This window comes from Rhinolophus sinicus, linkage group LG09 (genome assembly GCF_036562045.2).
Source record: "Rhinolophus sinicus isolate RSC01 linkage group LG09, ASM3656204v1, whole genome shotgun sequence".
NCBI classification, from domain to species: domain Eukaryota; kingdom Metazoa; phylum Chordata; class Mammalia; order Chiroptera; family Rhinolophidae; genus Rhinolophus; species Rhinolophus sinicus.
Window position 1 is genome coordinate 56,266,021 of NC_133758.1, and position 288,358 is coordinate 56,554,378.

Here is a 288,358-nt window from a genome sequence, read left to right on the forward strand (position 1 = left end):
AGGCCTTCTTTTATCTCATTAGGTAATGAAATCACCCATTTTCAGATATTTACTTCTGTTTCAAGTAGCATATATATTCTGAGGGGAGAATTTATTTTCCTTGCTGCCACTGAATCATTTATTCAGCAAACATTTGTGTTCTGGCACTATGTTATGTCCGGGGACAGGCCTTTTCCAAGTGACTTCATCACTGTTTGTGGCTTTTATTTCATTGTTTTGCCACTGACTTCCAAATTTCTATCTCCTACTGGGACCTGGCCCTGAATCTCAATCTTTTGCATTCAGCCACCTGTCTGCTGTCTCCACATGAGTGCCTCTCAGTCCTCAATTATTGGTCCCCCCCACCCCAGCAGGCTCACCCCTAATACTGTGGAAGCCAGGGTATGTCCTCTCTTCCCACCCTGGCTCCATCTGGAGCTTCAGGACATAGTTCACGAGTGCATGACACCCAGGGCTGGACTGAAACCCAGCTCTGTCCACACCCACACCTGCCCCTGCAAACAGCACTCTTCTTCTCCATGCCTAAGAGGATGTATACCACTGGCACAGGCCCCCTGGACGTGTCAGGCCTGTGGGCAGGCTCCAAGTTGTCTGGGCAGGGAACTCTGAGGTCCAGAAACTTGAGAAGTCACCCCTAATACTCGTTCTTCTTGGCTCTGATGGTGGCATAGCAGCTTGTCACCTAGTCCTGCATACTCTGCCTCTGCCCTTCCCAGTCTCTGGGGCTTGGTCCAAGTCACTGCCCTCTTACCCTAGGACAGAGCAGCAGCTACTCCTACACCAACTACTGTCCGCTGTAGTCAATCCCGGTTTTTGGAAGTTTTTAATTAGATTATATCTTTCCAACTAAGCACTCTTTCCATTGCGCTTGGAACCACATGAAGAGTCCAACCCCTGCGGCCACACCACACCCCTCCTAGCTCTCAGCTCCAGCCCACTGGCCACAGTGGGTGCAGCACATCCATCATCCTCGCAGCTCTTTCTTTCCAGATCTGGAAGTTGGTCCTTCCTCTCTTGAGTCTGGGTCGACCCGTGACTCAACTCGGTCCACAGAAAGTGACAGCAGTGACATTGTGCTGCTGTGAGCTTGGGCTTCACCAGGCCTTGCAGCTTCCTCTCACACCCCTGCTCAGCTACCATGGGACAGGCCTAGGCTAGTCCTGAGGTAGCAGAGACAAGTCCTCTCACCCAAGGCCCCTGGGACCCCCTGGCTCCAGCCCACCTGTCAGTTGACTTCAGACACATGAGTGCACCTGAGACAGCATAGGGACTTGGGCCTCTAGCTGAAGGAATGCCGGATGGCCAGGAGGAACACTGGATAAGCTGACCACAAGAATGCCACCACCCCATCACTCCCTACACAAAAATGCAAAAGCAGCTGATTATTATCTCCCTCCTAATCACTTCCGTACAGATGTGGAAACCACTGTTCTGCATGCGCAAGTGATCAAGGTTTGATGGCTATACAACCTTTCTGGGATGGCGATGAGCAGTCCGCCATCTTGCCCCACACTGCAGGTGGGAACATGGTTACCAGGTGACGTAGCCAGTAAAGGAAGCGCATCTTTTTCAAAAAGCCTGCCTTTTCACACAAGTCTGTTTTGTTCCCAACTTATAAATGCATCCAGACAGAGCCATCCCCCAAGCCAGTTCAGAGGACCTTCCTTTCCTCTGTCCTGTCTCCTTTGTGCTTGAGCATAAGCTTAATAAAATTTGTCTGGAAACTTTTCTGGGATTTCCTCTGAACTTCTATCTTAGGGAACCCAAGAACCCTAACACCAATAACACACCCAGCCAGGCCCAGCCAGAGAACTACTTGGCAGAGCAAAGCCCAAATTGCTGATCCAAAGAATTGGAGCAAAACCAGTGGTCATTGTCTTAAGCATTCTATTTTGGGGTGGTCTACTACAGAGCAAAAGCTGGCTGATACCTTGGTGTAGTTCCTCAAACTAGCTAAGACCTTCCCAATTTCTGAGCTTTCATACAGGCTCTGTTTCACCCTGGTCATGCCAGCCCAGCTCTGTCTGAGCATTTACACTTCCCTTTAAACAACTGTGTAAAAATGCCTCTCTGATCACCCTCTGTGTAAGCTCTCTGTTGTCCCTCTCCTTACCCCTTCAGTTTCTTTGTAGCCCCATCTTCCCTGCCACTGCACACACCTCTACCTTCCTCTTCTCATCCTTGCCCATTTCAGGCCCATACTAGACTTCAGGTAGAGGGACTTCCCACTGGTGTCTTCCATTTCCTCCACAGTCAGGGCAAGGGCAACAGCCCAGGAAGGGCCTCCTGTCCTGTCCTTTTTCACTCACTGTGTCGGATTAACCTCTCTTACCCGTCAGGCTGTAGCTCCATGGGGACAGAGACAATCTCACCCCCAGATTCTACCACATGCTTGGCACATAGTAGGAGCTGAAAAAAACACTTGCTGAGTGAATAAATGACTGAACAAATGATCTAAATCTGAGTCCTCAGTGTAGGAATGCATGGACGAGCTGGAGTGCTGCTGAATGGCAAGCAGGACCTGGTGGCCTGGAAATGAGAGTTCTCTCACCATGTGATCTGGTCCATTCTAGGTGCACAGGCCAAAATCATCTCCAAGGCCCTCATTGGCTCCTCTGCCTCATGATCTGCACCAAGCCAAGTCACTCACAATATACGAATATATAAGCCTCGACCACTTTTCACCGTGTAGACTGCTATCTCCCTGCTTCACCATCAGAGTCCTCTTTCTCTTGAACCATTGCTATAGCATCCCGACTGGGTTCCCTCTTCTGTCTTGCCCCTCTGACTCTTCCCAATAGGGCAGCCAACTTTTCATCACCTCAACATCACTGGCCAAACACTCCAAGAGAAGCAAACCTATCACTGTGTTCTCCACCCTTTGGGAGGGCAGTGCACTGCCAAGTCCAAGTGTACTGGTATAACAAGAACAAACGTCAGCGTACTGGAGAACAAATGCACTCTCTTTCTTGTTATTTTTAAATTTATTTAAATTGGATTGAATAGATTATGAACTCCTTAAGTATAGGAAATGGCCTGCTCACTATCATATCCTCAGGGTTCTACTGAGTCAGTAGCTGGCATGAAGAGTGATTCCATGTGCACTGGCTACATATGCCTCCACAACTTAGTGGCTTAAAACAATGATAACCTTTATTTTGCTCATAGATCTTTAATCTGAGTGGAGCTCAAGGATAGTACACTTCTGCTCCACTTGGCATTAGCTGGAGTGATTCTAAGTCTGGGACTTGAAATGACCTGAAAAATTGCTCACATGTCTGGGAATTGATGCTAATTCTCAGCTGCAGCCTTAGCTGATGTTGCCAGCCAGGATACCCCCACATGGCCTCTCCATGTGGCTAAGGCTTCCATGCATTTATGGAGATTGGTTACTAAGACTGAGAGTTCCAACAGTCAGGAAGAAGCCCTGTCATCCTTTATGACCTAGCTTAGAAAATCATGCAACCGCCTTGCTGCCACATTCTGTTCATCAAAACAGTCACAAAGAGCCGCTGAGGTTCAAGAGGATGAGAAATAGTCTGTGTCCAGATAGAGAAGTTCTGGTAGAGCATGTGGGACTGGACGTATTGCTCTGGTTAGTTTTGGAAAATATTATCTGTCACAAGAGGCTAAAAAGTGCCCTCAACATCCCAGGAAAAAAATCATTCCTACCTAGAATTCTGTATCCAGCCAAACTATCAGCAGTTAGTTGACCATCTTGAAATACAAGTTCTCAAAAGTTTACATCCTGTGACTCTATCTCAGAAAGTCAGTAGAAGAATACTCCACCAAAAGAAGAAAGTGGATCCAGGAAGCAGAAGACAGTTTCTTAGGTGGAAGAAGGAAGGGCAGGGAAGTCCTAACATGACACCAGTACAGGAGCCCAAGAAATCAGTCTCTCAAGATAAGAGCAAAAGAGTGGGCAGTTCTAGGAAGGACAACTGGAAGAACAAATACATTTCCATGGCACTCATGGACTATCCTGTGCCTTTGTCCATTAGGAAATGATATTGAGTGTTTGTAAGAACTAGTGATCATGACATGTGGAATGAAACAGATAAGAGATCAATTGAATAAAATAGGGCCTGGACACAGGCTTATGTAAAGATAGATACTTAATATATGGCTGCAATAGCAGTGTAGATCAGAGGGGCAAGCATAGACTTTTTAATACCATATATGGTACTGTGGCAACTGGTTAGCCAAATGAGGAAAAAGTGAAATTGAACCTCTACCTCACATACTCATATATACCTGACAAAGGATGATTGTTCACAGTACATAACGAACTCCTGCAAATTAATAGGCAAAAGACTCACAACTCCATAGGGAAATGAGCAAAACACTTCAAGATATGCTTCACTCATCCTACAAGGACACGTAAACTAAAACCACAATGAGCTAGGACTCTCCCATCAAACTATCAAAAATTAAAAAGCTTCACAGACATTACCTGGAGTAAGATTTTTACTGATATATCCCCTCGCGCAAGGGAAGTAAGAGAAAAAATAAATATGTGGGATTACATCAAACTAAGAATTTTTTTCACAGCAAAGGAAACCATCAATAAAACAAAAAGGGATCCTACTGAATGGGAAAAGATATTTGCCAATGATATATCGGATAAGGGGTTAATATCACAAAATTATAAAAAACTCACTCAACTCAACTCCAAAAAAAAAAAAAACAACAACAACCCAATTAAAAAATGGGCAGAGGACATGAAGAGACATTTTTCTAAAAAGGACATACAGATGGCAAACAGACATATGAAGAAATGCTCAACCTCACTAACCATCAGAGAAATGCAAATAAAAACCACAATGAGATACCACCTCACCCCAGTCAAAATGGCTATCATCAATAAATCAACAAACAACAAGTGCTGGCGCGGATGTAGAGAAAAGGGAACCCTTGGGCACTGTTGGTAGGAATGCAGATTGGTGCAGCCACTATGGAAAACAGTATGGAGGTATCTCAAAAATCTGAAATTGGAACTACCTTATAATCCAGCAATTCCACTCCTAGGTATCTATCCGGAGAAATCCAAAACTCCAATTCAAAAAACTTTATGCACTCCTATGTTTATTGCAGCACTATACACAATAGCCAAGACATGGAAACAACCAAAATGCCCATCGGTAGATGACTGGATTAAGAAACTGTGGTACATTTATACAATGGAGTATTATGCAGCCATAAAGAAGAAAGAAATCTTACCATTTGCAACAACATGGATGGACCTAGAGAACATTATGTTAAGTGAAATAAGTCAGACAGAGAAAGACAAATACCATATGATCTCACTTATATGCGGAATCTAAAGAAAAGAGTAAGTGAATGAAACTAATCAGAAACAGTTTTGGAGATATAGAGGAAAAACGGAGGGTTGTTAGATGGGAAGGGGGGTGGGGATAAGGGGGAAGGTGAGGGGTTTAGAAAATAGTCGTAACCACAAGATGGCCACAGCGTTTTGAAAATTAATTCAGGGAACGTAATCAATAACGTAAAGATTTTGTAGGGTATCCGCTGGACACGTGTCCCATTTGGGAGACCACCTCAGGGGTGATGTAGATGCCTGATCTCTGCACTGTACACCTGAAGCTGAACAATAATGAATGCCAACTATAATTTTATATATATATGTATGTATATATATATGTATGTATATGGTTACAGGAAGCGGAGTACAGCATTAGGAATAGAGACAGTGGAAATGTAATGGCCCTGTGCGATGTCAGAGGGATAGTGGATGGGGGGAGGGGGGATCACACAGTGTGCGGAATATAAATGATAAACGTCTAAGTATTGCTTTGTCTTGTGCACCTGAAACTAATAAAATAAAATAAAATAATTAAAAAGCCTGATATACAGAGTGTTGACAAGGCAACTTAGAATCCCTGCTAGGGGAGTGGAAATTTGTACAACCACTTTGAAAAATGGTTTGGTATTACCCAGTAAAACAGCAAATGCATGTCTTCTGACTGAGCAATTCCACTTGCCAATGTGCACCCAAGATAAACTCTCGTGCCTGTGCATCAAGAAACACATACAAAATTGGTTTTAGAAGGATTGTTTGTAAAAGAGGAAAACTGGACACAACCCAAATGTCATCAGCAGTGAAACTGATTAATCAATTTCATGGTATTCATACGATGAAATGGAGCGATGAAAATGTCACAAGCACTTGCACTGATGGGGATGAATCTTCCCAATGCTGAGCAAAATAGCAAGTCCCCAAAGAACGAAAGCAAATGCTTCCATTTGCTTGAAGGTCACCCACTATGTACCAAGCAAGATTATACAAGTTGCTGTCTAAAAATGCATATGTGGTGACAAAACTAAAAAAGCTAATGTGGGTGTGGACAGAGCTTGGACACAGTCCAGCCCTGGGTGTCATTCATGTATGAACGACATCCTGAAGCTCTAGATAGAGCCAGGGTGGGGAGAGAGGAGGTACCCTGGCTTCCACAGCATTAGGGGTGAGCCTGCTTGGGGGGGGGGGGGGGCAATAATTGAGGTCTGAGAGGCACTCACAGGCTGGGGTGGTGTTGGGGTTTGAGACAGGATGTATGTATATTCCCCAATTAAGTTTGAAATCAGTCACGTTAGAATGTGACGGTGTTCGCCTTTGGGCAAAGGGACTGCATAGGCTTTGAGACAGCACCATGACCCTCCCCTGCCCCCACCATCTCCCTGCGGCTTTCTGCTGCAATCCAAGGCAGGGGCCTTTGGAGTCGTCCCCAAGGAAGGCGCCTTCGGAGTCCTCAGCCAGGACGCTGTAGACGGGGAAGGGTGGCTGCGTTCCTATCTGTAGCCCTACAAGAGCAGTGAGTCGGACTCCTGACCCCGCGCTCAGCGCGTCCAACCCCGGACCGGTGAGCTGGGAACAGCTGGACACCCGCTCCAGGTGAATAGGAGCCAAGGTCGTGGCGACGCCTTTTGTGTGGTCTCACTTTGACGTGGGCTCGCTGCGCAGCGTCTTTTCAGCTTGTTTACAAGCCTTCGTCACCGGGGAACCTTTCACCTCTGCCTGGGACAAAAGGTTCCTCTTTTGTAAGTCCCCTTTGGGCAAAAAGGGCATTCAGTGAGGACCAGTACTCAAACTGGTACAGGGCGACATCCTGTGGTGGATTCAGACAGCGCTCACCCACCCATTCATCCATCTATACTCTACCCACACCTACAATCTACCCACCACACATTCATCATCTTTTCATAACATCTGTCCACCCACCATTACACGCCCGCACATCCATCCACCACATATAATTCAGCCATACATACAGGCTGTGATAAAAAAATACGGTGAATGTTTAAATTTTTAAAAATTATTACAATAAAAGACACATTGCCATTAATCCCCCTCAAAATACTCCCCTTGGCTTCAAACACACTTATCATATCATTCTTGCCACTTTCTGAAGCAGTCCTGGAAATCCTCTTTCCTGAGTGTCTTTAGTTGCGCTGTCGTGGCTGCTTTGATTCAAAAACGTTTATCTTTCATGGTCATTTTGACTTTGGGAAAAAGCCAGAAGTCCCATGGTGCCAGATGCAGTGAATAAGGAGGACACACCATAATGTTTTTATTTGACAGAAATTGCCATACCAGAAGTGATGTGTGACATGGAGCGTTGTCACCATGGAGGATGAAACCGTTTGCCCATTTCATGTTAATGTGCTGTTCATGATCCATGATTTACAGCACACTTTAAAACACACCTTCTCTCAGCTGTAGCTCACATCTGACTGCACCAAACAAGTTGAAACTTGTCACTCACTGTTACTAAGTTTCGATGTGCTGCTTCCTGTATTGAAGATCCCTGACTTTCCAGTTGCATGGCACTTGGCAGCAATATTTGCTGTATTTTTTTATCACACCCCGTACACTTTCTCTCCACCCACCCACTCATCCCTTCACCGGGATTTTCATCCTTTCATGTGAATATTTATCTTTCCATTCAGTATCCATTCACCATCCACTATCCATTTACCCATTTGACAAAATATCTATGGAACACCTTCTACCGTATTTCCCTAAAAAATAAGACCTAACTGGAAAATAATCCCTAGCATGATTTTTCAGGATGCTCGTAATATAAGCCCTACCCCAAAAATAAGCCCCAGTTAAGATCATCAGCCAGATGGACGCATTTAGTACATCCGTTGTAACACACGACGGATGTATTGAATTATAAAATAATAATATTAATATATAATTAAAATAAGTAAATAATATTATTGACATTAATACTTTAAATGATATTATAAATTATAATTAAGTATTTGTAAATACTCACGCGGGCACCTTCGGACAAGAGATAAACGCCTATGTAAACAGATAAACTCAAGACTTATTGCCAAATGACCAATCAGAGTACAGACACAAGGCACAAATAACGTGAGCACCTGATAACAAACGGACGGGGTTGTGTCTAATATGAATCTTCAAAATTCAATACATCGTGTGTTGTAACGGACGTACTTAATGCATTCGTGTGAAATAAAGAAACGTTTTCTGAATTGTGGTGCCTGCAATTTTTCGTCACTTTTGTGTGGACCATCATTCTTAACTGTCATCATTTTGTTGCCACTCCTGTCTCATAAGTCTTCAATTAACACTTGATTTAATGGTAGACTTAAAGGGAATAATATTTTGACCCCCAGACAAGATGAGTGCAAAAAGGAAGAGCTGTTCCATCGAGCACAAGAAAGGAATTGTGGAGGACTCCCGGGGCAAGAATCTTACGATTTTCTGCAAAGAGAAGAAGCTGGATCTCCAAATGGTCTGAAAATAGCAAGCAGAGTATGATAACCTCAGTCAACAGGTGGACGAGGGAAATGCCCAGAAGCACAAGTGTGGATCAGGTCGGCAACCCTTATTTCCTGAGCTGGAAGAAATCATGGTGAATGGATTGCTGACAGGAGAGCAAAGACTTTGGCTGTGCACAGGGCTGATATCCAAGCATTTGCCCTCGCAATGGCACCACCATTAGAAATATCCCCAGAAAAATTCAAAGCATCACAACACGGGCTGGATGGCTTCCTTCAGCGATATGAACCGTCTCTAAGATCAACAACACTGTTCAAGCTGGAAGATACTGAAGTTATTAAACGTGCACTTGCATTCAAGTCCTTTGTTTATGGCATTGACTTTTCTAAACACCAACTCTCCAACATGATTGCTGTGGCTGAAACTGCAGTGTTTATGGGCCAAGGATCTCAAACAACAGTTGATCAGAGGGGTGCCTTGTCAATCTACATTCCCTCCACTGGTTGCAAAAGTGCACGTGTTACCTGTATTTTGGCAATTCGTCTGGGTGGAAAGAACGCCCCATCTCTAATCATCACTAAGGGCAAGAAAGATAAGGTTGAATGTGTTTCAGGCATTTATGTTCTTGAAACCGAAAAAGCCTGGTGCACATAAGCAGTTATAAGGAAGTGGATCGATTTAATGCTGCCACTTGTTCTGCAAGGTGGCCAAAGAGGTCTGCTAGTCTGAGATTCAGACAGCACTCACCACGCTAAAGACATGAAGAACTTCCTTTCACAGAGAAGAATAGATCAAATAATGATTCCCGCAGGAATGACTGCCTATCTCCAGACTTTTGATATTGCAATAAACAAGCCATTCAAGGACGATTTGCACATGGAAATCAATGACTACATTGAAAATAGAATAGAGAGAAATAAGCGTGGAAATTTTGTGAAGCCCAGCCTGCAAGAGGTTGTGACTTGGGTGAAGAATTCATGGGATAAAATCACTGACATCTGTGTTGCAAATGCACTAGAGCAATTGAGGAACCTCCACACTGCCTTCCATAATGCCTGCACCAGTCTGCATTCCCACCAACAGTGTATGAGGGTTCCTTTTTCTCCACAGCCTCTCCAACACTTGTTACTATTTGTCTTGTTGATGATAGCCATTCTGACTGGGGTGAGGTGACATCTCATTGTGGTTTTTATTTGCATTTCTCTGATGATTAGTGATGTTGAGCATTTTTTCATATGTCCATTGGTCATTTGTATGTCTTCTTTGGAGAAATGTCTCTTCAGGTCCTCTGCCCATTTTTTAATTGGACTGATTTTTTTTGTTGTTGTTGAGTTATATGAGTTCCTTATATATTTTGGACATTAGCCGTTGTTTTCAAAAATCTTCTCCCATTCGGTTAATTGCCTCCTTATTTTGTTCAATGGTTTCTTTTGCTGGGCAGAAGCTTTTTAATTTGATATAGTCCCATTCCTTTATTTTACCTTTTCCTTCCCTTGCCTTTGGGGTCAAATTCATAAAATCCTCTTGAACCCAAGGTCCATAAGTTTAGTACCTATCTTTTCATCTATGCAGTTTATTGTTTCAGGTCTTATGTTTAGGTCTTTGATCCATTCTGAGTTAATTTTGGGACATGGTGACAGATAGCAGTCCAGTTTCATTCTTTTGCACGTGGCTTAGCAATTCTCCCAGCACCATTTATTGAAGAGTCTGTCTTTTCTCCATTGTATGTTTTTTGCTTCTTTGTCAAATATTATCTGTCAATATTTATGTGGGTTTATTTCTGGGTTCTCAATTCTATTCCATTGGTCTGTGTGTCTGTTTTTCTGCCAATACCACGCTGTTTTGATTATTGTAGCCCTGTAGTACAAGCTAAAGTCAGGGAGTGTGATACTTCCAACATTGTTCCTTTTTCTTAGGATTACTTTGGCTATTCGGGGTCTTTTTTGGTTCCAAACAAATCTGATGATTTTTTGTTCTAGTTCTTTAAAAAATGCCATTGGGATTTTGGTGGACACTGCATTAAATCTATATATTGCTTTGGGTAATACAGCCATTTTAATTATGTTGATTCCTTCAATCCATGAGCACGGAATGTCTTTCCATTTCTTTGTGTCTTCTTCAATTTCTTTCAAAAATGTCTTATAGTTTTCAGCATGTAGGTCTTTCACATCCTTGGTTAAGTTTATTCCTAGGTATTTTATTCTTTTGCTGCAATATCAAAAGGAATTATTGGGGGTTTTTAAATTTCTTTTTCTGAGATTTCATTGTTAGTATATAGGAATGCAATGGACTTTTGTACGTTGATTTTGTAGCCGGCAACTTTACTGTATTCGTTGATTGTTTCTAATAGCTTTTAGGTGGAGTCTTTAGTGTTTTTTATGTATAGCATCATGTCATCTGCAAAAAGTGACAATTTAACTTCTTCATTCCCAATTTGGAAGGCTTTTATTTCTTTCTCTTGCCTGATTGCTCTGGCAAGGTCTTCCAATACTATGTTGAAAAGCAGAAGTGACAGGGGACAACCCTGTCGTGTTCCTGAACATAGAGCAAAGGGCTCCAGTTTTTCATCATTAATTATGATATTAGCTGAGGGTTTGTCATATATCACCTTTATTATGTCAAGGTACTTTCCTTTTATACCTATTTTATTAAGTGTTTTCATCATAAATGGATGCTGTATCTTGTCAAATGCTTTTTCTGTGTCTATTGATATAATCATAAAATTTTTGTCCTTTATTTTGTTTATGTGCTGTATCACAATGATCGAATTACATATGTTGAACCATCCTTGTGCCCCTGGGATAAACCCCACTAGGTCATGATTAATAATCTTTTCAATGCATTGTTGCATTTGATTTGCTAGAATTTTGTTTAGGATTTTTGCATCTGTATTCATCAGAGATATAGGTCTGTAGTTTTCTTTTTTTCTGTGTTATCCTTACCAGGTTTTGGTATCAGTGTAATGTTAGCCTCATAAAATGAGTTAGTGACTATTGTCTCTTTTTCAATTTTTTGAAAGAGTTTGAGTAGGACAGGTATTAGATCCTCTTTGAATGTTTGGTAGAATTCACAGGTGAAGCCATCTGGTCCTGGACTTTTGCTTTGGGGAAGTTTTCAGATGGCTGATTCAATTTCTTACTGGTGATCAGTCTACTAAATTTCCAATTCTTCGTGATTCAGTCTAGGAAGTCCATTTGTTTCTAAGAACTTGTCCATTTCTTCTAGGTTATTGAATTTGGTGACATATAGTCCTTCATAGTATTCTTGGATGATCCTTTGTATTTCTGTGGCTTCCGTGATAACTTGCCCTCTTTCATTTCTGATATTGTTTGCTTGTATCTTCTCTCTTTTTATCTTAGTGAGTCTAGCCAAGGGTTTGCCAATTTTATTAATCTTTTCAAAGAACCAGCTCTTTGTTGCATTACTTTTTTCTAATGTCTTTTTGTTCTCTGTTTCATTTAGTTCTGCTTTGATTTTTATTATTTCCTTCCTTCTGCTGACTTTGGGTTTCATTTTTTCTTCTTTTTCTCGTTCTTTAAGGTGTAATGTGATGTTGTTTATCTGGTAACTTTCTTCTTTCTTGAGATAGGCATGTAAAGATACACATTTCCCAATTAAAACTGATTTTGCTGCCTCCCAAAAATTTTGGTAGGATGTATTTTCATTCTCATGTGTTTCTATGTATCTTTTGATCTCTCCTCTTATTTATTCTTTGATCCAGTCATTCTTTAAAAGTATATTGTTTAATCTCCACATATTTATGGTTTTCCTGATTTCTTTTTGCAGTTGATATCCAATTTCAAAGCCTTGTGAATAGATAATATGCTTGGTATGATTTCAATCTTCTTAAATTTGCTAAGGGTAGTTTTATGTCCCAATACATGGTCTATACTTGAGAATGTTCCATGTTCACTAGAAAAAAATGTATAGTCTGATGTTCTAGTATGAAGTGCTCTATAAATGTCAATTATGTCCATTTCAGCCCTAACGTGTCATTTAGGGCTGCTATTTCTTTCTTTATTTTCTGTTTGGATGATCTGTCCATAGCTGTCAATGATGTATTTAGGTCCCCTACTGTAATTGTTTTTTGGTCAATTTCTCACTTTCGTTCTGTAGTAGTTACATGGTATATTTTGGTGCTCCCTGATTGCGGGCATAAATATTCATGACTTCTGTGTCTTCTTGTTGTATTGTCCCCTTTATCATTACAAAATGTCCATCTTTGTCTCTTGTTACCTTTTTTTATCCTGAAATCTGTTTCATCTGATATCAGTATGGCTACACCTGATTTTCTCTGGATACCATTTGCTTGGAGCATCAATTTCCACCCTTTCACTTTGAGTCTATATTTGTCCTTATAGCTGAGAAGAGTCTCTTGGAGGCAGCCATGGTTGGGTTTCGTTTTTTGATCCAATCTTCTACTCTGTGCTTTTTTATTGGTGAGTTCAGTCCATCTATATTTAGGGTGACTATTGATATATGAGGATGTCTTATTCTATCTTTGGTTTTCTGGTAGGGTTGTGTCTCCATTGTTTCTTTGCCTTTTTGTTGTTATCTATTATTTCAGTGTGGTGGTATTCTATGAATTTTTCCTCTGTTTCGTCGTTTATTATGTTATATATTTCAGTTCTGGGTGTTGTTTTTTTTTGAGTGATTACCATTAAGTTTATTTAAAGAAAGTTTCATATTTAGAGTACTCCATTTTCTTCAGCATGTTTACTTTCTCCATTCCCATATGCCAGATCAGACTTTACTCTCCCCCCTTTTATGTTTTTGTTGTCACAAACTGTCCCTATTTATGCCAGTTGAATAGCCTCCTTCACTGTTTCTTGTAGTGCAGGTCATGTGTTAGAAAATTCCCTCAGCTTCTGTATGTCTGAAAAGGTCTTTATTCCTCCTTCATATCTGAAGGATATCTTTACTGGATATATTATTCTTGGCTCATAATTTCTCTCTTTCAATAGTTTGAATATGGCTTATAGAGTTTCTGCTGAAAAATTTGATGATAACTTAATGAGCTTTCCTTTGTAGGTTACCATCTTCTTTTCCCTGGCTGCCTTGAGGATTCTATCTTTATCGTTAATTTTTGACAGCTTCAATACAATGTGCCTTGGAGAAGGCCCGTTGGGGTTGAGGTAATTAGGTGTTCTATTTGCTTCTTGGATTCGAGGATCCAGTTCTTTCCACAAGTTTGGGAAGTTTTCATCGACTACTAATAAGAATATACTCTCTGCTCTCTTCTCCCTTTCTTCTCCTTCTGGTATGCCCATTATTCCTATATTGCTCTTTCTGATGGAGTCAGAAAGTTCTTGTAGAGTTCTTTCATTTCTTTTAAGTCTCAAGTCTCTTTCTTCTTCCATCTGTGTCATTTCCAGTTTTCTATCTTTGATGTCACTGATATTTTCCTCCATCTGGTCAACTCTACTACCTAGCTGGCTATTTCATTCTTCATTTCTTTTATTGAGTTCTTAATCTCCAGACATTCTATTTGGTTCTTTTTCAAAATTTCAGTCTCTTTGGTAAAACATTCATTTTGTTCTTTGACTGTGTTTCTGAGTTCATTAAACTGCCTTTCTGTGTTTTCTTGCATCTCATAGAGTTTTTTTCAGAACTGCAATCTTGAATTCTCTGTCATTTAAGTCACATATTTCCGGGTCTTTAAGTGCATTTTTGGAGACTTTTCATTTTCTCTCTGAGCTGCCTTGTTACCTTGGTTTTGCATGGCAAATAGTGAATTATTATTTCTCTTCCTAGGCATCCACAGGAGTGGGTTCTGCAACAGGTTGGTAGGAAAATATCTTTCTTTTGCTTTCCAGTAGGTGTTGGTATTATTTTCTCTCCAACTGCAGCCTTTAATTCTCTCGCATGCTGTAGTGTTATAGTTTCTCTGCACTGTTCCAGCATCTCACACAATAGGGGGGATTCCCTGGAAGGTGGGCTTCTCTTCTGTTAGCAGGTTACCTGAGTCTCAGGGCACTGCCTCCGAAGTTCTTCCCACACCAGACTCAGTGCCTGTGTGTTTCAGCAGCTCTGTTTACCCCTGCAGGGATCCACCCCCTGGGGGGGTGGGGGTGGGAGGGGCTGTGAGAGGTAACTGTGAGCAATGGTGGTGACCGCCAGCACAGCCCATCGTGAACCCAGGGCTCCCTGCCCTTGGACAGAACTAGTTGGGCTGTGAGTCGTGGCTGCTGCAGCAGTCCTCAGAACTGCAAATATTCTGTTCTTTTGATTTGACACTGCTACTGTTCTGCTTCTAGCTCTAGGAGGGTCAGGGTGGGGCAAGCTCCGGCAGGGTGAGGAGGGGGAAGGGTAGGCTCAGTGCCTAAGCCTTACATTCTCTGCTTGGTAGTGAGGCTTAAACTGTCCTTTTCACCGTTCTTCTCTCAGTCTTTGACTGAGATCTCTGCCTTGAGCGTTGGGTTTAGCTGTATTATATACTGATCCCTCAGGCGGAACTGTGGGCCATAAGGGGAGCACTAGCAGTCTGAGTTCTTCCCTTTCCCGCGGCTGTGATAGCTCTGGAATGCAGGGAGCTCGAAACTCTGAGCTCCGGTCTGCATCCTGTGCTGGCAGTGCCCACGTCCCTGCACTTCCCTCTTCCCTCCTCTTCCGCTCGCCCTATTTGCCCACCTTTAGATGATTTCAGTTGCATGTCTCTTAGTCTTGCCTGCCTGCTGCTCAGGGAGTCCTTTGTGGAATTATAGTTGTTCAATCTGTTGCAAATTCCAGGGGAGATTTTAAGAGACTCACCTCACGTGGCCATTTCTATGACATCATCTCCCACCACTGCTTTTGTCACTACACACCCTATGCCCCAACCTCGAGGGTTACTCTCACTTCCTGGACTCAGGTTCACAGTCTTCTGTGCTCCTCCAATTCCCTTACCCATGGTCCTATCTGCCTATTTAAATCCTATGTAGCCATTAACCCAGACAATGCCTCCCCAGCATATCTTCCCTGATGATTCAAGCCAACTGAATCTTACTCTGGGCTCCAAGATCACAACTGGGAGAGAGCTTCTAAAGTAAGCTTGAGTTATGTGGGTCCAGATGTCAGACCACCCAAGACCAAAAGGCACAGATGAGTTTGGGAGGGACACTACCTGCCTGAACAATCGACAGAGTCCATCTCCAGTCCCAGACTTCACAGACCAATAGAGCACTGTCTTTTCCCAGGCTAGTGGGATGGGCAGAGAGTACGTGGGGGAGCAGGAGGGGGTATGGGGTGGTTAACAGTCTGGGCTGGTTAACAGTCTGGGCTGTTGAGTCAGACTGTGTGGATTTGAATCCCAGTTCTGCAGTTTATGGGCTAAGTGGCCTTGGGCAAACGGCTTAAGGTGTCTGACCATCAGCTTCCTCACAGAGATCACTGCAGCTAGTCCAGATGCCCTGTGGGTAGGTCTGCACGACACCAGTCCTGCAGATGGACCTCCTCAGTCAGACACACTCCTCAGACCATAATACAATATTAGCAGACAAGCATTGAAGCCTAACTAGGTGCCAGGCTCTGTGTTAAACACACAACATTCCTCCCAGGTCATTATTAGTATTCCCACTTTATAAATGAGGAAACTGAGACCCAGAGCACTTAAGTAACTTACTCAGAGTCACATAGCCAGTGAGGGACAGAGCCAGGATTTGGACCCAGCCTGGACTAATACCACCACTCGTCCTCTTGGCCACCATCTCTCCTGCTTTTCATATGGGTATCAGTCAGTCTTCAGTTTGAAAAACAGAAGCCCTGGAGGATTTTCAAAGAGACGGAATTTAATACAGAGAATTGGTTACACACTTGATAAAAGTAACTAAATGCTGAAATGAGAATGGTGAGGCCATCAGAAATTAGCATGAGGGCTGCAGGCTGAGGGAGGAGGTGGTGTTTCGGAGCCCAGAAGCCAGGGCTTCTGACTGGGGCTAGAACCACGACAGGCCTACCCATTGCAGCCACAGCTGGAGGAGCCATAGCCAGGGAAGCAGAGGGAGGGCACAGATGCCCTGGCTTGCAGATCTCTCCCACCCTCTAATCTTCCACCCTCTGCACCTGCCCAGGCACCAGAGATAGGGGGCCTGGGAGATTTGGGTGACAGACCTGGAGGAGGTAGGCTGTGACTGCATGGGTGTGTTCCAGGATGCTTCCCAGGGAGGTGACCTTGAACTGAATTTTGAGAAAAAAATTGCTTCAGAATAAAGGACATTTCAAAAATAGATGGGGAGTAAAAACAAAGGCATAGAGTCAGTGCTGCAGGAGCGACCTGACACCTGGTGCCAGTGTCTTGGAGGACAGACACAAGCTGCTTGTCCTGCTGGGTGACCACCTATACCTCTGAACACCCTTCTTGGGTTTAGAGGACTCCTCACCGCCACAGCAGTAGCTCTGTTTCCCACCTCCCTTGCAGCCAGGGTGGAGGCAGGGACTGGTAGACTCCTACCCAAGACATAAGGTGCAGGGAGGTGACCCAGGTTCTACCAATCAGAATCACACAGCCAGACCTGGAATCACAGCCTCAGTGTCACCACCAGGACCCACGTGCAGCTGACTTTGGGCTCCACTCCTGGCCACACCATCCCCCAGCCTGGCTTCTCATCCCCCTGCAGATTCCAGAAGCCCCCATATCCATTTCTCCTTTACCTGGCTGTAGCTGGTTTTTGTTATCTGTTCCCAGGAACCCTGACTGATGCACTTTCTTCAAAGAGGAAAATACGAAATCATAAATATAAATTTCCTCTTTAAGAAGATCCTAAGCTTTTCCCCAAAACATTTTATTATGAAAATCTTCAAACTTTAAACATACAGAAAGAATTTTTGTACTGAAATATTGAAAGAATTTTGTACTCGTACATCCTCACCACCTGGATTCCACAATTAGCACATCACAAAGCTACTCATCTATCCATGCCTCCATCAAGCCATCTTGTGTTTAAAAGTGAGCTTTTTAATGTGGAAATTGTATTGCTAGTTAGCGTTGTTAGGCTAAGAGATTAAAAGTTCCAAAGCAGGCCACATTTTCTAGATGGTTTTCTTGGTAACTTTCTAAATAACTGAGAGCCAAAACAAAGACATACAATGACCAGAGAACTTGTCTTATTATGAAGTATGCCTTTGGACTTCTTGGGCTTTTTTCAAAGTATATGCATAATTATTCTGGATAATTGCATAAAACTATAGAACAATTCCTATAGTTGTGTCTGGTTAAGAGCAAAGACAAATTCCCTTGCCTGTGAATCCTGTCTCTGGCACCACTGGCTCTGCTGTGCATATTTCTTAACCTCACGGAGACTCCCTCATGCGGTATCTGGCATGTAGAAACACTCTGTATAGGTTCATGGAAAATTCACAATGGTCCATAAACTTCCTGTTGATAACAATGAATTGGAAATACGCTCACGAGTTTTTCTCTCTTTGGGTCACCTCTTTTCTAGATTCCTAAAAGTCTCATTAGAACTCCTGGTGCTTGAGATGAGCCATTTAAAAATTGTTTGTTTTCCTATCTCAGTCACTAGTTAACAGTGTTTGCTGAAACATAACTCCAGTGCACAGCTTTCTGTTTTTCTAGTCTGTGACAGTTAGTAGGGAAGCAAGGCTGAGACAGGCAGGGGCTAAATCACTTAAGACTTTGAATGACAATATAAGGAGCCTCTACCCTGGGGGGTTAGAGGAGCCACTTGTCTGTTCAGGGCATTTAATGCTGGATGACTCCCACACACACGTGCTCACACGCATACAAATCATATATATGGCTTAATACAATAAAACTTCCTTCCTCCCTGTACAAAGCCTTCTGTGCATATTGCTGGTGGGACTCTGGCCTCCAGTGGTGACTCAGGCTTCCCTGCTCCTTCCACCTTCAGGAGCCTCTCCACACTCCCAACCCTGGCTCTACCAGAGTTCCTGCCTTGGGACTGGTTACCCCACTCATTATACCTGCCTTGGGCATGTCAACGAAAAAACATCCAGCCTAAGAGAAAGCTTATAAGAGTTTATTTGAGCCAAACTAACGACAATTGCCAGGAAGCAAAGTCTCAACGGATTGAGAAAATGGTCCTTTTGCAACTTATTTTATACATTAGAATCAAAGGAGGAAGGTTACATGAAATCCATTGGTTGTAGATTAAGGGGGTGGGAGAAAGCAAAGCAGGGAAATCTCCGGGATTGGATAAAAACCAAACTGGAGAGACACACACTTCTTTTACGTTGGTGGGTACAGGACAGTTCATAGCATTTTACAGCATGTAGTGATGGTATTTGGGGAACAAGATAACAATGAGGGATTTTGTGGTTTCCTGTTCTGGTATAGTAGGTTGTGCCCCCTAGCAGGGGTCCGGAAAAAGGGATTACTCTGACATTCCAAGGGTATGTTATCTTAGATGCAAAGAGACAACAGAGAGGCTCACTTAAGGTAAAGATTGACCTTGATCAAGGGAGCTACAGGCCAAAGATGTGACTTCCCGCCATGGCTCACCTTAGTTAGGAATTTTTATGTATGTGGTTATTTTCAGTCTCCTGAGCTTGTCAGGTTTAACATGTGGCCCCTTTTCTGTCCACAGGCAGAGCTAGGAGTTGCTGGCATTCTCACTGGCACATTATTGGACCGCAGACTGCTCCAGAGACTCCTAAATGTCCTTGAAAAGACAGAGCCCTGACTGTGTCCCCAGCTCCAAACAGCCTTTGTCAGTCTATAGATCTTCTAGATGCATGGGTGTCATGCAGGATCTCTGATCCTGCTCCCACTCTCGGTGGGTGGACACAGAGTATGGTGAGGCCAAAAAGGAACACCAACGGAGCCATGGATAGGGGATTCATACCACTATATTCTCACCTGGAGGTTGGGTTGGAGACACAGGAAGCAGGATTCACATGATCTGCAACCCACCGTCCGCTTCTCTGCCAACCAACCAACTTGCCAATGTAGCCATGGCAATTATATTAGTGGCTAATGGCTAACCGGTTACAGCTGATGGCCATCTAATAACTGAGCTGGCACCTTTCCACCTGAGGCCGAGAGCCTGGAAACTGCTCTCTGGACTCCGCAATGGGAAAATCTGGTGACTATGGTCCCAACTCTGGTGACTATGGTCCCAACTCAGAGAGGTCTCCTGCAGCTTTGTGGGAACATGGACCCTGAGTTTTGAGGAAGAGGGCAGACCGTCGTCCTGTAGCCACAACATCTGGGGAATCCAGGCAATCTAAACTGGAGCCCAACTCTTCAGCCCCCTACCCTCTGTTTATTGATAGAACTTGTCACTGTGTCTTGATTCTTTGTCTCTTGCACACTCTGGAGCAGTGGTTGTCCAAACTTAGCCACCTTGGGAATCACGAAGAGGGCTTGCTTCAAGGCGGATTGCATGTTGGCACCCCCCAGAACTCAGCGGCAGCTCAGCTAAAGGTGCTGTGTTCAATCTTAGTTGCAGGGGGTGATGCCCACCATCCCTTGCGGGAGTCGAGGAGGAGTTGAACCAGCAACCTTGTGGTTGAGAGCCCACTGCCCCATGTGGGAATCGAACCTTCAGCCTTCAGAGTTAGGAGCACGGAGCTCCAACCACCTGAGCCACCGGGCCGACCGAACACTGGTTTTTCTAACAAGTTCCCAGCATTTCTGAAGCTGCAGGTCCTGGGAGTGCACTTTAAGAACCTCCCCTAGAAAAAGTGAAGTCCACTCCTTAGAAAAAAATCACATGCATCTGGAGGAGCACGTTAAATCAGTGAATCAGGGAATGAAAGAAAAAGAGCAGGAGAGCGGAATAATGAAATACTGAGGAAACTCCTGCTCACCAGAGCCCATCCTGGGGCAGGCGCTGTCCTGGCGGCGCCCAGGGAGCTGAAGCAGCTGGAATCTGGGGCTCCCCTCTATCCACCCTGCCGTCTACAGGCCCCACCCCCACGCGGCCCGGCCTCCGCGGCCTTTGTGACGTCAGGGCCCCAGCCTTCAGGAGAATAGTTGCCATGGTGACATAAACGAAGGCCCTAGAGCGTTGAGCCGGGAACCGCCGCCCCGAAGCTTCCGAGCGAGCCCGGGAATGCCCGGCAGGTGGGTGCGCGCGGTGCCCTGGTCTGGGGTACGCGGGGTCGGAATGAGCGCAGGACCAGAAGTAGGCCCCTTGCAAAGCTCCCCGCCCTTCCTTCCTGTCCCTATACTTGCTTTATCACCCACCTAGCCATCCCTCTGTCCCTCCATGCCTTGTGCACCCTTGCTTTATGGCCCGACCATGCATCCCCGCTGGGCTGGGGGTGAGGAGGCCGGTACCTGCTAACCCGTGCCTCCGTGATACTCAGATTCCTGTCCATGCAGAGTGCAGCAAGAATGTGGCTGGAAGAGCTCAAGCTTTGGAGTCAAGGAATCTTAGGCTGAAATCCCAGTTACGGCCCTTCCTGGCTATCTGACTTTGGACACCTCGCTGAATCTACTTTGCTTCCTCTTCTGCAAAATTAAAAATCATTCAATGTTAAGGACTTCTAGGCGCTTTGATGAGTGCATGTTCTGCATATTAGATAAGACCCCTCTCTGTAAGCTCTTAAGGAGCTTACATTCTAAGGGGAAATAGGCCATAAATTCGGTTTTTAAAGCGATAAATCAGATAGTGGGTAATTGCAGAGAAGAAAACAAAGTGAGGTCCTATGGGGTAGGAGGAAAGAACCCCTTGAAATGGGGTGGTGAGGGAAGGCGTCTCTGAAGGGATGTCCTTTGAACTCAGATCTGAAGGGAGAGAACCCTCCCACCCACAGCTGGGTATGGGAGAACTGGTTTTGGCCCAGGAGGCAGCAAATGCAAAGGCCCTGAGGCAGAACATGGCCCTGAGGCCAGTTCTCTCTGTTCAGAACATGGTTGGTGTGTTCTAGCAACTGAAAGATTAGGCAGGGCAGCTAGTACTGTGTCAGGGGGCATGAGAGGATGGGAGGAGGGTGGAGGTGTTACAAGTGTTGGCCACTTGGTGAGCCCTCAGTAAATGCCAGCTATTCTCAGTCACCCAGGTACCTGGGGGCTGTGGGTCTGGAGACCATCTGGCTCAAACACTGTGTCACTCCCCAGGTTGGAACCTCCTTTAGCCGAGGTCAAGTTTTGCAACAAGCCCTTCCTTGTTCTTTGTTCCTCTGCTGGGATGCCTACTGTCTCCAAGGACATGACTTACAACAGTAAGTACCAGGTTGGTGTGGGCTCTCTCAGAGGTTAAAGACAGCCTTGGACGCCTGGGACAGAGATCTAGACTTACTCGAAGGTTCAGGTGATTCTAAATCAGGCAGTGAGGCAGAAATCACAGTTTGCCGTGTTCCCCAGAAACCCAATGTATTTGTGTCCTAGGGCTGCTAGAACAAAGTGCCACCACAGACTGGAGGCTTAAACAATAAAGATTTATTGTCTCACAGTTTGGGGGCTGGAAGTCCAAGGTCAAGGTATTGGGTTCAAGATCAAGGGTTGGTTCCTTCTGAGGGCCGGAAAACAGAATCTGTTCCATGCTTCTCTCCTAGCTTCTGGTGGTTTGTTGGCAATCTTTGGTGTTCCTTGGCTTATAGACTTACCACCTCAGTCTCTGCCTTCATCTTCATATGGTGTTCTGCCTGCATGTGTGTGTGTTCCAAATTTCCCCTTTTTATTACAGACAGGAGTCATGTTGAATTAGGCACCCACACTACTCCAGCATCACTTTATCTTAGTTACAGCTACAATTACCCTATTTCCAAAAAAGGTCACATTCTGAGGTGCTAGGGGTTAAGATTTCAAATATTCAAAAACGTTGATTTTCAGGGACACTATTCACCCTATAACAGGCCTTGAAAAAGGTGCCATAGTGGAGGTGGGCTTCTCTCAGCTTTCCTATAGCCATGGCTACCTGACTGAGACCAGAGGAGGTGCCAGCTGGCCCCAGGCTCTTTTGTGGAACATCCACGTCCCTGCCTCCCCAGAGTCACACACAGACTTCCAGGTACAGACAGGGCAAACAGACCCCAGCCCCAGCCAGAGAGCTGAGGACAGAGGGGTGGATCTGGGCAAAGATTTAGCTGAAATTTGACTCAGAGAAGTAAGCTCTGGGTTTATTCTTTATTCACAAACACTTATTAAGTACCAGGCATATGCGAGCATGCATTCTAGGCACTGGGGATTCAGAGGTGAGTAAAACTGATGGAGTCCCCCCTCATGTGACTTGGATTGCAGTGAGGGAGGCAGGCATTGGAAAACAACCAGTTTATATTTACAACAGCCAAGAAGTGGTAGAAAGTAAAACAACTGGAAGGTTTGAGCAAGTAGCAGAGGAGTAATTTAAATGGGAGAGGTAGTCAGGGAAGGCCTCTTGACGGAAATGACATTTGATATCTGTCACTAATAATCCTAAAGGATGAAAGAGGGAGAAAAGCATCTCTGTTGAGATGATTGGAAGGGTTTGAGCAGGGAGAATGTGCAATTTCTGGTTTTTATGACTTTTATGACTAGGGGTGCTGTTCCCTATGACATGGGCAGAGGGGCTGGTTTGTCTACAGCCCTCAAGGCACCTGGGTAAATCTTGCTACTGATACAGAGGACAGAGGACACTTGATAGAGACCTTGGCCGGGCAGAAGAGCCAGAGAAAGCCCAGAGTACACCCCAGGCTTCCCAGTCAGGATTGGTGGGGGTGGGGGCTGCAGGACCTCCCCAACTCTGGTGCCCATACTCTCTGCACCCCACACCAATTCAGAGCCAGTTCAGGGATACCTGGCCTAAAGCTGGTCCCTCCATCTCTGGGGCTCCTAACGTCCAGGCCTGAACCCAGCCTGAGCCTCATGGGGGTGGGGTATGTTCAATGAGTGGCTGAATATATTTCCCACAAGGCCAGACTATGGGTACAGGGCTGGGGTTGGGAGGAGTCTGTTCTGTGCTGAAAAACTTCACTCACCAGGTGCAAATAAATGCCGAGCAAGCATGTGTGCTTAAAAAAAGGGTACGGGATCCTGAGAGACTTCTTAGCCATACAGATGGCCAGACCTTTACTCTGTGTGACTCTGGGGATGAAGGAGGGCTGGATGAAGTTGAATTTGGTGACTTTAAGAATTATGGTTTTAGGTGACCCAAACTTCATCTGGGGAGCTGCAAAATTGGGCCATCCAAAGCCCACCCTGCTGACCACATGGACTACGTGTCAGGCACTGTGCTGTCATTGTTACTCAGTCATTTGATTGATGTTTATTGAGTGCCTACTATGTGTCAGGCACTCTTACACTGGGCATGCAGAGGTCAATCAGACAGAGGCAGTGCCTGCTCTCACAGAGTCTGCAGAGATGAGGAATAAACAGCTCTCCCATCTGTGCTTGCTCCGCCTCTGCCAGTCTGGCTACTTGTGTTCCTTGGACAGGCCAAGCACATTCCCCTTGGCATCTTGGCACTGCTGTCCCCTCTGCCAGGAATGCTCTCCCCTTAGATTTCCCTGTGGTTGCCTCCCTCCTTCACTTCCTTCAGTTTATTCAAACGTCACCTTCTCAGCGAGGTCTCCCCTGAACATCCAATTTAAAATCTGGAGTACCCCCCACCCTTTCTGTACTTCCCTCATTGCTCTCCCTGCTTTATTTTTCTGGTTAGCACTTTCCACTGTCCACCTACCTCACCTTTCCTTACTTATCTTGTTTCTCTCTCAACCTGGTAGAATGTAAGCTCCCTGTGGCAGGGGTATTTGTCTGTCTTATGTGCAGCTGTCTCCCCAGAGTTTGGCACATAATGAGCCTTAATAGAATTCTGTTTGCCTGAAAGCCTTCCTCCAAGATCAGGAATAAGAGACAGATGTCTGCTTTTGCCATTGCTATTCAACACTGTGTTAGGAGTTGTAGCCAGAGAATTTAGATGAGGAAAAGAAATAAAAGGTATCCAAATTGAAACTGAAGAAGTGAAACTATCTCTATTCACAGATGACATGATCCTATATATAGATAATCCCAAAGAATCCACAAGAAAGCTACTAGTGCTAATAAATGAATTCAGCAAAATTGCAAAGTACAAGATCAACACACAAAGATTAGTTGTCTTTGTGTACGCCAGCAATGAACAGTCCAAAATGGAAATTAACAAAGCAATTCCATTTACAATGGCATCTAAAAGAATACAATATGGAGGACTGGGGTGACATCATGGGAGATGGCGAAGTAGGAAGATTCAGGACTCAGTCTTTCTACCAAAACAACTATTGAGCTGACAGGAACTGTCAGAATCCAAAATAGGAACTCTGGAGTCTAATTGAACATGCAGTTTTCAGAGAAGAACTGATGGAGAGACTGGGAAATTTTGATATTTTGTGAGAGGCTACCAGCCTCCATCCAGTCTGGCCAGTAGGGAGAGCAGCCATGTTCCTGGCATGGCTTACTGGTGCCAGGATGGACAATAAGGACCGTGTTCTCCCCAAATTGGGTCTGTGTGTTTTGATTGCTGAGGGACTGCACCAAGGCTCGTCATTATTTCAACTCCCACAAGCTGGAGTGACTTCCAGCCTGTCTGTCAACGGGGATTTAAAGAGATAGGACCTTCCCTTCCTGCCCTTTTGGGAGCCAGACATTTAAGGACATCTTTGACAAGACACTAATATCCAGAATATATAGAGAACTCCTAAAACTCAACAACAACAACCAAAATCAAACAACTCAATTCAAAAATGACCAAAGGATTTAAATAGACATTTTTTCCAAAAACAAGATATACAAACAGCCAATAAGAACAAATCATTACAGATATGTAAATCAAAACCATAATGAAATATCACTTCATACCTACTAGAGTGGCTATAATAAAAAAGAAAAAAGAGAGAAACAAGTATTAGTGAGGATGTAGAGAAATTGGAACTCTGCTGTTTTGCTGGTGAGATTTAAATCGGTACAGCTGCTATGGAAAACCAGTATGGCAGTTTTTCAAAAATTATACATAGACTTACCATCTGATCCAGCAATTCCACCTCTGTACTAAAAGCAGAAACTCAAACAGATATTTGCACATCCATGCTTACAATAGCATTATATCACAATGGACGAAAGGTGGAAACAACTTAGATGTCCATTGACAGATGAACAGATAGACAAATGTGGCATATACATACAATGGAATATTATTCAGCCTTTAAAATAGAAGGAAATTCTGACACATGCTACAACATGGATGGACCTTAAGGACATGAAGAGTGAAATGAGCTAGTCACAAAAGGACAAATACTATATGGTTCCACTTCTATGAGATACCTAAGGTAGTCAGATTCATAGACAGAAAGTAGAGACCTAGGGCTAGGATGAGGGGAATGGGAGTTAGTGTTTAATGGGCACAGAGTTCAGTTAGGGAAGATGTAAAATTTTAGAAATAGATATTGATGTTGGTTACACAGCATTGTGAATGTAATTAATGCCACTGAGTTATACATGTAAAAAATGGTTAAAGCAGCAAATTTTATGCTATATACATATATATTACCACAATATGTATATTTTACCACAATAAAAAATTTTAAGTTAAAATGGCCAATTTCATGTTACACATGTTACCACAATCAAAAAATGTTTTAACAATGTATTGAATAGTGAAGTAAACACCTAAATAGACAGGATGGTGTTCAGTAATGCTGAGGACACATAGAAAATGAAGTAGAAAGCCGACGCAAATTTTGGGGGATTGGAGCACATTTAAAAAGGGGCATAGCCAGGAAGCTTTCCTGGAGGAGGGGAAATTTGAGCCGAGATGAGGGAATGATGGGGATGAGGCTATCTGAAGACAGCATATCCCAGGGAGAGAGAGTAACAAGGAGCTGCTTGGCAAGATTGAAGAGTGGAAAGGGGGTAGTGAGGGGAGAAGAAGGGAGGTATAGGTAGAGCAAATCTGCAGTGAAGGCCATTGGCATGTGAGTGGGGACATACTGTGTTTCCCCGAAAATAAAACATAGCCAGACCATCAGCTCTAATGCGTCTTTTGGAGCAAAAATTAGTATAAGACCCGGTCTTATTTTACTATAAGACCGGGTCTTGGATGAGATGAGATGAGATGAGATGAGATGAGATGAGATATATAATAATACCAGGTCTTATATTAATTTTTGCCCCAAACGATGCATTAGAATTGATGGTCCGGCTAGGTCTTATTTTTGGGGAAACACGGTAACATAACAGATTTCATTCAGAATGTTCTAGATGATGGGAGGAGAGTAGCCTGCAGTGACAGGACAGCCTATATGTATCCAGAGGAGCAAATGGAATGGGGGAGGTGGGCCCTGATTTCAGTCTGCAGCTCTCAGTAGGACTGTCCAGGAGAGGGCCAGGTGAGTCTTGCATATAGATGAGACAGAGCTGTCCATGGGGCAGTGGGCCACCAAAAAAGCTGAAGGGAGTGGGCAGCAGGGGCCACCAAGGACATATAGATGCTGGTACAAGGTAGGGATAGGCACCCGCTGAGCTCCAGGTCCTGCTGCTTTACAAAGCAGTTTGTTGATTTTATCCACATATATATAAGATGTGCCCTTAGTTTTATTTTTTTATTTAGAAGAGTTAAAAACTGAAAAATGCAAGGACTTCCCCATTTCCTTCAGGCCCCACTCCCACCTCTAGCCCTATTAGGACGCCCCTCCTCAGTTCGCACCCATGTTTATGCAGGGTCGGTACAAACATCGCTGCACAGACCTGGATTGGAAGCCAGGCTCTGTGGGCCGTCCCCCTGCACAGGGCTCTGAGAGGTGTGGGGTGGGTGCCCTCGTCCATCACAAGCTACAGAGTATCTGGCAGGCAGGTAAGCTTATGTAACCAGTGGTGTTTAGCTGAGGTGACACAAACACAAGAAGGTGTGGGTGGGGTGGGTGGGGGAACCCATGTGTTTATACAAAGGTCTGACAATTAAGTTTGTGAACTTGTTGCAACAATGTTGCTAACCTTCTTTTTTTATATCAGAGGGATTATTCATTATGAATTTGTACCAACTGGACAAACAGTTAACCAAGTTTACTACTTGGAAGTGCTGAAAATGGCTGCGTGAAAAAGTTAGATGACCTGAACTTTTCGCTAACGATTCATGGCTCTTGCATCACGACAATGCACCAGCTCACACAGCACTGTCTGTGAGGGAGTTTTTAGCCAGTAAACAAATAACTGTATTGGAACACCCTCTCTACTCACTTGATTTGGCCCCCAATGACTTCTTTATTTACTGAAGATAAAGGAAATATTGAAAGAAAGACATTTGGATGACATTCAGGACATCAAGGTAATACGACGACAGTTCTGATGGCCATTCCAGAAAAAGAGTTCCAAAATTGCTTTGAAGGGTGGACTAGGCTCTGACGTTGGTGCATAGCTTCCCAAGGGGAGTACTTCAAGATGTCAAGATGACCGTAGTGATATTCAGCAATGAGGTATGTAGCACTTTTTCTAGGATAAGTTCGCGAACTTAATTGCCTTACCTTCATATGTATGTATACAGATGTCTGTGTGATGTGTACAAGGTAAGAGAGGGTGTTCCAATGCGGTTATTAGTTTACTGGCTAAAAACTCCCTCACAGACAGTGCTGTGTGAGCTGGTGCATTGTTGTGATGCAAGAGCCATGAATTGTTGGTGAAAAGTTCAGGTCATCTAACTTTTTCACGCAGCCTTTTCAGCACTTCCAAGTAGTAAATTTGGTTAATTGTTTGTCCGGTTGGTACAAATTCATAATGGATAATCCCTCTGATAGCAAAAAAGGGTTAGCCACATTGTTGCAACAAGTTCACGAACTTAATTGTCAGACCTTAGTATGTTATGGTGTGGCTTATGGTATGTGTGGGGTAGTATCTCCTCTCCCCATACTTATTCAAGAAAGAAGATAGCATTGTGCTTCTGAAGGTCTGAGGGGGATTCACAGAGGGGCTCAGAATAGGGGGAGAGAGGTCAGTGCTTGGCATTGAGGAGACCAGGTTCCCTGAGCAGGAGGGGGAGACAGCAGGGGATATCCAGCCCTGCTTCCTTCCACTTGTGCAAGTTAGCATTGCCGTAAATCCGGGGACAAACAGCATGATTCAGAGCCCACTCTTGCCCTCCTGCTACACTCCAGGATGGTGGGGGATGAGAGGGCTAAGTGACTGGGGTTGAGTTGCCTGCACGTATAAGATAGGCATCCAAGCAAAGAAGTAAAGGCTTGTGACCTTTCCTGCACCCGAGGGCTGTGAAGGAACGTTCATACCCCTCTATGTACATTTTTGTTTACACCAATTAATCAAGTATTTCGACTGTGTACCAGTCACAGAAAATGAGCAATGCTCAAATGAAACATGTCTTTAGATAGGGAGATGTGAGCTGAGAAAGAAGTAAATTCAAGTGGTGTTGCACTGATGGAGAGGTGTCTTTGATTGGGGAGTCAGGGAAGACCCTTCTGTGTGGACAGCAGTATAGAGAGACAGAGCTCTCTGTGCAAAGGGCCAAAGAAGGCACATTCCAGGCAAAGGAGCAGGCAGTGCAAAGGTCCTATGGCAGGAACTGTAGGGCCTGTTTGAGGAACCCAAGGAGGATGAGTGGCTGGAGCAGAGGGAGGGATAGGGAGAGGGTAGGGGAGGAGAGCAGAGAGGCCTCAGCGAGCACATCTTGCTGGGCCCCAGGCCCCAGTGAGAAGTGGGGCTTAATCTGTAAGATCGCCCTCACGTGCTGCAGTGCCAAGTTTCTTCATTTAACGCTAGGTGTTGGAGATCTTTCACTGTCTGTACACATCAATGCTCTGTACTTTCTAATGATTGCAGAGATGTCCATTGTGTGACATACCGGCTTTCACTGTATCTCTCTCTACTACGTGCTAATTCTGGTTCCAGTGTTTGTTTTCCCGACAGCGCTGCAGCAGACACCCTCTACAAGTATACCCACACACTCCACATCTTTGGGATAAAATACAAGAGGGATCGCTGGATCAAAAAACCTAGAACTCTTTTCTTTGTACAGCTACCATCTAGTGAGACTGTGCATGATGACCAAGGCCGGCTGCTTGGAACAGCGCCCAGAGCTTTGCACAGAGCTGGCCTCTCTCATCTTGCTGCGCTGCTGACCTCATGGTGCTCTCCTTAACAGCCTCTGCCTAGGTCCCCAGACTTAGTCACATGGCCAACCTGAGTGGGAGGACACCAGGAATGCAGTCTTTATGCTCTTGATATGAGAGTGGAGAGAATGGAGATGGCTCTCGGGAACCACACTCTGGTGTCTGCTCCCTGTAGAGCCCCATCCTGAGGACAGGGAGGGCTAAACCCAAACCTTTCTCTTCTGAGACCTGGACCACCTGGTTTCCAGAAGGTAGCACTGCGCAGCGATTAGGGCCAGGCAGGGTGCTGGATCCCAACTCCACTTACGTGAAGCTGAACCCCTCATTTTTCTCTGTTCCTGAGAAAGAAAGGTGAGGCACCATGTACAGAGCTCAGCCCAGGGCCAGGCACATGCTGTCCTGAGCTCCTGTGGTCCTGCAGGAGGGTCACCTTGGGGAGCTGGCGTATGTGCAGAGCCAGGCAGGCCATTGGACTTGGGCAGGTAGAGAGGGAAACGGACACTTTGAGAAGAAATACAGGCAATGAATGGGACAAAGTGGGAATGGATAGGCATGTGGGGGAGAGTCACACTGTAAACTAGGAAGGTAAGTTGAGGGCAATCACTGAGGCCCCATATAGCTGGGCCTTGGTGGACGGTGGGCAGTCACTGAATGCTTGTGAGCGAGGAATTGCCCTGATCAGTGAGAGGAGGGCAAGCAGATGAGGACCTGAGCCAGGCAGCAGCTGCAAGGGAGGGTGGGTGAGGGACTGAAAGTGGGGGACAGGAGGGAGTTCCCCAGGGGATAGTGGAGCAAGACTGGGGGGAGCTTGCAGCACCATTATGCAAAGCTTCAGGTGCCTGCGGGACCTCTAGGGAAATACCTGGTTGGACTGTTGGAGCTTCAGGGGAATTCTGCAATACCAATTTGGGAGTCATCTAAATATAGACCAAAAGGACAAGCCAGTGACGCTATGCCTCCTCCACCTATTCAAGGTGCTGCTTCCCCTTGGCTTGCAAGTTGTTGAACTTCCTGCCTGCCTCTGCTCTCTGCCCCTTCTCAGCCTCCCCTGGAGGTTCCTGCTCAGCTAAATGACCCTAACCCACAAATTCCCTGGTGCTGGGTCTTCAGACTCTAAGTGACCTCATGCAGTCCCACAGCTTCAACACTGCACTTCATTGAATGTAAGACCAGCATTATTTTATACATCACTAGGAAAGAAAAATATAGCCAAACAATGACTCAGTACTGCCTTAGAATTTTAGACTTATTTAGACATGGGTCTTTAGCATGTATCACATGTATGCATATGTTTTTTAAAATTTGAAATCAATTGGTTAAAATATTCTTGAAGCCTCTTTGCCTGCTTAATTCAAACCCTCGGGAGTTACCTGTGACCCCAGGTGTGAGGTTTCACGTCTACGTGCCCTCTGGGCCATGGAGTATTGTCAAGGGTCATTGGGTGGAGGGGTTTAAGCGCTGACACCTGCTGTGCACATTTGATGCACGTGCACAGCGGAGCCGAGCACATACCAGCTTCACCTGACCCACTGTGAGTTTAGGACACTTTCCAATCTCAGTGATGTGAAAAATGTCCACATCCCAGTTCCGATCTCCAGCCTGAACCCTCCCTTGAACGCCACACTTGCACTTGGCTGCCTGCTGTGCAACCCTTTCAGTGTCCAGTGGCAGTGCAAATTTAACACGGACTTCAACCCCTCCCTGCCCCTTACCAGACATCCCATCACAAGTTTTCATCCAGGTGCCCAAGCCAATCACCTAGAAGTCACCCTACCTCCTCTCTGTCGCCACTGACATCCAACGCCCAGCACATTCACCACCCCACCAGCTTCCACCAGCCTAATCCAGTTATGACAGACTCCCCTGAAATCACACTTGAATCATGTCATTCCCCTGCTTAAACCTTTTATGTGGCTTCCCATTGCTGTTTCGATGAAATCCAAGGTCCTTCCATGCCTCACGGGGCCCCAGCCACCTCTCCAGCCTCATCCCCCCACACACCACTCCCATGCTCTTTCTTGCCTCAGTGACCCCCATGCCAACTTCCCCCAGGTCTCTGCTCAAATGCCCACCTCACTGAGGTGCCCCAGACTGCCTATTTACTGGAACATCTCTCACTTGCCTTTCACTCTGCTTTATTTTTCTGTTTCACACAAATCGCTACCCAACACTATCTTATCCTTGTTCGTTATCTGTCTAGAATGTCGACTCTCAGAAGGCATCCCAGCACCTGCAGCAGCATGGACACTGAGAAAGTAACAATAAACGTTGACCAGGTGGAGCTGAGCAGTCTATCATCACACCTGTCCCCTCGATCAGAGACAGCCAGGGTCCTCGATACTACCACCCCCACACCCCGGGCAGGTACACAGGGGCCTGGCTGCCCTCTTGGTGTCATCACCGGTCAGGTGCTGGGAGATGGTAATAGACAAGATGGATGTGCTTTCTGTTGTTTTAACATGTAGATTTCATTATTATTTTGGTGTGGGGAGGCCAACTGATCAGGAGATGACTGCTGTTGTTTTACCCACAGACCACTAGAAACAGTGTGGGGCACACCGCACTGGGCCACGCCAGGAAGCACCAGCACACTCAGGTGGCAGAGGGAACAGGGGACCTCATGACAGGAGGCTTAATTGTGTTTCTCTTGGCAAGGAGTGAATGAAGCAGGGTGAGTAGGCTTAAGGTTGGCTGGTTTTAATTTCGGGGTTCTGGGGCATAGGACTGCTTAGTAGGGGGCCATTTTAGCTGTTGGCTACCACAACAAATGTAAACACATGATCAGTTTTGTGAATTGTATTTTAAAATGATCTGCCAAGCCTCCTGGGGTTGTGGAATGGTCAAGATGTGATGTGGGATTGGCCTATGGAAAGGAAATAACAGAAGGCAGACAGTGGCTTAGATGAGGGAGGGATAGGTGAGATAGGAGGGAGGTGGATGGATTGCGTGCTTTTCAGGAAAGAGTCCTGGAACTCTGTGCCTGATTGGACATGGGCATGAGAGAGAAGGGAGTATCAAGGTGATTCTGTTTCTTAGGTAATAACACCTGTGCATCATGTGCTGTATGCTCAGGTGGCAGACAGCGGTGGAGGAGTGGGTCTGTGGATAGCTCAAGTAGATATGCTCAATTCAGGTGCCTGTGGGAACCACCAAGAGAAGACTCGGGAGAGGCCAGTGTTGATGGAGGTTAGGAGACTAGATGGGAGTGTCAGTGTTGTTCAGAAAATAGATGGAAACTGAAGCTGTGGGAGAGAGAGAGAGAATGCCGGGCATGTGGAGGCGCTTGGAAAGGAGATGGAGGGAGCAGCTGGACAGGCCAGAGGGAAGCCAGAGCCCAGGGGAGGAGAAGAAACATGTCTGAGGGACAAGTGCCCTTTGGCAACTCCTCAGTAACCTCCACCAAAGTGAGTGCGAGCAGCTGAATGGAGTGACAGACTGGGCAGAAGCCAGAATGGGGTCTGTCATAACTGGATTAGGGAGGAAGGGAGGCAAGTGGAGATGGTGTTCAACCCATTCTCAGGAGGTGGCTGTGAATAAGAGGGAAGGACACAGTGGTCAGAAAGGGCCCTTGTAGCTGGGGAAGGTTCATCACCAGAATCCCAGTAGGACACAGGAGGTCCACAAAAGTGGAGTAATTTGAGGAAGTGTTGTGTGTGGGACTTGTCTATTGAAAATGTTAACCTGATAGTAAAAGAGCCTTTCAAAGCACTTATTGAGATCAGTAGGAATAGCTATTCCGGTGGCACTGATTCAGGCAGATGCCAGGGTTCTGATTAGGAGACAAAGGCAATGGGTATTTATGAGAAAGGGAAGGGGAACAATTACCGTGTTTCCCCGAAAATAAGACCGGGTCTTCTATTAAATTTTGCTCCAAAAGACGCATTAGGGCTTATGTTCAGGGGACGTCATCCTGAAAAATCATGCTAGGGCTTATTTTCCGGTTAGGTCTTATTTTCAGGGAAACACAGTACACCAATAGAAGGAAGACATTTCTATTGGCACAGATAATATAACATAGTAATGTGAATTCTAAATAATGTTTTTAATTTTCAGTAGTCATCAGTCTGATAGTCATAATATCTGCTTTCTTGTTATCTTTGCAAACAGTTTTTAGGGCACAGTGTTGCTCAGGCCCAGTCCAAATGTTATTTTGCCCGTTTTTAACATTCCAAAGATCTGAGGTATGAGAGACCTGCAAGGCAGTTCGTCTGGCCTGGCAGCTCCAACTCCATTTTAAAGTGGCTCGGTTTATTTGTTTGTTTGTTTATTTTGACACTAACCAATGTCGTGACTGGATCAGCCCTTGGATTCTTCTGATTGCAAGACGCCCTTCAACAATAACCATTAGGAAACTTTGGGGGGAAAAAAGGTTTATTATAGGACCTGGAAATTACGCAGTACACCTGGGGCCACACAGTGAGGTCACAGAGAAAGAAAGCACATGCATAGTAGGGCCTGGGGTTCTACTTTTATTGGGGTCAAGGGTGGGGGCCTAGGGTTTGAGGGCTTACTCTTAAGAGGGAATTTAAAGCAAAGAAAGAGAAAACAAGTAGCCCAAGTGGTCAGTTATTAAATCAACCAAGACCTCTAAAACAGAGCTTCAGTGGGGGAAGTGGCCTGGCTCTTTATCTAGTAATGTGGCTGGCAATGTGTTTATTCAAGATATAGTCATCTTTGAAGGGGACACCTCTTTGAAATGGATGCCTCTGCAATCAAATCTTAAGTCAGTCACTTGCATTACAAGAAAGAAAAAAACTGTCAGGGTAAGAAAGGGGCTATTTAGGGCTTCCGAAGCACTGAGGAGCCAATCGATGCTGGTCACTGATGCTGGTAACTGCAGGAGCCTTGCCCACCCCTGCTCTGAACAGGCAAAAGCAAGACCTTTTCCTGAACCCAAAAGGCAAGGCTGAATGAAGATGACTCTGCAGGGGAGGGACGCAGCCACCACAGCACCTGACAGAAGGGAACTGGGCTCAAATACCCTGACCCATTTCTCCTTTGCACTCATCTCCCTCCCGCTGCTGCCTGGCAGAGAGAGAGGAAGGGCCCCAGCAGCCCACTGCCCACAATGAGCCCAGGGCAGGGCAGGGCAGGGGGGCTGGGTTACATGATAATTACAATGAGCAAACATCTATGGAAAGAGATCGCAGAATTTCATGTTAGGGATGAGAGTCAGTAACCAACATTAGGACTTGGACTCAAATGCAAATTTAAATGAAAGTCTCCAAAAAACATTAGATTCTCGTTCTCGTTCTCTCTCTCTCTCTCTCTCTCTCTCTCTCTCTCTCTCTCTCTCTCTCTCCAGTTACAACTACTTAGAGTCCGCTGAACAAAGTTAAATCCCAGTAAATTAATATTGTTTCTGTGTACTCTAGCACCAGGCTTAGGATGGGGCACATAACTAGTTCTCAAACTTCACTGTGCATTCAAATTGCCTGAGAAGCTGGTGGGAATGCAGACTTGACTCAGTAGGTCTGGAGTGGCCTGGATCTCTGCATTTCTAACCAATTCTTGGAGATGCTGCTGCTGCATGAAGAGCCTTTTTGGATCTGGAGGCCTTACCTGGGCACATTTCTAGCTTGGAGAGAAAGAGAGAGCAGCTCTGAAGAGCTTGAGGGCCCAGAGGAGAAAGATTATGAAGTACTCTGGTGCAAAGGTTGAAACCCACATTCTCTGCTGAGATAGTGACAGGGAGTCAAGGAGACCAGATGGAGGATAATGCCCAGAGCTGAGGAGAGGACAGGTGGGCTGGAGAAGTGGGAGACAGGAGGGCACTGGCAATGGGGAGGCATTAAATCCCAGAATGAAAGAGAAGGATAGCTGAGAATGGGGTCCCACTGCAGTGGCCTGCCCCTCTTGCAGCGGGATGCTGCAGCCCCAGGAGGGCAGAGAAGGTGCCTCTGGGGAGTAGAGAGGGGAGAGATGGCTTGATGGAGGGAGGAGCAGGTCAGCAGGAGGCCTGAAGGCTGCTTGCTCAGAGAGCTAGCAGCTCTTCTCCAAGCAGCAGAACCCATGCTGTGCTGTACTGTTGATTCCAGAGTTGCGAGGACATTCTAATGCCTGGAACTCACACCAGATGTCCCATTGCCTAGGGTTTGTGTGTATTTTATCACTTTTTATGAGAATGTTTTGCACCCAGCTCACTTTTCCCTGTTTCTCCTGGAGAATTATTCCAAAAGTAGGCTTACGTTTTTAAAACATTTTAATTACAAGCATTTAACTTGGTTAAGGTACTAGAAGAAAACACAGGAATTTTAAAAATTTATTTAACCTTCAGATTTGGAATTCCTTTCTAAACAAGACACAAAACCCCAAAGCATTTCACTAAGCAAACATTAAAATGTCCTGTAACAAAAGATACAATAAACTCTCTGAAGGTAATTGACTAATCATCTGAAGGAAGAACATTTTCAGCCACTCTGATAATGAGCCAGTGTCCTTTAATAGATAAAGGTTCTCAAGAATCACTTAAAAACTACAACATCCCAACAGAAAAAAGGGCAAAGGATACTAATAGAGAGAAGCAAATGGATAATTAACATCTGAAAAAATAACACAATCTCATTCATAATTGAGAAATGCAAATTAAAACGGAGATGCCATTTATCAGATTGACAAAGTTCTAGGTGTGTGGGAAACAGTCCAGATCAGTTTGGTGGTGGACAAAAAGCATTGCAGGAGTTTGGAAGTACCCTCAGGGTCCACCAGGAGTCCTGGCAAAGTAACGATGAGACTTGTGCGTGAGCAGATGTATTTTTTTAAACTTTTTAAAAATTGTGGTAAAATATACATAATAAAATTTTTGCATTTTTATCTTTAAGCATTTTTTTTGTTTTTGTTTTTTACTCTTTAGTGGATTTAGTTATAAATAGGTTTGATGGTTTTTTTAAAAATAAAGTTTATTGGGGTGACAATTGTTAGTAAAGTTACATAGATTTCAGGTGTACAATTCTGTATTATATCGTCTATAAATCCCACTGTATGTTCACCACCCAGAGTTAGTTCTTCTTCCATCACCATATATTTGATCCCCTTTACCCTCATCTACCACCCCCTCCCCCTTACCCTCTGGTAACCACTAAACTATTGTCTGTGTCTATGATTTTTTGTTTCTCATTTATTTGTCTTGTTCTTTTGTTGTTTTTGGCTTATATACCACATGTCAGTGAAATCATATGGTTCTCTGCTTTTTCTGTCTGACTTATTTCGCTTAGCATTATAATCTCAAGATCAATCCATGTTGTCACAACTGGTCCTATATCATCTTTTCTTACCGCCGAATACTATTCCATTGTGCATATATACCACAACTTCTTTATCCATCCATCAATCGAAGGGTATTTTGGTCATTTCCATGTTTTGGCCACCGTAAATAAAGCTGCAATGAACATTGGAGCACACGTGTCTTTCTGTATAACTGTTTTCAGATTTTTTGGGTAGATACCCAAGAGTGGGATTGCTGGGTCATATAGTAATTCTATTCATAATTTTTTGAGGAACCTCCACACTGCCTTCCATAGCAGCTGCACCAGTCTGCATTCCCACCAACAGTGTATGAGGGTTCCTTTTTCTCCACAGCCTCTCCAACATTTGTTACTATTTGTCTTGTTGATGATAGCCATTCTAACTGGGGTGAGGTGATACCTCATTGTGGGTTTTATTTGCGTTTTTCTGGTGATTAGTGATGTTGAGCATTTTTTCATATGTCTATTTGCCATTTGTATGTCCTCTTTGGAGGAATATCTCTTTAGGTCCTCTGTCCATTTTTCAATTGGGTTGTTTGTTTTTTGTTGTTGAGTTTCATGAGTTCCTTGTATATTTTGGATATTAGCCCCTTATCGGAGGCACTGTTTGCAAAACTCTTCTCCCATTCAGTTAGTTGCCTCTTTATTTTGTCAATGGTTTCTTTTGCTGTGCAGAAGCTTTTAAGTTTCATATAGTCCCATTCATTTATTTTAGCTTTTACTTCCATTGCCTTTGGAGTCAAATTCATAAAATGCTCTTTGAACCCAAGGTCCATAAGTTTAGTACCTATGTTTTCTTCTATGCAGTTTATTGTTTCAGGTCTTATGCTTAAGTCTTTGATCCATTTTGAATTAATTTTGGTACATGGTGACAGATAGCAGTCCAGTTTCATTCTTTTGCACGTGGCTTTCCAATTCTCTCAGCACCATTTATTGAAGAGGCTGTCTTTTCTCCCTTGTATGTTTTTTGCTTCTTTGTCAAAAATTATCTGTCAATATTTATGTGGTTTTATTTCTGGGTTCTCAATTCTATTCCACTGGTCTGTGTGTCTGTTTTTCTGCCAATACTATGCTGTTTTGATTATTGTTGCCCTGTAGTACAAGCTAAAGTCAGGGAGTGTGATACCTCCATTATTGTTCTTTTTTCTTAAGATTGCTTTGGCTATTTGGGGTCTTTTGTGGTTCCAAACAAATCTGATGATTTTGTTCTATTTCTTTAAAAAATGCCATTGGGATTTTGATGGGGATTGCATTAAATCTGTATATTGCTTTGGGTAATATGGCCATTTTAACTATGTTGATTCTTCCAATCCATGAGCATGGAATGTCTTTCCATTTCTTTGTGTCTTCTTCAATTTCTTTCAAAAATGTCTTATAGTTTTCAGCATATAGGTCTTTCACATCCTTGGTTAAGTTTATTCCTAGGTATTTTATTCTTCTTGCTGCAATTGCAAAAGGAATTGTTTTTGTATTTCTTTTTCTGAGATTTCATTGTTAGTATATAGGAATGCAATAGACTTTTGTACATTGATTTTGTAGCCGGCAACTTTACTGTATTCGTTGATTGTTTCTAATAGCTTTTTAGTAGAATCTTTAGGGTTTTCTCTATATAGCATCATGTCATCTGCAAAGAGTGACAATTTAACTTCTTCATTCCCAATTTGGATGCCTTTTATTTCTTTCTCTTGCCTGATTGCTCTGGCGAGGACTTCCAACACTATGTTGAAAAGCAGAGGTGATAGGGGACATCCCTGTCGTGTTCCTGAACATAAAACAAAGGGCTTCAGTTTTTCTCCATTAATTATGAGATTAGCAGAGGGTTTGTCATATATGGCCTTTATTATGTTAAGGTATTTTCCTTCTATACCTATTTTATTAAGTGTTTTAATCATAAATGGATGTTGTATCTTGTCAAATGCTTTTTCTGTATCAATTGATATAATCATATGATTTTTGTCCTTTATTTTGTTTATGTGATGTATCACATTGATGGATTTATGTATGTTGAACCATCCTTGTGCCCCGGGGATGAACCCCACTTGGTCGTGATGAATAATCTTTTTAATGCATTGTTGCATTCGATTTGCTAGAATTTTGTTTAGGATTTTTGCATCTGTATTCATCAGACATGTTGGTCTGTAGTTTTCTTTTTTTGTGTTGTCTTTACCAGGTTTTGGTATCAGGGTAATGTTGGCCTAATAAAATGAGTTAGGGAGTACTGTCTCTTCTTCAATTTTTTGGAAGAGTTTGAGCAGGATTAGTATTAGATCCTCCTGTAAGGCTTGGTAGAATTCACTAGTGAAGCCATCTGGTCCCGGACTTCTGCTTTAGGGAAGGTTTTGAATGACTGATTCAATTTCGTTACTGGTGATCAGAGTGTTTAGATTTTTCAATTCTTCATGGTTCAGAATAGCGAGGCTCTATGTTTCTACGACCTTTTCTATTTCTTCTAGGTTATTGAATTTGGTGGCATATAGTCCTTCATAGTATTCTTGGATGATTGTTTGTATTTCTGTGGTATCCTTTATAAGTTCGCCTTTTTCATTTCTGATTTTATTAGTGTCTTCTCTCTTTATTTTAGTGAGTGTAGCCAAGGGTTTGTCAATTTTGTTAATCTTTTCAAAGAACCACCTCTTTGTCACATTAATTTTTTCTATTGTCGTTTTGTTCTGTATTTCATTTAGTTCTGCTCTGATTTTTATTATTTCCTTTCTTTGGCTGACCTTGGGTTTCATTTGTTCTTCTTTGTCTAGTTCTTTAAGGAGTAACATGAGGTTATTTATGCGGGATTTTCTTGTTTCTTGAGATAGGCCTGTAATGATATAAATTTCCCTCTTAAAACTGCTTTCACTGCATCCCCAAAATTTTGGTAGGATGTATTTTCATTCTCATTTGTTTCTATGTATCTTTTGGTCTCTCCTGTAATTTCTTCTTTGACCCGGTCGTTGTTTAAAAGTATGTTGTTTAATCTCCATGTATTTGTGGTTTTTCCTGCTTTCTTTTTGCAGTTAATATCCAATTTCAAAGCCTTGTGATCAGAGAATATGCTTGGTATGATTTCAATCTTCTTAAATTTGCTGAGGCTAGTTGTATGTACCAATATATGGTTTATCTTTGAGAATGTTCTTTGTACACTAGAAAAAAATGTATAGTCTGATGTTTTAGGATGAAGTGCTCTATAAATGTTAATTATGTCCATTTGGATGATCTATCCATAGTTGTCAATGATGTGTTTAAGTCCCCTAGCATAATTGTGTGTGGGTCAATTTCGCCCTTTAGTTCTGTTAGTAGTTGCTTAGTATATTTTGGTGGTCATTGATGGGGTCATAAATATTCATGACCGTTATGGTTTCTTGTTGTGTAGTCCCCTTTACCATTATGAAATGTCCGTCTTTGTCTCTTGTTACATTTTTTATCCTGAAATCTGTTTCATCTGATATCAGTATGCTACACCTGATTTTCTCTGGATACCACTTGCTTGGAGTGTCAATTTCCACCCTTTCACTTTGAGTCTATGCTTGTCCTTGTAGCTGAGATGTGTTTCTTGGAGGCAGCATATGGTTGGGTTTAGTTTTTGATCCAATCTGCTACTCTGTGCCTTTTTATTGGTAAGTTCAGTCCATTAACATTTAGGGTGATTGTTGATACATGAGGATTTCCTATCATTCTGTCTTTAGTTTTCTGGTAAGACTGTGTCTCCATGGTTTCTTTGCCTTTTCGTTGTTGTCTATTATTTCTGTGTAGTAGTATTCTATGATTTTTCCCTCTGTTTCTTCTTTTATTACAGTATATATTTCAGTTCTGGGGGTTTTTTTGTTTTGTTTTGTTTTTTTGAGTGGTTACCATCAAGTTTATGTAAAAGAAAGTTTGATATTTAGAATATTCCATTTTCTTCAGCACGCGTCCTTTCTCTATTCCCATAGTCCAGTTCAGGCCTTTACTCTCCCGCCTTTTATGTTTTGGTTGCCACAAATTGTCCCTGTTGATGGTGGTTGAATAGCCTCCTTTAGTATTTCTTGTAGTGCAGGTAGTGTATTAGAAAATTCCCTCAGCTTCTGTATGTCTGGAAAGGTCTTTATTCTTCCTTCATATCTAAAGAATATCTTTGCTGGGTATATTATTCTTGGCTCATAATTTCTCTCTTTCAATGGTTTAAATGTTTGGTTCCACTCCCTCCTGGCTTGTAGAGTTTCTGCTGAAAAATCTGATGATAATCGAATGGGCTTTCCTTTATAGATTACCGTCTTCTTTTCCCTGGCTGCCTTGAGGATTCTTTCTCTATCCTTGATTTTTGACAGCTTCAATACAATTATCTTGGAAAAGGCCTGTTGGGGTTGAAGTAATTAGGTGTTCTATTTGTTTCTTGGATTTGAGGATCCAGTTCTTTCCACAAGTTTTGGAAGTTCTCATTGACTATTTGTTTGAATGTACTCTCTGTTCCCTTTAGTCTTTGTTCTCCTTCTGGTATGCCCATTATTATTGTATTGCGCTTTGTGATGGAGTCTGAAAGTTCTTGTAGAGTTCTTTCATTTCTTTTAAGTTTCAAGTCTCTTTCTTCTTCCATCTGTGTAATTTCCACGTTTCTATCTTCGATGTCACTGATTCTTTCCTCCATCTGGTCAACTCTACTACTTAAGCTGGTTATTTCATTCTTAATTTCTTCTATTGAGTTCTTAATCTCCAGAAATTCTGTTTGGTTCTTTTTTTAAAATTTCAATCTCTTTCGTAAAATGCTCATGTTGTTCTTTGATTGTGTTTCTGAGTTCATTAAACTGCCCTTCTGTGTTTTCTTGCATCTCGTTGAGTTTTTTCAGAACTACAATCTTGAATTCTCTGTCATTTTAGCCATATATTTCCATATCTTTAAGTTCCTTTTCTGGAGACTTTTCACTTTCTTTCTGAGCTGTCTTGTTTCCTTGGTTATTCATGACAATTAATGATTTATATTTCTCTTTCTTGACATCTACAGGAGTGGGTTCTGCAATTGGTTGATAGGAAGAGGTCTTTCTTTTGTTTTCCAGTATGTGTTGGTAGAATGTTTTATTTTATCTCCAGCTGCAGCCTTTTTTTCTGTCTCACACTGTAGTGTTATGTTTTCTCTGCACTATTCCTGCTTCTCATACAATGGGGCGATTCCCTGGAAGGCTGGCTTCTCCTCTGTTAACATTTCGACTGTGTCATAGGATGCTGCATCCGTGTGGGGATGCGGAGAGCTTTTGAAGTTCCAAAGCTCTTCCTGCACCAGATTCAGTGCCCTGTGTTTCAGCAGTTCTGTTTACTCCTGTAGGGAATCTGCCTAGATAGGTGGGGAAAGGGACGGGTGGGTTGTGAGAGGTGGCCCAGAGCAATGCCAGCGACCACCACCACAGCCCGTCCTGCTTCCCTAGATCCCTCTTTTTTGCCAGAACTAGTTGTGCTGTTAATCTGTGTCTGCGGTCCACAGTTCTCAGAATTGCAAATATTATTTTGATCTGACAGTGCTACTCTTCTGCTTCTAGCACTGGGCAGGTGGGGGCGGGGTGAGCTCTAGGAGGGTAGGGAGGGGGCGTTTTCTGCGACAGTGAGGGCTTAAACCACCATTTTCAGCCTCTTCCCTCAGTCTTTGCTCCAAGGTCTCTGCTGTGAGCGTTGGGTTCAGCCGTGTTATATGCTGTCCCCTCAGCCCTGTGGGCCATAAACAAAGCCCTAGCAGTCCGAGTTCTTCCCTCTCCTGCAGCTGCGGTAGTTCCAAGATGCAGCAAGGTTGAAGCACTGAGCTAGGTCTGTGTCCTGCGCCCACAGGACCCCATCTCCTCATTTCTCCCTTCCCTCCTCCCCTGCTCACAAAATTTGCCCACCTTTAGGTGAATTCAATAGTGAGCCTCTTCGTCTTGCCTGTCTGCTGTGCAGGGAGTCATTTGTGGCGTTATAGTTGTTCAGTTTGTTCTAAAGTCCAGGGGAGCTTTCCAGAGGTTCACCTCACGCCACTATTTTGATGTCGTCTTTATCTTTAAGCATATAAAGCATTTTCATGTGTCCAGTTCAATGTCTTTAAGTACACTCACATTGTTGTGTAACCATCACCACCATCCATCTCCAGAACTATCTTCACCTTGCAAAACTCAAACCCTGTACTCATTAAACACTAACTCCTCATTCTTCCCTACCAGTACCCGACAACCACCATCCTGCTTTCTGTCTGTATGAATTTGATTACTTCATATAAGTGAATTAGGGACCTCATATAAGTGGAATAATACAGTATTTGCCTTTTGTGGCTGACTTTTTTCACTTAGTATGATGCCCTCAAGGTTTATTTATGTTTTAGCATGTAAGCAGATGCATTTTTAGTGAAAAAGAAAGGGGCATCTAAATGTGTGTATGCATAAAGTACCTCTGAGTAGATACACAAAATTCTGTCTGGTAATGACGGCTTTGGGTAAGGATTTATCACTCCTAGCTCCAGAGACCTCTATCCTGTCCCAGTCTCACAGAGACACCCGTCTACCCTACTCAAACCTTTCGCTGCCCTGACAGCAGCAGTACTAGTTAGGAGCTGTATCCATGTCAATATTCAACATATCAACACATCAAACCTGCATTGTTAGAAAAATTTGCTATGTATGTGCATTGCTTTTTCAATTAAGAAAAAATTTAAATTTCATTAGGTTTTTATTCATTTGTTTTTCGTTTTGGTCTGTTTAAATCACAGTGGTATCTTCTCATTTTTGTGATATGGTTAATTAAAATTTACTACCTGGAAATTTAACTATATAGTCACTAAGGAAGATAGTGAGAAAATAATAAAGATTCAGCAACCTGCGTCCAGGCCTCACCACCCCCTACTTCCTTTCCCTTTACCATTGTATATGCTGCTTGGTCCTGAAGGCATTTGAGTTTTCAGCCCCAAGCCCTGACCTTCCTGCCAGTCCCACAGGACTCCTGTTTTCTTCAGTCTTCTCACACCCCATCACCCATCTACTCAGGGCCTGGCCCTTGGTATACCCCCGACCTCCCAGACCCTCCTTTGTCCTTCATCACCCCAGGTCACTCTCCCTCATGGACCAGCTCTCTGAGCTGCCCACCAAAACATCCCTCCATACTCTACTGCAACCCCCACCCCATCTGCCCTCTGGGCTGGCTGCTCTCCCAGGCTGGCATAGACTGAAATCTCCAAGCTACAAAAGATTCCTGAGTTGGGATGGAAGGAAGTATGGGGTCAAATGCTTACTTCCTTGAGGGTATCAGTTGAAGAGAGAACAACAAGGAAATGTGAGTCTCTGTGTCTTCCGGTCTAACCCTGAGGGAGGCCCTGGGCAGCTCAAGCCAAACGGCTGGCAGGGCAGGAGGCAGAGGCCCATGACCTCCCTGTATAATGGTGCTACACTACTCTTCAGGAACAAATTGAAGAGTGTGAAAGGGGAGACATAAACCTTATGTGTGCCAGGCACATGTGCTAGGAGCTCTTGTGACCATTTTCTTGAACAGTTCACACAATTTCCCGGTAACGTCAGCATGATCATCTCAGATGTGGAATCTGAGGCTCAGAGAAGCTGAGCAACTTTCCAAGCTGGCTCACCAAGCCTGCTCAGCAGGCAGGTGAGGGTGTGGGAGCCCTAGTGTGTCTGAGTCTCTCTCCAACCTCACACTGTATTCACAGTTATCACAAAATAAGTTATTTGCTGTGGCCCTCACTTTTATGTCTTCCCAGAGAACAGCCAGGAATCCACATACAACATTTCTTCTATCACTGAAGAAAAAAAGAAACATGGAAAAAAAGTCAAAGGTACCTCTGGAGCCGGAAGCTGAAATCCTAGATGGTGGGAGGCTCACTCTCTCCTTTAGGCCCAGATGCCTTCACCAGTGTGAAGGGAAGAAAGAAATGCTTCTGTTTCCATTAGGAAATAGGTTACTGAGACCTGAAATAACAGGAACATAAACAAAGTGTGATTTTTTTTTCTTATAGTAATGGTAAATGTGGGAGGCAGTCCAGGGTTCCATGAGGCTCCACCAATAGCAGTTCTACAAACAAAATCATCCAGGTGACTAGATCCCAAGTCTTTCTCCTCCACCATCTTTATCCGTAGGTCTTTCAACTGCAAAGTTGTCACATGGTCACAAAATGGCCGCTGCAGCTCCAGCCATCATATCTCATTCCAGACAGGGAGAAGGACCAAAGAAAATAAGGGCAAAACTGCCCACCTGCCAACTCAGCCCTCCCTGGGGAAAGATTCTTCCCAGAAGCCCCACCCAACAATATCTGACTGCATTCTATTTGTCATGGAGCCATCAGCATCTGCAAGGGAGTCTGAGAAAGGTAGCTTTTCAGCTAGACACATGGCTGCCACCTGTCAGGAGGAGGAAGAGTAGGCAACTAGCTGTGTGTGCCTCAACTTCCGAGTCCCCACTCTATGGCTCCCAGACTCCCTCCTAGTTCCTGCACTGCCCCACCCCCACCCCTGGGATTCCTGTGCTTACAGGCAAGTCTGACCCTTCTGCACAGGAGTGCAGATGTGAGCGTGTTCCCTGAGCCTGTCCTTCACAGTTTAAGCTCCCACCCCTCAGCCCACCCCACCTTGTTTCCTCTTTCTTTTAATTATAAAAATCCAAACCTGCCCAGAAGAAGAGACTAAAGTCCAGTGAACTCGCATGAACTCACATGCCTATCACCATATTGGACAGTGAACAAGATTTTGCCACATTTGTTTCATCTATTCTTTTCTCTTTTTCTTTTTGGTCTTTGCCAAAATACTTTAAAGTAAAATCCAAACATGTCATTTCATCTTGATATTCTTCAATGTGTGTTTTTTTCAAAAAATAGGACATTTTTCTTACAAGCCCACAATGAAGTTAAGCAGACCATCATTTACCCAATTATCTCAGAAATGTCTTCCTATAGAAGATTCGTTCTCACTGAAATTCAGACGAGATCTGAACATTTTCAGTCTCTTTTAATCAAGCACAACCACTCCCCCATGTCCTTTCATTTTCTGTGCCTTGAGTTGAGAAATGGTGTTAATTATCCTATTCAATATCCTCTGTGATGTATCTGCTTCCTGATGCTGTCATGGAAACTGTTTCTCTCTCCCCCATATTTCCTTTAATTGGACACTAGATGCTTGATAGGATCTGTGTTCCACTTTGTCCACAGACTCCTTCCTAGGTGGGCTGTGTGCTTTCTACCATCTTTCCTAAGAAGCCTGCACATCTAGCTGCCTCGCTGTTGGCCATGCTACGATCCATAGGTTCAGATGGTGGCCACCTGACCCCCAGTCACAGATCCCCATCAGCCATTCACCTAATAATTTCTTCTACAGGTGGGGGCTTGTGCTGAACTTATTCTTACACTAAGGGTGAGGGTTCTGGGCTTTGGATTTGTTTTGTTTCTTCACTGAGACATAATTCATACACAGCATAATGCAGAAATCTCAAGTATACAGTTTGATAAATTTTGACAAATGTATACAACTTCATATCTTCCACCGATTCACCATCTAGAACATTTTCATCTGCCCAGAAATTCTCTTTCTTTCAAAGATAGCCGGTGTTCTGCTATCACAGAATCATTTTATCTGTTCTCAAACCTCACTTAAATGGAATCACTCTGTGCTCTTTTGGTTCTTTCTGGCTTCCTTCATTCAGCATCACCTCTGTGAGATGCAAGTAGCAGGAGTTCCTTCGTTACTATTGCTCTGTGCGTTCCACTGTGCACATATGCCAGCAATGTATTATTCTTTCTAGAGTTGATGAACATTTGGGTTGTTACTGGTTTTTAGTCATTACAAATAATACTGCTATGAATATTCTTACATATGCTATTTTGGGAACATAAGCAACCATTTCTCCTGTGTGTCTACAAGGAGTGGAATTGTTGGCCTTATGTTTAATTTTAGTAGATACAACAGGACAGTTTTCCAGGGCAATTGTTCCAATTCACAGTCCCACAAGCAGATGTGAGTTTCAGTTGCTCCACATCCTCTCCAACACATGGCACATTGTCGATCTTTTTAATATTACCTGGAAATGTGGATATGTATCTCATGTTCACTGGTGACTAACTAGGGTGACTACCTGTTTATGGGCCATTGATGATTCTGTGTTATGAAGTGCCTGTTCCTGTCTATTGCCCACTTTTCTTAGGGCGGTGTCTGTCTTCTTATTTTAATGATTTCTAGGAGCTCATTACATATTTTGGATATAAGTCATTCACTAGTTCTAAGTATTGCAAACAGCTTCCCCTACTCTGGACTGCCTTCTCACTGTCTTGGTGGCCTTTTAATAAACAAGAGTTCCTAATTTTAATGTAGTTCAATTTAACAGTCATTTCCTTCTGGTTAGTACTTTTCATGTCCTGTTTTAAAATTCTTTACTGGTCCCCAAGGTCATAAAGATCTCTGTTTAGTGTATGTTCTATAAGTTTTATTTTAATTTCACAGTAAGATCTATAAACCATTCTAATTGATCTAATTGTAACCATTTTGTTTGTAGATTATTTGGATTTTCTGCTGTACAATCATGTCACCTTGACTGCCATTATTTGCCCTTCCTTTCCAATCCTATACCTTCTGTTTATTTTACTAACCTTGCTACAACATTGAATTGAAGTGCAAAGATAGACATCCATGTCTTATTCCTTATCTTGGTGGGGGGGACATTGAATATTTCACCTAAAGCTTTCTTGTACATATCTGTATTCATTTCCTATTGCTGCTGTAACAAATTACCACAAACTCTGTGGCTTAAAACAATACAATGTATTATCTTACAGCTTTGGAAGTCAGAAGTCTGAAATGAATTTTACAGGACAAGCGTCAAGGTGTCCCAGGGCTGAGTTCCTTCTGGAGGCTCTGAGGGAGAATCCTTTTCTTGCCTTTTCCAACTTCTAGAGGCCACCTACATTCCTTGGCTTGTAGCCCCTTCCATCTCCAAACCTAGCAGCATAAGTAGCATCTTCCAATCTCCATGACATCACTCCAACCTCTGTTTCTGCTGTCACACCTCCTCTCCTTGCTTCTGAACCTCCTACCTCCCTCTTATAAGCACGCTTGTGATTATATGGAGCACCCCATCTGGATAACCCTGGATCATCTCCCCATCTCCAGGTCCTTACCTTAGTAACATCTGCAAAGTCCCTTTACCATATAAAGGAACATAGTCACAGTTTTGGAGATTATGGCACAGCCATCTCTGCAGGCCATTCCTCAGCCCACCCCACTTCCCTTTATCAGACTGGGGAAGTCCCCTCTATTCCCAGGTTGCTAAAACTTTTGTTCAAAATAAGTTTTGAGTTTTATCAAATACTTTTGCTGCATCTATTGAAATGATCATATAATTTTTTTCTCTCTCATTCTGTTATGGGTATATTACATTAATTGGTTTATAAATGTTAAACTAACTGCATTTCTGGGATGTTTGCTTCAAATGATTGCCATTCTTGGTTGTGGGCTCATCTTCACATTAACACACTGGTTATCTTCACATTAACACCAAATATCCCCTAGTCATTTGACTGCAAATGCAAATTGTGTTCAGAGTCAGTCTCCACACAGCCACATATAGCTACATAGCCTTGGGTGAGTTTCTTACCTCTCTGTGCCTCAGTTTCCTCATACGAATAACAATAATTCCCACCTCATAGGTTTTAATGAAAGTTAAGTAATGTAAGTTCCTCATTCTGGTCCAGGGTAATGCTCAGTGCTTGCTAACTATCATAATTAATCTCTCTGATGGAGACTAGGACATGAGGCCCATGTGTGCTACCAAGCAGTTTGGGGACATAAAGGTTCCTACTTGCCCTCCATTCTGACTCAAGCTCAGTCTTCACTATTCTGAATTTAGGGCAAATTTCTCTGCCTGGGTTACTGGCTAGGAACAGGCAGCAAGAGAGTGTGGCAAGGACTGAGGAGGGGACTGGCTGTGGCAACTCTGTCCAGGGCACCCCTGCCCCTTCCTGCCACCCAGAGCTGTCCCCACTCCCAGGCCCTCCTTCTGGAGCTGTGTCAGACTATACTTCCCCACTTAACCCCACCTTGTCTGCCTTCCCACCCCATGAGCTCCCTATCAGCTTCTGTTCCCCGCTTATTATTGTCCAGAGCTGTCCACCATTTCTAAATTTGTTATGTCATTTCTGGGAATTGAGGGGGCCCTTGATGGGGTGCAAAAGCCATGTGCCTAGTTCACCATCTCCATCTACCTCTCTGGCCTCCTAAGGCTCACAGGCCCTTTGGCAGTCTCTCCTGGAGTCTGTCAGAATTAGTCAGTGTATAAAAAAAGAACACAAACAAACAAACAAAAAACAAACGTGATTAGGCATGGGACAAGAGCCCACTCTCAAATCCAAACCTGCACAAGCCCCAGTAACCGTCTTCTGTCCCTCATAGTGCAGGAGCCTCTGTCCCATCTCTGTCCCTCCTGTCCAGACGTCCCTGATGGACCTGGGGCCAGTACCACCCATGGGTCGTCTCCTCTCTCAGCACAGGCTCTGTGCCCTCAAAAGCCAGGCTGAGAATTGACTGGAGGCCCCTCTGACTTCCTCCTGTCAGCTGGGCCAAGGAACAGATAACCTTTATTCTTCTCATTCTGAACATAACTCAAGTTTTTAAGCTCTCTATTTTGACAAGATTTAATTCTTACAGAAAAGTTAAAAGAATAGTACAAAGATGTTATAGAATGCCCATGACTTTGGGCTTTTCCGACCCCTCCTCAGGACAGAATACAGATGAAGTGTCCTAGGCAGGAATGTCTGAGTGATATGCTGGGGTCCCATTGGAGAGAGTGCAAACTCCTCTCTCTCTCTTGCCAGTGTTTACTTTGATCTCTTGAGTGAGGTGGAGTCTGCCAGGCTTGTCCACAGTAAAGCTCCTTTTCTCTTGGTAATTAATAACTGTCTTGTTCAGAAGTATTTTGAGACTCTCACAACTTTGAATTCCTTTAACAGCCCTCTTTCTTTTAATGAGGGTGTAAAATGAGACAGAGCTCCAGGAAGGCAGGTGAGCATAAGTCTCTGAAGCCGGGAAACTGCTCACAGCCCCTGGTCTGTAGTCTCCCTTCGGAAAATCAGTTCCTAAGAACCAGTCAGTGGTGGTCGATGATATCCTCAGCATGTCCAGGGCAGCACTTATGGTTGCTACGCACATCATGGCAATTGCACCCTGATGACACGGTGTGTCACTGCAGCCCTTAATGTTTGCTTACAAGGTCCACAAAGAATTGGTAATTTCACAGGGAGCTGTTAATGGTAAAGTAGTTTTAATTTTTTTTTTAAAGAAAATGGAAGATACGAAATTATTAAAAATGTGTATTGAAAAGTGCTAGAAGAAAATACCCCCCAAAATGTTATCAGCAGCTCATTCAAAGTAGAGGAGTTGTTTATTTATTTGTTTTTACCATATTCTCTTTCAAGAATTTTTTGTTTTGTTTTGTTTTCCAATGAGCCCTGTTTCTTTTCAATCAAAGGTAGTAGAAGAAAGCAACCATATTTTTAAGTCCTTAGTTTGGTCCCCTCTGGCTTCTGTCCTCCCTGACAGCCTCTGAATTGAGCTGTGGGAACCTCTCCCTAATCTCTGGGGGAGGGGGCATCAGAATTGGGGTCCTTGGTGGCAACCACTTTTCAAACTCTTGCTCTGCTTCCCCAGGCCTCAGGTGCATTGCCCTCACCCACCCCCAAGCCCAGCCTTGCCCTGGGAAGATCGTGGAGATTCCTGCAGAGACAAAGCATGTTCACCCTGAGTGCCTTCTCCCCAGTGCACACTGCAGGCAGCGGCCTCAGCTCTGGAGTCAACAGACCCCAGTAGTTGGCACCATCACTTACAAGTGCAGGCTCTCGCTTCCCTCCTCTATGGAGTGGGGGTTCCTGAGACTTCAAATGAGAGAGGACCTAGGGCCAGGGACACAACAGATGACTCAGACACTGGAAGAGCTATTCACGAGGTCTCTTTCAGATGCCAGGGACAGAAGCCCAACTACAACTAGGTTAAACCAGACAGGTGAGTATGGAGCTGGAAGATCCAGAGGTGAATTTCAGGCACAGCTGGATATAAGAGAACATTTGCCACTCACCCATGCTTTCACAGAAGCTCCCTGCGCTGGCCTGGGAGGGCTTTGGGACCCCAGAGGCACAGGCCACAGCTTGGAAGAGCTGGCTCATCTCTCCAATGAGATATCTCCTTCCCCAGTGTCTCTGATTGTTCCTGACCGTTCAGCTAATCCTTTCCACATGTCTGGGGATATGGATTTCTTCTTGCTCAGAGATCAGGAACGGAATAAGTCTCGCTCAGTAAGTATCAGGACCAAGGCCTGCCCCCAGCTCTTTCCTCCCTCACACAAGCAGCAGCCAGATTTCTGAAGAGCACTTTCCTCAGGTCGCTCTCTCATTCTAGAATAATAAATGGCTCACCATTTCCTATGAAACCAACCTGAAGCTCTGCCTGGCTCTCAGGTCCCTGACCTGTCCCCTGTCTTACCCAGTTTTATTGCCACTGTGCCTCGGCCTTTGTCAGGGTAGGCTCCTTGGAGCTGTGTGGCCACAGCCTCAGCCACCACACCTTCATTTTTGCTGTCCCTTGCATGAGATGCCATCCCCTCCTGGGGGTCTCACTGTCCCTCAAGGCAGACCTCAGGGACCCTCACTTCCCCCAGGAACCCCCCTTCCCATGACTGCTCCAGCCTTGCACTGTCCTCTCATTGGAATTCTTAGAGGTCAGATACAAACACAGACATGCTCACATGTGCGCATATGCATATACATGCCCGTCAGCAGTGCCTGGGAGTCTCGGGGCCATCCCTGACCTCCAGCCTGTCCTTCGTGTGCACCCCAGCATAGTCTCTCTTGCTTCCCCATCCCAAGAGCCCATGTGCCCAGACAGCGTACTCCCCCACACCACAGCACAGCTGGAGCAAGCAAGTCTCACTGCAGCCAGGCTTGGGGAGGGCTCACCGGCTGAGCATCTTTCCTGGGAAATGGCCAGCACCATGTTTCTGGTCATACTCTCATGGCCAGTGTCCCAGACTCCCTGCTAGGCTGACTGTCCACCCCAACTCAGGGCTCAGCATCTAAGATTCCTTAGGCAGCAACTCCCACTGCAACCCCAACCAGTGACCAGTGACACTTATGGAAATGCACATGCTCCAGCCCTACCCTGGACCTCCCACCTAGTAACTCTGGGCCACCATCCAACAGTATTTCCTCCAATCCTGCCATGCTGTACACCCACTTCTGCCCTGGAAGGAGGCACTCAAAAAAGCCACACTAAACAGCTGACACTTTCCTGTGGTCTCCAGAGTGGGAAGACACTGCAAACACACAGACTTTCTCTGACCTTGACTTAGAGACCTTTCTCTTACTTCACCAGTGCAGGATTGGATTTTCTTCTCCAACCCTGTCCCTGCTTCAGGGCTATCTCTGCCTTCCTGAAAAAGCCCCTACAACCTCACACTCCTCCCCCCACCCCAGCAGAGACCCCAACCTCACACTGACCCCAAGTACCTGCCCAATGTCTTTTAAATGCAAACCTTCTGCCACTGGGATTCTACAGGGTGACATTTTCTGGACTGTTTTATACAGGAATCTGCAAACTAGTAGCCTCACGCTGAATCCTGCCACAGCTAGGTTTTTCCTAAGCAGCACTCTTTAGAGATTGAATTGGTTGTTGTATCTGACAGGCCCAGCAGGAAATAGAACTAACGCAGGAAATGCCAAATGAAGAGCCCACCTGATGGCCTGTCTGATCAGGTGGGCTGAGCTGCCCTGCTGGTGAAGGATGTGGAGACTCCCAGGGCCTGAACAGCAGGAGGGGCTGGGCATCCCCACAGCCAGAGCCTGCACTAGGCCTCTGGGAAGAAGAGGCCCCAACCTTCACTCATCCTGGGATCTTCTCAAGTGAAGGGCTGGGGCCAGCTGCCAGGGCAGAGCAGAAAATAGGTGGGGAGGTACAGACTCTAAATGACAGCACAGCCCCCAACACTAAGGAGGTTGCAGATCAAATTCGGGTTTTCAAGATTCTTTAGGAAACTCAGAAGGTCTAGTTTCCCTGAACCTTGAGGTGTCAGATTTAGCAAATCACAATACAGGACACTCAGTGGATTTAAGTGTGGATTTCAAATAAACAAGGAATCATCTTTTAATATGTCCCTGCACCACTGATCTGGAATGCATATCTGACAGGGGGTAGGCAGCCTGTACTTAATCTGGCGACCCGCCTGCATCCCCACTGTCCAGAGGCCTGTCCTGCCCACTTCCTCTCAACCCATGGCAGTCGTGTGCAGGAACCCAGGAGGCCCCCAAACGCACACCGCTTCACAGCCTTCCCCGCGCGCAGCTCCACAGCCTTCCCCGCGCGCAGCTCCACAGCCTTCCCCGCGCGCAGCTCCACAGCCTTCCCCGCGCGCAGCTCCACAGCCTTCCCCGCGCGCAGCTCCACAGCCTTCCCCGCGCGCAGCATGTGCGCACCCCCCATCCTGCCCCGTTCGCATCCCGCATCCTGACCAAGCCAAGTACTCACCACCTTAAGCCCACGTAAACCTGAAGTGGGAAAACGTAGAGGGGAGGAGACCCGGCCCAGAGGGGTGGAAGAGGGGTGCTGGGTGGGTGATGGGGGTAGGGTGAAGGCTGGTGCCGCCAAATCCCCCCTGCCCCACCCCCCAGGAGCGGGAGCAGAAGAAGACACTGCGGGTGCACGAGAAGATGACCTACTCGTCCAAAGTGTCCGCCAAGCACACCAGCCTGCGGCGAGAGCTGCAGCTGGAGGACGAGATGGAGGACCAGGAGGCACGCGCAGAGGCTGAGCAGCTTCAGGCCTTCCAGGACAACACTGCCTGGAAGCTCTCCATGACCAAAGGTGCATTCCTCCCTCCCCCACATTGGGTCTGCGCAGCCAAAGAGCAGTACTTTAAAAGTACTTGGAGAGGAAGGGATATGGCGCAGTGGGGAAAGGGGGGGGGGGGTCTTCTCTGCCTAACTCCTGCCTCCACCATCACAATGATCAATTCCAGATGGAGAGCAAGTCTAAAAGTCTCTGAATCCCAGTATTGCAAGCATTCTGAATGTTGACCAGTGAATGCAGGCTGTATAAAATAGGCATTTAACTTGGAAGTGAAAAGCATCAACGTAGAACTAGATTTCCTGGGTTCAGATCTCAGCTTCAGGATTTAATGGCTGCACCACCCTGGGCAAGTTAGCTAACTCCTTTGCACCATAGTTCCCTCTCCTCACGGATGACAGTACCAACCTCATGGTTGTGAGATTCAACATCTTTTAGACACTGCACGTAGTGAGAAAGAACTATGTGTGTGAGAGCTGTTATTTTCTGACCCAGTAGGAAATCTTAAATATTGAGAACACACTAATAATCTATCAACACAGATGATAAAGTATAACATCACTAAGCTAGAAAGAAACAGTTGAGATCAGAGAGTCCTGGAACCCAGTGCAACTACAAGTGTACTGGATGTGACTATAGCCCTGACACACATGGCTTGTTTTGGGGGATAGAAAGCCCTGAGCTTGCTGTGACGATTGTTTGCAAACTCTGCATGGAGGTGCACAGAGCACGTGTTTCCTTTCTGCCTCCACGTTCCATTCCTAAGACCTAGCAGAGGCAGGTGGCACCTGAATAGGGAAGCCTGGACCGGGCAGGTTTAAGCACAAGACTCGTCACTTTCCCAGCTTTGGCTTCCAGTGAGGAGATGGGCCTTCCCCAAGGTAGAGCAGAGAGGCAAGGGTCTAGTGGGCTCGTTGCCAGGCATCTAGACTTAAAACAGGACTCCTGCACCATAGCATGTGCATCTGGAAAGAAGAGGATATGAGAGACAAGAGACTCTAGCCACATGGTTCTACAGTCCTTTCCACAGTCCCTGGGCTCTCCAAAATTGAGACATGTCTAGAGTTTCCTCTCCAGAAAGACCAAGGAAAGAGGCCCCCACGGCCCTTGGCCCCACTGCGCTGCCTCTCTGCTTGCACTCTGAGAGGTTGTCCAGATGTCCACCATAATTTCTTCCTGCGGTGTAGACTTACCTGCTGCTCAAATTGAGCCCTGGGGACTTAGGGTACCCCAAGTAGAGATCATGCTGCCCCACTTTTCTCTCACCACCCTCATTCAGGTCCTGGCCAATAGGCCTTTTGTTATTAAGTTCAGCTTGGTGAAATTTTCAGGGCAAGGGTGTCCAGAGTCTCATTCCAGGTGAGAAGAGTGCTACAGCAAGAGAGAGTCTTCCCACCGGGACCAGTCTCCAGGCATGGAGATGTAATATATCAGCAAAGCCTTCTCTCCTTTTGCTGTAGACAGGGCCCACTCTCCCATGGTCTCTGTAATAACCTGGGCCTTGCAGCAGAGCACTGCATGGGGAGCAATTGACTGGCTCCCCACTAACTGGCTGTGTCCCCATCCTCTGCCATGGGCCTGGGTCTCTCTCCCACTGCCCGCCCCATGCCCTGGATGCCTCCTTCCTCTCATTGCAGAAAAGAAAGGGGAATCTGATAACATAAACAAGTACATCAACCAGAAGCGGCAAATGTTCCTCATCCAGGTAGGCCTTGCTGCTCCCATGTCGGGGACCTGGGTGGGCTGTCCCAGTGAGGAGTGTGACTCTTGCTCTGGTGGCCCCAGTATGCCCTGGGTATGAAGCGAAGCGAGATCCAGCGGCTGGAGATGCTGGTGACTAAGGAGGAGGCGGAGCTGGAGCGAGCTGAGAGGTCCCTGGAAAAGGACTCGGCCCTGTTCGATAAGTTCCTCAGGGAGAATGACCGCAGCTCTGTGCAGGCCCTGAGAGCGTAAGCCTGTGGCACCAGGGACTGGCTGGCCATGTGCCACTCCCATTGTCCACTGGGCCAGTGCACACCCACCCAACCCAGCCTGGACCTGGTCCTTGACCCTAACCTCTGACCCCACCTTTACCTTGACCCCAACCCAGGTCCCTGGCCTGAGGGCAGTGTGGACACTTTTCTTTAACAATCTGAATTTGGCTCTCTGCCCCCACCTACTCACCAGGGCGGAGAAGGAGACCAAAGCAAAGGTGGCAAAGATCACTGAGATTCGTGATCTGACCATCCAGATCAGGAACATAAAAAGGTGAGGTCAGAGGCAAGCTGGGCCTGGGCTGGCCTGACCACATTTTCCTCTTCCACTCTCCCCTAGCCAAAGGGAGCCCCACACAATGCAAACCTTATCACTTTACCACTGAACCCTAAGTATCTCAGGGCTTCGAAGCACTGTAGTCTGCTGCCCATCTTACAGATGAAGTGACTGAGGCCAGAAGGCCAGAGATTCAGTGACTTTTCCAAGGCCACATCACCAGGAGACAGGGCTCACATGGCTCTGGGGCCCCTGGGCTCCACCCTGGGAGAGGGCAGACAGAGTCCCTGAGAGCTGTAACTCTGGGAGGTCTAACCCACATTGGTCCCTGCAGGGTGGGCATTCTTTCCTTGACATGGCAGTGTTCCTGTGTCTGTCCTGTTTGGCCAGGGTGTAAAAGGGGTCCCTCTGGAGGGGCCTCTCAGTGGGCAGAGCCTGACTTCACCTGTCCCCTCCCCGGTTCTAGTGAAATCTCCAAATTTGAAGACATACTGCAGCATTATAAAGTCTACAAGAATTTCCTGTATAAGTTGTCACCCAAGGAGTGGTTGGAAGAACAAGAGAAGAAACACTTGGCTCTCAAAAAGGCCAAGGAAGTCACCGAAGCCCCCAAAGAGAATACTTTGTTCTCCACAAAAGGGGACAAAGGTAGCAGAAAAGAGAAGACAGGTCCCCAGGCCCCCCCAGTCCCTGTGCCCAGTTTGCAGGGTCCTTGGAGGCGTCCAGGCCGTGGGCTTGGTCCCTGTCAAACCCTGCAGAGCCCCAGACAGGCAGCAGCCACCGCTTAGCTAATCGTGGCTCAGCCCAAGCACCCACTTAAGAAAGAGGGGCTGGTTCTCAACTGAAACCCAAGGGGCTTTCCACCTATGCATGTCCCTCCTGCCACTGAGGGGTCCTGGGAAGCCCTGTGCCCCTAAGCAGTGTCGCTGCAGGCCTGGTTCTAGCTGAGACCATCTGGGACCCCTCCCTTGCTTCTTGTAGGGCCAGGGATCAAAGGCAAGAAAGTCTCCAGAGGTACGTGGCTGCCCCGGGCTGGAGGGGCACTGCTCCAGGCTGGGCCACATGGAAACCACTCCTCTGCTTTCCCCAGAGGGTCAGAGCCCAAGGAAGTCCTGGAAAGCCCCGCTAAAGGTGATACAGGCGGGGCAGATCCTATCTAGCGCCATCAGCCTCCAGCAGGGCAGCCAGCCCAGAGTGAGTGGTGGGCTGGACCCCAAAGGGTGAGTCGGCTTGAGGGGAGCTGTGGAAGTGGGTGGGGCCTGGTGGGGAGTGCTTCTCAGTGGCTCCAGTCCAGGGGTTCCAGGATGGGTCCAGACTCCCCGAGGGGGAGAGTGTGCAGAGGGCTGTTCCCAACCAGGAGGGTGTATAGTCTGAATTAAGCTGGAAAATCAAAAGGCTTCCACAACAAAGGTTTATTTCTTCCTGATTCAGTAAACTTAAGCCTAGGGTGGTCCATTTGGGTGCTAATGGACTAGTCAAATGTGCAGAGATGAGGGCAGCCAGGTGGGCACACGGACAGGATGGCACATACCCTCTACTAGCCTTCTGTGGCCAGAGAACCCCGGCCCAGGGGCCAGAGCTCCAGAACCATTCAAGGGAAGCCAGAAGTATAGACTTCTTCAGGAAATTACCCAGATTTAAGTGTGATGCTTACTTTCAAACCTAAAAAACACGAGGAGAGACAGAAACCCCAAACAGATCCAGGGGCCAGTGCAAACCTGTCCTTCCATGGAGGGCTGCAAGGCCAGAACTGTTCCCATCCCACCCACCCCACCCACCCTACCTGGTTCATAGGGTATGTTTAGCTGCAGTTACTTTTCCTCCTTCACTGAAGCAGTCACAAAAATCACAACTATGTAGAAGGTGTAAACTGAGAAATCTTAAGCCCTAGTCCTCACGCACCTCCTTCCAGGCTGTGGGCCCAGGAAGCCTTGGGCAGCGCTGCAATGAGTTTTATTACTTCCTGCGTGTCCTTCCAGCAATTTTTATGCAAATAGGATGTTGAACCCTATTAAATTGTTGCGTTTCTCTGTCAAAAAAGTACTGGCATGTGCTTATGATTCGACCTGAATACAAGCAAAGGTGGTTTTCTTATGCTGATCCTTCCTTTCATGGGGGAACTGACACCGCGCATCTCACTGTTTTGCCATTATATTTATAATGTTCCACATTATAGTGGGTCATCTGCATTACTCAGGCTACTGAGTAATTATTAATCTCATCTAAAAAACACTTTTATAGGAACATCTAGAATAATGTTTGACCTAGCCAAGTTGACACATTAAAATCACTGTCACAGAGGGGCTCAGAGATGGGTCTGCCAGCTGTGCAGAATTGTTCCAGTGTCTGACAGCTCCATCAATTATCCAGGAGGCTCCAGCTGAAGGGCAGGCCTCCTTCTGGGGGCAAGTTCCAGCTCCAGTGACTCTTGCCTCATAGCTCCTCCAGTTCCTACCTCTGGGACCACCGAGCACTTCTTGGACACCTCCTGGATTTCTTCCTGCAATTCCCCTGACACTCCACACACAGCCCCTGTGTTCTGCAGCAGTGACCAGTGACCACAGGACAGCTCCTCCCGCCCCAACTCCACTGCCTCCCTCCCCAGCCAGCCCCAATCCATCCTCAGTCTGCCCCATCCTCTCACTGCCTCACCCCAGATGATCCTGTTCCCTTAGTCCTACAGCTCAGCCATCCCAAACCTTAGCACCTCATGGAGGGACAGGTGAAGAAACTAAGGCACAGAGCAGCCAGGTAGAGTTGGAACCCTGGCCTCTGGCTCCATAATCCACCCTCAGATCCAGGGCCTGCAGAGGCCAGGAAGTTCCTGCAAAGCAGTGACATGATCAGATGTAGGTCTTTTCCTTTTTTCCCTCTTATGTTGAGGTGTTATTGATATGTCACAAACCAAATCTTTTTTTTTATTTTATTAAATTTATTGGGGTGACAATTGTTAGTAAAATTACATAGATTTCAGGTGTACAATTCTGTAATACATCATCTATAAATCCCATTGTGTGTTCACCACCCAGAGTCAGTTCTCCTTCCATCACCATATATTTGATCCCCCTTACCTTCATCTCCCACCCCCCACCCCCCATCCCCCTTACCCTCTGGTAACCACTAAACTATTAGTGAACACTTGACTTTTTACACACATGTATACCAATGAGCTCACACCCAGATCCAGATAGAAAACATTCCCAGTGCCCAGAACTCCCTTGTGCCCTCTCCCAGTCAGACCTCACACCAGAAAGTGACTGCTGTTTTGATCTTGATCACCCTGGAACACTTTTCCTGTTCTTGAATTTGATGCACTTAGAACAACACTGCTGCTCTATGGGTGTAGATCTTTTCATTCCGCACCCAGCTGGCTTTGTGCAGCCACAGGCTGTTCTTTGCTTCTGTTTTGTGTCTCACTGTGGGAATAAGCCCCATTGTCTTGGTCCACTCTCCTACTGGTGATCATTTGGGTTATTTCCAATTCTTGTCTATTTCGATTAAAGCTGCTGCATACATTCTTGTACTTTTCTATCTGAGCACTATTTCATGCATGAGCATTATTTCTGTTAAAAATAGGAGTGGAAGTATTCGTTCATAGGGTGGGCATATGTTTAGCTTTAGTAGCTTCTACCACACAGCCCTCCACAGCGGCTGCCCTGTTATACTCCCGCTAGCACGCGTGACAGTTCCAGCTGCCCTACTACTACCTCACCAAATCATGGTATTGTCAGTACCTTCCAGTCTAGCTATTGTGGTAGGGTTGTTTTAAAATAGAATGTATTGATAGGAAATTTGAGGTTCAGTAAAGTCAGTAGATCAGGAGATGACTGCCATTGAAAAGATGGTTAGCTACTCAAAGTTCCCAGAGGAGGAGGCATGCCACACCCTGGGGGGCCACCTGGGGAAGCAGCAGGGTAGTCAGGAAGCAGAGGGAATAGGGGAACTTTGGACAGGAGACTATATTGTGATTTCTGCAAAAAAGAACAGATGAGGCAAGGTAAACAGGCTTAGGATTAGCTTGTTTTAATAATTTCAGGGATCTGTGGCTGCCCCAAGACGTCTGGGACCTGACCCTGGGAGATTAAGCAGAGAGACAGTGCCTCCAGTGTGAGAGCTTGTGATGTGGGTTCTGGATTAGTTGTTCTGCATTTGAAAAGCACATTCAAGTGTGTTGGTCCATCTAGGGTCAGCAGAGCCCCAGATGTCAAAGCATCAGAATACAGAAAATCAAAGGTAGGATTAATACAGGGATGGAGTGGTGTTTCATTATGATTTTAATGACATTTTCATGATGAAAAATGTGACCATTCAGCTATCTTCCTTTGTGAAAAGTGTCTCTTCAATTTTTGTACATTTTTATTGGATTGTTGGCCTTTTTCTTCTTGTTTTCTATTAGTACTGCCCAGTCTCTCTTGCCTTATTACTCTCTCTCTTTTTTTTTTTTTATGAATATCGATAACAGGAATTTTTTTCTAACTTTTTATTTATTTTAAGTGTGTTTTTCCAGGACCCATCAGCTCCAAGTCAAGTAGTTGTTTCAATCTCGTTGTGGAGGGCACAGCTCACAGTGGCCCATGTGGGGATCGAACCGGCAACATTGTTGTTAAGAGCACCGCGCTCTAACCAACTGAGCTAACTGGTGCTCCCAGGAATTTCTTTTCTTTTGTTAAAGTTTATTGGGGAGACAATTGTTAGCAAAGTTGCATAGATTTCAGGTGTACAATTCTGTAATATATCATCTATATATCACATTGTATGTTCACCACCCAGAGTCAGTTCTCTTTCCATCACCATATATTTGATCCCTTTTGTCCTCATCTACCACCCCCTGCCCCAGTACCCTCTGCTTATTACTCTCTTAATGTTATTTTTTGAGTCCAATTTACCAATCTTTGCTTTTATGGTTGATGCCTTTTGTGTCCTACTTAAGAAATTTTTGCCAACCCCAAAGGCACTAAAATAGTCTCTTATGCTTCCTTCTGGAACCTTCATGGTTTATCAGCTTGGATGAGGGTGGTGGTAGTGGGGATAGGGACAATGGGTGGCCTGGGAGCTCAGAAGCCTCCTTCTCACTGTCCTTCATGGGGTCTGTATCTTCTGCTCATCCCCTTACATGCTCTGTCCTGTCCTTCCTTCTCTACAACAGGCTGGTCACTTCTCCCATGGTTCTGTCTCCCATTGTTTCCTGAGCTCTAGGCTCATATGGACATCCTCTCCCTCCTTAGATGTTCTCCACACTCAACCTCCCATGTCCCAAACTGATGCTTCTTAGGCTGGAAGAACAGCCTAAAGACTGAGGACTATCAGTTTGCAAGGTCACATTCATCTTTATGAATTATGGTCATGCCTTGTGGAGAGCAGCCACCATTGGTGGGCCAGGCACATGCCATGGGTTAACTCTGATCTCTGCAATGCCCAGCCGATAGGGGATATTTCCAGTTCAGTGTTGAATGGAGGCTCCAAGAGGTTAGATACTCATGCTTCCTCTGCCTAGGACGCCCATCAGCCCTGGAGCTCCCACTATAAGGCCCCATGTTGGGACAGTCCCTGAGAATAGAGGTCTGGGAGCACACTGGTCTGGATTTGCATCTGGACCCCTCCACCTATTAGCCAGGTGACCAGAGCCTCTGAGTACAGTTGTGGCTTCTCCCATAGGGCCCTGCACTTATCACCTTTCCACTGTAGATAGATAAGGACCTGGAGTCTCTCCGACCTCAACCCAGTTTCCTCTGCTTGTGAGCCTGCCCTGACTGCTTTTTGGCAAGCAGAACCTGCACATTCAGGATGGGGGCCCAGGCTGAGGCAGGCGAGAAGGGTGATGAGAACAGGTCTGGATGTCAGGCAGAATTGGTTCCGCATCTGTGGGGCCTTCCAGAGCCCTGTGCTGAGTGCTCCAAGCCCACACCACCTTTCCCACACCCCGGGGACTGGCTCAGAATGGTCCCTGCCCCTGTGGGGTGCTCAGGGTCAGTCAAAAGTGGCTGTTAGTGTCACAGGATAGCAATGCAGGCCATCAATGACAAGAGCCCAGGCAAAATCTAGATAGGGGAGATGGGCATAAAAGGCCCTGAAAGTGGCTTTTAGAAAAAGGATGGTAAATGGAGAGGGTCAACCCTAGCAGTGGGAGCCAAGGCCCTGAGGAGGGTCAGCATATAGAGAGACAGGAAGGGAGCTTGCAGGGCAGGAGCAGAGTAACCTTGGGTGGTGGGGAGCCGAGGGCTGGGAAGGTGGCAGGGCCCCCACAGCTCCTGGGAGGAGGCCAAGTTTTATTATAGCTAGAGTGAGATGAGTTAATTGAATTTTGAAACTATCCCCCTGGCTGTGTAACAGCTGGGGGTCCAAGAGGAAGCTGGTGCCACCACCAAAGCAACTTGTGTGATGGATGAGGAGGACGAGGGGTGTAAGGGTGGAGAGATGCTGTGGAGACACCAGGCATCTACACCACTGGGATGGGGCACAACAGCCATCGGACTTCCGTGCACAGGTTAGGCCCTGGTGCTTTGACCCCACATCTCTCCACAGGTCGAGTTCTGCCCTCCCTGTGCAGGAGGACTCAGACAGTGATGGGGAGGTCAGTGGCCCTACTCTGGGCGGGCTTGTGGGAACCAGAATCCCCCCTACCCCCCTCTACACACACATATATACACACACACACACACACACACACACACACACACCCATGCACTGCTGGTGCCTCGCACACATGGCTCTTTTTGCAGGAGCTGGAGCTATATTTCACGGAGCCCCAGCAGCTCCTGGACGTCTTCACAGAGCTGGAGGAGCAGAACCTCTCACTGATCCAGAACACGCAGGAGATCGAGGAGACTTTGGAGGAGCTGAGCTTCACCCTGAAAAACACCCAGCTCATCATGTAGGTCTCACGTGGGGCTGCCCAGGCCAGTGGGGGTGGGCTTTGTCACTGGCTGTCATCCTAGGACCCACACAGCCACTGGGACCTGGGCTGTGTGGCCTCCCACCCTCCCTGTCCATGGCCCTAGCCCTTACCTGGCTTCAGTTTTCTGGAAAGCTCCATTTGAAGTCTTATAGGTCTGGCTCAGATGAGAGGGTGTGTCCTATTGGACTGAGGAGCTGAGAGTCATGGGAACCCAGGAGCAGCCTGGGAGTAGGTCATGTGGGTGGAGGCACACCAGACAGGTCCATCCCCACCCTGAAGCATTCTGTAGCCAGAAAGGACATCTCCAAGGACCACCTGGGTGTGTTCTTCTGCTGATATCAGGCCCAGGAGAGCTGGGCTAGGTAGGGTCAGGCTGGAGCACTACATGAGGCCTGTTGGGAACAAGGAATTTACTCCCAAACACAGATTGAGCACCTATTCTGGGTCAGGCCTAGGTCTAGGCCCTCCAAGGATAAAGCAAGGCCCTGTCTCATGGAGCTAACATTCCGTATGGGCAGACAGACAGGTAGGCTCTCAGATCTGACTTGTAGATATTGACACATTCTAGGAGGAAAATAAAGAGAATGCTATGAGAAGGAAACTGAAGTGGAGAGTGGTAGCATATGGGTGGGGCAGAGGAGGCTTCCAGGAGAAGATGTCCTTTGAGCCAGGCACTTCCTGAGTGATGGGAAGCCACAGGGTGATATGGGAAAAAAAGGTGACAGGCAGAGGAAAAGCAAGTGCAAAGGCCCTGAGGTGGAAGCCAGCCCAGTGATTTAATAAACTATGGGAAAACTATGTTCCTGAGTACCCGTGTCTTGCTGGTCCATGTCTTGCCATGGAGAGTCTCCTGCTGGGAGTCTCCAGAGTGATGTGAAATCACCAGCTCTCAGGCAAGATTGTATTTCCTAGAAAGCTGAAAGGTAGCAGAGACACACAGAGAGATGAGCTGGGGAGAGGCAGGCAGCTTCCCAGATTCCTGGCACCTGTTGAGAGGACACATGCATGTACATGTAAACCTCACAGAATCCTGGAGGAGCTGTCCAATAGCTGGTCTTCAGGCCACTGAGTCACTTCATCAGCTGAGCCAACCTGAGAGCACTAACACTTTATTTCCAGGGGATTCATATCCCATATGCATTTAACTTCCATGAACTGAACCACCCTTTCTCAGGGAAAAAAAAAAAAAAAAAAAAAACTGTAAAAAACAACAAATAAACAATCTGAATAGGCCTATATATTTAGGAAATTGAATCAATAATTAATAACCTTCCAAAAGTGCTTCAGACCCAGATGGGTTCACAGGTGAATTCTACCAAATATTTAAGGAAGAAATTATACCAGTTCTGTGTAACCTCTTCTAGATAATAGATACTTCCTAACTCAGTTTATGTGACCATTATTACCCTAACACCAAAACCAGACAAAAGCATCACAAGGAAACTATAGACCAGTATCGCTCATGACCATAGATGTAAAAATCCTCAACAAAATATTAGCAAATTGTATTCAACAATATATAAAAAGAATTATGTATTATGACCAAGTGAGATTTTTCCCCAGGTATGCAAGGCTGGTTCCATTTGAAAATCAATCAACAAGCTAAAGAAGAAAAAGCACATGAGCATGTCAATAGATGCAGAAAAAGCATTCGATAAAATCAAACAACGATTCATAATAAAAACTCTCAATAAATTAGGAATAGAGGGGAACTTCCTGAACTTGATAAAGCATATCTATAAAAACCCTACAGTTAACATCATACTTAAAGCTTTCCTGCTAAGATCAGGAACGAGGCAAACCTGTCCTCTCTCTCTATTCCTTATCAACATCATAACTGAAGCCCTACCTAATGCAGTAAAACAAGAAAATGAAATAAAAGTTATATAGATTAGGAAGGAAGAAATAAAGCTGTCATTGTTTGTAGATGACATGATTGTCTATGTAGAAAATCTGAAAAAATCAACCAAAAAACCTCCTGTAACGAATAAGCCACTGTAGCAAGTTCATAGGATATGAAGTTAATATACAAAAGTCAATCACTTTCCTATATACCAGCAATGAACAAGTGGAAATTGAAAACAAAATACCATTTACATTAGCACCCCAGAAAATGAAATGCTTAGGTATAAATCTAACAAAACATGTACAAGATCCCCTGTTTCTCCAAAAATAAGACCTAGCTGGACAATCAGCTTTAATGCATCTTTTGGAGCAAAAATTAATATAAGACCTGGCATTATTACATTATATTATATTATATTATATTATATTATATTATATTATATTATATTATATTTATTATATTTATTATATTATATTATATTATATTATATTATATTATATTATATTATATTATATTACCTGGTCTTATATTATAATAAAATAAGACTGGGTCTTATATTAATTTTTGCTCAAAAACGCATTAGAGCTGATTGTCCAGCTAGGTCTTATTTGTGGGGAAACACGGTCTCTATGAGGAAAATTACCAGATTCTAATGAATGAAATCAAAGAACTAAATAAAGAGATATTTCATGTTCATGGATAGGAAGACTCAATATTGTCAAGATATCAGTTCTTCCTAAATTGATCTATAGATTCAATGTAATCCCAATCAAAATCCCAGCAAGTTATTTTGTACATATCAACGAACTGATTTTAAAGTTTATATGAAGAGATAAGAGACCCAGAATAGCCAACACAATATTGAAGGAGAACAGAGTTGGAAGACTTCCACTACCTGACTTTTATTATTAATCTACAGTAATGAAGACATGTGGTATTAGTCAAAGAATACACAAATAGATCAATGGAACAGAACAGAGAGCCCAGAAATAGACCCACACAAATATAGTCAACTGATCTTTGACAAAGGAGCAAAAACAATACAGGTATCCCCGACTCTCCAAAAGTTCTCGTTACACCACTTTGCTTTTATGAAAGACCTACATTATTACCGGTTTTCTCTAACTGAGAGAAATCCAAAGAGGATTTTCTCTTTTACAAAAAGAGCTGTTACAATACTAATGTAGGTCTTTTGTAAAAGTGAAGTAGCATAATGCGAACTTTCAGAAAGCAGGGGATACTTTTTGCTGCATACTATTTCAACTTATGGAAGGCTTCAGAGGAACGCTCCACTTTCAGATAGCGAGGGAAAACCTATATAATGGAAACCTTTTCAACAAATGGTACTGGAACAACTAGACATACACATGCAAAAAAAAGAAATCTAGACACAGACCATAAATCCTTCACAAAAACTAACTTAAAATGGATCATAGACCTAAATGTAAAATGCAAAACTGTAAAACTCCTAAAAGGTAACATAGGAGAAAATCTGGATGGTCATGGGTATGCTGATGACTTTTTAGATACAACACCAAAGCAATAATTTTCATTAAAAAAAGAATTGATAAGCAGACTTCACTAAAATTAAAACTTCGGCTCTATGTAAAGCAATGTGAAGAGACTGAGAAGACAAGCCACTAGCTGGGAAAAAATATTTGCAAAATACATATCTGATAAAGGACTGTTATCCAAAATATACAAAGAATGCTTAAAATTCAACAACAAGAAAAGGAACATCACAATTTTAAAATGGGCCACAGACCTGAACAGACACCTCATCAAAGAAGATATACAGATGGCAAATAAGCATGTTCAACATCAGGTGTCATCAGGGAATTGCATCTTAAAACAAAAATGAGGCAGATACTACTACACACCTATTACAATGGCCAACGTCCAAAACTGACATGAGCAAATGCTGGCAAGTATGTGGAGCAACAGAGATTCTCATTCATTGCTGGTGGGAATGCAAACTAGTACAGCCACTTTGGAAGACAGTTTGGTGGTTTCTTACAAAATTAAACATACTTTTACCATATGATCCAGCAATCATGTTCCTTAGTATTTACCCAAAGGAATAGAAAACTTATGTCCACTCAAAAACCTGTACATGGATGTTTATGGCAGCTTTATTTGTACTTGCCAAAATTTGGAGGAAACCAAGATGTCCTTCTACTTATAGATGACTGGATAGACTGTGGTACATCCAGACGATGGAATATTATTCAGCACTGAAAAGAAATGAGCTATCAAGCCATGAAAAGACATAGAGGGGGCAGGGGGACAGGGGGCACCTTAAATGCACGTTACTAAGTTACAATCTGAAAAGTTACATACTGTGTGATTCCAACTATTGGACATCCTGGAAAAGGCAAAACTATGGAGACAGTAAAAAGATCAGTGGTTGCCAAGGGTTAGGGGGAAGGAAGGGTGAATAGGTGGAAGATAGGATTTTTAGGGCAGTGAAACTATTTTGTATGATACTGTAATTGTGGGTACGTGTTACACATTTTTCAAAAGCCACAGAATGTACAACATGAAGAGTGAACCTCATGTAAATTATGGACTTTGGGGGATAACGATGTCAGTGTAGGTTCATCGATTGTAAAAAAAACACCACTCTAGTGCAGGATGTTGATAGTGGGAGACATGGTGGGGTGCAGAGGATATTTGGGAAATCTCTGTACTTTCTGCTCAATTTTGCTCTGAACTAAAAACTGCTTTAAAACGTAAAGTCTCTATTTAAATAATATATACAGCAGTAAATGATCAGCCTGTTCCAACAATGGAAGAAAGAGTGTCTGTGTCAGAGACAGTGTACCCAAAAAATCCCAGGAATGTTCACAACAAAATTGTTCATACTAATAGCCAAGACCTGGAAACAACCCACATGTCCATCAGTAGGTGAGTGGATAAACAAAATGTGGTATATCCATACTATGTGCATTAGATTTCTATTGCTGCTGTAACAAATTATCACAAACCAAGTGGCTCAAAAGAACACACATTTATTCTTCTATAGTTCTGGAGGCCATAACTCTGAAATGGGTCTCAATAAACTAAAATCAAGGTGTTGGCAGGGCTGCATTCCTTTCTAGAGGTTGTAAAAGAGAAGTTTTTTCTTGTCTGTCCCAGCTTCTAGATGCCACCCACATTCCTTTGCTCCCTTCCGTTTTCAAACCAGTAATGCCAGTTGGGTCTTTCTCACATAGCATCACTTGACTCTCTTTCCTGCTTCCCTCTTCCATTTATAAGGACCCTTGTGATTACATTGGGCACAACTGGATAATCCAGGATAATCTCCCCATCTCAAAGTCAGCTGGCTAGCAACCTTAATTCCACCTTTAACCTCGGTTCCCCCTTGCCAAATAACATAATATATTCATAGGTTCTGGGATTAGGACATGGACATGAGGGGGCAATTACACACCATGGAAATCTACTTATCAATAAAAAGGAACAAATTGTTAACACAGGCAACAACATGGATGGACCTAACAAGCATTATGCTGAGGGTAACAAGCCAGACACCCAAAGAATACTGACTACATTAATTCAAGTGCTAGAACCAGCTGTATTAGTTATCTATTGCTGTGTAACAAATTACCCAAAAACTTGGTGACTTAATATAACACACATGTATTATCTCCTGCTTTCTGTGGATCAGGAATCTGGGTACAGCTAGGCTATGTCTTCTATTGTGGGCATCTCATAAATTGCCATCCAGGTGGTGGCTAGCCTCCAGTTATCCCAAGACTGCACATGGGAAAGGAGCCACTTCCCAGCTCATTCATGTGGCTGTTGGTAGGATTTTAATCCTTATTGCCCATTGGCTAGAGGCCACCCTTGCCATGTGGGCTCTCTGATATGGCAGCTTGCTTCTTCAAAGTGTGCAAGACAAAAAGGTAGCAGAGAGAGTCTGCTAGCAAGATGGAAGTTGATCTTTAGTAACCTAATCACTTAAATGACATCCCATCCCATATTCCATTGGTTAGAAGCAAGTTGTGGGGTTCAGCACACGTTCAAGGGTATGCATACCTTTGAGGAGGCCAGTGTCACTGGGGGGCCTTCTGAAAGGTCCATGCACCACATGGGCAAAAGGAATCTAGAGTGAGAGATATTGGCCCATAGTGCCTGCAGCTGGGGAAGGGAGAGGATCAATATGAAGGGGCATGAAGAATCTTGAAGGGTGATGAAAAGGTTCTGCATCTTGATATGTGTATCCTGACACAGGTGTATAAATTTGTCAAACTTCATTAAACAGTACACATAAAATGTGTACATTTTATGATATGTAAATTAAACCTTGATAAAACATTATTTGGTGAATTTAGGACTTTTCAGGTTTGACTTTGTCACTAGCCTCTGTATATTGACTGGGCACATAAGGGTTATAAGGCAAGCCATCTCCTGCCAAAACAAGGCCAACTACAACTGAGGTGCCACATTCTATGGCAAGTACTTTCCAGGGCCAACCTGTGGCTGAGGCAAGAACTTGTGTAGGCAGTCTTAGCAGCCACACTAGGCACCTGCAAACCATGGCTGCCACTCAGACATGGAAATTAGACCCCATCCCTCAGGGGAAAACCAGTCTGCACATCTGCCAGCAGCCCAAGCTCCATCTTGACACTCAATTAAAATGACACAACTCATCTTAAGTCTGCAGTGCTGGACTCGCACTGACTTCCAGCTTTAAGGAAAATCAAACAGAAAAATGTCACCAGAAACATGAGAAAGTACATTCATTAAGGGGATAAGTTTGAGCAATCCAAGTAAATGTAGATACTGCAAGAATTAGAAGAAACATCTTAATTTCTGTCTCAAGAGGCTGCTCCCCTGCCACCAGAGACCCATCCGTGCACAGGAAAGCCCACGTGGGTTAAGATTACAATGGGGACTGGACACAACCAGCAATCAGGTCAGCAAAGGTGAAAACGATAACTGGGACAGCTCCCAGAACTCTGAGAAGAACAAGATGAAACAACAGGAGAAAAGTCAGGACTCCAGAGAGAATATATGTAGGTGACATGTGCAAGGAATTCCAGGAGATGAGGACAGACAAAAGGAAGAAGAGAAAGCTAATACAATGGCAAATGAAAACTAGCCTGGACTGAAACAAAGGCCAGGCAAAAGTACAGGGAGAGGGGCTCACACTTAACTCCTCCTATGGGGTTAGAGAGCAAGAAGAAAATACTACGATGCCAAAGCAGACAAGGGAAACCAACAAAAGACAGGTACTTATAAAGGAACCAGAACTAAGTGTGCATCACTCGTTTTCTCTAGAATCTTAAATGCCAGGATTTAGTGGAGTATCACTGTCAAGTTTGTCGGGGTGAGAAGGGTCTCTATTTCATTTTTTCTTTTTCTTTTATTGTGATAAAATCCACATTACATGAAATTTACCATCTTAAGCATTTCTAAGTGAGCAATTCAGTGGTATTCAGTAATTCACATTGTTATGCAGCCATTACCACCATCCGTAATGCAAAACTGAAGCTCTATACCAGCTGTATTAGTATTAAACAATAATCCATTCTCCCACCCCTCAGCCCCTGATAACCACCATTCTACTTTGTTTTTATGCTTCTGACTATTACAATTACCTTATATAAGTGGAATAATACAGTATTTGTCTTATTGTGACTGACTTATTTCACTTAGCATTATGTCCTCAAGGTTCATCCATGCTGTAGCATATTGCAGAATTGCCTTACTTTTTAAGGCTTAATCATATTCCATTGTAAGTATAGACCACATTTTGGTTACCCAATCATCCTACAATGGACATCTGGGTTGCTTCCACATTTTAGCTATTGTAAATAATGCTGCTATGAACATGTATACAAATACTTCTTCAAGACCTACTTTCAATTATTTTGGGTATATATACCCAGAAGTGGAATTGCTGAATCATATGATAATTTTATTTTTAACTTTTAAAGGGACTGCCATACTGTTTTTCCACAACAGCTGTACCACCTCCAGGGCACAAGGGTTCCAATTTCTCCACATCCTTGCCAACATTTACTGCTTTCTGTTGTTTTTTATAGTAGCCATCCTAATGGGTATGAGGTGGTATCTCATTATAGTTTTGATTTGCATTTGATTTACATTTCCTTCATTTTCAAGTGCTTATTGGTCATTCACATACAAGGTGTGATTAAACAATATGGTGAATGTTTAAATTTAAACAATTTATTACAGTGAAAGACCATTAATACCCCTCAAAATATTACCCCTTGTTTTGCACACTTATCCCATTGTTCTTGCCACTTTCTGAAGCAGTCCTGGAAGTCCTCTTTCGTGAGTGTCTTTAGTTGCGCTCTCATGGCTGCCTTGATTCAAAAACGTTTACCTTTCATGGTCATTGTGACTTTGGGGAAGAGCCAGAAGTCCCATGGTGCCAGATCCAGTGAATAAGGAGGACACACCGTAATGTTTTTATTTGACAGAAATTGCCATATACCAGAAGTGATGTGTGGCACAGAGTGTTGTCATGATGGAGGATGATTTACGGCACACTTTAAAACACACCTTCTCTCAAATGAGTGCACTGAACAAGTTGAGACTAAGGTTTGACATGCCACTTCCTGTATTGAAGATCCCCGCCTTTCCGTTGGATGGCACTCGACAGCATTCACCATATTTTGTGACCACACGTGTGTCACAGATCGCTTCTGGAATTTCTGTCAAATAAAAACATTACAGTGTATCCTCATCCACCTTATTCACTGGATGTGGCATCATGTGACTTCTGGCTCTTCCCCAAAGTCAAAATGACCATGAAATGTAAACATTTTTAATCGTTTCAGGACATCGAGGCAGCCATGACAGTGCAACTGGAGATACTCATGAAAGAGGACTTCCAGAAAAGCTTCAGAAAGTGGCAAGAATGATGGGATAAATGTGTTTGAAGTGAGGGGGAGTGTTTTGGGGGGATTAATGGCAATGTGTCTTTTACTGTAGTAATTTTTTTTTAATTTAAACATTTGCCATATTGTTTGATCACACCTTGTATCTTCTCTTCAGAAATGTCTATTCAAGTTCTTTTCCTATTTTGAATCAGGGTTTTGTGTGGTTTTTTTTTTTTTTTTTTGGTAGTTATTGAGTTTTAATAGTTCTCTATATATTCTGGATTATAATACCTTAACAAATACATTATTTACAAATATTTGCTCCTATTCTGTGGGCTTTTACACCTGTGAATAGTGTCTTTTTATGCAAATTTTAAAATTTTTTCATGAAGTCAAATTTGTCTATTTTTGTTGTTGTTGCTGCCTATGCCTTTGGTGTCATAGCCAAGAAATCATTGCCCAAATCAATGCCATGAGGGTTTTGCACTATGTTGTCTTCTAATAGTTTTATTGTTTCAGATCTTAAATTTAGGTCCTTGATCCATTTTTAGTCAATTTTTGTATACAAGTTTCGGTAAGGGTCTAACTTTATTCTTTTGCATGTGAATATCCAGTTTCCCCAGCACCATTTATTGAAAAGACTATCTTTCCCCCACTGAATGGTTTTGGCACCCTTGACAAAATTATTTGACCATATATGTGAGGGCTTATTTCTGGATTCTCTATTCCATTGGTCTACTTGTTTATGCTAATACCACACTTCTTTGATTAGTGTAGCTTTGTGTTAAGCTTTGAAATCATCAGGAAGTGTGAGTCCTTCAGTTTTGTTCTTTTTCAGGATTGTTTTTGGCTGCTTGGGGTCACTTGAGTTTGAATTTTAGGATGGGTTTTTCTTTTTCTGGCAAAAAAAAAAAAGGAATTGATAGGGGTTGCATTGAATCTGTAGGTCACTTTGGGTAGTATTCGCAGTTTAAGAATATTGTCTTCTAATCCATAAACATGGGCTGTATTTCCATTTATTTATGTCTTTCTTTCAACAGTGTTTTGTAGTTTTCATTGTATAAGTCACCTTCTTGACTAAGTTTATTCCTAAGTATTTTCTTCTTTTTAATGTTATTGTAAAGGAATGTTTTTTGTTTTCCTTTTCAGATTGTTTATGATTTTTTTCAATACAACTGATTTTGTTGACCCTGTTGAGTTCATTTATTAATTCTAACAGCTTTGTTGTGGAATCTTTGGGGGTTTCTACATATAAGATCATATCATCTGCAAACAGATAATTTTACTTCTTCCTTTCCAATTTCAATGCCTTTTATTTATTTTTCTTACCTAATTGCTCTGGTTAGAACTTCCAGTACTATGTTGAATAGCAGTGGTGAAAGTGGGCATCTTTACTATGTTCCTGATCTTATAGGAAAGACTTTCAGTCTTTCACCATTGAGTATGATGTTTGCTATGGGTTTCTTATATATGGCTTACATTTTGTGAAGGTAGTTTCCTTTTATTCCTATTTTGTTGAGTGTTTTATCATGAAAGGCTGTTGGATTTCGTTAGTTCCTATTTCTGCATCAATTGAGATGTTTTTGTGATGTTTTTCCTTCATCTGTTCATGTCGTATATTACCTTGATTGTTGTACTTTAGAACCATCCTTGCATTCCAGGAATAAGTCCCACTTGGTCATGTTGTATAACCCTCTTAATATGCTGCTAAATTCTGTTTGCTAATATTTTGCTGAAGTTTTTGCATGAGTGTTCATAAGGGATATTAGTCTGTACTTTCTTTTCTCGTGGTGTCTTTGACCGGCTTTGGCATCATGGTTATTCTGGTCTCATAGAATGAGTTAGGAAGTATAGTTCCCTTCTCTTCAACTTTTGAAAATCTTTAAGGATTGGTATTAGATTTTTTCGTTACTGATTCAATCTCCTTAGTGGTTGTAGGTCTATTCATATTTTCTACATGATTTAGTCTTGGTAAATTTTGGGTTTTCAGGAATTTTTAATTTCATCTAAGTTGTCCAATTTGGGTGGGGTACAATTGTTCATAGTACCTTTATAATCCTTTTTATTTCTGTAGAATCAGTAGTAATGCCCCCAATTTCATTTATGATTTTAGTATTTTGGTGTTTTCCTCAGTCCATCTAAGCTAAAGATTTGTCAATTTTGTGGATCTTTTCAAAGAACCAACTGTTTTTCTATTCTCTATTTTGTTTTTCTCTTCTAATATTTATTATTTCATTTCTTCTTTTAGCTTTAGGTTTAATTTGTTCTTTTTCTAGAAGTTGTTTATGTTGTCAAGTTAGGTTGTTGATTTTTCAGAACTTTCCTTCTTTTTTAAAGGTAAGTGTTTATAGCGATAAATTTCTCTCTAAGCACCACTTCTGCATTGTCCCAGAAACTTTGGTATGTTGCACTTTAGGTTTCTTTCATCTCTGATTTTCATCAGCTTTTGTTTATCTGGGAATGTCTTAACTTCTTCCTCATTTTTAAAGCACAGTTTTACCAGACATAGGATTCTTGGTTGACAGTGGTTTTTTTGTTTTTGTTTTTGTTTTTTTGGTTTGAGGTGTTGATTTTTGTTTGTTTGTTTTTTGTTTTTGTACTTTGAACATTATCAACCTGCTGTCTTCTGGCCACCAAAGTTTCTAATGAGAGATCTGTTGATAACCTATTTAAGATCATTTGTATGTAATGATCTTCTCTCTTGCTGCTTTCAAGATTCTTTGGCTTTGGCTTTTGATTTTTCTGTGATAGTTGATTATAATGCATTTCAGTGTGCGTGTCTGATATCCTCTTGAGTTCCTTGTGTGTTTTGTGTGTGTGTGTGTTTGTTTTTGGTGTTTTTTTTTGTTTGTTTTTTTTTTTTTTGGATGTTTACAATCATGTCTTTCATCCTACTTGGGAAGTTTTCAGCCATTATTTCTTCAAATATTTTCTCTGCACCTTTCTTTCTCTTCTTCTTCTGGAACACCCAAGATGCATATATTGGTCCTCTTGATGATGTTCCATAGATTCTTTAGGCTCTATCTGCTTTTCTTAAGTCTTTTTCCTTTCTGTTCCTCAGCCTTGATAGTTTCCATTGTCATGTTTTCAATATCACTTATTCTTTCTTCTCCCTGCTCAAATCTGCCTTTGAATCCCTCCAGTGAATTTTTCATTTCAGTTATTGTACTTTCAGCTCCAGAATTTAGTGTATCTCACACCAGGTTTTCTTAGGGACAGTTTCTGTTGATTTCTTTCCCTCTGAGCAGGCCATACGTTCTTGTGTTTGTGTGTGCCTTGTGATTTTGTTGTTGTTATTGTTGTTAAACATCGAACACTCAAATCTAATAATGTGATAACTCTAGAAATCAGATTCTCTCCCTACGCCAGGGTTTTTTTTAATTGTTTTTATTTGAAAGTTCTCTGTGCTAAGCCTGAGGTATAAACTTAAGGTCCTTTTAGTTTTTTTCTGAAACTTTCCCTGGGCATGCACAGTCATTTTCTATTTTCCCCCATATATACTGTTGTTTTTTAATGTCCTTGGTCTTTAGTACCTGGTTCTCAAAAGGGGAAAAAGAAAAAAAACAAATGAAGGGGATGGGAAGAACACCAGCCCTTAAGTTCCTTGGAAGTCACTGCAGCCAAGGAGGAGGAGGTTGCAACAGTGGGGCACGGGTGCAACAATGGCTACCTGTTTTTCTGCACCTCTGTAATCAGAAGCACCAAACAGTTATCAGAGCACAGATTCCCAGTATTTGAAATACAGGGTCCTTTTTGCCCACCCTAACTCCCACAGGCTGTGCAAGCAGCTCCAGGAAGTTTGCACAGGGGCCTGTTACATGGCTGCCAGTGTTAGCTGGGTAGCTGCTACTATGCTCAGAGCTGAAATTGACTGAAATTAACTGCAATTACTGTCCAAGGCTTCCCCTGGAAGTTGCAAGTGTTCAATAGACTCCAGCATTCCAAAATGGTTTTATCAGATTCTGCCAGTGTGATTGCTGTCTAGATTGGGGAGACAGATTCCTGCTGCTTCCTACTCTGCTATCTTCCTGTATTAAAAATATTTTGTTTTTGTTCTTTTTGCTGCTATTCCTGTAAGAAACTCTATTTTGTTTGGTCTTCTGAATGACTGTTACTCACATTTCATGTTGGTTGTTTTCTTTAATACCACTCCAGTAAACTTTCTGGTTATATGTTTCTAGCTATTTATGAAGGAATCTTCTTTCTTGTTACTTTTTCAAAAACTTCTTATAACTTCTCCAATTCATCCCAATAGCTTTAAGAAAATTTCAAACATATAAACATACAAAAATAGAGAGAATAGTATAATGAGTCCTCAGTCCCATCACCAGCTTCAGCAGTGTTCAACTCATAGCCAATCTCCTTTCACCTGGACCCTACTCACTTCCCCATCTCCCTTTATTATTTTGAAGCAAATTCCAGGCACTGTATCATTTCATCTGTAAATATTTCAGTAGATATCTCTAAAGATAGGGCTCTTTAACATAATCTCAATACTATCATCATATCTAAAAAAAAACCACAGTAATCTTTAATATTTAATATCCATAATCCATAAGTGATGGTGTTTTTAAGAAGTTTGAATTAGAATCCAAACAAGATAACACTCTGCATTTGGTTGTGTCTTTAAATCTCTTTTGATCTATAGGGTCCCTCTCCATTTTGTTGTCCCCCTGCAGTCCACTTGGAAAAACCCTGTCATTTTTCTGGCAGGAAAGTGCTCCTCAGACTCTGTGTGCTGGACTTCCCCAGGGATCTTGTAAAATAAAGTCTCTGATGGGGCAGGTCCCGGGCAAGGCCTGGACTCTGCATTTCTGACAAACATGCCAGTGATATGCACGCCAGTCTGGGGATCAATACTGAGCAGCTTGTTCCAAGTGCCTCGCCTCTGCACTTCCTGTAAATTGCAGGTGGGATCTAGTTGAGGAGAAAAGATTGTGACCCAATAATTTTACACTTAAAGAGAACTAGTAGGGGGAAATTATCCCAATCACCTGGAAAAGAAATAGAAAAACAAAAAAACACCACACCATGTCCATATAACAAAGAAGGGTAGAAGTGAAGCAGCACAGTGCCAGCTGTAGCATAGCACACTGACCAGTTAAGCCATTGAAAGCTAAGGATTAAAAATTTGGTTAAAGCCAAATGCAAGCATGTATCCTTTATGAAATGTACCACTGACTCCGGATGCATGTCCCTGCAGTGGGCACTCAGCGTTGGAGGGAAGTTGGGCCTGACACCAGGTGGTGCTCTCTGTGGTCACCCTAGGAGACCTGCTTGTGCCCTACCAGTGCCCAGGCAGGTGGGGTGTGTGTGTGAGTTGCATGTGGCTCTCTGGCTACCCCCTCTGAGCCTCGGCCTAGAAGAACTAGCCAGACCAGCTCAGTACCCCTCACACTCACAGGCTTCTGGTTTGTCCTTGGCCCCATAGCAGGAGTGCAGCCTAAGGGGTTGCTGTGTGGCTGTGGCCTGCATGTCTGTGGCAGTGCATGTGACAGACCATGGGACCCCCAGTGGGCAAAACACCAGCAGCCCATGACACTTTGCTTAAGGTTGAGAAAATGTCAGTAGGTTCTATCAACAAAAGGATAGCCACAAAATCATTGTGAGGGTAGGGGGACACCTATGGGCCTACCAGGCACGGCTGGCGAAGTGGCCAGAAGTCCATGTGGTCACTATGACGAGGACTTGCGTGCAGCTGCCTGCACTGGATGAACCCATGCTTGAGCCAGGACTGCAGCTTGGGGAACTCCAATATAAAATTTATTATACCATTTAAAAATTGATTGTTGCAATTCGATTCCTAAATATAAAGGGTGCCAGAAAAAGTACACACATTTTAAGAAAAGAAAAAACTGTATTACAATTGCAATACTCAATATATACCAATAACAAAAGAAAACAGTCGGTAACCACAAGATGGCCACAGGGTTTTGAAAATTAATTTGGGGAACGTAATCAATAATGTTGTAAAGATTTTGTAGGGTATCCGATGGACACGTGTCACATTTGGGAGACCACCTCAGGGATGATGTAGATGCCTGATCAGTGCACTGTACACCTGAAGCTGAACAATAATGAATGCCAACTATAATTTTATACATACATATATATGTATATGTATGTATGTATGTATATACTTACAAGAAGTGGAGTACAGCATTAGGAATAGAGACAGTGGAAATGTAATGGCTCTGTGCGATGTCAGAGGGATAGTGGATGGGGGAGGGAGGTTCACACAGTGTGAGGGATGTAAATGATAAACGTCTAAGTATTACTTTGTCTTGTGCACCTGAAACTAATAAAATAAAAAAAAGTGGGGAAAAAAAGATGAATACAAGTCACATTTGACTTCTGCAATTACAAGAGGTGCTCAAAATGGTTACCATCAGTGTCCACACACTTCTGATTACGGCGAACTACTGCTTGAGCAACGTTGACCCAAGTGTCCACTTGTATGCTGCGCATACCATTTCAATTTCTTCCCAAAGAACTGCCAGTGTAGCCAGTTTTCTACAGTACACCACATCCTTTAGGTCCCTCATAGATAGAAGTCAAGGAGTGTTAAGTCAGGAGAACGTTTTAAAATTTCAAATACTTCAAAATGGTCTTGCGCTTCTCAAACAACCGTGCTTCCACCATTTTCTTTGACGGTCCTGTCTGTTGCATGGTGACGCTAGCATTCATTTGATTTAATGCCATCTTTTGAGCAAATGTCATACTATCTATTGCTACTGTAATTCAACTTCGAAAAGTAATACATAGATAACATTGCTTAAAATGTGTATACATTGTTTTGGCACCCCCAGTATATACCCAAGAGAACTGAAAACATGTCTTCACAAAAACCTGTCTGTGAACGTTCATAGCAATATTATTCCCAAGAGCCAAAATGCAGAAACCACCATGTCCTTTTATGGATGAGTGGGTCAGCAGTGTGGTCTGTCCACACAATGGACTACTATGTGGTCATAAGGAATTAAGTTCTGATATGTGACTTAGATGTACCTTAAAAAATTGCGTTGAATCATAGTCAGACACAAAAGGCATGTGTATAGCTCCATGTTTATAAAATGCCCAGGAAAGAGACAAAGTAAGAGGAGAGGCAAAAATGGGGAATGACTGCTAATGGATACTGTGTTTCTCTCTGGGTGATAAAAATGTTCTAAAATTAAGTTATGGTGATGATGTACAACTTTGTGCATATACTAAAAACTTTTTTTTTTTTTTTAGTGTCAATTGTTAAAGATCATAAATTTAACCGCTGCATCTCACAGCACCTTTGACCCCTGGACATGCACTTTGCAGTCATGGTCCTTTAGCCCTCAGGACAGCGGCCGCAGGGGTGTGTGTGTGGGGGGCCGGGTGTCAGGTTCAGAGTGGTGAAGTGCCCAGGGCCGTGCTGAGTGAGCAGGGCCCTACTGGTCCCCCATCCAGGGACAGGGAGGTCAACCAGCTGAAGCAGTGGATCACCACACTGATGATGTCCATCACCAAGGAGGAGGAGACTGCCGCTGAGCTGGAGCTCAAAGCCCGAGTCTTCCATTTCGGCAAGTACAAGGGTGCTCAGGAGGTAAGCCCCCCAGATCGCAGCTAGCGGGCCGTGGGAGTGGAAAGAGTGCAGGTGCCACATACTGGTGGCAGGCGGAGGGGTGGGGAAGTGCTATCCATTCCAGGCACCTTCTGGGATGTGACCCAGTGCATGGAGCTCTGATAGCAGGGAAGCAAAACCCCAGGCTTGGCTGTGCTCTGGGGCTGCTGTGGCCCCTTGCCACCTTCCAGGCTCTGTGGACCTGACCTAAGGGCACTGGCTGGAGAAGGCGTTTGGTCCCCAAACCCAAGCCACTTTGTATTTCTGCCCCATGGCTGTTCACCTGCCCAACGCCCCTCCTCCATTCCTTCAACAAATATGTCTGCTTCTTAAACATATACAATGTACCCAGAAGGTGACCTTGCTGGGAGGAAGACAGGCACATCCTCAGGTCAGGCTGGGTGGGTGAGAGAATTCTGAGGACACAGAAGGCCGGGGATGTTCCAGGCAGTGGGACCAGGATTTGGCACACACCCTTCCTAACAGCATGCAAAGGGCCATGTGGATCCAGCTTCCTTATTCATTCAAATTCCTGTTGAGTGTGCCAGGTACTAGGTCAGGTACAAGGGATGCCACTATGAGCAGGCCAGTGCATCCAGCCTGCTGCCAGACAACACAGGGCACGCCTCGCCTAAGTCTTTTTGCCTGCTGTCCCTCATTTAAGCCTCAGGCCTACTCTGTGCGGCAGGGGTCATTAACTGCTTTCTCAGTGTCAGAACAGGCTGAGAGGGGAGTTCATCTGCCCAGGGCCACACAGAAAGTTGGTCACACGATATGGTCCTGTGGGGAAATGAGGTCAGTGCAGGGGCAGAACAGGAGGGCTCCCTGGAGGAGGGAACTGGGAGTCAGTGGGCACACTGAGGTAGCTGGGGAAGGGGCCGAGGCACAGGCCTGAGCCTGTAGGGCTGGAACCCAGGACTTGGCTGACCACAGGAGGGCGAGGGGGTCACACCTCTCGCCAAGGAGAGTCCAGGTGTCCAGGTTCTGTTTTCCCCATGCTTCCTGAGTGCCCACCTGTGCCGGGCTGGGCCCCAGCGAGGTCCACCATACCTCACCTAGGGCAAGAGGCCTGGTAGACCATGGAGTGTGAGCGGGCACAGGCCCGCAAAATCCCGATGGAGGCCTGCCATCTCGCAGGACAAGGTGCTGGAGAGTCTGAACCACAAGGTGCTGGATGTATACCGGAACTGTGTCGGCACCCAGCAGGAGTCCAACCTGGGCACTGTGCAGATGCTGACCATCATTGAGCAACAGCTGGATGAGCTGCTTGAGAACCTGGAGCGTGTGCCCCAGGTCAAAATTGAGCAGGCCGAGAAGGCCAAGGAGAAGGAGCGGCGCCAGAGGTGAGGGCCCAGACTCCGCCCAGCAGCCTCACACAGAGAGGGCCCTGAGGCCGAGGCCACCCTCCACAGCCCTTCTTCCACTCCAGGCTGGCCCAGGTGCCTTGCCCTCCAAGAGCTCCTGAACCAAGAGACAGGACCCCCATGCCCCATGCTGGGAGAGCCAGAAGCCAGGGGTCTGGGGGAATCTGGAGGGGACACCCAACTCAACCCCAGTGACAGAAGCCCCTCTTGTGGAGAGAGGGATGTTGGGGAGTCAGGGAACCCAGGAGCCAAAGGGAGGTGTGCCCAGCACAGCCTCACCCCCAAGGACAAGGGACAGCAATGGCCATTTTCCTGGCTGGATTGGAGGGAGAGAGGCTGGCACTGCCAGAGCCCAGGGTAGGGAAAGTGCGGAGACTTGGGAAGCAGCTGGGGGACCCAGGGTTCAGTGGCAGGGGCATAAAGGCAAAGCTGGCAGTGTCAGAGCACTGCACACGGGTGGTGTGGGCCCGGCCTCCAAGAGGAGGCCCGGGAACTCCCCACAGGCCCAGTGGGGTGCAGGTGACTTCCAGGGGCTGTGATTCCTCTGGCCTGTGGACTGCCTCATTCATTTACTTCTGTGCAGAGCCCTGAGACACAGCCATCTGCAGTCATGTGTCTCTACCGTAAGTACAGGGGTTCTTCCTGTGTCGCTGGTACTCAGAGCAGACACTGGGCAAAGGTTCGAGGACCAGAAATACAGACAGGAAGGAAACAAGACTACTAACCTTGCTGGGGCTAGGCCTTCAAGGGTGACAATGGGAAAGCCATGGGCACGTGGATCAGTGACCAGGGATGGGGTTCCAGGAACCTGGACCTCCTGAGTGTATGAGATGATGACCCTTAAATGATCTCCCAGAGGAGCCCAGAACTGGGACACCCCCCCACTTCCAAGGAGCAGGAGCAGAACCAAGGCCCTGCCCTAGCAGGGAAGGGTGGAGAGGAGTGGGGAGTTTTCTCATTAGAGGGTAGGCCATGGCCTGAGGACTGTGCAGGAAAGAGCTGGGAAGAGGAGCTGGCAGCGTCCCCTGGCCCCTCCAGTCCTTAATCCATCTTTTGCTGCCACTGCCACCCAGAATCCGGGAAGAGAAGGCCAAGATGCAGAAGCAGCTGCAGGAGGAGCGTCTGCAACGGGCCCAAGCCCGGGCCCAGGCAGAGATCAAAAAGAAGGTGGGTAGGGTGGCCCTGGGGAGTCACTGCCTGGGAAGGGACCCACGACCAAGCACTGCGGGGCTTCCAGCCAAGCCTGGCTGCCTTTGCAAATGCTATTACAAGGGTTCTAGGGCCATGAGAGCAAGACCAGTGTGGAGCAGGGTCTCCTGTGCCTGGGTCCACTGCCCCTGCTGCCCAAGGGCTGCCATCCCCATCCTCCAGAAGCCCTTCTATACACACTCCTAGTCAGTGACTGGCCTGGCCATGCCTTCCCAGCCCTCCCAGGTATAGGCCCTCAGCTCAGAGAGCTGGCACGAACAGCTCAGTATCCCCAGGGTCCCACCACACAACCTATACCCCAGGCCAAGTTCATTTCGTCACTAGGTGTCCCCCCTGACTGCTGTGTCCCAAGACTTCTACCCCACAGCAAACGGGCAGGAGCAGCCACTTGCCTTCTGGCCCTGGCAACAGGCGGTGTGATCTCTAAAGCAGGACCGTGCCTGAACATGGCCCCCAACAAACGAAGCTGATTGCCATGACCCCCAGGAACAGACCAGCACTTTCCACTGTCCTGTGGGGAATGACAGACACTGAAGGGTCCCCCAAGAACTCCCACAGCAAGAAATAGGTTCCCTCTGTTTAGCCCAGTATTTCCCATCTGTGTTTCCAGGTGTTCCCCCTGCCACTGACCCTCACACATGTAGGAGCTGGCACCCCAGGGCACAGGCTTTAGTGCTGGACAGACTCATATCCTCAGTCAGCTCAGCAACTCCAGCCCTCAGCCTGTGGCTGACCAGGAGTGACCAGAGGCTGAGAGGGTCCACAGGGCCCCACAGCCCCAGCTCCACAGCCTCCTAGCATGCTGGAGGCAGAGGCGTAACCTCGGCATCTAGGTGGCACCTTTGGTGCACTGAGGCCACAGGCAGAGGCTCAGAGAGTCCGCTTCCTTTGCAGAGAGGCAGAAGGCTGGTATGCCGCTCCCAGCCCCCGGCCCTGAAAACCTCGGAGGAGCCTGAGCACAAGTCCCTAGACAAAGACAAGCAGGAACAGCTGTTCTTCTTCACCTAACTGCAGCCGCTGGTCTGGCTGACGGCACGGGACAGAGGGCAGCAGGACGCATGCAAGGCTGCGTCAGGGCTGCATCCCTGTGCCCCTCATGGTCTCATGCTGTACATTTCCTTACTCATGTGAAATAAACCCCATGAATCTTTGGTGTCTAAGGCCTGTTTAAGGAGGCAGACCCTGTTACCAAATGCTAGCACCCGTCCTGAATCATTTAACTATACGCAAATTCTTGAGGGGAGGAGCCCATCTTGGCTCCCATCTAAATGACTGCTTGGAGCGACAAAAGCCAATTCCACTGTGGGGTGTGGTGTGGGGCTTAGCCCCAATGAAAAGACAAAAGTAAGCAGCAAGCTGAGCATATAGAATGGTTAATACTACTAACTGAAGGAAAAAATGACTTCAACACTACTCACAGTTCCTTAAATTAAGCCAAGCAAAATCTTCAGTGCGTGACTATACAAAAACTTTTATTTGCACTAGGAGTTGGAGCCATTGCCAGCAAGGAACCTCAGTGCCCAGAAAACTAACAGCCAGTACCAATCACTCGGTGGTGGACATTCACTGGGGGACATGCGGGAGAAAGGTCCAGTGACACGTCCTCATTCAGAAGCCAGTGCAGTGTGGCTACCAGGCCACCCAGCTTCCAAGGTCACACTGGCAGACTGGCCTGGCTCCTTGTGGAAGGAGGGGGCTTCTGGAGGACCTGGAAGATGAGGTGCCAGGTAGGCCCAGAACTGTAGTCTGTGACGCAGCACAGAGTTCTGTAAGAACACTTATAAATGGGGCCTGAATTCCTTTGGGTAGAGAAGCACTCTGAAGTAGATGGCACCTTTAAACAGGACAGAGAGAGGAGTCACAATGCAATGCTGGGGTCACTCCCAAAAGCCCAAGTCCAAAAATTCAAGAAACAAAGAAACAGACAGGCAGAATTTAGATGATTCCAAGTCTAAGAACCAAAATAGCATCTGAATAAACACACACTTCAAAAGGCACAAGGAAAACACAGCATTTCTGAGTGACCATGTCCAGTCCGTTAACTAACAAATAAATAGTGCAAGGTTATCAACTCGTCTCCTTTTGCAAGACAGACATTACTCTATAAAAATACACAGTAATATGATATGCACATCTTCAACCTCCACAAAGACATAGACATGCCATCATTGTAATCCTGCGCATAATTTAGTTTCAGAATGTTACTTTATAAATCACTGTCAAATTACTATTAAATGTAACACCCAAATACAGAAATTAGAAAAATTATTCTGAAAGTTTTAAATCAACCATCCCCAAACTATATGGTTGAAATTTCGTCTACACGGAGGGCTTGCTAACAGGGCCCCGATATGCCCACTTCACCCCCAGTATTTTCCTCTCACAGCAGTTACCCGCCTGGTCTGCCAGAACATGGATTAGAATTTGGCTTTCTGTGACAACAGGCCCACTTCTGCTTCACAATGTGACAAAATCAACCCCACCATGACCACCACCCAAGGGTTTGGAAATGACCTGTTACACAGCTCTCAAAAAAGGAAAATAGGATTTCTAGATCTCTCTCAGGGCAAATGCTGAAAACACCAAAGCTGGTTACTACAGATAAAGTTGTATTTCATTAGGGAACCTGTACTCTATTTCCTGCCCAAGTCTGTCTTTTAAATGCAACAAGTGCTTCATGGCTTAGATCTAATAGGACAAAGGATATATGGACATAGGCAATTACAGAAAAGGTGTGTGCTTTGCTTGGAAGGCATTCCCTGCCTCACCGAAGCACTTACTTGGACAAGGCAGTTTCAAATAATACAGCCCCAAACTGGTTCCTGATAGAATGTAAGAAAAACATTGTCAATAAATGTACCCAAAAGTCTCTGAAGAATGAGGCTGGCCTTCTGAGCAGAAACCAAGTGGTTTGTAAGATCACGTAACAGAATCTTGTGGGGACACAGACTAGAAGCATCGCCCTCAGAGGCCTGCTTTCACTGCAGGTTCCGCAGGTTGATAGTGCTGCCTGTGCAGTGCATGTCCTCAGGCCCAGCAGCCCCTTCAGCTGCAGGAAGAACCTCCTGCAAAACAAAGCAGAGTAGTGAGGGGGGCAGAGAGAAGTGCTGAGGCAGTGCAGGACCACTTCATAGAAGGTAGCCTTGCAGCCACTCACCAACTGAAGGGCCAGCCAGTAGGGTGCTTCTGAACTTTCTCAATTAAAAAGAACTTGTTTCCCCCCATTATTTTAAACATGTTTCTTGAAAAATGAAGTTTAAATATAAACAAAAATAAGGAAAAATAAACTCAATACTGTGTTGTACGTTTTCTCAAAAATGAGACTGTCCTTGTTTAACTTGTAACCCTTTTTCCCCCTACTTTTTTATGTGGGAAGCCCCTTTCCCAGTTACTAGGTGTCTATCTGCATCACCAGTGGATGACCAGGCTTCTTCCCACACGGCTGCACCATCACCCATCTATTCCATCTTCTCCTACTAGAGAAACATTCCTACATCATTAGATTCAGGGCCACGACGACCAGCATTGGGCTATTTATATCCTACCTGATTTCTTTAGGCGTGATCTCGTGAGTGGAATGCCAGATAGAATGCAGTAGACACTGATGAGACTTTCTGGATATGTGGTACCAAACCACCTTCCAATTTACCCCCATCTCAGCAGTCTGGGAGCCCTGACCCCCCCCACCCCCTCATCACACCAGCACGTCATTCAATATTTATTTTTGACATTAAGGAAAATGTTTAACGGCCAAACTTGAATACAAGAAAACTAAAATTACTATTTGTATGGATTTTTTAAAAAATACATTTAAGGCAGGGGATCCCAGGAGGGAACAGAGAACACAAAAGCCAGGAGGTGGGCTCTTTCCCTGCGTCCCACAGCTGATCTCTCCCACCAAGGAGGCAGCATATCCAGCATTTGAGGCAATAACCTCAACTGAGACCTCCAGCTGGGCCCTAGGTCAGACAAAGGACACAAACTCCATTCCTGGGCCCCGCCCCCCACTCTCCCAGTCCTATCCCCGCCCTTCCAGAGACTTAAACTGGCCCCTGAACTGAAGAGCAGTGTCAAATTACAGAGGAGCCTTAGTGCTCAGGCTCTGGGAAGACCAGCATGCAGCTCTGACCCAGGGAAGAGGCTGGGGAGAGTGTGATTTTTCCTGGGCTGGGAGACAAAAGACTCCTCCACCCCAGCCACCACCTTTTCTGGCCTGCCTAGGGCAGGGCAATTACAAATGCAGAGACACTCCCAGGGATCAGCAGTAAGCAGCAGCCTCAGCTCTGGGCTTTCAGCAGCTCAGAAATCTGCCATAAACACATACACACACACACACACAGAGAAGTGCCCTAAGACTCAGGAGACCTGGGCAAAGGGCTGGTGGTGCTACTCTCAGTGTGCACATGTGCAGCCAAGAGCAGAAACTGCACTGACTTTGTAGAAACTACCATTCAGACCCCTCAGCCCCACTCATCTAAATCTGCAGTCCCAACGTCACTCTGGGCACCAGGTGACCAACTCTGCCTGCACAATACACAGAGGACTCTTTGGTATAGCAGAGGACAACCTGGAGATTACTTGGTGGGCTTAAGGCAAGACTGGCGCTGCTTTTTTTTTGTTTTGCTTTGTCTTTATATCTTTGATATCTTTGCCTGTGTTGAGTGTGGGTTGTCCGTTGTTTTTACATGTGAATGTATTTATTTTTTCTTTGTTGTTGTTGTGCTTGGTAATTTGCTTTGTTCTGAAATTGCCCTACCAGGGCCCAGCTTAAGAGGCGCAAGGTTCAACACACCCAGAGGCCAACTCCAGATCAAACCAGAGTACTACCCGGTTTGACCTACAAGTGACACACCCAGAGGGAATTCTCTACAGGCAAAAGAGGCCATAGGGGCCAAGCCTCATTTCAGCAGTCAACCCTCTAGCAGCAGAACACCCATCGGTGGGCAGAGCCAAGTCTTACAACTAGTCAGCCTAGGAGTTAACCCCACCTACTCATAAGCGAAAAGCAATTAAAGATCTTCTTTAACAGGACAATAAACACAACACAAGAGTGACCTTTGGAGCACACGCAGAGGAGAAGAATGAAGTAGTGCAAGTCAAATATAAAGGACACATACTACATAAGATAACCCAGCAAGAACTAAGAACTCTAGGGGATCTACCTAATACATCGAAGCCAACACAGAGAGTCAGCCAGAATGGGGAAACAAAGAAACATGTCCCAAATAAAAGAACAGAAGAAACCTCCAGAAATGGAATCAAATGAAACAGAGGTAACCAACCTATCAGAGACAGAGCTCAGAACACTGATGGTAAGAAAGTTTAAGGAGCTTAGAGATGACATAAAGGATACAGAAATCATAATGAACAACCAGTTAGAACTAAAGAACACAATTACCGAAATAAAGAACTCACTTGAAGGAATTAACAGCAGGTTAGATGAAGCAGAGGATCGAATTAGTGACTTAGAAGACAAGTTAGCAGAGATCACCCAAACAGAACAACAGAAAGAAAAAAGAATAAAAAACAATGAAGATGGTTTAAGAGACCTGTGGGATAACATCAAGCGCAACAACATGCGCATCATAGGAATACCAGAAGGTGAAGAGAGGAAGCAAGGGATTGAGAACATATTTGAAGTAATAATGTCCGAAAACTTCCCTAACCTGATGAAGGAAACCAACATACAAGCCCAGGAAGTGCAGAGAGTTCCAACCAGGATAAACCCAAACAGGTCCACACCAAGACACATTATAGTTAAAATGGCAAAGGTTAAAGACAAAGAGAGAATCCTAAAAGCAGCAAGAGAAAGACAGAGGGTTACATACAAGGGAACTCCCATAAGACTATCAAATGACTTTTCTACAGAAACATTGAAGGCCAGCAGGGAGTGGCAGGAGATACTCAAAGTGATGGAAAACAAAGGCCTACAACCTAGATTGCTTTATCCAGCAAGGCTATCATTTAAAGTTGATGGAGAGATAAAGAGCTTCCCAGAAAAGAATAAGCTAAAGGAATTTATTACCACCAAGCCAGCATTGCAAGAAATACTAAAAGGACTTCTGTAAATAGAAGAAAGATGAAAACAATCTAACTACAAATTTAAACATGGCAATAACTATGTACCAATCAATAATCATTTTAAATGTAAACGGATTAAATGCTCCAATCAAGAGACATAGGGTGGCTGAGTGGATAAGAAAGCAAGACCCTTGTATATGCTGTATACAAGAGACTCACCTCAGATCAAAAGACACACACAGGCTGAAAGTGAAGGGTTGGAGTAAGATATTTCATGCAAATGGAAATGAGAAAAAAGCTGGAGTTGCAATACTTACTTCTGACAAAATAGACTTTAAAATGAAGAACATATTAAAAGACAAAGATGGGCACTATATAATAATAAAGGGATCAATCTGACGAGAGGACATAACCTTAGTAAACATGTATGCACCCAACATAGGAGCACCTAAATATATAAAACAGATATTGACTGACATAAAGACAGAGATTAACAGTAACACTATCATAGTAGGGGACTTCAACACACCTCTGACAACAAGGGACAGGTCTTCCAGACAAAAAATCAATATGGAAACAACGGCCTTAAATGACACATTGGACCACTTGGATTTCAGAGCATTTCACCCCAAAGCTGCAGAATACAGGTTCTTCTCAAGCACACATGGAACATTTTCCAAGATAGACCATATGTTAGGCCACAAAACAAGTCTTGATAAATTTAAGAAAACTGAAATCATACCAATTGTCTTCTCTGACCACAGTGCTATGAAATTAGAAATGAACTACAGGAAAAAACCTGAAACACACACCAATTCATGGAGGCTGAATAACATGTTACTAAATAATGAATGGGTCAACCAGGAGATCAAGGAAGAAATCAAAAGATATCTCGAGACAAGTGAAAATGAAAACACGACAACACAAACTCTATGGGATGCCGTGAAAGCAGTCCTAAGAGGGAAATTCATAGCATTGCAGGCCTACCTAAAGAAACAAGAAACATCACTAATCAACAATTTATCTTCACACTTAACGGATCTGGAAAAAGAACAGCAAAATAAGCCCAAAGGGAGTACAAGGAAGGAGATAATAAAGATCAGAGTGGAAATAAATGAAATAGAAACCAGAAAAACCATACAAAAGATCAATGAATCCAAGAGTTGGTTCTTAGAGAAGATAAACAAAATTGACAAACCTTTAGCCAGACTCATTAAAAAAAAAAGAGAGGATCCAAATTAATAAAATCAGAAATGAAAGAGGAGAAGTGACAACAGACACTGCAGAAATACAAAAAATTTTAAGAAATCACTATGAGCAACTATATGCCAACAAATTTGACAATCTGGAAGAAATGAACAATTTTCTAGAGGCATACAACCTTCCAAGGCTAACTCAAGAAGAAACAGAAAACCTGAATAGACTGATTACCACCAGGGAAATTGAATCAGTAATCAACAAGCTCTCAACAAACAAAAGCCCTGGACCAGATGGCTTTACAGGTGAATTTTACAAAACGTTCAAAAAAGAATTATCACCTATTATCCTCAAACTGTTCCAAAAAATCCAGAAGGAGGGAAGGCTCCCAAACACTTTTTATGAAGCCACTATCACTCTGATCCCAAAATCAGACAAAGACACCACAAAAAAAGAAAATACAGGCCGATATCTCTGATGAACATAGATGCAAAAATCCTCAACAAAATATTAGCGAAAGGAATTCAGCAATACATTAAAAAGATCATACACCATGATTAAATGGGATTCATCCCTGGTATGCAAGGGTGGTTCAACATCCACAAATCAATGAATGTGATACACCACATTAACAAAATGAAAAACAAAAATCACATGATAATATCAATAGATGCAGAAAAAGCATTTGATAAAATTCAGCAGCCATTTATCATAAAAACCCTTAAGAAAGTGGGAATAGAGGGATCATATCTGAACATAATCAAGGCCATATATGATAAACCCACAGCCAATATCATACTCAGTGGGGAAAAGCTAAAACCATTCCCCTTAACATCAGGAACAAGGCAAGGTTGCCCACTTTCTCCACTTCTATTCAACATAGTGCTGGAAGTTCTAGCCACAGCAATCAAACAAGAAAAAGAAATAAAAGGCACCCAAATTAGTAAGGAGGAAGTAAAATTGTCATTATATGCAAATGACATGATACTATATAGAGAGAACCCTAAAGACTCCACCAAGAAACTATTAGGGCTGATAGATGAATTTAGTAAAGTAGCAGGATACAAAATTAATATTCAGAAATCAGTTGCATTTGTATATACCAATAATGAAACATCAGAAGGAGAAATTAAAAAAACAATCCCATTTACAATTGCTCCAAAGACTATAAAATACCTGGGCATAAATTTAACCAAAGAAGTAAAAGATCTGTACTGAGAAAATTATAAGACACTGAAGAAAGAAATGAAAGAAGATACAAATAGATGGAAACACATACCATGTTCATGGATGGGAAGAATTAATCTAGTTAAAATGTCCATACTGCCTAAGGCAATATACATATTCAAGGCAATCCCTATCAAACTACCAACAACATTTTTCACAGAAATAGAACATACAATCCTAAAATTTGTATGGGACCATAAAAGACCCCGGATAGCCTCAACAACCTTGAGAAATAAGAACAAAGTGGGACGTACAATGATACCTGACATCAAATTATACTACAAGGCTACAGTAATCAAAACAGCATGGTACTGGCATCAAAACAGACACATAGATCAATGGAACACAATAGAGTCCAGAAATAAATCCATGCCTATATGGCCATTTAATCTACGACAATGGAAGCAAGAATGTACAGTGGGGTAAAGACAGTCTATTCAATAAATGGTGCTGGGAAACCTGGACAGACACATGCAAAAAAATGAAGCTGGACCACCTCCTTACACCATATACAAAAAAGGGGGATAGGGGGTGGGAGATGAGGGTAAGGGGGATCAAATATATGGTGATGGAAGGAGAACTGACTCTGGGTGGTGAATACACAATGGGATTTATAGATGATGTAATACAGAATTGTACACCTGAAATCTAGGTAATTCCACTAACAATTGTCACCCCAATAAATTAAAAATAAATAAATAAATAAATAAATAAAAATAAATAAAATAAAATAAATAAATAAATAAATAAATTCAAGGGGCTGGCCCAGTGGCTTTGGGGGTTAGAGCTCCATGCTCCTAACTCCGAAGGCTGCCAGTTCGATTTCCACATGGACCAGTGGGCTCTCAACCACAAGGTTGCGGGTTCAACTCCTCAAGTCCCGCAAGGGATGGTGGGCAGCGCCCCCTGCAACTAAGATTGAACACAGCACCTGAGCTGAACTGCCACTGAGCTCCCAGATGAGTCAGTTGGTTGGAGCGCGGGCTCTCAACCACAAGGTTCCCAATTAGACTCCCGCAAGGGATGGTGGGCAGCGCCCCCTGCAACTAGCAACGGCAACTGGACCTGGAGCTGAGCGGCACCCTCCACAACTAAGACTGAAAATACAACAACTTGACTTGGGAAAAAGAAAAGTGCTAGAAGTACAGGCTGTTCCCCAATAAAGTCCTGTTCCCCTTCCCCAATTAAAAAAAAAAAGAATAAATCACTAAATTTAAAGAAAAAAATAAATTCAAAATGGCTTAAAGACTTAAATGTAAGATCTGAAACCATAAAATTCCTAGAAGAAAATATAGGAAGAAATTTCACAGACATTACTCGGAGTGAGATTTTTACTGATATATCCCCTGGAGCAAGGGAAGAGAAAAAACAAACATGTGGGATTACATCAAACTAAAAAGTTTTTTCACAGCAAAGGAAACCATCAATAAAACAAAAAGGGATCCTACTGAATGGGAAAAGATATTTTCCAATGATATATCTAATAAGCGGTTAATATCACAAATTTATAAAAAAACTCACTCAACTCCAAAAAAACAAACAACCCAATTAAAAAACGGGCAGAGGACATGGAGACATTTTTCTAAAAAGGACATACAGATGGCAAACAGACATATGAAAAAATGCTCAACCTCACTAACCATCATAGAAATGCAAATAAAAACCACAATGAGATACCACCTCACCCCAGTCAAAATGGCTATCATCAATAAATCAACAAACAACAAGTGCTGGCGCGGATGTGGAGAAAAGGGAACCCTTGTGGACTGTTGGTGGGATTGCAGATTGGTGCAGCCACTATGGAAAACAGTATGGAGGTATCTCAAAAATCTGAAAATGGAACTACCTTATGATCCAGCAATTCCACTCCTCGGTATCTATCCGGAGAAATCCAAAACTCTAATTCAAAAAACTTTATGCACTCCTATGTTTATTGCAGCACTATACACAATAGCTAAGACATGGAAACAACTAAAATGCCCATCGGTAGATGACTGGATTAAGAAACTGTGGTACATTTATACAATGGAGTATTACGCAGCCATAAAGAAGAAAGAAATCTTACCATTTGCAACAACATGGATGGACCTAGAGAACATTATGTTAAGTGAAATAAGTCAGACAGAGAAAGACAAATACCATATGATCTCACTTATATGCGGAATCTAAAGTAAAGAGTAAGTGAATGAAACTAATCAGAAACAGTTTTGGAGACAGAGGAAAACTGAGGGTTGTTAGATGGGAGGGGGGGTGGGGATAAGGGGGAAGGTGAGGGGATTAGAAAACAGTCAGTAACCACAAGATGGCCACGGGGTTTTGAAAATTAGTTTTGGGAATGTAATCAATAATGTTGTAAAGATTTTGTAGGGTATCCGACGGACACTTGTCTCATTAGGGAGACCACATGTGGGGACAGAGCCCCAGAGAGCAGTTTCCAGGCTCTCGGCCTCCTGTGGAAAGGTGCTGGCTCAGGTAGTAGATGGCCATCAGCTGTGGCTAGTTGGCCGTCAGCTGTAACCCTTGAGCCACTGGCCACTAATATAACTGCCGCAGCTGCGCTGGGGATTGGAGTTGAGGAGAGTCGTCGGTCAGTTGGCAGAAAAGCGGACAGCAGGTCGCACATCGTGTGAATCCAGCCTCCAGTGAGACTATAGTAGTATGACTCCCCTACCTATGGCTCCGTGGGTGTTTCTTTTTGGCCTCACCATATCCTGCGGTCTTATGTGGGGAGCGGGACCAGAGACCCTGAATGACACCACCTCAGGGATGATGTAGATGCCTGATCACTGCACTGTACACCTGAAGCTGAAGCTGAACAATAATGAATATCAACTACAAGTTTATGTATATATATACACATATATATATATATATATATACACACATATATATGTGTGTAAATATATATATATATACACACATATGTGTGTGTGTATATATATATATATATATATATATATATGTACAAGAAGCCGAGTACAGCATTACAAATAGATTCAGAGGAAATGTAATAGCTCTGTGCAATGTCACATGGATAGTGGATGGGAGGAGGGGGGATTCACACAGTCTGAGGGATATAAATGATAAATGTCTAAGTATTACTTTGTCTTGTGCACCTGAAACTAAAAAAAAAAAAAAGATTAAAAAAAATATATATATATATTTAAGCCTAATCGTTAGAAATTTGATAAGCTACTTTCATTATTTTATATCCAAATCTGAATTATCCACAGCCACCTATACTCATAAGCAAACTAATCTGTCTGAGTCTATTTTCTCACACGTTGAAACTGGCCAGCTTATTCCCCATAGGAGAAAGTGACTAGAATTTCTACATATAAAATATTTTGAGAGTATATTTCACCTTATTTACAAGTAGGGGGAACAATGATGAGCAAATCTAAGCTTTATTCTTAGACTTCTATTTCTTGGCCATTTACCCACCTTTCCTAGAAAACAGCAAACATCCTGGCAACCAACCCAATGAGTCTCCAGCTGAGGCCCACTTTAGTGACCAGCCTCAGAAGCTAGAAGCTTCATGACAGTCTTACTAACAAACCCAAAGAGTTGTAAAGCATCAGACCTGGAGTACATAGACGGGCAAACCGATGGCGAACAGGGGGTGGGAGGTGGAAGGCTGTGGGCTGAGCACCAACGGCAAGACTCCTTCACCTGAAGGGTCGTCCTGGGGAGGCAACAGCACATGTTTTATTAACCGGGCATGGCAGCATTCTTTACCTCAGCCTGAGGAGTCCTGTCATCATGATACACAGTAAAACCAGTCCCACCCACTGTATTCCAGGTAAGGAACCACCTGGAACCAGTTGAGGCCTGAGGACTCAGAACTAATTGGCATCAGGGGCTTCTTTGCCCCTCCTCCTGGTCCTCATTCTCTCCCCTTGATCTCAGTCCAAGGCCCATTGGGCTAAGCTAGGCCTGAACCACCTGCCATCTGGCTGCTCCTCACTCGTAGGCCCACCTTCTGGAACTCTCGGGCATTCTCCCACACTCATATACCTCCCCTCAGTCCAAGTGCCAATTTCTCTCCCATGGATTATTTCTGAACTCGGGTCGAGCCTTCCAGTGTCCCTCCCTGCATGGCCTCACTGCTCTCCAGCGGCCTTCTCAGACCACACAAGTACACTCACCTCTGCCCTGGCCCCAGCCCTCAGTCAAGCTGGAAGGGACCAGAGAGATCACAAGTCTTAGCAAGAGCGGGAGGCTACCAGGCCCCTAATGGTCCAATTCGGAAAAGGTACAATGCTTAACACTTCACCGTCTTCTATCTGCACATCCAGCCATGGCCGCCTACAGCCCCCACCACTCAACTCCTGGTGCCATTGCCACCATTACCATCTCTCGTTCCTTCCAGTCTCAAGAACCTTGTGTATCAAGCACTGAGCACTATCCTTCCCATTTTATATACAATAAAACAGGGGTCCAGAGTGCTTAAGTTACTTCCCCAAGACTATACTAGTTAGTAAGGGAAAGATAAGGGATTAAACCCAGGTTTCTCTGCCTCAAAGCTGACATCTTTAACTGCATGTCTCTTAGAAAAAAGCCACTACTCCTTTTTCAAGTAGTTCCTATTCTGCCAGTGGTACCAGCTTCCCCGCAGTTTCCATTTCAAAACCTCCAATCCTGCCTTCTCCACTTCTGACCAGCCAGCCTTAACCATGTTCAGAAGCTTAGGCCAGGTCTCCCCTACCTCCACTGCCTCTGTCTTGGGAGAGTCTTTCATCTCTTTCCTGCTCCAAACCCGACCCCAAACCTGGAAGGAAGGGACATGTTTTCCTGCTTATCTCTGCAGACACGTCCCGCCCCCACGAAACCCTGACATCAGCTTCTCTGGTTTGCTACTAACAGCTTCACTAGACCCATCTTTCAGGACCTCCCCAAGCTCCACCCAGTCCATTCCCACCTCTTTCACCCATCAGAATCCTACATACTCTTCACAGCCAGCATGGTCCTATCTCCTTCAGGAGCCTCTCCCAGTACTACAGACCCCACGGACGGGACTCCCCTCCTCCCCAATCAGAACAGCTCAGGACTCGAATGTCCTCTGATGTCTTTAACTGGACCTCCACAGCCACATGGTGCTCTCTGGCCCCAGAGTGCCGAGGACATAGACGATGCTCAGTGAAGAGGTGGTACACAATTGGGCAAGGTCAGAGGGACATATCCTCAGCTTTCAAATCTCTTCACTCCTAAAACCCAAATTACCTTACTTCCCTATTCTGGCTCCTCAAAAATGAGACTGGAAATAAAGCGATACACAAGAACTATGGAGGTGAATGTGTCCAACAAGCGTTCGTGGAGTGGCTGCAGACACCTGCTGGGTCCTGGGCACAGTCTAAAACGTGGCTGGCCCTGCCATTGAGGGGCTCAGTTTGATAGAGAAGGAAAAAAAAAAGCTAGCACATTTAACATATAAAGGGTACGTCGTCTGGTGTGCCACAAGCAGTCCCGAGATGGGAGTGACCAATGCTGCCTGACAAAGCCCCCTGACTCCTGCTGTGGAAAGAAAAAGTCTGGGAAGGGGCAAGCAGCGTTAAGAGCCAAGCACCACAAGGAGTCCACATGGCCAGAAGCAGGAGCGCAGTGCCTGTCGGTGGTGATCCTCGGGCAGCCCAACAGGACAACTATAAGGAGGCCGTAGGCAGGGGTGAACCTGTGTCTATACCTCAGCAAGGTACGGAAGACAGACCATATGGGGGATATCAGACACAGAAAGTTCTGACACTGATGTGTCAATCCTAATGAAGATAAAAGCTTGGAGCTTGGACAAATGTAGTGCAACACGTGGAAAGAAAGGAGAAACTGGAGTTATGGAGAGATCATTAAGGATACAAAACAGGACTTGGGATGACTTAGAAGGAGGGTGGGGGAAAGGACGTTCATGAAAGGAAGGAACACTAGTAGACAGAAGGACTGAGGCCTTGCCCACAGCTCTCACCCAGCCACCCCTATGGCCTGTCTCCTCCCGGCTCAATGGCTGTTACCTTCAGTAACTGGACCTGAACACACTGCAACCAGGCTGCTGAAGCTGGTCCTGGCAGACCTCCGCTGAGCACAAGATTCCCACACAACCAACCACTCTGGCTCGCGTGCAAGTGAATAGGACTGACTTTGTTGTCTTTCATTTTCCTCTGAATTGACCCCAAGGCTCCTAAAATGAAACAAACCAACAATGCAATATACAGTGTACTGCTCAGGCCCTGCCTTCACAAAGGCCACACTCTGGGAGAGACAGCCTTCCCATTACATGTCACTCTGCACAGCCCTGCAGAATTAAAATTACTGAATGGGAAGAGTCATGACGTAAGAGGTGAAAAAAACAGGAGAAAGTTTAGCAAACTTATCATACGTGACTTTTGGACAGAGGAATCAGACCCCAGTTGCCCGTTTCTTGAGTATAGAGACTCTTTCTTACCCTCCAACTCCAACAGCTCCAGGCACTCAGGAGATCTGAGACCACTGAGCACAACCAACCACTTGGAGCAGCATAATCACAGAAACGGAACGAAGAATGAAAGCAGGGCATCAAATCCTACCCTTGGGCACCTCGGCACATGGTAAATGGCTGCAAACTGCTTCAGACTGTTTCTGTCCAGCTTCCTTTCCAAAAATCATTTCTTTGGTTTCATAAAAATAGGCTTTTTAAAAAAATTAAGTACAAAGAAGAAAATAACAATCCTGACATCCAGAAAAGGTTTTTCTGACACTCACATGGTTTGTGAATAGTAGGAAACCCCGGAAACCAGTGGCTGAGGTTCAAATCCTGGCTGGCTCCACCACTGACTCTGCTACCTGACCTTAGACAAGTAACATAATCTTTAGCCTCAGTGTTCTCTACCTATAAAATGGGAACGAACAGTCCCTACCTCAAAGTTTTGTGAGTACTAAATAAATAAATATGTGACCAGAGTTTAGAACAGTGCTTTTTTCACAGTAAGCGCCACAGAATTTTAGCTGGTTATTGCTATGTCCAGACATCTCTGGATACATTTACACGAATGGCTTCATAAAGATAATTTTATAATGAATATCATTCAAGTTACTCTGAAAGTATTCAAGTTTGAACTGAATGAAAAGAAACCAATGAAATTGAAGGACTTGCTAAATTTCTAGAAAATATTTCTTCATGAAAATTTCTAACTGATCTAAAGATTTGAAGAAAAAAAAATTTAAAAAAAAGAGCAGCTAGATTCTTTGCTTAAGTTTTTTACACTCTAGTTTCTGTTTTAAACAGGAACGTTCATTCTACTACACAGGGCAAGTTGTCTTTTGTTACAGCAGGTTTTACTTTAAGGTTTCAAAGCCACCTGAGCCCAAAGGTTCCAGCTCCAGAGGTGCACAACCTGCCTCTAGAAGCATCATGTCTGCTGCTTCCTGACCCCGCTCATCTCATTGGTGGTTGGACCTCACTCCCACATCACTCACAAAAAGACCAGGTCTTATATTAATTTTTGTTCCAAAAGACGCATTAGAGCTTTTGGTCCGGCTAGGTCTTATTTCCGGGGATACACAGTAATTGCTCTATTGGCTTTCAGACAACAAAGCATGGAGGGGACTAGGGTGAGGAAGCAGGGTGAGGTGTTAGGGCATGAAATTCACTCTTTCTTCTGTAACAGAAATTCTAGTCACTTCCTATTCTTCTGGAATGTGTATGCTATTCCACTCACCTCTAGAATTTTACCTGAATGTGCTGTTATGCTTTGAAGTCTTTTATCACCCTAGCACATTTCCCTGTAATGAAAATACGTACTTAAATTGAAATTTTATTTAAAAAATTTATTTAAATATACTTTCTAGGAATTAAAATTCATCTTAAAAATTGAGTTACCATTGCAATTATTAGTAATGTAAACCCAATCCAAATAACAAAACACATTAAAACTTTGATAATCATGAAGTAGTAAAAGCAAAATTGTACTGAAGATCAAGAACAGTACTTGATGTACTGTTGCATCAAGAAGAGTACAACTGGCTGCTTGTTTTCCAGGCAGCTGATATGTCTGTGTGTATTACTTACTGCTAAAGTCAGACATGGTGAGCATATATTTTTGTCAATTAAAAAAATATTTTTTTAAATAAAATGCTCATGTGCTTTAAATATAATTTCATTACAACTTTGCAGCTGCAGATTCATCTCATTCAGTTTAGGGTGTGCCACGAAGCCCAAGCAGCTTGGTCAGTCTTCACCATCAGGATGGTTGGCCACCATATGCTTATTTCTGATAAAAGGTCCGACTTCATTTTTTAATTCAAATAAACATATTGAAACATGTTTCAAGGAACATTATAAAAACCATTATGGAATGAATTAAAAGAAGACATCAAATAATGTATTTTTTTAAGTTACTTTTAAAAGTAGGCAAGATTTAAATGACGCATATCTAATATTTATTACCTAGTTTTATAACATAAAAATAAGAGAAATGGCTTACTTCTAAATATTTTTAAAATTAAATAATGAGAAGTGGCTCAGATTTCTCTTATTTTTATGTTATAAAACTAGGTAATAATTATTAGATATGCATCATTTAAATCTTGCCTACTTTTAAAAGTAACTTAAAAAATACATTATTTTATGTCTTTTTTTAATGACTCAATGCCAACTGTGTGGGTCATAGTCTGAGAGATGTGATCAAAGCCTTGTATTCCTTCACTAAATGTGTGCTAGCATGTATGCTCTTTAACTATGAGGAAATTAAGTTAAAATCATGTGTACACAATCACAAATAAATTCCACTAATTTTGCTATGACATCATGATTGTTTCCTTTATACTTAACGAAAGAGCAAACACTGCTAAAAAAAACTAGTCAGTAACTAGAATATGACTGTTTTTGTTAAGAGGATGTAAAAGCATTAATTTTATAACAGGAAATAAAACTGACTATAACTAGAATATTTTATGACATATCATAAACTAAACTGTTTTAACTACTATATTAGCACACACTTAACCTGAAAGAAATCATGGAAATTCTCTTTTCAGTCTGTATCTTTAACCTAGTATCTGAAAATCTCGTAATCCTGCAGACACCATAATTACATTGAAAAGAATCACTACCACTGACTTGAAATGCTCTACCACCAGGTTATTTTTATTTACGGTTACTAACTCACCCTAGGGATGAAATGAGAATAACTGAATTCAGTTCTTCTGCTCATGCTTATATATATGAATGCTATTGCTTTCACGGGACTCTCCTTAAAAAGCAGTTCATTCCATGACAACAGCAGAAGAGGGTTGGGAACAATGAAAACTGGTCCACGCCCCCCCCCCCAACCCCAGTGACTGACCCCTCGTATACAATATATTTCAGTTCAGAACATGTCAGCATTCACCTCTAAAAAAAATCTCTGCATGAGAAAGGGCAAGCTGGCAACAGGGCTTCATGGCAGTTTTGATGCCTGTATTAATCTATACAAGACACCTGCTTCCCTAAAACCAGCATTCTGAAGTGTCCTGGGTTTGGTGCTCTGGAAAATTATTGTTTATTATTATACACACCCTATGTTGTGAAAGGAAAGGTGGACAGGAGAACCTGCAGAACTCCTTGGCTCAAATGTACTTTCCCAGGCAATTCACTTTTAGCTATGATTACATATGGAAGACGACAATCTGAAAGTTGATTCCTTTAAAACTATCCATGCCTGCTTCCCCCTTGAAAGTCTTCTGATACATCCAAGGTCCTGGAACCCAGGGTGAACACTGCCCGTCAGCACCTGTGAGAGGCTCCCAGGGAATAAAGCAGGGCCATGAGAGGGGGAACCTGACCCCCACGGGGTGCCAAGTGTCCACCTGCCCCACAGGCAGCCTCTAGTCTCCTTGCTCAAGAAATGAAAACACATTTACCTATTGGAGTCATTGGGGCAGGGTATTATTACATGATCCCAAATGATATACCTTGTTATCTGGTAATGTGTCATCAACATTTAAGATGGCTAAAAATTAATTATACACTCAATGAGTTAGTTAAGCAAGCCCATCTATCTAAGGATGCTTGAAGGCATGTTAAGCAAACGCAGGGTTTCTACATGGAACTCCACGATGACACTACAGATGAGTTCTCACTAGTAGAAGATGTCATGGCACTAAATGCAACATGACCCAGGTAATAAGCCAATCACAAGAAAAGTCAAAAATTCCTTTCTCACGGTGGGAAATCCCCAAACTCCTGAAGAGCAAGGTAATTGTCATACTGAACTGAATTTTGCTTTAACATTCTTAACATCTACCCACAACGCTGATTTGTGCGAGGTAACTTTAAAGAGTGGGGAGAGAAGTGTAAATCCCACCAGTGAGGAAGTTTCTGGTAAGTAGACCTATAAAGAGAATCCTATGGGCATTAAATATCAAAGTGACCTGGACTATGCAGCCACATGACCTTGAGCTCCCAGACTCATCAACAGGACATTACCTCATAGAACCACTATGAGAACTGAGGCCAGCGGCACAGAGCCTGGCTCAGATGAAGTGCTGCAGACACCGCCTCTACCACTGTGAAGACCACCTGAAGATGCCCCTATGCTGACAGTAAGAATTCAGTGCCAACTCAAGTACTCATCACCCGCAGGGAGAGATGTGCTCTGAAGATGGTTCAGGCCTCAAGGGTACTCGGTAAGCCCTCCATCCTCCACACCACTGGCTCAAATGCCTCCCTTTCCCACATCTTGTATATAGGGGGGCGTCCTGATAACTTTGGGGTTATGCAGGCTTTCCTACTGGGGTTCCTCATTGAACCACAGAACACAGCAGACTACCTGCTTAGTATTCAAGGGACACTAGTCTCGTTAGGGAGACCACTTCATGGGCAGTGTAGATGCCTGACCACTGCACTGTACACCTGAAGCTGAAGCTGAATAATAATGTCAACTATAATTTAATATACATAGTCATAGAATGTGGAGTACAGCATACGGAATAGTCAGTGGAATTGTAACAGTTATATACGATGTCAAGAGGGTAGTAGATTGGGGGAGGAGGGTAATCACTTTGTGAGGGGTATAAATGTCTATTACCTTGTTTTGTATACCTGTAATAAAAAATAAAAAAACTCAAAAACAAAACAAATCTGAGTAACTATTTCCCCAATTCTCCTGAGGATGGGAGATTTGACTCATTACGTATTATGGATGGTGGAAGGCACTAGGGGTTACTTCTCTCAATTCCTAATGTGTTTAGTCCTACACAGCTACTGAACAGATGTACTATACAAATATATTTATTCACAATGAAAAATATTCATGTTAATAGCAAAAAGCAGATAAAAACTTGTGTATCATTTCTTCAAAATTAAGTAACAGGTGTAGTTTATACACATAGGAAAATGTTTAACATTAAAACATTGGAAGTGGTTTTCTCTGGGTGGTGGAGCTGCAGGGGAAAGTGCACAAAAAAATCCACCTTTATTTTTTCCAAAGAGTAAACTGTTATCAGGACCATTTACAGAACACTGGTCCTTTGCTTAACGACTTGCGTGCCACAATCCAGCTATCCCCATTTGTCCTGCTGACCCGCTCTTCTGCAGGACACTGGCCAGGCTTTCATCACCAACACTCCTCATTGCTCCTAGTCATAGCACGGCGGTCTCCCCCACACTGTTTCTTTTTCAAAGCCTGCATGGAGATTCTCACCACTAAGTTTTTCTTCAAGATGAACTTAAAACTGACAGGTGTTTTGCAGGGATTTTAAAAGAACTGAACAAAAACGTAAATTAACAAGAACTGAGTGTTTCCATCCAAAGTACACGGTAGGCTTTAAGCAGGACCTCATCCAGGCCCAGTATACAGAGGGTGCCAAAAAAATGTATACACATTTTAAGAAAGGAAAACTGTATTAAAATTGTAATACTCAATATATACAGATAACAAAAGATGAATACAAGTCACGTTTGACTTCTGCAATTACAAGAGGTGCTCAAAGTGGTTACCATGAGCATCCAGACACTTCTGATTACATCAAACTACTGCTTGAACAACGTTGACCAGTGTCCATTTGTATACGTTTTTTTTTTTTTTTTTTTTAGCACCTCTGGTATTTGCCACTGGTGACCCCAGAATGCTTTATTACTTTGTCATTATGAGACCTATTTTTCATTATTGTTTTAATAGAAAAGCTACTAATGTGATATATGCAAATATTCATTATACAATTAGCTACCTATGCATCCTTATTTCTAATTATTTGAGTTGATTCCCTTGGGTTTTCTAAGCCTGATCATTGTCACTGATAATCACTTCTTCCTTTGTATTTGATTACCTATTTTTCTCTAAACTTTCTATAAAAGTGTCCAATATTATTGCATTGTTGCTTTGGTTGCCTCTTCTTCTGACTATAATGGGAACTTATCTCCCCACTGAAAACGAGGCTGTTAGTCTAACTTGCTCTCCATTATAGGGAAATATTTTGGTTCCTAGCTGATTAAAGTTTGTAATTTTTAAAAATCAGCAGTGATTTGAGACTTATTGGCTGCTTTTTTTGGCATTGGGGAAGAGAATGTGGTTCTCCTCTGATCGTCTGATGTGGCAGATCATGTTGACAGCTGCCTAACCCCACCTACCCAAAACCCTGGAAAAGCCCTGATCACCTGAGTCCAAGTGCCAGTATTTTTACTTAGTTCAACGTCCACTTCACTTGTTAAAGGTGAGTTTCCTTGTGTGTTGTGTAGCTGACAGGCTCAGTGAGGACTCTGGAGCCTGTCTGCCTGGGGTTCGACTCCTGTTCCGGTCAGCCACTAGCTATGTGTCCCCATCAAGTTAATTTCTGTGCCTCAGGTTCCTCATCCAGAAAATGGGGTACTGGTACCTACATCTCATAGGGTTGCTGTGAGGACTATAGGCACTAACAGATAGGAGCTCAGAACAATGCTGGATACAATGAGCTTTAATTAGTGGTCAGGTTTAGCACTGGGGTGTGCTAACTGAATAGCTTTTATTTTAATGTGTCCCGTGATCAACAATCTAGAAACGCTTCATAGTTCTTTCCACAAATACTAACCGCAAGTTCACTGCATTGGGTACCGTGCTAATGGTGAGCCTTACCATGGAGCTTATGATGGCTAGTGTTTTTTAAGTGCAAATATGTATGGTTTTTTTTTCAGGGACATACAGACAAACCTATAATCAAAATGCAATGACGAAGGAGTACAGGGTATACTGGGAACCGTGAGGGGGCCACTGCCAAGAGGCCTGAGCACGGGTTGGGGATACTGTAGCACCATAACAGTCACTGCCCTTGACAAAAATGTCAGGGTCCCATCGGGACCTCAGGAACACTCTAAGTACTGCACCCAGAGGGACATCGTGCAGACAACAGGATACACCAGTGATGGTGCACTAAGGAGCAAATAGCCGGGTGGGAATAGCAGGAAGGTGCCATGACCTCTGAGTCCAGAAAAAGGGACAGCACCCAGCAATGACAACTACTTCGGTGGCTACCCAGCAAGAACTTGGACCACAGGAGAGATGACCATGGTCGTAAAACTCCTACCAAAGCAGAGCGCAAACAAAGGCCTGGTTTCCCCTCCTCGTCTCTCTGCCTAATCTCCTGCCAATGCTCCCACTAGCCATTGGCTGGGAGCCTGGGAAGGTGCCTCCAAAGACAGGAAAGTCAAATGGCACAGCCGGGAAGGGCAAATCTAACGATCTACTCAGAAAGGCTAAACGGGAGCTCCAAGAGTGACAGAGACAGTGGGGCAGGCTGCAGGACAGAGTGCGTCCCCGGGCACCCTCTGCAGCTCAGGACCACCACAGCACACGTCTGGCAGGGGACAGCAGGACAGGCTCCAAGGCACAGTGAGGACAGGCCTACACAGAGTGGGCCTAATTTTGCGAGCTGAGCTCCCAGGGCTGGGGACCTAAAACCACATACACACAAAGCCCTGCCACTGTCTTCCTTGTTTTGCTCTAACAAAAACGTTAAATGTATAGAAAAACAGGTGATAAGCAAAACATATATTTAATTAAACCTATCATTGGGATTTTCATCAGCCCTGGGCTGAGTGTTTCACAAGAATCCCTGCATGTGACTCTCACAACCACCTAGAAGGACAGGTCCCCATACTGTCCCTCTTTCAGAGAAGTATGCTGCAGCCAGAAGCTGGATACTTGCCCCCTTAAGGCCACTGCAACCAGAGAAGCAGACCTCAGCCTCCATTCCTGACTCCAGAACTGGTGCTCTGAATCCCCAGACACTGCCACCTGACACTGTCACGAGTCATCTCATTAGACCAGCATGAACAGCATAGCTCTCTTTCATGTGGCAAAGCCAAACATACTTTTTGTTAAACAGAGGCCCCCTCCTCACAAGGGTTAGAAACCTGCCATAGAGGGTTTTCATCTGGGCTGCCAGGTTCAGACTTCCATGCTGTCACTTCACAGCAAGGTAGGAGAACCAGAAGGGAATACAGGTGTCTACCAAGGAGACAGAAAGGGAGCCTGGATGTGCACTCAAGCAGAAAATAGCATAAGAAACCACAAGAAAGGCATAAAGTTAACAGAAACAAAAATTAAGTGACAGTTTACAGCACAGGACAGGCCTGTCTGACCAGGACCAAGAGAATCCTTGTCACCTGCTCACAGTCCAGATAAAGGACACTTCAACACACAGCCCATTCACAGAGTAAGGGTCACAATTCTTCCTAACAGGAGGAAGGAAGGTCGCTGCCACCAAACCCTGCTTCAGATCTCCAGCTATGCTAGCCCTCAAAACCACAGCTTGAGTCCAGGGATAGAAACAAACCTTGGGCCTGAGGCCAGAGAAGAAGATGGTCTTGCCCATGAGTGTACCATGGTAGACACTGTGCTTAACCTAACCCGAAGGCCTCTAACCCTGGGCAGGTGAAGGTCAGCAGAGAACTAGCACGGACAGCTAGAGCAAACTCATCCCTCATCTAAAGCAAAGACCGGACAAGAGGTCCCTTACGTCAGACAGTCTGCAGTCCACCTTCCTTCCCCATCACTGGCCACATCTGCACCGCCCCCTGACACACACACTGCCCTGGTACAGTATGGGGCCCACACGGTGCAAAAAGTTCCCTGAGTGATTACAACACATTTTCCTCCACACCACCAAGGCAGTGTTTCTCCAGCTGCAGTCAAGACTCCCCATCTACACCCACCTGGGGGCTTCATGATACTCAAGTTCATGAACTACCACTTTCACGTCCAATGTCTGTATGAAGGTTACTAGAATTCCCTTCCAGGAAAAAAGTAAACAGCCACTTGTTGTAACTACCTAGTTAACTGACCGCCACACCTGGGCATTCCTACTGAATGCGGCCCTTCTGCTCTCATCATGGCAGCAATGGGAAGAAATAGGATCAACCTTGTGAGTTAGATGCCCAAAGATTTTTGTTTTAATGTGAATACACACACAGACACACACACACACACACACACACACACACACACACGCACGTGCGTGTAATAAAAACTAGATCGCTAACTTAATTTCAGGGCTCAATTCAATCCAATTATTCATTCCAACATTCCAGCTGTGTGGAATGACCAATGGCACAAACCACAGCAGTCTCACTTCACCCTCTGCTTGCATGCCCTCCAGTGTTGGACAAGCTGGCTGTGCTAAAGTCAAGGAGCTACAGAAGGGCCCCTGCCCCATGCTGCCAGGCCCTTGCCTGTCCCTACTACTCTCATCCCCCTCACCCCTGCCCCCTTCTGGGAAGGGAAACTGATTTCTAGGCCCAGTTTATAGGCACAACATCTGGGAAGCCCTCCTAAGTGCACCAAGTACAACCCAAGAAACCTCCACTGGTGTGCTCCATCCAGGAGGTACAGCTACTCTAGTTCTATTTAAATGAGGGGACTAATATTCATTTTAAAATCACATAACTACTGTATTTTCAAGTGCAAAAAAATGATGAAAATGATTTAAAAATCCATGAACTTAACAGTCAGAAAAAAAAACCACTACCCATGCATCAGTATGTTCTACAATTTGTTTCTATACGCATACACAAATGTGTCTATAAACACACCCAGCTTTTCTTACATAGACTCAGTAAAAAATACACGAAGTGTGCAGCTTTATTGGTGGACATTTGAACTGTATTTACTGTTTCCCTGAAAAGAAGACCTAGCCGGACCATCAACTCTAATGTGTCTTTTGGATAAAAATTAATATAAGACCGGGTCTCATATTAATTTAAACACGGTAATAATGCACAATCCTGCACAGAGCAGCAGCTGGTGCATGTATGGTACCTTTACTTGGATATTTCCTTGAGGTAAATTCCAAAAATGTTATTCCAACAATATGCATATTTTTTGGTTCTTGAAACATTATCAAGTGACCCTCCAGAAATGTCACTGCATTCCCAGTGAGGCAGTCACCAACAAAGAGAATGCTCTACCTGCACACCTGTGTGGGCTCTGAGTTTCCTCATCTGTGAGGGTCAAGAGCACTCTGACCATAAAGGAGACACTTCGTTTGTCAGCCCCGTTGCACAGCGCTGGCTTATATCCTGTATCTATTTTTCCAACAGGAGTGACCATCTTTCTTATTATTGCTGTTTCTGCTCATTTAGAAACCTTTCCATGTTAAGTGATCTTCAGGCCCATGCTTCTGCTTCCCTATGGACATTCATACCCTCCGAGCAGTGAGCAAGCTGGGGAGAGTGACCTCGGTGCAATACCATGGCTCCGTTGCAGAAGGGCCCAAGAATAAGTCTTACCTTAGAAGATTATTGTGAAGATTCAATATGAGCTAACATATATAAAACAGACAAGAGAACAAAGTGTTGGCTATTACACCTCTCCATGCTTTAAAGAAACCTAAACATCTCATCTTCATTCTTTATCCTGTAAGGAACTTTCGGATTTTTATCTCCCAAAGGCCATCACTCATTTCACACCTTTATACACACAGAGGGGTGTGGTCTTAGGTCTGTGTCTCAGTGTGCATCACTGGTGTCTGGGCCTGCCTCTCAACCACGGTTCGACTCCTGCAAGGGATGGGGGGCTGCGCCCCCCGCAACTAACAACACCAACTGGACCTGGAGCTGAACTGCGCCCTCCACAACTACGATTGAAAGGACAACTTGACTTGGAAAAAATCCTGGAAGTACACACTGTTCCCCAATAAAGTCCTGTTCCCCTTCCCCAATAAAATCTTTAAAAAGTATATATATATATATTATGACTTTCTTCTCTCATACCCCCACAGCTGTCAGCAAATCTTGTTGGCTCAACCTTAAAGACAGGCCCAGAATTTACCTCTCCACACTGCTCAGCCACCAGTCTGACCTCAGCTACTCTCATTCTTGCTGGAGGGCCACAAGAAACCCGTCCTTTGCCCCCCTTTTTTTTCACAATGATCCCTTTAAAAATATGTCACTTTTCTAGTTATGCCTCTAACGTTTTCCGATCTGACTCTGAGTGAAAGCCAGTTGTGACAATGACCTTGAGGATATAAACAGCCTGGCGTCCCACCAGCTCTGTTTCCCAAAAACTCTCCCCTGGGCTGTGACTCTGGCAACAAAGACCTTTCCACTGACAGCACCCTCCAACTTCAGGTGCTCACCAGGAGTCCTTTGCCCAGATCTGTCCTTGTAGCTCCCTTCCTCACCTCCTCTATGTGTTATGTTCTCCATGAGGCCTCGGTGTACCTTTTTAGAAATGGAAAAAATCACAGACCCCTTTCCTTGTTTTGTTCACATTTACCATTTGATTTGCTGTTTTTCTTCATCAAATGTTCCAACCCCACCCCCCAGTCAGAAAGCAAGCAGTGGTGCCTATATTGTTTCCAGCATACAGCAGGGATGTGTTATCAGAAGGAACGAGATGCTCTGTCTTCTCTCAGTCAAGTTCTGTGTCTCCTCCATTCTGGTCCTGATCACTTGTGAAATTTCCTCCTGGATATTTTGTAATTTTTGTTGCTATTGTGAATGAGGTATTTTCTCCATTGTATTTCCTAAGTAGCTACTGCTACCACACAGAACACTTCTGATGGTTATACATTTATTTTGTAAGTGGCCACTTAAATATCTTTTTTAAGTTCTAACCATTTTTTAGTTGATTTTTTTGGGTTTTCCAACAATCAAATTATATCTAAGTATTGTTGGTCTCCTCCCTATAATTCTATCTTATGTCTCTTTCTTGCTTTATTTCAATGGCAAAAACCTCCAGAACAATGTTAAAGGGTAATAATGGTAACAAAAGGAATTCTTGCGTGCATGAAGAATACCCTTGATAACTCACCATTAAGTATGATGTTGGCTCTTGGTTTAGGTTACAGAATCTTTATTACATTCTTATATCCATCAGTAATAAATATAAATTTTTAAAATAAATACAGAATCTGTTGGGAAAATAACGAAAGTTCTTAACCAACCTATTGTGATAAACCAAGTAACAGACTGACAAACATTAAATCATCCTCAAGCTACGGGACTAAAGCACATTTGGTCAGATTATTACTCGTAGATTAAATTTATTGCCAGATCCTATATGTGTTTTGACAACATTTCCATCAGTTTTCATAATTGTCAATCTGCAGATCTCCTTTTTGGGGGTATCCCTATCAGGCTTTGGTATCCAGATAATGGGAGTTTCTTATTTTCCACAAAAGCTCTAGAACAGCGGCTTACTACACATGTTGCATGGACAAGTAGAATCTGTATAATCAACGGGCAAGCATGAGACTGAAATACTAACTTCATCCAGAGCTGCTGATCAGTTTTTAATGATTTATTTTCCTGGAAAATTGTGCATTTTGTTGTTTGCAAGCACTCCAATTTATTAACATATAGTTTACATGATATTTATTTATTTTTCCATTGAATCTGTGAAATTCACTTATGTTTTCTCTTTTTTCTTGGTAAAATTGCTTAGATAGAGGTAGAAAAGGACAGGCTAGGGGCTAAATCCACTTAAGGATGTTTTGTTTGGCCCACAGAGAATGTTATTTTAAAATCTGCATAGGTTTGTCATATTTAAACATTCAAAATCCAGATTTCTGAGTCTTCTTAGGTTTGTTCTTTTTCCATCTTGAAATAATAGCTTATTCCACTTAGCTTCCTTTGTCTGATTTAATAGGAAGGTATGCACAGTATAAACACATCTGGCTTCAGCCACATCCCCTACCTTTCATCCATAAAAGTAGCTTAGATTCAGAGTGCTTGTAAGCACTTTACCTGTATTATTTCACTGTACCCAAGAATCCGATGTAGGTGCTTTTATTACCATTTTCACAAGGAGAAAACGTAAGCACAGAGAAGGTGCTTGCTCAAGAGTTCAAATTTATAACCACATGACTATTCATTTTTTCTGTATTTGTCATTCGCTTTTATTTCTTCTTTTACCCAAGAGTTTGGCAGGTTTTCTTTTGTTTTCCAAGTAATTTTTACTTTCTATCTTACATTATGGTCAAAAACATATACCGTCAGGCTGGGTTTTTTTGCCTAACGACTTTGTAATGCTTTTCCTGATGGCCTTATTTGTTCAATTTAATTTCTATAAATATGCCATGGTCATAGAGTACGATCTATTGAAACAACTTTATTTAATCCCACTGTAAACATCGTTCACATCTTGTTCTGCTCAATCTACAAATACTGAGTTAAATTAACCACTTTCAATATTGCTAGGTTTTTTATCTACTTCTAGATTTCCATCAGTTTTTACTTTCTATTGTTTGCTTTGTGACTCTTCATATAAATATTCATATAAACGGTCACAAGTTTTATAGTTCTTCTGTTGGGAATATGCAAACAGCAACCAAAAACAGGGAAAAATCTTCTCTGCCCCAACTGTTCTTTAAATTACATGTGCCTTGGGGCTCAGTTGGTTAGAGCGTGAGCTCTGGGCAACACGGTTGCCAGTTCGATTCCCACATGGGCCAGCGGGCTGTGCCCTCCACAACTAGAATGAAGACAACGAGCTGCCACTGAGCTCCTGGGCGGCCAGATGGCTCAGTTGGTTGGAGTGCGTGCTCTCAACCACAAGGTTGTTGGTTCGACTCCCACAAGGGATGGTGGGCTGCGCCCCCTGAAACTAAGATTGAACAACGGCAACTGGACTTGGAGCTGAGCAATGCCCTCCTCAACTAAGACTGAAAGGACAACAACTTGACTTGGAGCTGATGGGTCTTGGGAAAAACACACTTCCCCAATAAAGTCCTGTTCCCCTTCCCCAATAAAATCTTAAAAAAAAAAAAAAAAAAAAAAATTACATGCATCTAATACTAGTAGTAGTAATCCCTGCTTTGTGACTTTTCCTTGTTTTACTTTTTTTTTAATCTTAATTTTAACCTTCCTAAATACTTAGTTCAAGCATGTGCCTCTTCTAGACAACACGTACTTGAAATTTCGCTCTTGAACTCAACAAAAGAAAAAGTCAGGGAATCACATTCATTTACACTTTTACTGTCATGCAGACATGTATGTTCTGCTGTTTACTGTCTCTTCTAGTAAGGACTATTATTTTCTGTCCTTTCCCTGCCCTCAGAGATCAGAAAAATACACATCCATTTACAGTTCTGAAATTGGTTACAATACATACATATTTTTAAAGCTTATTTTGCTACGGCTTCAAGAATAAGTTTCTCTTTACTTTTTACATTGGGAAAATATTACTGGTTTATTGGGGTGGGGGGCACAATTTTACTTTCTATATTCAACAGGTAACTCAATGGGAAGGTTCTTGGATTTTAGAACCCCATATCATATTTTTCAACTCATTCAGATTGTACATTTTCTAAGAATTGGCAAGTGCACTTTGCATTTAACACGTTTCGTACGGCGGGGTTTAAATCCCTCATGAAGATTCTCGTGATCCGTACGCAACGTGTTAACTACACTGACAATATGAAGTCCAGACTATGTTTAAATTATTTAATTTCACTAACAGTCCTGTTACCCTGCAATGTCACTGTTCTTGGACTTATTATACCATAATCCCTTAATCACAATCCCTAAACCCAGAAAGCTCCATTACCCACATTTTCTCCAAATTTGGTGCCAAAAATAATTTTAGTAGTAACACCTGACCTGGACTCATATGAAGCTATTTATAGTTTCAGTTGATCCCATTTAAGTGAATATATTTCACTGAAGTGCCAATGCAGTAACTAGTAACTAGGCATGTTAAGAAATATAGAACATATGTACCTTATTACCATTCTAAAATGTGAAATATGCTGAATTCAAAACACAGCTGGCAGGGGTTAATATATCTATTGATATACAATGTAATAAAACATAAATACATATCCTAGCATCGTCTGCCAAGAGAGCCTGGACACAATGGGTAGCAGTGACCAACAAGCACGCGCAGCACTCAGACCTCAGTTTCTTCAACAACAGGAACACGGCTTCCTGGAGAAGTGTCAGGTTCCAGAACTAAGCCAGGGATAATACAAGAGCTTGTTGGTGCCCCAACAGTAAGTAAGTAAATAAGGAGGTGTCCCCCAAAAACACGAGGATGGGGGCATGACGAAAGGGCACAAGAATCCAACCCAACAGCTCTCAGTGGTCAAAGATGGAACAATTTGACCAGCAAAATAAATACTGATTAATACTGATTATAATATGGAGTATAATAACCTGAAGTATAAAATAAGTATCTTTGTGTCCATACTGATATAACTGAAGGAATAAATAATTCGGAGAAAGGACAGCTCTTCCTCACAGAAGAATTCTAATCAATAAATGTAAAAGAAATGAGAGAAACAGAAAATCACCTTTAAAACACCACAGTAATAATACCACAGGCAAATTCACCCTTGAGTGCTGAATTAGTGAGAGGTTGAAGGAAAAACAAGGTATCTGCAGTGTGTACCGTATTTTCCCAAAAATAAGACCTAGCCGGACAATAAGCTCTAATGCGTCTTTTGGAGCAAAAATTAATATAAACCGGGTCTTACATTATAGTAAAATAAGACCGGGGAAACACGGTAGGAATGGATTAACCTTGCCCAAGGTGAGGTCTGGCCTTTACCCCAGGCTCCTAGGAAAGAATCTTAAGGTCCTTGGAATGTCCTGCCTGATAGGTGTATTTCTGTTTACCTGGGGGCCCTGGGCCACTCCAAATAACAATGTGACTTATGGCGGAGGCCTTATGGCCCTGACAGCTGGATAGCAAGACTTGGGTGAACTCCTGTGTCTGCCAATACACTGTGTGTTGTCACACAGTGGGAGAAGTTAGCACCGTCTCAACTCCAGGGAGAGGCCAACTGGAAGCTTCACACTAGGAACTCTCCTGAACCCTGCCGTATGCCTCTATTCCCTTGGCTGACTTTATTCTGTATCCTTTCACTGCAATAAACCATAACCATGAGTTCTGAGTCCTTCTAGAAAATTATTAAACTTAAGACTGGTCTTAGAGAACCTCGAACTTGCAGCTTGGTATCAAAAGTGAGGGTGATCTCACAGACCCCTGAGATTTGCACACTATCTCAAAGTACCTATCTCAAAATAAATATTAATTACAAAGGGAAAAATAGTAACTTCACAATGGAGAAACCTGGCAGATAATACCTTAACCCAGTGATCAAGGTTAGCATCACCAGTAGTATGTTCACTGTATGTGCCTCAATACAATACAACAAGTAGGGTACCTCACTCTGGCTCCAAAAGATCCATAACCTCAGTATAATCAAGAAAAAGTATCAGAGACACCCAAACAGTAACATTCCAGACTATGGGACCTACACTCTTCAAAAGCATCTCGAAAGGCAAGGAAGGGTTGAGAAACAGACAGACTAGAGGAAGCGAAGGAGTTGCAACAATCAAATGTAACATGGGATCCCAGATGGGACACTGAAACAGAAAAGACACCAGTGGGAAACTGGTCAAATCTAAATAAAGCTTGCAGTCCACGTAATAGGATGGTGGCCATGATCATTGAGTTAACTTCGGTAAATGTGCCATAATTGGGGGAAAATAAGATGAAGGGAGGCTGGGTGAAGGGTACCACAACAGAGGACACAAATAGGCGACAATACGTATGGAATCCTGCCAACAAGGGAAGCATTCTTCTGCAACTCTAAAATTCTAGCAAAATAAAATGTCAGGGGGTGGGAAGGAGGAACACTGTTAGCCCCAAAGATTTTAGAAAAGGTATTGTGGGCCTTTATTTATATTCCTCTATCTCTCTGCTGGTTACATTACTTCAAGAAGGTTTTTCAAGGATGTTACAAGTGGCAAAATGTGACCCTTCGCACTTACACGAAAATTCTTCTACTGCCTTCATATATGAAGGCTAAATACTTGGCAGGTTCCAGATTTCCATTTCCCACAAGTCTACAGAATGTTTAAATCAACACGTGTGTAAAAACATTTTGACCACTATTGGAAGATATTAAGAAACCAGCTCATTATTTTGAAGAGTGATAAACAGAAAGATTTGGACATTTATCCTGACTTTCCTATATGAACTGTACTTCAGGGTAAAGGATTGATGAGAAATTGCTCTTTATAGAAATATTCTAGCTAGTAATGAGAAAGAAATGACAGAATATCCTTTCTGCAACCCCTAAGGAAGTAATAGATCCAGTCACTGGTCATCGATGGCTGCTAACAACACAGGACAGACCACCAGACATCAGGGCCCTCTAGAAGAGCCTCCCACCTCCTGCAAAGGAGTTTTGCTAACCCCACACCCCCAAGAATCAAACTTCAAGTAGGTCAAGCCTATAAATGTATGAGGTGTGATCAAACAATACAGTGAATATTTAAATTTTAAAAATTTATTAAAGCAAGACACATTGCCATTAATCCCCTTCAAAATACACTCCCCCTTACTTCGAACACACTTATCCCATCGTTCTTGCCACTTGCTGAAGCAGTTGAAAGTCCTCTTTCGTGAGTGTCTTTAGTTGCGATGTCACGGCTGCCTGGATGTCCTAAATCATTTTGACTTTGGGGAAGAGCCATAAGTCAGAGTGCCAGATCCAATGAATAAGGTGGATGAGGACACAAAGTAATGTTTTTATTTGACAGAAATTGCTGTATACCAGAAGCGATGTGTGACACAGAGTGTTGTCATGATGGAAGATTTACGGCACACTTTAAAACATACCTTCTCTCAACTGTAGCTCACACCTGACTGACTGCACTGAACAAGTTGAAACTTGTCACACACTAAAGTTCAATGCGCCGCTTCCCATACTGAAGATCCCTGCCTTTCCGCTGAATGGCACTCAGCAGCAGCATTCACCATATTTTGTGATCACATGTGGTACATGTCACTGCTGTGTGGTAATTTCTGTCAAATAAAAAAATTGTGTCCTCATCCACCTTACTCACCAGATCTGGCACCGTGCGACTTCTGGCTCTTCTCCAAAGTCAAAATGACCATGAAAGGTAAATATTTTGAATCATTTCAGGACATCAAGGCAGCCATGACAGCGCAACTAAAGACACTCACGAAAGAGGACTTCCAGAACTACTTCAGAAAGTGGCAAGAATGATGGGATAAGTGTGTTTGAAGCAAGGGGGAGTATTCTGAGGGGGATTTATGGCAATGTGTCTTTTATTGTAATAAATTTTTTTTATTTAAACATTCACCATAGTTTTGATCATACCTCATAATTACTAACTTATAGGAAACACAAAAAACAAAGGGACCTGTTAAACTACACCACAGTGATGCAATCAGCAAAATCCACCCTGGCCAGAATATTCAACAAATATATGGGAGACAGATGGAAGGAGAAACCTGTAGATGTAAAATAGACTTATCATGTCAACCAATAGTAATATATGAGCCTTATTTGGATTGATTCAGTTATAAAAAACATTTATGGAATTTGAGACAACTAAAATTTAAACACTTGCTAGATATTGATAAAGGAAATACTGATAAATTTTTAATGAACCAATAATAGTATGATTAGTATGTGACTGTTTTTTTAGTGTCCTCATTTTTTTTAAAGATAATGCTGAAATATTTACAAAAACTATAAAAATAATGTAAAACCACCTCTACAGATGTTACTCTAAAGCAATGCAATGAGTATAACATGTATTATACACTTGAATGTCCGTAGTATTTTTTTTTCCTTCAAGTTGAGATTACCTATCCAGTTTAATAAAGGCATTTGGTTCCCTAATTAACTTTGCCTAATACGTGTATGTGCTAAATTCTATCATTCTTTCCACACTATTATCACCACCACCACACTTTCTTTTATTATCTCTGCAAGTCCTATTTGGGCACTTTGTGAACCGTGGAGGTAACACTTCCTCAGTAACAATGAACACTGACATGTACGACATTCCTTATAGGGCAATACTTGCTTTAATATCAACAGAAAATAGGGGGTTATTATTATTTTAAAGAAAAATCCGTATTATTAAGAAGAGAAAGATATAAAATTATATTGCTAATCGTACATATCCCGTGATATTTTGAAAATAAATGTTAGATAAATGAAAACGTAATTGAAATATACAAAACAGCATTAAAGAATTCGCTGTTACCTTTACAAAAAAATTTACAGTAGTTTCCTTTAAGCACTGTGGCCCCACTATTCCATTTTTAGGATGGACAGACGTATAGACGCATGTGGCCACAAACTAGCAGGACCTGTTGGGTCCACTTAGTGTTTTTTAAAAATTCAAAAAAGTTGCTGACATTTTAAAGTTAGAAGACTTCAACACAATTCTGAACTGGGCATTTGTAAGGCAACATGCCATCCAGGGGCTGGCTCTGGGGAAAGCAGCAGCCTCATCCCCAGAGTTCCCAATGCCAAGGTCAAGGACCAGTGGCCATTTAGCATCAGGTTTCCATAGCTACTTTTCTGACACATTCTGTTTTGCTCTTTACCTTGTAACAGGCACTGGAGTTTGCAACCACTAATTTTGACACTGATTTTTTAGGTAAATAAAACATCCATACTGACACTGGGGATTTTGCTAGTAACTTTTTTTTTCTTAAATTCAGATAACACTAAGGAGTTGATGAAAGGGCATTCTGAACATAAAAGTAACACAAAGAACATAGAAACACCTATGTGTTTCTTCTGTCATTAATTACGCCCAGGGTGACTCTCAGAAACCTTACTCCCCCAGCACTGCAGAACACACAGCCTCACCTGCGTTGCTCCCAGTTCCTTTCTGCTTTTTTTTCTTGGCTAGTTGAATGGCTCGGGAATCAGTTCTTGCTGAGCCCCCACTTTCCTGAGATCAAAGAAAAGTGTGTCAGTCACTTGACCCAAACAGCAAAGGTAGAGTAGCAAGGGAACTACTGAAATGTAGTAAGTCTGCTTCCTGAAAAGAGTGGAGTCCAATACTCTTTGAGAATCTCCAGCAAAGGCTCACAGAGAATCAAATGCTACATCGAATTATAGTGATAGCTAAAAGAAATCAGAATTGGAAGAGTATACATAATTTTATTATCCAGAGAAGCAAAGTTTATTCCTCCAAAGTCTAAAACATTAAAATATTTTATACAGAAACTGTTATAAAAAAAATTACATACTTCTCTGCTGTCTGAAACAAATAACCAGTCTTCCCTCAGTGATTCATGATTAATTTACTGCAGCACTTCCCAACACTGTGCAGACTATACCACATAATGCTTGTATGGCAGACCTGGGGATGTTCTATTCCATATACATACCCACTGCAGAGCCACTCTGGCAGTAAGTGCTCGTTTCCAAGTCTTACAGACCAAACAATAATTGTGTTACTGAATCCAGGAAGTTTACTGAGAGAGCCAAACAATAGTTAAACAAGACATGAACCATTGCAAATTTGTGTTTTACATGAAAAATAGTTTAATACTTATCACTACAAGAAGAAAAAAAAACAACCCTCAACAGCTCATGGCATACCTGTAACCCATTCACCACACACCATCTATGCTCAGAGAATCGAGGCAGCCCAACGTCACACAGCTAGCGAGACAATGAACAAGGGGTCAAGATCAAGGTCATGGCGGCTCCTCCTGCCTTCACCCAATTAGGCCTCTGACAATGCAGTGGTACCAAACAACTATTGTTTCCCAAGGCACCAAGGCCCTGCACTCAGGCACTGCTTCCCCACTAATCTCTGAGCCTCAGCCATCTCCCCTCGTGGCCCAAGCACCTGCATACCTGGCAACCGTTGCGGCCGCCCAAGCAGAATAAGGTTAGCACATGTAGCTATGACCCCTCAACAAACGAGACACCAGAAGAGGCTCGACAAGAGACTGAGCTTCTCTCAGACTGAAAGACATAAAAGCTGGCTCTATGGTAGATGGGTTACCATGTCCATCACAATTGATCCTAATTCAAAGGATTGAACTTTAAAAAAAAAATTGTGGTAAAATAAGATTTAGCATTTTGAATAATACCACCATCAAACTTGACCTGTGCCACAATGCAAAAAACCTATTTGATTATTCCCATCTGAGCCTGAGGAAAAAGTCAGACTCTCTCCCAACAATCTTTAAATTATTTTTAAATTAAATTATATTAAATGTATACCTGACATAAATATAATTAAAGTATATTAACTGTCAATCCTCAAAACTAGAGTGCTCATAACCCTCCAGAAATAAAGGTTCACAAACCATTTCCTTTTTCTCTTAATCTTAATTTTTTAAAAAAATTGTTTTGCCTGGTTTTCAAGTGTCCGTTAAATCATTAAAGACAGCTGATGACGCAATTCCTCTTCCTCTGGTTATCAGTAATTCTATTATGACGTGAAAAGCACAAAAGCAGAACATCTCAACATTATGAAATACTCTCAATTTTCTTCAAGAAGACACATTATCATGCAATCACAGAACTCAAAAGGACCTTAGAAATCATCTAGCCAAACCCCCTCATTTTAGAAATAAATGAGAATTTAAGGCTCAGACAGGTTAAGTGATTTGCTCAAGGTTGTAAAAACTAGTCAGTTCCAGACTCAATGATCAGAATTCAGATTTCCAGACTTGTAGTCCAGGGTTCCATTCTTTCACAAACCAGTAAGAAATGTCTGCACATAAATGATTAATCCAGAACATCCTCAAAATTGAGTATAAGAGAGGTGAGCTATCTGGTGATGACTGAATATAGCACTTCATACCAAATAGAAGTTGCCGGTCCCTGCACTGAGCCCTGTGTCTTTCTGAGGATTGTGCTTTTCTGGAGGGCTGGAGAACACAGGTCTGGGCACCCCTCTGCTTCGTTCTTGCTGCCTGATGGCGTCAGGTCCAGGAGATGAGTCTGGTTCCACTTTGATTGGAGCAGGCAGTTCTAACAGTTCTGGGATACAGGTGTTTCCCTGGGGGGTGCTTGAAGAGGTCAGTGTGGTGGTGGTGGTGTTCACTGCTAACTTGCTGCTGGAGGTCAAATCATGTGGGTCCTGACTCAAGTTCTTCACAGGCAGAGCCACGAGACAGCCTAATGCTCCTGCACTTACAGTCTGCACATCATCCATACTGAAGTTGCTTTGCTGAAGAACTGTGGCTGCTGTCCCGAGAACAACAGGGCTGTCCAAACTTGGAGGAATGTCACTGTGGGCCACCAAGACCAGTGGGTCCACTGGCCCTAAGGAACTATTATTAGCAGGGAGGTTCCCTCCAAGAGAGGAGCTTACAGAAGTCACATCAATAGTCAGGATTCCAGAAGTCAGCGCGTCATCCGAGGCCCCCGCCACACCACTACCATCGGCAGGTGCGTCAGAGAAGAGCGCCGCCAGGTCTATGTTGTTGAGCTCGCTTTGTCCTGGGCTGCCAAGTTCACTGCTGAGTGGAAGAGAACTTGGAGCTCCTAGCTGAGGGAAGATATCTGAAAAAGAAAGGAACATTCCAGTTATTTTATGCCTTTAGAAGACAAAAAGTTTTGTGTTCCAGATGTTAGCAAGTGACCCATTAAGGCAACTTCAACTAACTTCTTTCTGCTCCTGCTGCCTTGCACACTAAAGGTAGCCACATACTGAACGAAGGCAGGGTGATGACATCAGGCATTTTACATATGTTGTCTCAAATCCTCGAGCTGTCAGGAATTTCTCCAGACAGGGGAAAATGACTCGAGAGTCTAAATAACATTATTTCCAACGTCATATTAATTGGTAATAGGCCTTGAATCCATGTGATTCTGGATACAAACACTATACTCTTTCTGCTATGTAATAGCTACGCCTGAGAAGACGGTAAAATTTTCCATACAACGTAAATCTTCAGAAGTCTGACACAAGCTAAATTTTGGTTCTAGGATATTTTTGGAATCAGCTCATGTCAACTCATGTCTCATCAAACTCTATGTCCCACTGCACAACAAGCTGCCACTCTGAAACAGATTTGAGTCATCTGGGGGTGATCAGTGAGAAAAAACTGGCCCGTGGACCCAGCTCTAGGGAGCTGCAGAGAACTCAAGAGGCAAGGTCCCCCCAGGTGCTCTAGACATGGGCCTCCCTCCACCAACGACCACTGTATTCCCAACCTCTAATACTTCCCCCTCTCCCCAGGCTGATCATCTTGAGGGTGCAGTTTGTTGGATCATCTTTGCCCCTCAGCACCAGGCACAGTGCCCGGCTCTTGCGCAGGATTTAATGATTATATAGAAACGATTTTAGTAGATTCCTCTTCATTCAGTTTATTTTTTTAAACATCCTTTTTTTTTTTTTTTTTCAATTGGGGAATATTGGGGAAGAGTGTGTTTCTCCATGACCCATCAGATCCACATCGTTGTGCAGTCGCCGTTTTCAATCTTTAGTTGGGGGGGGGGGGGCAGCCCACCATCCCATGTGGGAATTGAACCAGCAACCTTGTTGTTGAGAGCTTGCGCTCTAATCAACTGAGCCATCCGGATGCCCCTCCAGAAGCTCAGCAGCAGCTTGTTGTCTTCAATCTAGCTGTGGAGGGTGCAGCTCACTGGCCCACGTGGGAATTAAACTGGTAACCCTGTTGTTCAGAGCTTGTGCTCTAATCAACTAAGCCATCCCGCCGCCCCCTCTTCATTCAGTTTTAATTATTGGTCCTAATACTCTTCAAGCATTTGATTATTTATTATCCAATTATGTAACTTAAAATCAGAACATCCTGAAGAGAATGAACATTAACATAATTTTTTAAAATTTCAATGAATATTCAAGTTAGGGTTATACCCAAGTGCACCCAATCATCCCAAATCTGAGGACTCTTCAAGCACCAAGCAAACAGGACAACAGTAGCATAATGGATTTGGGCAAAGGAGCCAAACAAGGACCTGATGTTATTCTTTCTCAAGAAATTCTTACCTGCAGCTTCTAGAATGTGCTAGTCCCCAGACAGAGGGAAAGGCTCTTAGTTGCCTGGCTCTATTCCTCCCACACCAACTGTTAGCTAATCTCAAACTCATACTTTCTAGTTGTGGACACCAGGTCAGAGTGCCTATATTTCTCATGCAAAAAATGAAACTCTTTAGACCACCACCCCAAGAAAAATAAATGAAAAAATAACCAAATTCAGAATATATCTTCTTTAGTTGTCATATTACTTTGAAGTTTAAATATAGGATCCACATATTATGGCTTCTTCATTAAGTATTTCTTAGTACTAATAAAACATTTTGAAAGAAAATGGCAGTGATTCTTTGGAATAATTAAAAATGAAAAACTGCCTCTTTTTTAAAACTTTCTAAAAATTCCCTTGACAATCTTGAGGACTCAGCTCCCTATAAAAATAAATAATAATTATCTCAGTGCAAACAGAAACCAATTTGATCACAAATTTCCTATTTAGCACTTTATTAATTCCACAGATATTTACTGGAGATGGGCTAAATGCAAAGAGCAGGTATTCAAAAATCATTAAATAAACATTAATAATAGAGCATCTAACATAAAGTTATAGTCAGGACCTTGCTCCAGCCTTCCTTCCCTATGTGATCTCAGGCAAATCCTTCTCCTTTCCACCTCAGTTCTTTGTCTGTGACAAAGTGGTGAGGACCTCCCCCACACCCCCAGTCCAGGACCACTATGAGGGGAAACTCAAACAGCCAATCCAAGGCCTGGCATAGCCCCTGGCAAAGTTGGTCCACAATAAATGACGTTCCCAAGTACCTATTTCTCAAGAGGTGAGCACAGGGTCAACCTGGTCATCTACACCTAACATACGGCATGGAAGAATGACACAGAAGTCAATGTCACATCATAAATGCAGAGCCTGGGAAACACGGGCACTATAGGAGCACCTGAGAGGCTCTCACATCCAGAGAATAAATGGTGCTGTTGTTGACTTCTGAATGAGCCAGGCGAGGCAAGGGGAAGGAGCAGAGAGGCCAGGCGCATGGTATCACAGAGCAGCAGCTCAGAGCTGGGCAGGAGCAGGTTAATTTTAGAGATAGAGGCAGGCACCCAAACGATCACTGAGAGCCTCTCAACACCAGCGTAAGGTGCTTCACTGGCCTCTGTGAGCCAAGGTAACAGCCTCTCATGAGTCCTCAAGACACATAGTGCTTGGAAGGGCAGCTTCTTTAAATACAAAGCTGGATGGCAATCACTGTTAGAGCCAAAGAAGGGAAGAAGTGACCACACTAAACAGGATCAGAAGAAGCCAAAGGAAGGACATAAATATTCATTGAACTTATCAAGCTCTGCTGCAGGCATTTTAACAATACATTTCATTCGAGAACCACTTAAATTATCTTCCACGTTTAAAAAATGGGGAAACCGAGGCTAGCAGACCAGTACCCAGCCCAGGATCACACAGCTGGAAAGTGGCTGAGCCCCAAGGCTGGTGCTGCCTGTCACACAGGTGGCAATGAGCAGGGCCTGGTTAGCAACACACTCAGGTAACTCGACAGCTAACTAGGGTTTCACTGCCCGGGACCTGCCAGGGAAATTCTTCTGCCAGGTGCAGCAACCCCATCACGCCCCAAAGAGCAGGGTGGTGTGAGTACTCTAGGGGACAGGCAGCCATATGCCTTCTCAGAGCCCTCAACATCCTTCCTGTAGGACTATGCATGTGGCCTCGAGAGGCAGGCTTCTAAGTCCCATGCCACCATGTGGCCAGATGAGCAGACCCTCATGTGCCCAGACTCCCCCTCTGGACGACTGTCGTGGTTCCCTCTCTGCCCTCACGCCCCACTCCCATCCAGGTCCTGAAACACAACTCTGTTCTTGTCTTCAAGGACTTTCCTTAGCAGCGGGGTGGAGAAGAGGAAACAGGAGGGAATGTTCAGAAAGAAGCACGGGACTTAGAAAGAAAAGCTGAAGAAGATGGAAATGGTGGAGGGGCAGGCTCAGAACTTCGGACAAAGGTCACAGGGGGATATAGATTTAGGAGACACATGCTAGGAAAAGCCAACAAAGTAGAAGACTGAATGTTCTTCAAGGGAAGCACTTCAGACAAGGAAGGATCAGTGAGGCAGAGGCACGAAGTGGCAGAAGAGTCCAAAAGAGGCCATCAGGCTTGGCAGTCATGGTCCAAGACCTCACTGCACTAGATTAACTTAACCTAGGACTCAGCCAACTTCTGAAACACACTTTTGCTTCTGTGACACATGTTGAGCTTACACATCGTTACAGAGCCCTAAGAGGCATGTGAATCAAGCAGACCTGGGTGCCGGCTGTGCTGCCTGACCACATGCGCCTTCATGCTGTGCTTGGAGGTGAAGAGTCTGTTACAGCTGGAGACTGGGCAACGGCTTTTTGGAGCAGCCACATCCTGCAGGTGTTTCTTGGAGTGAATATAGAGACTGCTACGAGCAGAGAATCTAGCACAGCACCCTGGAACCAAAAGAATGAAGAGTGTTAAACCTGCAGATTACCAACGAACCAGTGTTGACATTTCCTCCTCACATCAGAATCAAGAGATAATGCATGTCCATGCTTTGGTCACTGGCAAGGGACATACACCTAATATCCCTTGGAGCAGCATCACAAGAAATTAAATTTGAAAGCAAACTTTTTAAAAGGAGACTTGGAGTCCCACACCAGTCGTGTATAAGACGTGTAACCTTGGACAAGTTAACTCTAAGCCTGTTTCTTCACCCATTACACAGGGTTGCTGGATAGATTACGTTAAATTGTTAAACAATGCCTTAAACATTCAATTGCCAAAAATTTATACAAATCATCTCTATTAAGTTACTACTATAAAAACGATCATAATCCTAGGACATGTAGTTAGAAGCCATCTCAATAAATCACCAAGGCCAATTCTTTTCATTTTACCAATGAAAAACTGATGCCCAGAGGGACCAAGCAAATGGCCCTAAGTCAGGGACACGAGCAGAGCCTGGAGTTGGCACTGTTTTGCTGACTACTCAACTGCTTAGCCCGTCAGTAAGACCACAGACCTGCACATGGGTCAGAGGGTACACAAGACAGATTCAAAAATACAGCCACCTTCATCCATGCCCCGATTTGCCATTGTTGGAGCTCTGCACCATGGGAACAGAAGGGGAAGTGGGGTTCTTGGCAGCTATAAGCTTGTGACCTGGTAGGGACATGTGAACAACCAAGTGTCATTACAAAGGGCAGAATAAAACCAGCTATGGTGCTGTGAAGTGTGATGGAAGCAGAAGAAACAGTACATCTCCTGAGAGGATAGAGAAAAGGTCTCCAGAGGCGGGTAGCATGTGAGGTGACTGGGCCTCCATAAGTGGGAGGCGCCAGCTGCAGGAGACCAAGCCAAGGTGTGGAGCCATGAAGATAGCAGGGCCAAGTGGACAGAGCCTGCTCTGGAGCTCAGCATGACTGGATCCCAACTTCAGCTCAGTCCCGCTAGTGTGTGGCCTTATTTATCCTTTCAGGTGTCCTTTTTCTTTTCTGTAAAGTAGGGATGTCACAGAGGTTATGAAGACTACATAAACCATTATCATCCTACAGAGTACTCACGCAGTACCTAACAAAGTGGCAAAGAGCATCGTTACACTATGGTACCTCTTGGGGTGGCAAGGTGGAGTTGCTGGAGTCCAGGGCCTAGAGGAGAGCTATTTTAGGAAAAGAGGCTATAAAGGTAGGATAATTCCAGATAAGTAAAGGCTTTGGCTGCCTCTAAGAGTAGTTTTGAACTTACTTCATTTTCAAATAAAGCTTCAAACTTGTTTCCTGGTCAGGCTCATGAAAGAACATTTGGAAAACACAACAGAACAGATACTGTAGGTCTCACCCCCAAGTGCACTGTCTACGATGCCTGCTTCTCTCCATGCAGTGAATGGCAGTACCTCTATCTGCCATATCCCTAACCCCCCTTTGCAGCTGGGAGTCATCAGCACAGACTTCTAGAGGGAGCGCACAGAGCAGAGGCGCTGAATACACTTTTCAACCAAACTGCTTTCCCAAGGGCCGGGGCCACCCACAACGGGAATACCCGCTACACTCTCGCCAGCAGTTGAGTTTCCATTTTTTTAAAATATTTGCTAATTCAACAGGGAACAAAATATATTTCATTTTAATTGTATTTCCTTTGATGACCAGGAGTGTGACCATTTTCTCATGTGTTAACAGCTTTTTCTAACTTTAACATTATCTAGTGAGATTTGTGCCAGTTCTTTACAAATCAAAGATATTAATAAACAGCAACCCACCTTTATACCAAGTCAATCGACCCTGGAAAGGGGTGAAGCAGCCCATCAAGGACAACCTTCTTTCCAAACCCCCAACTCCACAGGCACCTGCTCAGCTCACATCATCATTTACATGGTGACCACACAAACATATACCAACCTCCACTCCATGTGAGACACTCTGCGACATACCAGAGACACCATCACACGTGCCCTGGAGGAGCTCCCATCTCGAATACGCTGTCCTCAGTCCTCCACCTGCCCTCCCTCATACATGCTGGCTGCCAATGGTCCTATCCTCTCCTCCTCCTCCTCCTCCTGTTACCATGGAAAAGGAGGGAGGTGGTTGTTTTTAACTTTTTCTTATGGAACATTTCAAACATCTACTAAAGCAGAGAAAATGGTATAATCACCTGAACTCAAGAATTATCAACTCTCGCCCTGTCCGAAAGAGGGCTCTGAGAACCCTCCATCAAGCTCCTGCCTTCACTGCCACTCCCCAAGAAAAGAGTTCTCAACCAACCACTGCCCCATCACCCCTCTCTCTCATTATCTGCATCTCTCTCTACCTCTACCGGTGCCTCAACACTCAACTTACTCAAAGTTCTCAAGGATATAGTTACCAAAAGAAAAACAAAACACCCCTCCTACGTTTTCCTTGAAACACCTCTAGAAGGGGGATGGCACAAGCATCTTCAGCCTCACCTTAGCCCACCCCTCAGGTACCAGAGCAGAGCTCTCCCCCAGCTACCCCACGGAACCTTGAACCTTGCTTTATAAGCAGAAAGACCAGATGACCCTGTCTGCCAGAGGAGCCCCACACATTCACCATTCTGTCGAGCCTCAGCACTCGTTTCCCAAACCTCTTCTCTTGGCCTCAGTGCCACCAATGTTACCATTCTCCCTGTTCCTTCTTAAGCCCCTCCCAGGGTCCCTTTCTACTTTTTTACCTGAGTTTGTGGGTTTTGTCCTAGGCCTTCTTTTGCTATTTAATAGCGATCATAATAATAGCAGTAGGTGACATTTTCTGATGGTTTCTATATCCCTTAATTAAACAACTTATTGAACCCTCACAACAACCCTATGAGAATTTATTACCACTTTGCAGATGAGGAAAAGAGGCACAGAGAGCTTAATCTGCTTGTCCGAGTTCACAGAGCTACTAAAGTGGCAGGTCTGGGATTTGAATCCAGGCAGTCTGACTCCAGCATTCACACTCTTAATCGTGATACTGCCTCTCTTCGATATATAGTTGATCCCTGCACAATGCAGGGGTTAAGTACACTGACTTAACGTTGAAAATCCACATCTATGACTATAGTCATCCCTCTGACTACGCAGATTCCCAACCACGGAGTTGACCCTTGAACAACATGGATTTGAATTGCATGGGTCAACTGAGCTGCGGTCAACTGAAAAAAGTCTGCATGTAAGTGAACCCGCACAGTTCAAACCCATATTGTTTAAGGGTCAACTGTACACTATTCCTTGAGAATTGCATCCATTTCCATGGCTTACATGATTACTGGTGTGCTGCCTGCCTCACTCCAGCCCACCTACTCACCAAGCCCCAGCAGCATAGCCCGTCTGAGTATCTGAACTAGGAAAGCCCATGGTACCTAATATAGTATGTCCAAACCCAACTCCTCTGCCTCCCACTACCTGCCCTGTGGCCCCCTCTAAACTGAGATACTGATCCCAACGATTGCCTCTCCCACAAGCCCCACCTTCCAAAACCCTCACCAAGCACTGTTAATTCTAACTCCTATCTCTTCCGTCTATGCCTTCTCTCCCTTCCACTGCCAAACCCCAGTCCAGACACCAGACCATTTCCCCAGGAAACCAGCATGAGCCTAAACAAAAATATGATCCCAAACATATTTTTGAGCCTAAATAAAAATATGCCCCAAACATCAAAAGGCTGCTGCTCTTTCAGCTCTGGGAGACTTCCCCACACTGATCTTTCTGCCACCTCCACCCCTGACTAGCTATCCCTCACTCTTCAGCTGACTGGGAGGCCATTCCCACGACCCATGCCCTAGGAAAAGTTCAGGTGACCTCTTTTGGGCCGCCACAGCACCCTGAATGTTAGCTGTCAACCTGCCATACCCCAACTGAGTGTTGATGAGAGCACTGTGTCTTGGTTATACCATCTGTGTTACATTCATTACCTTCTAGGAACTGATCTCAGCTTTATTAACCTCTTTTCCAGATAAGAAAACTGAGGCCCAGAGAAGCTTGCCTGAGGTCACCAAGTTAGGGAGAGGTAGAGCCAGGATTTGAATTCATATCTGTAGCCTGACCTGCCTCCGCCAACCTCCAGTGCCTCTGCAGCACTAGCATAGGGCCAGCACAGCCAAGCCACACAGCAGACTTTTGATGAATGAACTACGCATTTGGTGTTTTAAAGACAAAATTTCCTTAATACCCCTTTTAGAAAGCTAGCCCAGCTTTGCTGCTGTCCAATCGCAGCACACATAGCATCCATTTAGTTCGTCTATGGTATGTGCCAGATGCCAAAACCAGCATTTTTCACATGCTATTTCATCTAATCCTCACAACCACCAAATTAAACAGGTAACTAACTAGAGCCATAGATCTAGTGAGTGCATTGCAGGGCCAAGAGTCAAACCCAGGCTGATACTGAAATCTTTTCCTTCCAATACACAGTTCCCGACAGAGCAATTAACACAAGCCAGCCAAGTAAATGTAACGCTACAACTTACGCTCACCTTGTCTTTAAGCAACTAAAACTTACCTTTAAACAACTAAAAATTACAACATCAATGTGGACGTGGTGCTAGTTTACAGCTCAAAGCAATGTTAAAATCTACCTTCCACGGGACATTCGAATGGCTTTGTGCCAAGGTGGGTGATGCTGTGGCCTTTCAGATGCTCTGCTCTTGTGAATGACTTCCCACAGCCTTCAACAGGGCAGGTAAATCTCCGGTCATCATCGTGTTTCCTGCCAGAACAGAAAAACAGGGCACTGTGATTACTCACACAACCCGTTGTTTAAAATTCTGCAATATATACTACAAACTCTTTGCATTTAAAAAAAATGATCTGCACATTTCAGAAAATCTTAATTGTGTCTCTAGCCGATATGAGCAGATTTGCAGTTTAGCCACCCTGTTAATTAGGAATTCTACTTTAATGACCTAGCTGAGCCCACAGTCAGACACAGAATGATCACTGCTGCTTCAATCTAGCAACAGTCCCAATGTATGAGCCCAATGTATTAACAAAGCTACATCCACTGTATAGGAAGCCCGATAATAAACAAGCTTTCCAACCCACAGAAGGCAATGAGAGTATGCACAGAAAATCCACTGCAATGCTAAAAGGACCTTCTCAAGCCCACTTACAAACACTGTCTTTTCCTGAGTAACATTTTTATATTAAATACCTCAAACCCCAGCTGTGCAAGCATGGACAAACCACTCAACCTCAAGTCCCAATGCAACACAGAGAGAATAAAAATACCAGAGTCAGAGCTGTCATGAAGATTAAACGAGATATACACGCAAAGTGCTGAATATCAACTGCATGCACGCTGAACGCTCCAAGGTTGTCATTATCACCATGGAAAGTCTGTATCGACATGAGGAAAGCTTATTCCACATATTAATTTTCTAAAAATATCGAATTGTATATAAAGGGTGCCAATTAAGCTTAAAAACAAGTATACACAGAAAAAAACTGACTTTAGGGAATCAGATTCTCAGTGGTTTTCTTACAGCTTTCTGAATTTTCCAAATTATCTACACTAGGCTTTTCCTTTAAAAATCTACAGATATTTCATCCATAGGCTTCTGCTGCTGACAAACCATTTTCAAAAGTGATAATTCAACCAAAATGTAAAGATTACCTTTTGTGCCTCAGGAGTTTAGACATGCTGGTAAAGGTCCAGCCACAACTGTCAGAGTCACAAATAAAAGGTCTTTCACCTTAGAAAAGAAAGTTATACCATATAATTACAAATGCAAGCTAATACAAAGAAAAATCTTGGGACCAAATGACATTGCGTTCTCTAGCTCGTTACCTGTATGACTTCTCAGGTGAATTTTCAGGCGACAGGCTTTGTCATATTGTTTGCTGCAGCCAGGAAAGGAGCAGGAAAAGAGTTCCTGTTCCCTGAAGTGGGCACGGTTATGGGAAAACAGAGCACTCACCGTGATAAAGGTCTTCTCGCAGCCTGAACAAAGAAAACACAAACCTGCTCACTAGTGTGGCAAAAATCACAGAACACAGCTACACAAGTCACCACCCAGGACACTGTTCACACTGAAGCAAACAAGGAAGAAAATGATTCAGAAGTACCTCTGGAAAGTTACGACCACTGACATCCGGTTTTATAATACCTAAAGTAGGAGTAGCTAAGGGCAGCCAACAGGCACAGAAGGGCCACCTGTTTTGATGTGACTTAGAGATGAAGGATCTGATCAAAGGAAAAGTCCTCCAGTCACAGCCATCTGCTCCCAGCTCTGCAGCACAGATCTTGCACACATTTGAACTCAATGTCAATGCTGCCCATGTGAGACCCAAGAAAACACAATGAAAGAAATTATATGCCAAGGAACAAGACTTTTGTTAGAGTTGAGCTTGAAAGGGCCACATGGTAATATTTGAGACTTTTTCACCACCTCTATACTTATAAATGTCCTCCCTGACATCCTCTGCAACTGGCAGCCCCCATCTCTGTCATCTGGCTTCTCTTTTTCCTTTTGCCCATTACCTCAGGGTTCCCTGCTCTGTCAAAGGAAGTTACCAGGGTCATCTTAACTCATATCACCAACATCTTCAGCACCCAGTTGAGCCACCAGCCGAAGGAGCCTACCTGAGCAATTCCTGTACTTTCCACACCAGTAGGTTCTCCTTCGGCAAAAACATTCAGTGTTCAAATAAGGTGGAAAATATCAAGCTGCAAGATGCTTATCAGGTGTCTTTGTTGCAGCTCTTCTCATGAGCATTTAACACGCTACCATAGTGACTGTAAACCACCCAGCAGATACACACTGCACAGCACCACATAAAAGTACTGACTGGCCCAAGGAACCCTGTTCTTCCCAGCAACACTGAACTGGGAAATGCTAATCTCCCTAAATGCCCTAAAATTATCCTCTTTGCCATAAATCTGCCCCTCCCCCCACTCCCCCCCCCCCCCCCCCGTTTCCCCGTTTTAGGCTTTGGTGTAGTTAGGTAAATCTGAGCATACTGGAAAACTACCCTCCCCACATCTACAATCCAGCCCTTTGATTCTGTCTCTGCATCTTTGCTACATGGAGCCACCTTACCACTCCCACTGCTACTGCCTAGATCAGTCCTCAGGAAACTCTTATCTGGAACATTTCATGGGGCTTCACTGATTCCTCTCCTGCTTCTATCCATCTTGAACACTGATCACCCTACTCAAAATCCTCAGGAAGACTTCATGCCCTAAAGTAGGCTGGATTCCTGATCTTCTCAGAATCATCCTCTCTATGCATTTTACTAGGGAAGTTTTTAAGCCACTGTCAGATCCCCAGAGTACATGACTGAAAAAGGTTTCCAATTAGTGGCGTAAAGCTATGTTCCCCACAAAGAAGGATGCACGAGACAATTCACAGCACATGGGAAGAAAATACTGGAACCTGTTAGTATTTTTCATTTCACTCTTTCAAACTCCCTATACTAGAGTATATTTTATAACGTATACATTAGGAGAGCCCTCAGTGCATATAGCATGTCAATACACACAGGAGCTCATGCTAAGCGCACGCTTGCCTTTTTGTTTTCATGAAGAGGCCATGGAAGGTCCTTCATCTTCTGCTTGGCCCTCCCCCACCCTTACCACAACCCACATTCCCTGCCTCAGCTCTGCAGTTTCACCCACCTGCACTGCCTCCTACCCTATTCCCCCCAAGCCAACATCTTCCCATGTAGAAATCTTCTCTTCCTCCCTAGAGACATTGTCTTTCTTAGGGCACCTAAACCTGCCCATTCTGGTGAAGAGTTCAGTGTTGAAGCCTTATCTCCCCACCATGGAAGGGAATCACTGGAGAAAGAGCCACCACTGGATTTTTTTCCACATTGCTCGGCCTCAGACACTTCATCTGTAAAATGAGGATGCTTTCTAGAACTTCAGGAAACTGTGAAGTCCAAAGGAAAGCATAATGGGCACAAAAACTGTACTACACCATTTTAAGGTCTTGCACCTGGCTATTCATGTTTTCCTCTAGCACCGAGTGTCTGCCCTGTAAATATCTGATGAGTATTTTTAAGTGATGAGACGGAGGAAAATGAAAACCTGATAACAAATCTCTGGGAAGGTGCAGTTATTTCTTTCGTTAACCGGAAGCACCTTCAGACACATCTGTTGCCTCCACCATGGGGAAGTACGTCTGATTATTTGTGCTACCTCACTGTCGAAATCCCCGCAGCAATGCAGGGTTCAGATGCTCTGGGAAGAACTACAACACAAACACCGGGGCGCTTCCGCTCCCGCCCCTCATACTTGGCCCACTGAGTTTAAATCTGCCCAACCTAACAGCCGGAGGCAGGGCGCCGCCGCACCCACTCTGAGCGACTGAATTTGGACCTGGGGTCTCGGGAGCCCCCCGCAGCCCGCCCGCAGGCCCGCGGTTACCGGGAAAGTCACACTTGTAGGGCCGCTCGGGCTCGAAGTGGCTGCGCTGGTGGGAGCTGAGCTTGGCATGCGTGGGGAAGCGCTCGGCGCACACCTCACACTTGAACAAGTTCTCCTGCTCGTGTCCCTTCATGTGCGCCTTGAGGTTGTACACGGTGGTGAACTTCTTGCCGCAGCCGCCCACCGGGCAGTCGAAAGGCCGCAGCTTGTCGTGTGACTGCAGGTGCCGCTTAAGCTTGTAGGAGGTGGTGAAGGCCCAGCCGCAGCCGTCCAGGGGACATTTGAAGGGCCGCCGGCCCTGGCTGCTGCCATGCGTCAGCAGGTGCACTTTGAGCTGGTGCTTCTTGGCGAAGGAGAGCGCACACTGCGGTTCGGGACAGCGGTAGCCGGGTGCGCTGGGGCCGGGGGCCGGGGGCCCGCGGCGGCCCTCGGCCGGGCTGGCGGCCTCCTCGCCCGGCGGCGCGGGTGGGCCAGGCGGCGGCGGCGCGGCGGCCAGCGTGAAGACGCCGTGGTCGAAACGAACCAGCAAGTCTTGACTGCTGATGGTGACTGTGCCCGCGAGGGCCGCGCTGGGTCCCGGGGCTGCGGCCGAGCCGCTGGGGCCCTGTTGCGGGCGACCGGCGGGGCTCGCGCCGGTGCCAGACTCCGCTTCCCGCCGCTCGGGGGCCTCGACAGCGGCGCTGCGCGGTACTTCCAGCAGAACCACGAAGGAGTCACCGCCGTCCTCGAGGGGCGGTGGGCTCGGCCCGGGGCCCGCCGCCGCCGCCCGGGCCTCCCCTCGTCGCAACCCCGACCCGCCATCTTCGGGACCCCGCAGCAGCAGCAGGCGGCGGCGCGCGGGACTCGGATTCGGCGGCGGCCCCGGGCCTCGGCAGAGTCCGCCGGGGCCGCCGCCGCCGCCATGTTGGGCTCCGCGCGGGGTCCGAGCTGCGAGCAGCGCGGGCAGGTCCATCTTGGGCCCAGCTGCGGCGTCGCAGCCGCCGCTCGGAAGAAGCGCGCTGTGCCCCGCCCAGGCGTGCGCGACGCCGTGCGGCCGCCCCGACGGATCGACGCCAAAGCTCGGCGCGGTGCGCGACCCGGAGCGGCGCGTGCGCGTGATCCGCGGGGCGGGGCGCGAGGGCAACTGGGCCGCGTGACGTCAGGGCCGCTCCGTGAGGCCGGGGAATGTGTGCCAATCCCAGTCCTGGAGAGCTGAGGTCTGATTCCCTACCAGGGTACGAGACTAGCCTGACTTAGAACAATCGTGTTTCGTCTGGTTTAATGATTGCAGTTGGCACCGTTCACACAAGTGTGAGGAAACTGAGGCACAGAGAGCTCGAGTCCCTTGCCTTAGATCGTACAGCCAGGAACTGGGAGAGCCAGGGTTGGAACATTTAGCTCATGACAACCGGGCTGGACTACTTCCTTAGAGAGCTGACTAAACTGCGAACCATCCCACTGCTGACCTCTGGCCACCGACCCCTCCTGCAGTGTCCCCACATCCTTTTCTGGCACGCAGGGCCTCCTTGACTGGACTTCTGCATACACTTCCAACTGCACTTCCCAGTAAACTTCACACAATCTCACACCATAGCCCTGTTACTCATTGTTGACTCAATTCAGCCATTGCCCTGCCTCCCTCCCCTAACCCCATGCCTCCAGATTCAATCTGGAGTCCCTCCACTTTTCATATCACAGTCACCCAGATCCAAACCCCTATTTCACTCATAATTCTTAAGAAAATGTCTCCATAGGCTGGTCCTCAGCCTCCATCCACCACTGCCTCCACCCAATCTACAGGGCAGTCTCTCATAGTCTTCCAAAAATGCACATCTAATTATGCTCCTCTACTCTGTGCTCCCCATTTCTCACCTGATCTTCCCTTCCCTTCCCTCTTTGCCCTCATTTCTCACCACTTTAGCCCTCACTCTACAATCTCACTGCCCCCATCTTTTTCCCAGTTTTTCCAAAAGGTGAAACTATTTACAGCTTCAGAATCTTTGCACGGCTGGTCTGTAATTCCTCTGGGAAGACTTAGTTGGCCTTCAGATCCAAAGTACACCCTTATTCTCCACCTCCCCCTTTTGTTTCCTCTTATAACTCTCACTTGCAATTGTTTTTATTTGTCCCTTTCTCTGTTAATCCATTGTCTGTGCCCTTCTCTAGAATGTAGACTCTGTGAGGACAGGCACTGTGTCAGTACCACCCACATCTGTATGCCCAGAGGCTAGCAGCAAAGACTCTCAGTAAATATTTATTGAATAGATGAATGTTTTATTATGAAACAAACTTTAAAAATAAGGTACATCAATAATATTGAAAAGAATAGAAAATACCTGTATATGTATGTATTTATGCCAAAAATATATTGTTTTAAAGACCATTCAACGGAGGAAAGAATAATCTTTTCAACAGATGGTACTGGGACAACTGTATATCCACATATTAAAAATTTACACCCCCCCACCTCAAACCATATACAAAAAGTAATTAAAATAGATCAGAGATGTAAATGTAAAAGCTAAAATTCTAAAACTATTAAAAGAGAACATAAGTGTAAATCTGTGTGATTTTGGATTAGGGAATGGTTTCTTAAATATGAAACCAAAGATACAAGCAATGAAAGAAACAAATTGGGCTTCATAAAAATTAAAAACTCTTGGGTCAAAGAACACCAACAAGAAAGTGAAAAGACAATCCACAGAATGGGAGAGAAATTTGCAAATCATATATCCGCTAAGAATCTACTACCCAGAATATGTTTTAAAAATCATAGGATCTATCCTACAATTCTACAACAAAAATTTTAAAATAGATAAAGAATTTAAATAGACATTTCTCCAAATAAAAAAATACAAATGATCAAGAAGCTCATGAAAAGATCCTCAACATCATTAACAATCAGGGAAACGCAAATCAAAAAAACAAGGAGATTCCACTTCACACCCACTAAGATACCTATAATTATTTTATTTTTTTAAAGATTTTTTATTAAAAAATATAGCTAACATACAACATTATGTCTGTTTCAGGTTACACGATAATTATTCAACATCTAGATACCTAAAGAAGTGATCACCATAATAAGTCCAGAAACCATCTGACTGTACCACACTATCACAATATTATTGACTATATTTCCCATGCTGTACATTACATCCCTATGACTCACTTGTTTTATATGTGGAAATTTGAACCTTTTATTCCCCTTCACCATTTCCCCAGCTTTTTAAATTTTTCAATTACAGTTAACGTTCAATATTATTTTATATTAATTTCAGGTGTACAGCATAGTGGTTAGACATTTGTATAATTTAAGAAGTGATCCCCTAACTAGTACTCATCTGGCACTATACATAGCTATTATCATGTTATTGACTAGATTGCATATGCTTTACATCTCCATGACTTTTGTAACTACCAATTCGTATCTAATCCCTTCACCTTTTCACCCTGCCCCCAAACCCCCTACTATCTATCACCTATATATATATTTTTTAAAAGAACAAGTGTTGGTGAGGATGTGGGTAAATTGGAACCCTCATACATTTCTGGTGGGAAAGCAAAATGGTGATGCCACTGTGGGAAAAAGCTTGGCAGTTCCTAAAAACGTTAAGTATAGAATTTCCATATGACCCAGTTTCCAGAGAGCAGTTTCCAGAGAGCAGTTTCCAGGCTCTCGGCCTCACGTGGAAAGGTGCTGGCTCAGGTAGTAGATGGCCGTCAGCTGTGGCTAGTTGGCCATCAGCTGTAACCAGTTAGTCAATTAGTCACTGATATAACTGCCATGGCTGCGTTGGTTGGAAGAGTTGGTTGGATGGCAGACAGAGAAGTGGACAGCAGGTTGTAGGTCGTGTGGATCCAGCCTCCAGTGAGACTATAGTGCTGCCAGTGAGACTATAGTGGTATGACTCCCCTACCTATGGCTCCGTGGGTGTTCCTTTTTGGCCTCACCATATCCTGCATTCTTATGTGGGGAGTGGGACTAGAGGCCCCGCAGGCCGCCTCGCACGACAAATGGCCTAGCGAGCAGGGTGTGGTGCCAGCCAAAACTTACTGAAGGATGGTGAAGAAGTTTGTGCGTGTGAAAACTCAGTCTTGGGAGGCCCGTGAGGAGCGACACCGGGAACGGGAGGCACGGTCTGCCTGGGAGACTCAAACCTCGGGATGGCATGCCGCTCTGTTGGCCAGAGCAAGTGTCATCTTCCTTTTAGTAGTCTGCTGCTGCCCTGGACTCCTAGAGTTGTGGACATCTTACACAGAGGCCTCCACCCACTCAGACACCTGGCACAGCGAGCAGGATTCTGACCAGGTAGGAATGGAGTCTGACTGGGCAGGAGGACGTGTGGTCCCCACACAGTGTGTGGTGTCCGGTGGCCACTGTTCTCAGGAGTTGGACCCCCAAGGAGGGGTGGGAGGATGTGGATGGCTCTTCAGCCAGCATGGAGAGGGCCCTGCAGGTTTTAGCTGAGCAGTTGCCGGAGGAGGAGAAGGCTACAGCAGGCCGCGTGGGCAGCATGTTCCTCATGGCCTTGAGTCTCAACACAGAAAATGCGCCTACTGAAAGAGCCCCGGTGCCAGACCATGTGTCCTGGTTGGAGGCACTGGAAGCTAGGGTCCGCCTGTTAGAAGAAGGGCCCCACAGTGGAGACTCTGAGGCAGAGGCGGAGGAAGTGAGTGGAGACAATGTAGCTCCCAACCCCCAAGCCCAGCCAATCTTGAAGCAAAAGGTAAAACGTGAGCAACCTTTGGGCCCCGGGGGCGTTGCTTCAGGCAACCCAGCTGTGACTGAGTTCACAACCTACACCCCTTGCACTCCCACTGAGTTGCAGGAGATGGGGAGGCAGTACCGACAGCACCCTGGAGAGCCAGTCTCGGCTTGGCTACTACATTTATGGGATGAAGTAGCAGATAATATTCACTGCTCCCCAGGAGAGATGGAAAAGCTAGCCTTCGTGACAGTGCATCCATCCCTGTGACAAAGGTTACAGAACTGCCATAGGTTGGCCCAAGACCAGGGCAACCACTCTCTAATGGAATGGCTCCCTGCTGCAGTACACACAGTATGGGGACATGTTGGCGAGCTGCCAGACACTGTGAGAAAATGGCAGTCATATACAGAACTTACTCAAATCATCTGAGAAATGGGTATGAGACATGCTGTTTTCAACCCTAATATGCAGGGGCCGGATGACGAGCTTTTTTACAGCCAGCGTGAGAGATCTGGTTTTGGATACTGCACCTGCGAGTGCTTTTCGATCCTTGGTTGCCATTCTTACGCCCTATGTGGGGCGGCGGATTCATGAAGTTACAATTGCCATGGCCACCCTAGGGGATGTTGAAAGCCAGAGCAAAGGAAGTTAAGACAGGAGGTCCGAGCAGTCGAGACCTGGAACCCCAAATCAAAAGTAAAGGGGCGAGGTTGCGGGCCTCAGAGAGTAACACGTGCACAGATGTGGCGTGATCTCATGGCAGCAGGGGTCCATCGGGAAAAAATAGACTGACAACCCAATGCACTCTTGTTGGAACTTTGGACACAGTTGCATCCGGAACAGCAATTCCGGAGAAGCCTAAAGGAGAAATCTGGGAAAGCGCGACCCATGTCCCTCCAGGACTTCATGCAGCCACCTGAGGCCAACTGCTTTCAGCTTGATTAGGGGTGGGGCCAAAGTACCCGATCAGAGGGGACTAGTGGGGACCGGAGGCCCCATGTGAAACTGTCCATAGATTGGTCCCCTTCTAATGTGCAGAGGGTTGTGGCCCTAGTTGACACTGGCGCAGACTGCAGTCTTCTTTATGGGAACCCAGAACTGTTCCCCGGACCAGCAATCTGCATTGATGGCTACGGGGGAAAGACTGTGACTGTAAACGCTGTTTCCTTACCACATGGTATAGGAAGGCTTCCCCCCGGTACCTACAAAGTTTATGTCTCCCCTGTTCTGGAGTATATTCTAGGGGTGAACGTGCTACATGGCCTCAGCTTACAGACGTCGGTAGGAGAGTTCCGTCTCCGGATCCAGGTGGTAAAAGCGGTGACACGCGGGCATGCTCGCCACCCTCCTCAAGTGTTGCCACAGCCCTGGCACGTGGTTACAGTGCGACAGTACCACCTGCCAGGAGGGCAGGAGGAGATTGGTCGTACAATATTGGAATTGGAGAAGGCACATATTGTGAGGCCAACGCACAGTCCCTTTAACTCCCCAGTATGGCCTGTCAAGAAGCCAGATGGGACCTGGCGAATGACTGTGGACTACAGGGAGTTAAATAAGGTGACGCCCCCCTTGCACGCTGCAGTGCCTTCAATTCACAATTTAATGGATCGTCTGACTGTCCGCCTGGGAACCTATCACTATGTAGTGGACTTGGCCAATGCTTTTTTCTCCATTGACATTGCACCCGAGTGTCAAGAGCAATTTGCTTTTATTTGGGACGGGCAGCAGTGGACTTTTCAAGTCCTTCCGCAAGGATACTTGCACAGCCCCACTATCTGCCACAGGCTCGTAGCCCAGGATTTGGGTACAGTGGGATCACCCATCCTCTGTGGCCTTGTTTCATTCTGTTGATGATATTTTATTAACATCTGATTCTCTTTCAGATTTAGAGCAAGCAGCTCCTTCTCTTCTCCGCCACCTGAAGTCACGTGACTGGGCGGTGAATGAGGAAAAGGTCCAAGGCCCTGGCTTATCTGTCAAGTTTTTGGGTGTTGTGTGGTCGGGTAAGACAAAGGTTACACCTGAGGTGATTATTGACAAAATACAAGCCTTTCCCCAGCCGACTAAGGTCTCCCAATTGCAGATGTGTTTGGGTCTGCTAGGATATTGGCAGGTATTTCTACCCCATTTAGCACAAATGGCAAGGCCCTTGTATAACATGATAAAAAAAGGGGGCCTCATGGGATTGGACAGAGGTAGAGAGCGAGTCTTTGTTGCCACAAAACGGGCAGTACAGCAGGTACAGGCTCTGCAAGTAGTAGACCCTGGCCGCCCATTTGAACTTGATGTTCACGTAACCCAAGAGGGGTATGGTTGGGGCCTCTGGCAATGGCAGGAGCGTCTCCAGTTGCCAGTGGGATTTTGGTCCCAACTGTGGAAAGGAGTGGAAGTCCGCTACTCTCTAATAGAGAAACAGCTGGCTGCTGTGTATGCAGCCCTAGTGGCCACAGAAGCCATCACAGGAACGGCACAGGTGTTGGTTCAAACAAACTATCCCATCCAGGGGTGGGTCCGTACGTGGACCCAGGGACCCAAAACGGGGGGTGGGGGGGAGCACAGACCACCACCCTCGCCAAGTGGGGTGTCTACTTGGAGCAACATAGCACCCTTAGTTCAAGCCCTTTGAGCACAGAGCTACAACAAGTCCTGGGCCTGTGGAGCTTGTAGCCCAGGCTGAGCCAAGCGCTCTGCTTAGGGGGGAGGACTTGGAGCCCTCGCCCTACAAAGAAGGACAGCCCCAGTACCTGAGGATGCCTGGTTTACTGATGGTTCTAGCCGAGGAGCTGCAGCTGTTTGGACGGCTATTGGTGTGCAGCCCAAAACAGACACCATTTGGTTTGATACTGGGACAGGCCAGAGTAGCCAGTGGGCTGAGCTACAGGCTGTGTGGATGACAATCAGCCATGAGCCCGGCCCCTTGGTTATTTGTGCTGACAGCAGAGTGGTGTTCCGGGGCCTGACATTGTGGCTCCCTATGTGGAAACACCAAAACTGGTTGGTAGGACACCATCCACTGTGGGGTCAAGCCATGTGGCAGGACCTCTGGGACCTAGGGCAGAGAAAGGAGGTGACCCTAATGCATGTCACAGGTCACTCCCCCTTAGTGTCCCCAGGTAACGATGAAGCAGATGCCCTTGCATGGGTCTGATGGTTAGAAGGGGCTCCTGCCACTGATGTGGCCCATTGGCTGCATAGGAAACTGCAGCATGCTGGAAGCCAAACCATGTGGCAGGTGAGCAGATGCTGGGGTCTGCCTTTGAAATGGCAGGAGATAGAAGATGCCTGCTATGATTGTCCATCTGTGCCCAGGACAGCCCCCAAAGGCGGAGGCTCACCTGGGAGACACAACAGATTATGCGAGGGAGGGTGCCCCTCACTCGCTGGCAAGTGGATTACATTGGACCCCTGCCTAAGGCCCGCAATGCTATGTATGCGTTCACAGCAGTGGACAGTCCTACGGGGTTGATGTTTGCTTGGCCATGCTGGCTGCAGATCAGCGGCATACAGTGGTCGCTCTTACACGGCTGTGCGCCCTCTATGGGCATCCCCAAGTCTTTGAAAGTGACAGGGGTACCCATTTTACGGGGCAAGAAGTGCAGCGCTGGGCTGCCAGGATGGACATACAATGATTGTTTCATACCCTGTATAACCCGCAAGCAGCTGGCATGATTGAATGCTACAACGGCCTTTTGAAGCAAGGCCTCCGGGTGTCAAACCACCCTCCCACAGTGCATGACTGGGCCTCGCATCTATGGGACGCCTTGAGAATCCTGAATGAGAGACCACAGAAGGGAGGGCCCGCACCTGTAGAAGCTCTGCTACATTGAATGGCCGCTCCCATTCAGTTACAGTTTACCACCAGTGAGACTCTGTTAAAGCCAGGCTACGTCAGAAATGGAAACATTTTGCTGCCAGCATCCACATTCTTGAAAGCAGGGGAACGGCAGCAATGGACTTGGCCCTGGCAGGTCAAAAGCGCCCCACTGTTGATGGTTGGGCCTGATAGTCCCATGGGGGGCTGGTTTGACTCATAATTTGCAAGTGATGCCAGGGGTGGTGGCTGAGTGGCCACCGCAAGTGACTGTAGTATATGGAGGTCCCGACATCGGGATGATTTTGTGGGGAACCTATGTGCTCTCACTATGGCCTATTATGGGGTCCCCTGTTCTATTACATGTTGAAACTACACAAGGGACCCCCCAATCACTGCCATAAAGCTCTGGTACCACAAACCAGGAAAGGTTCCAGTGGCAGCGACCCTCCTTTCCCAGGACAAAAAGCTAGCATGTATCTTCCCAGATGGAAGGGATTTGCCATTGTTGGTTCCCAAGGCTACTGTTTCTTTCCGTCCGTAGGTGCCTGTAGGCTAATATAGCACAGGAACCCTTGTGGAAGACGCTTGTCACATAAATTCTGAGGCGAGACCCTGTAGGGGTGGAGTGTGGGGACAGAGTCCCAGAGAGCAGTTTCCAGGCTCTTGCTTTCACATGGAAAGGTGCTGGCTCGGGTAGTAGATGACCATCAACTGTGGCTAGTTGGCTGTCAGCTGTAACCAGTGAGCCAATTAGCCACTGATATAACTGCCGCGGCTGCATTGGTTGGTGAGTCGGTGGGTTGGCAGGCAGAGAAGTGGACAGCAGGTTGTAGGTCGTGTGGATCCAGCCTCCAGTGAGACTATAGTGCTGCCTGTGAGACTATAGTGGTATGACTCCCCTATCTATGGATCCGTGGGTGTTCCTTTTTGGCCTAGCCATATCCTGCATTCTTAAGTGGGGAGCGGGAGCAGAGACCCCGCAGGGCGCCCTGCACGACATATATCGTTAGGAAAAATCAGTGCAGAGCATTAATTAGGAGAATCTGTTTGTATAGGAGGGAAAATTCTATGTTCATGTGCTTGTATAACCTTGGAAAGTTTCTACAAAGATACACAAGACACTGCTAGTACCTGTGACTACTTATGAAGTAGGGTGGGCAAAGGATACTTTCATTTTAAGCATTACCAACTAAGTGTACAGAACTTCCCAAGTTGTGGCACGAGTGAGGATGGGCTGGGGTTGGGAGTTCCGATGTACATTTTTTTCCTAACACCACCAACCGATTAATTCAATTTTGACACTGTCTACCTGGAGATAACATCAGACCCCTAAGGACTCAGTACTACAGGTCTCCACCCAACCCGCGCTTCAGATGCCAGTTGCAAGTCCATGTTGTTACCTGTGCATATGACTGACTGGCAATAGATTGGAGGTTCCCATGACTCCCTCCTCAGGTTTTATTAAATTGTTAGAGCAACTCACAGAACTCAGAGGAACATTTTACTTACTAGATTTTGCTTATTAGTTTATTATGTGAAAAGTTGGCATAAGCGGATCCATTTTAAAATGGAGTCAGAAAGCTATTCCAGAGGAACTGCCTTGCATATTTTGCTCCTTAAACCTGTGGAATATTTGAACTTGGGAAAATAACTTTTGATTGTATGTTATGCACCATTGAGTTGGCTCCTAGCAACTCTATGAATGAATGATATCCACAATGTCCCGACCTCAGCAGCTCTGCTCAGCTCCTGTAGACTTGTGCCTATGGATACTTTTATGGAGTCAGTTCATCTCATATTTGGTTTGCCTCTGTTCCTACTGCCTTCCATTTTCCCCAGCATTACTGTCTTTTCTAAGAATCCTGCATTCTCATGATGTGCTGAAAGTAGGACAGGTTCTGTTTTGTCATTTTTGCCTCCAACAATGTTTCAGGCTTAATTTGCTCTAGGACCCACTTGTTCATCTTTCTGGCAGAGCAGGGTATCCTTACAGCTCTCCTCCAATACCATATTGAAAATGAATCTGTTTTCTTCCTATCAGTCTTCTTCACCGCCCAAGACTCCGTTCACATCCGCACATACGTAGTAATTAGGAATACGAGAGTGTGGATGATTGGACTTGACCAAACCAACATTATCTTACAAACAACTGTTTGTAAAGCTAATGCGAAAGCAGACCTCCTTCCACAGAGACTGGTGATTATGGACATTCCTTAGAATCAGCAACCAGCCATGTATAGCTAAAAGGTAACTCGGTTTGTTAACACCAATATGAATTCCTTCCTTCCATTCATGTAATTATTTGCCTTCTGTCATGCAGGGTGTCATGCAGGGTCTCTGGTCCCACTCCCCACATAAGAACGCAGGACATGGTGAGGCCAAAAAGGAACACCCACAGAGCCATAGATAGGGGAGTCATACCACTATAGTCTCACTGGCAGCTGGGTTGGAGACACAGGAAGCAGGAGCTGCACGATCCACAACCCGCTGTCCACTTCTCTGCCAACCAACCTCACTTGCTAACTGCAATCCGCCTCACTGCAATCCACACTCTGCCCTTGCCAGCCACCATCTTCTTGCTAGCCCCCATTTGCTGCTAGCATAGCCACAGCAGTTATATTAGTGGCCAATGGCTCACTGGTTACAGCTGATAGCCAACTAGCCACAGCTGATGGCCATCCAATCACAGTTGATGGCCATTTACTACCCGAGTGAGCACCTTTCCACGTGAGGGTGAGAGCCTGGAAACTGCACTCCTGGCCCTGTCCCCACACCTTCCTTTTCTCATAAAAAGCCCTTGCTTTTCCCCCATAATCGAGACATAATTTGGGTTTCTACCTGAATCTATCCCCTCGGATTGCAATTCTTTTTTATTTCAAATAAATGCTTGCTTCTTCTCACTTTGGCTTTTTATTTTTGGGCTTACAATTATAAAGAGACATAACTCAGGAATAGCCAGATGAAAGAGGTGCATAGGATAAGGTACAGGGAAAGGGCTCGGAGTTTCAGTGCTCTCTTCAAGCCTGCCGCTCTCCCTGAATCTTCCAGAATCTCCATGTGTTCACCAACCCAGAAGTTCTCCAAACCCAGTCCTTTTTTTTTCTCTTATTTTAAAAAATTTTTTATTGGGGAATAGCGTGGTTTTCCAGCACCCCTCAGCTACAAGTCAAGTCGTTTTCAATCTAGTTGTGGAGGGCGCAGCTCATTGGCCCATGTGTTAAGAGCACTGTGCTCTAACCAACTGAGCCAACCGGCCACCTCTCCTTTTGTTTTTTTATTGAAACTTCATTACACTTGCACGATTGATTAAATCATTGGCCATTGGCCGCTGATCCAAACTCCAGCCCCTCTCTTCTCCCATGGTCAGGGGTGGGATGAAAAGTTCCAATCCTGGAATCAGGTTGGTTCCCCGGCAACCAATTCAGTAGGTGCTTTACAAAAGTCACCTCATTAACATAAATTTAGTTGTGCTTGAAATAAGCTTGTTATGTATATCAAAACACCTTCATCACTCTTATTGCCTAGGAAATTCCAAGGGTTTTAGAAGCCCTGTGCCAGAAATGAGGATGAAGACCAAATACATATTTCTTATTATAAGTCACAATATCACAGAGTAAAAGAAAACTTCTCTATCAGGGATCCCAGTGATGATTAATTTTATTTGTCAATTTGAGTGGGCCATTTTAAGCATATTTCTGGGTGTGTCTGTGAGGGCGTTTCCAGATGAAATTAGCATTTGAATGAGTGGATTCTTAAAGTAGATGGTCCTTAGCGAAGTTCCTAAGTGGGCATCATGCAATCTTGGAGGACCTGCATAGAGCAAAAGGCAGAGAGGAGGGAGGAATTCACCCCATTTTTCCTGCTTAATTGATTGAGCTACAATATCTTATCTTTCCCTGCCCTGGAACTGGGATTTACACCATTAGTTTCCCTGGTTCTCAGGCCTTCAGACTCAGACTGAATCACACAGCTTTCCTAGGTCTCCAACTTGCAGATGGCAGATCAAGGGACTGCCATGATTCATACATCATAGCTAGCTATCTATCTATCTATCTATCTATCTATCTATCTATCTATCTATTGATACATATATATTACATATGTATAGCTATTATAGCTATATCTCCTATTTGTTCTACTTCTCTGAAGAATGCTAATACAGACACAGATTCAAGTCCCAACAGAGACTTTACAGGTGATACCTATGTGTGAGAAATCAGCAGCTCATGCCCAAGAATGAACAAATACTTGGCCTTGCCATTGGAGACAATATGGATTGGCAGGAACTGTGGCAAATTGGAAGAAACGAGCCCAGCCCCTTTATAAAGCGCTCAAGCTGATTGCTGTCACTCAGGAAGTATCACCTGATTTCTTGATTTCTTTAAATAAACTCAAAGTCTGGAGTTTTAGGTGAAATCTCCCAATCTGTAAAAATTGGTGACAAAAGAAAACAAAAAAATGTTTAAAGAGGGCAGGCCAAAGAAAATGCAACTGCAGGTCAAGTCCAGCCTCCAGTCCCCAGTGTAGGAACCTACTCTGGAAAGCCAAAGGCAAGAAAGAACATCACTCAGCCAAACCCTCCTGAACAGCCAGAGCTGGCCAGCAAGGAAAGCATCAGGTTCCCAAGAAAGCATCCAGGTTCACAGAGAACAGAAGCTGCCCAGGGAGAGGCCCTGAGACATTCACAACCTTGAATTTTCAAGGTGACTGAAGCCTACTGGGCTATCTCTTTTGAGATAGCCACCTGGAAGCTGATTCAAAGCTCCAACGTACATTCCTGGATTTGAGCCGTCTTCTGTTAGTTGGCCCACAGCTATTAACTGGTTAATTACCCTTGTTTTTTTCTACCATTCTATATCAGCTATAATAAATTTAGGACATCTCAGAATTTTTCTTGTCACTGTTTTTTTTAAAAAAATAAGACTGAATTGGACACACTGAACAGCTATGCTGTTCCATCTACCCCACAGCTACTGAGTCTGTGGTCAGCTTTCCCAGCTCCCCACTGAGCCCTGAGGTAGCCCCACTCTGGATGTCAGCCATCCCTTCTCCCTGCTGGCAGCTGGCAACAGGCTTGTGTGCTGTGGCCTGGTGAAGTGGCCTGCTCACTGGCATGGTTTGGTATAGAGCTGGGAGTGGGGGGTCTGAGGCCATTGCATATGGATAGAAGCTACTTGAGACCCTGTCCCAAAGCTGGCCCTGGAGCCCTGCCTATTCTTAATAAGGGAAGTTGCTGGATGGGAAAATGATGACGGGAGGGCCTAGTCTTAAAATTGAACATATCTTCTTGGTTTCGCTCTTGGAACAGGGAATGTTCACACAACTATATGCACCAGGGTGCTGTCCATGGACACTTGTTGACAGATGATATGATTTAGACTCTGGCTGTGTGGAATAGAAGCCTGCTGGGATGCTTTAAACAGGTGAGGACCAAGGACTCTGCAGAGGGGAAGGCTGGAGCTGGAATGGCAGCTCCATGTGCTGCCAGGAGCCCAGGCACCTCTGCCTTCCCATGTATACCCTCTGAGGATGGAAAAGGGGCCACAGGTTAAAACTGACAAGGTCAGGAGACTGAAAATAACCACATAAGATGCATGAACATAAAAAAAAATTCATAACTAAGATGGGCCAAGGCAGAAAGTCACGTCTTTAGCCTGAAGCTTCCTTCATAAACTCAATCTTCACCTTACATGAGCCTGTCTATTGTCTTTTTGCACCTATGATAACATCCTTGGAATGTTAGTAATCCGTTTTTCTGGACCAGAACAGGAAAGTACAGAATCCCTCATTATTATGCTTGTCCCTTGATTAACATCTCTATGTGAACTATTAACTACCCTACACCCACCTATGTAAAAGAAGTACCTGTCTCTCCAATTTACTTTTATCCAATCCCAGACAATTCCCCATTTTGCTTTTTCCCACCCCTTAATCTACCACCAATGAATTTCACGTAAGCCTCCCCCTTTGATTCTATGTATAAAATAAGCTGCAAACCCCCATTTCATGGAGCATTTTCTGAATCCGTTAAGATTCTATTTCCGGCAATTGTCATCAGTTTGGCTCACATAAACTCTTATAAGCTCTGTCCTAGGCTGGGTGATTTTCGTCGACACCTCAGTGTGTGTGCCCCTGTGGTCCTCAGAGTCGCAGCATGCTTACTGTGCTTCCAGCATCACACCTGAGATTCTAACAGAAAGAAGGGGCGAAGGCAAATAGCAATCCAGCCAAATCTGTCCATTTTTATTAGAAAGCCAACAACTTTCCCAGAAGTCTTCTTCTCAGCAGACTTCTACCTCATCTCATGGGCCAGAACTAGGCCAGTAGCCACTCCTAACTGTGAGGAAGGCTGGAAAATCAATTATTTTTACTGGTTATTGCTGCCCAGACAAAATTGGGGCTTCATAAGTATGGGAAAGGGGAGATGACAACGGGGTACGAGACGAACAATGTTGAAGGGTTGAGGACTCCGAATTCAGCTAGACTGCCCCCTTTCTGGATACATGGAGGGGGAGGGGTGTCAAGTTTTCTGTGAGTCGTTAGAGACCCATCACCAAATCTCTCTCAATTCTTCATTTAGGATGAGCCATCTCTAAGTCTGTCAGGGGTCCAGCTGAGGGCTGCGCTAAGACCAGGCTAACGAGAATGAGGTACATGGTCAAAACTGCTCTGCTTTGCAGGGTGAGGTCATGGGGGCAGGGGGTCGCCTAGCATGGAAAGCTAGCAAATATGGTGGGGCTGCTGAGGGGGCTTGCTCCAGGAATAGCATCTGTCTGATTCTTACATGGTCCTGTACATTTACATGGAAAAGGAGCATATCCCAATAGCTGTTGATGGGGCATGAAGGGCAGAAGAAGAGGGGCAGGGAACTCATCTCTCCACTTGTCTCCTTTTTATAACCGGGGGGAAGAATAAAGCAGAACCACCGTTATTACGGATACCAGGACCAGAAAGAACCCAAGCGGCCCTCAGAGAGTTAGGAAGGACAACTTTATTACACCAGTGGGCTCAGTGGGATCTTTCCCAAAGACTGAGCCCCTAGCAAGGTTTTGAGCAGGTTTTTATGGGTTGGGGACTTCCTTGAGTCGGGGAAGGGGTAGGTGTCGTCTGGTGATTGGCTCGGGGTGTGGCTTGGAGAGGGTTATGCGGAAGTGGGCTGGGGCTTAGGCTGGAGACTTCTCTCTTTGCTCGGGCCACCATTTTAGGTCAGTTTCTTCATCATGTCCCCCCTGTTGATGATCGTAAATGGTATCAACTTAGAGATCATCATATTGGCTAAGAGGACGATAACCCCGCAAGGCAAGGATCCGGGCTATGGCCCTACAGGTGACGGAGGTCTCTATGAAATGTGTGACAGCGTTAACTATGCATGGCCGGATGGTAGCAAGGAGGAGGATCGTGAGGAGTGGGCCGGCTAGGGGTAGGAGCCAAGAGGACCAACAAAAGGCTAGAAATAGAAGGAGTCCAATGACAGCGAAGACGGAGGCCGGGCAGACCGTGGTGAGGCTCAACCAGGCTGTTTCTTGAGGGTCAGATGGAGTGGACGGGCCAGGTCAGGTTGGGTGATCCAGGCATTGTCCTCCGGCTGGGCTCTTTTAACCCGAGTGTGATGGATCCACGGAGCAATGACTGAAACCTAGGGAGGTCTCCTGGTGGAGTTTAGCTAATGTCTCCTTGAGGGTACGGTTCATGCGTTCAACTTTCCCTGAGCTTTGTGGTCGGTATGCTGTATGGAGTCTCCAGTTGATGCCCATGGCTCTGGTTACCGTCTGGAGGAGTTCTGCTATGAAAGCTGGCCCGTTGTCACTGTGGATAGAAAGTGGAATCCTGTGGCGGTGAATAATCTCCCTAAGGAGGACCTTGGCTACTTCACGGCTCTTCTCAGTCCGAGTGGGGAAGGCTTCGACCCACCGGAGTAGGTACAGACCAGGACCAGCAAGTACTTAGCACCGAGGCAGTTTGTCATGTCAGTGAAGTCAATTACATACGAGGTCCTCAAAAGTGCAGCACCGCTTCTCTGAATCCCAGGGATGGGGCTAGCGCTGGACTTTGGATTGTTCTTTGCACAAGTGAGGCAGCATTCTCTGATGGACTTGCAAAGAGCTGACAGCCGGCTAATGTAGAAGTTTTGGGCTAGGAGGCCTTCGAGAGCAACTTTTCCTAAGTGGGTTAACTTGTGATATTCAGTGGTTACTTGAGGACCTAGCAGGGCTGGGATGAAGAGTCTTCTGTCGGGCAGTTGCCACCATCCTTGTGGCAATCTGGTGGCCCCTTCTGACTTTGCCCATCTGAGTTCTTCTTTTGTGTACTGCGGGAGGGACATGGTGGTAGTGTTAGTGACCAACAGTAGTTCACTAGGGCTTTCCATCGCTGCTGATTTGGCTGTGGTGTCAGCAAGCCTGTTCCCGATGGCTGAGGGCTCTTGCCTCTCTGATGGCCCTGACAATGGATAACCACAACCTGATGGGGAAGCCAAATGGCTCGCAGGAGCTTAAGGATTTCTTGTTTATTTTTAATAACTTTTCCCTCTGCGGTCAGAAGACCTCTTTCTTTGTATATAGCCCCATGGATATGGACAGTTGCAAAAGCATACCGAGAGTTGGTGTAGATGTTGACTTTTCGGCCCTCGGATAGAGTAAGGGCTCTTATTAGTGCCCATAGTTCTGCCCGTTGGGCCGACCATCCCGATGGAAGTGCCCCTGCCTCGAGTACCTCTTCTGTGGTAGTTACCGCATACCCCGCGTGACGTTTTCCGTCCCTCAGGAAGCTGCTGCCGTCAGTATACAGAGTAAGGTCCGAGTTAGGATGTGGGCTGTCCCGGAGGTCGGGTCTGGTGGCGTAGACCTCGTTGATAACTTCTATATAGTCATGTTCTGGATCCCCTTCCTCAGTTGGCAGGAAAGTGGCTGGGTTCAGGGTGCGCACAGTTTCTAACGAGATCCAAGGGTTTTCCAGGAGTAGCCCTTGATACTGAGTCAGCCGTGCATTCAACAGCCATCGGGGTCCTTGACTGTTCATTAAGGTGTTGACTGAGTGGGGTACTTTAACTATGAGTCTCTGGCCCAAGGTGAGCTTATCTGCCTCTTTGATGAGAATCACAGTGGTTGCTAGGGCCCGCAGGCATGGTGGGCAACACGCTGCTACCGGGTCTAGATTCTTTGAGAGGTAGACGAGGGGACGGAGCCATGGTCCAACTGTTTGTGCCAGCAGTCTTAAGGCTATTTTGTCTCTTTCATGGATGAATAAGTGGAATGGCCTCTCAGCACCAGGTAACCCGAGGCCTGGGACCTGTCCAAGTGAGCTCTTGAGCTGCTGGAAGGCATGTTCTTGATCTTCTGTCCATAGCATGGGGGCCTTTTCTTGACCAGTTAGAGCCTCATATAAGGGCCAGGTTATTGCCGAAAAGCCAGGAATCCAGATCCAGCAGCAGCTGGCGGCCCCGAGGAACTCACAGAGCGCTCTCCAGTTGGTGGGCCGGGGGAGGGAAGTGATGACTTTCTTCCGCTCGGTGCTGAGGGCCCACTGTCCTTTGGAGATGACAAAGCCCAAGTACTGTACTTGTTTCTGCAGAGCTGGGCTTTCTTCTGGGAGACTCTCTACCCCGTCTCGGCTGAGTGGGACAGGAGTGCCTGTGTCGCAGTTTGGCACTCGGTCTCGGTGGCACAGGCTAGGAGCAGATCATCCACATATTGCAATAGAGTGCAGCAGTATTCTTCTCGAGGGAAGGTGGCTAAATCTGAGGCTAGCGCTTCCTCAAAGAGGGCTGGGGAGTTTTTGAAGCCCTGTGGGAGCCGAGTCCATGTCAGCTGGAGCTGCCGGCTGGTATCAGGTTCAGTCCATCCGAAGGCAAACAGTGATTGGTTCTGGGGCGCCAACCGAATGCAGAAGAATGCATCTTTCAGGTCCAGGCAAGTGAACCATCCGGCCTCCGGGGGCAGCTGACTGAGGAGAGTATACGGATTTGGGACTATGGGGTGTAGGGAGACTGTGGCTTGGTTTATTGCTCTTAAATCTTGTACTGACCAGTATTCTCCATTAGGCTTCCTTACCGGCAGGAGGGGCATATTCCATGGCGACTGGCACTCTACGAGTATCCCTGCTGTTCTGAGATGCAGCGAGTTGTTTTTGAATTCCTGCCTGAGCTTCCCTGGAGATGGGGTATTGACGTAGCCATTGGGGTTGAGCTCTGGGTCTCAGTTCCACCAAAACTGGGGCCTTATGTTTTGCTAGCCCAGGTGGGTTATCTTCAGCCCAAACCTCTGGGAAATTGGCCCTGCAGGCTTCTGGATTCTGTTCTACACTGCCAGTCCTGAAGAGCCTCCATTCTTCTTCCCTCGGGGTGGTGATAGACAGAATAAGTCCCTCTGGAAGGGGCTGCAGTGACATGGTGTTTGGCCTGATGGTTCGAAGGAGATTTGTGCCCCTAACTTGGTAAGGAGGTCGCATCCCAGGAGTGGGATTGGGCAGTCTGGTAAGTAGAGGAACTCATGTGACACGGTGTGTCCTCCTAATTTACAAGTCTGAGCCTGGCAGAATGGTCAGCTCTTAGCTTGATCCCCGGTGGCTCCCATTATGGTGACTCTGCGGTCCCCGAGCGGTGCCACCGGCATGGTGACTACCAAGTGTTCTGCTCTGGTATCTACCATAAAAGTCACTGTTTGGCCCCCTACATCTAAGTCAACCGTGGGCTCGTGGGGGCCGAGTTCGAACGAGCCCAGTCCTCTTCAGTCTGGATCAATTCCCGCTAATCCTATGAAGTCGGGCTCCGGGCTGGTTGGGTTGGGACCACGGGGAGGCCGAGGAAGCGGAGTGTCTGGAAGCGGTGGGGCTGCGCCAGCCATTGGCCGTGGTGCATAGGAAGGTGGTGGCGGCTCTTCGTCGGGGTCTCCCTGGTAAATGGTCTTAGTCATGTCATTCTGGGCGCAGCCTTGTGGGTTCCGTGCAACGAGGACGCTGGACTGTCCCTTACTATTGGAGCAGAACCGTACCCAAGGAGGAAGGGTTCGGGCTATTTCCAACCACGAGTCAATGTAAGGGAACTGGTCTGAATGTCCTGGGGTCCCGGTGACAACTATGTAAACTCGGCGAATCATGGGGAAGTCAAGAGTGCCTTCTGAGGGCCATCCCACATCAAAACTTGGCCACTCCAGTTCACATAAAGTGCAGAGATGTCCGGGGGTCATTTTGACCCCGTATTCGCCTCCGAAACCCTTCCTGAAATTCTTTAACATGCAGTCTAGAATCGTGGGCTTCCTGTGACTCTGTCCCATGATATTCGGTGTCGCGTAAACAAGGGAAGGGTCTCAATCAGGCGCCCGCCTGGCCATGTCCCTCGTGGCAACTTTGGGTACATCTTGGCTAAGGTGTGTCCGTATAAGCCCCAGGCCCGGTCACATTCTGAGAGTGCGAATCACCGTTATGCCGCACGATGCTACCACTGAACGCAGGTTGAGGCTCACTCAGGTTCCGTAGCCAACAAGCCGTGGATCCACACAGAATCAAGCCGTGGGACCAAGCACACACACATTCATTCAGGGAGGAAAGACGCCTTCCCCCGGAATGGCCCTAACTAGAGTCGGAAGTGGGACTCAGCAGAAGGTGATCAGGCTCCCCTTCTGCCCTTCTGCAGGCCTAACTGGGTCCGGGCCCCGGGGTCTTACCGTGTCCGATGTCCAGGTTGACTGTCCATCCTTTCTCTCTGCTGGTGGTCCAGCAGGGAGTCACGGGCCGGAGCCGGCGGGAGATCGCTGGTCCTGGGCCTGCTGAAATCAGCAGGGCACGCCTAGTCCGGTCTCGGCTCTCCGGCCACCCTATTGCCAGCTCTTGCCCAAATCGGTGTCTCAAGGGGCCAGCATGGTTGGGTTTCCCGGTCAGGGAACCAAGAATGCTACAGATACCAGAACCAGAAAGAACCCAAGCGGCACTCAGAGAGTTAGGAAGGTCAGCTTTATTACGCCGGCGGGTTCAGCAGGACCTTTCCCAAAGACTGAGCCCCTAGCAAGGTTTTGAGCAGGTTTTTACGGGTTGGGGACTTCCTTGAGTCGGGGAAGGGGTAGGTGTCGTCTGGTGATTGGCTCGGGGTGTGGCTTGGAGGGGGTTATGTGGAAGCAGGCTGGGGCTTAGGCTGGGGACTTCTCTCTTTTCTTGGGCCACCATTTTAGGTCAGTTTCTCCATCACTGTCACGCCTTAAAAAAAGAATCACCTGTTTAAAAATGAAGGCCTGGAAAAGCATGGCCACATAATCCTCTGTCTGGGTCATCTTCGGTCGAGGCTGGGCTCTAGGATCTGGCGGGGGTGGAGTGTGTGCAAAAATCCAGTCTCAGGTCCCACATAGCTCCTGGAGAATATCTGGTCCCAAACAGGGCTCCTGAGCAGACTTCTGTTATAAGCGATCAGCCATGGGTAATACCCCTCCTCTCTCCTTTTTTTCCCAAAAAAGTATCACTATCCTTTAAGGACAGAGCCCTGCCTGCCGCCATCCTACCACCCTACATCCACCCTGCCCAAGCCATCTTCCACAGTTCTCTAGTTAATCCTTTGGTTGACGAAAAACATCCAGCCTAAGAGAATGCTTATAAGTTTATTTGAGCCAAACTGACGACAATTGCCAGGAAGCAAAACTTCAACAGATTGAGAAAATGCTCCACAAAACACAGATTTGCAGTTTATTTTAATACATAGAATCAAAGGAGGAGGGTTACATGAAATCGACTGGTGATAGATTAAGGAGATGGGAGAAAGCAAAGTGGGGAAATCTCTGAGATTATATAAAAGTAAATTGAAGAGACAGGTACTTCTTTCACATAGGTGGGTACAGGATAGTTAATAGTTCACATAGAGATGTTAATCAAGGGACAAGAATAATAATGAGGGATTCTGTACTTTCCTGCTCTGGTCCAGAAAAAGAGATTACTGACATTCCAAGGATGTCCTTTTAGGTGCAAAAAGACAATAGACAGGCCAACTTAAAGGCACAGATTAACTTTTTGTCTAAAGATATGACTTCCCACCATGGCCCACTTAGTTATGAAATTTTTTTTATGCTCATGCCATCTTATGTGGTTACTTTCAGTCTCCCGAACTTGTAAGGTTAATATGTGGCCCCTTTTCTGTCCAGTTTCCCCTTTTGGTCATAAATCAATCCAAAGGATGCATTAATGACCAACATTTTGGTTGGCTAGTGTGGTCCCATGGTGCTAGGAGGCCTCATTACTAGGAAGTCTTAGTGTCAGCATTTGTCGTGCTGAATGTTGGACCATTGGGTGTGGGGCAAGACCATAACTTTAAGTGGCAGTCAAGGCCAAATTATTTATTTATATTTAAAAGAAAATGTGAGCAAATGGGAGGCAGATAGATCCTATATGTCCTGGATCATTTCTAATCTTTGAGCTATTATGATCCAAGTTTTTTCCTCTGTCTGTCTTATGTTGCATTTTGTATCTAGTATAACATGTACAAACTAGGGCCAAGAGCAATAGCATGAAACCAGTAACACCGATTGGAACGGAAACTATCCAATATTAGATAAGTATGAGTCTGAGGGGAGCAAACCTCCTAGCCAACCAAAGAAACCTTTACATGCATTATCATAATTTTTTATTAAGCTAATATGTTTTCCTCCGTCATTTACTGCTATTTGTACCGCATGATAAGTTTGGCTAGATGTATGAAGACAATTACTTCAGGATCTAGAAGTTCTAATTTTTCTTTTGGCCAATTAGTTTCCATAGAAATGAGTTCATTGAGAGGATTAAGTTCAATTTCCCAATACAATGGATTTTCAGTATCAATATTATCATGGGTTTTATTAAACTTAGGCAAAGTTAATTTGCCTATGATTTCAGTATTACGCCATATTCCCATAGCATTTACTGTAAACCTGGTGTCATTACAATAGAAATCAGTATGACAGAAGAATTTTCTAACCCTTCCCAATAAAAAAGTCCCCTTCTCATATACCATATATTGTTGTTTGTTGGGGTGGATACAATAGGCCAGGATTGGGTAAATTCAAAATTCCATATAGATTGGGGACATAACCATTCACATTTTTTATTTAATATGGCCTATGTAGATTGCATTGGAAGCACCCAAGTGTCATTCATTAATCTGATTTCTGCTAGTTGTATCACTGGGAACTGTAACTTTAAGGTTTAATAGGGGGGCCAAGGCTGTAAGAACATAATGGTGTAAATTACAACTACTACCTAAAAATTTCTAGAGGCCAGGAGGACAGTAAGGGTTTCATAAATAAATTTTCTGTGCCTCAGCAGACATTATAGAGGGCCATTTAAAAATATATATATACATCCACTTCAGCTTCTATCTGAATTAATATAGTTAGTAGTCTATGTTGAGTTGGGGGTCAGTATAACTGGGTTCTAATATTTATACATATAAAATTCCTTTCTTAATATTTTTTTTCCACTAACTTTCTACAAGTTCACTCATCCTTCTCAGTTTGTCTCCTTTTCCTCATTCAGAAATAATCAACTTACCAGAACAAACTACTTCCTTTTAACTTCTCTCAAAAATACACACACCCATTTTCTTCCTTCTATAATAATATTCCTGCTACATTTCAAAACCATAAAAAGAACATTATTTATAATAAAGAAGTTATCTTGTATACCTTTAACAATTATTAACAGTTGGGCTATATAAATGCAGAATTTGAGAAAAGCATAAAGAGCAAGTATAATTATCATTATTACTAATATTATTAGCAAACAGGTAAAGACAAACAAATTGGTTATTTTAAGTTCAATATCAATGCTGTAGGTATATGCCTTCTTAATGTCTTGGAATAACTGCCTAACCCTGATGTCGGTGGCTTCTCATCCTTGAGGTGTCTTTGATGTACACTGACAGGTCTCTTCCAACAAGGTTGGAGAGTCTTTAAATGATGTGTTGTGCAATGGACAAAATTTTTCGGTTGTGAGTCATAGTCTTTGAAGTCTTCATCTCCGGGGAGCACACTGAAGTGAATCAGTTACTAATTTCTTAATTTCTTTAGATAATTGATAAGGCCTTGATAATAATGTAGAATGTCTCCTTTCAGTAAGGTAGGTTCATATGCCGCTTCGCATAGGGTGAACAATGACTAATGAGGAGAAAGCCTGTGTTTACCAAAGGGGTTATCTCAGGTTGAGAAGCACTATAAGGAGAGCTTTTGGACTATGGAGATGAAAAGCTTCTGAAAATTTACCTAGTTGAGTTTTAATTTACTATTTGTACACTCTACCAATCCAGAGGACTGGGGTGATAGGCACAATGAAAATGCTGTAAAATAAGCCAAATATTACAATATCATTGGCTCAGTGAAATGAGTCCCACAGTGACTATGTAGCTCACACGGAATTCTGTAATTGAGGATTATTTATTACTATTTTAAATTTCTTCCCTACCATTTATGCTGTTTCTGTCCTGCAAGGGAATGTCTTCAACCCAGTGAGACAACGTACAAATCATGACTAATACATATACTATCCTTCAGATGGTGGCATTTGGATAAAATCCAATTACCATGCCTCAAATGGACTTAAAGGAAATGGGAAATGTCCTTAGGACCCATGTAGTGATTTTCCACGGTTATATTTTAGACAGATAGAACATCTGCTATACATCTTATGAGCTACAGTAAGAGGTTTCTGATAATATTCTTTACTCCATGAAACCATCTTTCCAAGACCCCAATTCATTAGCTCATGTACATGCTAAGCTATATTTGTTTGGGTCAAAGTTCCCTCTTTTGTTGCCATTTTTTCTTTTCTGCAGCTGCGCATTGGAACTGTAAATGTCTTTTATTGATTTAATAAGGAGAAGAGACATTCTCAAGTCTGGATAATTTGCCTGTTATTGCTGCAGTATCAGCTAAATTACTTTCTTTTCCTTTTATGATGACAGCCTTAGAATGTCCTGGAATTTTGATAATTGCCAATTGTTTCAGTTGCTGTATGATATCTAATTTAAATTCTACAACCTGTTTTCCATCCTTATGGGGTGCCCTGAGGAAATTAAGAAGCCTCACTGCTTCCACAACAAGTTGTGAGCTACACCAAAAGTACAGCAAATATCAGTGTAAATATTGGTTATTTGATCTTTGGCTCATTTACAAGCTCCTGTTAGAGCAATTAATTCAGTTTGTTGGGCTGATCTTATTCAAGTAAATGAGAAACTGTAATTTATGTTTATCACAAAAGTTATTGCATATAGCATAAGAATATATCATCCACACATTGGAATGGAGTAGAATTTCTGGGAAATTCAACATTATTAAAATCAGCTTTCAGTATCTGAGAGAAATAGGTGGGACTCTCTTTATGCCTCTTGGGGCATTACTGTCCAGGAAACTCAGATTTCCACAGGTGGAAAAGCAAAGGGGTATTTCCTGTCCTTTTCTTTTTTCCTTTTTTTACAGGAATGCTGAAAAAGGCACTCCATAAATCTATCACTGAAAAATATTGGCAATACACACAGGAATAGCTGATAATACGGTATGTAAATTTGGAACCACAGGATATCTATTTATAGCTTTGAGAGCCTGTGAAAATCTCCGTTCTTTCCCATTGGGTTTCTTTACTGGAAGGATAGGAGAATAAAGGTGCTCATACATGGAATTATAAGCTCCCCTTTTAAAGGTAATCTTGTATAATGAGCTAATTCCAGCTAGTGTATCAGGCCTCAAAGCATATTGGCAAATATTAGGTAGAGGCAAAGTATTATCAATAGTTATTTTAAGAAGAGTGACTGGCTTAATATTGCCAATCAATATCTGTACTGGAAAAAGCCTAAAATTGTATTGGAACATTCTGTAACAAACATTCCGTCAGTATCAAGACTGGTTTCCTCTCATATAGTTTCTTTTAAAGTCATTATTTTCCCAATCTGATTTGTTTAGTCCTAAACACATTTCACCCTTCTGGGAGGATATATGAGTATCATTGATTAGAAAGTCTCACACTATCAGGTGAATTGGGGCAGATTTGAGTAGTAAAAATATACTGTATTTCCCAAAAAATAAGCCCTACCCCGAAAATAAGCCCCAATTAAGATCGTCAGCCAGATGGACGCATTTAGTACATCTGTTGTAACACATGACAGACGTATTGAATTATAAATAATAATAATATATAATTAAATATATAAATACTATTATTGACATTAATACTTAAACGATATTATAAATTATAATTAAGTATTTGCAAATACCAAAGGGGCACCTTCGGAGGAGAGATAAACGTCTATGTAAACAGATGAACTCGAAACTTATTGCCGAATGACCAATCGGAGTACAGACACAACGAACGAATAATGTGCACACTTAATAATGAATGGACGTGGTTGTGTCTAACATGAATCTTCATAATTCAATACTTTGTGTGTTGTAACGAATGTACTTAATGCACTCGTGTGAAATAAAGACACGTTTTCTGAATTTTGTTTCCTGCAATTTTTCATTGCTTTTGTGTGGATCATCATTCTTAACTGTCATCATTTTTGTTGCCACTCCTGTCTTGTAAGTCTTCAACTAACACTTGATTTAATGGTAGATTTAAAGGGAATAATATTTTGACCCCCAAACAAGATGAGTGCGAAAAGAAAGAGCTATCCTATCGAGTACAAGAAAAGAATTGTGGAGGACTCCCGGGGTGAGAATCTTACGGCTTTCTGCAAAGAAAAGAAGTTGGATCTCCAAACGGTCTGAAAATGGCGAGCAGAGTATGATAACCTCAGTCAACAGGTGGACGAGAGAAATGCTCAGAAGCGCAAGTGTGGATCAGGTTGGCAACCCTTATTTCCTGAGCTGGAAGGCATTATCTGTGAAAGGATTGCTGACAGGAGAGCAAAGACTTTGGCTGTGCACAGGGCTGATATTCAAGCATTTGCCCTCGCAATGGCACCACCATTAGAAATATCCCCAGAAGAATTCAAAGCATCACAACACTGGCTGATGGCTTCCTTCAGTGATACGAACTGTCTCTAAGATCAACAACACTGTTCAAGCTGGAAGATACTGAAGTTATTAAACGTGCACTTGCATTCAAGTCCTTTGTTTATGGCATCGACTTTTCTAAATACCAACTCTCCAACATGATTGCTGTGGCTGAAACTGCGGTGTTTATGGGCCAAGGATCTCAAACGACAATTGATCAGAGGGGTGCCTCGTCAATCTACATTCCCTCCACTGGTTGCAAAAGTGCACGTGTTACCTGTATTTTGGCAATTCGTCTGGATGGAAAGAACGCCCCATCTCTAATCATCACTAAGGGCAAGAAAGATAAGGTTGAACATGTTTCAGGCATTTATGTTCTTGAAACTTAAAAAGCCTGGTGCACACAAGCAGTTATAAGGAAGTGGGTCGATTTAATGCTGTCACTTGTTTTGTGAGGTGTAAAAAAGGTCTGCTAGTCTGGGATTCAGCCAGCACTCACTGTGCTAAAGACATGAAGAACTTCCTTGCAGAGAGAAGAATAGATCAAATAATGATTCCCGCAGGAATGACTGCCTATCTCCGCACTCTTGATATTGCAATAAACAAGCCATTCAAGGACCATTTGCACATGGAAATCAATGACTACATTGAAAATAGAATAGAGAGAAATAAGCGTGGAAATTTTGTGAAGCCTAGCCTGCAAGAGGTTGTGACTTGGGTGAAGAATTCATGGGATAAAATCACTGACATCTGTGTTGCCAATGCACTAGAGCAAGCTACATGGACAAGAAGTGCTCATTTAATAACACGTTGCGTACGGCGGGGTTTAAATCCCTCGTGAAGATTCTCGTGATCCGTACGCAACGTGTTAAGGAAAGCGCTATACCTGGATATGAGAGATTGGGGCCAATGGTTCTACAGGGAATGGAGCTGCAAGAGATTCAAGCCCGAATTCAGGGTTTGGAGAGAGATAAAGATGTTCTAGAAGATGACATGACTGTATTTGAATAAATGTAGATTTTTGTACATGAATAAATGTGGATTGTTTTACATGAAAAAAATAAGACATCCCCTGAAAATTAGTCCTAACGTGTCTTTTGGAGAGAAAATTAGTATAAGACCGGGTCTTATTTTCGGGGAAATACAGTATGTTGCCTCTTAACGTTTCTTAGCTGGAGAGGAATGGGTTGTGATTTAAACAGACATTGGTTGATTAGATGTCCCTACCATTTGTACAGTAGCTTTACTCGAAGGGAGAGGGAAACTTAGCCGGATGGTGTTAACAGATAAAGTAGCCCCAGTGTTAGTAAGAAGAGGAAATGCCCTCAGAGACCTTGGAGCAGCCCTATGCTTGCTTCTATTTCCTTTCTTTTTCTAAAGCTTGTTTTATATTTCTACAATCCTTAAGGTAACTTGTCTTTTACAATAAAAACAGGTTCCTCTACAAGACTTTCCCTAGCAAACCTTCAATAATCTGTTGCTTTGCTCTCAGAAACCAGTGCATTAATTGAAATAAATCAGAAAGGCCAGGATTATATGTTCTAATAGCTAATTCAAATTCCTTTGCAAACTCATCAGGGTCCTAGAGAGGGTCTGGGGAATCTTTAGGGGATTTCTTAGTCCCGTTTGTATACACTTATTGATTCCCCTCTGCCTGAAACCAGCTTTTCTCTAAAGGAAGCTGCAATAGAGGTGGAGAAGAGAGAGAGGCAGAGGAAAGGAGAGTAAGTCCAGGTAACAAAGTAAAGCGTACAGTGGGGCAGTTGGAGAAGAGGGAAGAGTGGGGTATTGGCATTGAGCAGCTTCAGAAACCTTCTTTAGTTCAGAGACAGTCTCTAAATTTTCTCACTAACTTCCTGGAGAGAAGGACGTCTCTCTGCACCATGTCAGAGGCTTCTATTTGCCAGTTGAGATAAGCCTCCCATTTCATTCAGTTTGATTTTTAGGCCGACTTTTTCTAATGGTGCACACAAAACATTTATTTGTCAAAAGAGCTCCATTTTGGCCATCTTAAGCTGATATCACTTCTAGTTAAATCTTTCCATGTCTGTAAGTACTTGCAAGTAAAGGCTCCCTAGGAGCTGTACATCTGCAGGAGTATTAATGGAACTGGGGGCCGAGAGCTTGTCAGCCTTGGAGGCACGATTGCCCATGTTAATTTTTAGTTTTCTTTTGAGATCTGCAGAGTCTGAACAAATACCTAGTGATATTGTGTAGTGGGCGTAAGTGTGCTGCTTATGGGCTGAGCTCCAAGGGGCTGTCACCTTCCTAGTCACTTCACCACTCTTTATGTGCCTCGGTTTCTCTCCCCAGCTATCTAGTACAACCGTGAGGACTCACAGCGCTAAATAACCAGCCTTTATGTGTGCGTCCCCGGACGATTCAAATATTTAATTACAGTTGTGTTGGAAATTCCTATGGGGCCACTGCACGTTTTGAGGAGTACCCTCAAACACCTCCATATATATTTTTAGTCACCTAAGAATACCCAAAATTTGAGCTGGAGGGAGTAAATACCCCTTATCTTCAGAGTTGAACAACTTCCAACTCTCATTAATCCAGCAAACTTTTTTCAGACTCACAGTAAACAATTCCAATTGAAAAGCCGAAATTAAAACCAGCCACCCATTTTTTTCTCCTGTCGCTGAGTTATCCTAACTCTTGTCCTTAACCTGGTTTATCTCAACCCTTAACCCTTAATGCCACCTCAAGGGTTTTTTGTTGTTGTTTTGTTTTGTTTTTTAAAACAGCTCAAATAAAGTCAGGATCTTCTGCCTTAAAACGGGGAGGTCCAGAATTCTAAGAAAAACTCACTCAAGTTCACCTCATGCGGAGCAGAGAGCAGGTGGAGCACAATGAGCCCCTGCTGGTACCTAGCACCAAATCCGGGTCTGCGGAGTGTCTCTGGGGGGGCTTCTGTGGAATCCTGCCGACTATGGCAAGTAACGTAGACAAAAAACATCCAGCCTAAGAGAAAGCTTGTAAGAGTTTATTTGAACCAAACTGACGACAATTGCTGGGAAGCAAAATCTCAAAGAATTGAGAAAATGCTCTGCGAAATGGGGGTTTGCAGCTTATTTTATACATAGAATCAAAGGAGGAGGGTTACATGAAATCCATTGGTGATAGATTAAGGGGGTGGGAGAAAGCAAAGCGGGGAAATCTCTGGGATTGAATAAAAGTAAATTGAAAAGACAGGTACTTCTTTCACATAGGTGGGTACAGGGTAGTTAATAGTTCACATAGAGATGTTAATCAAGGGACAAGAATAATAATGAGGGATTCTGTACTTTCCTGTTCTGTCCAGAAAAAGGGATTACTGACATTCCCAGGATGCCATTTTAGGTGCAAAAAGACAATAGACAGGCCAACTTAAAGGCACAGATTAACTTTATGAAGGAAGCTTTTGTCTAAAGATATGACTTCCCGCCATGGCCCTCTTAGTTATGAATTTTTTTTTATGCTCACGCCATCTTATGTGGGTATTTTCAGGCTCCTGAGCATGTCAGGTTTAATACGTGTCCCCCTTTCTGTCCACACTTTATTTTCCTGTCTTCCTCCCTGGATTCCTCCAAGCCCAGGGTCTGGTCAGTTTTCCTTTGTGCCCAGAGGTGGGGACACAGAGGTACAGAAAGTACCTGAACAGACAAATGAACAGGGGTGCAGATGGAAAGAGAGTTTTGTGGATGGCTGGAAGGTGAACAGGAGGCAGAGTGATTAATAAAAACCTGGCCATAAAAGAAAGCCTACACCCTTGGTAGGAGAAGGAAGGGCAAGAGGCTTAGAATGGACTTGGTTGATGACCAGCCCACCCAGTATTCACAGCACACCCACCTCCAAATCTCCTGGAGTCTAATCCCTGGCAAGCTTGAGGATGCAGCCCTAAACAAGCTCTCCCTGCTCTCCCAGGTTCCCAGGGGAGCAGCATGGTCATGAAGAAATGGCTTCACCTCTGTGTGCCTCAGCTGGCTCATTTGTGAAATGGGGACAGCAGTGGCACACCCGCCAGGGTGTGGTGAGGCCAAATGAGGGTGTGCGTGTAGAGCTCCTGCTCCAGGAGAAGGTGTGCAGTGGAAGGCTGTGGCTGTGAGGGTAAGATCAGGGACCAAGGAGCATAAGGGGCCACAGCTGGCTCTTACACTCCCGCCTGTGGCCACAAGGCCTGCTGGAGCATGTGCTCATCTGCCACCTCGTGTGGGAGTGTCACCACCAAACCCTTGTTCTCCTGCATCGTCTGGCAGATGATCTCATAGGCCTTCCGGTTCCCAGACCAACAGCGACGGGCCACCTGCCGGTGGGTGTGGAGAGGGTGGTACAGCAGTTGGTGCCAACATCACCGGGTTCCCAATAAGACATTCTGAACAGACTAGGGCTGGGCCCAAACCCCCTGTCCTCCTCCACACCAAGGACCCTCTGTGCTATCAGTGGGATCTGCAGTCCTTTGTATTTGTCCTGGCCCTACCCCTGGCTCAGACCTCCTTCTCTCTTGGCTGGACTTCTACTTGCCTCTCTGGTCTGAAACTGGTCATCCTTCTGCCCAGTCTCCCCACTCCATGCAAGGGCACAGGCCAGGCACCCAGGATTCATCCTCAGCACCCCTTCTCTCTGGCCTCATAGAATGCACATCCACCTTGGCTCTGCCTTAAAATCTTTCTCTGGTCCACTTCTTTCTCTCCATCTCTGTCATCAGGGCTCCCCAGATCACGGCACCTCCCCAGCCTCTGTGCTGCCATTCTTGCCAATCCCTGTCCACATGTCCCCCCATGTCTCCCCCAGCCCATCTGCTCATTGCTTCACTGCGTTCTGGATGAAGACTCCCCCTCTGCTGGGGGCTCCAGGGAAGTCAGGTCCTCCAGGAAACCCCTCCACCTTCACTGTCACATTCACCCCTTGGGCCACTCAACGTCAAACTCTCTGGGTTTTCATTTCACTCACAGATGCACATACCCTTCCCCATTACCATCTGACTTTCTTTTTGTTCCCCCTTCTTGGATGCCTATGATGTGGTTCCGGAGAGGATGGAGCCCCCCCCGACACCCCTCCCACACAAACACTCCCCGGAATGCCCATTCTAGATCACAGCAAAGCTGATCTTAGCCACACGGCTGGAGGCTGTTCTAGCTTAGGTCCTACACTCTCTGGCCTACCTCAAAGATGGTAGAAAGACAAGGGTTTAAAAGAAGGCCTCTCTGCAATAGCAATGGGGGTGCTGCACTGGGAGGGCAGGGTCAGACACCAGGAGCACTCTGTGTGGACAAAGGCTGAACTGGAGGGTAAGGCCAGAGGCCAGGCGATGCAAAGGAGCCTCTGGAAACAGCCCGAGAGAGATGTGGGCAGCTGATGAGAAGAGACACAAATGAGCAGGAAGGCAGGACAGGGTCCTGACCATTTCTGAGGTAAAGGGGGCAGAATTCTGGCTCAGGTCTGCAGTCGGAGGGGGCAGAGCCACCAATGGAGAGAGAAGGCAGAGGAGAGGCTTGGGGTGACTTACTCCATTGGAGACGTCCCAACTGAGCATCATCTTGGCCTTCTGCTCGGCCTCCTGGGTCCCATCCAGCATGAGGCCAAAACCCCCATTGATTACCTCACCCCTGCAAGAGGCAAAAGAGTTTCCAGGTCATTCCTCCTGGGTCCTGACCTTGCACAAAGCAGACAGAAATGCACACGAGTTTTGAATGTTCTAAAAGCGTTGTTTGAGGATATGTCCTAGGTCCTCTTAACAGCCTAGGGATGCAGGAGCCTCACAGTTCTGCACTGCCCACTTGTGCCTCTGTGCTTGAACCCATGGATCCTGAGCCCACCTTCAGGACCCACTCCTGTGTCACGCTTTGCTTGAAGCCTGACCACCAGAATGTGACATGACCTCCTTCTCTTGTGGTTCTGAGTGCTTCCTGTAAAGGTACGATTCTGTGGGGGTCTCTTGTATCACTCAATTCAATTTCATTCTTCCCGATTTTCTCTTTATGCTCTCATCTTCCTTACCCCTTCTTTCTGCTTGCGTTAGGTGTATTTTGGGGTCCTGATTACTTGATTTGAAGGCTGAGTTCCTTTATTTTCAGCATTTATTTTCTAATTAATGCATTTCTCTGAGTACTGTTTTGACCACCTTCTCTCACAGATATTATATGTTCTCTCTGCAATATCTGATATGTTCTCTCTTGTGTTCATTTGTTTAATAGATGCCATTTGAATTTTACTTGAATATGTTAATGCTATTCCACTTTTCACACACTTGCCTTAAGGTTTCTCTCCATCAGCCTGCGGACCCTCTCCTTCCCGGCACTCCTAGACTTCCACCTTCACCCGCGATGTCCTTATCAAGGGCTGCTGGACCCAGCCAAAGTTCCTCCTCAGCTCGCATTACTATACTTCAGTTGTCCCCTTTGTTTACACACACAGGAAACACCCTGGATCTTGTCAGCACCTGCCAGGGCTTTACTGCTAAACACAGATCTTGGGACCACAGCATCTGCCCTTTCAGTACTCACTGCCAGCAAATTTGCTCTTTCTCCTTCCCACACCTGGAAAGTGCATCTAGTTTCTCTAGCCTCACATCCTTCAGGCCTCTGTGGCCTTACCTCCTTCTCTGCCCAGCCTGGACCATACTGACAATTTCAGTCAGTTCCCATCAAGAAGGTGAGTAGACTTCTGCCCTGGGAGCCACGAATATTCCCCATTCTCGGCACAGAAGCTTCCTCTGCCTGGCCCTCAGCCCGGTGTTGATGCCAGCCTGCACCTGGGTGGCCCTGCGTCTGTAAGCAGACTCCTGTCACATCTCCCACCAGTTGCTAGGGTGGAGAATGCTCTGACTAGATTTGAAGACATCACCATTCACCTGTCAGAGGTTGATGCTGGTTATCAGAGTAGAAAGCAGGCAACAGCCAAAGTCTCCAAGTGAGGACCTCCCATGAGACCTTCAACCAAAGAGGTCTTTTTGAGATTAAAGCTACGTCTTTCATTTTGGGATCCTGAAGCCCAGATGGTCAGAGACCAAAGCTGCTGAGCTCCAGGTGACTTTTGCAAACCCTGACCATAGAGGAGCCCTGAGCATGCTGAGCCCAGAAAGATGGGGTGCTAAAGGCAGCATTGCTATCAATGCAGCATTTGGGGTTACAAGCAGTGTTGGGACAACTAGCCCTTTGAGAAAAACATAAAAGTACAACCTTATATCACACATAAAAAAAAAAAAAACAAAGGCGAGGCGGCCGGATGGCTCAGTTGGTTAGAGCACAAGCTCTGAACTACAGGGTTGCCGGTTCGATTTCCACATGGGCCAGTGAGCTGCACCCTCGACAACTAGATTGAAGACAACGAGCTGCTGCAGAGCTTTCGGAGGGTCTGCCGGATGGCTCAGTTTGTTAGAACGTGAGCTCTCAACAACTAAAGATTGAAAACGGTGACTGGACTTGGAACTGAGCTGTGCCCTAGATTGAAGAACAACCAGATTGAAGGACAACTAGATTGAAGGACAACTACTCGGAGCTGATGGGCCCTGTAGAAACACACTGCCCCCAATACTCCCCAATAAAATTAAAAAGTAAAAAAAAAAGGAAAACAAAGGCCAGATATGCTAAACAAGGAAATATTTAAAAATTACCAAATGAATAAAGAAAGTGTAGGAGCATGGTTTTTTGTTTGTTTTTAAATTTGGGAGTTGGGGAGGTATTTAAAAGCCAGAGAACCAGAACAGAAAAGTCATTGGATAAAGATGTAAAACTCCCCTGTGAGGAGAGGGGCCCTGCCCTGGTGCCCCTCCCAGAAAGTGTGGCTGTGGGGAGGGTGGTTCACTCACAGTCCCTAGCAATAGCTGCTTAGGGCCTTACTTGGGGCAGAGACTAAGTGATGCCATGATGGGGCCTGCCCATTTCTGCCCAAAGCAGTTCCTCCAGCGGCCATCTAGGCTCCAGAGTTTCCTGCTGGGCAACAAGACTGTCAAAAATGCATAGAGACTGAGGGCTCCTCCGCTCAATCACTCTGTCTCCTGTCCACATTCCCCAGCTCTTCCTTTCTCAGGCAGTTGTCCCCAGCAAACCTTTTGCACACTCCCAACTCCACCTCCGCACCTGCCTCCTGGAGAACCCAGCCAGCACAGATGCTTTAAACAAAGTTCAAAGACAAGTGACATGCATCCAAAAAATCCATCTAATATCTAGAACAGATCGAGAATGCCTGCAAATCTATAAGAAAAAGCACACAACTCAAAAACAAAAACTTGGGAGTGAGCAATTTAAATCAAAACAATTTGTTACTTTTTGCCCACTCGCCTGGTAAATCCCATGTCAACATTCAGTGAGTGATCACATTTAGTGTTGATGAGGTTATGCAAACAAGAATTTTTATATCAGGAAATTTGGTGGTAGCTGTCAAAGTTTAAAACACCCACCTTTTTTGAACCTGAGATCACAAACAGCGTGCAAATGATAGAGGTTAACATTTAAGGGAGGTATGCCATATGCTGGGCCCTGTTATGGCTCCTTTACAAGAGACTTATGGTGGGTTGGCACATACATTCAGCCCAGGATTCCTGCAATCCCAGCTTGCTGTTACACCTGGGCAAAATTACTTATTTATGCTGGGTAGTACTGAAGCAGAGCCTGGTTGGGAACCCCACAAAAGAGGGCTTGCAATGTCCCTGGCCTCGCCTCTCCCTGCCCTAAAACTTAAAAATTGATCACCCCCCTCCCTGTGGTTTGAGCTTGGAATGTCTTCTGTCCCAGTTCCTGATCTTAGGATGTCCCCTGCTTTAGGACGTCCCAGTTCCCTGCTTTAGATAAATTACCCTGAAATGTATGCTTGCTTACTAGTCACGATGCCCACGTGCTTGCCGATTACAATCTTTCTGGCCTAGCATTGTTTCTAGGTTACTATCATCACTGCTCCTGGGATGATGACCACATTGGAGAGCCACATTGCCAGAGGGGAGACTCCATGCAGACTCCCGGAATCATCACGTAGCCTCCGGAGGAATGCCCAGATTTTCCCTTAAATATCCCAGACTGGTCTGAGAATGTGAAGGCAGTGTTTGGAGGTGTTAACCTGCTGCCTTCTCAGACCCCCAGTGCTCTGATAATAAACGCTTATTTATTCTGTGACCCAATTCCTGTGTTGCTCTATTGGCTGAGTGGTGCAGGCAGCATGAGCCCCGGACTCATTTGGCCTCTCGTTTCAGTACCTATTTCTTAGGTGGGACTGTTGTGGAGATTAGGTAAACACACAAATTTCTTAGAAGTCCTCACACATATTATGTATTACACAAGCCTTAGCTATTATTAACCCATTTAATCTTCACCACTAGCCTAACAAAGCAGTTGCTATTATTATGACCATTCTGTCAATGAGAAACAAAGCTCAACAGCTTAACTTATGCAGACAGATTGATTTCAGAATCCATGCTCTTAATTGTACTATAAAATTGTACATATGAAGATGCTCCCTGCTGCACTGGGGGTAGGAGAAGTGAAGGAGGTCTATGTGCTCATATAGCAGGAACCCTCAATGCTCTGGCTACTCAGAGTGGTCCCTGAGCCAGCAGAAGCAGCATTACTGGAGCTGGTTAGAAATGCTGAATCTCCCCCACTCCAGACCTGCCCAGTCAGAATCTCCATTTTGACAAGCTCCCCAGGTATTCCTGTGCACATTCAAGTTTGAGATGCACTCTAAGAGGAAAATATGTCAGAATCTGGATAAAGATGGTGGATCAAATACATAAATACATGTTCTTCAAAGACATGTGCCCTGAGGCTGGACTTGGGTGTGAGGACAAGGAGGCACACAGGTAGTTGAGAGAGCAAACATGGAAACACAGGGACTGAGAAGAAGTCTCAACACCCTACAATGAGGCTCTGTCCCTCCCACCTGCTCCTAGAACTGACTGCACCAACCCTACAAGGACCAACCAGCCAAAGACCAGAGACTCTCTGACCTCTCCTGTTCAGCAGCCCATGGTCCAAAGGTGACTGAGCATACAGGGTCGCAGACTGACTGTTAGTGCCCTCTCTAAACATAAGCAGACAGACAGCAAGGGCAGCTAGACAGACAACACAAGGACCGACACCAAAGGAGCAATCAGAAACAGGGGCTCCGAGGACACACAGCTGATGTTGATCATTGGGGAAATAAGTGCTCCAAAACAGGGAGCCAATAAACAATTCACAAAACTAAAAGTAAATCAAGAAATAGCAGTATAAACTTATAACTTAGAAATATAGATTTCTGTACAAAAAAGAAAAAAATAAAGTTGGAGTTGGAAGTGGTTTCCTCTTGAAGTAGGAATAATCATGGGACAGATTTTTTTCCTGCAAATTTTTGCAGTAAGCTTTGCAGGGATATCTGACAGATTAAATTATGTATGTGTGAGTCTGATGGATTCCAATGTGAATTTGAGGCATTTTCCCTAAAAAGTCCTTAAGAACAGCCAGTATACAAGGTGGTGATGTCAGCATCTGACCAGCTTGTATCCCTGTCCACAGTGCCTGGGGGCAGCCTTGGGGTGGGAGCAACTTGGGAACTTCCAGGGAGCATTCCCTCTCTAAGGGTTAGAATGAGCAATGTCCTGCCTGAATTCTGGCCCTGTTCTCCCCTGTCCCAAGACCTCATGTTGTTGACTCTTGGCTGCTCTTCCCTGTCCCTTCTTGGCCTCTGTTGTCTTTGTTGGCAGTAATCAGTGAATTCTGGGAGGTGACGGATCTGGCTCCACCACCAGCTCTGTCCTTGAGCAAGTTACTCCCACTCCAGAGTCACTCTTCACTTCCAGAACCCATTCAACAAATCCAGTGCCTAAAGACCTGATACTTAATAACCAGGCACTGTTTTCGTCCTGTTTTTTATATAGGGAAGAAAACACACTCTCGTCACATTTTCCATTAATTAGAGCCACCTGACTGAGCTGCAGCTCGGAATTTCGGCCAATCCAGCCTATCGGAATGCCCTGGGAAGTTCGAATGCTGAAAGACTTGGCTTTGGAGGGCAAGGCCAGGCTTGAGCTGGCCAAAACAGGCTCGGAGGTCAGTTCATAGAGGGCCAGGCCTGGGGAGCTGTCCTCCTCTCCGAAGCTGCAGCGCCCCCTGCTGCTCTGGGTAGCCTGGAATCCAGGTTGGTCTGGGAAGTTTCCCAGGTGACTCCTAGAGGCAGACCCTGCACAGGTGCTGCTCCTTAACCTCTGGGTACCTCAGTTTCCTCATCCATAAAATGTATTTTCCTTCTAAGACTAGGTGATAGAATGGATTCAAAGAGGCTAGCAAATGCTTGCCATGTGGTCCACGTGCAATAAGTATTAGTTATTCACTATTCATAGCAGCAGATGTGATATAGTGATTTATAATAATTTGGTCTCCATCTCTTTGTTTCTAGCACAGAACTCCTAAAACCCTTGGAATTCGTAAGTGTTGAGAATGATAAAGATGTCTTTGTTATGTTAATGAGGCAACTTGTGGACCCCAAGAATATGGGTTGTTTGCCAGGGGAATTGACCATGAGTAGGGGGTTGAAACTTTCAGTCCCACTGCCAGAGCTTGGGGAGGGGAGAGGGGCTGGAGGTTGAATTGATCACTAATGGCTAATGATTTAATCAATCATGTCTATGTAATGGAGCTGCCATAAAAACCCACAAGGATGAAGTTCAGAGAGCTTCCAGGTTGGGAAACCAGAATGCTTCCTCATGCCATGGTACTGGGCCCCAAACTCCACGAGGACAGAGCTCCTTTGTCGAGGTACCTCACCCTATGTATCTCTTCATGTGACTGTTGATTCGTATCCTTTAATCTCCTTTGTAATGAATCAGTAATCTAACGAGTAAAGGGGTTTCCTGAGTTCTGTGAGCTGCTCTAGCAAATTAATAGAACGCAAGGAGAGGGTGGTGGGAACCTCCAATCTGTAGCCAGTCAGTCAGAAGCAGGCAACATCCTGGGCTTGAGATTGGCATCTGAAGTGGGGTGAGAACAATCTTGTGGGACTAAACCCATAACCTGTGAGATCTGACTATCTCCAGGTAGGTAATGTCAGAATTGATTGACTTGTAGGACACTTAGCTTATGTCAGAGAAAATTGCTGGGTGATGTGGAACCTTCCCCTCCCCCCATGTTGGAAGTGGGTGCAGAATTACAGTGGACATCTTATGGGAACTGCCAATGTCAGCCAGAAGGAGACCCTCCCAGAGACCCCAATTTCCTCATGGTGCAGACTGGAAACAGGAATGACCAGGACAGAGCCGTGAGCCAGGGACCCAGGGACTCAGGGGAGCCTAGAACCCAGGTCTCTTGCCTCCCAGCCCATTGCCCTGGGAACATCGGGTGGAATGAAAAGACAGTATTGTGAGAATTCCTGAGAAAACATCTGTGAACATAGTAGGAAAACTGACATGAAAGGGGCAGTTCTGGTTCTTACAGCCTTTGTGTCCTATGTGACAGGTGAGACCCCAAAAGGAGAGTGTCTTGTGTAAGACACTCCTTATGCCCTCCCCAGTGTTCTGTCCTTCCAACTTCCAGCTCACATGAGGAAAATGTTACAGCAAAACCCTCAGCAGAGGGAGCCCGGGGAGGCAGGGCCCCGGACCCTCAAGGAGATCCCTGTGTCTTCCACAGGAACCTGCACACCCACCATCCTGTTCTCAAAAACTTCTTACCAGCCCACGCCCCCACCATTGTGAAGAGCAACCCAGGTGGCTCCTCGAAAGGCATCGCCCACGAAGTTCTGCACAGCCATATCTGTGGAAACAAAGGACACTACATGTCATTCCTTGAATGAGGTGGGCCAGGACCAGGCCAGGCTCTGGCCAGTGTACAAGTAGGCATCCACAGGCCCCACTGGCTGAGCCAGCACCACTTAGGCCTGAAGGACAGATAGGGAACTAGAGACAGGTGACTCTAGAAACAGCATCGTTTATGTTTGCAAAGCTGAGCAAAAGCAGGAGAAACAGACAAATGCCCACTTACCCATTATTATCCTTCCCTATAGTTATGCTCTCTAGCACTGGATGCCAGATAAAGTACCTCAGAAGCAGAAAGAACAATAGAATTAAAAGGGAGGTGCTAGCAATTTAAGCTTAGAGATGTAGAAAGCCAAAGAGCATCACTCCTACCCGTAAAACAAAGAAAAGGAATGGGGAGGGGGGTAAACAAACTACAAATTAATGACTTTTCTTGACCCCATCCGAAAACTGAGGTCCCAGGGCAACTAACCAACCGGAAATCTGGGGAGAAACAGGCTCTTGCACAGAGAAACAGAAACCAACCTGGTTAGCTTACAAGTGTCTAACAAATTGCTAGAGGACAAGCATGAGCCCTTGGAATGTGAAACCCCTAGGACACAGATATAAGGGGTTTTGCACCCTCTGGCAGGCTTATACTCCAAAAACCCCACTGCATGTTCACAGAGATCAGGGAGAATCCTCAGAATGCTTTTCTCTTGTTGCTGGGCTGTGAAGATTAGGAAGGGCCATGAGCCGAGAAATCCAAGAAACGCAGCTCTAGAAGCTGGAAAAGGCCAGGAAACAGATTCTCCCCTAGAACCTCCTAAGACATCATGGCCCAGCCAACACCTTTGAAACTGACTTTACACTTCTGATCTTCAGAACTCTGGGAGAATACATTTGTGTTGTTTTAAGCCACTAAGTTTGTGGTAAATTATTACAGTGGCCATAGGATACAAATATAAACTATATTAATATCAGATAATTTCAGAACCAGGAATATTATGAAGGATAAAGAGGGACATTACATAGTGATACAGAGGTCAATTCTCCAAAAAGAATTTAAAAATCTAAATGAATGTGCATCTTACAACATAGCTTAAAAATATATGAGACAAAATGGATAAGAACTTAAAGGAGAAATAGAAAAATCCACAAACAGTTGGAGACTTCACCACTCCTCTCTCAGTAATCTAGAGAACAAATAGGCAGAAAATCAGTAAGAATTTAGGTGACTTGAACAGCATTATAACCAAGCTGACCTAATTAACATTTCAAGAACAATTCACCAAATAACAGCAGAATATACCTTCTCAAGAGCTCCAAAATAGACCACATTCTGGGCCATGAAGTCCTTAACAAATTTAAAAGAACAGAAATAGTACACAGTAAGTTCTCAGACCCTAATGGAATTACCAGAAAGATATTTGAAAAATCCTCCAAAGCTTGAAAATGGAAAAAACATACTTCTAAAACAAAACAAAACAGAAACAAGCAAACAAACAAACAAATATACTTCTAAATAACCTCTTGGACCAAAGAGGAAGTTTCAAAGGAAATTTTAAAATATTTTGAACAAGTGAAAATGAAAACACATTATATAAAAATTTGTAGGATGAAGCTAAAGCAGTGTTTAGAGATAAATTTATAGCATTAAACACCTATATTAGAAAAGAAAAAGGTCTCAAATCAGTAACCTCAGCTCTACCTTCCAGAAAGAAGAGCAAATTAAACCCAAAACAAGCAAAAGGAAGAACATACTAAAAATTAGAGAAAAAAAATCAATGAATTTGGAAGCAGAGAAGCAATCGAAAAGAATCAATTAAACTAAAAGCTTCTTCTTTGAGAAGATCGATAAAATTGATACACTTCTAGCCAAACTGACCAATAAAAAAAGAAAGAAGACACAAATGACGACTATCAGGAACGACAGAGGGGACATCACAACTGTGACATTAAAAAGACATTAAAAAGATAATAAAGGAATACAACTCTATACCCATAAATTTGATAACTTAGATGAAATAGACCTTGGAAAAAGTGATGTGGATGATGTTTCCGAGAGTCCACCTCCTTGCCTTGGGATCCCATCCATAATGGAAGGAACCCTGGGGTTCTGGGAGTGAGAAAGTTACCCAGGACTAGAACTTGTCAGCCTCTGTGGTGATAATAATTACAATTTGTAGTAGCAGTACCAGTGATGGCAGCAGCAACAGCTCACCTTCATAGAACAATGGCTACGGGACCCTGATGTAATGCCGCAAGTATGTTCATTCATTTCATTCTTCACAACACTTTGAGGTAAGTACTACCTTATAACTACTGTTATTTCCAGTTTACAGATGAGGATAATGAGATTGAGGGACTTGAAGCATCTTGCTGAAGATCACTCAGCAGGTGACAGGGCCATAAGCACACCCAAGTCTAGGGCATCCCACTATTCCAGTTTGACTAGCAATGGCCCAATTTTAAAAACAGAAATCCCATGTCCCACAACTCCCTGTCTTGGGTTGGTCACCCTATTCCATGTCTTTCAAATGCCAACACATTTTTTGTAACATCATGACTGAATGAATGAATCAATTGGTTTTTAAATAAAATCCAAATCCAACATTAAAAAATATATGTTTTTAAATTTTTTTGTCTTCCTCACCTGCACAGAAGGCAGAGCCATCGTAAATGTTGGAGGTCTCCCTAAAGGGACTGTCTGTGCCACTCACATCATGGTGGTCTCGGCTCAGGACCACTGGTGCCTGCAGTGTGCAAGGATATGAGATGTCAGCCAACAGAGTCCACCACGGTTGTCCAGTGGAGGGCAGAGTTGGATCAGGCCATACCAGAAGCCCTTCAGATCCCTCCCCCTGGAAAACAGACTTTTAGCAAGAGGAGGTATAGGTGTTTTTGATGTTTTCCTGTAGCTACTAAGAGTTTCTGCTGATTTGGACACATTCTATATGCCCAGGAGCCCCCAAGTGCTATGCATTTGTTACCTTGCTGAATCTTCTCAACAATGCTTTCCTGGTAGGTACGACTGTTATCATGTCCATTTTATAGCAAGGAAAACTGAGGCTCAGAGAAGATAAGAAACTTGTCTAATATCACAGAGCTGGTAAGTGGGCAGGCTGGGGTTTAAACCCACACACAACATACTAGAGTCTGGACTCTCCCATTAGGCAGCCTGGTCCCTGAGTCTGCAATACCACTGGGTGTCAATTTTCCCAGCCTTCCCCAGTGGGCACAGAAATTAATGGGCTCCCCATGTAGGAGGAGGTAGCCTGCCAAAAGGGAAAGCTTTCTACTTCACTGAGTCAAGAGGACCTCCTCTCCTTTCCTTAAACAAGCCAAGTTTGCTCCCTCCTCTCCACCTTTGCCTTAGAACCACCTGCTCCATGTATTCTGGCACCTTCTGGATATTCAGGCCTCAGTTTTATGCCAGCAACTCAGAAAGGCCTGTCCTGACCACCCTATCTAATGTCACTGCTCACTCCACCCCATAATCCTCACCTTGTCACCTCATTTTCTTCACAGTGTTCGTTACCATCTGAAATTCTCTCTAAATTTACACCTTTAGTTGTACACTGTCAGTTTCCCTTTACTAGTAAATAGAACTAGGTGGGGCCCCTGTCTATCTTGTTCTCTGCCACATCACCCCCAGTGCTTAGAACAAGCCTGGCACAGGGGAGGTGCTCAATCAATTGTTGAATGAGTGAATGAATGAATGATTAAAACACCTAGCTCTCAGTTACAACCTCCAATCCCACCTTGGCTGTGAGTGTGCCCAGGGGGATGTTGAGCTGAGCTGCGCCAACTTTCCTCATGAGCATGGTGGGCTTTTGGGAAGCACCCCTCAGTGGTGCGTTCTGGTGGTGCTCCCGGAGAAAGGCCAGGGCTGCTGAAATTGCTGTTACTGCCACCCAGAACCATCCATGGGGATGGCCTTCACGTTCATCTACCTCGATTTTCTTTTCATGTCTGATCATTAATACTCCTGGTGCTTCCAGAGGACTGCCACAAGAACTCTGTGGCTTGAGCCTACAAAACAGAGGGGCGCAATAAGCCCCTCTGAACAAGTGTGCCTAGGGCTCCACGTCCTCCAAGGTTGGCCAGTCTGACTCGAAGAAAAATGGGAAGTTTGTCATGGTTTGAAAAAGTTAACTCAACAAAGATGTATGAAATACTTGTGTGGAAGCCAACTCATTTAATTCTCACACCCATGCTTTGAGGTTAACATGATTCTCCTTTTACAGGAGGGAAACTGAGGCTCACAGAGAGCACTGGACTTGCCCAAAGTCACACAGCAGTGATCAGGGGCTGGCAGACAGACCCCATCATTCCCTGTCCCCAGCTATCTGACCCCCAACTCACACACACACACAGAGCTTGGGGCCCCGGGGCAATGCTGGCGCAACAGGGAGGAGCCTAAGGGAGGCCCCACCAGCAGCACAGCACATGTCACCTTGATCTTCCCCTGGGCGATGGCTTGGTTAAAGGCCACAGCAATGGCCACACGGCCTTTCTGGTCTGAATACAGGATCCTTGCCTGGGACCCTACCACCTGTGGAGAGAAAGGTGAGAGGAGGCACGTCAGTTACCTGGTGATACGTAGGTGAGACTCAGGTGATGTATCCCACCAGCAGTTAAATGGTCATTTCCAGGAAGGTCCTGGAGGACCCCCGAGGTGTGTGGTAGCCCTAGAGTCTGTGGGCCTGGGGCGAACCCTCACATCCAGCCCACCAGGCAGCCACACCAACCCCCTACATGTCCACATGTGGTGTGGGTGCCCAGATGGCCCTCTGTGACCTTATAGGTGAACCCCTAGAGGGGTCTCTGAGACCCTGACTTGCCCATCTCCAGGGATTTACCTATTATGAGCATTACCTTGCTCGAGTCCTTCTGGTTATAATATTAACAGCACCTAATGCAGTTTTTAATTGTGCCTGGCACAACTCCAAGAACTTTACACAGTCACTCATTTGTGAGTTTTATATGGAAGATGTTGTTATCCTCGTTGTAGGCTCCATTCTACAGATGAGGAAACTGGAGTCCAGAGAGGCTGAGCAACCTGCCCACAGTCACCCAGCCAGTAGGTGGCACTGCTGAACATCTCTCAACCACCAGGACGCAGCACCTCTGAGAAGGGAATGGGGAATTGTTCTTTTAATGGGCACAATTTAGGATGATAAAAAAATAGTTCTGGAGATGGATGGTGGTGATGGTTGCATAACAATGTGAATGTGCTTCATGCCACTGAGTTGTACCTTAAAAATTGTTGAAATGGTGAATTTTGTGTTAATGCATATTTTACCACAATTGAATAAAAGTTATCTGGCCCCAAATGTCAATAGTGCTGAGGCTGAGAAACCCTGGATTCCCCAAAGAGGATGCAGGTGTTTCCCTCAGCTGCTTGGCCAACCAGTCCAGGAAGGGGGTTAAAGGTGGCAGGAACCAGTGATGGGCTAGCCTTGCACCTGACCATGAGCCTGAAATGCAGAGCTCAGTCTTGGCCACTTTGTAGATGGCCAGCCGAGTGCTTCTTCCTTTCTTGTGGCTTTCTATACAATGACTTTACTTTACTCACGCAAGCTGCCTCAAATCCTTTTTGGGAAAACTATACTATAAATAAAATATAAACAGCTAACAGCGTTGGGCGTCTCAGACTCTGGCTGATCACAGAGACCTCTGCTGGCACAAGGGATTTTGTGCCTGAAACACATGTGCAAACCACTGGGCAAGGAGGTGGCAGTTTGGATGGATGTCGTTGGATCACAGAAGCACAGGAAAGGGGGCACTGCTCAAGGCAGGCGGGGCCAGTCTCCTCCTGGTCCTGGCTCCCAGGCCAAGGACACATTAGTCTAGACGTAGTGAAAGCATTTGGTCATCGGGGTCTGTGGCCAAAGGCATATGAACCAAATACCCACTTTTCATTTGTCTTTGGTACACTAAGCTTGCTGCCACCTCAGGGCCTGAGCATTGTCTGGTCCCTCTGCCTCCCCTGACGTGGCTGCTTCCTCAACCCTAAACCTGAACTCACAAGTCAGCTACTCAGCGATACCTTTCTGATCTGTCTGTATAGAGTAGTTCCCACCCTGTGTCACCCTGATTCTTTTTCACACTCACCTGAGCACACTCACAGTCACAGAAACTAGGAAACTAGGGCAAAGCAGACTGTTTGCTCAATCCTGGCCCTAGCAGTGCGTCATGCACTGACTGCCACAGAGGTCTTGTGCCAAGCATACCACCACAGCCAGGTACACGCACCATCACCAGCATCTCTACTGTGCAGGTAAGACAGGAGGCTCAGAGAGTCTGAGCCACCTGCCTGAGGTCACACAGCTGAGAAGCCAGGGGGTCTGGTTCCTAGGGCCTGCAGGGGCCACCTTTCTCAAGAACTATTTGTGGAGCAACTGGGTGAAGAGCGACCTGACTGGCCCTGGTCACCGCCCAGAGCTCCAGGTTACCTTTTTTTAATTTAATTTTTTTATTGGGGAACAGTGTGGTTCTCCAAGGCCCATCAGCTCCAAGTAAAGTCGTTGTCCTTCAGTCTAGTTGTGGAGGGTGCAGCTCAGCCCCAAGTCCAGTCGCCGTTTTCAATCTTAGTTACAGGAGGCACAGCCCACCATCCCATGCGGGAACTGAACATGAGAATTGAACTGGCAACCTTGTTGTTAAGAGCTCGTGCTCTAACCAACTGAGCCATCCGGCCGCACTTCCAGGCCTCCTTTTGAAAGGCCCTGGGCTTCTCTGTCCAGCAATCCTCTGGCTGAAGTAGCTGCTGCTGCCCGTGGGCCTGCCACCCAAGAAGTCTCATGGAGTGTGTTGGCACCCTCTTGGGGCTCCTGTCCACCTGACAGGCAGGCAACCCAGTGGCCCGCCCTGCCCTCCCCAGGCCAGGCCCTCACCAGCTCATGCTTGGCGGCCTCCCGGATCCAGCGGATGTTGTCCACATACTGTAGCTTCACAGCTGGGTTCACTGCAGGGAGAGAAGGCGTGAGGTGTCAGTCGTACCAGGAGCCCCAAACCCGAGGAGGGGCACAGACCCTCCCTCTCTCAGGCTGCTTGGTACAGGCACCTGTTCTTCACTTATCAGTGGAGCCCAGACTCAGGGTCAGGGAGACCCCTGTCCCGCCCCCCAGTACCATACCAGGACATCTAATGGTTTTCAGAACCGACAGTGCCAATGATCATGTGAATTAATGCACAGATATGTGCAGCCCACTGCCTGATACATTTATTCCCTCAGCAAACATTTATTGAGTACCATGCCAGGTACTGGGAACAAGACTGCTGTAGACTGTGGTGAGGTAGTCACTAGGGCGGTGGGTCAGGGGGCCCAAAGTCTTCTCTGAGGAAGTGATGCTCTGAGGAAGCTATGTCCTACCAGCTACACGAAGATCTGAGGGAACAGCGTTCTAGGCAGACAGAACAAGTGCAAAGGCCCTGAGGTGGAAAGAAGCTTGGCCTATCCAAGTAAGACAGACTAGTTGGCTAAAGTATGGGTGGTGTGCAGAGGAGGGCAGTTGCCATGGAGTTCAGGAGCTGCTCCTACCTACTTATAAGAGCAGATTGTTAAATCTTCAGTAATTGTGTAAGCCAGTGGTTAACACAGACAGTGTTAAATTTCAATTAAATGAACTTATACTTTTAAAAATTTTATTAAAAATGAAAGTAATGCTCACAAGTCATCACTTAATTTACTACCTTTTAGGAGGATATATGCTGTCAAGGTTATTTGCCGGGTGGAAATACTGCTACTGCTCAGCGTGGAGCCTCACTTGAAATCAACCACCCTGAGAGCATTTAGACTATGGCCATCAGCAGATGCAATAGCTCAGGACTTCTTCTTGGAGGGTTGGTTGTTGGACACACACCAGCCACCTACTGAGGGCTGTGCAGTTGTGCTAATACCTGGAAGCTTCAGGACACCTCTGACCAGATTCCTAAGAGAAGGCCCCTGCTTCCCCTTCTTTCTCCATGAGGCCTCCCATACCTGGCTCCTCCCAATAGGTGGACCCGCCCAACCCCAGCCTGGTTCTCCAGCTCTGCGCCCCTGTAACCGAGACCCACCCTAGCCCACTGAACACAGATGTGGACAGCAGGGTGAAAATGACCCCTGGGGATTTAAAACAAGCAGCAAAGGCTGAACAACCTACACAGAAAACCACTGGGACAGAAAAAAGCTGCAGAGAAATTGGAGTAGGAGCTTTGACAGCTGAGGAAGTTTCATAAAGTAACTGCCTTCTCTTCTCCACATGACAAATGACATGTCAAATCCACTACACAAGAAGGGACTGCGGTTAAACAACCTCCCCCATCCACGTGGAAAGGCAGAACCAAAGTTCTGTATCAGAGAAACCACAGAGCAACTGGAGGGGCTCTGACCTGTAATAAGCAGAGTGGGCCTGATAGATGTGGAAGGCCGGAGGTGCAGAGGGGGCACAGAGGGCTGCCACAAAGAATCAGAATCACTGTTAACAGGCACAAACCCAAAACCATATGCTCCTCTGCCCACAAGGGCCAGGCAGGGGGTGGGTATGGGTGGAGGGCTGTCCTGCACTGCCAGGCAGGCTTGCTATGGGAGACTTTGGAGGCCACTTGCCCTCGAGCATCTCCAACCCAACAGCCTCACCTCCACCAGCAATGGCCTCCTCCAGCACAGATGTGGCCAGCTGATCGGTGACTGCCAGGTCCTGGGGGTCCCCCGATGTGCATACCCAGCGGAAAGGCCCGAATCCCTGGGAGAATATGTCCCTGCAAGGACAAAACACCTTGTTATCTTGGGGCTTCCCAAGCTGTCTGCACCCACTGGCTGGGCCAGAGTCACCACGATCCCAGGAGGGGAGGCTGGCATATATTCCAGAACTGAGACAGGATAAAGGCTCTGTGCAAGTTGAGGTGTGTGTTGGGGGACATTGTGTGTGGACACGTGTAGTAAAGTGGAGGCTTCAGTGTCCAGAATTATTACTAGAAGCCTCTAAGTCACTAATTGGAGAGGAAGTTTCAGAGACTCTGCCTCCTCTAGCCCCCCTCCCTTTCAAACCCCCTCACAGTCCCTCCTCCTCCTTGGCCTACTCCCCCTCAGTTCCCCTCCCTCTCCCTCCAGCCCCTCACACTCTAAGCCCTGCCCTTCAGCCCCCTCCCTTTAAGTCCCTCCCTCTCAATCCCCCTCCCTCCCCTTCACCTGCTCCCCTGAGTCCTACACCCCTTCCCTCTACTGTTCTCCCTCTCTCTCTCCCTCAGTTTTCCTCTGTCCCCTCAGTGTTCTCCCTCCTTCCAGCTCTCTGTCTCCTCTCTCAGAAGTGTACCATCTCTAGCTGCAGAGGCAGGGAGCTGGGACACAGACAAGTGTACATTCCTTAAACTGCTGTTACAGACAAACTGAATATCAGTCAATGAAAACTAAATAGTTGAGAGAAATAGTAAATGTGTGGACTTGGCCAAATTTGCCTTAAGTGAACTGACCTTTCCATGTGACCTCCAGGCAGAGGGAGGCAGTGGCCTGAGGCACCCCCACCCCAAGCTCCCACATTCACCCAACTCCCTGTGGGCTACCCTCTTGCCTCTCTCCCCAGGGAGACCCCTGTACTGTGGTTTGTGGCCCAGCCCACTCTGGCTCTGCTCCCATCTACAGTGAACCTGAGATGGAGACAGTTGCCTTCTTGCTTCCCTGCCTCTCTGGTCCCATCTTGCCACACCAAGGGCTGAGAATCTTCCAAAAGCATCCTGTGTCCTCCCCTCCCCTGTTCCTGTGTTGTTTAAGTCCAACTTCTGGTCTTGGCCTCCAAGCCTCTACCCTCAGCCAGTCTCCCTTTTGGTACCTCCTGCTCCTCCCTACTTGTCCTGGGCCATTGGCCTTCCCGGACCTCCCCTGCATAGCTAGGTAGGTACAAGCTCTTTAGGGGACAGCAGGTCTTGGCCCCCATGGATCAAGCCATGAGCCGCCCACTCAGGTCCAAGGCCATGGCCATGGGACAGGCAGCTTCAGACACAGCATTTAGGGTTGTGGGTAGCAGAGGTTGGGGGTTCACCAGGAAGTGATCTCAGCTCCTGCAGAAGAAGCCTCCTGTAGTCTCCCTGTCCTCTCACTGAGGCCCTGCACAAGGTCTCTCATGGCTTCAGTTCCTCTTCATCTGCATTTTGTGATGGAATCCCGTGACTCAGTGTGGTGGCCACTCTGGGGCCTCAACAGTGGTCAGAGCAGGGGCTTTTCCAACCTGAATGTTCAGGACCCAGATACTGGAAGGTGCCCCATCACTTACCCCATAATATGTTGGACATATGAGGGGTAGCGGAACTCAGTCCTTTTGGCACCTTTCTTCTCTACGTCAGCTCCTGTGGACAGAGCAGCCACAGAGTCACCTGGAGAAGCCAAGGACTGGCAGTCCCGACCTCAAGGTAAGGACATACACTGCCATCCAGATGGCAATTTAAACAAAGAGCCCAGGCAAAGACTTCAAAGGTACTCTGCCCAGATAGGGAAGCCTTGCCAGGTCTCTTTTCAGGTAGAAGAAGAGACAGCAAGTACAGCAATGGTTGGAGGAGATAGGCTCATGGTGTGTGGGGGCAGTGTGTACACGTGCCCGTGTCTGCCTCATCCATGTCCAGACAGGCACCCCAAAGCCTGCAGACTCTGAGTGGGAGAGAAGAGAGCTGGTACCAGAGACAGGGCTGGGAGGGAGACTTTCCACTGAATATCTTTCGTACCTTCTGAACTTTACAATCCATGAATGAATCACCAGTTTTATAGAAAGAAGTTTCTTTCACAGAAAAGTAAAGCTGCACTTTTTTGCACTGGAGGTCATACCCAAGCATCATAACCATTCTCTTTATGGCACTTTACATTTTTAAAGCAAATGGAGAAACTGAAACCAGAGAGGTCAAGCTGGCAAGACCAGCTTCCAGAGGTCTGGGCAGGAGTACAGTGAAACTTGTATGCCATCACCTCTGCTGGGCCACCCCTGGCTGGAGGGAGGGGAGTGTGCCCAATGTCAGCATCTCAGCTTCTCCCAGCCCGGGGAGGATGGGCCCCCCCTCATCAAGCCTCCCTCTTCTCACCTGCTCTCTGGGCCTCCAAGAGGAAGGCGTTGCCATAGTCCCAAAAGAAGAAGTTCTCCTTGGCCAGCCTGTTGATGGCCGAGACTTGCCTCCTCAGGCTGCAACAGGCCAGCAGTCAGCTGTCAGCTCTGTTCACTGGTGAGACTCTGAGAATGGGGCCCTCCTTGCCCCATCACTGTCACCCCTAACCCCACCCATGGAGCTCAGCCAGCTCTGAGGACTTCCATCTCCTCTGACAGAGGAGGAGACAGAGTCTCAGAGACGTTAAGGGTCTTGCCCAAGGCCACACAACTGGCCACTGGAGAACCATGCAGAGGCCACAGCTGCCCGGTCCAAAAAATCTTCTTAGTGTGCACCCCACCTCCTGCCTCACACCCCGAGCAGCCCTGTGACCTGCATCACCTTTCCTGGACCAGGCCCTTGAATGTGGCAGGATCAGAGGCCATGAGGCTCTGGGCCTCTGAAAAGCCAAGCTGCACGGGATAATAGCCACCATTGAATGGATTGTGGCAGGACGTCTGATCTGACCCCAGGTCCACCAAGAGTTCCCCCGTCGTGTCTAATTCGTGGACCAGGCGCTCCCTAGGGAAGATGTGGAATAGTCAGTGCAGGGTGGTACCTGCCCAGGGCTAGGGAAGGCAGCATCTGGGGCTCCAGTTTAGGGTCCAGCTAGGAGGTGATTGCAGCACATTTTCCACCCCACATGGATTGGGGCTAATCCTACACCTCTGCCAACGCTGCTCTCCCATCCCAAAGAACACTGGTGGGAAGGCTGCTGTGGGCTTGGGTCAGGATAAGGGCAGTGAAAGCTGGGAGAAAAGACTCAAGCCAACACTTGAAACTTTGGGTTCTGGGAACACCTGGACACCATTGGGACCTTGGCTGGAGGGGGAGGTTCACCTGGGGTTCCCAAGGCTGCCGACTCCCACCCCCAAACTTACCAAAGATCCACCACATTGCCATGGTAACCAAGGCTGAGCACCTCCTTTTTTCTCCTTGCTTCCCTAAAGAGCACAAGAACAGAACAGAGGGCCCCATCGCACTTGTCCACAGCTGCCCACCCCAACCAAAACACAGGGGGCACCCAGTTGGACAGAATGCAGACTATCAAAGTATTGTGTGCGAGTGTCGGTCCTGAAATGCAGGACCTGTGAGGTGTGTTCTTTGAGGACCCAGACCACAAAGGAAACAGCATGCTGGAATGCCCCAGATAGGAGAACTGAGGTAAAAATGGTGACAACCCTCCCTGAGGCAATTCTTAGAATTAGGGCTATTGCTGTTAGAACTCTAAGAGGGACCTTCCTAAAACTCACTCAAGGTGATCCTCAAATCCTAAATGTCACTACAGGTGATCCCAAACATTACTTGGAAAAATAAAAGGACAAAACAAATGAAAGCATAGTTTGGGGGACTTAAGATTTGAATACATAAAAGCCCTCACAGATATGAGAAGTATCAATAAGCAACAGTAAGTGGGCCAATAAGTGGGGCAGTGTGGCACCTATTCAAAGATACAGATTGACTGAACACCTTGCCAGACATGCTCCTCTCTCCCAGGTGCACGAGGATAATGAAGCAGGGAAAAAGCACATGGTCCCAGAGCAATGAGGGATGCTGGAGAAGGGGCACTGCATCCCAGCCAAAGGGCCAGGACAGGCACCATGAGCCCCCAGGAAGCTCACTCCATTCCCATCTGTGTCTTCTGCAGCTCAGGGAGCAGAAATGTGACGAGACAGGCTGCTTAAGGCAGTTTGTTAAACTGATTTGAAATGGTGTGTGTGTGTGTGTGTGTGTGTGTGTGTAAGAATTAAGAATTAAGTTGGCCCAGACTTTGTATGCACTCATACAAGAGGGAGAAGACAGATAAAAGAGGGATATTTAGAGGTGACAAAAATATCAGAGTGCTTGGAAGTGTGTGTGTGTGTGTGTGTGTGTGTGTGTGTGTGTGTGTGCTTTCAGGATGCTAACTAACCAGCATTAACAAGGATAGGAGCAAGATCAGGTAAGAGCCCTCAGTGGCACAATACGAGTTTGGAATTTCTCATATAATTAATGGAGAGTTAGTTATCTGAGAGTTTTACACAGAGGTGCAATTTGGTCAAACTGATATTTCAGAAATATCTATGCCAAATAGCATCCCATCTTGGAATTAGAAATATTTCTCAAATTCTGTGTGTGCTTGAACATTTTCATACAAGCCCACTTTGATTAGAATATTGCAGTCAGTGTGGGGAGCCACAGTGACGACGTAATCTCCCCACATAGGCTCAGTTCTGCAAAGCAAGTCAGTTGAGAGGACGCTTCCAAAATGGCATCTGATCAGCAGCTCCAGGGCAATACTCCCCCCACTAAAATACCTCAGAAGACATCAAGCAGGAGGGGAAATGCTGCCCCCGACACCGCACAGGCAATCACAGCATAAGTGGGGAGGAAGATTGACTTATGCTGACCCTGATGGAGTCACACTGAGCAAAAGCTCCATCTTTCAAGGGTTCATGTTTACCCAACAGGTGTTTTTTTTTTTAAGTCAAGTGTGTTTTTCCAAGACCCATCAGTTCCAAGTTGTTGTAGTTGTTTCGATCTAGTTGTTTCAATCTAGTTGTGGAGGGCGCAGCTCATAGTGGCCCATGCAAGGATTGAACCCGCAACCTTGTTAAAAACATGGCACTCTAACCAACTGAGCTAACCGGCTGCCTCTCCCCAGCAGATTTGATGAGCACCTACTATGTGTCAGGCTCTGGGTTGAGCATTGAGGTCACAACAGTGAGAAATACAAGACACATTCTTTGCAAAACTGTGGTTGAGTATCAGGAACACCAAGAGGACAACTGAAAATCTGGTAGAATCAAGTGTCTAATCACCAAAGTACACAAACCCAGGAGTTCCCTACACACCAGCAACAATGATCAGTGAGAAACAGACATTAGGAGATCCTTCACATGACTTCCTGCTGTACCACCTCTGAGTGGTCACTTGGTGCAGGGGTGTCAGGCATTGAACAGGCCCATGCAGAGCAGCCCAGTGTCTGGGCCCCTTCCCATGATCTCCCCACTTTCTATGCTCACTTGTCAGACATTGTACCTGAGTCTTTCAATGCACTTGTCCAAGCTGTCAGTCACTTCCATCAGCCAGCCTTGCTGGTGGCGTTTCATGAGGGCTGCTTTATCCACCTACGACCATGAAACACAAGACCACCCAGTTACAAATCACATCGGGTGTGTCATTCTCCACTAGGTAGGTGCCATCACCCATGTAGATCACTCACTTTTATAACACAGCGTCAGGGCAGACATTCTGGGCTGCTTTCCAATAGTCATTCCCCCTCCTGCCTTCCTTAGCAACAGAACCCAGATTGTGTTTAGGGCGACACTGACCCTGTACTCAGTCCAGGAGATGAGCCACAGCCAGGCTAATCACAACTACCCTTTCCTCTGTTTCCAGCTCCCTTGTAGAAAAGGACATCCATTTCATCTAGTACTGACCAATGAGGAAAAGGAGGAGTTTCAAGACATTATTTTCCTGCTAAAATAGAGTCCTTTCTTCCTGCCATGAATATAGATGGAACGGCTGGGGATGGGGCAGCCATTTTGTACCCACAAGGGAAACCCAAGAGACCCTAGAGATGTTAGCCCTGACATCACTGAGCTACTGAATTGAGGCCAGCACAGGTGGTTATGTTAGAAAAATAAAACTCTATTTGTGTAAGCTGCCATAGTTCAGTTTTCTGTTACCTACAGCCAAATGGGCTCCTAATGAGTACAGCTATATATATGTCACAGGTTTAGTATTAGCTAAGTGCAATTCACACTGGTGTGTATCACCAAGGCTTTTCTTAGAGCCACTCACCGCCCCCCACACCCTTCTTGCTTCCCTTCCTGTCCTTGGCACTACCAAAGAAAACTGTGACAGCCACTGAGGGAAAGCAGCCTGCACTCCCCTCTACTGACAGGTGACTCATCTGCTTCCCCCACATGACTGTGAACTGTCTGAATTTGGGGAGTCTACATTAATTTATTCACAAACATTTATTCTTTCCCAGCTATATTCCCAGTATTCAGTAGGGTAAGGGAAGCAGTACCTAGAGGTCAGTTTCATGGGACAGCATCAACAGGCATTGACCGTGGAAAATGATGGGCACTTTGAAGGCAGGAGGTGTATGCTGCCTTACGAACCCATCCTGGGAGATTTTGTGGAGATAGTGAGTGAGGGAGGGAGGGCGAGAAAAGAGAGGGGTATGAGTGTGAGTGGCTCTGGAATGAGGAAGGAGAGAGGCAGGCAGGGAGGAGGACCCAGAACCCCAGCTAGGCTCACCTCTGCTATTACACCGATGCACCCCACAATGGCTGCAGCTTTGGCCTGAGCCCCGCTCATTCCACCCAGTCCAGATGTGACAAAGACCTTCCCAGCCAGGTCCTCAACGCCCAGGTATCTACGCCCAGCATTCAACACAGTGAGCTGCAGGGAGAGGAGTCAGGCATTCACTGTCCATGCCCAGCACATCAACTTTCCGTCCCCCAGGGCCAGGCATGGTCCCCCTTCTCTCACCACTGTGCCATGGACGATTCCTTGGGGACCAATGTAGCAATAGCTGCCTGCTGTCATCTGGCCGTACCTGACCACAGAGAAGGCAAGCAGCGGGGTGAGCCCAGTGCCAGGCACAGCTTCTCCCAGCCACTCACCTTAGATGATTTAAAATGGATTTTTAATTACTCCAAAATGTATCACTACATTCTCCTTAAAAAATAACAGAAAGCATTTTAGAAAAGGTCACAGTCCCCGATTTCTGGTCTCCTCTGGCCTCTCAGACCTTTTAAAAACCAGGTTCCATCCTCTTTAAAACTGTAGCATTATTGATTAAATCACACAGGGGGATATTTAGCTATATTGACAAAAGTTCAATGTGACCCAGCACTTCTACTTTTCATGCTTATCTCCATTGAAAGACATGAACACCACTGTTTATAGCAACTTGATTTGCACTGGCCAAACCCTTAAACAGCTGAAATGTCCATCACCAGGAGGAGAGACATGAACTACAGCATAAGAACACAATGTGTAGTCACAGCAAAGAGAAAGAACATAGACTTCCTGCATGTGATGGGCCCAGTGAAGAAGCCAGCCATGAAAGTACATTCTGCAGGATTCCATTCATACCGCCTTCAGTGACCTTCATCTGGGGAGTCTACCTGCTGCAAGGAAGGCAGGCAGCTGCAGGAGACAGGGTGGGACTTGGTCATCAGCAAGAGGTGCTGGCACAGCTACGCACGCTCCAGAGTTACACAGTGTGCTGTGTGTAAGTTAGACTTCAACGAGCCCATTTAGAGCACTCTTTTGCATAAGGGGTTATTATTATCAGTATTACTCACATAAATGGCCTCATTCTGTAGTTGTTGTTTCTACAGCTTGTTTTCCCCCTAAACACAAGGCCTGTGAGGTTCTTTCCACATCAGCACTCACAGATTGTGTTCACTCTTTTATGTGGCTCCAGGTATGCACACAATGTTCAGAAGCCACAGAATGTTCTCTCCCTTATTGATCAAGGGGATGGCTTCAATTTCGCTACAGGAACAAAACACTGCAGTGACCCACTTCCTATCTGCCTCCCTAGAAACCAGAAAGGGAAGTGCTGGGTCATCTGGTGCAAATATTTAAAATATTAATAAACACCAAAATGCCAAAGTGACTATCACCAGCAATGCATGAGCAAGCCTGTTTCCATCACTTGATAATTAGCAAACATTTGAATTGTTGGCAATGTGATGGGAGAATGACAGCATTTTGCTGTTGCCTTAATTTTACTCTTCCCTGAGGACTGCTGAGGTAAGGCATCTCAAGGGTTTACTGCTACTTGCTTTTCTCCTTTGCAAATTTCAAGTTCATATCTCTTTTCTGTTGAGTTCCTAATCCACCCCAAAACTCCGCCAGCCCCTTTTCTCTTCTAGATCATGGGTAGATCCTGATTTTCACAGATCTGTGTCTAAATACCAAGCCTATCCCATAATTTAGGCAAGGCACAGGACCGCTTGGAACCTCTGTTTCCTCTTCCAAAAAATGGGGATGCAGTACCCTTACCTTGAAAGGTCACATGCATGTTACACAATATAAGAGAATATTGCTAATATAATAAACATCCATCCATGGAGACAGGTAAAACCATCAGAAATCCTCCCCCCGCAACTTAGGTCAGATGGGCGTCTAACCCCTGCCATGGGGTGTACTTCCTGGTAGGCCCGCATCCACTCAAGCAGAGTGTCCAAGGTTGTCCTTTGTGCCACATGCTAACAGTGTCACCTTTATCATTTCATTAATTTTCACACAACCCTCAGTAATTAATATCCCCTTTACAGATAGGATCTGAGTTCCAGGGTTATACAGGGACACATAGCAGGGTCGAGAACTGATTTTAAGTCCTTCTGGTTCTATACTTTGTGCTCAACTGATCAGCTGCATGCTGCTTCCAAGATAACACTTGGAAGTAAAATTGTGGGGTCAAAGTTTACTCCACTTAAAACTTTGACCCCAGTTGCCAGATGTAGCCCTCCTGGCCACCCCCAGCCTGCTGTACTGACGTAGACTCCACCCACAATCTGTGATTGCCTGTTTTCCCACATCCTCCCCAGCACTGGGTGTTATCTGTAGTTTTGTTTTCATCAGCCCAACAGTGAAAAAGGCTTGCTTTCCGTAGTTAGTAATTCTCAGATTCTTGGTGTATTTAAATGTTCCCCTATCTCCACTGAAGATTTGCATCTTTTCTTTAGTTCCATCCTGTATCAATGAAACAGAAGCACAGCAACTTGCTGGAGGTCACAGTTAGGAGGCAACAGAGCCAATATGCAGACCCAATCCTTTTGACACCATGGCTGCTTCCACTTGTACAGCAGAGGTCCTTAGGCTTTGTAATAATAATAACGGCAATGGAGACTACTTATAAGCAACAAAAAAAATAACTGGGTTTCTGAGCCTCAGTTTCTTCCTCCACGAAATGGGTTAATAAGAGTACCTATTTCAGAGGATTGTGTAGAGGATTAAACCTATAAATCCTAGAACAACAAATGGGGTGATTATTATGATTGTATTGTAAAATATTAGCCTGAGGCCTGGTTAACTGGCTCCCAATACTACAGACTTGATCACATTTCACATAGTTATTATTACTTCCAGAGATCCACAAAGGTGTAGCGTTCTTTATAATCCCAAAGAACTGGAGACAAGCCAAATCAGGAGACAAGTGGGATAAATAAATTATGGTTCAATTGAACACCGCAGGTAAAACAAAACCCATGTTTCCTGAAATGGAACAATCTCCAAGCTATATTGTCAAAGGGGAAAGACAAGAGCAGGGGCATCATAATGGTCTAACTATCTAAATCTGCAGCCACATGCTTAAGAAATGTTTGAAAGAATACAGGGGACACTGTGAACTGGGGAGTCTAGGGCGGGAGAGGAATCTCCATTTCATTGTAGCTCTTTTCATAATGTCTGAGGGAAAAGTTTTCAACCCAGAGCATGCATTAACTTTATAGCAAATGAAACGCTAGTGTTCTGCATCTGTACTGGGTTTGAGCTGCTCAGATGCATGCAACTGCCAGAATTCATCCAATGGTACATGTCAGATGTGTGCGTTTCATTATGTGTAAACTTCTCTTCAAAAGAAAAGAACTATAAACAAATATTGAATTCCAGGCTGTAATATTTGAAGCTTACTTTGAAATGCATCAAAACCCAAATTGGACAGGTGGATGGCAAGAGGGATGGATAGATAGATAGACACAGGATACGGTGAGTTTAGTAATGCGTTAATCACAGAATTTTGTTATTCACTGTTAATTCTTTAAATTTTCTGTATGTTTGAAATTGTTCATAATAAAATGTTGGAAAAAGATATTGATAATTGAATGTGACCCAGCACTTGTATGTTCACTCACTTGTAAGTATATAACAATTGTAGGTATACCCATAAAAACTACTAGAGATATACAAATATGAAACTGTACTACAGTGCTGTGATTTTGAGTGTTTTTCAAAATTGTATTTAATATTGCTACATTGTTTTATAATAAAGCATCACTAAGGTGGAAATATATGATATTTATTGATATGATATAAACTGAAATAGAGACTTACATTGTAACCCCTATGGCAAACAGTTTCTCATATTCTGTTCTGGAAGAGTAGTTGGGAATGACCTGGAAAAGAGGGGCAGGAGTCAAGGTCTGGGGGCAGCACAGCGCCCTTGGAAATGATGGGTAAGCAGGTGTCGGAGGCACCGGACTCTCCCCAATGCCCCTGGGTTGGCCCTGTGCCCAGCTGCCCCAAGACCCACCATCCCATTGGTGATGACCAGCCTTGGGGCCCCAGGGCTGCTTGGGAAGAGGCCCAGGGAGTGTCCACTGTACATGACCAGGGTCTGCTCCTCTGTCATCTGCGACAAGTAGGACATCATCAGCCAAAACTGCAAGGAAGAGCAAACCATGGAAGACTCTGTAAGTGGGGGCCCCACAGCAGGCCCCAAGCCACTAACCAGACTCTGAGAGCTCAGTTACGCTGAGCCCCAGTGATCCTGCCCAGTGCCCTGTCCCTCCAGACCTCCATTACACTTTAGTGGCTCCTGGTGCCCTTAGGATCTTTAACATTCCCAAATTGTCTCCAGTGTTGTGATCTCAGGCACCAGGGAGGCATGGGTTTGTAACCTCCTTCCAGGCCAGAGGACATGATGGGGGGAAAGGCCTGGGCATAAGGGGCCAGGTTATAAAGTACAGCATACCTGAGCCCAGTTGCTGAACACCTGCCCATTTCCTCCATAGGTCACGAGCTCCTGGGGAAACTGGAGAAGACATGGTGATGTCTGAGATGGTAGCCTGGGAAAGGAGGGTCCCCACCCGTGTGCTGGGCTCAACAGAGCAAGGTGGCCAGTGGCCCATAAAGAAGGAATAGTGGGGGCAAAGGGAGAAGCCAGAAGAGGTGAGACCCAGGGGCAGCTGCCTCTGCAGGAACATTGGCCCATCTGTGACTGAGGTAAGGGACAGAGCTGGGTTTGGGGTCACTTTGGGAACTCAGCCTGGGTCAGTGTCAAGGGTCCATCTGTGATCAGGTTCTGGGGCCAGAGCCAGGGCTGAGGAAGTTCAAATACAATATTTGGAGACTCACTCCACAAAGTCTATGCTTTCTCAAATATCAAATCTGACGTACAGACTGGCTGTCAAGAAGACCCAGGACAGGTACATGTGGCCAGTCCTGCGTCGTCTATATGTGGCTATCGACCACTTGAACCATGGCTTGTCTGACATAATCAAAGTATAAAATATACCCGATTTCAAAGATTTAGTACACAAAAATTGTAAAATATCTCAATGATTTTTTATTGATTACATGTTAAAATGATAATACTTCAGATATAGCGGGATAAACAAAACGCAGTATTAAATCCATTTCTTTTTACTTTTTCATGTGGCTGTTAGGAAATTTAAAATTACACGTTTCCACTGTACCAATGTTGATGTCCTGGTCTTAGTGCTGTGCTTTAGTTACAGAAGAATCAGCCACTGGGGGTGCTGGGTGAAGGGTACGTGTCCTCTCTGCACTATCATTACAACTTCCTGTGAAACTATCATTATCTCTAAATAAAAAGCTTAAACACATTACATGTGCGTCTCATGTTACGTTTCTATGGGACAGGGCCGGCCCCCGTGCCTCGGTTGCCCCGGGAATTACCTGGGCGACGGCAGGGTCCAGGTTGTTCATGATCATGTGCATGATGGCTGCGGCGGCTCTCGTCCGGCAGGGGTACTGCTCGATCGGGTAGGCCCTGCAAGGGGTGTGCCATCCCCAGGCGTGATGATGGGAGGGCACCAGGCGTCCTTCCTGTTAAAGCTCAGGCCCTCCCTGGCCACTGCCCAGCTGTTGGCCACACAGGTGTGGACAGTAATACCCAGCATGCTGCAGAAGTCACCTGGGAGCTCCCAGCAGGAACAAAGGCCAACCTGCTTTGGTGCTCACCTTGTGCTTTGCACCCCTGCCCTTCCAGCAATGGGGAGTTCGGCCTCTACCCTACCTGGGCCACCCTTCCTCCCTTCTCAGCAGGCTCTAATTGGGAGAATGCTGACTTGGATGCAAAGCTGATGTCTCTACTCTGGGTACAGTTTACTCATTTCTTCTTTCCTTCACACCATGAGTGATCCTGGGCACCAATTTCACAGCAGGTGTCAGGCCAGCAGGCTACAACAGGAATGAGGGGCATGGTTCCTGCCTATGGGGAGAATGCCATTCCCTGGGGTGGTCCCAGGGAAGTCTGGGCTTCTGGCATATCCAAGAACAAAGGTGCTCAGTGTGACACCTGGGCAGGGCAGCATCAGCATCTGGGAACTGTGAGGGGCAGATGCTCCTGCCCCACCCCAAAACTGCTGACTGCACAATGTGCGGGGAGGCCCAGCCACCGCGGTTTCTTTCACAAGGCCTCCAGTGAAGCGCACAATTCAGCGTGAGAGCCCAGATAGGAAGCTTGAGCTGTCTGAAGACACTGGTGGAGCCACCCTCTAAAGTCATCCTCACCCTCTAAAGTCATCCTTGCCCTCTAGCAGGATGATAAGCTGTGAGGCTTTTAGAAAGGGATTTTGCATACAATTTGGCTCCAGAATTGCACAGGATTGACTGTCCAGGATGGTGGGCCCGAGGGACCTGTCTGGTAAGGATACCCCATCTTCTGGCCAGACTTGCGGGCGTCAGCTCTATGCTGCTCATCCCACTGCTGACAACACTGCTACTCCTTCTTTCTGTGTGAGGGGCATTGGCTTAGCATGTCATGTCCACAGTCCTCCAAATGTAAAGAACCTCAATTTCCCCCTCCCTGCTGAGTCTCTGGGGTTCCTGACCTCCAGCACGGTCCTTCCTGTGTCCCTCCCTTCCCACTCCGGGTCCCCTCTAAAGCAGCGCCCACCAGCACTCACCTCATTTCAATGCGGGGGCAGAATCGGTACATATAGATGTGCCCGTACAGTCGCAGCTCCTGCGCAAACTCAGGGGCCAGCAGCTCCTGCACGTCCGGGGGGAAGTAGCGCAGGGCATTCCTCAGCGCCAGCTGGGGGAGGCGAGTGGTGAGGGACAGCAAGAGGTGTAGGGCTCCAGGCCAAACATCCTGAGGCTTCCAGGATGGGCCCACCTTCCCTACCTGGATTTGCCCCTGCTCCACTCAGAAACCTATGGCCCAACCCAAAGACTACCTATTTCTCACCCTAGGCCCATCTACAACATCATCTCCTGCATGAAGCCTTCTAAGCGTTTCTTATCCAACTAGGGAAAACAGCCCGAATTCCCACGCCACACCCCACAGCAGCCCTATCACTCTTCGTTAGATATCTTTGATGTTCTTGGTCCTGCCTCAGGGCCTTTACACGTATCCTTCCTGCTGCCTAAACCCCTTTGGCCACCCTGCCTTCCCTTGGAGGGCTCCTCCCTTCATTCTGGTCTCAGTCCAGGTGCCCCCTCTTCAGAGGCCTGGCTGTCCTTGCCTTTTTGACTCCCAGCCTCTCTTCCCACCTTTGTTTCCTTCTGGAGCTTTTCAGCGTCAGACACACTGTGATTTGTTTATTTCCTTCCTTCCTTACAATCTGTCTTGTTAAGCTCAAGGAGGGCCAGAGTCTTTGCAGACCCCTTCATAACTCTCTTCCTTCCAACACCCAGACTGGAGCCTGAGGGTGGAGGCAGGTGAAGTGGGGGAGGGGCCTAGGGTGATGACCTGGTGTCTGGATGGACATTGAGGCCATTTATTCATTCAGATGACCATGAAAAGCAAACCACTTGGAGGGTGAGGGGAGAGGAGGAACTGAGTATGGTGAATTTATTCACTCATTCATTCAATGAATATCTATTGAGGGGAGAGGTGGTAGGAGGCTCAGAGAAGACAGGTGAGCTTTGGACATTAGAAGGCAGGAGGTGACAGGAAAAGAAGCAAGGCCCTAGGACTGGGTCCTAAGGACACCAGCATTTGAGCAGGGGCAGAAATGTCAGTCAACAAGCCCTGGAGCTGGAAGCCTAGCCAGGAGCATGGGTACCCTGGAGGCTGAGAGCAGAGGCCTCGGAGAGGAAGGACAGCCTGTTCATCGTGTCCAGAGGCCAGACACAGTGGGCTAAGACCTGCCCCTGGGAGGGAACGACGGGTGTCACTGGGGCCTGAGGGGCAGGTGGGGTTGGAAGAGAGAGGAGAGAGACAATTCAGGAAGCAGAAGAGGGCAAGAGCAGGCAAGGGAGAAAAGGTCAGTTCAAGGAATGTGAGAACCTCGAAAGGGTCTACAGAGCCATTCCCTCACTTAATTTTCACGTAGAATAAAAGCATATAATCTCTTCTCTCTTGGAAAAAACCTGATCAGAACTATGAGTTTCTCCCTTAAAAACAGGAATACACCCCCACAGGAGTCTTTCAAGGCCATCAGGCATAAGAATCACCCAGAGTGTTGGACCCACCCCCAAAGTCTGTTTCCATTCCTGACAAGTTCTGGGGACCCCACTTTGGGAACCACTACAGGACAGCAAAGAGAATGAACAATCCACAACTACATGCAGCAACCAGGATGAATCTCCTGCCCTCATGTTGAGTGAAAGAAGTTGACACGAAAGGGACATACTGCATAAGCCCCAGGACACACAGTTCAAGAGCAAGTGTGGCTAAGGTATGCTGTGAGAAGTTAGGACAGTAGTTATCCATTGAGGTTGCGGCCTGTTCCCTCGGGGGTTTGGGCTGCTTTTTGTGCATGTTACACCTTGGTACAAAGGTTGGTTTGCTTTGTTTTGTTTTGTTTTTAAACTGGTGTATAGCTTCTAATGAGAGCTTGCCAAGAGAAAAGGAACATAAAGAAGTTTCAAAAGCAATATATGTTACACACACACACACACACACACACACACACACACATCACATCACACACGACTACTACTACTCTGAGGGTCCTAATATATTCTATCCTATTCTAACTTCTTTTATTTCATTTTCTAAAGAATATTGGTTGCAATGCCCTAAACTAATTTCGCAACCTGCTAGGAGGTGGCAGCTGCAGTCTGAAACCACTGTATTCACTGTTCTCGCAGAAATTCAGGCTTCATTACTCAGGCTCAACTTGGTATTTTACCAAGGTGCTAGATGAAGAAGGTGGGTTAAATATGTTTGCAACATTGTTCAGATAATCACGTAAGTCAAAAACATAACAAAGCTTACTGTCAAATTAATGACTTTAAAATTATGTCAGTAAATAGAAACGACTCAGCCATTCTATGAAATGTATTTAAAGGTTGTACGAAATTCAATCTGTTTTAAAATGAAGTGTTTATGCATGTGTCCCATAAAAGGGATTCTGGCAATTTCAGAATCCTAAACGCAGCACAGAAGCTGTTTATCTATTTTTCCTTTGTATAAAGTTTCAATTTTATCACCATTGAATTTTTCTTTATCCCTGAAATTCAGTAATTTAGCTTAGATATATCTTTTGTTTTTTAATTAGAATTTATTGGGGTGACAATTGTTAGTAAAGTTACATGGATTTCAGGTGTACAATTCTGTATTACATCATCTATATCTCACATTACGTGTTCACCACTCAGAGTCAGTTCTCCTTTCATTACCATATATTTTACCCCGTTTACCTTCTTTTAGAGCCCCCCTACCCCTTTACCCTCTGCTAACCATTATTATCTATGTCTAAGAGTTTTGTTTCTTCATTTGTCTTGTTCTTTTGTTGTTTTCAGTTTTATATACCACATATCAGTGAAATCATATGGTTCTCTGCTTTTTCTGTCTGACTTATTTCGCTTAGCATTGTAATCCCGAGATCCATCCATGTTGTCACAAATGGTACTATTTCATCTTATGCCCGAAGAGTATTCCATTGTGTATATATACCACAACTTCTTTATCCATTCATCTATCGAAGGACACTTTGGTTGTTTCCATGTCTTGGCCACCGTAAATAAAGCTTCAAAGAACATTGGAGCATATATGTCTTTATGGATAAATGTTTTCAGATTTTGGGGGTAGATACCCAGGAGAGGGATTGCTGGGTCATATGGTAATTCTATTCTTAATTTTTTGAGGAACCTCCACACTGCCTTCCATAACGGCTGCACCAGTCTGCATTCCAACCAACAGTGTATGAGGGTTCCTTTTGCTCCGCAGCTTCTCCAACACTTGCTACTATTTGTCTTAGCTTAGATATATCTTATTGTCAACTATTCTACATCAAGTTTCTTTTTTTCCTTTCGAGGATAAATTATGTCTTTCTATCTGCAAATTCATTTGTGTAACTAGTTCAGGAAAGTTTTCTTCTATATTTGTTCAATAACTTTATCCCCTATGTCTAGAGTTACATAATAGGCATGCAATAATTATTTCTTGAATGAAAAATTTTAAAAGAAGCAGCTCTGTTTGCTGGATTCAATACTCCAAGTCTCTGCTGAGGGTGGGGCAGTTCTCGGTATTGAGATGAGAAAATGGTGCTCAGACAGGTTGTGTGAGTTGCCCAAGGTCCTGCAGCAGTCCTGGGGCAGGCCTGGGGGAAGGCCCAAGTGCCCCTGGCAACCTCAGCTTGGGAGGAGGCTCAGCAAGGACAAGCTGAGTAGAATGATGGGGTCAGCCACTTCCTGCTGAGGACAGAACAGCAGGCACAACCAAGTGTGCCCCTGGCTCTGCCACATACTAGCTGTGTGAGCCTCATTTTCCTCCTCTCTCAGAATGGCTGAGCCGTGTAGTTGGAAGGATTAGATGACATAATGTGCACTGCCCGACTCACAGTGCCAGGCCTCTACCCAACTATTCTTTAAAGACCCCAAGCCAGAACTTGGCGAGTATTTTTTGCTTCCTGCCCCTCTCCAGTTTTTCATTTTCCTTGTTTGCCAGTCTTCAGTTTGACATCAAATGCCACAGCACCCATAGGGAGAGCCAGCTGGAGCCCTGCTTGGGAATTCACGCTGTGAGTGATCAGGTGGCATACTGTGTTTCCCTGAAAATAAGACCTAGCCAAACAATCAGCTCTAATGCGTCTTTTGGGGGGAAAAGTAATATAAGACCCGGTCTATGGTATAGTAAAATAAGACCAGGTCTTATAATAATTTCTGCTCCAAAAGACACATTAGAACTGATGGTCTGGCTGGGTCTTATTTTCGGAGAAACAGAGTAATCACACAATGCTACCACAAGCTCTCCATACTCAGTCTATACCAAAGGGTGGGCTACGCAGCATATAGAGTGTCAGAGATGGGTTTCCACTGGTGAGATTGTGGCCTATTAACTACATAATTTGTGGGATAAGTGGGTTCTTACTGGTGAAATCAGATGTATTCAAGACACATATATTGGACAGAATATTTTAGAGACCACTGCACTCTCACCCCTACCCACCCCCACATTGCCTGACAAGCTCAGTGGCCTGTTCCTTTAGGGCCAGAGGATTAATTTTTAAAAGGTCCTATGTTCAGCCACTGGATTGGAGGATTCCGGGCACCTGATAGTGTGGTAGGCACAATAATGCAGCCCACAGATGTCCACATCCTAATCCCTGGAACCTGTGAATATACTACCTTACATGACAAACGAGACTTTGCAGATCATATTAAATTAAGGCATTTGAGATGGGAAAGCATCCTGCATTATCCAGGTGGGCACAATGTAATCACAAGAGTCCTTATAAGAGGGAAGCAGCGGCTCAGAGTCAGAAAGACAGATTTGAATTTGCTGTGCTGCTGGCTGTGAAGATGGAGGAAGAGGCCACAAGCCAAGAAATGCACAAGTCCAGATGTTCTGGACACTCTAGAATCTGGAAAAGGCAAGAAAATGGATTCTCCCCGAGAGCCTCCAGAAGGAACGCAGCAGTCCTGCTGCATTTTTTTTTTTTAACTTTACATTTTACAATATATTTAATGCTACTGAAAGTATATTATGTGAACATAATCCAGGACAATCTGATATGTCATATTTGTGCCCCCAAAATGAGTCAAGACACTCAATAAGAAAGCAAAAGCACAAGAATGATTTCAACATTAGTGCACTAATATTTCTTGCTTTTAGCCTACTGGAATCCATTTCAGATTTTCAACATCTAGAATTATAAGACAATAGATCTGTGCGGTCTCAGGCCACTTTGTGGTGATTGGTTACAGCAGCTCTAGGAAATCTAAGAAGATAGTGAGAGAATCCTGTCTTGGAAGTAATGTTACTTCTACCAAGACCAAACCTTTCCTGGGTGGTGGCTGATCACCTACAAGGATACCAGCCTGCAACTTTGTTTACCTCCCAGGACAGGGAGGGGTGCGCGTGTGTGTGTGTGTGTGTGTGTGTGTGTGTGTGTGTGTGAATTTGGCCTATGCCTTACTTTTCGTCCTAACCTGGCAGTGAACCTGAAGGGCAAACATCACCCACCTGAACGTTTTTGACAGTCACTATTTCTACCAAATGATGGCCATGATCCAACTGGTTTGGCCTTGTTTGAATCACCCCCATCCCCGAACCCCATTAGCACAGCTCCATTAGGACCCTCAACCAGCCCTGGCCTGACTTTCTGGGTCCAAACTGGCTCAGGCTTTTCTAGCCAGGGATGGGGAGCCTCTCTAGACGCTGCTGCTTCAGCACTCCTGCTCTCCAAGTCTTGGGGTGCACCAGAGCGTCTGCTACATGGCATATGCATGCACCCCTTCCCTGAGCTTCCAATTCCCTCTCTGTAAAATGAGTGCAATGACACTTCATAGGGCTGTCTTGGAACTAACTGAACTGACATGCCTACAACAGTGTCTGGCACACATACATGCCGCATGAGTGCTAGCTATCAAAATGATCATCTCCCACACTCACAGACCTCCATGCTGCCAATTGTGTACTCCAACGGGGCCTCCATCCACCCAACCCCCTTTAGGAACTGTAGAAACTTCTATACTCTCTGGGGTGTATTGCTAAGCAGCAGTCCATGTCCTCACCCAGAAACCTTCATGGGTTCCCCATTACTTATCTGATAAACTCCACACTGTTCTTGGCATGCAGGGTCCTCTATTACCACACTGGACCTGGCTCTCCAAGGTCAGCACCCAGCTCAGGCTTATACACCCAATATACTCTGGACAGTCCCATCTCGGCATCTTCAGCTACTACCTCTCTTTGTCTCTAAACGGTCTTCTCATATTTTCCAGACTAAGAACCTTGCCCATGTTGCCAAGACCACCTCCTCCAGGAAGACCTACTAGGTTTCTCCTGCCTTCTAAACTCTTGTAGGATGTTGGTTTGGGCACTTAGCCTATACTCTTATATAGTCATTCAACAAACAACTGCTGGTGTCACTGAAGATCCAGAAATGAGCCCAACAGAGCCCTATACTCAAGAAACTCAGGACAGTTTGTTAGTAGTGATAGGAACCCAGACACATGTGAGAGGTTTCAGATCTGGTGTATCTGATGCTCAGCACAGGCCCTTTGAGGTGGGGCAGAACTTGGGGAAAAGGTCAGTAAGAGAAAATTCATATGACGGAGGGGGGAATGTTAAAGACATTTCTAATAGGGGAACTGGTCATAGTATATGACTAAATATTCCTCTGCACTGTAGAAGTCGTCCTGTGCTCATGTTGAGTATACATTGGCTAAAATGTTATACACAGTACATACTCTATATTTAAACAGATAAATCTACTTTAAGAAAAGCAAAGAGTGAAGCACATTTTAGGTTATAGAAATGAAATATTATAAAAGTTAAAAGAATGGGAGCAACTTTAAATACACCAATAATGAACATTCTCAAAAAAAAGAGAAAAAACTAACAAAGGAGCATTTGAGATCTTGCTTCCCCACATATCATCAGTTTGGCTCAAACAAACTCTTATAAAAATTTAAAAACAACAACGACAACAACCTAGGGCGGCTGGATGGCTCAGTTGGTTAGAACGCAAGCTCTCAACAACAAGGTTGCCGGTTCAATTCCCTCCATGGGATGGTGGGCTAAAGATTGAAAATGGCAACTGGACTTGGAGCTGAGCTGCGCCCTCCACAACTAGATTGAAGGACAACGACTTGGAGCTGATGGGCCCTGGAGAAACACACTGTTCCCCAATATTCCCCCCAAAATTTTTTTTAAAACCCTGAAAAACCTAAAATGTATAGAATGCTTCCACTTATATTTTTAAGAAGGACACACGCACAACTTGCACATGCATAACATGTGTCTGGAAGGATACACCAAAAAAAAAAAAAAAAAAAAAAAAAAGTGACTCGGGGAGGTGGAGTGGGGAACTTACAGTTTTATAATATTTAACTTGCTTATCTCCTAAAATTACATTTCAAAGTTTATGTCAAAAGCCAAAGAAACACATTTGAATATAAAAAATGAGCAAAGTAAAGTATAAATTGAGCTGCTGCTAACGCTCTCACTGGGTTTGGGAACTGTCTAGGAACCTTGTCTCTCCTCCACAGGAGAAAGTGTTCTCACACAGCACACTTCTGTGACCAGATGTGTGGGTTTTTCCTACACTGACCAAGTCTCTGGCATTAGCTGGGTGTCTTACAATTCAACTCAACTCTGACATTATCTATCTGGAGTCCGCACAGATCCCACAGGTTAAGGGCTCAGTCCCACAAGACTGCCCCCTCCTTCAGATGCCAATCGAAACTCCAGGTTGTCACCTGTACTTTTGACCAACCACTATCAATCGGGGTTCCCATAACCCCCTCCAAGGGTTTGATACTTTACTAGAACTCAGGGAAACATTATGTTTACTGGCTTATTATATAATAAGAGGTATGATATAGGATACAGATGAACAAACAGACTAAAAGATACACAGGATGAGGTCTGGGAAAGGGGTGCTTCCATGCTCTCTCTGAGCTTGCCACCCTGCACCCAAGCACCTCCATGCGTTCAGCAACCTGGAAGCTCTCTATACCCACCTCTAGTTAGGGATTTTTATGAGGACTTCAGCATGCAGGTACAATTAATTATTAATTCATTATCCAGCCCCTCTATTCTTTCTGGAGTGTTCAGGGTGGGGCTGAAAGTTTCAAGCTTACATATATTTATATTTATACACATATATTTCTTATTATTTCGCAGGTACCAGCTGAAGGCCGGCTAACTCTGGCACCCAGACAGGAGATTTAGCCCTTTCAACAACTCAAACTCCCCAGACCAACAAGTCACCCCTATTCCAAGGGCTTTGTGCCCTTCAAGCAAACTTATGACAAACACAGGTAAAGCTGAGGTGGCCTCTTTTCCTCAGCTCCCAAGTGCCCTCATCTCAGCACAAGACACAGTGGAAGCCAATTACCAGCACATAACCATAAGGGTGTCACCTGAGATGACATGGTGCATGTGGCAGGGTCCTTCAAGCTCTCTTGTCAAAGGTCAAGGCATTGGCGCCCAGCAGGGGAGGTGACCCAGGGGGAGAAAACAAGAACCTCTGCTTTGACGTAGCTGAGCGAGGCCACATAAGCTGAACAAAGGGCAGCAGAGAGTCCTGCCCCCACCCTCCCCCCATGCCTACTCCTCCCAGTCCCACCCCCAGCACTCAGCCCCCACCATTCCCCTGTGCCCCCCAGCACCCTGTTCTCCCTTTGTGGGAAGCACTTGGTGGAAAGTGTAGGGGCAGCCCCACAAAGGGGAGCAGTCTTTATCCAAAGTGGGGTGGCTGGGTTCCTCTCTTGACCTTTGTGCTTATTGGTATTTTCTACTTGCCCCACACTGTTCCTGAAATTATTGAGCAATTTTGAGCAAAGAAAAAGCAGGAGAAAACTATTTATATAACCGTGTACTTTATTTTATCTGGTCTCCTCCACTACCCTGTGATGTAATTATTTTCGTCTCCCACTTACAGAGGATATAAGCAGAGTTCCCAAACAGCTACTTGCCTGAAGTGCTGTCAGTGATCAAGAGGGGCTGCCTGGTCTCTTAGCCAGCTCTCACCAGCACGCCCCCACCCCCTGCCTTCACGAGGGCTCTAGCCAGCTGCAAACTCACTGGAAGATTTGGGGGAAGAGAGTGCTCCCATAAACTAAAACAAAGAGCTAATCTACTACAAGGTAGAACTTCAAAGCCATGTGAGAGCCTGGGCCAAGAAGGTACATATATTGCTGCTGTACATTTGGGGCACTTCATGCTAGTCCCAATCCTCCTAGGACTGGAGGCAACCACAGCACCACCACTTACTGGCTGGGTGACCTTGAGCCTCAGGGTCCTCATCTGTATACAGGGACCATAATCCCACACCCAAGGGTGGCCATTGGGGAGAAAATGAGGGATATGGGGTGTGATGGAATCTGGGTTTCCAGATCTCCTGCCACCCCTAATGGGTGCTCCTGAGACCCCCCAGCCTCAGCTCAGCAAGAAATAGGGGTTACCCACCTGGGACCATACAGAGGGCAAAGGGTCCCAGCAGGAATGGGGCCCAAATTCTTACCTGCTCCTCTGCAGGGCTGAGGCCGGGGGTCCTGACTGGAGCATGGGGCACCCCAGCCCAGCGTCCTTGGTTCTCTGGGAGGGGTCTCAGGGGCAGGCCAGAGCACAGTGCCTGGAGAGTAGACATGTCTGGCTGAGACTGAGGCAGAGGCCGGCTCTGTGGAGAGGCCAGGGAGTAACTGGGCAGTCAAGGTCTCACTGGGAGGGAAACTCCAGCCCCAGGGCCACCTCCTCCAGCCCTTCATTGGGTCCAGGGCCTGCAGAAGGAGCCATGTGTAGGTCATAGGGTCACTGGCCCCTAGGATGGCTGCCTGCACTGTTGACTTGGGGGGGCAGTGTTCTGGGGAGAGTCAGACTTCATACAGGGGAGACAGCTAGGTGGGGGTTCATTATCCCATTAGTGGGACTTGAGGCGTTGTGATTTTAGGGTATGACTTTAGGAAGCTGGTAGGGCTGTATTGTGGGGGTTTGCTCTGGCAGTCTTATGGGGGATTCACACCAGGGAGGCGATACTGGGGTTTATGTCTCAATGATGGGGAGCCCTATGACATTGAACCTGGCACAGAGTGAGGGATATGAGCAGAAAGCAGCCAGTGCCCCTTGTACCCCTCTCCCTGCCACGTGTGTGTGTGTGTGTGTGTGTGTGTGTGTGTGTGTGAAACACAGCAGGAACCCACCCAGCAGCAAGTGTACCCTCTTCAGCTCCCACTGCGGTGCACACTGTTTTACCCCTTCCCAGAAATCCATGTGATGGGCCTGCCTAGAGATGGTCCTTATCCCCAGTTCCATTAATGACTCTGAGAGAAAGTGCTCCTCGTTAGCCCTGAGCTATGGATGAGGAAACTGAGGCCCTGGTCTCACTCACACAGCAGGAAGTGACTGCAGTCGCAGTTCAATCCCAGTGGTCCTGGAAAAGCAGCATACCTGGGTGTGAACACAGCTCAGCTCCTGACCAGCCCTGTGACCTTGGGCCCTATCCCAATCTACACAAGTGTGTGGTAATTAACCACTCAGGCTGCAGGAGGCACAAATCAGTTATGTAAGCACCTAGCACCCCGCCTACACCAGAAAGGTGAAAAAAACAGCTAACACCTTCCAAGTGCTCACTCTTCTGAGCACACCACGTGAACCAGCTCACTTCATCCTCTCTTGCCTGTGGGCTTCACTGTCCCATTTTATGGATGACCAGACTGCATCTACGCCGATGTCCTGGTTGTGATATTGCATGATAGTCTGCAGGAGGTTCTCACTGTGTATTATTTTACACAATTGCATGTGAATCTGTAAGTATTCCAAAATAAATAGTTTAATTTTTCAAAAATTGTACAAGCTATTTGTAAGCATGATGATCTCACAGATGTTAAATATAGCAGACTGGTATGTTCAAACCCTAGCTATACCACTCACGAGCTTGTGTGTCCTTGGGTAAGTTACTTAGCTTCTCTGGGCCTCGGATTCCTCATCTGTAAAAAAGCAATAACAGTACTTACCTCATGGGATATATCTGAGGATTAAATAATACATGGGAAGATCTTAACACAGTGCCCGGCACAGAATAAGTACCAGATAAGAATAAGATATTGTCATTTTTCTAATTGCTGCTGCTATCAAAAAACCAAGGAACTGGGTTGTCGTGCGGGAGACCCTGCTCGCTGCGCCATTTGTCGTGGAGGAGACTCTGCTCACTGTGCCATTTGTTGTGCGGGGCGGCCTGCGGGGTCTCTAGTCCCGCTCCACACATAACAACGCAGGATATGGTGAGGCCAAAGAGGAACACCCACAGAGCCATAGGTAAGGGAGTCATACCACTATGGTCTCACTGGAGGCTGGGCCCACCGGACGCGCGACCTGCCGCCCGCCTTTCCGCCAACAGACTGACGACTTTCCTCCACTCTCCTCGACTCTGTTCCTCTGCTCTCTTCCACTCTCCTCGGCTCTCCTCGGCTCCTTGGCAATCCTCGGCTCTCCTCGGCAATCCTCAGCTCTCCTCGGCTCTCCTCCGTAGCCGCAGCAGTTATACTAGTGGCCAATCGGCTAACTGGCCACAGCCGACGGCCAATCAGTCACAGTTGATGGCCATCCACTACCCGATCCAGCACCTTTCCACGTGAGGCCAAGAGCCTGTAAACTACTTTCTGGGGCTCTGTCCCCACACTCCACCCCTACAGGGTCTCACCTCACAATCTACGCGACAAGCGTCTTCCACGAGGGTCCCTGTCCGTACTAGCCTACTGACACCTACGGACAAAAAGAAAAGGTAGTCTTAGGAACCAACAATGGTAAATCCCTTCCATCTGGGAGGATAAATGCTAGCTTTTTGTCCTGGGAAAGGAGGGTCGCTGCCACTGGCACCTTTCCTGGTTTGTGGTACGAAACCTTTATGGCAGTGCTTGGGGTCCCTTGCATAGTTTCAACATGTAACAGAACAGGGGACCCCATAGTAGGCCATAGTGAGAGCACGTAGTTTCCTCGCAAAATCATCCCAGTATCGGGACCTCTGTATACTACAGTCACTTGCGGCGGCCACTCAGCCACCACCCCTGGCGTCACTTGCAAATCATGAGTCAAACAGGCCCCCCATGGGGCTATCAGACCCAACCACTGACAGTGGGGGCTTTTGACCTGCCAGGGCCAAGTCCATTGCTGCCGTTCCCCTGCTTTCAAGCATGTGGGTGCTGGCAGCAAAATGTTCCCATTTCTGCCGTAGCCTGGCTTAAATCATGAATTGAAAGCACTGCAGCATGCAAGGGTGGCATCACCTTATTTAACTCCCTGTAGTCCACAGTCATTCGCCAGGTCCCATCTGGCTTCTTGACAGGCCATACCGGGGAGTTAAAGGGACTGTGAGTTGGCCTCACAATATGTGCCTTCTCCAATCCCAATATTGTATGATCAATCTCCTCCTGCCCTCCTGGTAGGCAGTACTGTCGCACTGTAACCAAGCGCCCGGGCTGTGGCAACACTTGAGGAGGGTGGTGAGCATGCCCGCATGTCACCGCTTTCACCACCCGGATCCAGAGACGGAACTCTCCTACCGACGTCTGTAAGCTGAGGCCATGTAGCACGTCCACCCCTAGAATATACTCCGGAACGGGGGAGACATAAACCTTGTAGGTGCGAGGAGGAAGGCTTCCTATACCCAGTGGTAAGGAAATGGCTTTCACAGTCAAAGTTTTCCCCCCGTAGCCATCAATGAAGATTGCTGGTCCAGGGAACAGTTCTGGGTTCCCATAAACGAGACTGCAGTCGGTGCCAGTATCAACTAGAGCCAAAAACCTCTGTACATTCGAAGGGGACCAATGTATGGACAGTTCCACGTGGGGCCTCCGGTCCCTGCTCGTCCCCTCTGACCGGGTACCTTGGCCCCACCCCTAATCAAGCTGAAAGGAGTCGGCCTCAAGCGGCTGCATGAAGTCCTGGAGGGACACGGGTCGCGCTTTCCCAGACTCCTCCTTTATGCTTCTCCGGAATTGTTGTTCCGGACGCAACTGTTTCCAAAGTTCCAGCAGGAGTGCATTGGGTTGTCGGTCTATTTTCTTCCTATCGACCCCTGCTGCCACGAGATCACGCCACATCTGTGCGCGTGTTACTCTCTGAGGCCCGCAACCTCGCCCAGTTACCTTTGGTTTGGGCTTCCAGGTCTCAACTGCGCGGACCTCCTGTCTTAACTTCCTTCGCCTCCGGCTTTCAACATCCCCTAGGGTGCCCATGGCAGTTGTAACTTCATGGATCCCTCGCCCTACATACGGTGTAAGAATAGCAACCAAGGATCGAAAAACACTCGCAGGTGCAGTGTCCAAAACCAGATCTCTCATGCTGGCAGTAAAAAGCTCGTCATCTGGGCCCTGCATGTTGAGGTTAAAAATAGCATGTCTCATACCCATTTCACGGATTATTTGCGTAAGTTCTGTATATGACTGCCATTGACTCACAGTGTCTGGCAGCTCGCCAGCCTGTCCCCATACTGTGCGTACCGCAGCAGTGAGCCACTGCATTAGAGAATGGTTGCCGTGGTTGTTGGCCAATCTATGGCAGTTTTGTAACTTTTGTCGCAGGGACGGATGCGCTGTCATGAAGGCTAGCTTTTCAATCTCACCTGGGGAGCAGAGAATGCTGTCTGTTCCCTCATCCCATAAATGTAATAGCCAAGCTGAGACTGGCTCTCCAGGGCGCTGTCTGTACCGCCTCCCCAGCTCCTGCAGCTCAGTGGGAGTGTATGGGGTGTAGGTCATGAGCTCAGTCACAGCTGGGTTGCCGGCAGCAACGCCCCCGGGGCCCAAAGGTTGCTCACGTTTTACCCTTTGCTTCAAGATTGGCTGGGCTTGGGGGTTGGGAGCTACATTGTCTCCACTTGCTTCCTCCGCCTCTGCCTCAGAGTCTCCACTGTGGGGCCCCTGTTCTAACAGGCGGACCCGGGCTTCCAGCGCTTCCAACCGGGACACCTGGTTCGGCACCTGGGCCATTTCATTAAGCCCATTTTTTGTGTTGAGACTCAAGGCCGTGAGGAACATCCAGCCCATGCGGCCGGCTGTAGCCTTCTCCTCCTCCAGCAACCGCTCATCCAGAACCTGCAGGGCCCTCTCCACACTGGCCAGAGAGCTGTCCATGTCCTCCCACCTCTCCTTGGGGGTCCAACTCCTGAAAACAGTGGCCACCGGGCACTACACACTGTGTGGGGGCCACACATCCTCCTGCCCAGAGTCAGACGCCATTCCTACCTGGTTGAAATCTTTCTCACCATGCCACGTGTCTAAGTGGGTGGAGGCTTCCTTGTAAGATGTCCACCACCCTCAGATACTAAGGCCGCAGCAAATCAACAAAAGGAGGACAACACCTTCTATGGCCAAGAGGGTGATGTGCCAGCTGGAGGCTTGAGTCTCCCAGGCAGACCGCGCCTCCCATTCCCGGTGTCGCTCCTCATGGGCCTCCCGAAGCTGGGCTCTCACATGCACAAACCGCTCCACCATGCTTCGGTAGGTTTTGGCCGGCACCATACCCTGCTCGCTGCACCATTTGTCATGCGGGAGACCCTGCTCACTGCACCATTTGTCATGTGGGGTGGCCTGAGGGGTCTCTGGTCCCGCTCCCCACATAACAACGCAGGATATGGTGAGGCCAAAGAGGAACACCCACGGAGCCATAGGTAGGGGAGTCATACCACTATGGTCTCACTGGAGGCTGGGCCCACTAGACGCGTGACCTGCCGCCCGCCTTTCCGCCAACCGACTGACGACTTTCTTCCACTCTCCTCGACTCTGTTCCTCTGCTCTCTTCCGCTCTCCTCGGCTCTCCTCAGCTCCTCGGCAATCCTTGGCTCTCCTCCATAGCCGCAGCTGTTATACTAGCGGCCAGTCGGCTAACCGGCCACAGCGGACGGCCAATCAGCCACAGCCGACGGCCATCTACTACCCGAGCCAGCACCTTCCCACGTGAGGTCGAGAGCCTGTAAACTACTTTCTGGGGCTCTGTCCCCACATGGGTACACAGGAACTGGGGAGAGATGGGGAGGGAAGGAGACTCACTGTGAAACTCTGGTGTTTTCAACATTGTAAGTGTACTAAATACCACAGAATAGTACACTTTAAAATGATTAATTTTGGAGGAGACGTCCTCAAAATGGTGGCGTGAGGTGAGCCTCTGTAAATCTCGCCTGGAATTTACAACTAATCGAACAACCATAACTCCACAAAGGACTCCCTGCATAGCAGACAGGCAAGACGAAGAGGCTCATTACTGAATTCACCTAAAGGTGCGTGAATCGTGCAAGCAGGGGAGGAGGGAAGGGAGAAGTACGGAGACAGAGCCGCGGGGGAGCAGGACGCAGACCTAGCTCAGTGCTCCGAGCTCCCTGCATCCCGGAGCTACCGCAGCCACGGGAGAGGGAAGAACTCGGACTGCTAAGACTCTGCTTATGGCCCATAGGGCTGAAGGGGCAGCATATAACACGGCTGAACCCAACGCTCACGGCAGAGACCTCAGAGAAAAGACTGAGGGAAGAAGGCTGAAAATGGTGGTTTAAGCCCTCACAGCCGAGCAGAGAACAGAAGCCTTTCTGCTCTCTGCAGGGACGGGACGCCCCCTCCCTACCCTCCCAGAGCTCATTCCGCCCCCACCTGCCCAGTGCTAGAAGCGGAACAGTAGCAGTGTCAGATCAAAAGAACAGAATATTTGCTGTTCTGAACACTGTGGACCGCAGACACAGATTCGCAGCCCAACCAGTTCCAGCAAAGGGGATGGAGCTGTGGAAGCAGGACCGGCTATGGTGGTGGTCGCCACCATTGCTCTGGACCACCTCTCACAACTCACCCCGCCCCTGGCCCCACCTATCTGGGAGGATCCCTGCAGGAGTAAACAGAACTGCTGAAAAATACGGGCTAAGATTCCGGTGCAGGAAGAGCTTTGGAAGTTCAAAAGCTCTCCGCATACCCACACTGACACTGCGCCCTGTGACCCAGGCGAACTATTAACAGAGGAGAAGCCCGTCTCCCAGGGAATCCCCCCATTGTGGGAGGAGCTGGAATACTGCAGAGAAAACATAGCACTACCGTGTGAGAGAGAAAAAAAATGCTGCAGTCAGACAGAAAATAAAACATTCTACCAACAAGTACTGGAAAACAAAAGAAAGACCTCTTCCTATTTATCTGTTGCAAAAGCCACTCTTGTAGATGTCTAGGAAGAGAAATAATAAATCACTAATTGCCATGAATAACCAAGGCAACAAGACAGCTCAGAAACAAAGTGAAAAGTCTCCAGAAAAGGAACTTAAAGATATGGAAATATGTGACTTAAATGACAGAGAATTCAAGATTGCCGTTCTGAAAATACTCAACGAAATGCAAGAAAACACAAAAAGGCAGTTTAATGAACTCAGAAACACAATCAAAGAACAACATGAGCATTTTATGAAAGATTGAAATTTTAAAAAAGAACCAAATAGAATTTCTGGAGGTTAAGAACTCAATAGAAGAAATTAAAAATGAAATAGCCAGCTTAGGTAGTAGAGTTGACCAGAGGGAGGAAAGAATCAGTGACATCGAAGATAGAAACCTGGAAATGACACAGATGGAAGAAGAAAAAGACTTGAGACTTAAAAGAAATGAAAGAACTCTACAAGAACTTTCTGACTCCATCAGAAAGAGCAATATAAGAATAATGGGCAGACAAGAAGGAGAAGAGAGAGAGAAGGGAACAGAGAATATATTCAAACAAATTGTCGATGAGAACTTCCCAAACTTGTGGACAGAACTGGATCCTCGAATGCAAGAAGCAAATAGAACACCTAATTACCTCAATCCCAACAGGCCTTCTCCAAGGCACATTGTATTGAAGCTGTCTAACATCAACGACAAAGAAAGAATCCTCAAGGCAGCCAGGGAAAAGAAGATGGTAACCTACAAAGGAAAGCCCATTAGATTATCATCAGATTTTTCAGCAGAAACTCTACAAGCCAGGAGGGAGTGGAACCAAATATTCAAACTATTGAAAGAGAGAAATTATGAGCCAAGAATAATATATCCAGCAAAGATATCCTTTAGATATGAAGGAGGAATAAAGACCTTTCCAGACATACAGAAGCTGAGGGAATTTTCTAATACACGACCTGCACTACAAGAAATACTAAAGGAGGCTATTCGACCACCATCAACAGGGACAATTTGTGGCAACCAAAACTCAAAAAGGGGGAGAGTAAAGGCCTGAACTGGAATACGGGAATGGAGAAAGTAAGCATGCTGAAGAAAATGGAATACTCTAAATATCAAACTTTCTTTTACATAAACTTAAGGGTAACCACTCAAAAAAAAATCCAGAACTGAAATATATACTGTAATAAAAGAAGAAACAGAGGGAAACATCATAGAATACCACCACACAGAAATAATAGACAACAACAAAAAGGCAAAGAAACAATGGAGACACAGCCTTACCAGAAAACTAAAGATAGAATGACAGGAAATCCTCACATATCAATAATCACCCTAAATGTAAATGGACTGAACTCACCAATAAAAAGGCACAGAGTAGCAGATTGGATAAAAAAAACTAAACCCAACCATATGCTGTCTCTATTCTATGCCCCCAATCAGGGAGCACCGAAATATACCAAGCAACTACTAACAGAACTAAAGGGAGAAATTGACCAAAACACAATTATACTAGGGGACTTAAATACATCATTGACAACTATGGATAGATCATCCAAACAGAAAATAGATAACGAAATAGCAGCCCTAAATGACACATTAGATGAAATGGACATAATTGACATATATAGAGCACTTCATCCTAAAACAACAGACTATGCATATTTTTCTAGTGTACATGTACTATTCTCAAGGATAGATCATATATTGGGACATAAAATCAGCCTCAGCAAATTTAAGAAGATTGAAATCATACCAAGCATATTCTCTGATCACAAGGCTTTGAAATTGGATATCAACTGCAAAAAGAAAGCAGGAAAAAACACAAATACATGGAGATTAAACAACATATTTTTAAAGAATGACTGGGCCCAAGAACAAATTAGAGGAGAGATCAAAAGATACATAGAAACAAATGACAATGAAAATACATCCTACCAAAATTTTTGGGATGCAGTGAAAGCAGTTTTAAGAGGGAGATTTATATCATTACAGGCCTATCTCAAGAAGCAAGAAAAATCCCAAATAAATAACCTCACGTTGCACCTTAAAGAACTAGAAAAAGAAGAACAAATGAAACCGCAGGTCAGCAGAAGAAAGGAAATAACAAAAACCAGAGCAGAATAAATGAAATAGAGAACAAAAAGACAATAGAAAAAATTAATGTGACAAAGAGCTGGTTCTTTGAAAAGATGAACAAAATTGACAACCCTTGGCTAGACTCACTAAGATAAAAAGAGAGAAGACACTGATTAACAAAATCAGAAATGAAAAAGGGAAGTTATCACGGACACCACAGAAATACAAAGGATCATCCAAGAATACTATGAAGGATTATATGCCACCAAATTCAATAACCTAGTAGAAATGGACAAGTTCTTAGAAACATACAGCTTTCCTAGGCTGAACCATGAAGAACTGGAAAATCTAAACAGACCGATCACCAGTAACGAAATTGAATCAGTCATCCAAAACCTTCCCAAAAGCAAAAGTCCTGGACCAGATGGCTTCACTAGTGAATTCTACCAAACCTTCAAAGAGGATCTAATACCAATCCTGCTCAAACTCTTCCAGAAAATTGAAGAAGAGACAGTACTCCCTAACTCATGTTATGAGGCCAACATTACCCTGATAACAAAACCTGGTAAGGACAACACAAAAAAAGAAAACTACAGACCAATATCTCTGATGAATACAGATGCAAAAATCTTAAACAAAATTCTAGCAAATCGAATACAACGATGCATTAAAAAGATTATTCATCACGACCAAGTGCGGTTCATCCCCGGGGCACAGGGATGGTTCAATATCCGCAAATCCATCAATGTGATACATCATATAAACAAAATAAAGGACAAAAATCATATGATTTTATCAATTGATACAGAAAAAGCATTTGACAAGATACATCCATTTATGATTAAAACAATCCAATGTTCATTGCAGCTTTGTTTATGGTGGCCAACACATGGAAACAACCAAAATGTCCTTTGATAGATGAATGGATAAATAAGTTGTGGTATATATACACAATGGAATACTATTCAGCGGTACGAAAAGATGATATAGGAACATTTGTGACAACATGGATGGATCTTGAGAGTATAATGCTAAGCGAAATAAGTCAGACAGAAAAAGCAGAGAACCATATGATTTCAGTGATATGTGGTATATAAACCAAAAACAACAAAAGAACAAGACAAACAAATGAGAAACAAAAAGTCATAGACACAGACAATAGTTTAGTGGTTACCAGAGGGTAAGGGGGTGGGGGATGGGAGATGAGGGTAAGGGCGATCAAATATATGGTGATAGACGGAGAACTGACTCTGGGTTGTGAACACACAATGGGATTTATAGATGATGTAACACAGAATTGTACACCTGAAATCTATGTAATTTTACTAACAATTGTCATCCCAATAAATTTAAAAAAAAGATTAATTTTGTGTTATGTAAATGTTACCTCAATTGAAAAAGAAACTCTGGTGTTTTTTAAATTTTGCTTCTTGGATAAACCAAATAAATAACATCTTAAAACTAGTAAGGAGGAAAGAAAGGCAAGCAGGCACTGCAAGCCAAACTCAGGTAGGTATCTAGGACTCCAGGCTGCTCAATTGTATGGTCCACTGAGCTCCAGTGTGAGAGGGAGCCCGCAGCGAAAGCCAGCCTAGGCCAGCCTCCAAATGATCAGTCCCAGCAGCCATTGGACACAGCAGCATGAGACCCCCATTGGGAATCACCCAACTGATCCCCTTCCCCAATTCCTGATCCATAAAACTGTGAGCAAAATTTAAATGGTTGTTTTAAGTTGCTCAATTTTAGGGCAGTTTATTACTTAGCAACAGCAACTGGATACTGCCTCAGGGCCTCCACAGGGGCCATTTCTCTGCCTGGAAAGCTCTTCCTCCCTGCTCCATACCCTCATGATTTTACTGATCTGATTCATATCTCTGCTCAAAGTCACACCCTCCCTGAGGCCTGCCCCTACCACACTCATGTGTGCAATATACACACTTCCCATCCCTTTATTCTGCTTTATTTCCTTTGCAGCACCATTTACTACCTGTCATATTTATTTCTACTTTCTATGCCCACCTTCATCTATAATAAAAACTCCATGAGGGCAGAGAGCGTGTCTGTCTTCTTCTCTCCCCAGGAACCTCAGCACAGAGTGGGTAGCTGTTAAATGAATGAAAGAATGAATGCATGCATGAACCCCTGTGAGAAGACAGAGACTGCAAAAGGCATCTTTCCAGGCAAGCTACTGAGGCTCTGGGCCTCTGGCAGGCCACCTCATGGGCCTTCAAGGAAGGAGTCTCAAGGGACTTTTCTGGACTGGGATGTGCTAAGATGTTGTTCTCAATGTTGGCCACCAGGTGGCAGCCCAAGAGGACAAGCCTCCTACCCTAAGGACCAAAGGGTCTAGATCTCCTTACAAATAATATCCTTCTGGGGGGAGCTCAGGAATGCAGGTGTAGATGAGATTCGGGGTCCCCAGGGGTGTGGATGACCTGGAATCCCTGGGTCTTGGGTCCAGAGCAGCAGCAACCCTGACTACAGCCAGTCGTGGGGTGACCTAGACCCTCCCCAAGGCTCTCTGTCCAGGTTGCCTGGAAAGCCATAATAAGGAGCTTCTGGCTAACTCTGAGAGCTGAGTTTCCCACCATTCTGCCGTTTGAGACCTGTCATTACCATTTGGAGCCATATCTTTAAACCAGAAGAACTATTATTTACTTGATATGCTTCCTTAAATAGGCCTTTAAATTTCACATAAACGTAATAGGAAGGAATTTTTATGCCACTGTAACAGAAACCAAAGTCACTTGCCAGAAACAGGTCCCCTCCACCCAGGCTCCACCCTCCTCATCTTGGATAGCCGCCAGGCTGGGTCGGGTCGGGGGCATGGAGACTGGACGAGGTCCGCCGACCTGCTCTCACGCCCCTCCCCAGCCCCCAGAAGCCAGCGCGCGTTCCTAGTCCTCCGCGTCTCCCGCGAGCAGGGACCTCACACCCCCGCGCTGCCGCGCCTTGGTACGTGCCATAGGGCTGGCCGGGGCGGGTCGCCCGCCGGCGCCACCGCCCCGCGGGAAACCGGGACTGTAATCCCTGCACGCGGGCACAGTATGGGGAGGCTATGCTGGCGGCGGCGCGTGCTGGCGGCCGCGTGTCTGGGTGCCGTGCTCCTTCTCCTTTGGCCCGTGCCCCGCGCTCTGCGCCCGGGTGAGTGCCCGTTGGGTCGGGGGCCGCCTCATCCATGGCCGGACCCCTCGTTGGGGAGGAGCACCTGCCGTCTGCACCCGGGCTGGGGGATAGGGATGGGTGTGCCTAGAAAGGCTCTAGACGCCTTGCCCGTGCCACAGCCTCCCGAAGGGTTTTGTCCCACTAGAGAGTTGGTCTCCCAAGCTCGGGAGTGGGGACTGTTCAGGCCTCAGCCTGTGGCTGAGAATCTAGGTCAGTGATGGGTAGTGGAGAGCGTGTGGTCCACCCCGGAAGGCAGCTTCCTTTATCTAGCCCCATCCCCCTTAGAGCCAGAAGCCCCCATCAGGCGAGCGGTACATGAGTCAGTGAAAGCTTGACGTTTCTGCGTTAAAAAAAAAAATTGGTCCCTCAGTGCTGCTTGGCACTGCTGCCTGGAGCGCCTTGCCCTGCCCTGAAGTTCACACCAGCAAGGACTTGGGGACCCTTTGCATCTACCTCATAGTCTGGTTGGGGAAACTGAGACAGCCAGTCAGGACTCTGCAGTGCGAAGTACCTGCCCCAGGCCAGGCATGTGCTGAGACTTCACTCATGTCATCTTCTCAAAGCTTCCCATCAACCCATTTCATGAAGGAGGAAACTGAGACCAGAGAGGTGGAGGGATGTGTGTGGATGGCATGTGCTGGCTGCATAGTCTGCCTGCCACTTGAGGTGCCCAGCCTTTGGCCTGTTCCTCTGACCTGGGGCTCTGTTTGCCTTTCCTGACGTGAGTGTGTGTGTTGGGGGGTGGGGCGTGGGGCGGTTCTGCATTCTCCCCACCCTGTGTGGGCTCTGAGCGAATCCTTGGAGTCACTCTTGGGTCCCAGGGAGTAACCTCACCCCAGGGATGGACAGGGACCACGGGGCAGTGGGTTTGGGGTGGCCCAAGAGATGCGGCTGAGGAGACTTTCAGGGCCGCACTTACTCATGGAGGGAGGCATCTGGCTGGATCTAGGATGGTAGTGGATAAGGTCATTCCATAGCCTTACCTCCTGGGTGACTTATTCCCGCCGCTCTCAGGGCCTCAGTATTCCCATCTATAAAATGGGGTGCTCAAGTTCTTCCTTACAGGGCTTCTGGCAATGTGAATGAGACAACATACAGAAAGTGCCTGGCCCCTAGCCTTTTTATCATGGCACTGTCATGATTAGGGGTGTTGCTATGCTCCCTCCATCCTGAGGTGAGGGGATCTTCCTTCTCCTGCTCTCCCTCAAACCTCCCTGACTTCCTCTGGACTGGAGGCCAGGGTTTGGAGGGGCCTCTTTAGTACTCACCAGGTCACCCTTCCACTCAAACCATTCCCTCGGTGTCTAGACACAGCAGGCCAGACCTGTGCACCTCCCTAAGCCCAAGAGAGGGATCTGCTGTCACTCTTCCCATGCCCCACCTTCGTGAGCTGGCTGGCCATCTGGGATGGTGCTCTGGATTCATGGCCGGTGCTCCCTTATCTCAGCTGAGTGGAGTGTCCCCTGGCACAGTGCAGGCTGTGGTTCTGGTGCCTGTGGACATGACAGTCTCTGTCCACATGGTCGTTTGTAGACAAATGTCTACCCAGGAACTGGGACAGGGCAGAGCACTTTGGCTCCCAGCCCCTAGGGCTCAGCCACACAGCCCCTGGTGTGGGGTAAGAGAGAATGCCAGATGTGGGGTGGTTGTCTGGGGAGTGTCAGTGGAGGAGTGGGTGTGTTTGGGTGACTGCCTGTGAGGTGAGTGTCTGTCTTCATGTCTAAGAGGGTGTATGTGTCTCCACTACCTGGACACATGTCTCCTGCCCCCTCCTCTACCCAAGTTTGAGAGAAGAGGAAAACCAAGGTACTGGTCTCCTGTGCTTTGTTCCTTCTGACCTTCCTCCCTCTTCTGAGAGAGCAGGTTTTAGAGAGGATGGCTCACAACCCCCTTCCCACCTTTGCCTAGGGTGACCTTGGATAAGCAAGGGTTAATCAAACCAACCTATGCAACCTGCCCTGCTTGCTCCTCTCCTTTCCAAGTCAAGAGCTAAAGCCATGAGCTCAGAAGCCAGTGAGGGTCTGCTAATGGAGGGCTGTGGGCCAGTGCAGACTGGGAGAGGAGACAGCTGGGTGGAAAGTCCTTTCCTGCTGGAGGTGGATCCAGCATCCAGGGCCTTTGGAAATGGCCTCAATAGGGCCTTTAGCATCTCTGAGTGTGGCCCTGCAATGTGGTCCAAGTTGGAAGTGGGTGAAGGATGTGGTTTGTGATCTCTAAGGGCCAGCACTCAGGAGGCATTTCAGCCTCTTATTCCAGGCAGGCAGGTCTGGCACTGTCCCTCCTTCTCCAAAGTGAAACATGTTGCCACAAGTTGGGCACGGGACTCCTAAAGGGCTGCCAGCTCAGGCTTGGGTCTTCTGCTGCCCCTCTACCAGTGTGTGTGTGGGAGGTCTGGAGCAGCCTACCCCAGTACCCCTCAGCGCCCCCAGGACTCCACCATCAATGCTGCCCTAGTACCCAGGGTCCTGGGGATGAGGATATGTCAGTGAAAGGTGGGACAGTTGCTAAGGACACTGCTGCACCCCACCCTCGCCTTCAGGGTCCCTGTGGCAGCTCCACTGTCACCCCTGCCCCCTTGTGTCCTTTGCAACTGTGCTTCTGTCCACATATTTTCTGGGCTCCTGCTCATGCCAGGCCTCTGTCTAGGGCTGGAAACAAAACTTTGTAATATTCCTGCTCTCACAGAGCTTACAATTTTCATATTAAAAACCCCATCTCCAGTCTGCATCATCTGCCCTCAATGCACACCCAGGAAGCACCACCATGCTGCTACATTAGATCCCCCACCAGCTGGTCCACAGGGCCTTGTGGGGGGCGCTGGAGCCCACCGCCACCCCACTGCACCCCATTCTAACCATCCCCTTCCTAGATTCTCAGGACTTGAGCATTCTTCCTCATGGTGGAAGTTATGGGTGTTTCTCTTGAGCCAGGCTGGGCCTCTGTCCACTTCCAGGGGACCTTGGGGTTGGGGACAGAGAAGGGAGGATGTGGAAGGAGGTTGTGAGGGAGGAGAAAACTTATTCCTAGGAGAGCCCACCACCTCCTAGGCTGGACTGCTGCCTTCCCTTTGTCACCTGGGCTGGATTGCTGGATTGCTGTCCTTTCTCTTAGAGTCCAGCACTTCCTGTCTGAAGTCCAAGGGTGGTGTGTGTTAACAGAGACCTTCTCCCCCACCATCCTTCCTGAAGAGTCTCCAGGGGGAAGGACCCAGGAACCTCAGGTGGGGACCCTGGCCTCTCTTCTACCCCCCCCCCCTCTTCATCCCCCTAACCTCTGTGGCACCATAGCACCTGGGGACCCAGTTTGTCTTGACAACTGCAGACCGAGCACAGGGTCCATGGTGGTCACAGCACCCTAGCAGTTGTGCAGCATCATGGCTCTGGAGGCATCCAATATTTATAATGATTACCAGTATTTTGGTCCTATGCAGAATAAATGCAGAAATGCCAGTGACTACTGGGAGCCAAGGTGCCAGAGCTGAGGAGGGTGGGTAAGGACTGAGACTGACCTGGCTTTGAAGCTGTGAAGGGCCCCTTGGGAACTCAGCAGCAGCCCCTCAGTGCAGAGGTCAGGGGCTGTTTTGGGGGCAGCCAGAGGCCTGGGCAGGCAGCTTCCCTCTGGCTGCTGCCCTGTGTCCTCTGCCTCCCACTCAGCCCCTGTAGGTCTCCAGCTCGTAGGTTCTCCCTCAGTGTGCTTGTTCAGAGTTCTCCCAGTGCACTACTCTACGCCCTGACTCCTTCCCCAGTCCTGGCGCCTGGTCCCTCTTAGTAAGAGAAAAATCAGAGACTGGGAGCCACCCAGAGGACAGTGTCTGTGAGGACAACCCAACTCAGACTCACTTAAGCCAGATGTGGCTGCCTTCAAGGCATGGATGGATCCAGGGTTTCAAACCATGTCTCACTGGCCTGGACTGGGTCACATGGTGCCCACTGCTGAGACAATTACTGTGGCAGAAAGGGAGGAGGACAGCCTATTAAAACCACATGAACCGAGTGTAAGCAGATTTGCTCCTGGAGGGAAATAGGTAGGCTAGCAAACGGAGGGGGAGAGGCTGCTGGGAGCTGAATCAATAGATGTTCACCATCCTGCTGTTCATTCCCTGGTACTGCCAGAGTGTCCGGAACTCAGAGGTACCTTGTAGGCCTCCAGAGGGTACTATGAGAAAAGGAAGGCCAGCAAGATGGAGCGCTAACCAGAGTGGGAATTGGTAATCCCATGTTGCAGAGGAAGAAACTAAGATCAGAAAAAATGAAGTGCTTTGCTCAAGGTCACCCAGCTAGGAAGTGTGGGGCCAGTGTAAATCCTAGTCTAAATCCTGAATCCTTATACTTTCCACTCTATAGGGAAGGGATAACTGGGTTGGGCTTTTAAGGCTGCATAGGAGTTTGCCAGGAGGGAAAATGAAGAAAGGGAATTTCGGGCAGAGGGAATGGACAGACAAAAGTATGGAGGAGTGAAATGGCCTGATGTGTTAAGGGATGTGCTATGGGTGGAGCTCAGGATTCATGAGAGAGAGTGGCAGGGTGGAAGCCAGAAATGTACTGTATTAGGGCCCAGTCATAGTGGCCTTGAATGGCAGGCTAGGTGCTCTCCCTATAGCCATGAGGAGCCATCAGTCTTTAAATAAATGTTTATTGACACTAGATGAGGTACAGGGGTTATAAGGAAACAAGATAGTCTCCTTCCTTACAGAGCTGACCTGTCAGAAAGGCAGCCAGACGTCAATCCACATACAAGTCAGATTATATAGGCAGTCATAAGTGCCATGAATACATTAAAAGGAGAGTGGGGAAAATTCTTGTGTGGAGGGGACATTTGAGTTGAGCTCTGAACAACAAGAAGTATGTGCCCTAAAGTCTAAGTTTCCTGGAGGAGAATCCCAGGCAGAAGGAACAGTTAGTGCCAAGGCCCTGAGGTGAGAATGCACCTAACATTTTAGTATGGCTGCAGCTGAGCAATTGAACTTGAAAGCATGGGAGATGCGCCTGGAGGGGCCCTGGGAAGGAACTGGAATTTACTGTTAGCCAGCGGGAAGCCATGTAGGTTTTAAGATCACCAAGATGGTGCAAGTGGCAATAGGATGCCAGGTGAGGAGACGCCTGTGATTGCTCCAGGCAGAGCAGATGGGGCTTGCCCTGGGCTGGCTACTGTGGAGGAAGCAGAAGTGGGGGTCTCCCTGATGGCTTTGGAGGCAGAGCTGACGTGACTATACCCAAGAATGATCTGGTCAGATAGGCCTCCATTTTACATGGTTTATGGAGTTCAGCATGGAGTTTGTATTTTAAATACAAGTGGAGCAATCTCTATTTGTCTGTCTCTCAAAAAAAAAAAATTGCTTTTTACTCGTGAAGGGCTTGTCAATGAGTTCTTCCCTCAGCCTGATCACCACAGGGAATGTCCCTGAGCCAATGGCACACAGGTCACCTCAGAAGGCCTAGGATACCAGGGGGACTGATTGGGCTAGGGCAGACTGTGGCAGCAAGGCCCAGGGCTCCTGCCTGTCTGGTCTTGCAAAACTAGCCCAGCTAGAATTTATTAACCAGAAACTGTGTCGTAATCTTAGTTTACTGGACTAGGGATCATCAGCGTTTCCTCCAAAATGGTGAGCCTCAAATAGCCCATGCAGCTACTTGTACCCTAATCCCCTGCAAGGGGAAGCTAAGCCTTTCCTTGTGGGTGGGCATGCAAGGACAATTTGATAGGTTTCTCTGTATGGTGTTTAACCCACCAGCCTGTGGGTGCTGTGAGGATGGGTTGTGTGCAGGGCAGAGTGGGTGCCCGAGAGACAGAATGTCATGGCCTTCATTAAGGATGCACACATGCTGTGGCCTGGGGTCAAATCCTGTTTCTGGTCCTTGCTTTGAGGCCTCAGTCATGTTTCTTTGCCTCTCTGATCCTCAGCTTCCCCATCTGTCAAGTGGGGATAATAATGGTTGTTTCTACGCAGTGGGAGAAACCATCAATGTGTACAAATCACTGAGCACAGTGCCCACCTGCCTGGAATTCGTGGGCCTGCCTCTGCCCCAGGTGATTCCTGCCTAACTCGCCCAACTCGACCAAACCCAGCCTCCCTTGCTGACTGCCATGCTCTCCTAGGAGCTTCCTAGGTGCCCACATGGAGTGGGCACCGCAGAGTGTTAGATTGGTCCTCATGCTGGCCCACTGAGCTGGGACCACAGCCCACCCATAAGTCTGGGCTGCGTGGTGTCTATGGCCTGGACCCCCCATGGGCACGGGCCCCTGGCTCTCCCAGATTGCTGGGCAGCTCATTTCCTATTGTTTCCCTTCCGTTCAACCCAGCTGGTTGCTTTGAGCTATTTCAAAAGTCCTGCTGTTTCACTGCTGTTGTCTCTGATTCTGTTTCTCCTTCTCCCAACCTCTATCCCTGTCATTATGGATAACTCTCTGTCTCTCTGTCTTTGGCACCCTAGTCCCCCGTATTCTCTCTTATGGCCCTCTTCCTCATCTCTCTCCCTCTCTCCATAACCTCCTGCTATTTTTTGCCTTGTTCAAAACAGAACCCCCATGCGGTTTTGCCTGTGGCTGCTCTGGGCTGGCCAAGTTCTTCAGCTCAGGCCCGGGCCCCTCCCTGACTATGAGACTGGGGCCTGCCTGCCTGGCTCTCCCTGGCCTGCCTGCTTCACAGTGCTGTGGGCAGAGGGCTTGGGACCTGGAGCCCAGTGGGAGGGCTGGGGGGCAGAGGAAGAGGCCAAGTGGGGCTTGGGGTGATGGCAGTGGAGGTTGGGAGAGGCCTCAGGGAGGCCCTACCCTACAGCTGCAGCCTCCAGCTGTCCAGAATCGGGGGCTAGACCTAGGGATCTTTAGAGCATTCCCTTCTGACTCTCTGGACCCATCTGTGCCCCTCCATGGCCATCTGCCAGAAGGACCCAAGTGCAGCCCATCCCACTGGACTTGGGTTCCTCTGATCTGTGTGGTAGGGCTGAGTGGGGTGGCCCAGCCCTGTAATCACTGGCCACAGCTACTCTGGGCCTCTCTCTGGTGCCCACTCCTTCCTGCCCTCCACCCACTGGCCCCTGGAGTCTGGTATGGGACCAACTCTCCTGCAGGCTGTGGTCTACACAGGAAATGACAGGACTTACACAAGGGCTGGTGTTTCTGGAAGGCTCCAAGTTGTGGGGCCTTGGAGTAGAGATGGTTTCTTTGTCAATTGGGGTTCCTTTTCCCACAATCCCTAGTGGGCACCAGCCCTTCAATCCCCAGCCGTGACCCTGAGAGGAGCTCCTCACTGGGTGACATCAGGCCAGAGGTAACACCGCTTGGAGATTCTACTTTCTATCTGCAAAATGGTGGCAAGCCCTCCCACCCCCCCCACCTCAGGGTTGTGAGAAGTGCTGTTCTACTATGGTGTCAGCAACTCCTGGTAGCTGCTGCCACACTTAGGCCAGCAGCCTGAGGCCTCCTACACTTTGAGGGACTAGCCAACATTGCTGCCCTTTCCTGCCAGCTCATTTTCTGATGACAGTGGCATTCCTGGGACATGTCCAACTGCCAGAAAGGCAGCCATGGGTTTCACAGAGATCTCTGGGCTTAGAAATAGAAGTTCAAGTCCTGGGTCCACTGATGAACCTCAAGACAAAGGTAGGCCCTATGGACCTCACCTCCTCCACCTGCCCTGGGGACAGTGGAATGGGGAAGGGTCTTAGGCTGCCAGAGGTGTGATGTGGGCCCTGGACAGTGGACTTCAGATATACATAGAAGATCCAGAGGCCAGGGCAAGGCCTGTCTGGTTGTCATTCATTCAAGCAGCATCTGTTTATGGAGCACGCCCTGTGTCCAGGCATTGCTCTCCCTGCCAGGAACTGCTCTACTGCAGTGGTTCTGTTTGCTCCCCACCAGCAGCAGCCCCTGGGAACTTTAGAAATGCAGATTCTCAGCCCCCTACCCTGACCTACTGGGCCAGAAACCCTGGGCGTGGGGCCCTGCAATCTATGTTTTAACAGGTCCCATGAAAGCTAAAATTTGAGAACCACTGCTCATGGTCAATTTGCCAATAGATCACTTCATCAAATTCTCCAAGATTATTTGTTCACCAAAAACTTGTGTTAAGGAAAACTCTTGAATCTTTCCAATGAATGTATTCTTTTTAGGAGCATTTTAAACACTTCATTTTGTTGAAACCAAAGGTCATGGGAACATTCATTCTTCTTATGAATGTATTCTTTTCTCATATGTTCCCTAATTCTTGAAGCTATTCTTCTTATGAATATGAAATATTCTTATGAACTCAAGAATATGACGTGTGATCAAAAGATAGGGTGAATGTTTAAATAAAAAAAAAACTTATTACAGTAAAAGACACATTGCCATTAATTCCCCTCAAAATACTCCCCCTCACTTCGAACACACTTATCCCATCATTCCTGCCACTTTCTGAAGCAGTTCTGGAAGTCTTCTTTCATGTCTTTACCTCATCCTCCCTCGTGACAACGCTCCGAGTCACACATCGCTTCTGGTATATGGCAATTTCTGTCAAATAAAAACACTACAGTGTGTCCTCATCCACCTTATTTGCCAGATCTGGCACCGTGTGACTTCTAGCTCTTCCCCAAAGTCAAAATGACCATGAAAGGAAAATGTTTTGAATCGATTCAGGACATCGTGGCAGCCACGACAGCGCAACTAAAGACACTCATGAAAGAGGACTTCCAGAACTGCTTCAGAAAGTGGCAAGAACGATGGGATAAGTGTGTTTGAAGAGAGAAGGAGTATTTTGAGGGGGATTAATGGCAATGTGTCTCTTACTGTAATACATTTTTTAAAATGTAAACATTCACCATATTATTTTATCACACCTCATACGTTAAGATAGCCATTGAAGATATTTAAATTTGTAAACAAGACTCACTTAAACTGTTCTTGGATATATTCTTTTTTATGATCAATGTTTTTATTTTGTTTCATTGAGATATAATTCTCATTCCATAAAATTCACTATTTTAAAGTCTACAACTCTGGTTTTTAGTATATGCAAAAGTTGTGCGATACTACTGTGTAATTCCAGACCATTAGCCATTATCAGTCTCTCCCCATTTTCCAGTGCCCACCCACCCCCAGCTCCTGGCAACCAGTAATCTATTATACTTTGTGTCTCCGAGAATTTCACTACTCTAGGTATTCACATAAGTGGAATTATACAATGGTTTTCTTTTTGTGACTAGTTTATTTCACTTAGCATCATGTCCTTAAGGTTCATCCATGATGTAACATGTCAGAATTTCCTTTTCAAGGCTGAATCATATTCCACTGTCAGTATAGATGACATTTTATCATTCATCTGTTGATGGACACTTGGGTGACTTCCGCATTTCGGCTATTGTGAATACTGCTGCTATGAACACGGGTGTACAACTATCTCTTTGAGACCTGCTTTCAATTATTTTGGTTATATACCCAGAAGTGGAATTGCTGGGTCATATGATAATTCCATTCTTAATTTTTTCTTTTTATTAAATTTATTGGGGTGACAATTGTTAGTAAAATTACATAGATTTCAGGTGTACAATTCTGTATTACATCATCTATAAATCCCATTGTGTGTTCATCACCCAGAGTCAGTTCTCCTTTCATCTCCAAATATTTGATCCCCTTTACCCTCATCTCCCAACTCCCACCCCCCCTAACCCTCTGGTAACCACTAAACTATTGTCTGTGTCTGTGACTTTTTGTTTCTCATTTGTTTGTCTTGTTCTTTTGTTGTTTTTGGTTTATATACCACATATCAGTGAAATCACATGGTTCTCTGCTTTTTCTGTCTGAATTATTTCGCTCAGCATTACACTCTCAAGATCCATCCATGTTGTCACAAATGTTCCTATATTATCTTTCCTTACCGTCGAATAGTATTCCATTGTGTATATATACCACAACTTATTTATCCATTCATCTATCAAAGGAGATTTTGGTTGTTTCCATGTCTTGGCCACCGTAAACAAAGCTGCAATGAACATTGGAGCACACGTGTCTTTATCTCTAAATGTTTTCAGATTTTTTGGGTAGATACCCAGGAGAGGGATTGCTGGGTCATATGGCAATTCTATTCGTAATTTTGTGAGGAACCGCCACACTGCCTTCCATAACGGCTGCACCAGTCTGCATTCCCACCAACAGTGTATGAGGGTTCCTTTTTCTCCACAGCCTCTCCAACATTTGTTACTATTTGTCTTGTTGATGATAGCCATTCTGACTGGGGTGAGGTGATATCTCATTGTGGTTTTGATTTGCATTTCTCTGATGATTAGTGATGTTGAGCATTTTTTCATATGTCTATTTGCCATTTGTATGTCCTCTTTGGAGAAATGTCTCTTCAACTCCTCTGCCCATTTTTCAATTGGGTTGTTTGTTTTTTTGTTGTTGAGTTGCATGAGTTCCTTGTATATTCTGGATACTAGCCCCTTATCGGAGGCACTGTTTGCAAAAATCTTCTCCCATTCAGTTGGTGGCCTCTTTATTTTGTCAATGGTTTCTTTTGCTGTGCAGAAGCTTTTAAGTTTCATATAGTCCCATTCGTTTATTTTAGCTTTTACTTCCATTGCCTTTGGAGTCAAGTTCATAAAATGCTCTTTGAACCCAAGGTCCATAAGTTTAGTACCTATGTTTTCTTCTATGCAGTTTATTGTGTCAGGTCTTATGCTTAAGTCTTTGATCCATTTTGAATTAACTTTGGTACATGGTGACAAATAGCAGTCCAGTTTCATTCTTTTCCACGTGGCTATCCAATTCTCCCAGCACCATTTATTGAAGAGGCTCTCTTTCCTCCATTGTATGTTTTCAGCTTCTTTGTCAAAAACTACGTGTTCATATTTATGTGGTTTTATTTCTGGGTTCTCAATTCTATTCCATTGGTCTATGTGTCTGTTTTTCTGCCAATACCATGCTGTTTTGATCATTGTAGCCCTGTAGTACAAGTCAAAGTCAGGAAGTGTGATACCTCCATTATTGTTCATTTTCTTAAGATTGCTTTGGCTATTCGGGGTCTTTTGTGGTTCCAAACAAATCCGATGATTTTTTGTTCTATTTCTTTAAAATATGCCATTGGGATTTTGATGGGGATTGCGTTGAATCTGTATATTGCTTTGGGTAATATGGCCATTTTAACTATGTTGACTCTTCCAATCCAGGAGCACAGAATGTCTTTCCATTTCTTTGTGTCTTCTTCAATTTCTTTCAAAAATGTCTTATAGTTTTCAGCATATAGGTCTTTCACATCCTTGGTTAAGTTTATTCCTAGGTATTTTATTCTTTTTGCTGCAATTGCAAAAGGAATTGATATTGTATTTCTTTTTCTGAGATTTCATTGTTAGTATATAGGAAGGCAATGGACTTTTGTACATTGATTTTGTAGCCAGCAACTTTACTGTATTCGTTGATTGTTTCTAATAGCTTTTTGGTGGAGTCTTTAGGGTTTTCTATATATAGCATCATGTCATCTGCAAAGAGTGATAATTTAACTTCTTCATTCCCAATTTTGATGCCTTTTATTTCTTTCTGTTGCCTGATTGCTCTGGCAAGGACTTCCAACACGATGTTGAAAAGCAGAGGTGATAGGGGACATCCCTGTCGTGTTCCTGAACGTAGAGCAAAGGGCTTCAGTTTTTCTCCATTAATTATGAGATTAGCAGAAGGCTTGTCATATATGGTCTTTATTATGTTAAGATATTTTCCTTCTATACCCATTTTATTAAGTGTTTTAATCATAAATGGATGTTGTATCTTGTCAAATGCTTTTTCTGCATCAATTGATATAATCATATGAATTTTGTCCTTTATTTTGTTTATGTGATGTATCACATTTATGGATTTGTGGATGTTGAACCATCCTTGTGCCCCGGGGATGAACCCCAGTTGGCCGTGATGAATAATCTTTTTAATGCATTGTTGTATTCGATTTGCTAGAATTTTATTTAGGATTTTTGCATCTGTATTCATTAGAGATATTGGTCTGTCTTTACCAGGTTTTGGTATCAGGGTAATGTGGGCCTCATAAAATGAGTTAGGGAGTACTGTCTCTTCTTCAATTTTTTGGAAGAGTTTGAGCAGGATTGGTATTAGATCCTCTTTGAAGGTTTGGTAGAATTCACTAGTGAAGCCATCTGGTGCTGGACTTTTGCTTTTGGGAAGGTTTTGGATGACTGATTCAATTTCGTTACTGGTGATCGGTCTGTTTAGATTTTCCAGTTCTTCATGGTTCAGCCTTGGAAGGCTATATGTTTCTAAGAACTTGTCCATTTCTTCTAGGTTGTTGAATTTGGTGGCATATAGTCCTTCATAGTATTCTTGGATGATCCTTTGTATTTCTGTGGTGTCCGTGATAACTTCCCTTTTACGTTTCTGATTTTGTTAATCAGTGTCTTCTCTTTTTATCTTAGTAAGTCTAGCCAAGGGTTTGTCAATTTTGTTAATCTTTTCAAAGAACCAGCTCTTTGTCACATTAATTTTTTCTATTGTCTTTTTGTTCTCTATTTCATTTAGTTCTGCTCTAATTTTTGTTATTTCCTTTCTTCTGCTGACCTTGGGTTTTACTTGTTCTTCTTTTTCTAGTTCTTTAAGGTGTAACATGAGGTTATTTATTTGGGAGTTTTCTTGTTTCTTGAGATAGGCCTGTAATGAGATAAATTTCCCTCTTAAAACTGCTTTCGCTGCATCCCAAAAATTTTGGTAGGATGTATTTTCATTGTCATTTGTTTCTATGTATCTTTTGATCTCTCCTCTAACTTCTTCTTTGACCCAGTCGTTCTTTAAAAGTATGTTGTTTAATCTCCATGTATTTGTGTTTTTTCCCAATTTCTTTTTGCAGTTGATATCCAATTTCAAAGCCTTGTGATCAGAGAATATGCTTGGTATGATTTCAATCTTCTTAAATTTGCTGAGACTGATTTTATGTCCCAATATATGGTCTATCCTTGAGAATGTTCCATGTACACTAGAAAAGAATGTATAGTCTGATGTTTTAGGATGAAGTGCTCTATAAATGTCAATTATGTCCATTTCATCTAATGTGTCATTTAGGGCTACTATTTCGTTATTTATTTTCTGTTTGGATGATCTATCCATAGCTGTCAATGATGTATTTAAGTCCCCTAGTATAATTGTGTTTTGGTCAATTTCTCCCTTTAGTTCTGTAAGTAGTTGCTTGGTATATTTTGGTGCTCCCTGATTGGGGGTATAAATATTGATGACTGTTATGTTTTCTTGTTGTACAGTCCCCTTCACCATTATGAAATGTCCATCTTTGTCCCTTGTTATCTTTTTCACCTTGAAGTCTGTTTCATCTGATATCAGTATGGCTACACCTGATTTACTCTGGGTACCATTAGCTTGGAGTGTCAATTTCCACCCTTTCACTTTGAGTCTATGCTTGTCCTTGTAGCTGAGATGTGTCTCTTGGAGGCAGCATATGGTTGGGTTTAGTTTTTTGATCCAATCTGCTACTCTGTGCCTTTTATTGGTGTGTTCAGTCCATTTACATTTAGGGTGATTATTGATATATGAGGATTTCCTGTCATTCTATCTTTAGTTTTCTGGTAAGGCTGTGTCTCCATTGTTTCTTTGCCTTTTTGTTGTTGTCTATTATTTCTGTGTGGTGGTATTCTATGATGTTTCCTCTGTTTCTTCTTTTATTTCAGTATATATTTCAGTTCTGGATTTTTTTGAGTGGTTACCCTTAAGTTTATGTAAAAGAAAGTTTGATATTTAGAGTATTCCATTTTCTTCAGCACGCTTACTTTCTCCATTCCCATATTCGGTTCAGGCCTTTACTCTCCCCTTTTTGAGTTTTGGTTGCCACAAATTGTCCCTGTTGATGGTGGTCGAATAGCCTCCTTTAGTATTTCTTGTAGTGCAGGTCGTGTATTAGAAAATTCCTCAGCTTCTGTATGTCTGGAAAGGTCTTTATTCCTCCTTCATATCTAAAGGATATCTTTGCTGGATATATTATTCTTGGCTCATGATTTCTCTCTTTCAATAGTTTGAATATTTGGTTCCACTCCTCCTGGCTTGTAGAGTTTCTGCTGAAAAATCTGATGATAATCTAATGGGCTTTCCTTTGTAAGTTACCGTCTTCTTTTCCCTGGCTGCCTTGAGGATTCTTTCTTTGTCGTTGATTTTAGACAGCTTCAATACAATGTGCCTTGGAGAAGGCCTGTTGGGATTGAGGTAACTAGGTGTTCTATTTGCTTCTTGGATTCGAGGGTCCAGTTCTGTCCACAAATTTGGGAAGTTCTCATCGACAATTTGTTTGAATATATTCTCTGTTCCTTCTCTCTTTCTTCTCCTTCTGGTATGCCCATTATTCTTATATTGCTCTTTCTGATGGAGTCAGAAAGTTCTTGTAGAGTTCTTTCATTTCTTTTAAGTCTCAAGTCTCTTTCTTCTTCTATCTGTGTCATTTCCAGGTTTCTATCTTCGATGTCACTGATTCTTTCCTCCATCTGGTCAACTCTACTACCTAAGCTGGTTATTTCATTCTTAATTTCTTCTATTGAGTTCTTAATCTCCAGAAATTCTATTTGGTTCTTTTTTAAAATTTCAATCTCTTTTGTAAAATGCTCATGCTGTTCTTTGATTGTGTTTCTGAGTTCATTTAACTGCCTATCTGTGTTTTCTTGTATCTCGTTGAGTTTTTTCAGAACTGCAATCTTGAATTCTCTGTCATTTAAGTCACATATTTCTGTATCTTTAAGTGCCTTTTCTGGAGATTTTTCACTTTCTTTCTGAGCTATCTTGTTGCCTTGGTTATTCATGGCGATTACTGGTTTACTATTTCTCTTCCTAGACATCTACAGGAGTGACTTCTGCAACAGGTTGATAGGAAGCGGTCTTTCTTTTGTTTTCCAGTACTTTTTGGTAGAATGTTTTATTTTTTTGCAACTGCAGCTTATTTTTCTTCTCCCACACGGTAGTACTATGTTTTCTCTGCACTATTCCAGCTTCTCACACAATGGGGGGATTCCCTGGGAGACGGGCTTCTCCTCTGTTAATAGTTCGTCTACGTGACAGGGCACAGTGTCCAGGTGGGTATGCGGAGAGCTTTTGAACTTCCAAAGCTCTTCCAGCTCCTGATTCAGAGCCCGTATGTTTCAGCAGTTCTGTTTACTCCTGCAGGGATCCTCCCAGATAGGTGGGGCCCGGGGCGGGGTGAGTTGTCAGAGGTGGCCCAGAGCAATGGCGGCGACCACCACCACAGCCGGTCCTGTTTCCACAGCTCCCTCCCCTTTGCAGGAACTAGTTGGGCTGCGAATCTGTGTCTGTGGTCCACAGTTCTCAGAACAGTAAATATGCTGTTCTTTTGCTCTGACACTGCTACTGTTCCATTTCTAGCACCAGGCAGGTGGGGGTGGTGTGAGCTCTTGGAGGGTAGTGAAGGAGCAGCTAGTCTCAGTGCCTAAGGCTTCCATTCACCACTCGGCAGTGAGGGCTTAAACCACCGTTTTCAGCCTTCTTTCCTCAGTCTTTTCTCCGAGGTCTCTGCCGTGAGCGTTGGGTTCAGCCGTGTTATATGCTGCCCCTTCAGCCCTGTGGGCCATAAGCGGAGCCCTAGCAGTCCGAGTTCTTCCCTGTCCCGCAGCTGCGGTAGTTCCGGGAAGCAGCAAGCCCGGAGCACTGAGCTAGTTCTGCGTCCTGCGCTCGTGTGGCTCCGTCTCCGCACTTCTCCCTTCCCTCCTCCCCCACTCGCGTGAATCTCCCACCTGTAGGTGATTTCAGTAGTGGGCCTCTTCGTCTTGCCTGTCTGCTGTGCAGGGAGTCCTTTGTGGAGTTTTTGTTGTTCGATTCTTTGTAAATTCCAGGGGAGCTTTACAGAGGCTCACCTCACGCCGCCATTTTTCCTCCCATCCTATTCTTAATTTTTTGAGTAACCTCCATACTGTTTTCCACCGTGGCTGTATGATTTACATTCCCATCAATGGTGCACAAGAGTTCCAAGTTCTCTGCATCCTTGCCAACACATGTTGTTTTCTGTTCTTTTGACAGAAGCCATAGTTATGGCATGAGGTGGTATCCTATTATAGTTTTGACTTGTATTTCCATAATTATTAGTGATGTTGAACATCTTTTCATGTGCTTATTGGCCATTTGTATATATTCTTTGGATAACTGTCTATTCAATTCTTTTGCCCAGTTTTGAATGGGTTGTTTTTAGATTGTTGAGTTTTAAGAGTTCTCTGTATATTCCTTATTAGATACGTGACTTGCAAATATCTTCTATGCTGTGGGTTGCCTTTTTACTCTGTGGATAGTGTCTTTTGATGCACAAAATTTTTAAATTTTCGTGAAGCCCAATTTATCTGTTTTTTTCTTTGTTACCTGTGCCTTTGGTGTCATAGCCAAGAAATCGTTGCCAAATCCAATGTCCTGAAGCTTTTGTCCTGTTTTTGTCTACAAGTACTATTGTTTTAGGTCTTACATTTAGGTCTTTGATCTGTTTTATTTTTTGTGTATGATGCTAGGTAAGGGTCCAACTTCATTCTTTGTGTGTGGATATCCAGTTTTCCCAGCACCATTTGTTGAAAAGACTGTCCTTACTCCATTACATGGTCTTGGCACTGTTGTCAGAAATCATATACACATGAGGCTTTATTTCTAGGCTCTCTATTCTATTCCATTGGTGTGTATGCTGGTCTTTTTGCCAGTACCACTGTTTTGTTCACTGCAGCTTTGTAGTAAGTTTTGAAAGCAGAAGGCATGAGTCCTCTAATTTTGTTCTTTTTCTTTGGGCTATTTGGGGTCTCTTGAGATTCCATATTAATTTTAGGATGGGTTTTTCTATTTCTGCACAAAATGTCATTGGGATTTTGATAGAGATTGCACTGTATCTGTGGATCATTTTGGTACTATTGGTGTTTAACAATATTAAGTATTCTACTCCATGAACATGGGGTGTGTTTCCATTTACATCTTCTTTCTGAAATGTTTTGCACTTTTCATTGTACTAGTCTTTCATCTCCTTGGTTACACTTATTCCTAAGTATTCTTTTTGATGCTATTTTTGTAATTTCCTTTTCAGTTCATTGCTTGTATATATAAATACAACTGACTTTTGCGTGTTTTGTATCCTGCTACTTTGGTGAACTCTATTCTCACATTTTTTTGTGTGGAATCTTTATGGTTTTCTACATATAAGATCATATAATCTGCAACCAGAGATCATTTTACTACTTTCTTTCCAGTTTGGATACCTTTTATTTCTTTTTCTTGCATAATTGCTCTGATTTGAATTGCCCGTATTATGTTGAATAGAAGTGGTGAAAGTAAGCATCCTTACTATGTTCCTGGCCTTAGAGGAAAAGCTTTCAATCTTTCATCAATTCTGATGTCTGACATTAAGGTTTTTTAAATATGACTTTTATTATGTTGATATAATTTCCTTATATTCCTTGTTTTTTTAAGTTTTTGTTTGTTTGTTTTTCATGAAAGCATGTTGGATTTTGTCAGATGTTTTCTGGCATGAATTAAGATGATCTTGTGTTTTCTCCCCATCATTCTGTTAATGTGGTGTACTACATTGGTTGATTTTCATATGTTGAACCATCTTTGCATTCCAGGAATAAATCTCACTTGGTCATGATGTGTAATCTTGTTATTATGCTCCTGAATTCAGTTTTGATATTTTGTGGAGGATTTTTACATCAATATTCATAGTTATTTGGGTCTGTAGTTTTCTTGTAGTGTCTTTGTCTGGCTTCTAAAATCAGGGTTATCCTGGCCTGAGAGAATGAGTTAAGATGTGCTCCTTCCTCTTTAATTTTTGTAAAAGTTTCAGAAGGACTAGTATTAGTTTTTCTTTAAATGTTTGATAGAATTCCCAGTGAAGCCATCATGTGTAGGGCTTTTATTTGTCAGGAGATTTTTTATTATGATTCAATCTGCTTACTAGTTATAGGTCTATATAGGTTTTCCATTTCCTTGTGGTTTAATCTTGGTATCTTTTGTGTTTCTATAAATTTGTCGATTTCATTTAGATTATCCAACTTCTTGATATACAATTATTCACAGTACTCTTTTATAATCCTTTTTATTTCTGTAGAGTCAGTAGTAACCCCACTTTCATTTATGATTTTAGTAATTTGAGTCTTCTTTTATTCTTATTCCATCTAACTAAAGGTTTGCCAATTTTGTTGATCTTTCTGAAGAGCCAACTTTTGGTTTCATTAATTTTCTCTATTTTATTTATATCTGTTCTTTATAATTTCCTTTCGTTTACTTTGGGTTTATTTTTTTCAACTTTTTGTAGTTCCTTAAATTGTAAAGTTAGTTGTTGATTTGAGGTCTTTCTTGTTTTTTAATGTAAGCATTTATAGCTATAAATTTTCTCCTTAGCACTGCTTTTGCTATGTCCCATAAGTTTTGGATGTTGTGTCTTCATTTTCATTTTTCTCTAAGTATTTTCGATTTCCTTTATGCTTTCTTCTTTGATCCATTGGTAGTTTAAAAGTGTGTTCTTTAATTTCCACAAATGTATTAATTTTCCAGTTTTCCTTCTGTTATTGATTTCTAACTTTATCCCCTGGTGGTCAGAGAAGATATTTTATATAATACATATCTTTTTAAATCTATTGAGACTAAATTTGTGGCCTATCATATTGTCTATTCTGGAAAATGTCCAATGTGCACTTGAGAAAATGTGTATACCGGTGTTGTTGAGTAGACTGTTCTGTATATGTTTGTTCGATCTAGGTGGTCTGTTGTGTTGTGTAAGTCCTCTGTTTCCTTACTCATCTCCTGTTTAGTTGCTCTGTCCATTATTGTGATTAGTGTATTGAAGTCTCCAACTATTATTGTAGAACCGTCTGTTTCTCCCTTCCATTCTATCAGTTTTTGCTTCATATATTTTGATGGTCTGACATTAAATAAGAAATGTTTATATTCTATCTTCTTGCTCTATTGAACCTTTAAAAAATATATACTGTTGTTTTTGTCTTGTAATTTTTAAAATTTTAAATCTATTTTGTCTGACATTAGTATAGCCAATGTTGCTCTCTTTTGGTTACTATTTGCATGGAATATCTTTTTTCATCCTTTCACTTTCAGTCAGTTTGTGTCATTAAAGTTCAACTGAGTCTCTTATAGACAGCATATAGAGTTGAATCTTGTATTTTTATCCATTCTGCCTATTTCTGATTGGAGAGTTAAATCCATTTACATTTAAAGTAATTACTGATAAGGGCTGTCATTTTGCTGTTTGTTTTCTATATGCCTTATAGCTTTTTTGTCCTTTATTTCCTGTATTGTTGTCTACTTTTGTGTTGAGTCAACTTTTTTGGCAGGGAGGGAAGGGGAACAGGATTTTATTGGGGAACAGTGGGTACTTCCAGGATTTTTTCCAAGTCAAGTTGTTGTCCTTTCAATCTTAGTTGTGGAGGGCGCAGCTCAGCTCCAGGTCCAGTTACCATTGTTAGTTACAGTGGGTGCAGCCCACCATCCCTTGCGGGAGTCGAGGAGTTGAACCGGCAACCTTGTGGTTGAGAGCCCGAGCTCCAACTGAGCCATCTGGTACTGGCCCATGTCGGAATCAAACTGGCAGCCTTCAGCGTTAAGAGCATGGAGCTCCAACCGCCTAAGCCACCGGGCTGGCCCTTAGTCAACTTTTCTGGAGGGAAATATTTCAGTTCATTTGTCATTTCCCTTTGTGTATATTCTACAACTATTTTCTTTGTGGTTACCATGGAGATTACATTTAATACCCTAAAATTATAACACTCTAATTGAATTTATACCAGCTTAACATCAATAACATACAAAAACTCCGCTCTTCTACAGCTCTGTCCCCATCCCTTTTGGTTGCTGATGCTACCTGATTACATCTTTTCACACTGTGTGCCCAAATATATAAACTAACGATTCTTTTGTGTGTAAACAAGATTTGGAGTTACCATAGTACTAGCGTTTAGACTACTTAAAAAATATTAGTCTCTTAAATCATATAGAAAACAAAAAAGTGCAGTTATAAGCCATTGTTACAAATACTAGCTTTTATAATTGCCCATATATTTACCTTTATTGAGATCTTTATTTCTCTATATGGCTTTGGGTTACTGTCTAGTGTCCTTTCATTTCACACTGCAGGACTCTGCTGAGCATTTCTTGCAGGGCAGGTGTAATAGTAACATACTCCCTCAGTTTTCGTTTATCTGGTAATGTCTTATTTTCTCCCCTTCTTTTAAAAGGCAATTTTGTCAGCTATAGGATTCTTTTTTTTTCCTCTTCCCCTCTCCCTCCCAACCAACTCCGAGTCAAGCTGTTGTTCTCAATCTAGCTGTAGAGGGCGCAGCTCACTGGTCCGTGGGAATCGAACCTGCAACCTCAGTGTTAGGAGCACAGCGCTCCAACCACCTGAGCCACCTGGCCACCCCGACCCGCTATAGGATTCTTGGTTGACACTTATTTTTCAGCACTTTGAATACATCTGCCCACTGTCTGCTGGCCTCCAAAGTTTCTGATGAGGAACCTGCACATAATCTTATTGAGGATCCCGTATTTGTGGTGAGTCGCTTCTCTATTCCTACTTTCAAGGTTCTCTCTTTGTCTTGGTCTTTTGAAAGTTTGATTATAATGTGTCTTGGTGTGGGGTTTTGAGATCAATTAACTTGGGAGATTCTTATACTTCTTGGATGTTTTATTCAGATCTTTCATGAAATTTGGGAAGTTTTCAGCCATTATTTCTTCAAATGTTTTCTCTGTCCCTTTCTCTCTTTCTTCTCCTCCTGAGACTCCCCAAATGAGTGTGTTGATCCATTTGATGTTGTCCACATGTCCCTTAGGCTTTATTTACTTTTCTTCAATCTTTCTGCTTTCTGTTCCTCAGACTCAACTCAATAACATCCATTGTTCTCTCTTCAAGTTCTGTGATTCTTTCTTTTGCTTGCTCAAATCTGCCTTTGAATTTCTCTAGGGAAATTTTCATTCCAGTTACTGTGCTGTTCACTCCAGAATTTCTTTTTGGTATCTTTTAAAGTTTACTCTATTGATAGCTCCATTTTGTTTATACATCATTTTCTTGACTTTCTCCACATCTTCCTTTAGTTCTTTGAACATCTTTAAGACCGTTGTTTTAAAGTTTTGTCTCATATATCTGCCATCAGATATTTTTCAGGGACAGTTTCTATTTATTTATTTATTTTTTATTTAAGTGGGCCACACTTTCTTGTTCTTTGTATACCTTCTGATTTTCTTGCTGTTGTTGAACAAGGGACATTTGAATCTAACAATGTGGTAACTTTGGAAATCAGATTCTTCCCCTTACCCAGTGATTGCTGTTTTTTGCTTCTCTTTTTATTTACTAGTTTTGTTTTCTGGTTGTTTGTGGGGAGCCATGGTTTCTTGCAACCCTGAACCTTGCAGACTGGCTCAGTTTCTGCCCCCATAACATTGCCTCTGCCTTATCTGAGAGGCGCCTAACGGCTGCTGAGGAATGTGGTGGAAACGGCCAGTTCCCGGACACAGAAGACTAAGGGCTTTCTGGACAATTGGTAGGTTCTGTCTCCTTGAGATATTTACTTTTGTGAGTTTCAGTGACCTTGTATCTTCTATGTCAAAGTAAGGTTGAGGCTGGAAAGATTTACTTTCACTGAGATAATGCATATCTTCTTCGTTTAACTGCACGTACTCAAATTGTATATATTGGTTAGAGATAATAAACTCAGGGCTTCAGCATGACTGAAGACCGGCCGCATTAGCATTTGTGTGTGTCTTTTATTTCATTCCCACTCCCCCATTCAGGTACTGATCGACTCGTGGCGGCTGGCCCGTCACAGTTGTTGTAGGCTGTCTCTGTGCCTAGAGTCAGACTGAAGTGTAAATTTAATGTATTTTTAGTTTTTTCTGAGCTTTTCCATGGGCATTCACAATCATGTTCTAAGTTTCCCCATATATGCAGTTCTTTTAATATTCCACTGTTTAATTCTGGCTTCCAAAAGGGAAAAAGGGAAAAATAAAAGGGGGGAGGAGCCAGTCCTTTACGTCCCCTGGAAGTCACTTCAGCTGGAAGGGAAGGAACTTTCAACAATGTGGAGGGGTGCGAGAACAATGGCTGCCTGCCTTTGTTTGCACCTCTGTGTTCAGAAGCAGTAATCAGTGATCAGAGCACAGATCTCCAGTATTTGGAGGACTGGGTCCTTTTCACCCACCCTGGCTCCCGCATACTGTATGTAAACTGCTTCAGGAATATATGCTGCCTGTCATGTGGCTAGGGGTGCCAAATGGGTAGCTCGCACTGTGCTAAGAGTTGAAATTAACTGAAATTAACTGCAATTTACCATCCCCTGGGAGCAAGCCTTCAACAGACTCCAGAATTCCAAAACAGTTACATCAGATAGATTCCGCTAGTACAATAGTTGTCTAGGTGGGGAGACAAATTCCTGGTGCATGTTACTCCACCATCTTCCCAGAAGCCAGCATGCTTAGCTTTTAAAGAACTGCCAAACGGTGTTCCATAGCATCTGCTCTTTTACATTCTCACCATCAATGTATGATGGTTCCAGTTTCTCCACATCCTTTTTTTTATTAGTTTCAGGTGTACAAAGCAACGTAAAATTAGACTTTTAATCCCCTCATAAAATGATAACTCACCCCCCCCAAGCTACTATCCCTCTGACATCTTATATAGCTGTTGCAATACCATCGACTACCTTCCTTACCTATGTTGTACTCCACATCCCGTGACTATATATACCTATACATTTAGTTATAATTGACATTGAATATTATTCTACTTCAGCTCTTCAGGTGTATAGCACATTGATCAGGCATCTACACAGTCTATGACGTGATCCCCCTGATAAGTCCAGTGCCCATCTGGCACCTGATCTTTTAGAGAAAAGATCTCGATCAAGAGGAGGGAATGATAAAAGTGAACTGACATCTTGGGATGCTTAACCATGGAGCTGGGAGGACTGTGGGTGGAGCTGGGCCCCTGTTGACTCTCTAGCCCTGACTTCCTATTGAACTTTGTAGTAACTTCAGGTGAAGGGATGCTAATAAATAGAATAGCCATCTTGGAACCGGGCCATTATTTTTCTTCTTTACGTGGGAGTCGATTGGAGCCCCTGGTTGGAGGTGTGCGTTTCCTGCACTGCGGTGGTGGTTTTTGTTTCTTTTTCCTTTTTTTCCTGAATGAACCATTTTTCTTGTGGATTTATCTGGAGAGTTATTTTTTGCCAGTCAACACACCTTACATGATCTTTACAACATTGTTGATTATATTCCCCATACTGAATTAACTATCAATTTATATTTCTTAATACCTTCACCTTTTTTACCCTGCCCCCAACCCCATTCCCATCTATCACCCTGATAGACCTAGTACCTATCTGGCACCTTACCTAGTTATTACAATATTGTTGACTATATTCCTTATGCTATAACCTACATCCCCATCTTTCACCCATCCTTAACCACGCTCCCATCTTAAAGAAGTCCCTCTAAGAGTCCTTGTAATACTGGTTTGGTGGTGATGAACCCCTTCAGCCTTTTCTTGTCTGGAAAGCTCCTTATCTGTCCTTCAATTGTAAATGATAGCTTTGCTGGAGTAATCTTGGTTGTAGGTCCTTGCTTTTCATAACTTGGAATATTTCCTGCCTCTCCCTTCTTGTGTGCAAAGTTTCTGTTGAGAAATCAGCTGACAGTCTTATGGGGGCTCCCTTGTAAGTAACTAACTGCTTTTCTCTTGGTGCTTTTAAGATTCTCTCTTTGTATTTAACCTTTGGCATTTTAATTATGATGTGTCTTGGTGTTGGCCTCTTTGGGTTTATCTTCTTTGGGACTCTCTCTGATTCCTAGGCTTGGATGTCCATTTTCTTCACCAGGTTAGGGAAGTTTTCTGTCATTATTTCTTCAAATAGGTTTTCAATTCCTTGCTCTCACTCTTCTCCTTCTGATACCCCTATAATGTGAATGTTGGTATGCTCGATATTGTCTGGAGGCCCCTTAAACTCTCCTCAATTTTTTGGATTTGTTTTTCTTTTTGCTGTTCTGGTTGGGTGTTTTCTGCTACCTTATCTTCTACATCGCTGGTTGGATCCTCTGCTTCATATAATGTTGATTCCCTGCAATATATTCTTCATTTCCATTATTGTATCCTTTATTTCTGACTGGTTCTTTTTTATGGTTTCCATCTCCATTTTTATGAGATCATTGAGCATTTTTTTTTAATTAAAGTTTATTTGGGTGACAATTGTTAGGAAAGTTACATAGATTTCAGGTGTACAATTCTGTAATACATCATCTATATGTATCACATTACGTGTTCACCACCCAGAGTCAGTTGTCTTTCCATCCCCATATATTTGATCCTCTTTACCCTCATCTGCCACTGTCCTTCCCCTTTACCCTCTGGTAACCACTAAACTATTGTTTGTGTCTATGAGTTTTTGTTTCTTCTTTTGTTTGTCTTATTCTTTTGTTGTTTTCAGTTTTATATACCGCATATCAGTGAAATCATATGGTTCTCGACTTTTTCTGTCTGACTTATTTTGCTTAGCATAATAACCTCAAGATCAATCCATGTTGTCGCAAATGGTACTATTTCATCTTTTCATATGGCAGAATAGTATTGCATTGTGTATATATACCACAACTTCTTTATCCAATCATCTATCAAAGGACACTTTGGTTGTTTCTATGTTCAGTGAGCATTCTTATAACCAGTGTTTGGAACTCTGCATCCGATAGATTGCTTATCTCCATTTCGCTTAGTTCTTTTTCTGGAGCTTTGTTCTGTTCTTTCATTTGGGACATGTTTCTTTGTCTCCCCATTTTGGCTGCCTCCCTGTGTTTGTTTCTATGTATTAGGTAGGGTTGCTATGTCTTCCAGTCTTAGTAGAGCAGCCTTATGTAGTAGGTATGCTGTGGGGTTCAGTAGCGCAGTCTTTCTGGTCACCTGAGCCACGTGCTCCAGGTGCATCCCTTGTGTGGGTTGTGTGTGCCCTCCTCTTATAGTTGAGCCTTGGTTGATAATTGCACATCAATGTGAGGGACTGACCCTTGGGCTCACCGGTTGTGAGGACTGGCCTTGACTACAGTGGAAGCGTTGTTGCACAGGGGCTGATCCTACAGAGCAGGATCTGCCTCAGCAGGACTCTGGTGCCTACCCAACCAGCCTCTTGGGTGTGTCATACTTGGAGATGGCTAGGTGATGTTCCAGCTCATTTTGAAGCTGACCACTGGGGGCGCCAGCCTCAGGACCACCTTGGAGGAGATCTGCTGTAGGTCTACTTCAGCCACAGCGGGTGCCCCACCTGAGGCCACCTGGTGGGAACCAGAAAGAAATCCGCAGATTTCTGCTGCCCGTGCTGTGCTTGCATGCGCCTTGAGAGGCCAAGCCACGAAGCAAGGATGGCTGCTGCTAGTGCTGGCTTAGGGCTGCTCAGCCAGAGGTACAGGACACGCTCAAGCCAGATGCTGCTTGTCTGGGTTCCGCGAACCTTTGAGAGATCCTAGGAAAGTGCAGCTTGAGCCAAGGCAAGCATTCCTCAAGAAAAAGTCACTGAAAGCAGCCTGGGTGTGCCTGAAAGTTGGGCAGGGCCAGGTCTCAAATTGCCAGGGTGTGGAGAACTAACTGCTGAGACTCAGAAATGTCGGCCTCCTGTGTTCGCCTGCCAGGAAGGGGAGGGCTCAACAAAGAAACTATGGCGTCCGGTTACTTCCGGAAAAATGGCGGAGTGAGGTGAGCCTCTGTAAAGCTCCCCTGGAATTTACAAAGAATCGAACAACAAAAACTCCACAAAGGACTCCCTGCACAGCAGACAAGCAACACGAAGAGGCCCACTACCGACTGAAATCACCTACAGGTGGGAGATTCGCGCGAGTGGAGGGAGGAGGAAAGGGAGAAGCGCGCGGAGACGGAACCGCGCGGGCGCAGGACGCAGACCTAGCTCAGTGTGCCGAGCTCGCTGCTTCCCGGAACTACCGCAGCTGCGGGAGATCGGACTGCTAGGGCTCCGCCAGGGCTCCACAGGGCTGAGGGGACAGCATATAACACGGCTGAACCCAACGCTCACGGCAGAGACCTCGGAGAAAAGACTGAGGGAAAAAGGCTGAAAACGGTGGTTTAAGCCCGCACTGCCGAGCAGAGAATGGAGCCTTAGGCACTGAGACTAGCCGCCCCCTCCCTCCCCTCCCAGAGCTCGCCCCGCCCCCACCTGCCCGGTGCTAGAAGCGAAACAGTAGCAGTGTCAGATCAAAACAACAGAAAATTTGCTATATTTGAGAACTGTGGCCCACAAACACAAATCCACAGCCCAACTAGTTCCGGCAAAGGGAAGAGAGCTGTGGAAGCAGGACCGGCTGTGGTGGTGGTCGCCGCCATTGCTCTGGGCCACCTCTCACAACTCACCCCGCCCCTGACTCCACCTATCTGGGCGGATCCCTGCAGGAGTAAACAGAACTGCTGAAATATACGGGCTCTGAATCAGCAGCTGGAAGAGCTTTCGAACATCAAAAGCTCTCCGCATACCCACCGGGACACTGCGCCCTGTGACCTAGACGAACTATTAACAGAAGAGAAGCCCGTCTCCCAGGGAATCCCCCCATTGCGTGAGAAGTTGGAATAGTGCAGAGAAAACATAGCACTACTGTGTGGGAGAAGAAAAATAAGTTGCAGTTGGAGAAATAATAAAACATTCTACCAACAAGTACTGGCAAACAAAAGAAAGACCGCTTTCTATCAACCTGTTGCAGAAGTCACTCCTGTAGATGTCTAGGAAGAGAAATAGTAAACCAGTAATCGCCATGAATAACCAAGGCAACAAGATAGCTCAGAAAGAAAGTGAAAAATCTCCAGAGAAGGCACTTAAAGATACAGAAATATGTGACTTAAATGACAGAGAATTCAAGATTGCAGTTCTGAAAAACTCAACGAGATACAAGAAAACACAGATAGGCAGTTAAAGGAACTCAGAAACTCAATCAAAGAACAGCATGAGCATTTTACGAAAGAGATTGAAATCTTAAAAAGAACCAAATAGAATTTCTGGAGATTAAGAACTCAATAGAAGAAATTAAGAATGAAATAACCAGCTTAGGTAGTAGAGTTGACCAGATGGAGGAAAGAATCAGTGACATCGAAGATAGAAACCTGGAAATGACACAAATTGAAGAAGAAAGAGACTTGAGACTTAAAAGAAATGAAAGAACTCTACAAGAACTTTCTGACTCCATCAGAAAGAGCAATATAAGAATAATGGGCATACCAGAAGGGGAAGAAAGAGAGAAGGGAACAGAGAATATATTCAAACAAATTGTCGATGAGAACTTCCCAAATTTGTGGACAGAACTGGACCCTCGAATCCAAGAAGCAAATAGAACACCTAGTTACCTCAATCCCAACAGGCCTTCTCCAAGTCACATTGTATTGAAGCTGTCTGAAATCAACGACAAAGAAAGAATCCTCAAGGCAGCCAGGGAAAAGAAGACGGTAAATTACAAAGGAAAGCCCATTAGATTATCATCAGATTTTTCAGCAGAAACTCTCCAAGTCAGGAGGGAGTGGAATCAAATATTCAAACTATTGAAAGAGAGAAATCATGAGCCAAGAATAATATATCCAGCAAAGATACCCTTTAGATATGAAGGAGGAATAAAGACCTTTCCAGACATACAGAAGCTGAGGGAATTTTCTAATACACGACCTGCACTACAAGAAATACTAAAGGACGCTATTCGACCACCATCAACAGGGACAATTTGTGGCAACCAAAACTCAAAAAGGGAGAGAGTAAAGGCCTGAACCGGAATATGGGAATGGAGAAAGTAAGCGTGCTGAAGAAAATGGAATACTCTAAATATCAAACTTTCTTTTACATAAACTTAAGGGAAACCACTCAAAGTAAATCCAGAATTGAAATATATACTGAAATAAAAGAAGAAACAGAGGGAAACATCAGAGAATACCACCACACAGAAATAATAGACAACAACAAAAAGGCAAAGAAACAATGGAGACACAGCCTTACCAGAAAACTAAAGATAGAATGACAGGAAATCCTCACATATCAATAATCACCCTAAATGGAAATGGACTGAACTCACCAATAAAAAGGCACAGAGTAGCAGATTGGATCAAAAAACTAAAACCAAACATATGCTGTATCCAAGAGACACATCTCAGCTACAAGGACAAGCATAGACTCAAAGTGAAAGGGTGGAAATTGACACTCCAAGCAAATGGTACCCAGAGAAAATCAGGTGTAGCCATAATGATATCAGATGAAACAGACTTCAAGGTGAAAAAGATAACAAGAGACAAAGATGGACATTTCATAATGGTGAAGGGGACTGTACAACAAGAAGACATAACAGTCATCAATATTTATGCCCCCAATCAGGGAGCACCGAAATACACCAAGCAACTACTAACAGAACTAAAGGGAGAAATTGACCAAAACACAATTATACTAGGGGACTTAAATACATCATTGACAGCTATGGATAGATCATCCAAACAGAAAATAAATAACGAAATAGTAGCCCTAAATGACACATTAGATGAAATGGACATAATTGACATTTATAGAGCACTTCATCCTAAAACATCAGACTATACATTCTTTTCTAGTGTACATGGAACATTCTCAAGGATAGACCATATATTGGGACATAAAATCAGTCTCAACAAATTTAAGAAGATTGAAATCATACCATGCATATTCTCTGATCACAAGGCTTTGAAATTGGATATCAACTGTAAAAAGAAAGCGGAAAAACACAAATACATGGAGACCAAACAACATACTTTTAAAGAAGGACTGGGTCAAAGAAGAAATTAGAGGAGAGATCAAAAGATACATAGAAACAAATGACAATGAAAATACATCCTACCAAAATTTTTGGGATGCAGCGAAAGCAGTTTTAAGAGGGAAATTTATCTCATTACAGGCCTATCTCAAGAAACAAGAAAACTCCCAAATAAATAACCTCATGTTACACCTCAAAGAACTAGAAAAAGAAGAACAAGTAAAACCCAAGGTCAGCAGAAGAAAGGAAATAACAAAAATTAGAGCAGAACTAAATGAAATAGAGAACAAAAAGACAATAGAAAAAATTAATGTGACAAAGAGCTGGTTCTTTGAAAAGATTAACAAAATTGACAAACCCTTGGCTAGACTTACTAAGATAAAAGAGAGAAGACACTGATTAACAAAATCAGAAACGAAAAAGGGAAGTTATCACGGACACCACAGAAATACAAAGGATCATCCAAGAATACTATGAAGGACTATATGCCACCAAATTCAACAACCTAGAAGAAATGGACAAGTTCTTAGAAACATATAGCCTTCCAAGGCTGAACCATGAAGAACTGGAAAATCTAAACAGACCGATCACCAGTAACAAAATTGAATCAGTCATCCAAAACCTTCCCAAAAGCAAAAGTCCGGGACCAGATGGCTTCACTAGTGAATTCTACCAAACCTTCAAAGAGGATCTAATACCAATCCTGCACAAACTCTTCCAAAAAATTGAAGAAGAGACAGTACGCCCTAACTGATTTTATGAGGGCAGCATTACCCTGATACCAAAACCTGGTAAGGACAACACAGAAAAGAAAACTACAGACCAATATCTCTGATGAATACAGATGCAAAAATGCTAAACAAAATTCGAGCAAATCGAATACAACAATGCATTAAAAAGATTATTCATCACGGCCAACTGGGGTTCATCCCCCGGAGCACAAGAATGGTTCAACATCTGCAAATCCATCAATGTGATACATCACATAAACAAAATGAAGGACAAAAATCATACGATTATATCAATTGATGCAGAAAAAGCATTTGACAAGATACAACATCCATTTTTGATTAAAACACTTAATAAAATGGGTATAGAAGGAAAATACCTTAACATACTAAAGGCCATATATGACAAGCCCTCTGCTAATCTCATAATTAATGGAGAAAAACTGAAGCCCTTTGCTCTACGTTCAGGAACACGACAGGGATGTCCCCTATCACCTCTGCTTTTCAACATAGTGTTGGAAGTCCTTGCCAGAGCAATCAGGCAAGAGAAAGAAATAAAAGGCATCCAAATTGGGAATGAAGAAGTTAAATTATCACTCTTTGCAGATGACATGATGCTATATATAGAAAACCCTAAAGACTCCACCAAAAAGCTATTAGAAACAATCAACGAATACAGTAAAGTTGCCGGCTACAAAATCAATGTACAAAAGTCCATTGCATTCCTATATACTAACAATGAAATCTCAGAAAAAGAAATACAAAAAACAATTCCTTTTGCAATTGCAGCAAAAAGAATAAAATACCTAGGAATAAACTTAACCAAGGATGTGAAAGACCTATATGCTGAAAACTATAAGACATTTTTGAAAGAAATTGAAGAAGACACAAAGAAATGGAAAGACATTCCGTGCTCATGGATTGGAAGAATCAACATAGTTAAAATGGCCATATTACCCAAAGCAATATACAGATTCAATGCAATCCCCATCAAAATCCCAATGGCATATTTTAAAGAAATAGAACAAAAATCATCAGATTTGTTTGGAACCACAAAAGACCCGAATAGCCAAAGCAATCTTAAGAAAAAGAACAATAATGGAGGTATCACACTTCCTGACTTTGGCTTGTACTACAGGGCTACAATAATCAAAACAGCATGGTATTGGCAGAAAAACAGACACATAGACCAATGGAATAGAATTGAGAACCCAGAAATAAAACCACATAAATATGGACAGATAATTTTTGACAAAGAAGCTAAAAACATACAATGGAGCAAAGACAGCCTCTTCAATAAATGGTGCTGGGAGAATTGGATAGCCACGTGCAAAAGAATGAAACTGGACTGCTATTTGTCACCATGTACCAAAGTTAATTCAAAATGGATCAAAGACTTAAGCATAAGACCTGACACAATAAACTGCATAGAAGAAAACATAGGTACTAAACTTATGGACCTTGGGTTCAAAGAGCATTTTATGAACTTGACTCCAAAGGCAATGGAAGTAAAAGCTAAAATAAACGAATGGGACTATATGAAACTTAAAAGCTTCTGCACAGCAAAAGAAACCATTGACAAAATAAAGAGGCCACCAACTGAATGGGAGAAGATTTTTGCAAATAGTGCCTCCGATAAGGGGCTAGTATCCAGAATATACAAGGAACTCATGCAACTCAACAACAAAAAAACAAACAACCCAATTGAAAAATGGGCAGAGGACTTGAAGAGACATTTCTCCAAAGAGGACATACAAATGGCAAATAGACATATGAAAAAATGCTCAACATCACTAATCATCAGAGAAATGCAAATCAAAACCACAATGAGATATCACCTCACCCCAGTCAGAATGGCTATCATCAACAAGACAAATAGTAACAAATGTTGGAGAGGCTGTGGAGAAAAAGGAACCCTCATACACTGTTGGTGGGAATGCAGACTGGTGCAGCCGTTATGGAAGGCAGTGTGGAGGTTCCTCAAAAAATTACAAATAGAATTACCATATGACCCAGCAATCCCTCTCCTGGGTATCTACCCAAAAAATCTGAAAACATTTAGAGATAAAGACACGTGTGCTCCAATGTTCATTGCAGCTTTGTTTACGGTGGCCAAGACATGGAAACAACCAAAATGTCCTTCGATAGATGAATGGATAAAGAAGTTGTGGTATATATACACAGTGGAATACTATTCAGCGGTAAGAAAAGATGATATAGGAACATTTGTGACAACATGGATGGATCTTGAGAGTGTAATGCTGAGCGAAATAAGTCAGACAGAAAAAGCAGGGAACCATGTGATTTCACTGATATGTGGTATATAAGTCAAAAACAAGAAAAACAAGACAAACAAATGAGGAACAGAAACTCATAGACACAGACAATAGTTTAGTGGTTACCAGAGGGTAAGGGCGGTGGGGGCTGTGAGATGAAGGTAAGGGGGATCAAATATATGGTGATGGAAGGAGAACTGACTCTGGGTGGTGAACACACAATGGTATTTATAGATGATGTAATACAGAATTGTACACCTGAAATCTATGTAATTTTACTAACAATTGTCACCCCAATAAATTAAAAAAATAAATAAAATAAAATAACAAAGAAGTGTCCAGTCTATGACACAGCTAAAGCTGTATTTACCATGAGGAGGCATGTGTACTGCCAGGGGAAGTAAAGTCTACTGTAGGAGTTCACAGTGTATCATTTGACCTGAGAGCTGTTACCCAGAGAGTCTACAGCCTGGCTATGCCACCTCCACTGCTGTTCAGCCCTTTCTGGCTACCTATACCCAGGATCTGGGAGGCTGGGCAGATAGCTTGTTTAGCCTCTCCTTAGTCATGGGGCTGGCAGGGGTGGGTCATGAGATGATGGCAGATTGGGTTGGGTGAGGTTTGGTGGTGAGGCCTTTCTCAGAGGGCTCTGAGCTAGGTACCACCTTCCTTCTCATTCACTCCTGCCTGGCACCCTCCAACTCTGGAGGGTAAAGCATGAGGGCAAGAGTGACACCAAGCACCCTGCCTGGTGGATTAGGGGCCCTGTCAGTGCTCCCCTGCACTCCACCAAACACTGCCCTATCCCCAGGCAGGCAAGACACAGGAGGGAAACTGAATGCCAGAAGTGGATTAATGTGCTCTAGGTGAGTTGGCCAAGCCTTCACACAGTGCCAAAGCCAGTTCATCTGATGCAGGGATGACACCTCTCTATGCTCCACAGAATCTGAAAACAGTGCCCTGGGCTCTGGCTGGCTTCATGGAAAGAAGAGGAGTCCCCTGCAGATGCTCTATGACCTGAACAAGGTAGGTGGACAGACCCCCCACCCTGGGACCCCTACCTCTGCCTCCAGACATGGGAACCTTAGAGCCCCAATGTAGACCTGCTGTCAGGGGACTGGAACCCACACTGGGCATAGAGAGGCTTCCTCTGCAAATCCAGGCTCTGTTCAGAGAATGAGAATGCCTGGGGATGTGACAAGGGAAAAATTTGGGAGCAAGCTGAGAGAGCTGGGGTCTCCACCCCCTCTACCCATCCATCATCCACCCAGTAATAGTTTGGGGCCACTCAGTGCCAGGCACTGTTCTGTGTGTTGCAAATATGAGAGTGAAAACGACCATGAGCCTGCCCTCAGGTAGTTGACAGTCTAATGGGGAGACACTAATTAAGTGAACCTCCAAATTTAGTACCAACTGCAATAGGTAAACACACCGGGAGCCCCTGCCTTGCCTGTTCTCAAGCAATGGACTAGGTGGCTCACTGATTCGTGAACTCCACTTCTGATGTTGGCCCCACTGGGAGCACACACTGCCCTAAATACACACATGGTTGTACCCCACTTAGAGCCATACCTCCTGGCTCACATACACCCCAACAGGCACACTCAGAGGCACCCATTCAGGCAGCATGTGTTGAGTACCTACTGCATGCAGGCTGTGCTCAGGAAACTGTGAATCCAGCCACAAGCAGTTTGGCTGGGTCCCTGTCCTTGTGCAGCTGACAGTCCTGTGGAGAGGAAGACATCATCTGATCACCACCTGCACTAACCTGTGACTGACTCATGTCTAAAGAGGAAGTACAAAGTGCAATGAAAACTCTACCAGGTGGGTCCTAGTTTAGATAGGTGAGAAGGACCCTCTCTGAGAAAGGTACATTGCAGCTGAGACCTGCAGAGGAAGAATTAAGAAGCAAACAGTAGGGGCCAAGCACCTGGAGGTGAGCAGAGGACAAAAGAGGGTATGGGAGGTGAGCCAGGCCCGCTGCCTGTTGTGGCCCAGCAGGAGAACAAAGGTAATAGGGAGCCATGGAGTGTTTTAAGCCAGGGAGAATGACCAGACTAGGGTTGGGAAAGTGGCTGCTCATTGAATCCCCGAGGACTGAGCCAAAGGGGCATGTGGAGCTCATCTGGCCTATACCCTTCGGTTGCAGGTGGGAAGGCCTTGATTCATAGAGGGTGACTGGCTTGCCCTGGGCCATATAGCAGGTCCAGGGCAGGCCAGGCTCTCATCAGGGCCCCAGCTTCCACTAGCTCTGCAGGCTTTTGAGGGACAGATGGGGCTAGCTCAGCCCCTCACAGCCTGAGGACCCAGTAAGATGTCAAGGCGCTAGAAGCTTGGCACCTTCCAGCTGGAGAAATAATAGTAATAAAAACAATCTGGCCAACAAGTACTAACTGCGTATGAGGCGCTCTAGTTCTGTGAACTCACTTAGCCCTCACAGCAACCCTGTACGGTGGGGCTGTTGTTATCCCGATATACAGATGAGGAAACCAAGACACAGGGAGGCTAAGGACCCTGAGAAAGTCACAGAGGTCACAGGGACTAGGGCCAGGCTAAGGATCCAGGCAGCTGCATCCATCCGGTCTGGGAGGTATGAGGGTGTCACTGCTAGATGCAGCCCCAGACCAGCAGACTTGGCCCTGGCTTAGCCCCAAGAGACATGAGCTGGAGCCCCAGCTTCCATACAGGGGAGTTGTAGACAACTCATTTCCTTTGAGCCTCAGTGTTCTCACCTGTAAAATGGAAAGAGTATTCACTACCTAGGTATTCAGGGGACTGCAAACAACCAGCAGAGATGCTCAGAGACCAGCATCCCCATTGACAGCAGCAACACTGCCCACCAGCATCATGTGGATGTTGACTTCTGTCAGATACTTGTTGCCTCATGGATACAAGATGACTGCCAGGGCCCTGACATCTCACAGGACAGCATCCTAAGCAGAAGGGAGAGGGGATGGGACAAAGGGTCGCCTTCAGGAGCCCTCACTTTTTCTCCTGAAGGAAAGTCTTTCCTGGAAGCCATCCAGCACACTTCCCCTTACATCAACTTGGCCAGAACCAGGCCACATGCTCATCCCTGGACACTTTAATAAAGGTGCGACTGGTTCCTCCCTGAGGCTGGGCATATGGTCTAACACAGTTGGGGTCTGCTGTCAAGGAAGGAGGGGGGCTGACAGGTCAATGGCCAACATTCCATGTCACAAGAAATGTGCTGGGTTTTCTGAAAGCTGAAATCAGACCTTGGCTGTGGGGCCCCTGGATACAGTCCTTTGCTGGCACCCATGTGGAGCCAGGCTTTTGAAGCCAATTCTATGAGACAGTGCTTCAAAAGGTGGAAATGCAATCCTCTAAGTGCCCTCAGGCCCCCTATAGCCATGGCTGAATTTGGCAACCAACCCCACAGCCAGCTTTTGAAAAAGTAATATAAGCACATGATAGGGCATTCGATACTCCCACAGAATGTCCAGTGAAGAGCACCTCTCCTTCCCACACTGTCCCCCATTTCCCCTGGAAGTGGCCAGTTCCCTATGTCCTTCCAGACATGTTCTAGGCATGTATTAACATCAAATGCTGTATCATGTGCTTATGCTACTTTTTCAAAATCTCACCTATAGGAACATATGACCTCTCTCTATTTTAACTTTTCATTTTGAAAAATTCAAACATATGCAAAAGTAGAGAGAATAGTACAATGAACCCCCATGTTTCCATCACCCAGTCTGAACAGTGGTCAACTCCTGTCCAACCTTGTATCATCCTGACCCTTCCCCCTCCTGCCTACCTGACATTATCTTGAAGCAAATCCCAGCCTTGTTGATTCTGTGACTATTTCAATATATATCTAAATGAGAAACTCCCCACAACTCATCTTTTTCAAACATTTAAAAATTTTCTTTCCCTACCCTTTATAAACCCAAAGTGTGGCATATGAAGTCCTGTTCTTCCCTTTAACTTTTTGCACTTAAGTCTTTCTTATCTGTCTGAAATGGAACATTCTGAAGTCTTTACTTTAGCTGAGCTATAACTCACATACCATAAAATTCCCTTTTTTAAAGTGTACAGTTCAGTGGCTTTAGTATATTTACAAGGCTGTACAACCATCACCACCACCTAATTGCAGAACATTTTCATCACTCCAAAAAGAAACCCAGTACTTATTAGCAGTCATTCCCCATTTCCTTGTCCTCCCATGAAACCACCAATCTACTTTCCATCTCTATGGATCTATTATGGACATTTCATGTAAATGGAATCATACATGTGATCTTTTGTGTCTGGCTTCTTTCACTTAGTGTGCATGTTTTCAAGGTTCATCCATGTTTTAGCATGCATCAGAACATCATTCCTTTTTATGGCTGAGTAATATTCCATTGTATGGATAGACTACGTATTATTTATCCATTCATCAGCCGATGGACATTTGGGTTGTTTCCACTCTTTGTTATGAATAATGTTGCTGTGAACATTTGTATACAAGTTTTTGTGTACTTATGTTTTTAGTTACCTTAGGTATACCTAGGAATGGAATTGCTGGATCATATATATATACTTTTTTTGAGGAGCTGCCAAACTGCTTTCAACAACAGCTGTATGATTTTACACTTTCACCAGCAGTAAGTGAAGTTTCCACTTTCCTGCATCCTCACCAATATTTATTATCTTTTTATTTTTATATTATGAAGGCTTCTAATGCAATTTTCAGAAGTTAAGAACACTTTCTCCTAAGAACTCTTAGACTGAAAACAACCAAGAAGCGGGTTGGGGATAGGGGGTGGAGGGCTAGTCTTAGAGGTAGACACTTTGTTTAGGGCATAAAGGACTTGAACAAAGGAGGGAGTGTTGCTGGAGGAACTGGCCTGGGTATTGGTATAGCTGAAGAGGGCTGGGAGGGGCTGGCCCAAGTGTCCTCCTGATATTACCTAATTCATAGAGTTGTAAAGGGCATAGCAAGGTGCCTGGCACACAATAAGTGCTAGATAAATGCTGGATGTTATTATTTCACAGAGGAGTGACAGGATCAGAGACAGCAAGCTTCCTGACCAAGCACTGAGATTAGAATTTGTTGGGGGGAGTGGGGAGGTGTAGAAATCAAGACCCAAAGGAACATGCCAATTCATAAATATAGAATTAGCTCATTTTATTATCGAACAAAAAATATCCCGATAGCCTGCAAGTGGCTTCATTTTTCAACTCTATTTCCATGGAATTAAAGCTTATACACTTTACTACTTTTAGTAAACAGCAGATATTCAATTTGTGCGCACTACGAAGTCATACTTTATCAGGCTTACTCTGACCTTATCACATTCATTATCAGTACCTCCTCTGTTCTGAGTGCCGGGGCGAGTGACTAGTCACATCTTTCCACAAGCCTCTGCAAAGTTAGATTTATTAGACGCCCCCAACCCAGGTCCAGGAAAGATGCCTGGGCCCCACATCACATAGTGATCGGTGGCAGAGCTGGGGTTCCAGTCCAGGTCCCCTGCCTGCCTTCTGGCCCCGGCTCACGGGTCCCTGGCCACACCAGACTGGGCAGCAGCCCTCACCCGTCCGCCTATCTCCCGCAGGGCCCGCTCTCGGCCCTGGCTGAGGTGCACCGCCAGCGGCGAGATCTGCTGCAACGTGCCTGCAGCCGCCACACACGCCGGCAGCGCCTGCTGCAGCCGCAGGACCTGCAGCACGTGCTGGTGGACGATACGCACGGCCTCCTCTATTGCTACGTGCCCAAGGTGGCCTGCACCAACTGGAAGCGCGTACTGCTGGCACTGAATGGCAGTGCACGCGGGGACCCACGCTCCATCCCTGCGCACGAGGTGCACGCTCCAGGCCGCCTGCCCTCTCTGGCCGACTTTAGCCCCGCAGAGATCAACCGGCGCCTGCGGGCCTACCTGGCCTTTCTCTTCGTGCGCGAGCCCTTCGAGCGCTTGGCCTCCGCCTACAGCAACAAGTTTGTGCGGCCCTACAGCTCGGCCTTCCAGCAACGTTATGGCACGCGCATTGTGCGGCGCCTGCGGCCGCGCCCACACCCGGACGCGTTGGCCCGCGGCCACGACGTACGCTTCGCGGAGTTCCTGGCTTACCTGCTGGACCCGCGCACGCGCCGCGACGAGCCCTTCAACGAGCACTGGGAGCGCGCCCACGCTCTCTGCCACCCGTGCCGCCTGCGCTACGACATCGTGGGTAAGTTCGAGACGCTGGCAGAGGATGCGACCTTCGTGCTGGGCTTTGTGGGTTTGCCCGGCCTGCGCTTCCCTGCGCCTCCGCCCCCGGCAAAAGCGGCCACCACTCATGACCAAGCTGCGCGCCTCTTCCAGGACATCAGCCCCTTCTACCAGCGACGCCTCTTCGACCTCTACAGGATGGACTTCCTGCTGTTCAACTATTCCACGCCGTCTTACCTGCGGCTGCACTAGCCTGCCGCCCGGGGGCCCTCCAGGGTACATTGTGGAAGGGCCCGAGAATGGGTATTTCTAATGGGCCCCGGGGACTCCACTCTGACAACCACTGCGTTGGGCTGCCATCACACCTGTCTGGGTTTGGGTGCAGCCCACCTCAGGTGCTGTTCATCTGTGTACCTGCCGCCTGTCCCGCCTGTCGCTTGATGCTTGCTTCCTTTAATTGCTCTAGCTGTCAGGTGCTTCCCCAGGATCCCTGGGTGGGTGGAGTTTCAGGTTGCAAAGAGGCCATTTTTTGTCAGCTCTCTCTCCAAATCTGTCCACGGTGCAACAGGACAGAATACTGGCTCGAGGCAGCCTGTGACCCATCCCAGTACCCTCCCCAAATCACCCTCTCTTGTAAGGACAGCCCTGGTCAAGGAGAGAAGCCCTCCCATGCTGGACTTGGGCTGGGGCCATCCTTGTCTCTGGGTCTGGCTCAAGAGCCAGCTGTGAGCTGTTTTCACTCTGCCTGTCACAGAGCAGGGCTGCCTTTCCTGTGGCTGGCCCCACCCTTGGTCTCAGTCTGGCCAGATGCTAGGTCGCCTCTGTGTGCCCACAGAGGCCAGGGGTGCAATACGATCGATGGCAGGTTTTATAGGGCCTTGGTGAGCTGGGAAGCTCATGTTATTGAAATAAATGTGTTTTGTTCTTCTGACATTTTGGAGTTTCTCCACTTCATTTTGCCATTTGCTGCTCTGGGGCATGGGGCTGTCTGATTTTGGGCCTCTTACTGATCCTCAGTTTCCCCTGCTGCCAAATGGCCTAAGAATTCCAGAGGGCTATGAAAATCAGATAAGAGAGATGGAGAACCTGGCTTACTGTCACAGGAGCCCACACGTGCAAGGGGCTACTTGAGGAGTCGAGTATGGAAGGGGTGCACCATGGTGTGGAGGACTAAATTGTGAGTGAGGGGAAAACAGTGATGACTTCGGGAAAATCTAACTTTTCACTGTGTCTGGGCCAAAGATTAAAGCCCAGACCAGCTCAGTGAAGCCCTGTGCCTTGGGCTGCCTCGTGTGTATGTGTGTGCGTGTGTGTGTGTGTGTGTGTGTGTGTGTGTGTGTGTGTGTGTTTTGCAGCATGTATTGGGCCGCTTGGTAATGAGAATCCACCCTCCTGGCTTTGGGCAGACAGCCAGCCTTGGGAGTCCCTTAGGAGGGACTGAATGTCCCCTTAGTGACTGGTTGAGACTGGATGGTATCCTTTCTCAGTTTCCTTGGATTATCAGTAACTTTGGGAAGAACAGGGTATGCTTGAGGTTTTGAAAAACAAGCATGAAAACACACCGAGGAAGGGCATCTTCGCAGGGATGAGACCAAACCAGCTGTGGTACCTCCACCCTGTAGTGAGGGCCTGTGTGTGCTGTGCTGGCCTGTGGAGACTTTGGCCAGGGACTAGCAGCTCAGCCCTGTTCACACCCCAGTCTTTGCTAGTGCTAGTCCCCATTCCTGGGATGCCCTCCTTCCCCAGGCTGGTCCTTGGGTCCCTCCTTCTTAGGAGCCTGCCTGAGGCCTTCAGGATGCCCCTCTCAGAGCTCCCCCCCATGCTATATCCATGGGTCCTCCCAGTGTGGGTCAGTGGTGGTCATCTCCTGTGGCCCTGGGAAGGGGTGGCCACTGGGCTTCCCATGAAGCCTCATTCCACTGAAGGCGCTCAGAAACCCCAGGACCAGGATGGTTACCAGGACACCCTGGACCACAACCCTATCATGCCTATCCATGCTTAAGGAGGGAGGGGCCGCCATCTTTCTTACAAGCCCCTGTTACCCACACATTCCCTCACACGCTACACACATACCGTGATTGTTACATGCCACTTCACGCTTGGTTGTTACACATCTGCTTTGATGACACACATCTTTGTTCCAAGCTCATTCAGCACCCACACAACCTCTGATGTGACTTATTTACTCAAAGTTAACCCCCATCCAGATATCACACCCTTGGGTGCATCACAATTAGAAGTCACCCTTTGCCATCACACCATCAGCTGTCATCCCTTCAGTGCCTCCTGTGTGCTGACACTTGTCACATGCACTCACACTCTGTCATTGGGGCAGGCTGTCCATTACCCCAGCCCCCATGGATGTCCCCTGTACACCCTTGAGTTTTCATGCACTCGCTGTCACACACTTGGCTGAATCCCCAACACACAGCCCTCACCTCTGCTGTGAGTACAAGGCCCACAGCCCTGGCTGATACACTGGAGGTGCCTCTTGCTACTTTCACCTCACTAGTTTTGGGGAATTCATCGTGCTCTGGCCATCCTCTGGTTTGTCTCCCTTTTGGGTGGCACCAGAACATGTCTGTCCTCACAGATCACAGACTGCCTGCCTTCCCCAAGTGGTGTGATCCTGGCTGGGTCCTGGGATGACCTAAGAAAGACAGGGTCTCATGAGAAGAGCTGAACAAGACATGAGAGCATTCAGACAGGCTCTTAATCTGGCACCCCCTGCAGACAAGTGATTTTTCTATTAAAACCAGTTTCTAAAGAGATTAAGAGCATGAACGAAAGGTCACATGCATTTTAACTTACTCAAAATTGTATTCTCCAATTTTCCAGTCTGTCAGAACTGGGTAGTACTGATCAGCAACCTCCCCAGGATGGAAGTAGCATGGATAGATTGGGTTACAAAGACTTGTTTAAAACAAGTTTCAATGCTTTTTTGCTTTTTCTGGCTTTTTTGTCAGGAAAATGTTTCCCAGATTTTTATAGTTATGGTGTTGGTTTTCGTTTGTTTTGTTTTTCAGTTTTATTTTGTGGCTTTGTCATCCAGGCAGCTTCCTGGGAGGCATAGTGCCATGGTTTAAAATTTTGCTAAAATCCTTGGTTATTTGTAACAACACTACTTCATGCATTATTCAGTTTCAGAATTGCAGCCAACTGCATTTGCTGGTTTCAGCAACTGGCTGGACGGCCTCCGGGTGAAAGAAAAGCCCAGAGTTGTTCACATTGCTGTGTCACCAAAATACTCCAACAGGTAAATGGGCCCAGGTCTCAGGGTGCTGCCTTTTCCAGTGATGCAACAGCTCTCTTACTAGGATAAAGGTGCAACTGCCTGTGACAAAGTCTCAATAATGGCTTCAACCATGTGGTCTCTCCTGTTCAGGGAAAGGTGCTCAGAACTGGTGGAGTGCAGACTCCTTCGCTCCTCTTGTTCCACCATCCCTGGGACGTAGCCCTCTTCGATGTGGTATATGAAAGAGCAATTCACTTTCCTACAAGGTGAGTTGACCCCTGATCACCTGTTCCTTAGGAGGCTTCAATTATGTGCTGATTTGTGTTCTGTTGTAACTGTGCTCATGCTATGAGAACAACTGAGGGTCTGGATGGTTGCTCCTAAAGCGCCCCATATTGCTACACGGGCCCCATGACCATTTCTATGTTTAATAAAATAATTTCACATAAAGAATAATGCTAAGCCATCCCTTTGTTGTCAAACATTTATGAGGAGGTTATTGCCCATTTTTCTGTGAGGAATTTCTCAATGTGTGCTTCCTGAAGATTTAACATACAAACATTCAACACATGGTGGGACCAACAGGTAGTTCCTTACTCCATTCACATCCTTTGTTTAAATAAACTCTCAGGGAGGTATCACTGAAGATCAGGCACATTTTATGATTCTGGATTTGGGAACATGTATGATGAGCTTTTTCTACCCACAGAACAGTTGGCTTTGCTGCACATGCTGGAGGAGCCCTGCATGTCCTCCTGCTTCATTTCCTAACCACTGGGCCACGGCAAAGTATAGCCGGAGGGGGATCAAAGGGAGGCATGTGCATCAGGACCACTCGGGGAAAACAGTGTGGTGCCAGCTGGTAAAGATGGGCACTCAGGAAACCTCTGGCCAGCAATTCCTCTTTGGGGACAACATGCCTGTGAAACAGGGCAGGAGTGCTCAGAGCAGCAGCATCCACAATAGCAAAAAGTAGAAACAACCAAATGTCTAGTAAATAAAGAATGGGCAAATCGCGGGTTATTATATAGCGAAAATTAAATGATTATATGAACAACAACTATATGCACTATCATGACTCAGCAACTTGCTGTTGAGGGGAAAAGAAAGTTGCATGTAGTGTGGTACAATCTTATATCATTAAAAAAAAACCAGTGTATTGTTTTGAGATACTATTGTTAGAAGGGGAGGAGAGAGATGTGGCCACCTAGTGGGGACGGGGAGCAGGGGACAGGTGGGGAAGGATCTCCCAGACTGGTGTACAGTTCAGTCATGTGTGTCTCTTCATCATTATGCTGGTTCATAGAGACACGTTACTGTATTTTGCATATATCAAATATGACTAGCTTTAAACATTGGAGGAAAACGCCTTAAGACGTCCGCAGTCCAAATGGAGATCAATCTGGCTCCGACTCCGAGGACGGAACCCTGGGGGGAAGGGAGTCTCTGCTCCTGCAGGCCCCAGGGCTGCTGCTGGGACCTAGACTCTACCCACAGAAAGACCTGCACCACACCAGGGGGCCTGATCCCCACCTGGGCTCTGTGGGCCTGGAGGGAAGGGGTCTGGAGCCGTTTGCTGGGCAGTCCTCCACACCCTTTCCCCAGGCCCAGGAGCATACAACAGAACTGTCTTCTGCCTCCTGCAGATTGGGAACCACTGTCCAGTCCTCCAGGGCCTGGGGAGAGTCCACTGTCAATCCTCATAAGGGACCTCATTCCACCTCCTTTTGAGAACAATAGGGCCACTTGCCCACCTTGCTAAGTGTGGCTACCCTGGTCATCTCCAAGGTAATGACCATCTCTCTTCTAGAGAGAAGACTACAGTTAGTGTCCCCACTTTTATTTACCCTCCCCAGGACTCTAAGAGAAATTTCTAGTCCCTGCCTTTGTAGAACAGAGAGGAAACCCCTTATATCTTCAGCAGGCATTTTCCTACATAGTGTTGCTATTCTGCATGCTAAAGGGATTATACCAGCCTCTGACTTTTCAGCAGGCCGTGAGTATGCCTGTTTTATTCCATGCTACTTCTCTTTAAACAGTTTGAATTTGTAATACACCAACAATAGGGTATTAGCTTCATGTATTAAAAATTTACAAAGTGGTATGCCTCCCTCAGGCCTGTCCCCAAGCTCCCCAGCTCTTCTACCCAAAGGTAACAATTGTTGCCTGCTCCACACATCCACACACACACACCTGCACATCCACACAGATGCAAACATACATCCACACGTACATACATATAGACACGCACACATGTGTGCATACACAGACCCACACACATACCTTTTTTAATATATTAGATATATTAGATAATATATTAGATATACTCTTCTGCTGTTCTTGTTAAACTATCTTAATATACTTTGTAGGTTGTTCCAGATCAGTATATAAAGAGCAGTTTCTTCATTTCAATGGATGCCTAGTCTTTCAGGATACACCTGTGGTATGATTTCACAGTCCTCCATTAATGGAGATTTAAGTGGTTTCCATTATTTTGCTGTTTCCTACAGCAGAGTGAATATTGTTGTCCAAATATTTTTACTTACATGTATGAGTATATCTGTGGGATGAATTCTTGGAAATGACATTCACACCCTTTTCATTCCTCATACCAATCATGTAAGAATAAACATTATGACCCTGTTTTATAGATGAGAAAATGGAAACTCAGAAAGGCAAAGTGGTAAGTGCAAGAGGAAGTGGGATTTAAATCTGCAAAGTTTATTCGCTTGGTATGGTTTCTGAGGAGATGGGTATCTCCTCCGGGCTGTTCCCCATACTACAGTTCACCTCTGCCAGGAGTACCAAGGACAAGGTGGCCGAGAGGGAGGCTGCACAGAGCCGGGCTCTAGGAGAGGCCTCTGGAGGAGTGGTTAACATGGGTGCCAGGGAGGGCAGCGTGGATGCCTGACCTGGGGAAGCGGCGGCTCAGTAGCTTGAGTTCCCAAAGGTTGCTCAGTGGAGGTGGCGGCAGCGGGAGGAAGATGGACAGTGATGTGACATCTGTGGCCCCAAGCCTAGAGAAGCGACACACAGCCCCGCGTTGACCCTCAGGACCCTACTAGTCCACAGACGTCAACCAAGACTCTGCTCCCAGCTCAGATCTGCCACAGCCCTGCACACTCTGCCAAGGTACCTTCCCAGCCATCATTCTCCTAGATGCTCTGACATCTTTTTTTTTTTTTTAAGTGTGTTTCTCCAGGACCCATCAGCTCCAAGTCAAGCAGTTGTTTCAATCTAGTTGTGGAGGGCGCAGCTCACAATAGCCCATGCGGGGATCGAACCAGCAACCTTGTTGTTAAGAGCACTGCGCTCCAACCTACTGAGCTAACCAGCCGCCCCTCTCCTAGATGATCAAGCCAAACACCCAGCATTCCCCCAGTAACTCTCATGCCTTGTTTCATACCTGGCTGGAGATGTGGTCCACTGGGCCTGCCCACTCAGCCAATGTCATCCAAGTGCCTGCCAGTAGGCGTACCACCTCCAGTAGGGGCACCAGCCTTGTGCAGCCACCTGCCCACATGAGACCATCCTTCTCCTGCCTCCCATGTGGGACTGCCCTCCCCCTACTCAGCCCCAGGCCTGCAGAGCACCCACCCCTCCTCGTAGTCAGTCTTCTCTCACAGCTAAACACATGTCTGGACATGCCACCCTGCGCCTCCACTCTGGTCAGTTCCCCAGTGAAGGGGTAGTGGGAGTTTGGAGGATGGAGGGCAGGTGGGCATGTCTCCCAGCTGCTCCCCACTGCAGTGCTGCTGATGGCAGGGGCCACCGCCGCAGCCCCTGCCCACCCTTCCTGGCCCAGGGAATGAAAGGCTCCCTACTGGTGCTGAGCCCTGGTGGAGTAGCTCATCCTGCCCTCACACTGACCTCAGCTTCCAGTAGCTCTCAGACACATTCCCATTCTTCCATTCTCTGTTACTGTTGCCCTCCTGGAGAGCTCTTCCCAGACCCTGCATGGTGGGCCTCTATGGACATGGGTTCAGGGTGTGAGGGAGGCCTCAGTCTCTCCCCTTGCCCCAGCACAAAGAACTGGGCCACAGGCACAGCCTGATGGGCCCTGCTTTGGACCCCCATCTGAAGCTGATCCCAGTCTGCAGAAGTAGAAGCTGAGACGCAGGGATAGCTGTGCCTTCCAACCATGGCCTCAGCAGCTCAGCCCTACTCTTTCAGTTCAGAGGTTTAGAGCAAAAGCCTGCTGTCAAATAAAGCTCTAGGGTCCAGGACCAAGGCCAGTGCTAGTGTGGGCAGGGAGCCGGCATTCGTCTGTGTTTCTGTCTGAGCGGGTGTGTGCGTGCGTGCGTGCATGTGTGTGCATAAATGTACATGTTTATAGTGCCTGTCTGGGTGTCCATTCAAGGAACTGAGCAAGCACTTTGTGACCTGCCTGAGGTGATATACAGTGTGTGGAGTCATGGGCATTGCCAGTCAGAACAGAGAGCCCCTTAAGCCCTGAGGCTCTGCCACGTCTAGTGTCAACTCTATTTGCTAGAGAAGTCAGAGGGAGGGGCTAAAGCAGTTGGAATGGAGACTCTCTACCGACTGGTCAAGGAAGCCTTTTAGTATATAATAGCTGCTGTGCCAGCTAAGTGACAGCCGATAGGGTCCCAGTTTAGGGTGAGTGTGTGTGTCTGTGCATCTTTGTGTTTGCATGTGCCCTGTTTCCCTGAAAATAAGACCTAGCCGGACAATCAGCTCTAATGCATCTTTTGGAGCAAAAATTAATATAAGACCCAGTCTTGTATTATACATATTATATTATTATATTATATTATGTTATATTAATTATATTAATTATACTATATTATATTAAAGACCCGGTCTTATATTATAGTAAAATAAGACTGGGTCTTACATTAATTTTTGCTCCAAAAGACGCATTAGAGCTGATTGTCCGGCTAAGTCTTATTTTCGGGGAAACAAGGTATGGACCTTTAAGGGTATCTGGTGGTTTAGCTGTGTCTTCCTGTGCATTGAGTGCATGTGGGTATGTATATTTAGGTGTACGTGGTCAGGGCTACTTGGTGTGGGGGTTCCCTGCCAGTGCCCCCACACTCAGGGCAGGCTGCATGGAGTCCAGAAACTTGCTGACTCTCCTTCTGCTTTGCCTCTGCCATGTGGAAGGATGGCACTAAGCTCCTGCCCTCCACCCATAGGCCTGCTTCCCATCTTGTGGACAAGGCCCATTCCAAGGGAGGCCAGGGCATACCTACAGGTCCTGTGCAGCCTCGCCTAGAAGCTGCCTGGCTCTGAGTGGGACCATTGGACTTTAGAGTCTTCTTTCTGAGTCTCCTTTAGAGCCTCAGTTTCCTCAGCTGTGAAGTGGAGCATGCAAGGAGGATAACATGAGTGTTTGTGCAGACCCAAGGTGGAAGGCCAGGCAGCGAGGTCAGCGGGCGGTGGTAACCATCAGCATCTGGCGCCTGCGACTTACCCTCTAACTGGGATGGATCTTGTTGGTACCAACATCTTCTGCAGGGGCAGCTGCTCCCTTAGTGAGCTGTTCATCTTCGTGACCTCCCAGGGCTGTAGAGACTCCGGGTTGGACTCCGTCAGCCAAGAGAACCTACAATGGACACTTGGCATCTTTAGGTGGCTTGCAGCTGCCAGACAAATGACGTAGCTCCTGCTCACCTGGGACTTCCTATTTGCCAGGCACTGCTCTAAGTTATTTACAAACATTAACTTATATGTCAACTTCACAACCATGTTATGCACTCGTTATAGAAGAGGAAACTGAGACACAGAAAGGTCAAGTGACTTTCCCAAGGTCACACAGCTAGGAAAGGGTGGAGCTGAGAGCAGCTGGCTCCATTGCCAATCCAGCCTAGCCCAGGGTGTTCTCAGCCCCCCAGTTTCAGCCTCCCCTTGTTTTATCCCAAGGGCCAGACACTGCGCCTTGCATATTTGCCTCATTGGGCCTCATAGGACAGCATCTGTGGCCTGGAGACAGGGTAGGGGTACAAGATGAGGACAGGTATTTAGCCCAGCCTGCCTCAGGTGCACAGCATGGAGAACACCGTCTCTGGCAGCAAGCAGCCATCCCTCCCTTTTCACGCTCCTAGTGAAGGTGCAAAAGGAGCTGCAGGAGGCTACAGGGGTAGAGGGGACACCTGGGGTCTGGGGTCTGGAAATAGGGACAGATTGTGGGAGGTCTGGTCTTCCTTCTAGGGGCCTCACCTGAGCTCAGCGTTCAGACATGGCCCAAGGCTCCAAGGAGCAGATACCTCACCCAAGGAAGGCAGTCTCAGGCCCCGCAGGCTGCTCGGGCTGCACTGCACTCCCTTGAGGGGTAAGCACTGTCTCCACTTCCACTCTAGCATGGCTGTTCATTGGACTCTCCCCAATGGCCCATGAGCAGCACAGCCCGCATCCTGGGCTCACCTCTTAGTGCCATAGCACTTGTTTCTGGGATCGGGGGTGGGGGTGGGGGATGACCACCAGGAGGATAACTGCAAGGACACAGGATGCCACACTGAGTTCCAGAGAGATGGGCACTTTACACTCCACAGTATACAGGATTCATGTGGCTCTGTATCCTGGATGTCACCAGACGTTCCCTCTCTGCCCATCTGCCACATGTGATCTCCTTCGTTTTTCCCCAGGACTACTGAGGTGGACACCTCTGTTTGGCCACATGGCTTTCTTTTTGTGTGAAGTGCCCCTTCAAGGCTCTGCCCAGCCCCGTGTATTGACCTGTAGTAGTTCCTCTGGAAGCAGAACTTTGTCATTTGTTTCCTGCATGTCCCTCCACTCTATGGCTCTTCTGATAGATGGGAAAATTTGGCTTTAATGCAGCCACATTGCTCAGGCTTCACCCAGCAGCCAGGGCTCATATGGCCATAGGGTGTGGTGAGGTCTCTTAGCCTCCAACAGATTCATCCCACAGCCATTAGCTCTCACTGGTCCATGAGGCCATTCCTTCCCCCACTCTTCTACTCTCCTCCCACTGAGCTGAATTTTGGGAATTGAGAACCATCCGGAACCTTCCAAGTTTGCTGCATTTTATCCAGGACCCTGTTAGCTACACAGATGGTGGGATTCCAGGTCTCAGCCTGCCCACTGCTGCAGGTCTCTGCTGGTTCTTAAGTGGCCCTGGGTTTTACAAACTACTGCCCCCACTTCACTCCAACCTCATCACACCTTCAGCACGGGCAGGTGTTCATGAATGTGCCCCTGAGATGGTGCAGGAGAAAGGGCCACTGGCTCAGAAAGAAGCAGCTGCCCACAGCTCTGGAATGGCTCAGGGTACCTATCTAGAGGCCCTCAGCTCAGGTTGGGGGCAGGTGAAGAAGATGGACCCCAGGCTGTCATAGACCACCGAGTTGTTCAGGAAACTCTCTGTGGACCAGAAACACCTTCCCAGCTCCAGCCTATGCACCCCATAATGCATTTCTGGGGAAACCTGAGGGGAGGCAGGACTTGGCTGTAGGGGCCTTGGGATTGTACCTGTATGGAAACTTCCTGGCAAATTTCTCCTGTGTCTTGGTCCTGCTCTTCTTATACTGGGGGCACTTCTTGGGGGCCCTTGTGTCCATCTCAGAAGGGAGTTAAGCTGTGGTAGACCTTTCAGCCATGGCTAGAAGACAAGAGGAGACCTATCAGAATGGGGACGGAGCTGGGAGAAGCCAGTCTGGACCTGAACTAGGGACGTGGCTTCCCTTCCAATTCATCCTCGTCTGTAGAGGAGACTGGGGTGTGCAGCCCCACTGGCCTTTTGGGCTAAGTGAGGGTTGGGTCACGCTGGCCTGTCACCCAGTGCCCCAGCCTCACCACACTACACCAGTTATACACACTCTCGTGTTTGTGCATGTGTGAGTATGTATGTATGCATATAGTGTCTATGAGTACATATGTGTATGTGTGGTGAGTGTATGTGAGTATGCATGTGTACTGTGTGTATAAGCGTGTGTATGAATGTGTGTGCATGTGTATAGTGTATACGAATATATGAGTATGCATGTAAGTGTATATGAGTGTGTATGTATGTGTGTGTATGTGTATAGTATGTGTATGAGTGTATGACTATGTATGTGTATTGTGTGTGTATGAGTGTGTGTACTAGTGTCTATGTATGTGTGAGTGTGTGTATTTGTATAGTGAGTGTATGACTATATGCGTACAGTGTGTATAAGTATATATATGAGTCTGTTGTGTATATGTATTTGTATATGTGTATAGTGTGTATGAGTATAAAAGTATGTATGTGTATAAGTGTGCATATATATAGTGCATTAGCATGTGTGTGTATGTGTGTATGAGTCAGTATGTGTGTGTATATGTATAGTGTTTGAATGTATAGTGTGTGTATGAGCATGTGTATGAGCTGTGAGCATGTATGTGTATGTATGTGTGTTTGCATGTGTGTGTGTGAGATTGTGTGTATGAATGTATATGTGTAGTGAGAGTATGAGCATGTGTGTGTGTGTGCATGTGTAGTTTATATGAGTGTGTATGGGTATGTATGTATGAGTATGTGAGCATATGTGTATATGTGTATAGTGTATGGAGTGTATGTGTCTGAGTGTGTCCGTGTGTGAGTGTATGCAGCTCTATGCAGTTTTATCACGAGTCAACTTCATGTAGCCACCACAATCGAGATGGTGGCTCCCTCATGCTAGTCCCGCCACAGCCACATGTGCTCTCAACCCCATCCTTAACACTGTTAGCACTAATCTGCTCTCATCTCTATAATGATGTGATTTCAGAGTTACATAGATGGGATCACACAGTAGGCATCCTTTTGAGACTGGCTTCTTTCTCTCTGCATAATTTCCTTAAGAAACATTGTTGTGTCAATAGGTGGTTCCTTTTTCAGTGCTTGAGTAGTATTCTATGGTGTGGACACAACACAGTCTATTTAATCATCACCTATTGAAGGATATTTGGGTAGTTCCCAGTTTGGGGCTATTATGAATAAAGCCTCTATGAATATTCATGTACACGTTTCTGCATGAGAATAAGTCTTTGTTTCTCTGGGATATATGCCTAAGAGTGCAATGGCTGGGGTGTATGGTAAGCTCATTTTCAGTTTTCAAAGAAACTGCCAAATGATTTTTCAGAGTGGATTGTGACATTTTACACACCCACCAGCAGTGTACAAGTGATTCTGTCTTTAAAATTACACCTGTGACTATAAAGTCGGGGTTCAGAACAACTGGGGTTCAGATTTGACCACTGGTGTTTCATTTGCCATCAAATTGTCTGACCCTTGCTCACCAATGTCTGTGGTCCAAATAGCTGTTGTGTCATCAACACATGACTTGTTGTGACAATGCCAACCACATGCCAGCAGTGCGGGTTCCATGTTTGGTCCTGAGGTGCCAGGTGAAGCCTCAGTGAGGGACTGACTCCTGGTGTGGGAAGTGTCCCAGGAGCAGGCTTCATGTGCTGGCTGAGGCCCTGGTGTCAGCTGCAACTTGTGCAGATGCTGTCATTACCCCACGCAATACCCTCCTGCCACCTCTGCACCTGGCGGCCCTGTCTGCAACACTGCCTGAGAGAACCAGCTACAGAAATGTGCCAGTCCTGCGCACAGGGAAGGGCAGGACCCTAACAGTTGGTACCCTTAGAGGCAACTCACCAGTGACTGATGGCAGGGTTTATAGATAAATGCCCAGCTGCCTTAGCTTTGGTTATATCAGCTCCACAGTGGCTCTACTCCACCACCCAAAGAACCCTTCAGACGGGGCAGTTGCCCACCACAATGATAATGTACCTGTGTCTCCTTTCCTTCCTTCTCCTCTTCCACCCCCCTGTGGGTACCTCCTGGGAGCAGCTCCCAAATAAATATATGCACTTGCAGGCTTGTCTCAGGAGCTGTTTCTGGATAACTCAGATGAACATGGGCCTGCTCCCCAGCAATGGCTGCAAATGTTTGAACTGGCTAGGACCCAGGTTAAAAAGATGAAAGCTAATTAGCCTAACCCACCCCATGTGTCTCTAAACGCGTGTGCGCGCACACACGCACTGGGACTTTGCTTCCCTTCCTCACACCACTCTGCAGCATTCTTCCCTATCTGACCAGAAGCTTCTGGCCCATTCCTTCTTTTCCCAGTCTGAGGCTGCCACTTGCATCTCTTTTCGATTCATAGCAGCTGGGTTCCCCTAGTAACACTCCACATGATAAAGAATCTAGTGAAATATAGAGAGAAGCAACAATGGAACAAAGTTTCCCTTCCCAAGTCTGGGGTTCTGGAGTCCCCAGAAGGCCACTGGACCTTTGGCCAGGCTGCTCCAGTGGGGTTCAGTTTTCTCTCTTAAAGGAAGAGAAAGAGAAATGGCCCATGCTGCCCATTTAATGCCCCTCTGAGGGGCTAAAATGGCTTCTGGAAACCCCTGCTAATGGGCAAAGGGTGTCCCTGCCTTGGGTGGGGTAGAGGGGTCAACTGTGTTGCTGCCTGCTCCAAGTGTTTTGTTAGGCTGGTCTGAACCCTGGATAGAGGCTGGACAGCCCTGCTGGGCACAAATCACCCCAGTCCAAAGCCAAGGCCACTTGGATAGCTGATCCTGTCTATGAGCTGAGCAGACCCCACTCACCTCTTGGCTTCCCTGGTCTCTGACTCTGGAACATCAGCTGTCTTGAAGTCTGGACCTTAGTGGGACTTAGCCCCGGCCCAGAAATGCTGGCATCCCTGCTTGTGACTTGTCTCCTCCACCCCACCAAGAGGTCTTCCCAACCCTGAGTGGGGTGGGGTTGGGAGACTTTCCACTTACTTGCCCACCCGGCAAAGGGCTGTGTTCAGGGTACAGCTCTTTATATTAATAATGGCTAGTGGAGCTTTCTGTGGCCTCTGACATGGGACCTTAGCTGTTATGAGGACACTGGGACCTCTTTCATGGAGCTGGCCCCCCAACCCTTTACTATCAGGTAAACTTAAGCAAGTCACTAATCCCTGGCCATGGATTCTGTCCTTCTTCCCCCTGCAGAGCCAGGCAAGGACCCTGGTTCAGTCTGGTGGCTGTGTCACAGGGGGAGGCACAGGTTCTGGGCCCTATCAAGTATCTGCTTAGCTCTGTGTATGACCTTATTTAATGTTCTCCACCTGATGGAAAACAGATTATGGTCACCTCCATTTTTCAGGTAAGGAAACTGAGGCTCTGAAAGGCTAAGTGCTTTGCCTGTGTCCCTTGTGCCCGCAGCAAGTGGGGAAAGAGGTGATGTCCAGGTCGGCAGCTGGGCCACACAGCCTCCGACAGTCCTGGACAGGGCTGGGAGGAACGATCACACCAACGACTCGCCTGAGGAGGTGACAGGGCCACGGGAACCCAGGGGTCTGGAAGAGGCAGGGCTAGGATGCCCCTCATACCCCCATACCCGTTCTGCAGACCCCCTAAACCACGGGAATGACCTGGCAAACTGACACGGCTAAATTTGCTTCTCTCAGGGGAAGGATGGCCTCTAAAAGGTCCAGGGAAGCCCTCTGGCCATCTGTCCCAGGTGCCATCCCCCTGCTGCTTCCCTTACTGACTTGGGACTGTCCTTCCCAGCCACCCAGGTTGCTTCCCTGAATCCTGGCAATGACAAGGATCAAACTGTGGGTCAGAAAGATGGTTTGAGAGTTGCCACCCCCACCCTCAAGGCTGGTCCCAGCAGGGTGAGGATTTGTGGAGGAGGCAGGGTCCCTCGGTACCCGGAGCCCCCAGCCAAAAAGGAGAGGCCAGGAGAACCATCCAAGCTGCAGGTTACTCACATGTTGGTGTATGTGATGCCAGCGGGGCAGAGGCCAGCCATGGTACTGGTTGCAATGCCATCACACAAGCACAGGCCCCCGGGGATCTGGCCAAACAAGCCCACAGGCTTATTGTGACATCAGAAGTCCCTGAGGTCATAATCAGTGACAGCACAACTACTGAGCCATGTGGCTCAGATTCCCACCTGGTACCCTACCATGGGAGTGACTGTAGAGGCAGCAGTGTGCTAACCAAGGCTGCTGGCATTCCAGCTCCAATCATCCTGGACAGGAGCAGCCACAGCAAAAGGAGTCTCTCCCCATTCAGATCTGTGCCTCAGTGTCCCATCTGAAAGGGAACGCCATGAGTATTCCCTGTCCACTGCTCAGAACAATCCTTGTGCCCACGAAGGCCCCATGAAGCTAATAACTGGCCAGGTCACATATGGCCTGCCAAACTCCATGGCATGCAGAAGGTAATCTGGACAGATGATGGAGAACCTCCCCAGGTCAGGACCACTGCCTCGGAAGTGGGAGAAGGAGGAGAGGAGAGGAAGAAATGATATAAAAAGCAAGACCTCTTTCTGCCCTGACGTCTGAAGACTTTATTCATGAGTGCCAACATAGAGAACCTGTGATAGGTTAGGGTCCCTAGAAGCAGGACAGAGATGAGGATTTCAGTTAAGTGACTTGCTGGGTGAAGACCCTCAGCAGAAAGGCAGTGAAGAATGAGGGACAGGGCCGGGAAGAAGTGGGTGAGGACATGGTCTCAGATGGAGACTGGTTCCAGGGGAATGCTGCAGCAGAATTGTCCCTAGAGCTGCTCTCACTGTGAGGTGGGGTTGGCCTTATGTACCCCATGGCAGTCCATCTTGGGCTTCAGGGGGGTGGGGCCTGTGGATGTCCCCTCCCTAGTGCAAGATGAATTGTCAGCATCTCTCACATCAGCTGGGTTGGGTGTACCCGCCTGGTAAAAGGAGTCTGGGCAGGGTGCCAAGCTTGCTATTAATATAAAGCAGAAACAGCTAGAAAGTGAGTGAGATGGAGGGAGAAGACTGGAGAAATGGCCAGTGCTGTCAGCAGACTCTGGAAAGTGACAAGGGATGTGATAGGTGACCTAACCAGGGCTATATAGGAGCTGGAGTTCAAAGCAGATGCCTAAGTCTTTAAGCCTAAATTTAGATTTTCTCTGGCTCTTCTCTGGGCCAGAGCATCTTGCCAGCTTCTTGGACAATGGCTTAAAATGAACAGCAGGAAAGGGTGAGTCTGGTACCATCAGCACTGCCTGGGACCAAGGTCATTGAGAGTTTTCCCAGGAGATGGGGTTACTCTGAGTTATTACAGTGGTTGGAGCTGTGAAAAGGCTAGACTTGTGTCGTGCGGGAGACCCTGCTCGCTGCGCCATTTGTCATGCAGGGAGGCCTGCGGGGTCTCTGGTCCTGCTCCCCATACAAGAACGCAGGATATGGTGAGGCCAAAAAGGAACACCCACAGAGCCATAGGTAGGGGAGTCATACCACTATATTCTCTCTGGCGGCACTATACTCTCACTGGAGGCTGGATCCACACTGTCCGCAAACCGCCATCCACGCTTGCCAGCCCAGCCGCCATCTTCTTGCTAGCCCCCATTCTTCTTTCTCCTCTCTCCCTCTCTGCTAGCATAGCCACAGCTGTTATATTAGTGGCCAATGGCTCACTGGTTACAGCTGACGGCCAACTAGCCACAGCTGATGGCCATGCAATCACAGTTGGCCATTTACTACCTGAGCCAGCACCTGTCTATGTGAGGCCGAGAGCCTGGAAACTACTTTCTGGGACTCTGCCCCCACAACTTGCAATGGAGAGAAACAGATGAGAACACCATCTCAGTCTGACTTGACGTGTGGGCCCGGGCAAAGCTTCAAGTTCCGCATCTGAAAGGAAGAGGGTCCCATCAGCCAGGTGGTTGTGTGGAATAAAGATGAGGACTTTTAAAGGATCCTTATTGTGCATCACATTGGCACAATGTCACAGATACTGATGGGATGTGAGCTTTGCTCCAAGAAGTGCAAATCTGTGGGGATAGGTGGGGTCTCAATTTTCTTTGCTTTTTACACATCTTTCCACCTCCTTTACAGCCTGAATATGAAGCACTAAAGAGCTGAAAGGAAGCCTTGGTAGCGAGAGCACAGCGGGACAAGGTGAGGCCAGGCTGGTGGATCCAAGGTCTGATGAGTGGGGTCTTAGAGGGTTTAATAGAAGGTCAATGAAGGGCCCAAGGAAAGAAATGACCAAACTACACATGTGTTTTGAAAAATTTTGCTCTGGTGGCAGTGTGGAGAACAAAGGGAATGGGGCCAAGATTATATACAGGTAGATCAGGCAGTAACTCAGCTGAGAGATGCCTTTGAAACATCTCAGTGAAGATGTCCCTCCACTTAGGCAATTATATATCTGAGTCTGAGAATCAGATAGGTAAGGTCTAGGCTTAAGATAATAGTTTGGGTGTCACTGGTGTATCAACAGTAATTGGAAATAGTCATTTGAATGGGAAAGAGTGTAGAAGGAGAATGTAAGATGCATCGGGCTGTTAAGATATTCCACTATTTAATGACCAAGTAAAGAAGGATGAGCCTGACAATCAGACAGAGCAGAGACAGAGAAGACAAAGTGAGTGGTATCCCCAAAGCCAGCAGATGACCATATCTCAAGAGGATAGGGTGGTCCACAGTGTCAGTGCTGCCAATGGGTGCAACATGTGAAGACTGAGAAAGAGTGATGTTATAGAAATGGAGGCACTGAAGAGGGCTTCTTGAGTTCTCCCCTGGAAGTTATCACAAGTTGAACATCTATAGCTCACCAAAGGATTCTCTGCTCATCACACAGAACTGCTAAGAGACACACCCAGGATTGCATAAAGGTGGGCAAACTGGGCGAGCAGGGGAACAGGGAAGGAGAAGTGCAGAGACACAGCCCACAGCCACAGCAGCTGCGGAGATGAGGGGTCCAAGACGCAGACAGGAGATCACAGCAGCCAGGCAGTGGTCTCCCTCCCTGCGCCCCACAGTCCTGCCGAGAGATCAGCATATAGGACGGTGGTGCCCAGCATTCAAGGCAGAAACCTCAGCTGAGAACTGTGGCTGGGCTGTGTTGGTTAGACAGAAAGCAGAGAAAACTTCATACCAAGGCCCCAACCCCGACTCTCCCACAGCAATCCTACCCCGCCCTTCCAGAGTCTGAAGCTGGTCCCTGAGCTGGAGTAGTGTCAGGTTACAGAGGAGCTGCAGCCCTCAAGAACTGGAAAAAGTCGGTTTGCAGCTGTGACCTAGGGAAGAGACTGGGAAGAATGTTACATTGATGGGCTGGCCAAGGAGTCAAACACACCTGCCTACCCAGCCCACACCCTTTCTGGGCAGCTCCTAGCAAGGCAATTACAGTTACTGAGACCACACAGGTGTCAGCAATGGGTGGCAGAGGCAGCCCTAGGCTTTCAGAAGCTCAGAAATCTCACATACTCCACTGATGGAAAAAGTGCCCTAAGACCCAGGACACCTGCACACAGGGAAGAAGCCCATCTCCCTGTGGCTGGCTGTGGTGCTCTCAGCACGCATCTGTGCAGGCAAGAGCAGAAACTGCACTGACTTTGTAAAAACTACCAACCACACCCCATAGGCCCACCCATCTAGAACTGCATTGCAGGGTCACTCTGGGCGCCAGGTGGCTGGCTCTGCCTCTGCAAGACGCAGAGGAGTTTTTGTACAGCAGAGGACAACATGGAGATAGCTTGGTGGACTTAGCCAAGCCAAGATTGGCACTGTTTTTTGTTTGTTTTTATACATATGTGTATATATATATATACATATACATATGTATATATATATACATATGTGTATATATATATATATATATATATATATATATATATATATATTCCCCTTGGCTTTTTCTCTCTCTTCTTTTCCTTGCTCTACTTTTCCTTCTTCTTTCCATTTTTCTGTATTGATTTTTTTGGGGGAGGGGGTGTTACCGTTTTTTGTTTTGTTTCTTTTGTTTTTTGTATTTTCGATACTTTTGTTTGTGTTGAGTGTTGGTTGTTTTTATTTGTGAGTGTATTTGTTTTTTGCTGTTGTTGTGCTTGTTGATTTGTTTTGTTCTGAAATTGTTGTGCACCAGGGCCGAGTCCAAGAAGCACAAGAATCAACACACCCAGAGGCCAACTCCAGACCAAACCAGAGCATTACCAGGTTTGACCTTCAAGTGACACACCCAAAGGGAATTCTCTATAGGCATAAGAGCCCGTAGGAGCCAAGCCTCACAGGAGGGGTCAACCCTCACACAGCAGCTCATACACTGTGGGTATAGCCAATTCTCACAGCTAGTCAGCCAGGGAGTCGATCCCACCTACAGACAAGCCAAAAGGAATTAAAGCTCAACTTCAACAGGAGAATGCATACAACACAAGTGACACCTCTGCAACACATGCACAAGAGAACAGGGATAGTGTGCAATTCAAATATAAAGGACGTATAATACATAAGTCCACCCAGTAAAGACTGAGGAATCTAGGGGATCTACCTAATACATTGAAGCAAACACAGAGAGTCAGCCAGAATGAGGAAACAAACATGTCTCAAATAAAAGAACAGAAGAAATCTCCAGACTAGAAACTAAATGAAATAAAGGTAACCAACCCATCAGAGACAGAGTTTAGAACACTGATGACAAGAATGTTTAAGGAACTTACTGATAACATAAAGAAGGACAGAGAAATCATAAAGAACAACCAGTTAGAACTAAAGAATACAATAACTGAAATAATGAACACACTCAAAGGAATTACAGCAGATTAGATGAAGCAGAGGATCGAATCAGCGATTTAGAAGACAAGATAGAAGAGATTACCCAAGTGGAACAACAAAAAGTAAAAAGAATAAAAAGCAATGAAAATAGTTTAAGAGACATGTGGGATAACATCAAGTGCAACAACATGCATGTCATAGGAATACCAGAAGGAGAAGAGAGGGAAAAATGGATCGAGAACATATTTGAAGACATAATGACCAAAAACTTCCCTAACCTGGTGAAGGAAATTGACATACAAGCCCAGGAAGTGCAAAGAGTTCCAAACAAGATGAACCCAAACAGGCCCACACCAAGAAACATTATAGTTAAAATGGCAATGGTTAACGGCAAAGAGAGAATCCTAAAAGCAGCAAGAAACAGACAGCAAGTTACTTAAAAGGGTGCTCCCATAAGACTATCAGCTAACTTTTCTACAGAAACTTTGCACGCCAGAAAGGAGTGGCAGGAGGTATTCAAAGTGATGAAAAACAAAAGCCTACAACTAGATTGCTTTATCCAGCAAGGCTAGCATTAAAAATTGAAGGAGAAATCAAGAGCTTTCCAGAAAAGAATAAGCTAAAGGAATTCATTACCACCAAGCCAGCATTGTAGGAAATGTTAAAAGGGCTTCGTTAAGCAAAAGAAAGGTGAAAGCAATCTAACTAATGAAGAACAGAAATACAAATACCAAAATGGCAATAACTATGTATCTATCTATCAATAATCACCTTAAATGTAAATAGATTAAATGCTCAAATAATAGACATAGGGTGGCTGAGTGGATAAGAAAACAAGACCTTTGTAAATGCTGTATACAAGAGACTCACCTCAGATCAAAAGACATACACAGCCTGAAAGTAAAGGGATGGAGTAAGATATTTCATACAAATAGAAACGAGAAAAAATCTGGAGTAGCAATACTTACATCTGACAAAATAGACTTTAAAATGAAGAATATAATAAAAGACAAAGAAGGGCACTGCATAATAATAAAGGGATGGATCCAACAAGAGGACATAACCCTAGTAAACATCTATGCACCCAACATAGGAGCACCTCAATATATAAAACAGATATTGACTGACGTAAAGACAGAGATCCATAGTAATGCCATCATAGTAGGGGACTTCAACACACCACTGACCACAAGGGACAGATCCTCCAGACAGAAAATAAATATGACAACAGCAGCCTTAAATGACACATAGGACCAGTGTTGGATTTAATCAATATTTTTAGAGCATTTCACACCAAAGCTGCAGATTCTACATTCTTCTGAAGCACAAAGGGTACGTTTTCCAAGACAGATCACATGTTAGACCACAAAACAAGTCTCAGTAAATTTAAGAAAACTGAAATCATATCAAGTGTCTTATCTGACCAGAGTGCTATGAAATTATAAATCAATTACAAGAAAAAACTGGAAAACACACAAATAAATAGAGTTTGAATAACATGTTACCAAGTAATGAATGGGTGAACAATGAGATCAAGGAAGAAATCAAAAGATACCTCAAGACAAATGAAAATGAAAACGCAAGGACCCAAAATCTATGGCATGCAGTGAAAGCAGTTCTAAGAGGGAAATTCATAGCAATGTAAGCCTGACTAAAGAAACAAGAAAAATCTAAATCAACAGTTTATCCTGATATCTAAGGGATTGGGAAAAAGAACAGCAAAATAAGCCCAAAGGGAGTACAAAGAAGAAGATAATAATTATCAGAGCAGAAATACATGAAATAGAAACCAAGAATACAATATAAAAGATCAATGAAACCAAGAGCTAATTTTTCGGAAGATAAACAAAATCAACAAACCTTTAGCCAGATTCATAAAAAAAAAAAGAGAGGACCCAAATTAATAAAATCAGAAATGAATGCAGAGAAGTGACAACGACACCACAGAAATACAAAAAAAAAAAAAAAAAAAAAAAATTAAGTAAATACTATGAGCAACTATACACCAACAAATTAGACAATCTAGAAGAAAAGGATAATTTTCTAGAAGCATACAACCTTCCAAGGCTAACTCAAGAAAAAACGGAAACTCTGAATAGACTGATTACTACTAGTGAAATTGAATTGGTAATCAAAAAGCTTCCAATAAACAAAAGCTTTACAGGTGAATATTATCAAACATTCAAAAAAGAATTATCACCTATTCTTCTCAAACTATTCCAAAATCCAGAAGGAGAGAAGGCTCCCAAACACTTTTTACGAGGCCACTAGCATGCTGATCCCAAAATCAGACAAAGACATTACAAAAATAGAAAACTATAGGCTGATATCCCTAATGAACATAGATGCAAAAATCCTCAACAAAATATTAGCGAACAGAATTCAGCAATACATTAAAAAGATCATACACCATGATCAAGTGGGATTCATCCCTGGTATGCAAGCGTGATTCAACATCCACAAATCTATTAATGTGATACACCACATTAACAAAATGAAAAATAAAAGTCATGTGATCATATCAATAGATGCAGAAAAAGCATTTAACAAAATCCAGCAGCCATTTATGATAAAAACTCTTAAGAAAATGGGAATAGAGGGACCATATCTTAACGTAGTAAAGGCCTTATATGATAAACCCAGGGCTAACATCATACTCAATGGGGAAAAGCTAAAATCATTCCCCTTAAGATCAGGAACAAGACAAGGTTGCCTACTTTCTCCACTTCTACTCAATATAGTGCTGGAAGTTCTAGCCACAGCAATCAGACAAGACAAAGAAATAAAAGGCATCCAAATTGGTAAGGAGGAAGTAAAATTGTCATTATATGCAGATGACATGATACTATATATAGAGAACCCTAAAGACTCCACCAAAAAACTATTAGAACTGATAAATGAATTTAGTAAAGTAGCAGGATACAAAATTAATATTCAGAAATCAGTTGCATTTGTATATACCAATAATAAAATATCAGAAGGAGAAATTAAGAAAACAGTCCCATTTACAATTGCTTCAAAGACTATAAAATACCTAGGAATAAATTTAACCAAAGAAGTAAAAGACCTGTACTCAGAAAATTATAAGACACTGAAGAGAGAAATTAAAGAAGATACAAATAGATGGAAACACATACCATGCTCATGGATAGGAAGAATTAATATCGTTAAAATTTCCATACTATCTAAGGCAATATACAGATTCAACGCAATTCCTATCAAACTACCAAGAACATTTTTCACAGAAATAGAATATATAATCCTAAAATATATATGGAACCATAAATTACCCCAGATAGTCTCGGCAATCTTGAGAAATAAGAACAAAGTGGGAGGTATAATGATACCTGACATCAAATTATACTACAAGGCTACAGTAATCAAAACAGCATGGTACTGGCATAAAAACAGACACGTATATCAATGGAACAGAATAGAGAGCCCAGAAATAAATCCATGCCTATACGGTCATTTAATCTACGACAATGGAAGCAAGAATTTATAGTGGTGTAAAGACAGTCTATTCAATAAATGGTGTTGGGAAACCTGGATAGACATATGCAAAAAAATGAAGCTCGACCACCTCCTTACACCATATACAAAAATAAATTCAAAATGGCTTAAAGACTTAAATGTAAGATCTGAAACCATAAAATTCCTAGAAGAAAATATAGGAAGAAAGTTTACATACCCGGAGTAAGATTTTTACTGATATATCACCTCGGGCAAGGGAAGTAAGAGAAAAAATAAATATGTGGGATAACATCAAACTAAAAAGATTTTTGCAGCAAAGTAAACTATCAATAAAACAGAAAGGGATCCTACTGAATGGGAGAAGATATTGCCAATGATATATCCGATAAGGGGTTAATATCCAAAATTTATAAAAAAACTCACTGAACTCAACTCCAAAAAAACAAACAACCCAATTAAAAAATGGGCAGAGGACATGAAGAGACATTTTTCTAGAGGACATACAGATGGCAAACAGACATATGAAAAAATGCTCAACCTCACTAATCATTAGAGAAATGCAAATAAAAACCACAATGAGATACCACCTCACCGTCAAAATGGCTAGCATCAATAAATCAATAAACAACAAGTGCTGGTGAGGATGTGGAGAAAAGGGATCCCTCATGCACTGCTGGTGGGATTGCAGATTGGTGCAGCCACTATGGAAATCAGTATGGAGGTATCTCAAAAAACTGGAAATGGAACTACCTTATGACCCAGCAATTCCACTCCTAGGTATCTATAGAGAGAAATCCAAAACACTAATTAAAAAACATATATGTACCCCTCTGTTTATTGCAGCACTATCCACAATAGCCAAGCCATGGAAATAACCAAAATGCCCATTAGTAGACGACCAGATTAAGAAACTGTGGTACATTTATACAATGGAGTATTATGCAGCCACAGAGGAGAATGAAATCTTACCATTTGCAACAATATGGATGGACCTAGAGAACATTATGCTAAGTGAAATAAGTCAGACAGAGAAAGGCAAATGCCATATGATCTCACTTATATGTGGAATCTAAAGAAAAGAATAAATTAATGAACTTACCAGAAACAGTCTCAGAGACATAGAGGAAAAACTGAGGGTTGCTAGGTTGGATGGGGGTGGGGATGAGGGAGAAGGTGAGGGAATTAGAAAGCACAATTGGTAACCACAAGATTGCCACGGGGATACGAAAGTCAATTTGGGGAATATAATCAACAATGTTGTAAAGATTTGGTAGGGTATCCGATGGACACTTGTCTTATTAGGGAGACCACCTGTGGGATGGTGGAGATGCCTGAGCACTGCGCTGTACACCTGAAGCTGAATAATAATGAATGTCAACTATAATTATATACATATATGTGTGTGTGTGTGTGTGTATATATATATATATATATATATATATATATATATATATATATATATATACATATTCATAAGAACAGGAGCACCGCATAAGGAATAGAGACAGTGGAAATGTAATGGATGTATGTGATGTCAGAGGGGTAGTATATTGGGTGAGGGGGTTTATCACTTTGTGAGAGGTATAAATGATAAATGTCTAACTATTACATTGTTTTCTACACCTGAAACTAATAAAAAATAATAATAATAAAAAAGTAAAACCAGGCAAAGGGGACGGCTGGTCAGGTCATTGGTTGCAGCGCAGTGCTCATGATACCAAAGTCGCTGGTTTCAATCCCACATGGACCAGTGAGAATGGCTTGAGCTTGGAGCTGTGCCACTTGTGGGTAGCTGTGTCACTCAGTGGTTAGAGCACAGTGCTTATAGCACGATGATCGCCAGTTTAATTCCCACATGGGCCAGTGAGCTGTGCTCTCCACATCTAGATTGAAAACAACAACTTGAGATGGAGTTGAGCTGCGCCCTCCACAACTAGATTGAAAACAACGACTTGACATGGAGCTGATGGGTCCTGGAAAAACATACTGTTTCCCAATATTCCCCAATAAAATAAGTAAATAAATAAATAAAAACAATTTTTTAAAAAATGGGCAAAGGACTTTAATAGATGTTTCACCAAAGCAGATATACAATGGCCAATAAGCAAATTAAAAGATACTCAACATCATTAGATATTAGGAAAATGCAAATCGAAAACAAAATGAGATACCACTTCACACCCATTAGGATGGCTATTATTTTTTTTTAAAGTGTTGATTAAGATGTGGACAAATCATAACTCTTGTACTGCTGGTGGGATTGTAAAATGGTACGGCTGCTATAGAAAACAGTTTGGTGGTTCCTGAAGAAGTGAAACATAGAATTACCATATGACCCAGGAATTGTATTCCTAAATATTTATCCAAAAGAATTGAAAACTCAAATTGAGAATTCAAAAAGATACTTAAACACCAATATTCACTGAATCATTATTTACAATAGCCAAAAGATGGAAACAACTCAATGGTCCATCAATAGATAAATACAGATGAACGGATAAACACGATGTGGTATATCCGTACAATGGAATATTATTGACCAACAAAAATAAATGAAATTCTGATGTATGCTAAAACATGGAAGAACTTCAAAGACTTTAAGCTAAGTTAAATAAGCCATACTCAAAAGGACAAATATTGTGTGGTTCCACTTATAGGAAATATATAGAATAGAAAAATTCATAGAAAATAAAATAGAGGTTACCAGGTACTCATGGTGGTGGTGGGGAGTTAATATTTAATGGGTACAGAGTTTCTCTTTGGGATGATGAAAATATTTTGGAACTAGATAGAGTAGTGGTTGCACAACACTGTGAATGTACTAAATGCCACTGAATTGCATGCTTTAAAATTTGTTAAAAACCACAATGAGATATCACTTCACCCCAGTTACAATGGCTATCATCAACAAGACAAATAGTAACAAGTGTTGGAGAGGCTGTGGAGAAAAAGGAACCCTCATACACTGTTGGTGGGAATGCAGACTGGTGCAGCCGCTATGGAAGGCAGTGTGGAGGTTCCTCAAAAAATTATGAATAGAATTACCACATGACCCAGCAATCCCTCTCCTGGGTATCTACCCAAAAAATCTGAAAATATTTATACATAAAGACACGTGTGCTCCAATGTTCATTGCAGCTTTATTTATGGTGGCCAAGACATGGAAACAACAAAAATGTCCTTCGATAGATGAATGGATAAAGAAGTTGTGGTGTATATACACAATGGAATACTATTCAGCATTAAGAGAAAATGAAATGGGACCATTTATGACAACATGGATGGATCTTGAGAGTATAATGCTGAGCGAAATAAGTCAGACAGAAAAAGCAGAGAACCATATGATTTCACTGATATGTGGTATATGAACCAAAAACAACAAAAGAACAAGACAAACAAATGAGAAACAAAAACTCATAACAGACTATAGTTTAGTAGTTATCAGAGGGTAAGGGGGGCGCGGGGCTGGTAGTTGAGGGTAAGGGAGATCAAATATATGGTGATGGAAGGAGAACTGACTCTGGGTGTTGAACACACAATGGGATTTATAGGTGATGTAATACAGAATTGTACCCCTGAAATCTATGTAATTTGACTAACAATTGTCACCCCAATAAATTTAAGAAAAAAATTGTTACGGGAATTTTACACAAACACACACACACATCAACAAGACAATTTTACACACACATACACATCAACAAGACAATTTTACACACACACACACACACACAAGAGCCTAGACCATAGAACATTTGCTGGCCAGGAAGCAAGGAAGTGATCAAAGAACTATGAGAACATATCAAAATAACAAAAATTAGCTAGAAATGGTCAAATTCGGCACAAAATGTTTGTTAGTCCAATGGAATATTACTCAATCATAGAAAGGAACAATCTATTGGTACCCAAAACAATAGGAAGAGTCTCAAATGCATCATGCTATATGAATAAATGATTCACTGAAGACTTAGGTGCCGCATGATTCCATTTGCAAAATTACCTTGATGGAAACAGAGTAGTTGTTGCCAGAGGTCGGTATTTAGAGGGAGTGGATTGGCTTCAAATGGGCACTAAGGAACTTTTTAAGATTATAGAATTGTTCTGTATAATGATCAAGGTTGTGGGTACCTCAATTAAATTGATTTTAAAAAGAATTTGTTGCCTGTAGGAGAAAGAGATTCACACAGAAACATGAATTCCTCATTTCTCTAAACTATTTGGGAGGTCTGGCCCCCAAGGGGCCCACATTACCAGGTGGCTACAGTGGACAGGGTGAGTGGAGCCTACCTCCTTGTATGGGCCGCGTTTGCATGGGTCTGTGTTTTCCTGACTTTGTTATCCCCTAGACATGAAGACACCCAAGTTAGAGACCCTTGATTTATAAGGAATTTTGCCTGACTTCTAAACAGATTACAGGACACAGAAGAAGTGAAGCGGTGCTGGGACTAAGAGTTGTGTCTTTTCCCAAGGCCACGGCAACCTGTGAGAGTCTGCAGGAAAGAGCACAGTCCTGGAACCCCTGTGGCAGCAGAAGCCTTGCCTAGGCTTCCCTGTAGCAGTGGAGCTGGCTCCCTGGTGCCATCGTGTGGTAGCCAGGGGGAAGAGCAGCAGTGAGCTCCGAGGAGACGACCTCCCTTTGGAACTTCACAGCCCCTTGAGATTTTGAACATCCAGAGATGGGCAGCCCAGCGGCCCAGGAAGCCCATAATTTCTGGTAAGGCGTATCTGGGCTGGAGTTATGAACTGGGTATGCGGGAGCTGAAACCACATGTATCCTCAGAGTCTGGAGCTTCAGACCCAGCACAGGTTCAAAGAGGTCAGGGATGTTTAGATCTGCAGGGGAGAAAAAGCTGGTTTTGTCCTATTCAATATTTTTTCCTTTCAGTCTTTTGTTTTTCTTTTTTCTGACATTACGATTGTGAGCTAGGACTTTGCCTGGGTAATGAGATTTGTTTTGAGAAGCGCAAGAGATAGTTCAACTTTTCTCTCCTTCCCCCACCTACAGGGCTGCCAGAAGAGCAGGTGCACCCAGATCTTGGGAACTTCAGTGTGCTCAAAATTCTAACCTGGGGCCTGAGAGTCTATTAAAGAGAAAACACAAACTGCATATTGTTAAACACAGCAAGCCCAAGGTCAACTTTGGGTGTAGAATGCTGTGTTTGCAATGGAGGGGACCTGGAAGAGACCACATGGGCAGCAGGCTGGGGGCAGTGAGAGAACCCCTCCCAAGCTGGGGTCTGGCTTGTGACTGCAGGAGCAGGGACATTTGATATTGTTGGCATTTTCCTTGTGTAAAGTCCTCTTGTGGCCTCAAAACTTGGCCCTGCGTTCACAGTGCTTGGAGCTGCCCTGGACCACAGGCTGTATCCTTTGGAGAGGATAGTGGTTCTGAGACCCTGCCTCCTCATGGTGGCAGTGAAGAGACCAAAGCTCCAGCTTCAGAGACATCCAGATGCATGAGAAGACAGGAGTTCAGCCTCTTTTCCCAAAACACCAGAGTTAGATGGCCCTTTAAATGGTTGGGATATGCCAAGCTTGTGTTCCAAGGCCATCAGGGACAGGTGGGTCATCTTCTCACTTTGTGGCTCTGTCCTTGCATGGTGGTGGTCCAAAGAGCTAGGTCAGCAGGATCAGGTGCAGAAAATAGCCAGGGATGGCTGAGCAGACCAGCGGCAGCCAAGGCCGGGGTTGTGAAAGCAGTCTGGGGTGATGGAGTCAGAGCTGTAGCCACCACTTCTGACTCAGTCCACGAAGACAGAACACTTAGCTACTGAGGGTTGGAGCCATGCCCCAAACACTCACTATTCCCTAGGCAGCTCCTGGCCCTCTCTGAGGAGTCCTTATTGTTTTCAGCTATAAACGGGGACACTAGCAACACCTGCTTGCTAGGGTCATCAGCACATTGCTAAGCCATTTGGGAACAGTGCTATCCTTCAGTTCTATTTTATTTACCATTTATTGATGTCTGTTGTGGGAGAGGAGGACTCAGTTCTTACAAACACAACCTCCTCATCTCCCCAAAGTAGTTCCATGAGAACTTTTGGTTAAATCAATGTTCATTATTTACATTTTTACACCTGAGCAAATATTGTCCTTTCTTATCTTTTGCTTTACCCCAGGATCAGAATCAGTGTATCAAGGCCTTTCTTCCCTAGCGGCTCAGACCCCTCAGAAAGACCTTTTCCAGCCTCCTGGCTGGAGGACAAAGACCTGGAGCTGAGCACCTGAAGAGGGTTTCACCCTGCATTACATAGATCTGGATTAGTCTCTCAATCCCTCGTAGAGGGCTGATGACCTGCAATCCAAAACCCTTTTGTTCTACTTTCTCCAGAAAGCACAGTTGTATAGTGGTGGGGACAAGCAGTTAACCCCCGGGTGATGTGGGGTCCAGGGGGTCGAACTCGGGGTGTGATTGCTTCTCCATGGCCTTTCCTGTTCCAGGCAGACCCCAGGCCTTTAAGGTGCCTGTGGTAAGCTCAGTTCATGGCTCTGGCCAAGGAATCCAGAGAACTCTCTTCCACAGATCTCCAAGTTACTCACTGCTCATCCCACTCATCCATTGGTGCTCTGGCTCCCACACAGTCAGGCTGGGGTCTCCTGTCCCCCTTCTTGGGAGTTTATCCTTTAATAGAACATCTCTTTACCGCAATTTGAGAGGGCTTTGGGTAGGGAGTATTAACACATTTGTTTTTAATCCACCATCTTAACCCAAAGGCCCACTTACTTTTTATGCTATCTTTTCTTTAGTGCTTTCACTATTATAATTGCTTTCAGTTTAAGTCAAATAAGATGGGTATACATTTGTGGTTGTAATTGGAAGTTTCTTTTGCAAATACGTATACTTAGGTACATATTTGGTGAGTTGATTTACAAAGATATTACTAAATAAATAGTACAAGAGAAAAGTGACTGTCAAAAACCATGAGTGACAGAAGTTTTGAAAACACAAGGCTTAATGAATTTTTTTTTAATTTTATTAGGGAATATTGGTAAACAGTGTGTTTCTCCAGGACCCATCAGGTCCAAGTCGTTGTCCTTCAATCTAGTTGTGGAGGGCGCAGCTCAGCTCCAAGTCCAGTCGCTGTTTTCAATCTTTAGTTGCAGGGAGCGCAGCCCACCATCCCATGCGGGAATTGAACTGGCAACCTTGTTGTTGAGAGCTCGCGCTCTAACCAACTGAGCCATCCGGCCACCAAAGGCTTAATGAATTTTAAGGTTTCTTACGTTTCTGAGATTCAATGATTTTGTAGCCATTAGTAAAGTAAAAAATATACCTAACTAAATTTTCAAATTTAGGCAATATGAAAAAACCCACATGATCATCTTAATAGAAAGAAGAGCATACCAGAAGGAGAAGAAAGGGAGAAAGGAGCAGAGAGTATATTCAAACAAATGGTCGACAAGAACTTTCCAAGCTTGTGGAAAGAACTGGATCCTCAAATCCAAGAAGCAAATAGAACACCTAATTACCTCAATCCCAACAGGCCTTCTCCAAGGCACATTGTATTGAAGCTGTCAAAAATTAACGAAAAAGAAAGAATCCTCATGGAGGCCAGGGGAATGAAGAGAGTAACCTACAAAGGAAAGCCCATTAGATTATCATCAGATTTTTCAGCAGAAATGCTACAAGCCAGAAGAGAGTGGAATCAAATATTCAAACTACTGAAAGAGAGAAATTATGAGCCAAGAATAATATATCCAGCAAAGATATCCTTTAGATATCAAGGAGGAATAAAGACCTTCCCAGACATACAGCAGCTGAGGGAATTTTCTAACACACGACCTGCACTACAAGAAATACTGAAGGAGGCTATTAGACCTGAAACAAAAAGCAAAAGAATACAAAACCATGAGTAGTATTATAAACAGACAGAGAGAAGCAGAAAATGGCAACCCCCTACACAAATAGGACACCATGTACTTAACAAAACATACAGAGTAAAGAAGAAAAAATACTTAAAGAAAAAAGGAAAAGACAACTTGCTACTGCAGTGCAGAAATCAACTCTCAGCATAAATAGGGATAAGTTGTGACAACAAAAACATAAAAGGGGCGAGAGTAAAGTTCTGAACTGGCACAAAGGAATGGACAATGGAAGCATGGTGAAGAAAATGGAATACTCTAAATACGAAACTTTCTTATACATAAAGTTAAAGATAACCTCTCAAAAAAAAAAAAAAATCCAGAATGGAAATATATGACATAAAGAAAGAAGAAACAGGGACAAAAACATAGAATACCACCATACTGAAAAAATAGACAACAAAAAGAAAAGAAACAATGGAGACACTGTCCTACTGGAAAACCAAAGATAGAATGATAGGAAATCCTCATATATTAATAATCACCCTAAATGTAAATGGACTGAACGCACCAATAAAAGGCACAGAGTAGCAGATTGAATCAAAAAACTAAATCCAACTATATGCTGTCTCCAAGAGACACATCTCAGCTACAAGGACAAATACAGTCTCAAAATGAAAGGGAAATTAACATTCCAAGCAAATGGATTTCGGAGAAAAACACATGTAACCATACTGATATCAGATGAAGCAGACTTCAGGATAAAAATGGTAAGAAGAGACAAAGATGGACATTTCATAACGATAAAGGGAACTACACAACAAGAAGTTATAACAGTCATCGGTATTTATGCCCCAATCGGGGAGCACAGAAATATACAAACCAACTACTGACAGAGCTAAAGGGAGAAATTGACCACAACACAATTATAATAGAGGATGTAAATACATCATTGATAGCTATGGATAGACCATTCAAACAGAAAATAAAGAAACATCAGCCTTAAATGACACATTAGATGAAATGGACAGAATTGACATTTATAGAGCACTTCATCCTAGAATATCAGATTATACATTCTTTTCTAGTACACATGGAAAATTCTCAAGGAGAGACCAGATATTGGGAAATAGAGCTAGCCTCAACAAATTTCAGAAGATTGAAATCTTTCCAACCATATTGTCTGATCACAAGGCTTTGAAATTGGATATCAACTGCAAAAAGAAAGCAGGAAAAACCACAAATACGTGGAGATTAAACAACATACTTTTAAAGAATGACGAGGTCAAAGAAAAAATAAGATGAGAGATCAAAATATACATAGAAACATGAGAACGAAAGTACATACTACCAAAGTCATTGGGATGCATCAAAACCAGTAATAAGAGGAAAACTTATAACATTACAGGCCTATCTCAAGAAACAAGAAAAATCTCAGATAAATAACCTCACCTAACACCTTAAAGAACTAGAGAAAGAAGGACAACTGAAACCCAAATTCAGCAGAAGGAAGGAAATAATAAAAATCAGAGAGAACTAAATGAAATAGAGAACAAAAAGAAAAAATTAATGTGATAAAGAGCTGGTTCTTTGAAAAGATTAATAAAATTGACAAACCCTTGGCTAGACTCACTAAGATAAAAAGAGAAAAGACAAAAATAAACAAAATCAGAAATGAAAGAGGGAAGTTACCACAGATGTCACAGAAATGCAAAGTATCATCCAAGAATACTATGAAGGACTATATTCCACCAAATTCAATAACGTGGAAGTAATGGACAAGTTCTGAGAAACATATAGCCTTCCTAGGCTGAATCACAAAGAATGGAATCATTGAAATAAACTGATCAACAGTAAGGAAATTGAATCAGTCATCTGAAACCTTCCCAAAAGCAAAAGTCTGAAACCAGATGGCTTCACTAGTGAATTCTACCCAACATTCAAAAAAGGACCTACCTGTCCTACTCAAACCCTTCCAAAAAATGAAGAAGAGACAACACTCCTTAACTCGTTATGAGGCCATCATTACCCTGATACTGAAACCTGGTAATGATAAAAAAGAAAAGAAAATGACAGACCAATATCTCTGATGAATGCAAAATTCTAGCAAATCAAATACAACAATGCATTAAAAAGATGCATCACGACCAAGTGAGCTTCATCCCAGGGGCACAAGGATGGTTCAAAATATGCAAATTGATCAATATGATAAGCCACATAAACAAAATAAAGGACAAAAATCATATGATTATATCAATAAATGCAGAAAAAGCGTTTGACAAGATAGACATCCATTTATGATTAAAACACTTAATAAAATAGGTATAGAAGGAAAATACCTTAACATAATAAAGGCCATATATGACAAGCCCTCAGCTAATCTCATAATTAACGGTGAAAAACTGAAGCCCTTTGCTCTACGTTCAGGAACACGACAGGGCTGTCTCCTATCACCTCTGCTTTTCAATATAGTGTTGGAAGTCCTCACCAGAGCAATCAGGCAAGAGAAAGAAATAAAAGGCATCCAAATTGGGAATGAAGAAGTTAAATTATCACTCTTTGCAGATGACATGATGCTATATATAGAAAACCCTAAAGACTCTACCAAAAAGCTATTAGAAACAATCAATGAATACAGTAAAGTTGCCGGCTAAAATATCAATGTACAAGAATCAATTGCATTCCTATATACTAACAATGAAATCTCAGAAAAAGAAATTTATAAAAACAATCCCTTTTGCCATTGCAGCAAAAAGAATAAAATACCTAGGAATAAACTTAACCAAGGATGTGAAAGACCTATATGCTGAAAACTATAAGACATTTTTGAAAGAAATTGAAGAAGACACAAAGAAATGGAAAGACATTCTGTGCTCATGGATTGGAAAAATGAACATAGTTAAAATGGCCATATTACCCAAAGCAATATACAGATTTATTGCAATCCCCATCAAAATCCCAATGGCATTTTTTAAAGAAATGGAACAAAAAATCATCAGATTTGTTTGGAACCACAAAAGACCCCGAATAGCCAAAGCCATCTTAAGAAAAAAGAACAATGTTGGAGGTATCACACTCCCTGACTTTAGCTTGTACTACAGGGCAACAATAATCAAAACAGCATGGTATTGGCAGAAAAACAGACACCTAGACCAATGAAATAGACCAACTGAGATTCTATAGTTCTATAGACACACAGACCAATTGAGAACCCAGAAATAAAACCACATAAATATGGACAGATAATTTTTTACAAAGAAGCAAAAACCATACAATGGAGAAAAGACAGCCTCTTCAATAAATGGTGCTGGCAGAATTGGAAAGCCACGGGCAAAAGAATAAAACTGGACTGCTATCTGTTACCATGTACCAAAATTAATTCAAAATGGATGCAAGACTTAAGCATAAGACCTGAAACAATAATCTGCATAGAAGAAAACATAGGTACTAAACTTATGGACCTTGGGTTCAGAGAGCATTTTATGAATTTGACTCCAAAGGCAAGGGAAGTAAAAGCAAAAATGAATGAATGGGACTCTATCAAACTTAAAAGCTTCTGCACAGCAAAAGAAACCATCGACAAAATAAATAGGCAACCAATTGAATGGGAGAAGATTTTTGCAAACAGTGTCTCCGATAAGGGGCTAAAATCCAAAATATACAAGGAACTCATGCAACTCAACAACAAAAAACAAACAACCCAATTAAAAAATGGGCAGAGGACCTGCAGAGACATTTCTCCAAAAAGGACATAAAAATGGCAAATAGACATATGAAAAAATGCTCAACATCACTAATTATCAAAGAAATGCAAATAAAAACCACAATGAGATATCACCTCACCTGAGTTAGAATGGCTATTATCAACCAGACAAATAGTAACAAGTGTTGGAGAGCCTGTGGAAAAAAAGGAACCCTCATACACTGTTGGTGGGAATGCAGACTGGTGCAGCCCCTATGGAAGGCAGTGTGGAGGTTCCTCAAAAAATTACGAATAGAATTACCATATGACAGAAAAAGCAGAGAACCATGTGATTTCACTGATATGTGGTATATAAACCAAAAACAACAAAAGAACAAGACAAACAAATGAGAAACAGAAACTCATAGACACGGACAATAGTTTAGTGGTTGCCAGAGGGTAAGGGGGGTTGGGGGGGGTGGGGGGGGAGATGAGGGTAAGGGGGATCGAATATATGGTGATGGAAGAATTGACTCTGGGTGATGAACATACAATGGGATTTATAGATGATGTAATACAGAATTGTACACCTGAAATCTATGTAATTTTACTAACAATTGTCACCCCAATAAATTTAATTTAAAAAAAAAAAAAAAAAAAAAAAAGAATTACCATATGACCCAGCAATCCCTCTCCTGGGTATCTACCCAAAACAATCTGAAAACATTTATACATAAAGACAAATGTGCTCCAATGTTCATTGCAGCTTTGTTTACGGTGGCCAAGACATAGAAACGACCAAAATGTCCTTCAATGGATGAATGGATAAAGAAGTTGTGGTATATATACCCAATGGAATTCTATTTGGTGGTAAGAAAAGATGAAATAGGACCATTTGTGACAACATGGATGGATCTTGAGAGTATAATGCTAAGCGAAATAAGTCAGACAGAAAAAGCAGAGAACCATATGATTTCACTGATATGTGGTATATGAACCAAAAACAACTAAAAAACAAGACAAACAAATGAGGAAAAAAACTCATCACAGACAATAGTTTAGTGGTTACCAGAGGGTAACGGGGGTGGGGGGTGGGAGATGAGGGTAAAGGTGATCCAATATCTGGTGATGGAAGGAGAACTGACTCTGGTGGTGAACACAAAATGGGATTGATAAATGATGTGTAACTTCATTAAAATGATGTGTAACTTCATTTATAAATGATGTGTAACTTTACTAACAATTGTCACCCCAGTAAACTTTAATTAAAAGAAAAAGATGAATGGATAAATAAAATGTGCTATTAAATATTCCAGACAGCAAAATATTACTCAGCTATAAAAGGAATGAAGTACTCATACATGCTATAATATGGATGAAACTTGAGGACATTATGTTAAGTGAAAGACGTCAAATGCATAAAATCTATATATTATATGATTGCATTTATATGTGATATCTAGAATTGGCCAATCTTTAAGACAGAAAGCAGGTTAGTGATTGTCTGGGCTGGGGTGGGAAGAGGGATTGACTGCCAATAAGCACAAAGGATCTTTTTGGGATGATGGAAATGTTCTAACACTGGATTATGGTGATGGCAGCACAATTCTAAATTAATTTAAAGTCATTAAATTGTACACTTAACTTTTTAATAGCATGTAATTTTATAGCATGTAAATTATACCACAATAAAGTTGTTAGAATGTTTGTTTGATTCAAAAACATCAGCTCGGATATGAATTTAACCTTGCCTAAATTAAAGGTCTATTTGCTTATCACAAAGCATGACAATTCATGTGCAGGTGTCTCAGGGCTTAGGGGGAAGACTGTGGAAGACTCAGGGACAGTATGCTGATACATCAGATGGAAATACCTCAACTAAGAGGAGACCGCAAAACAGATTATTAAAACTCTTCATTAAAATGACACAGTCAATGGAAACTTTTGGACGATACACGAGTAGAATATTAGAAATTAAAATATATCCTAACCCACCACCCTAAGAAAACTAGCAGCACCCTGGTTAGTCAGGGA

The 288,358-nt window shown here is 44.9% G+C and overlaps 5 protein-coding genes and 1 long non-coding RNA gene across 18 annotated transcripts; 2 read left to right on the top strand and 4 right to left on the bottom strand.

Moving 5' to 3' along the window:
• Nucleotides 1-20,111: 20,111 nt before the first annotated feature.
• CFAP100 (cilia and flagella associated protein 100) lies at nt 20,112-82,954 on the top strand. Of its 7 annotated transcripts, none has more exons than XR_012498827.1 (17): nt 20,112-20,798; nt 21,798-21,901; nt 44,678-44,752; nt 51,141-51,241; nt 53,609-53,801; nt 55,421-55,488; nt 55,569-55,732; nt 55,950-56,030; nt 56,500-56,681; nt 57,015-57,047; nt 57,124-57,253; nt 62,556-62,604; nt 62,753-62,904; nt 79,069-79,204; nt 80,360-80,565; nt 81,170-81,753; nt 82,690-82,741. XR_012498827.1 is itself a non-coding variant. In XM_019719405.2 (17 exons), exons 1-17 carry the CDS (start codon nt 20,788-20,790, stop codon nt 82,801-82,803), a joined length of 1,893 nt encoding a protein of 630 aa, XP_019574964.2. In that variant the 5' UTR covers nt 20,116-20,787; the 3' UTR covers nt 82,804-82,954. The 7 variants fall into 7 exon arrangements, 2 of the variants coding, with proteins under 2 accessions (XP_019574964.2, XP_074196560.1); XM_019719405.2 differs by having other exon boundaries at nt 20,116-20,798; nt 81,660-81,753; nt 82,690-82,954; XR_012498828.1 differs by lacking the exon at nt 44,678-44,752 and having other exon boundaries at nt 20,114-20,798.
• A 292-nt stretch (nt 82,955-83,246) lies between these two features.
• Nucleotides 83,247-132,347, bottom strand: ZXDC (ZXD family zinc finger C). 6 transcript variants are annotated; one of them, XM_074340454.1, is made up of 10 exons: nt 131,306-132,347; nt 128,723-128,875; nt 128,549-128,627; nt 127,512-127,642; nt 122,723-122,893; nt 118,268-118,971; nt 116,308-116,392; nt 96,243-96,409; nt 93,824-93,925; nt 83,247-84,860 (listed from the first exon to the last, which is right to left on the bottom strand). In XM_074340454.1, the coding sequence occupies exons 1-10, from the start codon at nt 132,255-132,257 to the stop codon at nt 84,774-84,776; spliced, it is 2,631 nt and encodes an 876-aa protein (XP_074196555.1). In that variant the 5' UTR covers nt 132,258-132,347; the 3' UTR covers nt 83,247-84,773. The 6 variants fall into 6 exon arrangements, 4 of the variants coding, with proteins under 4 accessions (XP_074196555.1, XP_074196557.1, XP_074196558.1 ...); XM_074340455.1 differs by lacking the exon at nt 83,247-84,860 and adding an exon at nt 93,227-93,362; XR_012498825.1 differs by lacking the exon at nt 96,243-96,409 and having other exon boundaries at nt 131,306-132,344.
• Nucleotides 132,348-146,785: 14,438 nt separating this feature from the next.
• Nucleotides 146,786-160,004, bottom strand: LOC141573175 (uncharacterized). The gene is made up of 2 exons (XR_012498832.1): nt 152,014-160,004; nt 146,786-151,697 (listed from the first exon to the last, which is right to left on the bottom strand). It is a non-coding gene; the product is annotated as an uncharacterized LOC141573175 (long non-coding RNA).
• Nucleotides 160,005-161,285: 1,281 nt separating this feature from the next.
• UROC1 (urocanate hydratase 1) lies at nt 161,286-202,084 on the bottom strand. Of its 2 annotated transcripts, none has more exons than XM_019719522.2 (20): nt 201,889-202,084; nt 192,427-192,557; nt 191,195-191,288; nt 190,248-190,307; nt 189,807-189,935; nt 189,608-189,669; nt 186,029-186,095; nt 185,795-185,938; nt 184,565-184,653; nt 182,425-182,487; nt 181,886-182,065; nt 181,484-181,581; nt 180,688-180,760; nt 179,058-179,179; nt 177,331-177,401; nt 174,888-174,986; nt 173,085-173,184; nt 170,366-170,447; nt 163,238-163,337; nt 161,286-162,034 (listed from the first exon to the last, which is right to left on the bottom strand). In XM_019719522.2, exons 1-20 carry the CDS (start codon nt 202,012-202,014, stop codon nt 161,882-161,884), a joined length of 2,043 nt encoding a protein of 680 aa, XP_019575081.2. In that variant the 5' UTR covers nt 202,015-202,084; the 3' UTR covers nt 161,286-161,881. The 2 variants fall into 2 exon arrangements, with proteins under 2 accessions (XP_019575081.2, XP_019575082.2); XM_019719523.2 differs by lacking the exon at nt 201,889-202,084 and adding an exon at nt 200,786-200,908 and having other exon boundaries at nt 161,742-162,034.
• An 11,487-nt stretch (nt 202,085-213,571) lies between these two features.
• Nucleotides 213,572-252,611, top strand: CHST13 (carbohydrate sulfotransferase 13). The gene is made up of 3 exons (XM_019719526.2): nt 213,572-213,751; nt 246,463-246,545; nt 251,087-252,611. The coding sequence occupies exons 1-3, from the start codon at nt 213,655-213,657 to the stop codon at nt 251,930-251,932; spliced, it is 1,026 nt and encodes a 341-aa protein (XP_019575085.2). The 5' UTR covers nt 213,572-213,654; the 3' UTR covers nt 251,933-252,611.
• Nucleotides 252,612-257,745: 5,134 nt separating this feature from the next.
• Nucleotides 257,746-262,453, bottom strand: LG09H3orf22 (linkage group 09 C3orf22 homolog). Its single transcript, XM_074339763.1, has 3 exons — nt 262,365-262,453; nt 260,350-260,481; nt 257,746-257,932 (listed from the first exon to the last, which is right to left on the bottom strand). Exons 1-3 carry the CDS (start codon nt 262,451-262,453, stop codon nt 257,764-257,766), a joined length of 390 nt encoding a protein of 129 aa, XP_074195864.1. The 3' UTR covers nt 257,746-257,763.
• Nucleotides 262,454-288,358: the final 25,905 nt, after the last annotated feature.

What these genes read in the sequence shown, in the direction of transcription:
- LG09H3orf22 (XM_074339763.1), bottom strand. Translation starts at nt 262,453, where the DNA reads ATGGACACAAGGGCCCCCAAGAAGTGCCCCCAGTATAAGAAGAGCAGG. An exon ending in GCCAGGAAGTTTCCATACAG is followed by an intron (nt 260,482 to 262,364) that starts GTACAATCCCAA and finishes TGTCCATTGTAG; the next exon opens with GTTCTCTTGGCTGACGGAGT. An exon ending in AGATCCATCCCAGTTAGAGG is followed by an intron (nt 257,933 to 260,349) that starts GTAAGTCGCAGG and finishes TCGCTTCTCTAG; the next exon opens with GCTTGGGGCCACAGATGTCA.
- CHST13 (XM_019719526.2), top strand. Translation starts at nt 213,655, where the DNA reads ATGGGGAGGCTATGCTGGCGGCGGCGCGTGCTGGCGGCCGCGTGTCTG. An exon ending in GCCCCGCGCTCTGCGCCCGG is followed by an intron (nt 213,752 to 246,462) that starts GTGAGTGCCCGT and finishes TATGCTCCACAG; the next exon opens with AATCTGAAAACAGTGCCCTG. An exon ending in TGCTCTATGACCTGAACAAG is followed by an intron (nt 246,546 to 251,086) that starts GTAGGTGGACAG and finishes TATCTCCCGCAG; the next exon opens with GGCCCGCTCTCGGCCCTGGC.
- CFAP100 (XM_019719405.2), top strand. An exon ending in CTCCACAAAAGGGGACAAAG is followed by an intron (nt 56,682 to 57,014) that starts GTAGCAGAAAAG and finishes TGCTTCTTGTAG; the next exon opens with GGCCAGGGATCAAAGGCAAG. An exon ending in AGGCAGAGATCAAAAAGAAG is followed by an intron (nt 81,754 to 82,689) that starts GTGGGTAGGGTG and finishes CTTCCTTTGCAG; the next exon opens with AGAGGCAGAAGGCTGGTATG.
- UROC1 (XM_019719522.2), bottom strand. Translation starts at nt 202,014, where the DNA reads ATGTCTACTCTCCAGGCACTGTGCTCTGGCCTGCCCCTGAGACCCCTC. An exon ending in TCGCCCAGGGGAAGATCAAG is followed by an intron (nt 173,185 to 174,887) that starts GTGACATGTGCT and finishes TGCACACTGCAG; the next exon opens with GCACCAGTGGTCCTGAGCCG. An exon ending in GTTGGGACGTCTCCAATGGA is followed by an intron (nt 162,035 to 163,237) that starts GTAAGTCACCCC and finishes ACCCACCGGCAG; the next exon opens with GTGGCCCGTCGCTGTTGGTC.
- ZXDC (XM_074340454.1), bottom strand. Translation starts at nt 132,257, where the DNA reads ATGGACCTGCCCGCGCTGCTCGCAGCTCGGACCCCGCGCGGAGCCCAA. An exon ending in CTACAAGTGTGACTTTCCCG is followed by an intron (nt 128,876 to 131,305) that starts GTAACCGCGGGC and finishes TTCTTTGTTCAG; the next exon opens with GCTGCGAGAAGACCTTTATC. An exon ending in GGACCGGCAACTTCTATTTG is followed by an intron (nt 116,393 to 118,267) that starts GTATGAAGTGCT and finishes CTTTGATCTCAG; the next exon opens with GAAAGTGGGGGCTCAGCAAG.